Source organism: Neolamprologus brichardi, chromosome 15, assembly GCF_056152115.1.
Source record: "Neolamprologus brichardi isolate AB-2024 chromosome 15, ASM5615211v1, whole genome shotgun sequence".
Classification (NCBI taxonomy): Eukaryota; Metazoa; Chordata; class Actinopteri; order Cichliformes; family Cichlidae; genus Neolamprologus; species Neolamprologus brichardi.
Window position 1 is genome coordinate 18,806,898 of NC_142118.1, and position 288,358 is coordinate 19,095,255.

Genomic DNA, 288,358 nt, shown 5'->3' on the forward strand with positions numbered 1-288,358 from the left:
TGGAGGACTGCATATATTATTTGCCTATATTATAGTATATAATATTTAATATTTTGATATAGACTAGAAATTGATGTGAAAAAAATCATGCACCATTCATTTCTTATAAATCTTATTTTGTATCAGGCTCTAAACGTGATTTCAGGCATATTAACATGGAAATCGATGGAGATTGACTAACTCCATGAATGGCATTTTCTTTCACTTCTACTTTGTTTCATTTGTGCAAAAAAAACAACAACCAAAAACCACATTTAAAGAAGCACAAAGCCCTCCTAAAACAATAATCTAACATAATGAGGTTTCAAACTGATCAGCTTAGATATTAAATGTGCCACCTTTTTCATTTATGGATGGAGGAATCCGCTTTAGCCTCAGTTTATACCTTTCAGTGCAGAATTAGTTTTACTTCTCCATATTGTACCTGGCAGGTAAAATGACTTCAGGCTTACTACTGTTACAGTAATCTGATTAGTACGACTCAGATTAAACCACTGCACACCACAGTAAGAGACCAGCACTTTCCACCATCACACAGTCAGTGGTTTGTTCACAAAGATTTTGTCCAAAAGTCAGTGACAAAGGTGTGTTTGTGTTTATTTAGGATTTTGTCTTCTTATTGAACTTAAATCTAAAGACAGAACAGGTGGATGTGGCATTTTAACAACATGAACAGTGTTGTGTGTTTTGTGACTTTAAGGATTAGAATTTGAGATAAAAACTTGGTCATGAGGTAAAAGCAGAAGCAGGCCGAGCTTCTGTTTTTATGCAAATAATGTATAGACTACAGTATGTTTAAGTTCATCTGGCTGACAGGTGACACAGTGTGAATGTCTTACATGGCAGACGTAGTGCATAGGGTGCAGCATTCATAAAGCACAGATCCACCCTTGGTGAGGATACTTAACACATTCCACATCAGTGTGCTGTCTTTCCAACTATTCAGAGGCTTGTAACAACAAGCACCCGCGTGCAGAAGCAACACGTATACGAACAGTGAAAATATCTCATTAAGCTCTGGGTGAAATACAGCATATTTTGTCTTTTTATACCCCAATATGACAAACACTCTAGAGAACATGTAGTACAAAAACAAAGTATCTGCATGATGTTTCCTATGCACAGTTTGGCAAACTCGCTCTGCAAGTTTATTCAACATGATTTATTACAGAAGCATTTGGCAGAAGCAACAATTCTGACGGCTAAAGAACCCATTTGGTTCTTTAGCCGTCAGAATTGTTGTCTGAAGACCAACAACGATACCCAATGGATTTATTTTGCCAAATGGATCATCATGGCATTGCCGTATTGGTCCATTTGATCGACCTTTGTTTTTATTATTTATTTTATTTTCAGTTGTTACAGACGGGACAGACATGAGTGAGGGATAGGGGAAAGAAAGAGGAAGGAAAAGAATAACAGAAGGGGAGAGGGACAGTGAGAAAGGGGGAAAAAATCTCCTGGATCACCTGTTGAGAGAGAAAAAATAGAAAACAAGCAAAAAAAAACCCAAAGCAACATACTAAACACAACACCATCGCATTAATCTAGCTAAGTGTAAACAGCAGTAAATACTAAATATTGAATGTTGTTGTGCAGCACGCAGGACAGACAAGCGCACAATGTGCTTTGAAGTAGCAGCCAAGAAAGGTGTGATTTAAGTCTACGAACAGTGAACACCTGTGTGCACACCTGTGTGGATCAGCGCGCTTGTATTCAAATGGTTTCCCCATGTAATGGTCTGCAAGAGGATGTAGAGAGCCATAGCCCTGTCCCCCAGGGCATGAAGCAGGCATGAAGGAGATCCAGACCCCAGACATCCAGAGGCCCCAGAGTGCAAGAGCCCAAGGAGGACCACCGGAGGGGCATCTGTGCATGGGAAGGGCTGAGGATCTCCAGACGAGGGGTCACCCAGTAGCCACCGAGCAGAAGCTAGAGGGGGCTGCACCGGCGTGCCCGCCGCCTCTGCAGGCAGCCAGAGGGTTAGAGGCCCCCTGCGCCAGGGCTGAGCCCCCGTGCACCCACCCGCCCACAACCTCGGCGACACAGCGACGAGGACCGAAGCCCCCAAGGCCCAGCCAGAGCCCCAGCACGGAGGCGAAGCACCCCCGAACCCCAAGCCCCCATGCCTGCCCCAGATCCACTCAGGGGCAGCCAGGCCACCAGGCCAGTAACCTACGTCCGCCAGCACAGACCATCCTCCAGCCCCGCTGCACGCAGCCACGAGGAGAACAACCTCTAAGAGCGACCAGAGCCACTAACCAGGTTATGAACACAATCCCCGGGTTAAGCCCTCCAGGGATAATGTCTCTAGGGGTCCTCCAGGTGCCCTAAGCTCAACCTCCACATCAACCACAATAGCTAAGGCGGAACCAAACCACGACCCCCAACCCCCGCTAGGTGATGGAGCCGATCAAAGGAGCCCAGAGGGATTGATCTAATGTGGTGGCAGAGGCTATATCGAGACTAATGTGATCTATTAGATAGTTTCTATATTGGCTAGAATTAAGATTATTTTTATTTTTCCAGTTCATGAGGACCGTTTTCTTGGCGATGCATAGGGCAGTAAAAACCATGTGGACTGTATTAGTTTCTGTAGTGACATAATCTAAGCTGCCCAACAAACACAAATTCCAAAAATTCCAACAAGGGGAGGTTGGAATTTTACATTTCAGACACTTTGATAATGTTAAAGGGTTTAATGTTGCGGTTGAGCTGGAGATTGTCGCATTTGGCGAAAGGTTGGATAAGCCATGGAAGGGTCGCCACTCTGTCACAGGGGTAACAAAGAGAGACAGACCACCATTCAAACCTAATTTAGAGTCATCAGCTAACCTAACCCCACTAACTGCATGTCTGTGGACTGTGAGGGAAAGCCAGGGTACCCACGCAGACAGTGAAAGAACATCAAACCGCCCACAGAACGACTCCACCTGGCCAGCGCATTTAAACCCAGAATAATTACGTATTTTAAATCTCTGCATTCATCATGTGAATTTTGCGCAAGAACTAAATAACTGTTTGAGAGGCAAAGAGAGAAAATACGTCCTCAGTACTTTGAAATAGCTGGAAATGAACAATTATTAATTTATAGGTGCTGAACTGAATTTTAAGACAAAAAGAAGAAACAATTCCCCTTGTGAGGTCAGCACAGGGGTTTGTGCCTTAATACTGACAAACAATAAAAGTTCAAGTTACAAAAAGCTGCTGAATTTTTTTTAAGTGGAAGAATAAGTTTTATGGCTTGCTGTGGCATACATCCCATCCACTGTGAATGAAACTCAAATTTTTTTACTAGTACCCAAAATGTTAAAGCTTTAAAATGCACAGTCCAAAAAACCCTGTGGCTATATCCATCTTCTATCTACAGTCTATGATACAGCTAAGAGTTCAGACTCTATTGTGTCTCCTCTTCTGCTTTCAGTGAAGTGACACAAACAGCACTAAAACAAAAAGGAGAGAAAAGCTATTTTGCAGCTACTAAACTGATTATATTTGTTTGTGGTAATTGTATCTTTAGACCTTACATCTTTGAATATCTGTCGCATTATCTGTGACTTCAATAAGGCGGCATCATTCATCTCACACTCACAGATGTATCTCTAAAGAATGCCTGATTGCAGAGGGCTTTTCCCAGGTTCAGATCCATGTTTACGCACTGTAGGCAAGTGTGGTGAATAAAGTCCACTCAGTTCACAGGTGCTCCGTCTCATTTCAGAGTTTGTTTTATTGATTTAACAACAGAACACACAATGTGTCTGGAATGTGTCTGTGTTTATTTCCAGACACATTCCAGCGACAGTAGGCGGAGGTTTAGTGGAGCGTTCCAACTGCAGCTGGTCAACATGTTTTTACCATCATTTCACATCACACATGTGATAGCAGCGATCTCCTGCAGCTTGATCTCTGAGGATTTCACATTCTGTGCGTTGAAGCCACATGATTCAAACATCGTGCATTTAAATTTAATGACACATATTTTAAAATGCAATTTCACCGGCTCTGTCCTCACAAAAGTGTAAGATTCGCTTCTAGTATTGTTTCTAAATGATTACTTGGGGACATTGGAGTGTTGATCAGATCACTCACATCATAGTAGGCTCTGAACACATGAAAGACATTTTCAATATTGTTATTTAAAAAACACCGTTAAAAATATTTGCTATACTAGTCAATTATGACAAAAATCCCAATAACATCATCAAAACAAAATACTGGATCTTGGTTGGAACTACATGAGCAGTTCTCTCATCAGCAACGCTGCAATAAATACCTGCAAAGTCACCCTGTTCCTGTACGCTCCCATAAGTGTGTTTAGGTTAATTTTGGCAAACAGTTTACCAATTAGCTCAAGAATGTGAGGACTGCTGCGTGCCCAAACTGAGAAGTAGCTGTTGTCAAATTACAACCTCGGGGTCTGTGTTTGTGTCATTCCTCAAGAGTGGCTCAGGAACTGGAGCATGTTTAACAGGAGCTTGGATCAGGAGATGTCTGAGTGACATTCGTCTCCCTCTGTGACTTTTTTTGCACAATGTACCCCAGGTTATCCATATTAAAACCAAATGAGAACATTTCTCCTGTATGAAAATGTCTCTTTGCCTCTACGGAGAGCACAAATTCTCAGTCTGTCATGTTGTATCACATAAACTCAACATGGATCTGGCCTTTTTTTGACATGCAGTGTCAGTCAGGTTTCTAGCACACAGGAGGAGATGTGTTTCATACCTTTAAATAAACACAAAACACATGGCTGGCATTACTAGCCAGCAAAAGCAAAACAGTTGAAAGGAACTTGAAGAATTCAGCTTTGAACATTTCCCCTCTTGAATCCCATGTGTAGAAAGTCCATGATGTTGGTCACTCATTCCTCCCTGAGACAGGTGACACTTCCATCTCATTAAAATGTCAACGTGTCCTGGATGCTCCACGAAAGCCTCTTACAAGCCTGAGCCACGCAGGTCTCCGACAGCAGGCCTACACAAACGGCCATCAGCGACAGACGTCTCCTGCTGTTCAGGATCACTGGAGAGGAGATCAAATTATTACTGCACACCCTTTTTACATGTTTGCTGTGTTATTGGAGTAATCTGGAGTAACACAGAGAATGTGCAAACCAAAATTATGTGAACTTAAATGGTGAGAAGCTGAGAAGGCACCTGTTACGTAAAGAAAGGAAAAACGGCCACACAAGCTGGACGTGATGCAAAATTAAGCAGTAAGAAAGGTGAATTCAATACTTTGTTCACTGCTCAGAGGCTCGCCGCCAAACACGCAAATTTTTGTTTCCACAGATGCTGAAGAAATAATGACATGAAAACCAGAAACATGGACCTAAACCTTTGTGTTATATAATACGTTTATCTTCAAGTGCTGGGTCCTCTGAGGTCAGGATCACAGCAGCAGGGAGTAAGCTGCCAACTGCTGATGCTTTGAAACAAACCTCTTCCATCATTTCTCATAGTTGAATCGAATGTTAACCCTAATTTCTTATGAAATTATGTTTGATCATCAAGTATTCAGCCTAGCCAAAGCATAAATAGTATTTCAGATATATAGCTATATGATATATGGCTGTGCTCTTGTCACAAGAGACGTCGCAGCGAGAAGCTCCACATGTTTGATTTGGCAGTTTTACGCCAGCTGTCCCTCCTGACGCAACCTCAAAGGGGATTGCGACTAATTCTACATTCATTTTATGATTTCAACTTTGGCACGGGGAGTGCGGATTATGATATCACCTTTAGTGGATATTCGCAAAATTCTGCATAAACTCAGTTACAGTCATCTCCACCACACTGCCGAGAGGGCAGATGCAAAGCTATTTGATCAGCAGTGGATCTCTTACCTCTGATCGCCTGTGAATTTGAGGTGAGCACAAATAGTTTGATGAGGCCCAGGCAGAGCGGGGAGTAATCGTGCTCCCAGATGACAGCGGGGATGAGGAGGACTTTGCCGTAGCACGACAACAGCAGGGCTCTGAGGAGCAGGCAGAGCTCCATGGTCTCACCCTGCAGACAGCAGACCACCACCCAAAGGAAACACAGCACTCCGCCACAGAACGCTGACAGCTCTGAAGGTCCAACAGAGACACATATATAAGCCAGATCATGTAGCTTATATACTGAAGATACATGAAACAGGAGTCAGCATGAGAAGATGGAACCTGGGTACTCAGGTCAGCCACAATCAATTGGGACAAGTAGGTTACCCATGTGACACAAAAATATTTTCCAGTAAATAATATAATTTTATATGAAATCATTTTGATCACACTAAGTTGGTCTCAGTGATGAATTTCACACAGCTTTTGGTTGTAATCATAATAATAATAATGGATTGCATTTATATAGCGCTTATCAAGGCACCCAAAGCGCTTTACAACACCACTATTCATTCACTCTCACATTCACACACTGGTGGAGGCAGTTACGGTTGTAGCCACAGCTGCCCTGGGGCAGACTGACAGAAGCGGGGCTGCCATATCGTGCCATCGGCCCCTCTGGCCAACACCAGTAAGGTAAAGTGTCTTGCCCAAGGACACAACAACCAGGACAGAGAGGCCGGGGATCGAACCGGCGACCTTCCGGTTACAGATACGCTTCCCTGAGCCACGGTCACCCCAAGATGTGTAGAAGATAATTCTCTTTGCAGTTTTGGAAAATAAAAGGCAATCTAAAGATGTCATATCGGGCTCTGTGACATTATGAAGACTATTATTCATTATTTCCTGCCTAAATAAATGATTTAAAGAGCATTTTAACTGATATTAGAATAATCTTAGTTGCAAGCTGACCCAGAATAGATTCACAAGTACTCGTATATATGCAGTTGCTCAAAAATATCCTTTCTAAGACAATACAAATCCAATTTAAGTAATAATTTAATACTTTACTCAACTTCCAGACACCGTTAACCCTCGCGTGCTCCCATTTCATTGATGTTTCCTTTGCTCTGTGATAACACACTGATAGAAACTGTGTCTTATCATCTTACCAAGAGCAGCCAATCCAAACATGCCGTAGAATTCCCATTCCTTTGTGTATCTGATTATATCAGCAGGGTCACTGCTCTGCTCGGAGCCATGGAGCATGGACCACCTGAGGTAGGCTTCACACAGCAGGGAAAACACACACAGCTTCCAGTGGATCTGCAGAGGTAAAGATTAACATGTAGAAACACGTGCATGCTGGTCAGAAGTCATGATAGCACCTGCACAAACGAATACGTGCAAGCCAGGACACACCAAGCACAAATCTTTAAAGTTATCACTCGTGCAATAAAGATAAAGGTGTCATTTCATCTGAAACTATCACATTTTAAGAATTTTTTTTTTTTGCTCAACCATCTCTGATTTGCCTAGAATTTTTTTTTTAAATGTGTGTATATATATATGTGTGTTTGTGCAGTTCCTTTTTTAAAGGCCCGTTCACCTACTTTTAAGCCCTTTTCCCCACCTTGTAATCTGAGGCAATGCTTGAACATGAATATCCATTAGAGTATTAAAGATACAGGTCACTGGTCTGTCTTACCATCAAAATGAATGAGGATCTGTAATTTAGGACAAATACCTAAAAAGCCAAACTATTTACTAGTTAAAATGTGAAAACAAACAAAAAATAAATAAAAACGGAAGTCTTCCTTTAAAGTTCCACATTTGAACAAACACTAATAAAAAACTTCAAACTACAAAAGACAGCAAGTGATAATTTATTAGACTCTTCTAAGTCTTGAAATGGTAGATACAGCAGGTCTTGACAATGAAAAATCTGAGGTATTGTGAAATTAAATTATATACCATAAAGAAATTGTCACTACTTGTCTTTTGCAATGTGAAGGGTTTTTTTTAAACCTGTATAATGAAAATGCTTGATTTTTCTTTTTAATTATTAACCAACATTGAGACATTTTAATGTGTCTGTAATCTGTTTGTTTATGGTAAGAGTGGTGAGAGAGGCCACTGAATAATATTTTATATATGAAGCTAAAATGTCCCAAACTGTAGATCATAAAGTTGATATGCAGATCAAAGATGGTCAAGCAGAATGTCCATTTTGTTTTGCGATGGAATGACCCATAATTTGCTTACATTTAGTCTTGTGTTGAACAAAATGTGCCTGAAAGCCTGTGTCTTGCACAAAATGGCATCGATGAGGATGATGACTGGGTCATATTCAATGTACTTGTCCACTGGCTTCTGGCAGGACTCCTGGAGAAACACACAAGCAGAGTTTATGTCAAAGTCCTGCTATAATGTCTCTCTTTATATCACCTCTCAGATCTACTTTAAGAAGCACGCAGTCCATGTTTAGAAGATGGCTCCAACTAAGGCGTGATGGTGATCACTGTAATTAACATCTAAGACATGAAGTCCAAAGTTTGCTTGTTTACTTGCTATTCAGTAAAAAGGCCAGAGATCAGTGCACCTGAGAGCAAGACCTCAAAAAGAAAAAAGCAGTCACCGTTTCACTCATAAACCATTTAGCAGACAAGTTATTTCACTACAAATGTGTCTAGTTGCAACAGGAAAAGGTAGGAAGCTGTATGATATCTGATAAGTAGCATCCTCATCGCACAAACGGTGTGAATTTTCAACGCACACATATTGTTATCTTCAGGATCCCGTTGCTGTAATCCCTGTGGAGTTCCGCTGCTTTTTCGTTACATTCAATACATCTAAAATCATCTTTTCCCATCTTTCATCTGTACACAGCTACGAGTAGCATGCTAGTACCCGGAAGTAAACCGGTAATAATAATGTTTCTCAACATTTCAGTGGAACTCCTTCAAAATAAAAGTATGTCTTTGCCAGGTTCTGAAGGAGTGTCAAACGCCACTGAAATACTGCTAAATGACCTTGCGGCAAAAACAGGGAAGAAAAATAGGAATTGTGAACAAGCAAACCTGAAAATAAACAAGCATCAGTGGACACAAACCTATTAATATTATTTGGTAGATTGGTAAAATATATTTGATTAAGATGTCTCGAGATAAATAAGTGTGGTTTTAACAATGTATGTTTTTTCACATTTACTCCGTATGCTGTCTTTACATGAGCATTGCCGTTTGAAATCACAGTGGAAAGGCTCAAAACCTTCAAAGATTGTCAAACTTAAAAGAAGACCATTGTTTATAATTCGAACAACTTTTCTAGATTTAAAAATAATTACATTTTCCCCCTGTTTAGTAATGCTGGATAAACATGAAAACTTAGTATTGCATCAACTGAACTCCAGCTGTCTTCAACACTTTGCATCCAACTCATTCGGTGCCCCAGCCCATATATACGACACTGCTTTTCCAAGTTAAAGTGCAGCTGACAGTGTGTGTTGGAGTGAACCTGTTTTCACGCATGCAATATTTGTTTGTTTTTGTGTTTTCTTTTGTTTTTATGTAATGATAGTTTTACAGAATATGATTTTACTCTGTCCAGAGGTTGAATGTATATGGGTATATTCACTGCAGATACTTTAAAAGAATATACAAAGAATTTAAGCTCTTTTCTCAATATTTTATGTGGATCAAGCAGAATGGACAGGACTAGAAATTAATACATCAGCTGGAGAAAGATTTAGAGAGGCAAGGCACAGCTTGGGCTAGACAGGAGAAGAAAAAGCTGTTTTCTCAATATAACTGACCAAATGTAAAATTAGCTCTACCAACCCTTTACCCCTATTTAAGTACTTAAATGCACTACGACTGTGCAGCTGCTCTATGAATAGCTTTTATTCTGATTTGTTTTAGTACACTTTGAGACAGAAGAGAACATTATACTATTGCCTACGATGTCAGAATTGGTTTATGAAGACAGACTGTATACTCATACTGTTGCGACTAACCTCAAAACCACAGATTCAGCCCATAACAATGTCATACAATTACCAGTTATTGCATAAAGCTGTGGATCATGTGAAACGACTGACGTCTTCATTTCATACGACATTGCTGTCTGAAATAGTAGAAGTTGAGCGCTATATACGTGACACTAGACCACAAGGGAGTCTGATGGGGTGTAAATTCCTCATACCAGCTCTAAACTGGACTGGGAAGACTGGATTCCAGTAAGATGAATAGTATCTTACTGGAATGGTTGAAGCTCACACCCTTTACAAAGGCATGGCATGCAGGTCAACTGGTCAAGAAGTGGAGTACATACATAATTTAAACATTTCAAAACCAAATTTAGAAAAATGTAAAAAAAAAAAAAAAAATAATAATTCGAGTTGTCTAAACTTAAATATTTATAAGTTCTAACAAAACATCTCCTTTTGATAAACAAATTATCCTAGAAAATTGCCTATACTTTTATATTGAATCTCATAACGGAAAACCGTGATTTCTGGCTTGACGCTCGCGGAACCGGTTTGACAGCCGCAGAGGGTGTTGGGAAATGTGGTTTAATAGCTCCCTCCGTTTTGCGGGCTTCTTGTTCGCGTCCCGCAGATTCGCGCGTGAGGGGGGCGTGCCCGTTTGGGTCGAACTGCAGCAGCTTCCGCCCTGTGGCGTCACACATGTAGCACAACATGGCCCCTGCCAGCCGGGCTGTTGTTGTGGTAGCGCTCTCACTCTTGTACCTGTGCCGGGCGATTTTCTCCACCGAGTTCTTCTCCACTCTCACTTTATTCAACAACGACCTCCACAAACAGGGATGCAGCTCGCTGTCTGAATGGGAGGACTACGCTGCTGACTGCGGTAAAGTCTGCCTTTTCGCTGTTACTTTGCCACGTCCTCTCTGATACAACTGTCACTTGGACCCGGCTAGCCCAACCGTTTAAAGGCTAAGGTTAATACGCCAATAACAGCAAGCGGTGACAGCTCGAAGGGATCATTAAGAGTAGCCTTTCCTGCCTCAAAAATAGTATTTTTTTCCGCCAAATATGAAAGAAAACAGAGTTCAAACACAGGAAGTGGAGTTCAAGTGTAAATAACTGTAAAGAAACTTAAAAGTGCTTATCGAAAAGCTCACTTCAGTCAGCAAACTGTATGTTTTACCTTAAACAAAGGGAAGTAAACCATACTCCAGCCAAAGAACGCGCAATTTAATATCGCCTTCTGCAGCAGTAAAATAAATATTTAAAGAGGAAAACTGAAAAGTTTCTTATAATTACAATGTCCTTTCGCTGCATTCGGCATGTCAGTAACTCACCACTTCTATAATTAGACTGACCAAAGCTTGTTGCAATAACTATAACTGAGCTAAAAACCTATACAACGTGTGAAAAAGACATTTTAGTTCATTGAAATATTAATTAAAACTAGAATTCTGAACAAAAAGACAATCAACTGTAAATGTGTTACTTTCACTTGCTTAAAAACAAAAATAAAAAGGAACTGACGTAAATTTAGTTACATTTGTCATTAAAGTGTTTTGTGTTCAATCGACTCTTAGTTGTTTTTTCCCTACAGTCTTTAGTTTACCAATACAAGCCTTTCATCTCATAGCCTGTTTAGATAGTTAAATGTAAGGAAAAGCAATGCGTCACCTGACTGGTTTGTTTTGCATGATGGCACGTCTGACTTTAGAAGAAGCTAAGATAAAATCGGTCTGTATGTAGATGAAATGCTTGTTTACTTTAACGCAGCCTTTAAATTTGGCAGGTTTTTTGTAAATGTTGCTGCAGGCTCGCAGTAGCCACCTCATCTCTCCCTAGCAGCAACACCTGCAATATGCAGGGGCGAGTCCTAAACATGAGCCCAGCATGTACTCCACTAAGCTTCATTATTTAAGCTACATACATTATAAGCTACATTATTTTTATATATAGTATAATTAAAAAAAAAGATATCTACTAATAACATGTGAAAATTGATAATAGAAAAATGTAGCACGTTACATTACATGTGAACTCAATGTGCTTAACATGCAATATAAGGCCCATTAAAAATATACAGGGGACCACTAAGAGCCTGATCTGCTGGCTGCTGGGGGAAAATGTTATGTTTGATACCAGTTAAGAGTCGCAACAGCTGAATACAGGCGTGTAGAGATGGGGATTTTCTTACCTACAAACCAAACCAAAGAAGCTTTGCTATACTGCTGAAGGAAATTTAGCGGAATTGTAGCAAAAATATTGTTTAGTGCTTTTAAAAAATGTTTCTTGTTTTCTCAAGCATAAAAATATTGTTTTTCTTCATCTAGTGTCCATATTTAACTGAAAATTAAGGTAATGGAGACTGATATGCTGAACAATGCTTACATATGTTCTCATACATCCAAGAAAAAGCCTATACGCAGACCATTAAAAAAACAACTTTAAATGCTACTTTAAATCTTTACCTGCATAGTTTGTGTGTGTGTTTCTTAAGTTAGATTCACTAAAATGTCAGAATGCCTTTTTGTATTTGGAACGTGTACCAAACAAACATTCTCTTTGCCCACGTTTAGTTTGTTGGAATTATTACGGACACCTCTTGTTTTCCCTGTGTCACTGCATTTAGGACAGAAATAATGAGAGATAATATAGTTGTACAAGTTGAAATAAACAGATTCTTAATGATTTGTGAAATATGAACCACGACATTGTTTCTTAACTTTTCACAGTGTTTTGCTTGCTTCTGATTCAATCAGCAGATTAAGTCAGATTCAGTTCTTCTCACCGAAGGGCTCAATATAGTGGTTGCTGTTACTGTGAAAATTACACCTAAAATGTACAAAACAAAGTAAAATAACACAGTGGCTTTGCACCCCTAAGTTTACAATGAACCATGCTGCAGGCTCTTTTTATATGATGGACAAAAATGGTTGTGGTTAGTATTCATTTTGTACATTTGCAGCACTTAAAGACTGTCACATGCACATCATCGATCATCGTCTTATGATTTAAAGCTTTTGCCTTTTGGTCTGAGGGGCTCCGAAAATGTCCTTGAGAGCACTTTGTAACAGGCTTCATGAGTTTGGATTTCAGTGTGTGTCAGGTCAGGTCTGCTTAACTTCTCAGATATTTTTCTTTCTTTGAAACTTTACAATGTTTAATACGATTTAAAAGACGTAGTAGCTTAATGGTCTGAAATACCCTGCCATTATGAACCGTTTTGTTTCCAGTGATAAATACTTTGAATCTTTGTCTTTTCAGAGTCTTCAATTTTACAGTTGGAAGACCCAGACTGTGAGGAGGGAAGCAACCCGCCCTGCGAGTCTGTGTTCTCACTTAATGCAGAGAAGATCTTGGTGAGATTTCAAACACTAGTCTAGATCTAGAGCAGCCATGGCCTGTAACGGTTTCCTTTAGCGTTAAAAAAAAAAAAGAAGTATAGTATAGTATATATAGTCAAGGTTAAACCACAAAACACAGGTGTGTGTAAGCAGTTTATAAACCTTTTGAAATCTGTGTTCTAATGTTTTTTATGTTTTTTCCAAAGCAAGACATTCTGGTTATGTTTGAGTTTTACACACATTTTCTGTTCAGAGAGAAATAAAAAAATCTTAAGTTTCAGTGTTGATCACATACTTAAGCTCACAGTGATGGGTGTGGTTGCTTTTGGTGCTTACACATGTAACCACACCCTAAGGTGCTGTTGGAGTGTGATACTGACACCCTATAATTCACCTCTATGTCACTGCTCCAGTGTGTGAAAACACGTACACTGCAGGGCTTCAACTTACCATTTAAAAAGGCCCAAATTTAATGACTTGGTGAATTGTAATAGAATGACATTCACTGATTGTAGTGATCATATTGGATCTATGTACTTAACGACCCCCCCCCCCCCCCCCCCCCAAAAAAAAAAAAAAAAAATGCAGTTCCTATGCATGAAAAAAAACCAGAAGAGTACGGCACAGCTCATGGTTGGTGCTCTCCACCACAAGCTGCAAGATAGCCTTTTGGGGTTGGTGAAAGTGGTTAGTGAGTTGATAGACACGATGTCTGTGCTAAAGACGTTGTGACACACACACACACAAAATTGCAGGTGGCATGCTAGGTGCAGAAGCAACTGAAGACAAACCTGATCTAAGGAATTTGTGATGAAGGCTGCAAGATGTTTAGAATCAAGATTTCTTTTTTAGGGTGTGGGGTGGGAGTAGTGCAGTCCCACAGTTTTATGTTAGGTGAGATTTGATAAGGATCCCCAATAAAAGGAATGGGGCAAGTGCATGCCTTGTCAGTTGCCTTGTAAAATGCTGCCGCAGCAACATTTCCATGCTGTCCAATTTAGATACAGTAATTCCACTGCAGTGCTGCTGTTTGGGTTAACATAGCAAATACAAGATGGAAAAAAAGAAGCATTGTTGTTAATGCAGTAGTTTATTTTGCACATTGAGTCTTGAAATTCCTGTTAAATTTCCAGTTACAGGTCTACCTTGAAATCTTTATGCCTGCATTTGGAATTTGAAATAAAAAGTTGCTGAGTTGTTCTCTGTTCAGCAGTAGATAATTCCTCAGAGTAACCCTGAGCTATTCAGCAGGGCACTTAAAATTGCTCGTAAAAATATCCTTGAAAAAGCTGTTAACAGTTATATTGAAAATGTCATTTTACGCAAGTTGTCAACACGTTCTAAAGCTCTCCAATGAACTGAAAACACAGGTGTCGACAGCATTTAAGTGTTGTCTTTTATGTTTTTTCTCCACTCAATCGAGTTGCCTTCACACAGGAAGGAAATGATTATTTTGTGCCTCTCTTGACATTTCTAATTTCTCCTTCTTGTCTTTTTTTTTTCTTCTTGTCGCCATCTCTTACAGAATCAGGCCAAATTGTTTATAGAACAGAAAAAAATACCTTTTCCTGTTGATAACCAAAACACAAATGAAGAGCTTGGTAAGGCTTGTAAGGCATGTTGTTCAAATGCTGTTCAAACACCTGATTGATGCAGCTAAAATTTAGCTTTTCATTATCACTTTTTCTGTCATTGCAGCTATAGGTTATGTTCTCATAGGCAATGGACTTTATGATGAAGCCATTAAACACTTTTCACTCTTACTGCAGGTATGTGTGTGCATACATGTTACCCAATACGGCTCTGCAATAATTACCTTTCAGTTAACCTTTGAGAGATGTAGAAATTCTTTTGATGCCAAACAAAACACCTTTCTTTGCGTATTCTGAACATTTGTTCTGTTTGATACAGGGTGACCCAGAGCTGGTCAGTGCCATCTACGGGAGAGGGATAGCTTATGGGAAGAAAAGTCTGCAGGTAAGTGGCAGCTGTAGAATTCAGCACCAGTGTAAGACTTTCTCACCCACAAATATGAGTCAAACATGTTGCTGGTTTTAAGCGAGCCTGTTGTCTATAAATTAAGCAATTGAATGGATCTTCTACATATTGAACCTTTTTATATGATGTTTTTTTTGTCTGGATTTCTACCTGCCCAAGAACAAATGATGCAAATTAGCATGTGGCTAACTGGTTGAAGTGTGTCTTTCCTGCAACAACCCAAAAAACTACAAAGCAAATGTTTCTTTCCCAGGATTTTATTTTCCTTTTATACCATTTCACATTTTTATATATTATTTTGTTGCACTTTGAAAGGTGCTGTAATAATAAAATTTACTTATTTATTTACTAGCCATTAAAAAGCATTTAAAGTGGGCCACTGGTTATAAGCAACCTTACTGGTGACCTGATATCCAAGTGGTGAAAGCAGAGAGCACGTTAAACTCACAGGTCAATATCTCTTTGTGTGCATGTGCATCTTCACTGTCGCTTTCCACTAAAAGAAACAATGCTACAAAATGAGCTTCAAAAGCAACTTTTCTTGTATTGTGGAATACAAGTCTCAGTAGCAGAGGTTTCAGATGTAACCGCTCTTGTTATTTCCACAAAGAGATGAGGAGTCTGTGAACGCATCTGAGGAATACTGCTTTCAGAAAGAGGGAGGACTGTTTTACACTCGATGTGAGATCTTCCTTCTATCCTCGAAAAATTCGAGGATAGAAGTCCCTTAGGCAATAGTCACACAGGCCCAGAGACCTATTGGCAACCATCTGGACAGGAGAACTTACATCAGGAAGGCATAATTTCCCTAGAGGTTGCCAGGAAATATGTAAATGATTATGCATGAAAGATATTGAATTAAAATGTAAGTAAATAATGTTTTACATCTAGTTTACTAGGATGCCCATCATAACTCCCAGCCTCTGAAATGTTTAAAGAGCCTGTAACCAGAGCATATTCTTTTTAAATTCTTTCACTATGATCTTTGGGAAACAACTGTCTGCAATGACTAAATAGGTGAATCGAAACAAAACAAACACTACTAATATTCTGCTTTCAGTGTTATGCAAAATGGTTTTTAATGCAAGCTAATCTGTGATTGAAGCATAATTTAATGTTGCAAGAAGGGAAATAAACCAATAATATAGTGTTTTCATTACTGAAGCAGTTATCCATCTGCATATCATCTTAGTCATAATATATTTATGAACTGTCGTAAAAGATCATCAAAGGCTGTGGCTTAGGAGGTAGAATGAGTCCTCCATTAATAGGAAGGTCAGTAGCTCTCTGCATATGTAGAATAAGTCCTGTGTGAATGTAGACTTTATAAATACAATCCACTTATGATATTTACTTGGGAGAGAATGTTGCTGGTATTTTATCAATGTGTCAGAAACACTATTCACTACTGTGCTGTGAGGGACTTGAGTTAAACGTCAAGCCCGATGACTCATACTTCAGACTGTGCACACACACTTTGTTTAATGGACAGCCTTTATTTGCATTTGTCAGATGTTGAAATATATTTATTCCTATTCTCGTTTTATGTTCTGCCAAATTGTTCTCAAAATCAGATTTAAAACAATTCTGACCTCCGCTGAGTTTGGGCTGCACAGAGAGTTGCTGTGTGGATGGGTTTTGTTGGACGCCTTTGGGGAGGTTTGTGGGTTTCGTTTTGGCTTATTTGTCCTTAAATAAAAAGAATCCTGTATTTTGTTGACAACAGCAGTTTCAGGTAAATGCAGAGTGATTCAGTGTGACATTCAATGAATGCCAATTCAGTCTGCCAGGATGCTGCGGTTATGGTAGTCTGCCCTCCAGAATAGGGGGGAGAAGAAAACTGCTTAGAGTAGTTTTTGTGTTTGGTGTTGTTTGTGGCTTTGTTCCAAGTTTTGTGCGCAATATGTTAACGTTTATGTCAACAAAATGTAAGTGCCTCTCTCCTCTTGTGTGTCCATGCCAGGATATAAAGAATGCTGATTTGGCATTGTACGAGCTCAACAGAGTCATCACCCTCGAGCCCAGCTGGCCTGAGGTCTACGAGCAGAGAGCAGAGGTGAGAGGTGACTCTGTGCCAAATGTGATCTATTATTAGTATTCCTCAGCACTGATTTATTTTATGGCTTTCAAGTACTGCAACAAGCTAAGACAACAACTGTTGGTAGCTGTATAATTGAACTGATTACATGTAGTTGCCTTCCTCCTGTTTTGTAGCTAATTTCTCTGCTTCTAATTGTCAAGTTTCGGATTAATTTTGAGCTTTAATGTCTAATCAAGCAGTCAGAAGTTGTACCAAAGAGAATTCGTGTTCCATGAACTTTTTAGGTTCAGTTTTGAAGTGGAGTTGGTGACTTTTAAAATGCATCAAGCTGTGTTGTTTTGGTTTTTTAGACTAGAAAATACATCACAGCCAAATGAAAAAGATCTGCAGTCAGTGAGTCATCAGCCAGACATAAAATGTGAATGAGCTACAAATGTGCTCCAAGCAATCAGTCACCTCTCTCCAAGTCTGATGAGCTCCTCCTGCTTTGATTTTCTCCCAAATGATTTATCTTGACTATTGAAGTTGGATCAGTTTGGAAAGCACAGAGTTTTTTTAATCATAAAACATCATTTGCATTATTCACAAATAACTCCCCCAAACAGGTTTTGTAGATTTCATCTGCTTTCACACACACTGCATCCTGGAACTTTTCTAGGCATTACCCAGCAAGATATACTTGATAATGCAAATTAGCCTGGCAGCTTCCTACTGCAAAGTCTCTGTGATATCCGATTATTTTGATGTAAGACTAAAGGATATTGAATTCGCAGCTAGCGAGTTGCTTTGCCTCCTGGACATTTTACTCAGCCTGAACCTAAACCACACTGAGTTTTTTTCAGAAGTGAGAACGTGCCAGGCACAGACTACATCCTGTTGTGCACAACATATGAGAAATGGTGTCTTTATACGAGTCTGATTCTCTTAACATGTTCAGAAATAGCTTGAAACACATCCTCAATAAATGTTAGCAACTTTTCATATAATCATGGTTACTGATGAAGGTGATCTCTTTATATTTGGACAACACATATAGAAGTAGTGAATGTCATCGGTCACATTTGGAGCAGCTGCCTTTTACTACAAATAATTGACAATGCATTGTCATTTTGAAAGAGGCATAATATAAATTTTAAAGTGAATTCAAATAGGTTTTAAGCTACAGTATAGCAAATAATATTAGGCAATAGCAATATTCAATAACAGTTGGGCACATAAATAGTCACCAGACATGGTTAGCGTTGTGGCAACTCTCACAAGATTAAAGAAAAGAATTCCCCCACTGCAGGTTTCACTCTGCTGTTTTATTTACCATTTCCTCTTTGGGACTTTTATACCATTTGAATTTAAACACAACACAGTGAAAAATGTAAATAAAACAGAATGAAATGCTTTGCAAATCTCAAAAACCATAAACCATATTTTTATTAACAGTAGAGCATAGAAAACCTATCAAATGTTTAAACTGAGAATAATATTAGTTTACTTTGTGTTTGATGGCAGCAACATCCCATGTCACTAAAAAAGCTGGGAAAATGTCATGTTTATTGTTGTGTAGCATTCCTCCTTCTTTTAACAAGAGGCTGTAATCCTCTGGGAACTGAAGCAGTCCCGAGTCCAGATGTGTCAAATGTTTTCAGTTGGTGAAAGGTGTGGGCTGCATGCCAGTTCAGGACCTGGACTCTTTTTTACTATGAAGCCATGCTGTTGTATTAGCTGTACTGTGCAGTTTAACCTTACCTTGCAGAAATATGCAAAGCCTGTCCTGAAAATGATGCCATCTTTTGAGCACTGCAGTGACTGAATCATGCCTGTTTTTCATGAAATAAAAACAACAAACTTATCTTTATTCCCCAAAAATGTTCTTTTGATGCAGTGTAAAAGCAAAGAAAATAATTCAGTTCATCAGTATTTTGCAACAATAAAATTAAAAAGATGAAACGTGCAATTTGGTGCTTGTGTGTTTAGATCCTGTCTCCTCTGGGTCGCATCAGCGAGGCTCTGAGTGACCTGACAAAAGCCATCCAGCTACAGCCCTCAGCTCGTCTCTACAGGCACAGGGGAACGCTGCTCTTCATTTCAGAGGTTCGACAGTCAGATGCAGCATGAACGTACATATATGCCTGTATGTTTCCATGTGATGACTCTGTGCTTTGCTCTCTGTTCAGGACTATGTGGCCGCTATGGAGGACTTCCAGCAGTCTTTAGAGCTTAAGAAGAATCAGCCTATTGCCATGCTGTATAAAGGCCTCACCTTTTTCCACAGAGGCATGCTCAAGGTGAGCTGTTCACCGTCTCATATTCCCAGTATGGCCTTGTCCATATCAAAGATAAATAAACAGTGTGATATCACTCACTGGTTAATAAATTACTGTTTGGAAGACTCGTGGCCTCCACCATCACATTTTATTGTAACCAGATAACCACAGATAATGACATAGTGCACTGATTAGCTGGTTTTGTTAGCAAAGTGTATCTCTAATTCTTGTTATAAGGAGTATGGATTCCACTGTATGTTATAGCATTATCAAACTTGACAGTCTGGAGTTTTGCTCTTGTTTTTTTCTACAATCAGATATATCAGAATTTGTCATATCAGAGTTTTTGTTGCACAAACATCCTATTAGTGCATGATTACACTTCATTTGTGTATCCTGTCTATATTTATCTTTTCACTTTTAATTACCAAAATATTATTTGAGTCAACAACATCAAAGAGGATTTAATTTAATGCAAACTAACAGGGTCGTTCTCAGCTCGCTGCTGGAAACACATTCACAGAAATGCATTCAAATGTCAGCTGACTGTTTGGGGTTTTTTGTTTGGTTTTTTTGGGGGGAGTTGTTTAAATATTATATTTGCGACTTACAGTGTCAGGAGATGAAGGGAAGGAGATGAATAGCTTAATACAAGCTCAAGCTTATTGGGTTTCATGCATATTGTGTTCTAAGCTTGTCTAAATTTCTGCAGATTTAACTTATTTACATATATGCAGCTGTGAAGCAGATGGAACCACATGCTTTGGTAAAGTTATTCAATTTGCTTTAACAAAAGTCAACTTTGTTAAAGCTGACTTTTTTTTCATTTTCTTCCTGGCGTCACTGACAGATGAGATTGTTGCTGTGTCATACCAGAGTTTTCTGCTAGCTGTTTGTTGTGCTTGGTGATGTTTAGCACGTTCATGCTGAAAGTGTCTCTTAATGCTGGGGTAGCTGCTTTCGTCTTTGATAAAACCCGCTGTGCACCACAAGGGAAGTAAAAATGGTAGATGAATGATAAGACGTTGCTTAACATCTAATTAGTCTGCCCAAGCCAAGTGCATTTTTATTTCCCACACACTGACTAATGTGTGCAGAGCAGCACTTGAATCTGCAGGTATTCATCTACAAGACATGTAGATGCTAAACATAAAGGATTTCCTGGGGGAATCCCAGCTGCAACTCCTGCAGGCAGGTGACAGTTAACTGCAAACAACAACATTAGTGCTTTTAATGATAGTTGCAAATGTGATTGTAGAAATATTTGCTTACTCTAGATGAGAGCGTTGTGCCCATTGGTGGAATCTGCTTTTTATTTGCATGCTATGCACTAAAGTTGGGCGATATGTACATTTTTTCTAACTGACATTCATCAGTCCCATATATGACGATAGGCGATACATCTGCACAGGCGACTTTTTGATGGGCGGAGCAATGTAGTCATGCACGGACTGTTTTGCACGTTTAGAACACAGAAGAAATCCAAACTTGGAGGCACTAGTTGTCCAAAAAAATTGAAAGTCGCCAATTTTGGATTTCTTTGGCTTTAAACTGGATTAAAGAGCCAAACCTGAGGATGTAACCACAACCACCGCTTGTGCAGATGTATATTTAAATAAAATGTTTTGTTTCCTATTTCTGAACATAGGCTGCTGCCTTTCTTTCTTTCTGTTATGAGTTTGAGTAAATAAATCGCTCCATTTGGGGGCAGTCTGAGGAGGGTGCATTTGCTCCCAGCTGGAAGAGGGTGACATTAAAACAGCCCTATTTTTTTTAAATTTATTTATTTTTTCCATTGACTGCTTCTTTTAGCTTCAACGGACATTATTAGCAAACCTACTCATGGGCAAATAAATAAATAAAACGACCAGTGAAAGGCTCAACCTATCGTCGATGGTTGATAAATTCGTCCAACTGTCCAACCTTACTTGGCTGGACCAGGCTGAAATTAGTTGGCTTTCTATGGCACTTGGTGTGAATAGTCACACATGGTGTCTGATGATCCCCTGTCTCAGTCTCTCTGTTGCATCACTATAATACTGATTTCATGCTTTCTTTCTTAAATATCTCAGTTGGATGGTTTGCCACAATATTTTGTAATAACGTTGTGCTAAACACCTAAAACTATCAGCATTACTGTCAACCTTTGCTTGTAAAGCTAGGACTGTAATTATAGTAAACAGTTTAACTGTTAAACTAAGTGTTAAACAGTTACTGCTAAACTCCAGCATTTAGCCATGTCCACACTGGGGTTACATAAGACAAAATCTGAATGTGTTAAAGTTCTGAACCACCTGCTGACTCAGAATTTCTGGTCTGCCGTGTTCCTTAATGCATTTCCTCTCAACTGTGTTGTCAATGTATGTGAAAGGTTGCTTTTTTCTTTATCAGGAAGCCATTGAGACCTTTAAAGAAGCACTGAAACTGAAGTCTGACTTTATAGATGCCTATAAGAGCCTCGGACAGGCCTACAGGTACAGGCACTCTGCAGCATGCTTTCTTACTCCATGCATAAATGCAGGATGTCACTTTGACATAGGGTATTTAGCCAAATATCAACAGTTGCTTTTCCTCTTCCTTCTCCCAGAGAGCTGGGTGACTTTGAATCAGCCATGGAGAGCTTCCAGAAAGCCCTCATGCTGAATCAGAACCACATCCAGTCTCTCCAGCTCCGTGGCATGATGCTGTATCACCATGGCTCTCTGCAGGAGGCCATAGGCAACTTCAAGGTAGAATTATCCACAACAAAGTAAAACAGGCTGTCCTTACACCCCTCTCTGCAATTACACAGGGTTTGCTAGCAGCACAAGGAAAGAAGTGGTAATGGTTTCATATGCAATGTAATTCTCTTGTTTTCCTCAGAGGTGTCTTCAGTTGGAGCCTTACAACGAGGTGTGTCAGTACATGAAGGGGCTGAGTCACGTGGCCATGGGGCAGTTTTACGAAGGCATCAAAGCTCAGACTAAAGTCATGTTGAACGACCCTCTGCTGGGGCAAAAAGCCAGCTCTGAATACCTCAAAGTTAAATACCTCAGAGGTGGGTTTATACACACACACACATGCATACACATTATGACTGATCGCAGATAAAGAGAAGAATGCTGATTCAAGATCAGTCTTATTTTACAGGGTAAATAAAAAGTCTGCTCTCCAAGTCAGAGCTCTGCCTACAGGATAAACTGGCAGATGAACAAACCTCAGAAACCAATGACTGGGGTGATTTATGGCACCTACAACTGTCAGCTTATAAGACTGCCGCTATTATGCTTAGGATACCACGTGACACCTGGAGACTTCCTATAGAGTCCATTCAAGACATGTTTTCAAAGAACCTAGAGCACAAGAGTTGTTCAGGCATAGGTGTGCAGTCTATTACAGAATCTATACTGAATGCATTATTACTAATTGTTTTAACAAAAAAGGAAACGGACAGTTATATTTTAGATTCTCCAAAACGTCACAGTGCTTGTTTTTTCATGTATTTTTTATATTTTCAAATGTTCAGAGTTTCTTTGAGCATTGGAGGCTTTCATTAGAACAATTGTTAAAGTACAAAGTTGAGGAAACAAGGGGGAGTGACATGCAGCACAGCTGAGGTCAAGGCCACCAGATGTGACATACAGAGGAGTATTTCCAGTGTATTACTTTTGCATTAAAGAATAGCATTTTCTTCTGATTTAATTTTCAGGAGAACTATTGCATTGTTAAAAAACCCAGGAATGTTAGAATTTGATGGGCTTTTTTAAAAAACAAACGCAAAAACAGAAAATTAAGGCTTCTCAAAGTCCCCTTGGTTCATCAGAAGAAAGCATTCATTCATTCAGTCTCATTTGTGCTTGTGCCCTTTTTTTTTGTATTATTTGGCCATGATAGACTCTTCTGTATATCTTAACCATGCTTTTTCTTTATTTTTACCTTCAGTATCCTTTGACCTAAACCACCACCTCATAATGCACCACCTCTGGTCTTTTTACTTGTCACATAAAGGTCCTGTTTACTTGATTTCTTCCAGAGTACTCACGTTACCTGCACTCCCACCTGGATATCCCAGTAGCAGAGTACAACGTGGACCAGGACTTACCGGGAAACTTTAAGAACCACTGGGCCAAAAACCTTCCTTTTTTAATAGAGGACTATGAAGAACAGCCTGGCCTGCAGCCACATATCAAGTGGGTTTGTGGGACTGTTAACTCTGACCATAACGATCAACTGTAATGATGCTGCGATGATGAAGTGATTAATCTAGCTATTCTTTATATAAATGTCAAGCTTTTTCTGAGGCCAAAGGAGAAATTATTGTGACAGATTACATTTATTTTCACATTTCAATCCGAATTTAATTTAGGATGCCCTACACTTCACCTTAAGTCTGTCATCATAAGAAAATCTAGGAAAATCAGGAACATCATAACTGTGGTTTCCTGAGCTTCAGTTTGTAGCAGTTTTCATGAGCTAAAGCACGAGGCAGCGTTTTGTGGTTGAAAACCAACACCTGCCATGTTTTCCATATGACACGAAAGCTCCTGTGTTCATCAAGTAGATGTTTTTATGCATGCATGTCAGCAGGCTCAAACTACTTCATCTGTTTTGTTATATTGTAGAAGGTTGACAGCCAGTGTCTAGGAAAAAAATGTGCGTTTCATGAAAGCCTTAATCTCCACGTCTTTCTGGTTGGCAGAGACGTGCTGCCACAGAACTTCGACAGCTACAGCAATGAAGTTCAGAAGCTGATCTGCACGGCCGACCATCTGGGGGCACTCATGCAGTACGACACTCCTGGTTTCCTACCCAACAGGAGAATACACAGAGGTACCGCCGAGACAATGCCACAGTTTGAAAAGATCATCAAGTGTTAACAAGAGCCTAAAATTAAAGAGCTGTCTGTGCTTCTTCAGCCATGGGATTAGCAACCTTAGAGGTAATGCAGGCCATGCATCGGACATGGAGCAACTCCAAAGTGCGAGTCAACGGCAAAACCAGGCAAATGCAGTGGAGAGACATGTTTGACATAGCAGTCAAATGGAGGAGGTGAGAAACATGGTGCAAGTTTCACAAAATAAAAAGGACTTTGTACCAAATTTATATGAGATCACTCAGGTCAAATTTATGGAGGCACCATTATATGTTTGACATCTGTATTTCCATTGGAAAAGAGTGGCATAATGCAGAGACTGTAGGGAATTAATTTTGCCGTCACTCTTTTAAGTGCATGTTTGGCTTGGACAGACGTTAATGAGTAAAACACCTAGAAAAATGTTTTTTTCTCATTCCACAAGAAATTGGGTGTTGTGAAGAGGAACTATGGGATCCTAATTATCTCCAGGAAATGACTCTAAAACTGAAAACTGAAGGAATAGGAAGGAGACAGATGCTGACATATGATGTTTCAACTGTCCTGCATTGCAAAATGAAGTCTAGACTGAAGCTGACACATGGCTTAAGTTTCTGAGGTTTTTACCGTGTGAGCACTAGAAAGAACTCAGCAGTCAGGTCGTTTTTCACATTTCACTGTGGTTTACTTATCCTGGTAACTAGCCTGTTCTCACCAATTCTGTCCAAATTCAACAAGTCACTTTCCCACTAGAGTGTTTGATGTGTGGTTAATTAGATTGCAGTGTTGAAACACTAAACGGGCCTTTCCTGTACTCGTAGGATCGCTGATCCAGACCAGCCAGTTTTGTGGTTAGACCAGATGCCTGCCAGGAGTCTCAGTCGAGGCTTCAACAATCACATCAACCTCATCAGGTAACAACTTGGCCTCGAAGACAGCGTCAAACACTCTCATGGGTTATAGGACTGAATTTCCATATGGCCTCACCTTGTAGTGCGGAAACATTTATTTCAATTTCTTGGAATATGATGTATCTCCATCATTCTGTTCCCTGTGAGAGCCTCATTCTGAGAAGCTCCTTGAAAAGTAGTATATTGAGGTCTGTTTTTCCCTCTTTATTTGTCCAGGGGGCAAATTATCAACATCAGATACCTTGCCTACTTTGACAACATACTTGACTTCATCAAAGACAGAATACTGGTCTACCACGGGTAAAACCTGAATCACAACTCCAATGACTTTGCAGAATTCCTTGAAGCATCATCTATGGCTTAATTGTTCTTGCAGTGTTCTTGCTGTTTCTGTAACCTACATGTTCTTATTGTCTGTCTCAGGGCGTACAACCCCAGAGGCCTCCTGGAAGTCCGCCAAGCTCTAGAAAATGTGAATAAAGTAGAAGATTTGCTTCCTATAATGAAGGTAAGAAGGATATGAGAGAATCTAGTTCAGGTTGCACTCAAGGATTCAAGTGGATATTAGTTTTAGTCTACTAGTAACACTAGTGATATTCATTACTTCCCAGTTTTGTGTGTGAACTTATATCTATAGCCTAGATATGGAGCCTAGATCTACATGCTGTTGATCCAAAAAATCACATCAAACATGACTGACAGAAACTGAATTAGAAAAAAACATAAAAGTTTAAACACATGTATTACATTTTTCCATATTAAATTTAATCAATATTTGGTTGTCATGTAGTTTAAAATATATTTTAATATTGATGAATGTTTGCCCATAAGAGACCTTTTAAAGCAGCACAACATCCTGTTTTTTTTTTTTTTTGGATGGGTGTTTTCTTTTTGTTTTTTTGTTTGGTGTGTTTCTTTCTGAAGCAGTTCAACAGTAAAACCAGAGATGGCTTCACAGTCAACTCGAAGGTGCCCAGCCTAAAGGACCCTGGGAAAGAGTACGATGGCTTCACCATTACCATCACTGGAGACAGGTGCAATCTGCCGTTCTCTGTGTTCAATATTCTAAAACAACACTTTCATCAACACTTAACAGTTCATATAAATATAAATATTTGAACAGGGGAATAATAATCACAAGGATCTCCTAGAAGGTATATTTCATGAACAGTAAAGTATTTACATACGTAGGTATGTATACAAGACAAAGGTCAATCAAAAGGTGCTAAGAATATTCTTCTTGTGCACAGATAAGGAGCAGTAACTGTCAGAATTTCACGTTTTACAATCAGCATTGGGAGCGCTGGATTTTTGTGCAGCATGCTTGTAGTTTTCTTTCACATTAATCATGCTGTGCAGCATCAGTTTGTCCCAAATCTTGAGGAGTCCAAGCCAGACCATTTGCCAGAAATGAACTGAATTAGAATTATTCAGGTCATTATAATAATAATAATAATTATTATTAGCCATACCTGCACAGTTGTCTCTTTCCACTGGTACTATTCATCATTTGTAGCTCCCCGTGACTTTGTCCTTTCACTTTGACTGAAATCAAATTTTAAAAATGGCAGAAACAATGGGAATTTTGTATCTCTGAAAAAAGTGACTACTTAAAAAAGGAGGGCAGTTGAAATTTAATGTTTTCATTTAATATGTGCAGACTCATTACTGCAAAAACCAGTAACACCTATTTTTTAACATGTGCTCCACAGTTTTTAGGTAGATGCTTTACACTTCTACACACATAACCAGATATTTCCAAGTTTTACCCTCTGAAGTGTTTTTTTTTCTTTTCTTTTTTGTAAATTTTGTTTTATTTCAGGGTGGGAAACATGTTATTCTCTGTAGAAACGCAGACAACTGAAGAGCGGACGCAGCAGTACCAGTCAGAGATAGAGTCCATCTACAAAGACCTCACTGCCAAAGGAAAGGCATTGATGTTATCAACCGAACTCGGGGTAAGATTCCTGCTGGTAATAGAAAGCAGATGGTGGTGCAATGTGAAATATCCATTTCTGGACAGCTTTAAGTAGATGACATCTTAAGTTAACAAAGGATGTTCCTTCCTCTAAAGCAATACCTGCAAATAAAATGTTGTTTTTGTGTTTCAGCTTTGGTTCTAGTTTTTTTCTTGTGGTTTCATACCTCTGATATTGTCTCTAGTGTCTGGGGTTTGGACATTTGGCAAAAAGATTTTTTTTTAAATATATTTTCTGAAGAATAAATAGAAAATATTTACAAGTTGAATTCTGTTTTAAGCAGTATCTAGCAAAAAGGTTTTGTATCGAGCTAGAAACAGAGTCACAGCTGCAGGAGAACAGATGGAGCTGTCAATATAAACATAAAAACACATTAAGTCGTATTTATTATTTATTAGAGTAGCAAGGCTGTTTACAATCTCTTTGCATAAGAGATAAAAGTCACTTTAGAAAAGACAAGGCAGTGTTCGAAAGCAAAACAAAACATAAGCATCATGTCTGTTATTTCCTCAGCGTCTTCCTCTCCCCTCTTATTCCCCCTCTTGTCCTCTCTACTGAAATCACGTATTTTACTTGTCTAGACAAGCAAACTATGAGTAAAACTGATTAATTCTCTGTCACTGTTGGATTTAGCTGAGTTTATTTGCTGTCATTCATTTCTGTTGATGGTTTTCTGTCAAACTGCCGGAATAAACAGAACAAACCATTCAAGCAGTTTGTCTTGATTAAAAAATCTGTGCCGGCAGCCTACCGTGACTTGTCTGCTAATTTATACAGACAGCACAACAGTGGTCCTGACTAAACAACTAACAAACAAGAACTAAACAGGATGTTCTCACTCCTCTGTAACAGAGACCTGGAACAATGTGAACATCCCTCCTGACTTTCGCTCTTTGTTCTGTTTTATTATGTCTGCAGCCTTCTCTGCTTTCACCCCGTTTAAGATAAACCGTAACTGAAGACAGCACACAGTGCAGCAGAGGTCACGACTACATTAAGCCTTTGTTCACAACTGTACAGCTGATTCTATGATGATCTTTGTTCTTTCAGGATGCAGATGCAGTGTGTAACCTGATCCTCTCCTTGGTTTATTACTTCTGCAACCTCATGCCTCTTTCCAGAGGATCTAGGTAATTTCAAAGTCAAAACAGCCCACAGGTGCAATGTGAAGCATTTCTACATTTGAATGATAAATGGGAGAGAGAGTTTCTTTGTAGCTGTCATCTTAGTTTGGAAAAAATCCCAGAAACAATGGCCTAGTAAGACTGAAAGATAAATGCAGGATAATAATAATGTTATTTTAGTCTGCGGTCTTGAAACTTGAAACTCTTGAAACATGTCAGAGGAAGTATTCAGCTAATGAAGCATCACTTTCTCCTCAGTGTGGTGGCTTACTCAGTGGTGATGGGGGCACTGATGGCCAGTGGGAAAGAGGTCATTGGTAGGATCCCGAAAGGAAAGGTAAATTAATGTGAATCTTACTTCAGTAGAAGAATATATAGCAAGTTTTTATTGACTTAACACTAATTCTGTATGACATTTGTTATATATGGAAGTAATGCATAGGACCAAATGCAATTTTTTAGCAGATAATTAAACATTTTAAAAGTAATATTTTAAAAAATGGGTAACAAAAATTTGAAAGCTGTCTATTGTTATTTACACTGGTGCTTGCTCTACCATATGTTATGTAAGATTACATTACTTATACGGTCTAGAATATGTTTCTAGGTCTCAAGTCGTGTTTAAATGAGCACTATGTACATGTAGGTGCTGATTTACCTGGTACAGAAGGACTGCATACTTCATGATTTCCTCTTGCAGGAGTGGTGCAACATTCAGAGATTCATTTTTTTGGTGATTTGTGGTCACTTCATCTTCTGTACAATTTTTGGACCATCATCACTTCAGCCAAAGTCCAGATGGTTTCAGTGGTCCAGAGTGGCAGCAGAGCAAAAGTTCAGTCTTCAAAATAACATATAATCAGACTGGAAAACTTTTTCCTCATAAGAAGGAAAAATCGTTAGCTCTGCACCAACCTCCCTTGATGACATATTTGATAACAGTCCAGGAATAATCAGTTTAAATCCGTTTAGTTCTTTTTGCCTGATTAGTGATGACATCAGTGTCTGCTGCCTTCACCTGTTTCTCATATGTTAACTAATAAACATGTTTAATTAAACTTCAGGTCATAGTTTTCTTCAACTTTGCAGTGCTTACTTTAATAATTAGAGATTACAAGTGCTGGGATGTATCCACTGAATTGAAAGTGGGCCAGGGGTCAGTCCTTGTCTAAAATCAGATGTGGTCTTTCGTCTATGATACATCCTGGTATCGCTGATCTGTCTCCTGCCATTTACTGCATGTAAGAGAGGATTGTTCGCGTTCCTTGTTCGTGTTCAAGCAGGTGAAAGCAGGTGTCTCACAGATGGTATGAACAGTTGGCAGCCCTGCTGTGTTTTTTCTTCATATTGTTGCTTTTTAAGGAATTTTCCAAAACCCTTCATGATTTAGTCTGACCACATTGGAAAGAAAGCGGGCTTCTCATTTTTGCTACACAGCGTTTAACTTCTATAAAGTTATCTGTCAATTTTTAGAAAAGCTTTCTTTTTTTGTAAATCTGCACTGCAAAGAAAGAGCAGGAACTGTGGCTTGTTTAACTTCAAGTGTGTCTTGGAAAGCATGGTGCTCAGGTTTATTTACACGTGTCTTTATTTATGGAAATGTGGCCTTCGCTTCAACTACTGTACCTATCCTTTAAGCTGGTTGTGGTTGTGCGGGAGTTTGGGGGGGGTTGTTTGTTTGTTTTTGCTTGATTTAAATATATATATATCTTTTCAGCTGGTAGATTTTGAAGCCATGACCACACCCAGTCCAGATAGCTTCAGTAAAACAGCAAAGAGCTGGATGAATCTCAAGAGGTACAAAGAGTAATTATTTCTCTGGTGTGTTATTTGTCTGCTTCAGAGGCACATTATCTGACATTTTCTCTTCTTCTCTAGTTTACCAAGTTGGTACCAGAGTCTTCCATCTGTAGCAGAGTCCTTCCCGACAACCAGAACAATGATCGAGGTCCTCAACACAGACTCATCTTCACATTGTCCAAAAAAGTCTTAACACGACTTGTGCACTGCAGAGAGGTCTGTTTAGGAAAGTCTTAATAATAAAGCTCCTGCACTGGGTAGAACCTAAGGGACCGTCATCTTCTACATCCCAATCAACACTGGACTGAGATCGGCAAAAAACATCTCGGCACAATTAATTAGGAAGTAATTATTTAAAATGTAATAAGGGTTTTGGCAAAGTAGTAGTGTGAGCTCTTTTTGAACCTTGAAGGAAATGAAAGGCTTTTAATGCAAATTCATGGGATTGCTTTACTCTTTAAAGAGGTGACCTCTGTTTTAATTTACCAAAAGTTGATCTTACTGTTTTATCCAAATCTTTGTTGCCTGTTGTTTCTCCTTAAATCCATGTAAAAACTCAGCTTCTACTTAAGAAACATGGTTTGAAGGGTTTTCAGAAATCTTGGGTTGACATGCTAAGTCACCTCTGTGCCACCTGTTTTAAGTTCTTCAACCTCTGTTGTCAGGCAATTCAACATTTTTCTTTTCTACTTCTTGTAGCATAATTTTAACTCGCAGAACTCTAAGGATAAATTTAGGTGCTTTTGTTATTACTGGCCGATGTTAATTTCTTAGATCCACACTCTGTGTTTGTGGAAACGATACTGGATGGTGAAAGCAGGATGTTTCAGTTTGTTTGGGATGCAGAAGAGATTCTGTCCACCTTTGCTCTTTCTCTGCTTTATAGGCCTTGTGCCTCAGACACCCAAAGCACAACCAACGCCATCTGTCCATCGGTCGGTATGAACAAGCTTTCTTTGCAGAGTCATGCCGAAATCTCTACAAATCTCTTACTTTAGGTTACCAAGAATGTGAAATGGCACTTTCTGGTTTTATTTAACATTAAAGATTGTAATTGGCACTTTAAACATTTTTTGTTAAACCACTGCTGTGCACGCACACAGAATCCAACCTTTTAGCAGAAAATGAGTCTGGGGGGTTTTAAAAATATGGAACAAATTTTTCAGGGCTATTGTTTGTCAGCACTTGAGCAAATATGATTTCTTTTATTATTTTCTTTTTTTTATGATGAATAACAACAGTCAGAGATTTTAGAGAGCTTTCAGAGCCCTTTGGCGCTTTTTGAGTAAAATATCAAACATTCACCAAATCTGCAGGTGTCTTGTCGTTATCAGTTTTGAATCTACCAAAATTACAAAAAGTCAAAAAGTTTCTTGACTTTTTCTCTGATCTTTTATAAGTTCAATCATTTTGGGGTGTTTTTTCATTACAAATGTATTAGACCATCTGTCATTAAAAACAAAAAGAAACTCTTAGAAATCTCCCCAGAACTTGTTTAAAACAAAAAATTAAATACACAAAGTTTAACCTGGCCCAATCAAGCATAACATTCAACCACTAAAACATTTTTCTTCCATGGAGCAACAATAAATGATTGCAATTTGGTGTTATAATCAAAAAATAATTGCTTTACTATTTTATTGCTTGTTTTTGTAAACCTACATTTACAAATTGATGGATAATGATAATTATTTATATTATTTTGCATTAAAAATATTGATTAAGCTCTTGATTAGAGAGCTTTTGCATTCTGGTAATCTAATAAATATGTTAAGCACATGTAGCTGATGGCTAACATAAAACACCCTAAATAAAACCACAAAGAAATCAAACCAGCGAATTGGGAAGAAGCTTCTTTATAGTTTAAATCATTAGCTCTTAAACACTACATTTAAATTTTTAAAGTTTATGAATGTAATCTGACTTACCTGACCAGAAGCTCCAGATGATCGTCCTCTAACATCTGTGACTGTTGTGCCTTTAAAGATTCATTATGGATGGAGAAAAGCACACCGCATTTATTTCCTTCCTGTCTTCCCTCAAACTTGCATCAGCTGCCTCTCTTACATTGGATGTTAGCTTATAGATTCAATTTGCTTCCTCATCACACCTGAGAGCAATATCTTTGGGAGATAAGAGCTCATGTACCTCCACATGTCTTAAAGATTAAAATATTGTCTTTGATTATTTTAACCCCCCTTGATTATTACATATGTAACAAGTTCTTGTTTGAGTTTTTGATATCTGGAGAAAATCTGGTCTGAATTGGAATGTACTTCAGTTTAAATAATAAGACTGATGGTGTGGTCTTTTTTTGTTTCTTGGTTTGTTTGTTTCAGAAAATCTGGGTGAATCCTGCACTTAGGTAAAATGTAAACATGCAGTAACCTATGGAAATAAAATTATTTTAGAAAAGAAATTTTAAGCACAATGATGAACAAAATGAGAAGGTGTGACTCACCTGGACTAATCTATCATATTCTGTGGCCTTTAATGCTTAAAGACACACCGTTAATAGTCATATCAATACTGCAGTAGTTCGTTTTTTTGAATGTCCAGAACAAAGCAGTCTCTCCAGTGTTTAATAAACGTCAGGTCCTTCGGGTTTTTTTTTTTATTGATGGTTATGCTAACTGGTTGTTCTTTTCTTTTCTGTGCTGGGTGTCCCAGTCATTTATTTCTGCAATGGGCTTTAGAGTGAGGAGTGCACAACTTCTCTAATGTCTTCAGACTTGAAGGAGGGACTTTTTTATGAAATGAATGTTCAGCAGTTAATAAAAGTGTTTGACAGTTTTAACAGTTTGTGGTGATTTTTTTTATTTCCTCACAAGAAGTTCACAAACAATAATTTAGTCAAAAAGAAAGAAAAATGCATTCATGTTTTGGTGTGGCAGACCGTCAGTTCTGTCCTTACAACGTATATATATTTAAATTACATGTACCAAATGAAAGTGAAGTCAATAAAGAAGTGTGCGTCCTCCTTTGGCTGATCGCTCTAGTGGTCACCACAGCAGATCTGGTTTTCCTCTTTACCTCCTGCCTGGCAGCTCCATCTTCAAAATCCTTTGTCCAGTATATTCACCATCCCTCCTCTGCACGTGTCCAAACTATTGAACATTCACATCTCACAACTTTGTCTTCAAACTGCTCAACCTGAGCCGTCCCTCTGATGTACTCCTGTCTAATCCTTTGCATTGTGGTCACTCCCAGTGAAAATCTTAACATCTGCATCTCGGCTTCCTCTGGCTCCACTTTGTGACTTTTTGTCAGTGTCACTGTCTCCGAATACATCATACCTACCGTGATTGTTTTAATTCTTGGTACTGTCCATCTGTCACAAATCAGGTCTGACATCCACCCACTCTACCTTGAAAATACTCTTCTTCACCTTCTCTTATGTTCGCATGCTCATTTTCTACATTTATCAGCTCTTCACGGGACTCTCTGACTTGTTAGCACATTTCTATCTCTCTCTTTGATCACCCTAACCTTCCGTTCTTTCTCTCGCTGATTTTGAATTATGACTGTAAAATACCTGATCTGCTAGGTTTAAGTTTACTATTATTACAATTACTTAAACAAATACAGTTAAAATGTAGAAATCACTCCACTTTCCCTTGAGAAAAGTATGTCATTATTGTATTATCTGGACTAAGAAGTATTTTCTTTACTGCAGTTCAATTTCATTCACTTAAATTTGTTTTTGGTAGCGTATGTGGGCTTCCATATAGGGTGGACAGGTCATGCTTTGTAGGCTCAGTTTCCTAGACACGGATTAAGCCTAGACCCATGATAAAAGAAACATTCAGGGAAGCTCTTCAATGGAAAAAAGGCTAAATCCATGTCTGGAGATTTGCATTCAGATTTAATGAATGCAAAACTCTGTTTTTGCACTGAGGCTCCTGCAGTGTCGTGCATTAAGAGTCATTTCAGACCCTCATCATTGTCAAAATCTATTGTTAGGTCCATCATGTCTGTTTACCTTCAATCACATTTGAACCATCTAAACTAGTAAGATTACTGTTTACCCTTTGCCATGTTGCCCCCTAAAAAGCTGCTTATTAACTAAGCCGGTGTCATCTAAGGATTTCATCACTATCACTGACTGTCAGCTGCAAATGTCAGAACCTCAAAGGTCTGACAGTAAACACTCTTTACTGTATGCCCAGCACAGACAGCATTCATAATTGATGCTGAAAGTGCCCAACTGAATACACCTCCACTGACTGTTGGAGCTTAATGTGGCTGATTGACTGGCTGATAAGAAGGAAGATGTTTGTAAGAACAACAAATGAGCCGGTGATTAAGTATGTTTGTGTATAGAACTGAAGAGCAGATCAAATTCATCTGCAGTTAATGTTTAGTTTTGTTGCACAGCTGAGTAGAAAGAGAAATTCAGGTAATTCAGAAATTACTTTCTCTTGCAAGTCTCCCTGCTCACCACTAGGTGCTGCATAAAGGTTTTCAGAGTCAGACCCACGTGATTTTGTCACATGGATGATGTAGTTTGCATAGCATCGCTGCACTATAGTGCAGGTGACTACAGATTAGTTGTCAGAGTGGCTGTGGGCTGATGTGGTGATCATGGCAGAGGATGTGGCCGTGTCAGAGATCTTAACAGATGGTCTCACTCTGCTGGTAAACATGGGCAAAGTTCTCCTGCAGAACGCCAAGGAGGAGGCAGCAGGTAGGGCTGATCCTAGTCGCAAACCCTGTTGAAAACTTTTCACACTTTAATGTGTGTTGCTACCAGAATATCTAAAAACTTCCTAGAAATGTATTTTTATGCTTTGTTAAAATTTTGTTCTGCCTCTTTTGTAATTCGGCATATAAAATATGCAAATTATCATTTAACTTTTTTTTTTATGGAAACTTTATTACTGGGTAATAACCCTGTGTGTGTGTTATGGCTGTTTTACAAAGAAGTAAAACCACACACAAAAAAACAAAAACAAAAACAGGACAATAATTATGTCTATGTTTGTCTGCCGAATTGAAGAACAGATTTTTTTATGATAAGATGATGCTTTATCTTTGTTGACTAACTGCTTTTTAACAGTCCCTAACCTTAAGAGTATAAAAATGCAAGGAATTTGAATGAAGTCTGGGTTTCCTATTGAATATTTTATAACTTGGCTTCTGGAGCTTTGTTAAAGCCTTGTTACTGGATTAAAGGGGCCTGCTGGCATGAAGGTGGTGTAATGTAATCCCCGTCATGCCTATTGCCTAACACAATGACATTGCACAAACAGCTTGACCCTGTAACTGTGGCCCTTTGTTCTCATGCAGACTCTTTGGAGAATTTTGTCCCACATAAAATCACCACTTTATTCGGCCTGATCACAGCTGGAGCTAGATTCTACAGCAGGTAGGATTTGGCTGTAGACGCTTAAAGAAGCACATTTCTCTGTGTCCTTATGAGAAAAATAATAACCGTTCAATCTGTTGAGCAGCATTGAAGTTAAAAAGAAATGTGAAGCGGAGGCTGTTTGGCAGAAGTCTTATCAGTAAGTATGTTTAAATAGCAAGCTGAAATAAAATGCCATTTATATTTTGTGTGGGTGATGTAAGATTTTCCTATTCTTATTTCTTCTAGCATTTGAATTCAATGACACCATTATGCCATATTAAATAAATTTAATGAAATGATGTTTATTGAGGAAAACGTATGAGGGAGACCGTGATAATCCCAATACATTGTGGAACAACTGAGAGAAAACACAGATGATGAAACTCTTCTTCTCTCTTTTTTATTATTAAGTCAGCTTCTACTTCACAAACCGCAAATGACGAAAGGCTCTTCACAGCTATGGTTGCCAAATAAATCTTTAACAGCATTTAGCCACATACCAAGCTGAAGTTACTGCTTTACTAGTTTACAACATTTACATCATGTAACATAAATCACCTACAAGTGATCTCGAATAAAAACAGCTGGAGAAAAGAATAGCTCTTATTTACTTTAAGATAAATCCATCTGCAGACCCAAGACGTGTCAGTAAGTGTATGTTGCTTCATTTTTATTAATGTTGAAAAGTCTGGCCCTTTGGGAAACTGCTGTATTCTGCAACCTACAGTCTTGAGCAACCCCTCATGTTTATATTCTGCTGTAACCTCCTAGGACAGGGGTCCCCAGTCCCAGTCCACGAGGGCCGGTGTCCCTGCAGGTTTTAGATGTGTCCTTGATCCATCACAGCTGATTTAAATGGAAATTACCTTCTCAACATGTCTTGAAGTTCTCCAGAGGCCTGGTAATGAACTATTCATGTGATTCAGGTGTGTTGATCCAGGGTGAGATCTAAAACCTGCAGGGACACTGGCCCTCGCGGACTGGGATTGGGGACCCTTGTCCCAGGACCTGGCGTCCACACATGTGGACATCATATTTTGGGTTATTTAGACCAAAATTTTGCTTATCCACTTATAAGGACATTATACTGCTACTGTTCTATCGAAATTTTAAACGAATATCCTCATATGTGGCTCTCATTTTTCTCAGAAACAAAAAATCAGGTAAAAAAAAAAAATCTGGTAATTCTTTGTTTTTACATCCATCGGGCCCCAATATGCCCAAATATCAAAGAGAAATTAAAAATGCATGTCGTGGAAGAGTTCAGGTCTTAGGAGGTTAAAGCAGCCAGACTCTCCTGTAATGTTTTTTCTTTAGACATTTTCTTCTTCATTTTCTCTCATTTTTAGTCCAGTTGTTGCACCTGACCAGTTTCAGAAGTATGTTTAAGCAATTTAACTCTGATCTATAAATCATTCAATCATAAAAAGGTACATAACAGATGAACCATTGTTGTGTCTACACACAGTAGAGAACTTAGTAAAATAAATAAATAAATAGTATCTTTAGGCACTTTGTTACATCTTTATAGGAATCTGAAAAATGCCCAAAATAACACAGCTTAAAGAAATTCTAAGAGAATTCAGGCTGTGTGAAGAAAAAAGATGATCATATCACAGATCGATTTTCAAGCTAATTAAAATTGTAAAAACTCTGTTTTTGCTCATACATTTGCTTATATTTCAATAGACTGATGCACCCATTTAGACATTTTCCTAGCAAAATATAAAAAAAATTAGGAGCAATTTAAGTCTTTTGCACTGAATTGTAACTCCTTAGAGCATCATGTATAAAACACGCAGTATTAGCTCAGCTGCACTCAGTGCTGTTATGATGCTGACTGATAGATCTTGGATGAACGACGGTGGTGTTGACTGAAGCTCCATCACCAAACTTGTGTGTTTTTCCAGCCATGCAGCAGTGAGAGAGCAGGTGCAAGAGCTTCAGCAGCTGGAGGTCTGTACAAGTGCAACTGTTATTTCTTCTTATTGTTATATTATCCTTATTTATTTATTTTTGAGCTACACAAACTTAAAATTAAGCTTATCTGGTTGAAATGAGTTTAAACTAAACCCATGGCCAGTTCCTTTTGAACACTTTAAACTGTCTATTTCTTTGTGTGTGTTTGTGCTTGCAGAAAGAGTGGGACTCTTTCCTGGAGAGTGTGGACAAAGATCTGCAGACAACAGATGTGCAGCTGTCTGGAGGAAAGACGGCCGACAGTCTGAGCCCAGAAACTCTATTCACCGATGGAAGAAGTGGAAGGTAAGTTTGCAAACCAGGCCTGGTTTGTGGTGCACCAGCAAAAACCAGTTCAGAGCATCAGCTGGTTTGAGGTGATGTGTGTTGTTTCTTAACTGACCAACCTGGGAAGACCATGTAGGTTTTTTTGTTCCATGAAAACCAGAGATGTGTTTGTTCATTGTCTTGTGTTGTATTTGAAGGAGTGTGACTCTCAGTCAGTACCTGGGTCAGGGTCAGAACCTGCTGCTGGTTCTCCTCAGACATTTTGGATGACTGCTGTGACGAGACCACGTGACCGAGCTGAAGGCCAATCAGGTCAGCGTACCTTTATTCTTATTCCACTAGAAAAAACCATCGCCATACTGATTGAACTCCAACACTGAAAAACTACAGGCACTCAAAAAACAAAAACTTTTTTATGAAGACAGAATTGGAAATTGAATTACTAATTTAGTCATTTAGTAATCCACAAATTAATTGTTCGGATCAGAACAGAGAAAGCCAAGATTAAGATTTAAATTCATGAAGGCCAGTTTGTGATATCGGGGGTTAAAAACATCACAGAAAAACAACAGTCAGCTCAAGGTCTTTTTTATTGTAAGGTAGAGACTCTAAAATAATAATACAGAGAAAACCCCAGTAATCAGAGGATTACTCTGATTACCCCCGCCCTGTGAGCAAGCACATGGCGACAGTGGGAAGGAAAAACACCCACGACCCAAGTTCGCTCATAATATTTCACATCTTTTTATTACTGCATTTTTTTATAAGCACTTAGTTTACAGGGAAGAAATCTTTGCTGCAAGCACTGAGATCCCAATGAAGCCACAAACGTCTATCTTTTCTTAGCAAGACAGCTCATAGCATTGTGCTGAAATACCCCTTTTACCGCTTCATTCTGTCTACAAAAGATTCTAAGATGTTTTTCCATAGTGACTGTCTTCACTTTATCTTGCAGCCAAAACTGGTTTGAAACTGTTTAAATGTGTAAACAGTGTTTATCAGTAATTAACATTGTGCCATCCCGCAGGCTCTGCTGGAGGCTCGGTCAGTGCGGGTCTTGGTAGTTTCTTTTGGCAGCGTCGAGGGCGCTCAGCTGTGGTTGGAGCAGACTGGATGTACCTTTGACATTCTGCTGGATCCACAGAGAAAGGTTAAGAATCCCCCCCCCCCCCCCCCCCCCCCCGCTCTGATCATCTGATTCAAAAACTGTAACTTTAATTATTTGACGATGGAATCTTCTGCTTTAAAACAAATTCAAATAAAAACAGTCAGTCCGTCTGCATATTTTACTACATTTTATATTTATATTCAGCGCTGGTCGGGAGGTGCATAAAATCTAAATAGGCCACTGTAATTTATAGAAAGTAGATTTGGCTGTGACTCAGTACAAACAAACCGAGGGACCCGGAGGATTTAGCAGCTGTTTGATGATGTGTCATAAAAGCCCAGCGACCTCAGCCTCCAAACCATTTATTCTGAAAAGTCAACCACCAGATGTTAGCTGTAGTCAAGTGGAAACAACCAAATATGAAAACAGAACATTTTCCACATGCCACACAAGCAATCCTCAGTCGCAAAAAATGCGACGCTGATGCATGCTACTGACTGTATAAACCGCATGTGTTCTTAAATGTCTCTTTTCTGGCACAGGTGTACAGAAGTTTTGGCCTTGGCTCATCCTACGCCAAGGTGATGAAGTTTGGCTGCCTGCTACAATACTCAGAATACGTAGTTGCAAACATAGACTTCCCAGATTTCCCCCATCGTCTGCTGGAAGACATCTACCAGGTAAGAATGCGCAAGTCTGTGAAAGCCTTTGACCAGACTCTTGTGATGACACATTGAAGAAATCCTAGAAATCTATCCAAGGATGGATTTACATGCATGAGTATCTCGCATCCTTCTTCTATCCCTTGGATATTAGCAAAATTAAAATCCAAGGTGAGTCCTTGAAGTCCTGCGAGATTAATATTTTTTTATCTTGTATGCATAAGATCAACGTTGAACATTATAATTAACAGTGTGCATAGAAATAAAATGAAAAAAAAAAGCCCTAACACCCTCAGATGCACTCAGCCACCTTATATGGAGACAGCTTATGATTAAACTGAACAAAAGCACTGTAGATGTCTCTTTGGTTGAAGTCTATCTAACTGCTTTGGTAGATAAATCTGCTCTTTCCAGCTTCTTCTATTCAAACCTGACCATGATGTAACTGAGGACACTTTACTTTAAAAGTGAAAATTAAAACGATGACAGAGGTGAGGTGGTGAGAGTGTCGGTTTGTAGAAGTCAGGATATGGATCAGATTCTTTTCTAACAATAACTTTAGAGATAAACATCCAGTGCCATCATTAAGTCCTTCTCTGCTTCAGGTCATTTTCATGTTCTTGGTTTTGTATGTGGCCCTAATTACAGGCTCGTGTCTATATCTGTCTGTGTAGCTGCATCAGCCTTTTAGAGAACACGAAACCTCCGTGATCAGGGTTGGGAAGGCAGCGAAAAATCCTGTCTTGCAGAACACCAGAAGAATATTTTCTGTTTCTTAAAGCACTTTTCACAAACTATATAAGAGCAACTACTACTGCTTAGTCGTCGGTTAAAACCAGAAGCACCTGGGAGGTCTTTTGGTCAGTTAAATGTATCAGGTGAGACATGCAGACAGAATAAATGCAGGTCATAATTTGCACAGAAAACAATAACATATTTATTGTGTTTTGTCCTTTGGAAGAAGAGGGCATGTATAGTACAAACTATAATGTTTAAGCTGAAACAGTCGGGGTTCCTTTAAAGGAAAAAGTAATTAGGGGCTATTTATGGGACTCCACAGGGTTCAGTTTAAAACTGCAATATGTTTTTATACCACTTGGGGGCAGTGACACATTCATATTGTCCTTTTAATGCAACTTTACTGATTAAACAGTTATTTATTTATATAGGCGGTATTTTATGGAGCAGCATGTTCATTATTTTTACATTATTGCTACTTTAAATCCCCAGGTGACTCTTTTGTTTTAGAAAATTAATTTTAAATACTCCATAACACACAGGACTACCACAACCACCGTAAAAAGTCAGACTGACCTTCAAATTTTACAGATTTAACTTCAGGAGTGGTGATAATTGAATAATGTGTGTTTGTCTTTTCAGCTAGGAGGTGACTTTTTGCTGGACAGTGCAGGGAAGGTACTTCTCTCTCATCCATCTAAAAACCCTCTGGACAGGCCGACCGTGGAAGACGTCTTGCAGACCGTGGACTCCGCAGGACAGTCCACTAACTCTGCTCACAAGCAGAAGCTGTGAAATTCATTCAAACACAGCCTCAGGGGTACAAGTCGCTAAACGCATCGCTGACTCCTCACAGCAAGCGCAGCTCTTTGGCTCGCGTTCATGACGTCACACCTTACACTCATGACATCATGAAGGGGTGCGACTGATGTTCCAGCGCGAGGCAGAGACATCTGCTCTTCTGTGTTGTGTTAGCGTGACGATGCAGCATTTTAAATCAAGTAGTGGATTTAATTAAAACAGAATTTAACAATATATTTGTATTATTTAAAATTAACAAAGACTGATGATTTGTTTCAGAAATTTTACCTTTTAAAGGTGCATTTAACAGGTTTGGATTTTAGTGACCTCAAGTGACAGTGAAAGGTAACACAGTTTGAATTACATCATTACCCACAAATCAGACAGTGATATGACACTACTGCAAAAACATTTTTATAACATATTATCTATGATCCATGAGTAGTTTGATGATAAAATCACTACCAAGATAAGGCTCAACTCATTTTAGTCCACTGATTTAGTAGTACTATTTTAAAAAAAATGAAAAGCACCACGCCTTACGAGTGAAGCAAATCTCCCTTTTACCTGTTGAACATGTTGAACAAACTATAATCAACCTTTAGTAAAGATTTTTTTAAAAAAACATCCAGGCTTTTATCTACACTACTTTTCTATTTTCTCTTTATGCATGGACTCTGGTTCAGGATACATTTGCACACAGTGATGTGTCATTTTAAGGAAGTAAAAGAGGGTTCGGGGTGGGACTGCAATAACAGAAGTCACACCCAGCACTAGACTTTGTTAAAACATCTTCAGCATGAAACATAGAAATGCTGCTTAATTCCACTTTAGCCAGAGTACACACTGATTCATCCCTTCAAGTTCAGTATGTGCTGATCCTGAAAGAAAAACTCCAGCGTTCCATTTTTCTCTTTTTTGGAAACTTGACAAATATTTAGAATTCCATGGAATTCCAGTCTGGACAGCAGAGTCCAGACTGGCTTTAACTCATATTACTGCTGCTGCATGAATAATGTAATATTCATAAGTCTGATAAAGCCTTATTAAATCAGTACACATCTTGTATAGAAATAGAAAAAAACGTTTAAATACTATAAAGTATTTCCATTCAGCAAGAATCTACTTAAACAAAGCTACAAAGTTTTAAATGAAAATAAATTATTAGAAAATTGAAATGGGCTTTGTTTTCTAATGAGCTGCTGGTGTTTAATGTCATAAAGAGAGGCTGCTTGGAAAAGGATCCTTTTAAAGAGCCACCCTGTCATCAAATTCGCACATATAGTTCATGGTTCGATCGCAGTAGTGGTCCCACCAGTCGCCATCATCTGACGACATCGCCACGCAATTCTCTCGCCTCCCTCCATCTGGCTGGCTGGACAGGAAGTGCTTACGCCACTGGAAGTACGTGACCCGAGTTCCATCGTCAAAGAGGTACAAGCCCTCAGAGCGGAGGTCGTTGACTCCCAGCCAGACCGGCCAGTTTCCAGGGTGGAAGAAGTTCTTTACGTAGTCAGCCAGGGCCTCTTGCTCCTTTCGATCACGGGGCATTGCCATGCGTCCACCACGTTCTATGCACTTCCTGGATGCTCCGGCATAATCTTCCAGGCTGTTGTACACCAGGTAACACTTGTATCCAATCCGCTGTCCCTTCTCGCAACCTTTGAAGCAGAGAAAAAACAAGACTGGTGCGTTTTCAGACATTTAGCACAAGTTTCTGAATTGGCCACTTGAAGCGGACTCCAATAGAAATAAACATGTAACATGCATGGTTTTGGTCTCTATGGCTAATCTTCCCCTTCATTGTAACTGCATGGAAGACTAAGTTTATTCATTTATTAATTTTTTAAAATTGTGGTATATCTTGAAGTTATGGACTATTAGGTGCATGGCTGCTTTGAGTGGTTGTGAGTAAATAAACTAAACCTCTTGGCTATTTGTGGTACTTTTTAGATCATTTTTAAAACAGCTATCCACAATCTAAAGATGCAGCTTGCTAACATTAGCTGCTAATGTAGCATGCTATCGTGTTGTCAAAATATGATCACTTCTGGTTGAGGAAACAAAACAGAAAAAAAACACATACAAAAACATGCTTTCTTTTGAAAGCAGTCGAACAATTTGTTACCATTTCGTAACCTTACAAAGTCATTGTTGAAAACATGTTAGCCGGGAGAAATTAGCATGGCTCTGTTATCTCCATTTTTAGCTGAATTTTGGTCTCTACCGTCTCTTAAGGGAATCTGTGTTTGCTGAATTTTTCAGCTTTATGCAAATGTTTTTGTCTGCTGGTTGGTCTGAACAGGGAGCATATGTGGGTTTATTTTCCAAAGAAAATGGTTACCATGCAACCAGAAGAGTGAATCAAAATAGATTCATAGCCTGAATAAAAACATGCTAAAACAAGCCAGAGGAGTGCGGGAAATAGTGGTGACAGTTCTCTCTTTGAAACGCTGGTTTGATTTCAGGTTTGAGAACTGATTGATCTTCCTCTTTTGTTTTTTTTTGTTTTTTTAAGAGGATCAAGTCCCAAAACCAAACCAAACCAATGTCACGCCTCTTGTTATTACAGCTACTTGGTTGATGCCTGAAGTGCTGAGCCATCAGCACGATTTTTACTTTAAAGGCATGAGTGCACCTCACGTACCCTTTAATTTTGCTCAGAGTTGACAGAAATGCTGTAAAATTTCAACACACCTTGTTGATACAAACAGGTTTATTTGCATATTACTGAACAGTTGATATGTTAGTTCCTGCATGTTGCATCATGTGTCCATGTTGCCATTCAACCTTCCCTTTTTTTTGCACGTATCCACTGTCCTTCTCTGGTCTTCAGATTTTATTACCCCTGTTAATTAGTATTTATCCTCCAATGAAATTTTTAGGTGTATTTTATATATGTTTTTCTCACTATTTTCTCATTACTGATAGTTTAACAAATAATTTAACGCTACAAAACATAAAATAGAAATCTATATTTATACTATATTTAGTCTATTTTAAAATGCCACAGTGCAGGATGGGATGCTTGAAGTAGATCTAAGGAAAAATGATACACATGTTGTCAGGGGTTGCTGAGGCGAGGAAGAAGGAACCCAAACGCAGGACTCGCAGGTAGGTGAAGCTGGGTGATTTATTGTCGATGGAGTGAACACACAGAACAGAGGGAGGACATGGCTGGCTGGCTGGACGACTGACTGAATGAATGAAGGACGGACTGACTGACTGGCTGACCGAACACAGGCGGAAACAACAACATAACCTCAATGACACGACAAAGAACGAGTAGAAACAGAAGACTTAAATACACAGACTGATGAGGATGATAATGAGAGACCGGTGAGTACACAGCTGAACATAATCTGGCTAGTGGCACGAGACGAGCTGACACAGGAACGAACAGGAAGTGAAACAGGCAGTGACAAAATAAACTGAACATGAACAAAACTGAAAGCACTGGGTCGATGACCCAGGAACCCTGACACATGTACCTTCGAGTCTTCCGATCTCCTTGCGGTTGTTCTTGCTGTGTTGATAGACCTCCTGGATGCTGTCCTCCAGCTCACCGACTTTAGCTGCCATTTGAGTGATGAGGAGCAAGAGAAAGAGGGGAACATAAAAGTAGGTACAGCGAAAGGCTTTGTTCCCATTAGATCTAAATCGAAAATAAAAGCTCACATGGTACAGCATTAATACCCCTACTCTTCAGTTTCATCAACACCATCACCAGTCTTACCATCCATCCTGGAGAGACGATCCATCAACTGGCTGACTTTAACATCCAGAGTGTAGTGACCGACATTCAGCTTGTGGATGGCTTGGTCCATACCGGCCAGTCTGGATACTGTGGGCCAGAGTAGATTGGAAGTGAGAGCACAGTATGATATTTTATTTTGTTTAAGAAAGAGAACACACAAAGGAAGGCTACCGGCATACAGATATGTGACTTTCCAAAATCTGGACACTTCTTACTCCAGAAACAAAACAGAAAAGCCCTTAATCAGCCTGTCAAGAAAGTCCAATGATACGGCCATCAGTCTGTGGATGCACCCTACCAACCAACGTGGTCAGCATAACTTATCTCTGTACTCTTTTTATTTTCTATTTTCTATTTGGGTTCCCCACCCACCCCTAGAGTTTCTTTTCTTTTTATCTCTTTTTTCTCTCTATCAACTCTTGAGGGAGATACCTCGCTGAGATGAGGCTTAAAGTTATCATGATGGTGAGTGACATCACAGATTTCTGACTCGTATGACCAAAACCAACACAAATTTCAACATTTCTAAAATAACATACAGACATAGTTGTATGAGTTCTCAAAGTCCGATACTGGGCTGGTTGGCTCTGCTTCAGGTTCCGGTAGAATATCGGGAACATCGCCTCTTGTCCTCTTCACCTCTGGTTCATACGCCTGATGGAACACACACACACACATAAAACTCCCAATCCATCACATGTAAGTGTGTTTAGTGTCTTGGCTTTAGTGGTTAAAGTAAAACCAAACCCAACTTCCTTTTCTTCCCAAAACAAACTTATTAGGGTTGTATCCAAATTCCAGTTTAGACACATCTGGAGCTGTTTTACATTCATATTTTCCTTATAGCAGAAAGCAGAAGCAATCAATATCAAGTCAGGCCAAGAATTTTACTCCTATTACAATTATAGAACACAGAGGAGCTCAACCAAGTTTATCGCTTTATTTTTCGATTTAAGAGCTCAGTGGATAAAAATGTTAAAAGTTGAATATCTTAACTGGAAGGCACATGGTGTAGACTTTGATCGACAACAGCAATATATTTACAAGTATCAGCACGTTCCTTCAGTGGCTTATGGCATAGTGGAGGGAGAGGGGTGCTATATTTTGAAGTCAAACACACATACAGACAAGTCCAATGAAAGAAAAACCTGTCTGGTTGATCTGCTTCTCTGGGTGTGTCATCATCAGTTCTTCACATGTCCTTTCCATTACATCATAACTTACAGTAGATAAATCAACACAGATTGCATCACGTTTTCCACTTTATTCTTACATAAAGATAAAGAAAGAAAACAAAAAAATATGCTTTAGTGTGTCTTAATTGCCTAATTCACTGAAACACTCACAGTCACTCATATACATTTACTACATATGAAAGGGATCAGAGTCTCAACCTAACAAACAGGCATGGCAGATCACAGTTAAGAAAATGCACGACAGTGAGAGCAGCCTCTAATAGAAAGAGCACATACAGCATATGAAGTCCTGACCTGTGCTGGTGCAGCGGTGCCTGTCCCCATAGGAACACACACTCCCAGAGAACATAAACACAGCAGAGCGAGCGAGGTCGCAGCCGGTCCCATTTTCTGCTTCATAGTAACTCTGCTTTTCCTTCAGCAGCAAAAACTCCTTCTGTACCTCCTAGTCTCTCTGTCTCTCTTCTTCCACTGTCTGGGTTCTCTCTCTCTCTCTCTCCTTCACTCCTCTCCTACAGTAGGAAGCCAGTAGGAATCTCCCTTCAGATGTGTGAATGGGAGCTGGTGTACAGCCCTCTTTAAAAGGGGGGGGGGGGGGGGGGGGGAAATCACAGGTATCAAACAGGAAAGTCAAAATAAAGCCCCTGTTGCCTGCCTGCTGCCCGCTCTTCTGTCCTCCTTCAGAACAAGAACTCCTTTCAAACAAAGGAAAGCTCTTTGTTTTTCCTACTACCTCCCATTTCCACTCTTTGTGTGCACACTGTGGATTTACAGGTCTCTGTCCGGTGGAAAACATGTACAGTATGTCTAAAACGTAAACAGTTCACGAACCGAGAACAGCTTTGTTACCAGCTTTGCATTAATGTATTTGAGGATTTACCAGGGCTTTTATAACATACTCAAACTAACAACAAATATATGGGATCATCCAAAGTTTATGATTGAATTAGGTTAAAATAAAAGCTTCATTCTTCCTGTCTTTTCAGTAACTCCTTCTTTCCGACTTTCCTGTCCCTGAGTTAGTGTGCAAGAAATGTTTGATTGGCCAGCAAAAAAATGGGCATTTTATTTCAGTCCTTGAAAATGTAAATAAAAACAGAATGCAATCATTTGAAAACCAATTTTTTTAAATCTACAAACACAAATAACACATTTGTGAAATGAAAGTTAGGATGGGGATGAAAGAACACTGTAAAACCAAACATCTGGTGGATTATCTCACATATAAAAAGAGAGATGGGTGTAGGGCAGAAACCGAAACTGAATGTTCATGATGTTCAGGCTCTCGTGCAAAGCTGCATCAAAACCAGAAATGATTCTGGAGTAGAAATCCTTGGCATGGGAACATTTCTGAAAACCACTTGTCTTTGGACTGAAGATGAGGCGCACAGTTTGAAATCGAGCATTTGTGAGGCTGTCGGCATGCTCGTGTCACGGGAGCTCTGCATCTGTTCAGAAGTTCCATTAATGCAGAAAATGAAATATCAGGAAAGATCATGAAAACTGTTATGTCCGCTGTCCAAACTTGTCACGCACTGAAAGCATTTGGAGCATAAAGAAACACAAATAGAGCCCCAAAACTGTTGAGTGACTGAAATTCCATATTAACGGAAGAAACTGGTTGCAGACTATACTAATAATTGAGCTACCAACTACCCAAATGCTGCATTTCCTTCCTTGAGATGCTCTGCTAGGACTTTACTGCAGCCTCCTTCAGCTGCTGCTCATTTGTGGGTCTTTCTGTATTTTGCAACTGAACTGTGCTTTATGGGGCTGAGATCAGGTGACTTGACTAATAATAAAAAAGTAATTGATGAATACCCCTTTTCTTTGACTTAAACTCTTGGGTTGCTTTTGCAAGATGCTTTTGGTCAGTTTTGCAGCATTTTTTGAATCAGAGCAGCGTATCGGCCCAAACACTTATAGTCCCAGCTGCTTCTATCAGCGGCTCTGTGATAGGCTGGCAACTTGCCCCGTGTGTACCCCAGGTTTTCCCATATGACAGCTGGGATAACCTCCAAGGCCCCCCTGCAACCCTGAGCTGGATGGATGAATGGATGGACGGACGGATGGACAGACGAACTTCAAGCAGTCACCTACAAACACTAGTGATCCGGTTCCACTGGCAGTCATGTTTGAACATGACATAACCACCATATTTGACAGATAATGCGGTATGCTTCAGATCCTGACCTGTTGCTTTTCTGTTATCATTCTGGTACAACTTTTTCTTCGTTTCATTGATCCAAAGACATTTTCCACACCTGTGCAGCCTCTGTTAGATGTTTTCTGACAAAGTTTAACCTGGCCTTCTTGTTCTTGAGTTGTATCGACAGATTACACCTTGTTGTAAATTTGTATTTTTATTCTCGAAGGCATCCCTTCATTGTAGACTTGGACAATAATATTCTGAGCTCATCCAAAAGTGTTCCTGACTTGGTTAGATAATGTGAAGGGAATTTCTTGACTAAGCAAAGAATTCTTTAATTGTCTTCTGTGGTCTTTCAGGCCTTTTGTTGTTGCTGAGCTGGCCACTGCATTCCTTCTTTTAAGGACGTATCAGACTTTTGATTAGGCCACTCCTAAAGTTCCTGCTATGCCCTCATTGGGTTTATTTGGATTTGTGAGCCTAATGATGGCCTCCTTCACTTACTTCGACATCTCTTTGGACCTCAAATACAGTGGTCCACTGGAAAGCCACCACATGCTAGATCAGCACTTGGAATAAACTTCAGATCTTTTATCTCCTTAATTTTTTTAATTAGAAATAATGAGAGAACAGACATCACCTGCCAATTAATTTTGAGCTTCTGAAAATAGGGGACTATGCATAAAAATGGTTGCAACTATTAAACAGCTAATGGAAGATTTTTGCCAAACATCTTGAATTAAAGCTTAAAATCTTACATAACGTCTTGAGTGCTTGATTTGAGACCTGTTTTCATGATTTAGTGATATCATGGTATCACATTTAAAATTCTTATGGACTTAACTATTTTTAGCTAAGGGTTTTACAGTTTGTAAGTCATACTATATATCATATCTACACAAACAGCCCTTTTATGAATTTGGCTAAATGTGTATAATATAAAAGTTGGTCAGTTTTCTAGTATAATTAAATACATTGGCGGTAATAGAAATATAATTTTGTGAATTTGTTTAGGAAATTGTGACATAATGACGAACCTGCCACTGAAGAGAAAGCTTATGTAAGTGGCCATGTGTGTGTCCATGTGTGTTTGGGCCTGCAGCACGAGGTATGCCAGTTAAAATGCCACAAGAATCCAGCAGAATTTCCAGGGAAGCGAATGAGGAAAGGCTCTGCGATGTGGAGACTGGGTGGAGCTCAGACGGGGACTGTGAGGGACAGTTGGGTCTGAGTAGGCAGGACAGCTGCACATGCACAGCTGTTTCAGTAAAACAACTGATTCCAGACATGTTTCCAGACCTCAGTTTTGAGTGGAGCAATGGTCTGGAAAAATAAATGTGAGCAAGAAAATCCTTGCTTTGACCTCATGGTTCCTTATCGCTGGTTTATAGAAACAGTGAATAAAACACAACTGTATTCAAATGCATCATTAGAAAAATGTCTTCCTTTTGCCTCGTGGAGGATTTTGAAGCACACACTTGGTCTTGAGGAAATTGTCACTAAAAAGTTTTTACTATATTCTCAAAAACCAAACAAAAACACCAAAATAATCCTCTGTAGTAACAGTTCTGCAGAATAGGACTGAAATGCAAACATTGCTCACTTATCATGGAGTATATCAGCAGTAAAATATCTGGATGACTCAGTCAAATTTCCACCTAACCCTGTCATGTCTGACTGGGGAGGGAAAAAACATCAGTCAGGAACAACACTAACAGTAACTATCCGTCACTATCAGATTTCTTTTGGCTCTGCAGAGATGACCTTTGGTTGTATAGTTACTGAATAACTTCCGTAGAGCTGGCTGCTTTATTAGTCTGCGAGACATAAGGTAACAAACTGTTACACAACAAGAGTCCTGTTTCTGTTTTCGTTGCAACTTTAATACCATTCAATGATTTTCATTCACCCAGATTTTTGATGAAAAAATACATCTTCACACAAACATTTCCTGGACACAAAGCAGCCATTCAGGGTCTGGAAGCACTGGGTGGTGCTTCAGTGAGGCAGCCGGACTGGACAGAGGTGCCTCAGTCCAGAGTGTCCACAAGCACTCATAATACATAATGTGATAAATGGGCAATATAAGATAGTTATGAGTCGACTCTGACCATTTAATAATAATTAGTTCTTCAGTCATTCATTGTAGTCTAATTATGGATAACATAAAAGTGCAGATTGAAATCTGCTAACAAGTCTGTGGGAGTAGCCGACTACTGCTTATACAGCTTTTTTTATGACTGCACAGGGAGCTGAGCAAAGACTGAACTGCCTCAAGTGAGCAAAGACTGAACTGCCTCAAGTGATTTCACCTGACTCAGTGGGACTGAATGTTCCCCAGTTTTGCTCAACTCTGCTAGATGCCGAGCTGCATTCTGGGTAATTCTGGTGCCAAATTTTGACTAGGAGGACGAAGCAAAAGCAAAATATCTCTGGCTCTGCACGTGTGGTAGAGAGTGTTACCTACCATTTGGAAGATTGGTGGTTTGATCCCTGACTTCTCCTGTTTAGAGTCACCAATCAATCAAACATGCCTGGCTTTGGATCATGGGAGAAATTTCTGAGTTCTCAGACAGAACCCACACAGGCACATCGACAACATGCAGACTCCACAAAAAGGTCCCAGCCGACTGGTGGATTCAAACCACCAGTTTGTCGTGGTTTGGTCTGACAGTTCAAAGTTTCAGATACTATTTTTGGATAGTAGTATATTTCAGATACTATTCAACAACTGAGGTCGTTCAGGCATCTCACTGGGATGCCTCCTGGAAGCCTCCAAGGCAAGATGTTTTGGACATGTCCTACCAGTAAGCAGACCCATGACTGGAGAGATCATATCTCTCAGCTGAGAGGAGAGGTGGCTGGAGTAAGGGAAATCTGGGCCTCTGTGTTCATATGGCTTCTCCCATGACTCAAAGCTGGATAATGAGTAGAAGGTGGATGGATGGATTTTATCAGCTTTCTTGCAAAATTGTTATAGTTCTGTATTTTCTAACTAGTTTTTTTTAAATTATTGTTTAATTGAGTTAAGTTTAGTTTCAATTCATATCCAGAGTGGTTTTGCTTGTTTCTGTTTAGTTTTTATTTTATTTTATTTATTTACTTTTTGGTCTGTCCTGTCTGGCACTGTTAGCAATCAGAATTATTGCCCGAAAGCCAAAAAAAAAATGCCCAACAGATTTATTTTCCCAAGTAGATTGTACGGCTTTTGCTATACTGGTCCACTTGTTTGTCATATTTCATTCTACCTTTATCATTAACATTATTATTATTATTATTTATTTATTTCAAGAGTTATTGCAGTCAGAATGGACAGGACCGGAGGACAGGAAAGAGAACGAAAGGTTGGGAAGATTGTGAAGGATCGTGGGGGGAAATAGAGGAGAAGAGAAATATAGATCACCTGCTGAGAGAGAGAAAAAAACAACACAACAACAAGTTCACAAAAATGGACAACAGTTGCAGACAGTAGATGCCCTTTGTGCAGCCGTCTTCACCAGTTGGTGAAATGTTTCCACTCACTTTATGGAAATGCTCGCATCAGCAATAACAGTGGAACTACTTGTTACTGAGTTCATGTTCAGAACTTTTGATCAGCTGTAAAACAGCCTGTTTCAGTTTAAGCGTTGTTTTCAATAAATTGCATGCTCAACAAAAATCTTTTGTCTCACTCCCATTTCTTTTTGTTGCATGTCGAAGCTCTACTTGGAACCTTGTTAAGATCCAATCATGCAAAACATAATTTCTGGCCATTTTTCAAGGGCTCTTAAACTTTTGATTAGGATTGTATGTTTAGAGGCAGCAGCCAACCAAGATAATGTGTGTCTGTAAGTACCTGTTTGTACACCTGTGTGTGAGCGCAGTTATGTTCCTAAAGTTTCTCCATGTAAGTATTTAATTGTGGGTATGGGGAGCCATAGCCCTGCCTTCCAGGTCATGAAGTAGGCATGGAGGAGACATGGGCCCAAGATATCCAGAGGCCCCCCAGAGCACAAGAGCCCAATGAGGACCATCTCAGGAGCAATCGTGCCACCTACCTAGAAAAGGGCTGAAGAGTGTTCCGGATGGGGGTCACCTAGCAGCCACTGTGCAGAAGCCACAAGGGGCTGCAACAACGAGCCTGCAGGCTCCACCAGCAGCTGGCTACGCCAGGGCAGACAGAGCCCCAGGTCCAAAGACCCGAGGGCCCTCCATGCACCGGAGGAGGCCCAACAGAGCCAGGGGGACCAGGGGCTTTTTCTCATCTAATATTAGTTTATTTTAAGTAAACTATAATAACCATGCTTTTTTGCCTGGACACAATAAAATTGCTAACAGCCTGTTCACTTAATATAAAGATTTTTTAAATCTATACAAATATGCCTTAATGAAGCTTTAGATGACCAATGGACTAAAATAGGAAAGCAGCTTTACATTTGCTGTACAGACTTTACTTAAGTTAAAAAAAAAACAACAATTTAGGTCCATCAAACCCTAGCAACACTGACAAATCTTACTTTACCTCAGTGCGAGAGAGCTGAGTAGCTATGCCTACACCAGCCCTTCACTACATACATAATGCATGAAACAGAATACCGCTCTTCCTTTCCTAAAATACACACTGCATTGTGGTTGCTTTGCACCCCGGAGGGAGATGGTAGATTTAGGTCTAATGATTCTGAACGGGGCTGATGAGACGTTTTATCAGAGCAGCACAAAACTTCCTTCAACTGCAGCACCCTTCTCTCTCCTCCCTAATGACATGATGGATTAGGAATCATAGATGGAGAATCATCGAGTTCTTTTTCACCACTTTTTCTGTTGTAGGTTTTTACTACCATAAGCTACTGCAGTGACTCCTTCCTTTTCCTCCACAAGGAAACTTTTATCATCATGGTCTTTACTATTTGAGGAAAATATTATTTTTGGGTCTCATGGAGCCATTAGAAAGGAATGTGGTAGATAGAATGAAAAAGATAAGAGCCAGGTTTAAGTACAATTTGTTTATTTCCTTCCAAACTGTGACCCCAAAATGCATGAATGTGATGCACGTGTGTAACAGAAGATACAATGAGCAGATAAATATAGAAAACCATGTACTAAGCATTACATGTAGATCTGACACAAGTGCCACCAAACACTATAAGCCTGCCCATTTACCTACGACACAATAGTTGAGTGTGAATCATTTCACACTATGCACACTAGTTTTGTTCAGCGTTATTTTGAGGTCAAAGGTGAAAGTTTGGAGGGGTGAAAGTGTTGCCAAGTAGCTGAATCCATGCAGGACATCTGTAACTGGTTCCCATAGCAGCCCAGACATACAGCCCATGACTTTTCCATAACTAAGTCTGAGCACTTCCCAGTTCTTCCCTCCTGTGTGTTTTTTTCCAAATACCAAACAGAACAATGCTGTGGTTTCTATTTAGCTACATTTAAACCAACCATCTATTTCTATGTATGTATAAAAGCTTTAAATACATTCTGCAGTAATAAGAGATGTAACGGTAAAATCCCAAGATTTTTACTGTAGTAATTGCACTGTGTGGGTCAGGACTGCAACATCACGCACTACTCTAAATTTCTTAGGTTTACAGGAATATATAAGCATAAATAAAAAGAACATGAGCAATAAAGAATAACAAAAATATTAACTTAAACCTGGATATGGGTTTAGTGTTTTGTTCCATGTTGACAAATAAAACTGTTCATTTGATAGACTCGTGTCTAGGAGCTACGTGTGAAATCAACTGTGCATGTTCACAACAGAATCATCAGGTTACTGTATGCAGCAGGATTATGTGACCGGCGTGTACATCAGATCGATAAACTTATTGATTTCAATTTTTCTCTGAGTGGATTTCCAACAGACTTCATATCAAGTGGAAAATGTGGAAATGTTTGGCAATTCTAGGGACTCTATCCTATTCTGAGAAAGGAGCGGGGAGAAAAAATCCACCAGGAAAGGAGCAGTGAGATAATGTCTAAACTACCCACTGAAGATGATTACAAGAACATAATGTGGTTATTTTTTAAAAAAATGGTGTCTCCTAAATCTAGACGTGGATGTCTGTGGTCATGGTAGTGTGGTCCTTCTTTAAAGTTATGATGAGGATGACTCATCCAGAGCAGTGACTGGGTCCTGCTGTGGTTTACCAGTTGTCTAGGAAGTCGAATCCGGTCTTCAGGATGCTGTTGCTTGTATTAAACTGAAAGGAGAGAAACAGAGAGATCCTGATAAATAGCAGTGAGGCAGAAGACACTGTACAGACTGCGTTTGAGCTATTATTGGGCTACCACCGAAGACGTCATAAAAGACAAAGACCTTGCTTGGTAATGCCCCTCCCACTGTCCTACTCTTGCTAAAGACTGGCTGACACGGGAGGCTTGTCAGGTGACATGGACCTCACATGGGCTATTAAAGCTTGGGACTCTTTCTTTGATTGCACATAGCGTCAGCCCTCTTTAGGGTTTGGGTTTGCCTCATGTAATTAAGCCAGTTTGTGACAGTTTGTCTATCACATTTTTTAATCATCTCCGTCCTGTTCAAGCCATTCAGTATTCTACCTGCACGCTTCATTACTGTCACTGGGCTTTGCAATTTTGGCTTTTTTGCAAACTGCATTGTCATGCAGCTAAAGTCCTATGTGATTAGGTTCCAACACAAGACCATAAATAACATATTAGTCTTCTGTTACAAAGGAAACAAAGGTGGTTGTGTTGGAGAAAGGCCAGGTTTGAAAGACCAGTGATGTCTCTTGGCAGAATAAGTCATACACTGTCATTATGTGGCATCTGCGTTGATCCTGTAACACATCAGTCTGAAGCCTTAATACAAAAACATGGATCAGTAATAGACTTTAGCCACTATGTCCAACACCAACAAAATGAAAATGTAGCAACTACATGTTAACTCTCAGCTCCAACGTTATGACACAAAATGTCAAGGTTTGCTGTTAATATCCAATATCAGGTTTCATCCTTATCAATAACACTGAGTCCTCCCTTTAATGTAAAACTTATGTTAGTCTCTCTGTGTCAGTACAAACAACAATGAAGCAAAACTAAAAACATAACAACCATTTTTTGAAATTACGTTTTTTTTAACAAAAGTTTTCTAAACTATACATGTAAACCCGACCTTTAGAAAGCCTGGACCAGGTCAAGAACCAATATTATCATGGGCCTGTAAATACTGGGATAAACAGATACGGTATGACCTTTTTAAAGCATATCTCATGCCCGGTCACCTTAAAATCAAGCAGCAGGTACTTCAAAGAGCTGGGCCTTTTAGTTTTAACTTTAGCTAGTGTTTAATAAAATCCAAAGCAAATGCTTAATTCAAATGTACTTAGTACTTGCAGTCTCTGAAAACGGAACTTACCTGGGTAAAGGTGGGGCTGACGTCAATATTGGCTGAGCCCTCTTCCTCCTTCTCTTTCTCCTTCGAGACATTTGAAGGCTTGGACACCAGGTTGGAGGCGAACATTTCATCGACCGTGTTGCTGACGGATGGCAGGGTGCTCTGAGATCTCTCCCAGCCTGCATTTGTAGATGGGACGCTAATAGGTGGGGGCGGGTTTGGAGAAATGGAGATGGATGCTGGAGTTGCGCTGACAGCGGTGGGGATAGGAGGTGGTGGCGCAGGAGGCTTGGGTGCTCTATGCTTGGTGGACCTAGTGGGAGCTGGAGCATGGTGCTCTGCAGTTTCAGGCTCCTTGGGGCTGACAGAGCTATCCTGTGGGAAAATGTAAAGAAAGCAGCATAGAAGGATAACGTTCAGAGACAAACCTGGCATCAATTTTACATTTTCTTTTCTTTCCTTTTTAAACTGTAGCTTGTTTACATTTGCCATCTGCTTCTACTCGTGGAGGCGTCACTGATGCCAGATATTGCAGTTTCAGGCTAGGTTCTATTTTAAGACAGTCTGATAACACATGTTAAGGCTGGAACTTTCCATCTGTTATTTATCAGAAGCGTTACAGATCATAACAAATGTTTTTGCCTGAGAATTCGGCATCATCCATAACTTTTTTTCCAACCTTCAGATTGTAATCAGTAAATGGGATGTGATGGTATTTTTACGTGCGTACCTGTCGGAGGTAGGATGGGAGAAGTTTCTCTCCTTTCTCTATGGACTTGATTTGGCTGGGGGTCAGGGACTGGAAGTCAGCTTGCTCACCCTCCAGCCTGGACCTCTCAGCACTGATCTTCCAGAAAGATGACTCCTCTTCTGGTCTCCGGCCCTCGCTGACCGACACCTTCCCAACCACACAGAAACAGTTATGCACACAGTCCTGTATTCTTAATATACTGTGAAGCGAGGCTTGTCGGGTAAAATTCCTAAAACCTATTTTAGGAGTTCTACAAAGAGCAAAGGTGAAGGTTTTTCAGAAAGAAATGTAACTGAAAACTTTTTTTGTGGCTACAACAAGCAATTGTTCTCTGAAAGAAAAAATAAATAAATAAATAAAATCACACAATAGTTAGGCATTAACCGTAAGAAGTACCAAAAAATATACAGTTAACATTTATGCCATTTTTACACAAAATTAAACAAACATCACCACATCCACTTTATGCTCGACTACTGCAAAATTTTCACTCATTTTACAGTCCTATTACAACAGCAAACACTTCCCTTCCAAATGTGCATGCTGAATCTCTGCTTCAAACATGAGGCCCCATCATACCTTTGTTCCTGCTGCACTCTTGCTAATCTGACCGGAATGAGTAACCTTCGCTGCTTTTGAGTCAGACTGGGAGGATGATGAGATCCCCTGGTCTACAGGGCCTGATGTCAAGCTGAAATCCATCTGACTCTGAAAGATGCGAATGACATGTAAGGGAGGATATACTTTATGTATCCAGAAAACATAGACATTCCTGTTAATTTATTTTTACCTTTGTTTCCCATGAAAAAGGGGCAGAATGCTCATCCTGCCAGGTGATATCCTAAACACAGAAACACATGCTGTGATTAGTTTCAGCTTACACAGTCATTGTGCTCACTGCCCGCATTTAAGGGTATTTATACTAGGTTAGGTGGCTAAAGTAACATATGATGTGTGTATTTTCTATAATCTAGCACCAACAAATACCTTGTCTATTGTAAGACTTCCTTTTGATACACTGGTTTATCGGTTAAAAGGCAACAACTGATACTTCCTACCTGCCAGTTTTTCTTTATAGGAGTTAAACACTTGTCAAAATCTGCTCATAGCAGCCTTGATATCATTTAAAAAAAAGTGTTGCTGTGAACTGATGTGTATGTTTTGATGCTTACTATTATAAAACAGTAAATATGTTATTAGTTACAAGTATTTAAAGCCCATAAAAGGTGAACTGTCTTTGCAAACTCTACTTTTTTTCTGCATTTATCTTTTACAAATCAACGATTACATTAATAATGAAACTCGCATAAATACAGTGGCTCTTACCATATATAAAAATAAAGCCAATGTCATTTTAAACCCTTTAAAATATACAATGTTTCACTGTTAAATATTTCTATTCATTATACAATGACACAACACCATATTTGTCGCCAGCCGTCTCGCCACAGTGACGTTTACCAACATATTTTCGAGGCTACGTGGCTCTCGTTAGCAGGCTTTTCTTGTTAGCGTGCTATACTCGCCCTAAAACACACCTTAAACACACAAAATCCAAACTCTAATGTCTTTTAAGTACCTCTTCTCCGAAGTGAACTATCTTCTGACCCGTTTGAATGAGCATTTTAGGGTAACAGACCACTTCTTCACGCTCAACTCTGTGCATAGCGTATCGGGCTCGGATATGAGGATCCATCATCCAGTTGTCGATGGCGTTGTCCTGCTCTTGCGGCGTCATTTTCTCCCAGGACGAACCGTGCTTGGCTTTGATTTTCTCCCTCTCCTGCATTATTTTCTTTGCCATGGAGTTGATGGAGGAGAAGTACTCCAACTTCTTTTCCTCCATCCTGTGGGCATCGAGCCCCGCCACGGTTGCGGCGGCCATCTTTAACTGGGGCCAGCTGTTGTTATTGTGAGAAAGAGGAAGCCGGTACTCGTCGCTGAGTGGGCGTCACCATAAAATTCATACGGCACCACTGCTCAGATTTAAGGGCTAATGGCGCCATCTAGTGTTCTAGTGTACGTGTATTTGTGTATTTGTGACCGGCTGATCCATATATATATATATATATATATATATATATATATATATATATATATATATATATATATATATATATATATATATATATATATATATATACATATATATATATATATATTGGGTTGCCAGCCATACATACAGGGCCAATACATACATAAGAGCTTTGTAAATTACTAGCTATATTAAAATGATCAACAGGGATTAGCATAACATAGCATAAAGGCACAGGTTGCACTGGATAACATAAAGAGGAAGATATAAAGAATATTCGTGGACAGGGTAGTCAACTTACCTCATTGTGAAAAATGTTTATTTCTTATAAAACAAGCTGTATGGTGATTTTGATTGAGGATTGCCTAGGTAACACAGTGATATTTTTCACCCGTGGTTCTCTTTTATGTGGCTCACATAAAATAACACAGTAAGAACACACAGCAAGACTTATCTAAGTAGTCCTTTTTCTAGTCCACCTCATTTCAACACAGTAGGCCCACAGCAACCACTCTCATTATTAAGAAGGCCTATGTAAGTATAATTGGATTCTTTGAGCACTTTTCTTTTCCTGCATCCTTATGAATTCTGCTTCATGTCTTTCCTCAACCTCATGATGTTTTCCAGTGAGTTCAAGTTGCTTTGGGGGCTATTCAAATGCTTCAAGTGTCCATTAAACCTGTTGTGTGTTGTTGACCACTTGGGGGCAGTGGGAACAAGCTTTAAAAGCTGGGCTTTATAAATTGTAACTTTATAACTTTTTAATTTCCTTTATCTATTTACCCATCTTATTTTCCACATACTGCTTATTGTTACTCTTATTTGCCCTGTATGTCTACTGTACAAACTGAACTGGAATGACTGACTGTTAACTTTATAATTTCAAATAAAGTAAATAATAATAATTTTTTTAAAAGTTGTGGCAAAAATGTCAGGAAAAAGCTGTTTCTTTACTCCTTTAGCTGCTATGCATTGATTTTAAGAACTGCAAAGTTAAATCATGTGCACGCTTTATTCATCTAATCCATATGGACAAATAAAGAACCCCAGAGCTGCAACAGTCATTTGCATCCTCTTTGTAAAGTAAGAGAACTGCATAATCACATACTACTTTTAATTTGATCTAATAGTCTACATCTGAGTATTGGTATTTATTTCACCTCACAGATCTGAAATTTGTCTTTGATGTTTTACTTCTTCTCAGTGAGTCATTTATAATAAATCAAAGGAAAAAGTTTCCAAGACAAAGATAAATTAAACATAAACAGAATTTTAAAACAAAATTCAAAACATAAAAAAATATTTTTTCTCAATAATATTTATTAAGATTACATGAGGTACAAAGACAAGCTACATGAAGTCACATATATTAATATATAAACATCAAAGCAAACCATTTTAAATGACATAAATGTACATTTCCAAAACATCCATGTCTGTAAAATCATCAGTACATCAGAGAAACAAAGAAAAAAGACATTTATAAAGCAAAGTAGTGCTAACAGTCATACCTTCTTAGCGTTACAAAATGGCTTTTAGTGAATGCAAACTGCAGCAGTTAAAAGATATCAGCAATGGGTTCAGAAATCTAGTCTCCAGATATTTAGCCCACGTAGTCACAGGCCACACACCAGACTTTTCAACTAATACCAAAACATGCACCTGTAATATTATGTACAAAACCAAAAGTAAGTTAAAAAGAGACAAAAACAATTTACTCCAGTGACAATATACCAAACATCAGATTGTTTTAGATGTTTCAGATGTGTGAGTTTATTGCATGAATTTTAAGCATTTAAAATAAATAGCTGTGAAAGATGTTTGTTTTCCTTTTTACAAATGTGTAAGCCTCTTTGTTATTTGCCCTAGTTAACTGTTCAAATACTGCACATTGGATCAAAGCCGCACTTCTCAGGCTGTGCTGTGACTGACATCATTGAGGCTAAGTTTCTGATTTTTCAACATGGTGTCACTGGTGAAACGGGGGTGAAGGGGAATGGCGGTCATCGGCACTGTTTTGGCCTTTCGTCTGGATGAGCGACAACACAGCAGGTAGAAGATCTCAACCACGTTGAGCACAAGCGACAGGCAGGATGCTACCATCATGAACATGATGAAGATGGTCTTCTCAGTGGGTCGAGACATGTAGCACTCAACAGTGTAGGGACATGGGGCTCGGGAGCATTCAATTAGTGGGTCCATGACGAACCCGTACAGATAATACTGCCCCACAATAAATGCTATCTCCAGGAGGATCCTGAACACTATGGAGACCATGTAGTTTCCCAGCAGATTACCTTTAATCTGCACCTTTCCTTTCTCGTTTGTATACTTTGGAGCTTTTGTTATTTCACTGCTAGAGTGGGTCTGTATATATTCTCTCAGCTTTTTCTCTTTGTGGATGACATGCATGACATGACCGAGGTAGATCAGTGTCGGTGTTGAGACGAAGATGATCTGCAGGACCCAGAATCGTATATGTGAGATTGGGAAGGCGTGGTCATAGCACACGTTCTTGCAACCAGGCTGTTTGGTGTTACAAACCATCTTGGACTGTTCATCACCCCAAACCTGCAATGTTCAGATGACAGTGTTTATTATTATTTAAAAAAAAATTTAAATTAAGGTATTACATTTAGTCACACAGCAGCACAAATCCTATACACTGAAGTGCAAAATCAATGTCCTAACATATAGTAAGCAAGCTGATTGAACTTAACTTTCATACTAGTTTTATAAATGAACTCGTTTTACAGAGTTATCTGTGCTTTTTTAATTGAATAACTGGTACACTTGATTTGCCTGAGTATGAACAGTGCAGACTGGTAGATGCAAAGAGTCACAGACCTGGTACAACTTAGGTTAAAATAATTGATTTGGAAATTTAACCAAATTTTCTAAGTGCATTTAACTTGTTCAGTATGCATATGTACATATACATTATATTATATTTAACAATTATGAAGTTAATTTGAATTATTCTCATCTTAACTATTGAAATAATCAAATTATTGCAGACCTCTGCCTCGCGTTTACACTTTTAAGACAACAAACCAAAAATATATTGTATATTTTACATATTTTGTAAAGTATTACTCTGTACAATGACCAGGCTATAAAATAGAGTTAGGTTATATATCTATAGTAAGATCAACTTTAATAATAAAACTTCAATGTACCAAACCAGTGTTTTTTCACTGTCATCCACTGGTTGTGAAGAAAATTTACTGCTATCAAAGCATTATTTGAATTTTAGTTTCAACGCTGTTTTTATGTGGACTTTTGTTATACCCACCAGAGGGTGTTTGTTTGTTTGTTTGTTTTTAATCTGAAAGGCCAAAACTCACAAAAGTACCTAAGGCATGTGAGTTGTGTATAATTCTTTCCCCCAAAAGATGAAAAAGTAAAAGCGGACCTTCTCTGCTCCAGCTCCAAGGATCATGATCCTGAAGATGAAAAGCACGCTGAGCCAGACCTTCCCGATGACCGTGGAGTGGGACTGGACCTTATTCAGCAGCGAAGACAGAAATCCCCACTCACCCATGGTTTCTGAAAACAAATAAAGATCCTTAATGAATGATAAGATGTGAATAAACTCAAAGTTTCATCAAATCTAGCCTTCGGCAGACCATTTAGAGAATAAATGTTTGCTGAGGAGATCATAGTTTGTTTATTTAGCTGTTGTATATACAGTACACTATATTCAAATTATATCTAACTGAGACAAAACCCTAAATTAAACTTAAATTTTAGAGTCAAATGACTAAACTGGCCTCAAATTTTGAGTCTTTCAAACTTATAAATTGAAGTATTTTATTATTTAAATTATTAACTTGTAGTTTGTTATAATCAATCAATGGAAATGGTTAAACATCACCAGTAGCAGCAGAAAGTCTGCCCTGCTTCTAAGACAATCACATGTACTATAATCCCCAGTGACTGTTTAGAGGTTAAAGTAGGAGCTGTGGAATAAATATATTTGATTGGATTTTAAACAAGAATGTACAAGCAACGGATGTTTGTATATGGCTTTCACTATGTTTTTATCGTATGAAAGAAAAGCCCTTTAGTGCACTAACAGCATAATAACTGCATATCATTGATTTATCCAATCTGAGAAAATACAGATGTTTACTGTCACAGATTATGTATAGTGTGTCATTTTGTCTCTCTAACATACACTCCCTAATAATAATCAGTGCTCATCAGTCAACACATGACAAGATGCATCTTAAGATACCTTAATAATGAGATCATGACATTATTTGAATCTTATTCCAATATATTTATTAAAAGTTTAGCCTGTTTACAGTTTATAATTAGAAATAAATGCCTTGTAAATGAGGAGGATTTTTAAATAAGTCATTCTGTAGCTTACCTTTGAGTTTAACAGCTCTTCTTGCAGACAAGCGAATCAGTCACCAGTTGTAGAGCTGAATGGCAGCGAGCGTACCAAACCAGACTTGTCTATGATACCTTGAACTTTAGATTAGATGGAGTTGTGCAAGCGTGTGAGCTGTCACGTTGTCATGACATCTGGAAATGAGAAATCTCATGTAGACAAAATTGGGCTGAACATGGAAAATGTTAATGATTGCCAAACTTTTAACCGATTGTACTTGATTTTTTTCCCCTCTGCATTGGTTTCATAGGATGATACAGTGGTAGTTATCACTGTATGATAAGCTTCTTTAACATTTTGAATTCAACAACATTTGTCAGTTATGCATTTTTAGTCAAACAGTGACAGAGTCAATGACTAAACAGCGCAAACAGATTACAATGAACATGAACGTTCAGTCAAGCAGTGACGCTGCTGCATGTTCGTTTTGTCATTAAAAAATGCTGAAAGTCCGAACAAACTGAGTAAGTTTAGTATTATAAGCTTCACAAAGACTGAGATATTGAACTGAAATATGCTGAGCTGATATATTTGATCTATAATGTCCCACTTTCTTTCATTTTTTTCTTTATATTTTTATTTTATGTAGATGTTCTCATTGTCTTTAGATAAACTTTGAAAGAATAGCCGGATCGATTACCAGTCAACCTAACAGCCGCACCCCATTCTGAAGAAATACCAGATTATAGATGAAAAGATTTGTCAGTCGCCACATGATTCATATGTAACAACCTTGTATTAAACAATTATTTACATAAGTTTAGCTAAATGTAAAATTATTGCATTTCAAAATATGTTAAACAAAACTATCAGCTATTATCACTATTATCAGCTCTGTGAGGCTTTGACTGTTGTTATTTGCCAGTTTCTACACACTGTCACTTCAACTAATGCCACTTAAATGCTCATTGCACTAGTTTTGCACAAACTGTAAATACTATTTGTCTTAAATTCTCTAGATTTTGAATACTTTTTTCTCTTTTTTTCTCTTTATCATTATTATTACCGCTATTTTCTGTTATTTTCTTCTTAATTTAACTGCACACTTCTATACGCTCATGTAAAGCTGAGGAGCACAAGCCAAAAATTCATTATGGGTAAATGTGGCTACACTGTTTATCTGTACATGACAATAAAACTTGAAACTAGAAAAACTAAAACTAAAGAACTAATGAATGATGAAAGTAATTATTAGTTGTAGATATAAAGTCACACAAAATGTGTGTAAATCATGGTTTTTCAAAATAAGGGCTTATGAACTGAAAAGTGTGAACATCTAAAGACAAGAGACTGATAGAAGCAACGTTTCTTCAAGTTCAAGTCATTTATTTCAAACAAATAAGCATACAAAAAAGCTGCTTACACATAACAAACAACATCATTTTTATCTTCCAGTAGGTAAATCAACTCATAGAAAATGAACAAGACAATAACTTAGAGAACATGACCGGGCATACAGACAGTTTTTCTCATTAAACCATTGCAATTTTTTTTATGTTGTCAGCAGAATACTGATGGCAGGATTACTAGTAGTTTACTGTTCAGTTGACAGTTTTCCTGCTATAATCTACTTTACACTAAATTGCTGTATTTGATGATTTGCAGTATAGAACTGGCAGCTAAAGTTTGCTCGTATAATATAAATATGTTGGTATTGCACCTTTTAGTAATAGATTTTCAGGCATATACAAAGAAATGGAAGCAAATGCCAAAAGAATATATAAGTAAAAATACAACAATGTATTCTGTGAAGACTTTGACAAAGCTTTTCTATTGTCTTTCAGTCCCTTGGATGTATCTGAATGCAGACACCGAGCAAGATAATACATTTTAATTGTCACAGACGTGGTTTTTAATGACCGCTCAGGAGTCGTTTCTCATCCTTGGCCCCATCCAAGCTCCCTGCAACACTGTGGCTGGCTTCAAGATCTGCATTCATCCTGTTCTGCTTGAGGGCGTCCTCTGCAGTTGGCCACCTTGGACCTGAGAGGCTAACAGGATATTCTGGAGAGGTAAACTTATGAGGGCGACGTCTACACCTGACCCTTTTGCAAATCAGGTAGAACATCTCAATGACGTTCAGAACCAGAGAAACACAGGCCACCACCAGCATGAAAATAATGAAGATGGTTTTCTCTGTGGGTCGAGACATGTAGCACTCAACAGTGAAGGGACAGGGCTTTCTAGAACAGGGGAACATGGGGACCATGACGAAGCCGTACAAATAGTATTGTCCCACAATGAAGCCGGCCTCAATAACTATCTTGACTGCAAGCTGGGTCAGATAGCTCCCCAGTAGATTCCCCTTGATTTGCACCTTCCCCCTTTCATCTGTGTATTTGGGCCTTTTGCACTGGGTGCCACCAGGGCTGGAGAGCAGCTCCCTCAGCTTGTTCTCCTTGTGGATGATGTGCATGGCGTGGCCCAGATAGATGAGTGTTGGCGTGGAGACAAAGATGATTTGGAGCACCCAGAAACGAATGTGCGAGATGGGGAAAGTATGGTCGTAGCACACATTCTCACAACCAGGTTGCTGAGTGTTGCAGACGAAATCTGACTGCTCATCTCCCCAGACGCTTTCAGCACCTGCACCCAAAACCATGATTCTGAACAGGAAGAGGACGCTCATCCAGATCTTGCCAATCACAGTGGAGTGTGACTGGACTTTTTCCAGCAAGGTTGACAGAAACCCCCAGTCTCCCATCTTTAATGACAGTGTTTAGCCTCTATTTCTGAAAAAAGAAGGCAAACGTTGTAAAGACATAACACCACACCTTATTTCCGAAACATTAACTACAACTTATTCTTTAATCAATAAACTGCTGGTGAATGAAAAGAGCTTACAGCTCTTTAGATAGATCATTTTATCTCCTAAAACCTGAGAAGGAAGAAGAAATTACAGTATTCTGACCCTTGAGCTTTTGGATCAATATTTTCCACACATAATCATTAATCATTAGAAAACGGAAGAACAAGAGACTCAGTGTCATCAGACAAATGAGTAAAAGTGAAAAAAAAAAACCTTAAAAAATGTTTTTTTAAAATAAGTACATGAAAATTTTTATGCATGCAGAAAATTAAGCTATAATATGATTAAAACTATACCATAAATAAAATTAACAAAGAAATCTGATGCTGTTAATGTAGTCAAAAAATAGTAATTATAACTGGAAACTAAATTAACAACCAGCGATGTACTTACGATAAAGTAAGAAATGAATCTTTAGTGTCCTGTTTAATGTCTTTCTCGAAAAATTCCAATATAATAACAATTTTCTCTAATTGATAAAATGATCGGTTATCTGAAGCAGAGAAGAGAAACTGTTACATCTTACCTGTTGATCTGCTCAGAGAGGACTGAGTCTCGTTGAGAAAGATCACCAGCTATAGTTGGACCTTGGATTTCTGTGCTCTGATCAGCGGCTGAGTTACGCAACACACATCTGTGAGCTAACAAGAGCAGGAAAAGTTTAAGAAACACCAGACCAAGAGGGCAGCGGGTGTAATAATTGACAAGTGTTCAGTTCAGTTGTGTCAGCGAACCGCCACTAAAGTTTGAAAATAAATAAAATAGGAATGTGTGTGTGTGTCTGTGTGTGTGTTTTCATGTATTTACATTTTTTGTGTGTGTTATATACAAATGAGGAGAGGAGGAGTAGCATGATGAGTAACTGTATTAGTCTGAATTGGGAGGCTAGTTTGAAATTTGCACTCTATGTGAAACCATTAATCATAAATGTGTCAGAAGAGAAGAAGGTCTTCTTTCAGCTGCACAGTCGGCGAGCAAGAGATGTCACTTTAAAATAGCACTGGAAGCTGAAAATAAGGTGCATGTGTTCAAAATATATGTATTTATCAATTTCATTTATTTGTGTATTTCACACACAAATGAGAACTATGCACATGGATGATGAAATACTGTGTAATTCCCAGTTGGGAGGCTAGATTGGAATTCGCGCACCTTGCTAAAACATTTGTTGATTTAGTCAGAATTGTGTCTGTTGAGACTGTAGATAAGGTTCAAGTAGATGAACTGGTAAGTTTTGTGACTCACAGTAACATTCATAACCAGCTGTTTCCTACCAGAATCATCAAAACATCACGCCCTGCAACCAGGAAATTAGTCATAATTTGTGGGATTAGAAAAACTGTTTACTGTCAGGTCAAAAGCTAAGCTAAAGCTAAGTGGTAGTAAATGAAGTTTTGTTAAGTTTAGGCAGAGATAGCTTAGCTCTAATCTTTTTTCTGTTTCATATAATTGTACATTTTTCTGTTCTGTTTCTATTAACAACAAATGTGGCTGCTGTGGCTCAGGCAGTAAAGGAAACTGCCTATTAATCGCAGAGCCGATAGTTCAGATGTGCAAATAAAGACACTGAACTAACTACCAAATACAAAAGAAATTGTCCATTACATTTTAAAGAATAAATTGCATATATTTTTTTCATTAGATTCAATAAACACTAAGTTTTCAAAAAAAATTGAATTTTCCGGCTTTACAGGGTTAATATATTTTAGGTCATTATCCAGATCCAGATTTCATCAGTTTTGTAAGCATTACACAACTGCTACTCCATATACACAATTATACATTAACGGTCCAGTTTTAATTAAAAAAAATTAACTAAAAAAAAAAACAACAACAAAAAAGCAAATGTTAATATTGTGTTTATGTATCTTTGTAAGAACTGGCAACCTCTCCAGAGTGCAACGCCACCTCTTATCTCATGACAGTGTGAAAAAACGCCAGCTACCCATGATGCTAAGCTAGATAAATGATTGAGAAAATTGATGAATGGAGGTTTTGTTCATTTTAAATTGAGGAAATTATTGTACGGGACACTGCACATAAAAATGATTTGAACATTTATTATGTTTGTTCCATTACTTTTACATACAGGGTGGTTCATAGCATAAGAACAGGACAGTTACATTTCAGTCACATCTGGGTCTTTATTGAAGGTTTATTGAATCAGTATTAAACATTATTAAAGGTATCAAAAGTGGAAAGCAGTTCACTGTAATCATGTAATGTATTAACAGTAAACTCCAGTTGACTATTGTGAAAAAAATGTCATTTTCTGCAGCCCTTTGCATGTGACTGAGTCTTGTTTGCAGAAGCTGGCCATTTCCCTCCCACCTGCTCTATTTAGTGCACACACAAACACACATCTCCAAAGCCTCCAGAGCATACAAATACTGCCAGGAACCGCATATGCAACCTATTGCTGGGCTTATACGTCAGATGTGGATCTCCCCCATGTTGTTGTTCTCAGGTGATCCATTTCTAGGAGCCTCACTGACTCCACTTGTGATGCCGTTCACCCCTAACTTTCGTCCTTGCAGCTCCAGCTCCAGGTTGACATAATTCTGAATCATCTCGTCCCGGTTTTTAAAAGCCTTCCTTTCTGAGGGTGGAGGAGTCACTGGGGTCACAGTGTAGTCCTGTCTCCTCGCCATGCATTCCTTCACAGCTTTCACACACAGATAGAACAGCTCCACCAGGCTGAGGACGAGGGAGACACAAGCCGCCACCAGCATGAACCAGATGATGACCGACTTCTCTGTGGGCCTGGACAGGAAACAGTCCACCTTGTGCGGGCAGGGAAAGCGGGTGCAGACATAGCGTGTCTGTAGGGAGAAACCATAGAGAAGGTACTGACCCACGATAAACAGAACCTCGAGGGCAATCTTGGCCAGGAGATGGAGGACGTAACTGCGCAGGAGGCGGCCACGGATGCTGATCTTGCCGCTGTTTTTGGTGTACTTGGGAACTTTATAGGCCCTCCTAAGGAGCAGATTGGTTTGGTCATCCAGCTCTTCCTGCTTCTTCATCCTTTCCTTCATCTTGGATTAGGAAAGCAAGAACACAGAGTTAGACATTTTCCAGGAAACAGATAAACCTTAATTCTGGCAGTGTGAACAAACTCTCACAGTTCCAAAATGTTCTGCCAAAATATGGCTGAACAGTTACTCCAAACTGCCACACTGTTCCAAGCTGTGTTTTCATTAACATTTTGGCTAAATGTATGAGCACAATATAAAATATCAGAGCAATGTTAGCATATGGTGGAACAGCTAATAATGTGCGTTGGAGAAGCACTTTGAAGCTTATTTGTTTCTTTAAACTAGCACTAGAGATTTGTCCTGCTAAGAAAACTACTTGTTAAGCCATCAAGAAATGGTTTGACTATCAATCCATTGTCTTCCGCTTCCAATTCAGGGTTGTGGGGGTGGGGGCCTGGAGCTTGCCCCAGGTGTCCACCCGGGACAGGTCGCCAGGCTAACATATAGAGATAGAAAGCTATTCACACCTATAGGCAATTTGGAATCATCAATTAACCTAACCCCACTAAGTACATGTCTTTGGACTGTGGGAGGAAGCCAGACCTCATGCGAAAACAGGGAGAACATGCAAACTCACACACATCACAGGCCTGGCCTGATGCTGGAACTGAACTCAGGACCTTTGTGCTTTCAGGCAACACTGCGCCATCATGCTGCCCCATCCAGAGTGCACCCCACCTCTCATCCTAAGGTAGCTGGTATAGACTCCAGCACTGCCACCCAGTCCCATGAATGTTTGGCCACCAAGGTGAAGAAAACATGAAATCAAATGTTGTGTTTACACTGGATCATTCCAGCAGGGCTTGTAATATAAGCCCCTTGCAGGTTCCTTCTTTCAGCCAAAACAAAAGCTTTGGAGACTTGAGTCTACTAGCTGCACATTACCAGCAAATGTTACATTGTAAGTTTGGTTTATGTTTGACTTGGTTAGCCTGCAAAAGTGTCCAGGTCTTTATTAGCAAGTTATTTACTCTAATGGAAACAGGAAATATGGACAAAAGCACTGGACCACACCTCTTAATGTTTGAATTTTCACTCCAATTGCCACAGGTGTATAAATTCAACCACCCAGCCATGTAGTCTGCCTTTACAAACCTTTGTCATTCTAAAGAGATCACTGAATTCAAGTGTAACTGTAACAGTATACTACTGTTGCAACAAGCCAGTTGATGAAACGTCTTCCCTTTCCGTATTCTTGCAAAATAGAAACACAGACTCAGCAATAAGTCACCAACACTCTCACTTACTCGATAACTACAGAGCTTCAAACCTGGAGCTGTTCAAACCTCTGGCATTAATATTGCAAAAACTGTGTGCCAGGAGCTTCATGGCATAGAGCAGCTCCTGTAGTCAAAATGTGTTGGTGTCCCAGGGCTTTATTCCAAATAATGTTGCCATGTTAAAGCACACATAAATAGACATACTCATAAGGTGGAAAGAATAAAAGCTGTTATGTCTGGGGTGAAAAATAATGACGCAGTCTTAAGCTTCCTCTTTAAGTGATAAACATTAATGCTAACGATGGCGCAAATTAACTTCCCATAAAGGGTGCTAAAATGATCTTCTCTTCCATGCATTTGCCACTCCCTTATAGGTGTGGCATGCATGACAAAACCCAGTGATACAACTGTACTGGACGTACTGCAGCGACACACCTTCTTTTCAATGTGGATAACATGAAGGACGTGACCGAGATATAACAGCTTTGGAGTCGCTATTGCAATAATCTGAAGAATCCAAAAGCGCACGTGAGAGATGGGGAAGGCCAGGTCATAGCAAACGTTCTCACAGCCGGGTTGCTGAGTGTTGCACACAAAGTCAGACTGTTCGTCTCCCCAAACCTGAATGAGATCAGAGGAAAATTAAAAATGTTACTTTAAAAAAAAACACTATAAAGCTATAATCCTGCTTTTCACTCAGATATGTCCTATAAAAACAGCACCAAACCTTCTCAGCACCAGTTTGCAGGACCATGATGCGGAAGATAAAGAGCACCGTGAGCCACACTTTGCCGATCACGGTGGAGTGGCTCTGCACTTTATCCAGCAAGTGGCCCAGTAGATCCCATTCACCCATTTCAATCACCAGCTGTCCTGCTTCTGTTAAAGAAGGTACAGATGAAATAAACACGGAGGCAGATAGACACAGCAGTCGAAGGCAGTCATTTCTGAAGGGATACGTGGGTGATCTCAGATGTGTATATATTATTACAGAGAGTAGTTTGTAACCTGACTTGCAGTTGTTAAGGTCAAAACAGACAGCCTCACTCACAAGGCCAACTTTTTATCACTTCTTGCAGCCTTGTGACTGTGCAGATAGAGGCCACGGCTGCTGATTTCAAGTCTCCAAAACATACTTATCTGCTGGACACTGAAACCTTAGCCTTGGTTACCGCCAACCGCCGCCAAGCATAATTCAAAGAATTCCAGAAACTGAGCTTAAACTGTTCATAAAGAAAGTTTTTGCAGAGTTCATTTTAGATGATGATTTTAAAGCTGATACTGTTTCACGCAACATTCGGTGACGCTTCTGTGGCTTTTCTAGCCCATCTTTGGATTTTAAATTACTCTAAATACATGATTTTTTGCAGCTGGCTTGAAGTTTTGCCTTTGCCAGCTCTGATCCACATTTGCATGCTTACTTACACTCAGTGTCTCATAACAACAACCATTAAATAAAATTCAATGATGAAACGCAGTTATCCTTGCATAATGGTACAAATAAAACCCAAGTCATAACAGAGACATACTCCAACATCAGTCCATAAACTATTATTTTTCTACAACATGTGCATCATTATCACTGATTTTCTTTCTTTCTTCAATGGTGAAATCAGAGATAGACTGCATCTGTATATAAAAATCAACTTACCAGCTGACCAAACTGAAAAATTGAGAAGAAAAGGTGGCTGAAGAGAGCCGTACCTCAAGAAGATGAGGAGAAGAGAAAGTGAAGAAGAAGCTGTCCTTGTTTTATTGTTCATTCAGCGACTTATCTGGAAGGACACCATCCTAACCACAACAGCAACTCCTTGTCCTAACAACAATTCAGACGTTCTGCTGAAGTGTAACCAGTCATTGGTTTATAATATAATTTCATTTTTGTTGCATTTCAGCTTTGTTGGACAGTGAAAAGAGAACGTGATTGTCTGCTGTACGTTTTCTAATTCTTTTTAATATTGGGAAATAAAGGAAGATTCAGGAGATGAACTAATGCAGAAGCTCGTAAGCATGACTGACACTTCAGGAAAACGGTGTGAATAATGCAGTTAGCTGAAAACCAAAATTAAGAATTGAATCATATGTAAAAGTCCCTTAAATGAATCTTTCAGAGCTTCCTACGCTTTTTCTTACACAAGTGAAACATTTTCTCAAAATCAACAGTGTTTAAATGTATCCATTTTTGTTAGCTTTCCTGTCAGTATTTCACTAATGTCCATAATCCATGTGGTCTTTTTCAAATTATTGCCCCAACTGTGAAAAATTGCACACGAGAAACTGGAAAAAAAACTTGATAACCTCTCTGAAGGAATGACCTTTTACCTAGACTTAGCTGTATGAGGTTTTTTTTTGCTGTTGCTTATAGTATTTTTGCTCAAGCAAATGTTCGTTTTTTCACCAGCACAGTATTCAAACTCTGGCGTCATATTTAAATCCTACCAAAGAAGGGTTTGCACAGCACCGTGTCTGTTTACTACAAACTAACACACTGCGCGTTCATGAGGTTTACAAGTTTCCTCTAAGGTTTACTCTGACCCAGGTCATCTGTGGGGTTTACAGACTGAACTCTGGAAGCCTGCATCGTCTCTGCTCTGTAAATAATTTACTCCGTACTTACACTTTAAAGAGAAAAACAAAGCCTAGCCTTCACCTTATTGATCAGTCATTGTATCAGAGAAGACAAACATGCACAAGTAAGGCAGAGGGCTCAGGTTTTATAAAAATATGGTTCAACATAAAAGACAAAAGTTACAGTACACATATGAAAACAACGTCACAAGTAATGTTGGAATGGAGGAGTTTTATTGGTCTGATTATGTGCTACAATAACACACGTATTTCACATTCCAGCAATCAATTAACATAATTAATCTCAATGTGTTCAAATATCACACAAATGATTAACTAAAGCAGACATATTATACTTTTTCACATTCGTTTTCTCATATATGTGCTGTAATAGTTTAGGTTATTCATTCTAACCCACCTGCTGTTCAAATCTTGTGTTTGTGAGGGACAGCCAATTAGTTGGCTTGAAAGGAGGAGTTAAAAGTGGTTGAATCATTAACGAGATGGAAATTAGCATAAAAGGTCCACTTTAAGCAAAATGCTCTCATATCAAATGTCTTAATTATAGTTTCTTAATAAAATAAAATACCATAAACTTCAATACACCTTTAAATTGGAGATGCTTGAATATCACACTTCATTCACTCGTCCCACACTTATCTGTATGTAAACACTTATATATATATTTTGCAGCAGATAAACACCACACTGTATTGTAGAAAGCTTGACATTTAGACTCTTTGTTTGATTAGACCAGCAAATCAAAGAAGCCGAGGATACAATCTCAGTGCGAGAATGAGTTGAAATATAAACTATTTTTTTTACTTTCAACAAACATGTTTGTAGCATCTGGATGAGGTTTCCCGTACAGCTTTTTTACACAAACACATTGATGAAAAGGCTATCACATATTATTAGCCTGTTATTTTTGTTTTTGGCTCTGCGTATGTGTCAGATGGGCGTGGTCAGAGCAAAAAGTTTTTGGTTAGAATGAAGTCACATGGGATGTAGATTAATAGCAGATAAAAGCAAAACTTATCACAGTGCAAGTCAAAATATTTTCTTAAATGTATTCTTAAATCTAAATCAAGCCTAACGTCTTAAATTTAGACTTGTGTATTTAGTGAATTTGTTTATACTCGTTTCACTTCAGCTGTGTTTGTTTTATATTGCTCTTATTTGTCTCACATTTATGGTGAGGCTTTTGATATTGTCTGCACTTATACACAATGTTCTCTTCCACTGAAGTGTTTTTGAAGATACACAGGAGGTAAAATGAGTTTCACTGCAAACTGAATGGAGACTCGTATAAAATGGTTTCTGTACACAAGACCAAATAAAGTCTTATTGTTAGGTTCCAATAATAATTGACAAGCTTGTAAATCCAACCCAAACACCGGTCTGGAAATAATTAAGGTTGTCTGGCTTCAAAGTAAACGCTGGATGTCACAGATTCATCAGACCATAATCTAGTAATGCAGGAGCAATGTTGAAAAAATGTTTGTACGTTTACTCATCAATTTAGATGAATTCCACTGCAGGTTCTTTATTAACTAATACCCAATCAATAGAAGGAAAACGGTAGTGTCAGCCTCATCAGAGCATCAAAGTTCAACAGATTTAATAGCAGAAGAAGCTGGAATGCAACAAGATTCGTGTAACAACAAGACCCAGTGCGTTAGATTAAGCTCTTAGTTTGAGCTAATGAGCACTCGTGATCCAAGAACCCAGATCCACTCTGGAATGCATCTCATCAATCCGTACTGCGAAGACAAAAAGAGAAGAGAACAGGATATGGAAAAAGTATTTAATGTTTTCAATTCTGGTTTCACAAAAGCTTTAACAGTATCAGAGATCATCTCACTCAGAGTTTTTTCTTTTTACATTTTCTGTGATGCTGTCAAAATAAAAACTGATGACATGACTTCATTTCAACTGACCTGCAGGGTATGAGGCCAATATCCCGTGGTCCTGTTTGAGACTCCCAGAGTGGAGATGGCATGGCGAGCATAAACTTCTGGCTTTGGTACAAACCAGCCTTCTCTTCGTGATGGTGATGAAGATGATGGCTGCTGCTCACTTGAGGCTATCTAAATGGACATGGACAAAGATGAAGTTAAGCAGCTTGATTTCATCGATCTCCCTAGTTTGATAGCCAATTTCATACATGACGTGCAAACACGACAAGCCATACATTAGCATCTATCAGAGTAATAGCAGTGGGGATTGTGGATCCAGCCAGACTTTTGCTGCCAGATTTCAGGTCTTACAGAACAGCTACTGTTAAGATATTTACCTGGAAGGGGATCAGACTCTGAATGAATATGCCTTTGCTGCTGTACTCAAGGTGAAGAGCTCTTGACAAATGATCCAGGTATCCCTGAAATGTCAGAGGAGAGGTTGCTGTTGTCAGGAAAAAATAATGTTGTTGTGACTGGGACTATAGCCAGCACACAGAAGAAATGGAGATGACAGTTCAAAAACCTACATAATTTACTTTAAAGAGTGGCTCACTCTGCTGATTCTCAAACCATTTTCTGGCCGACACTACTTTACATACTAAAAAAAGTTACATTTTTAATCAACCATTAACAAACAATCAAGGTTCAAAACTGAAAACAGAAGACTAAAACTTATTTTGCATAAATCCTGTTTGTTCAGCTTAGTTTTACAACATATTTTTCTGCAGGTCATCCACACCCACCAGCAGTGGATCTACTTGCCACAAATCAATACTTTAAGGGGACAGTAGTAACAACAGATCTTCAAATTGATCAGAGACATCAATGTGCTCTTCATCATATTACAAAGGATCTATACAGGCTATAGATATGTTTTACTGGCACGTCTCCATGCCTGCAGACTGTAACAGTGATTTGTCTCACAGTGGAGGCGGTGAGCGTCACTCTTCCAAGAAGAGGTCTGCAGCAGGCACCCGATGATATATTGACCACGGCACCTCTGCTGCGATCCACCATCCCCGGCAGAACCAATCGGGTCATCAGAGTAGTGACTGCAATGTTCCTATTCACCAAATCCAAGAGGTGCTGTTCGGGCACTTCAATCAGGCTCTGGGGTGAAGCCAAAGATTCATCGACACAGTTTACCAGGAAGCCAATATCTTTACCCCTCAATGCTTCTTTGATGGGCTTGCAGGCCACTTGGTCCAGGGAGAAGTCAGCTGAGACCACAAGAGTTTCCACTCCATAATTCTGGGAGAGGTATGCACTCATGTCTCTAACAGAGGAGGGGTCCCGAGTGACAAAGATGATGCTAATGGCATGCCTGGCCAGCTCCTCTGCGTATGCTTTGGCTACAGGCTCTGATGCACCTGACAGGAGAGATGACAAAGTCATGCCAGAAAGAACAAAAAGGTTTGCAGCAACATTATAGACATTGAACCAGTTACAGTGCTGTGAAAAAGGTTTTGTCCCCTTCCTGATTACTAAGCTTTTTGCATATGTTGTCACATTTAAATGTTTCATCATCATCATCAAACAAATTTTAATATTAGAGAAAGATAACCAAAGTAAATTTAAAATGCAGCCTTTAAAAGATGATTTAGGACATTACTGTATTATGTAAAGTATCTGGTCATCAGTTCGTACCCTGAAGCTCAAGCACACTTGGGTTATACAGCAGAACAATGATCCAAAACACCAGCAAGTCCATCCCATAAAGGTTTTGAAAGGGCCTAGTCAAAGACCTTAAACAGGCCGCTCATGCTGGAAAACTCTCCACTGTGGCTGAATTAATACAATTCTGCAACAAAGAGTGACCCAAAATTCCTCCAAAGTGATGTGAAAGACTCATTGCCAGTTATCACTGGTAGATGGTACTTCTTGGTGTTAAGGGGGGCACAACCAGTTATTGGGTTTAAGGGCCAATTTTCTTTTTCACAAACGCAAGGTAGGTTTGGATAGCTTGTCTCCCATTCATACATGCAACCCTGATTTAAAAACTGCATTCTGTATATACTCCCGTTGACTTTGGCTATTGTTAATGAAATAGATTCATGAAATATGAATGTGAAAATATGAATTTAATGAAATAAATTAATGAAATAGAGTTTACTTCAATTAAGATATAACTGAAATTAACTCTGCTGCGGCCCATCCTTACCATAAACGACAGCCCAGTCACCATATCTCTGGGTCAGCTTCTTACTTGGGATCAATCTGGGCAGAAAATGCACCCTAACCAACGTGCAGCAGTCGCTCAGCAGGATCACTGCCCTGCTGGCCGTGTACAGAGCACCGACCAGCGCCAGGGTTTCAAAGTAAGAGTTGCACGAACGAGAAATTTCTCTGTACAAAAACTGAAAGCTGTCAACCGCCGCCATAGCCCACGCTGGTGTTGCTGAGATAATTTGCTAACTAAAGCTTATTCGGTGATATAACGCTGGGACCTGTACGTGATTAGGTTAACGAATACTTCAGACGTGTAAATGGAAGCTACAACTAACCCTACATAGTAAAATTACTAATAAAAGCTGTAAGAATTGTCGTTTAAGAAGCAGGTATGTCTCCTCTGCTACACCCGGTGAAAGCAGCAAAACATTGGGTCACGTGACAGTGTAGTACAGCAGTGCTGCATTCAAAACCGTAACAGAAAATCCGTCTAAATACTTTCACCTCATGTTGAATGATTTTTAAACATATTCAATAAGGTTGAAATATTCTTTAATTATCACATGACAAACAATAAAAGCAAGTATAAACTCTAAAATTAACCCAAAGGCATCCTAAATATCCAGATTTTTATTATGAAAGCCAAATTCCGATTACCGTGGAGATACCATACGGGGGTCTCCCACAATGCACCACAGTTAACACTGGACGTTTCCATAGAGATACAGTTGTGGATGGCAAAGCGCTAGCTCGATGAAGCTCTTTTATATGCACAAAGACAAGGTGACTGATTTAAAAAGCTCTGTGCGTGAAGGTTTTCGTTTGCCTTCGTTGCTTTTTAGTCCAGCTTCCGTTTTAGTTTAATTTTGGCACTTTTGTTTTTCAGCTAGCAGTGTTTCAATAATGGCAGCGTCAAGCTAACAAGAGAAGGGACATATTCATTGTTGTTAGCAGCAGAATTAAACCTTTGGATTGCAGGACAAAATCAAATTGATTGTACCGTTATTTTACATTTAATCACACATTTACGTGGTGTACACTGTCATCATTGCTGGGATCGCCTGTTTTTCCAGATAGGTAGCCAATTTTCAAACCTGTTGGTGATGAAATTATTTCCTCTTCACTAAATGAAACCGAGAAGGGGATAATGATAAAGGATGTACGTTTTAGTAACGTGCTGGAGGTAGACATATACACATGACCACGTTTTGGTTCGTCTGTTGTTAAGTAACGTAATCTGCTACCTTACAGAGTATTAGTTTATATAGTTTCCTGTTATTTTTCGCCATCAGATGAGCAAATGTGTATTTTATGCTTTAGCGAATGGAAAGAAAAATGCCTCCTTTAGTCTCTTAGAAATCCCTCTGAATTAAAACCTTTTGTTTTTGACACAGCAGTAGCAGAGATGTCTGAGTTGTTTGCTGAGGATGAGGTGGAGTTGCAGTCCTTGGTTAAGCAGTTTCTGAGAAGCATCAGTGACAAGATCTCTAGTGCTCCTTCACCTGAATGTGCTGAAGAGATCCTTCTTCACCTAGAGGAGACTGACAAGAACTTTCACAAGTGAGTCCATCATCAAACACCATAGCATTAAATTTAATGATTGGATCTAATAAAATAGGCTTTGTTATGTTTCTATGGGTATGTGTTGTTTTTAGTATATATTTACAGTATAGGTGTGACTTGGTTACTTCTCTTCTTTCAGTTATGAGTTTGTGAAGTACCTCCGTCAATATGTGGAGAACGCTTTAGGATCTGTGGTTGAAGAGGAAACTAACAACTTGACCAGAGAAGATGGACAACATGCAATTGGCTCGGGACACGACACTCTGATTCACGCAGTGACACAAAGGACTAGATACTCAGCTGAGTGAGTGTCTCTGAATATCTTTAGCATCTTTTTCTATTGGCCCGTATTCATCATGTTTATTGTGTTTCAAACCTACTTCATTGACCCTCCATACTTACTTTTGGATATGCTGGAAAACTCCAGAACTCAACCTTCTTACTAAAAAGAATTTCAAATGCAAAACTTTGTTTTTTTCTTTTGGCTGCACCTTTTAGGGTCGCCACAGAAAATCTGCCTCCATCTCACCGTATCACTTCCCTGATACCAGCCATCTATATATCCTCCCTTACTGCCATGAAATTCCTCTTAAAATAGAATTGCATTGACTGCCTTCTCCATCTTCAACATCATTTTCCCAATAAATTCACTATCCCACTGGGTAAATGGTCTGGTACTTCTATACTGCTTTTCTGCTTTGTATTTATTTTTTAAATTCATTTTTGCCCCTGCATCCTGTCCAGTAGTGAGGCAATCAGAATTGTTGTCTGAAGGTCAATGAATGCCCAACAAATTTACTTTCCCAACTGGACCATTACAGCATTTGCTATAATGGTCCACTTTACTTGATAGTCATATTTTATTAGGATTTTATTAGGATATTTTATTTTGATTTATTACAATCATAACGAAGAAGACCGGTGGACGGAAAAGGAAAAGACGAAAGAAGTTGAGGAGAAAGTTATGGAGAAGGATAGGGAGAGAAAAAATGAGGAGAAGAAGAGGGATAGAGAGAGAAAAAACACTGAGAATCTGCTTCAAGACCTGGTGAGGGAAAAAAATAACACAGCAGAGAAACCACAGCAACAGCTAACATATGCATAAATAACAGTAAATAATGAATAATACATTTTACTGAACAGCACACAGTACTAATAATACAAGATATTTTTAGAGGCAGCAGCCAACTACAATAGTGTGTCTGTGAGTATCTGTTTGTACACCTGTGTGCGTGAGCACGCTTGTGTTCAAAAGGTGTCTTCATGGAAATGTCTAGTGTTTGTGTGGGACACCACAGCCCTGCCCCCCAAGAATCACCAATGCATCAGTGGGTGGGGGCACCAGCCACTGGCAGGGCATGTGGCAGGGCAAAATAGGCCCCCACACCTGACCTGATACACAAACAAACAGGCACACACAGACACAAGCATGCATTCCCACCCTCATGCACACATGTAAAAATACTCACACGCTCACTAACATGGAGACACGCAGAAATGAATGCAGTACACACACTCCCCATACACACTTTATACGCTCAGGTCCAGGCACCAATGCCTAAAGAGGGGCAATCAGCCCCTAAACCCAGGAGATGGTCCCTTTTACTCTTTTCTGCTTTAACCGAGCACTTTTTAATCGTAATCACACACACACTCAGAAATCTTTCTAACATTTGCACACACACTCTGATGGAAGCGTATAGGCAGGCGATCAAGCTAGCAGCCTCCAGATTTGCATGTGACTCACTTTACCTCCTGAGCCACACCTACCACACACACATGCGCTCAGCTCCATCTCAGCTGTCCAGCCTCAGCTGTCCTGTCGATGACCTTCACTCTGTCACCTCTAGCTCCACCTCCTGACTTTTCTCTTAGCTACCTTTTCTAATCTGAGCAACATAAGTGGTCTTACTGCCATCTCATACTCTAAACCTACCTTTTTATTAAGGCTGCTACCTTAATTCTCTTCTCCACCTACTCCACCTTACCTGCACACTCTCTCCTTACCTTCTTTTGTGCACTCCCCATTGATTTGGATCATAACCCCGCCTCTAGTACCTCTATTCCTTGCATCGCCATTCACCTTTCCATTTGCCTCACTCGCTCACACATTTTTTTTTCTGTCTTGATACCGCTGACTTTCATTCCTCTTCTTTCTACTGCACATCTCCGTCTCTGTAGGCTCTCCTCTACCTGCTCCCCACTCTCAATACAGATCACAATGTTGTCTGCGAGCAACATAGTCCACAGAGACTCCTGCCCAACCTCATCTGTAAACCTGTCCATCACCACAAACAAGAAGAGGCTCTAGTACAAATCTGTGTCCTACATTTTCATATAAAGCTGCCACCGGTGTTTTTGTACACAGGGGACATTTTGGCACTTCAAAAGAGGTTTTAGTGAGATTCAAAAGATAAATGTTAAGAACTGAAAGTGGAAAATGGGACTTAAGAACCTCTGCACATGTCCTTAATAGTAATTTGTCAAATTTGTACAAGCAAATACTTGACTTTCTGCTCTTAGCTCATTTCTCATCCACAGTCTCTATATTTTACATTGAATAAGCCAACTAAACTCCACTGTTTTGAACCTGTCAGTGCCATCTTGGGTTTACTGTTTAGAGCCTGGGTGTACCGAACTCTCATGGTGACTTTAAGTAGCAGTTGGATTTAGTTAGTTGTATTTAATTTCAGTTTTAAGAGGACTTATTATTCTTACTGTCACGTGTAGCCATCTCCCATAATCCCATTCTTAGTCAAAACCCTGGATTAATGTTCTTTAATAAGAAGCTATCCAAGGCCATCAAATGTATTTGTGGTATTAAAGTTAAGTTGTCAGTTGTTTGGCAGTTATTTTAAAAAGTGGATAAATCTCATTTGTATTTACAGTATATTTCTTGCTTTTTTTTCCCATATTGGATAACTGCACCATCCAATCTCAGCGCTGAATTTCCCTGCTTTCAGCTATAAATTGATGCAGTACTTACCTTTCACTTGAGTTTCATATAAAGCAATGTTTAGGCTTGCTGTGACTCATGCAATCATATGGGTTGACCTGGTTTAGCTCATTCACGTTCTCTCTTTATGACAGGTACCAGCAGATGATACACACCTTAAAAAACACCATGATAACAGTTGTGGAGTCTTTAAAAAACAAGTCTGAGGAGGACCAGCTGAGAAAGGAGGAGATGCACCAAGAGAAGCAGCATAGGCAGTCCAACATCCAGTTCACTGACAACTGCTCTGACAGTGGCTCGTCCTTCAGTCGGGTTAGAGAAAACTGCTTACAAATGATGCCAATAAACTCTTGTTTTATTAATTTATTGCCTTTATGTTTTATTCTGGCCCCAATTTCTGGATGACATTAATTGCACAAGTTTCTTTCTTTCCATCATACATGGAGCGGAGGTGAAAATCAATCTTTAGACAGAGTGAAGCTGTTTTTAGAGATATTTTCTTTTTGCTTTTTGGTCGGTAATGACGCTTCTTTTTTCATTCCCAGAGTTATGGATTCTTTAGACAAGAGCAGCTGCAAATTTTGGCTGAAAAGCTTGACTCCAGCAAGCCCAAAGAGGTAAACAACTTAGACATATCTTTTGGTTTCTTTTAGGTCACTGGAGGATTCTGTAGCACAAATCCATCTTTCCCAGTTAGATGATCAGGTCTCTTCAATGAGTTGCAGGCAAGAGCCAGAAAAATGTCCCTTTTATCTTTCCGTAGATTTCTAATCAGGGTTTTTTTCTTTGTCTTAATCTTTTACCTTGACATTATCTTCACATTTATCCATGTTGGAAAAACTGGAGATGGTCTTGTTTAATTTTGCACTCAAACTGATTTTGAATCAGTTTGAGTGAAAACGGTCACTCTTTGTTGGCACAGTTAGCACTTGCAAGTAGACATTGGTTTGTGTAAAGTAACCAGCTAAAAGGTTACGAACCACTCCTCGGCATAATTGGCAGTGTAGTCTAGGTGCTTGATGTGAGTCTGTGTGTAGGTGCGTTGGGAGGCTCTGAAGGTCCTCTGCCGTGCTCCTACATCTGATGTGCTTAGCTGTGAGAGCTGGAGCAGCCTGCGTCTGAACCTCTGCATAGCTCTGAGCGAGCCGGATCCCGACCTCAGCGTGAGTCCTGAGCAGCCTCATCTGCACACTGCAGTAAAATAAGTAGCATTAATTGTTTATTCATTAATAAATAAATCAATAATAACCATGTTGTTGTTATTAATGATTTTATGCTTTATAATTGAACATAGCAAAAAACCTGTTCCTCATTCCATGGATCCTTAATCTTCTTTCTGTTCTTCTCACTGAATTTTCTTATCATTTAAAACTTAGGTATCATTGATTGATTATATAAATGGCTGTGAATGTACGTTCACGCGTGTCATCTCACCTCTGTCAGGATAATGCGCTGCGATTCTTTGCTAAAAGCCTCTCATCCTCTCCTCTGAATGTGACACGAGAAATTTACACAAGCCTGGGTAGGTAACTCTCAATGGACCCTTCTGGGTTTTAATGTACTGTGCTGGACTGTTGTGTTTGAATTAAACAAAGATGTTTTTTAAAAAGTAAAATAAAAAAAAAGTATATCTTAAAGGGTCACTTGTTTATTTACAGAGCAAATGAAAAGCAGCCTGTTATTCAGTGACACATGGGAAGTAGTTTTGGTTTTATGTTTAGATGGAAGGAGATGTTTGGTTTGTGGATTTTATGGGACAAGGTTACTTTCAGGAAATTTCCAAGCAGAAAATGCAACTGTACTAATGTGATCCATGTTACTTACTGTATCTTTGAGTGGTTGTAGCTCACTGCTGTATATCCAAAATCCATATTATCTTGTGTGGCTTGTAATAAGAATTTGCCTTTTAATGTGCAGCTAAATCTGTGGAGTCAAGTTTTCTGTCCCATAAGCTGAGCTTTCCAAGTGGCTCAGCTACCATTGACATTAACAGGCCTGAGATCAGTCGTCTCCTCAAGCAGGTACAGCAACTTTTCTACAAGAGCTTCTTAACTATATCATGGTAAAAATAAAGTGCACACACTGTTTTCCTCTGTGTGTGTCTTGTTTCAGATTCGACTGATGAATGATTTTCAAAAGGAGGTGACTAACTTCTGGATACGTCATCCAGAGAAGTGAGTTGTTTTTATCTTGTTTCTTGATTGTGTGCCCAGCCATCACCGACTATCCAGATGCTACTTTTCAAATCTGATGTATAAAAAAAGAAAACTTAGTACGTTTTTAAATGATTCATTTTAAGAGGGTGTGAAATTTGACCCACAAATACATATCACATAATATACGTAATTATTTATAGAATGATGGAACAGACTGTGAACTTATTTTGTGTTTTTGTTTCTCTACCTTGCTTATAGATACATGGAAGAAGTTATAGAAAACACCTTTTCCCTGCTGTCCTTCCATCACGAACATGGCTCACCAGGAACTGAGAGAGTTTTGGAACCAGTTCACTTACTGGCTTTACTGGATGTAAAAGCCACTTGGTTTAAAAAATGGATGGTGTGTATGCCCACAGTTTCAGATTTACACAGGCTGAATTTTTGTATGAACCGCTGTGTTCGTGTGTTGCATTTTAATGTTTTGATCTCCATCCTCTCTTGTTTATATTGCACTCTGTAACGTATATTTGTTCTGGTTTTCTCCTGGCCTCTGCCTCCCTCTCAGCATGGCTACTACAGCAGGGCTGTGATTCTCAGACTCCTGGAGAGAAAATACAAGTCTGTGGTGAGTGGTTTACTCAATAATAAGGATCTTTCACTGCTTTGTACTTCTGAAAGGTCTGAGACAAGAGGGGAGCAAATGAACATCAAAAGGATTACACCGAGTCAATACTGGATATTTGAGGACAGTGCAGATAGATATTATTAGGGATTTTTTGGTTGTTGGTGGTTGAATAAAATACTTTTTTTTTTCTGTTGGTGCATATTTGACAACAAAAATCCTGAAATTATTATATCTGTGAGATAGTGGCTGATAGTATCAGGCAAACATTACATTGGCCTGGTTCTTGGGTCATCCAAAAGGCATTAAAACTTGCATCTAAAACAGACATTGTGCTCATGAGAAAGCAAAGCTGTGATTGGACCAGAGGAAACTGGTGAACTGATGACAATCTTGGTTTTTTCCAAACAAATCCATTTACCTGCAGAGCCCAAGGGTGAGCTGTTTCCATATTGAAATGCTGTAGTCAGCCTCCAAAAGTTGATTCTGTTCATCTGGACGTAGCGTTTTCAGTGGGAGAAACGTTTCGCCACTCATCCAAGTGACTTTCTCATTCTCAGCTGACTGCAGGTTTTCCCAATCTTATAAACAGTACATTTGCATAATGACAGAAAATGCTACAGTCAGCATTTTCTGGTTTGGTTTTTGGGCCTTATTGAGAACCTTCTCCATAATTCTACCTTTACTAAGATGTAAACTTGTTGAAAAGCTAAAGAGATTGTCCAAAAGACTGGCTGTATCTAACTGCTCCTGACACCTCCTGTGAAAATGGTCCTGTTTGTGTCATTTTGTGGGGTGCAGGTGTAAATCACAGCCAAACAGTTCAGTGTACTGGTCTTTTAGACAAAAGGGCACAGAACAGGAGTGGCACTTTGACATTCAAGAATTGATTTTTTTTTTTTTTAGCTCAAACCTCCCTTTTAACTGGTACAGTGACTTTAGAAGAGTTACTGTGGAATCGCCGCTGAAACTTTCTCTAAAGAAACTGCCAATATCTCTCTGAAACACTGTAAGCCTAAACTGCTCTTGCATCGCAGGGCATTAAAATTCCCCACAGTGCTTGGATTTAGATTAAAAGCATGGCTTCTAGTCTTAAATCTCTTGATTGGATAAGAGGAGGTTGCACTGAGATTCTGACTGAATCTTTAAGTAATTGTTCAGTTTTTGGCCTGTTTATAACAGCAGTCTACAAATTTGGCTATGACACATTAGCCGTCGTCATTTTATTCAGCTAATTTAACATGCTTAGCAGCCGAAGCAACATGCATTATATCTTTTCTTTCACAGGCTGTAGCAGCTCTTCAGCAGTGCATCAAGTACAATGAGTCCTGTGAACGTTTCACAAATGAGACAACTGAGTCAGGGGAGCAGCGGAGCATTGGCAAGTTAAAAAAAACAAAAAACACTCCCTAATCTCATTATTTCTTCATCAGGTTTGCGTACTCTCTCAGGCATATTCAAATACCAGACTTCACTCTGGGCCTCTCCCTGTGTGCTAAGCATCAGCACATTCGCAGTAATGCTGATTTAATGTGTCTTGTGAAACAAACCAAAAAATAAAACGCTCAGAGTGAACTACTGTGAAAGTCTAATGAGAAAGTAATGCTTCATTTGAAGCCTTTGAGTGTTCGTACCTAGACTTTGCCATCATTTATTCAGCTTCTTTTATGCACAGACATTAAAACATAGGTGGACAGAGGAAAAACGGTGGAAAGGACAAGTTATAACAATACAGGAAAAACCGAGACAGAAAAGAGAGGAAAAAAAGAGCAAATGAGTGAATGATAGGAGAATGAAAATGATGAAAAAAAAATAGATGAATAGAACTGAAGGTAGAGCAGAAAGGGCAGACACTGACAAATTGGCATAGCAACACTTCAGGAATACATTACATATTACATGACGCAGTCCAGTTTTGAATGACGTTCTCAACAATGTGTACAAACAAGAGGCAATACTGGAGATTATCGACAGCCCTTTGCATCACCATTAAGTGTTTTTTTCCCTCAAATTTTAGGAAACATTTTTTAATGAATTCCTTCTAAAAAAATTTTATGAAATTATCTGTTTGTGTCAAGTATTTCATCCAATTAAAAATAACATGGTAATTATAGAGTAACATGGACATGATGCATATCCATTTGCAAAGCTATGTGCTAAAATGGAATAAACCAGAATGCATACAGGTGCAGATGGGGCATAAGGGAATGCAAGTGGAGCCTGTTATCTCCTGTAAGCCAGCTGGCTCCTTGAGACTCAACATTGTGACCTTGTCTTGGATAAGTTTCGATATGCCAGTTCCCTCGCCACTGATATAGTCCTCATAAAAGACATAGTTTTTTTCTGAGCTGTGCCTCTTTTGGCTTTCTGCTCTCTAGAGACACTGCAAGCCTGACACATTTTTTCACCTGTCAGTCTCATTGTAATTCTGAGGCCTTTGATATGAACAGTGTGAAAACTGTGTCCATCTCAATGCTGCCACATTTTTTTTTCACATTGTTTTCCTTAAATCATCTGTTACAATATCAGTAATATATTGTAACAATGTATCACTTTGATTTTTCTCTTAATGTTTCAGGTTTGGTACAGAGGAGTGTTTATTCTGGAAAAGAGCTCGAGTATTGCTGCTTTGTTCACTCTCTGTGTGTCCTAGGGAAGCTCATCATCTACACCAATGGAAAAAAGCTCTTTCCCATCAAAATAAGGAAATACAAAGGTTTGATGGTTCACAATTATGTTACATAACTCAACATGTCGTCTGTCGTATCATCTTGACACTGATCTTGAGAGTTTATTGCTTTATTAGATTACTTTAGTAGATGTAATCTTTATAGTGCAGAACTGTGTCTGATCAGCATGTACTAATCCTCCCTCGATTCCTAGGAACAGAGATTTCAGCCCTCCACCCCACTGTAATTACGAATAAAGTTACATAATAGTTACATTTCACTTAGTCGGTTGATTAAAGCAGACTCATCATCTGACTTTCCTGCACTGTAATTGATTTACTAATTAATAACTCCTCTCAGGACATTCGTGTACAGTCAAATCACCCTTGTTTTGTAATTTTATCCAACATAGGTTACACAACTAGGGTGTTGACCAGCAACTCACGGATAATGACCACATCTTCAAGTGTTGACATGGATACCCTATCTGTTTGTGTGTCATAGTTTATCACCTCCTAAAGCTTTCACTGCAGTTTTTTAAAAACATGTAATATGACATTTTAAAATCTAAGTGCGGTATTCTACCAGGATTTTTTATTTTGTTATTTTTGTGAGAGCACCACTGACGCCAGGTGTTCACATATGTAGCTGTCTGGAGTTCAATCAGTTCAGTATAACTTCAATTCACTATCCTGCCACACAGTCGCAGTCTGTTCTGCCTTCAGATTTTTAGCAGTATATTCAGTGTTTAGTGTTTTCAGTTTAACATTTTCTTGTTATAGTTATAGTTTTATTTAATATAATGTGTATATATAGTTATACCAGCTATACAACACTATAATAATAATGAGAAACCAAGCAATAAATTGATTCCTTATGTGGAAGAATTCGGTGACTGTGGGGAAACAAGAGAATCCCTTTTTTAAGAGTTCTTCAGGTTGTCTCACAGGTTACAGGGGGAGACAAAGATGTAGAGAGAAGAGATGAACATAGAAAGAAAGGACACAGTGTTTGAACTGTAGACCATCTGCGCCTATAGGATGATACTGGGAGATGAATCATTCAAGGTTAATGGCAAGAAACAGATGCACAGTGAGAAAAGGAGAGATCTGAATATCTTTTTCTTAGTTTTCTTAAATGTTTTTAATTTTCTTTTTATTATTCAGAACAAAGTCCTACTCCCAAATATTTTCTTTTATTTAAAGTTTTATTGTAGTACCTGCAACCAGGAACTGTTGGTGATATTTAGGCTTGTAATGAAATGTCATATTAAGACACTTTTAAAAGACTGTGGATACTAAAACCCACTGTGCACATAATATGTTAAGTGAACTACACACAGGGGGCTGATCCTTGTCTCTAAGGTTACCTTAACTTTTGATATGGACTATTTCCTTACCTCTAGACACGGTGACTATCAACTGATTGATTGATTTATTATGTCTATTTCAGATCCTGTTACCCTGACAGACCTCGTTGTCATCCTGCTTAACATAATGTATAAACACCCTAGACCTCTGGACAGGGATTGCTCACACACAGGTAGGGCACGTATACGCACACGCAGGTATATAGTAGAATTTCTTTGTTCAGATAGGAGAATTTCAAATCAACTGCTGAGGTAGGTTAGTGACCCAACGTATGAGATGGAAAAAGAACTCCTCAGGCCATATCTTTTATCTCTCAACCTTGTACTGAGTCGTGTAGTACTTAATTTGTCTCCTTGAAGACTTTATTGCCCCATTCATTCTCATGAATTACGTTAGAGAAATGTTGCTCCAGTGATCAATATTGTTCCCCACCTTGACTTTGTCAGAGGGTAATCTCCTTTGGCTGAGACAGAGAGTCATGCTGACTAAGTCAGATATTTATATTAATATTTTACCTGCTGTCTGATGAAGATCACATGAAGCATTCTTGAGATTGTATTTTGAGCAGCAATATGATACAGCAGAGTGCACTCTGCGAGAGATTTAGTCTCGAATGGAGGGTAAGATGTTTGAATTTAAAGCCCCATTAGGCTAAGTTTCCAGCTATAACACAAACATGACTTGTAAATCTTCACTTTTGTAATTTTCTCTTGTTACACAACATTGAACTCCAGTTACACGTGGCTTTTAATAGTCTTAGAGTTATGTGCATGTAGTATTAAAAGCAACAACATTCTTATAAAGATTGTCCCAGATATTCATTTATGATCCTCATAGACATCCGTGGAGATCTGTGTTCTCTGTATCATTGGGCATGTATTGTCATATATTAGAAATAAAGTGCTTCTCGAAAGTATTTACAGCGCTTTACTTGTTCCACAGTTTGTCATGTTAGAGCCTTAGTCCAAAATGGATTCAATTCATTTTTCACCTCAAAATCCTACACACAGTACTCCTTAATGACAAAGTGAAAAAGTTTGCTTAGAGTTCTTTTGTTTATTAAAAATATAATAACAAGAATATACCACGTATTTAAGTATCCACAGTCTTTGCTCGTCACTTTGTTAAAGTGCCTATGGCAGCAGTTACAGCCTGAAGTCTCTTTGGGTATGATGCTACAAGCTTGGCACATCTATTTTTTCGCAGTTGCTCCCATTCTTCTTACCACAACCTCTCAAGCTCCATCTGGCTGGTTGCATTAGTACACAGCCATTTCACAATAGTTCACTCAAGGACATTCACACAGTGGTCCAGAAACCACTCCTTTGTTATCTTGTCGTCCTGCTGGAAGATGAACCTTAGACCCAGTCTTTGTTTAGAGCCTTTTGGAGCACGTTATCATTAACTATGTCTGAACTTTTCTTCGTTCATCTTTCCCAGTTCCTGCTAACAAAAAACATCCACACCACCATGCTTCAGTGTAGGGATGTTATTGGCCAGGTGATGAGTGGAACCTGGTTTCCTCTAGAGGAAACTAAAAAAATTTGTTTCATCAGACCAGATAATTTAGTTTCTCTGGGTCTGAGAGACCTCCAGGTGCGTTTTGGGAAAAAACTCCAGGTTGGGCTACTATATTGGCCTGATTGGTGGACTGCTGTAGAAATAGTTGTTCTCTTGTAAGGTTCTTCTCTCTCCATAGAGGAATGCTGAAACTGTGTCTGTTTGAGGTGAAAAATGAATTTAAGCCATTGTGGAATAAGGCTGTGATATGAGAAAAAGTCGGTGGATATATGCATTTCTCAAAATAGTGGAAATACAAGTTCATTCGCCACTTTGTTAGGTACAACTTGCTAGTATTGGCTTGAATCATCTTACTGACATGAAAGCACCACAGAATGGTCATTGATTGTATATTTAGGTGATCTAAAAGTGTAAACCTAGTGGGCAGATATATTCCTAGTGGGTATTAATGTAATTAGATGATTTCATATCCATTTAATTCAGATAATTAATGTCGTTAAATGCATATTAATTTATTTACTTTCGGTAGGTTCAGACGTCCTGTCGCCCAGCACCCTTGTGATGGAGGTGCTTTGGATGCTATGTGAACAGACAGAATGCGCTACAGAGTGTCTCTATCAGACTCCAGTTATAGAGAAGCTACTAACTCCTGTTATAGCGCTACTCAATGGACAGAAGGTCACAAGCATACCTACACACACACACACACACACACACACACACACACACACACACACACACACACACACACACACACACACACACACACACATGCACACGCACACACACACACACACACCATTTGCAGATTACAAAAAAGGTTTTTGATTCATACAGTTTCAATTGTAAAGTGTCCAACCATGACTTTCTACTCATAGTAAATAAGCATGTAAACTACTTTCCTTTTACATTTTTAGTGCAATAATTTTCAAATGTAGACTCCTAATCTTAAGAGTAACATAGCTGTCCTCTGCGTAAGGACTTGTCATCATTCAGCCCTCCAGAAAATGGAATTACAGAGGCTTTGGTTATGAAATTTAGTAGTTTTTTCTTCAGTTCCATTATTGTGAAAAATAAAAGTGTTATTTCAATGTTGAGTATCTGTTCAGGTGCCAATTTTCCTGAAGCAGTTGGTAATTTTGTGTGTTTATTTTCTGTGCTTTGCAGGCTGAGTTAAAGTCTCCTGCAGCAACCCTGAGTCTCATTGCAGATATTCTGGCTCGTATTGCAAACACAGACAGAGGATTAGCGCTCTTCTTATTTGAGAAGAATCTCGTCGCGGCCCACAGTGAGAGGTGAGATGTTGTGATTAAATTCGCAGCGTCGTTTTGTCGTTCTTGATAGTAATGAATAAATTACATTTTCCTAACTTGGCTGGAAGATTTTAATACAGAGTTAAATTTGCATAGCAAATCCTGCTTATTCTACACCGAGAGCAGATTGGAACATGAGGGTGCTGCTGGTTTGTGAGCAGCTGGGGTTATATCATACTGCGTTATATTCTGTTGCCTGACAGTGACTAGTCTGCACTGTAGTTTCCTTCAGTCTGTCCAGAAACACATTCTATTGTTGTAAATGACCAAGAATGTATTTACCAACCACCTATGGCTTCACTTCTGTATGTATGTTGGCTCATGAAAAATGTGAGTGTATGAAAGTGCTTTGGAGACCCCAAAGAATTTTTGTTGCTCAAGGAATTGATGTAGATGTAGCCTTGGTTCTGAAAAGTAAACCCAGTGCTGAGGTGCCAGTTTCAAGAGTAAGTCAGATGCGTACACTGCTGAGTTGTTCCATTGCCTCAGCAAACACTTTGCTTGTGACTTTATTCGTTTTATCAGTCGCTAGTTTCAGGTCAGATTAAAAACCTCCAGTGTAGGCATGTAAAGCCACAAATTGAGATTGCTATACTTACAATCTAAAAATCTCATGCTGTGGCTCTATAATAAACATTGTCTTTTTTCACCCTTGTCTGCAGAACCTTTGCTGCTCATATCATCGTACAGTTCACCCAGAGGCTGCTCGACAAGGAATTGCCATCGTTGTGTGAATCTGATATGCCCCATTCATTATGTGGAGCGTTTATTTTAATTTGTCGGCAGATGTACAACACCTGCGAGGGTCTGCAGGTTCTACAACCCTACGGCTTGCACAAAGCTTTAGCTGCTGCGTGGAAAAAGGTACATGTACCTCATTTGTGTTATTTGCAGAGACTTTATTATTTGACATGGAGCTATTATAGATTCAAAGATTCAGGATTCAAGATTCTAAGTGTTTATTGTCATTGCACAAAGAAAAAAAGCATTTCTTTGTGCAATGAAATTCATTCTTTGCGGTCCACCCACAGATGCCGATTAATATATACAATAGAAATAGAACAGATAAAATACAAATAGTACAAATAAATAAATGAAGACAGAAAGGGAGACAAAATATTGAAGTGTGAAACAGAGATGTGTGCAAAAGAGCTATAGCTTAATAATTAATACAGGTTAATTATTATTACTGTTCAAAAATAGGTCAGCTGTTCAAGAGTCTGACAGCAGTGGGGAAGAAGGAGTTGTTGAGTCTGTATGTTCTGGATTTCACACGTCTGAATCTCCGTGTCAAGGGCAGAAGTGTGAACAGTCCGTGTTGGGGGTGTGTGGGGTCTTTGAGGATGGAGGAAGCTCTCCTCTGGACTCTGCGATGGTAAATGCTCTGCAGAAAGGGCAGCAGAGTCCTGTTGATCTTCTCCTAAGTTGTTATCACTCTGTGCAGGCGTTTGCGGTCCATAGCAGTAGTGCTGCCGTACCATGCAGTGATGACGCTAGTCAGTGTGCTCTCCACAATGCTGCTGTAGAACTTGCTGAGGATCTTGGCTGACATACCAAATTTCCTCAGCCTCCTCAAGAAATACAGCCGCTGCTGAGCCTTCTTGACCAACTGTGTGGTGTTCAGTGTCCAGGTGAGGTCCTTGGAGATGTAGGTGCCCAGGTATCTAAAGCTGCTCACCCTCTCCACTTCAAGGCCCCGGATAAACAGCGGCTGGTGAAGTCTCCTATTCTTCCTCGTGTCCACTATCATCTCCTTTGTCTTGTCAGTGTTGAGGGTGAGGTTGTTGTCCTCACACCATGACACCAGACCGGCCACCTCTCTCCTGTAAGCCGCTTCGTCCCCTCCAGTGATGCGACCGATCACTGCAGTGTCGTCCACGAACTTCAAAATGATGTTATCTTTGTTGGAGGTGACACAGTCGTGGGCGTACAGGGTCTAGAGGATGGAACTGAGGACGCAACCTTGTGGAACTCCTGCGTTTGTAATAATGCTGGCTGAAGTCCTGTTGCCGATCCTGACGGATTGGGCCCTGCCAGTCAAAAAGTCCAGTAGCTAGTCACATAGGGTGGGGTGTAGGCCAAGTGTTGCCAGCTTGTGAGTGAGTTTGTGTGGGATGACTGTATTGAAGGAGGAGCTGTAATCAACAAAAAGTACCCTGATGTATGAGTCTTTGTTTTCCAGATGGGAGAGGGAATAGTGAAGGGCAGCAGCGATGGCGTCTGACGTGGACCTATTGGGCCGGCAGGCATACTGCAGACGATCCAGAGTGTCTGTGATGTTGCTCTGGATGTAGGCCAGCACCACTCTCTAAGCACTTTGTGATGATTGGAGTGAGTGCAACTGGTCTATAGTCATTCAGGCAGGTGGCATGGCTTGTCATGGGGAGAGGGATGATGGTTGTGGTCTTGAAGCATGTGAGGACAGTGTTCTGGTTGAGGGAGAGGTTGAAGATGGAAGTAAGAACCTCCACCAGCTCATTGGCACATGCTTTAAGGGCCCTTCCCGGGATGTTGTCTGGTCCTGCTGCCTTACGGGGGTCGATCCTCCTCGGGGTTTTGTGCACCTGGTCTATTGAGACCACTGACGGGGGTGGGGGTTGAGGTTGGGTGGTCTGGGGGTTCTGGCAGGTCCTGGTGATCTGGGGGGTCTAGAGGGTCTGGGAGGTCTTGAAGCGGTTGTAGAATGCATTGAGATCATCCAGCAGACCGCCTACAGAGCTGATGGTGCTGGTGCTGGTGGTGGCCCTATACTCTGTGATGTGCTGCAGGCCTTGCTACATCAGGCCTTGCCAACCACCTTCTCTCTGTACTGCCTCTTAGCCACTGTGATGGCTTTCCACAGTCCATACTTCGCAGCTTTGTACTCCGTCTCATTTCCTGATCTAAATGCGAGAGACCGAGTACGCAGCATGTATCGTACCTGACTGTTGATCCAGATCTATATATTATTATAGAATAATATATGTAAGATTACAGTAGTGGATGCTCATATTACGGGCAACCAGTCAGAAGAATGTAGGATTAAAGGGAGGATGAATAGCTCTGTAGAGCTGTAGGGATGCACCAAGGCCCAGTATAAGACAAATGAGGATTAATTTGCACTTTGAATCATGTGAAACTGTTCTGCCCAAACACAAAACCATGTGTGTTTGGAAATAAACCAAACTATACACCAGCTTTTCTTTAATAAATCTTGCTTTGGTAAAGGGAACAGTTTATAAACACAGTGCAGCGGGGTTTTTTTTGGATCACAAATAATACAGCAGTGCTTTACTGTATGAAAAGTGCACTCAAGAATTTCACATCCTGACTGTTTTGCTGACTTGAAACAGTTTAAAGAAATCCCTTTTATTTCATCAAACATTTTTTTTATTATTATTTTGTACCTTTTTATTTGACTGGGTGTTCCATAAAGACCAAATCTCTTTTATAAGAGAGACTTGACCCAGGTAGCAGATAAGCTACCTGTCATAAATGCAACACATAAAACATAAAGTGTAAAGGGTACAACATGTTGTACATTATACAAATACCCACAACAAAAAACAGTAGTGTTGTATAAGGAAACCAATCACGTCTTCACCACAATGATACTGCCTTCAAAGTTAACAATAGATGTCGATTTTTTTCATTTCCAAGATGTGATTTAAGAAAATGCTGTTTTCCCAGATATGTTTTTTAGAGTATAACTGTAAATATAACAAATCCAGGAGACATTTGCTTGACTAACTGAGCCATGACTGGATAAGAGATGATGGCCCAACTCAGTTTCTGAATCTTTTATCTAAATATGTAAAGGAGGGGTGTCTGTATGTAATGATCAGATCCCTGGCTAGAATATTTATGCTGTATTTCATTTACTTGATGAATGCCACATTCTCGCTTTATTCAGTCAACACAGCTTGAAAAGCACCATCATTTCATGCAAATGGTGGGAATTAACTAACCTTTGTAATGTGCTTCATTTAGTTCTTGGAATAGTGTTTCTGACTCGACACAGCATCAGTTATCTTTAATCTGCAGTTTGTGTTTCAAAGCTAAACCAGAAAATATGCAAACAAAAATGAAGCTCTGGTGCAGTTCATTTACAGGGGCGTCATAGAGAAGGTTTCAGTGGCGCTGTTAGCATCCCTGGGTTTTTGTCCCAGTATGTTGAGTTTTTGGTTGCTTTGTGTATTTTCTGGGTTTTTCTTTATGTATTGATAGTCTAGAGTTTTGTTACCTAATTCTGCTCTGTGCTTTGCTTGTATTCTACTTCAGTTTTGCCCCTTGTCTCCTGTCCTAGACTCACCTCCGTAAAGCCCCTGTAAATCAGTATAATCTCCATGTTTGGTTACTTTTCTGACTCTGTGTCAGTTTGTGTTTCTGTGTTCCTTTGTTTGTCTAGTTTCTGTGTCCAGTTTCCCCAGTCTGTCACATCTCATATGTAACCAGTAAATGATCGAATCCAGTTAAGTCTGAGTTTTCTGTTTTTTCCATTTCGGTTCCCGAGCTCCAGCAGTAAAGCTGTCTGAGTTGAATTCGTGTCTCCATGTCTGCATTTTTGATCCGGAAGCTATCAGCCACACCTTGACGCATAACAGGCAATCCTTCTGCCAAGCTGGGGACGTCAGTACTGCCCAGTGACTGGTAGTGCCTCAGTAGCTGAGAAAGCAGTTCCGCCCCACAACCTACCTGTTTATTTTCAAAACATCTGGTATAAAAATTAACGTGTATGAGACATTGTTTTATTACTTTATTACCGTCACATAGTGGATCGTGTTCCTTTGAAAGTCTCAAACGCATGCCCATATTTGTTCACTGGAGAAACAAAACGCAGGTTTAATCCTGACTGACAGTGGGATCAGCTGATGCTCGATGTTTACTCACCTTCTTGTTTCATGTTAAGCAAATGCGATCCTGGTGTTTAGAGCACTTATTCAGTCTGTCAAGAACCAAGTAAACAAATTAACACATTCTTTGGCATTCTGGATTGCTTAATTATTTATTTAGTCATTGTAATTTAAGGATGTCTCAAGTGAGTGAGAATCATCAAGAGATGATGATCATAACAAGAAAAAAGAGTGCAGAAAACAATGTTATTATTAAAATATAGTGGCGAATACAGTGTTCCATCATTCCACTGTGTTAAGATTATCAGATTAATATATATGTGAATAAATGTGGTCTAATGTTTCAGGTGTTCCTCATGTTCACAAACTCAATTTAATAAAGAGCAATTAAAGTATGATTAAAGTATATTGTGTAATAATACTGTTTTAAAAACTTTATTTCTAGACCAGCTCGCTGTCAGAAAGAGTTCAGACTCCAGTACCTGGAGCTGGCGCTGGATCATCTACCCAAGAGCTGCAGAACATGTGAGGCCGTACATCCGTAAAATTCAACTTTAAATAATTTTATAAAATGTCTATATTTATCACAGCAATGAATGAGGACACCATCCAGTAAAATACAAGAGTATTGGAGTCCAGCAGTATTTAATCATGTCTTTTTTTCAGTGTATCTTCAACAAGAAGCAATCTAAATAAAATACTAGAACACCATGTAAAATCTAATTGTAATACAATAAAGTGACTCCATATGCCCCATAAGATTAATAAAGCAATATGAAACAAACTAAAATGGATAACTAAAAGTAGAATAAAAACAACATACACAGAAAATGTCAGATGATATTAAATGGCTCACAGTAAAGTACAGTGGTATCTAAAAAAATGTCTTTATGTGTAAGGAATTGACTCCTAGTGATTTTAATATTGTACAAAGCACCATCATTTTTCTGTCTTTCTTGTTTGTGAACAGGCTCATTTGGGAGGAGACATTATTGGACAGTCTGTTGAATTTTGGTGCCACTCCAAAAGGCCTTCTGCTGCTCCAGCAGACAGGAGCCATTAATGAATGTGTCTCCTACATGTTCTCTCGCTTTACCAAAAAACTTCAGGTAATAATGTACTTAACTGTTGGTTGTTAATTTGTGGTAATTGTCCTGCTTGTGTTTCCATCATACTAATTATGTACAGTAATGTATCTCCAGTTTGCCAGCGAGGTCTGCGCACATTTTGATTGTGTTAAGCTTGAGGTTTCCTGAGCCAAATGCTCTGTAACAGCAGCACTCTGCTGCACATTAACACAACTACAGTACATGAGAGTAGCCACGTGGATGCTGCCAAATTCAAATGTAGTCACTGAGATGCCAAAGTGTAGCAGTGACGAGATCAAGTGGGCTGTTGGGGAGTGGCATTATGAATTCACTTGCTCCATGAGATTCAAATTCCTCCAATCAAAACAGTGCCAGCAATGCAACGTCAGATTTTAAATAGCATTCTTTAAAAATTGCACGTGGTCACAAAATGAGTCATTGGGTTATAAAGGCACTGGTAGTAGTTTGAGGTTGTCGTCCTGCTTTCATCAGAGTGGGTTTTCAGGTCCTGATAAGTACTGCTGATGACATAGTTACATTAATGTTTTATTGCATTTTATGGAAATCCTTTGGCAGCCCTTATTGATCCTATCAAAGTGCCAAAGTAATTTCGTGCCTCTCAGAATCTTCCGGGTCATGCTGACTTGAGTTAGTGAGATACAAAATGAATAATCACTGATGAGACAAAAAAAGAGGAAAGAGTGATTATTGGAGTGCGTACAAATATTTGTGCAGAAACTATGGATGCACATTGTATTAAGGATTTATGTTGTATTATTCCCTATGCAGCAGATATAATCTTTGTCAGCTTTATTCATTCTGCTGGCTCATGTCATCAATATCATAATTCATTCTTCACAAGATGTGGTAATTTGTTGATCCTGCTCCTCCTCAAGGCCACAATCATAATTCCCGAGGACTCCTTAGTATTCACAGCACCCTGCTCGACACTGAAACACACTTTCTAAGATTCAAATTGTAAACACGCATACACTCAGGCTTGCTGCAAACCTTAGCTGATCCCCTGTGGGCTTAATTTACTGCCATTGTTTACGCACTATTGTAATTGCTTCTCTAGTTTAGCATTTCACTTTAATTATGGAATGTAATTATATTTAGTCTATTTTTAGTTGTGGCATTGTGTTGTAATTAATGAAGGGCCTGCACACTCCAAAATCAATTTACAATTTGATTTCTCCACAGCATGTTTAGCTACATTATGTTATGCCTTTCCAGAATCCCAGATTTACTTACACATCTTATGATACATTAGTACTACATTTGACCTAAACCTTTTCCATCCTTTTTCCAAACACTCATTCATTTTTTACCTGATGAGCAAAAACTACAATAGTGAAAGGCTGAAAGATTTCTAGGGGTATGAAATTTCTGTGTGTTTTCTGTAGGTGAGCAGCTGCGAGAAGTTTGGCTACGGGGTGATGGTGACACAGGTGGCAGCAACTGCTCCGGGAGTTGTGGCTCTGCACAGTTCAGGTACTGATGCAGTTACTTGGACACAACAAACACTTGTCAGCTGTGATGCTTAAGGCTTATATTATAAGTTGTTGTTGTTTTTGTGTTGTCGGTATAAAGGAGACTTAAGGCAGCTTAGGGAGAAATGTATTTGTCAAACTGTTTTCGTCTGGGTAAGAAAGAGTAAGAAGAGGTCTTCTCTTTTTTTTTCTTTTTTCTTTTTTTGGAAGGATTAAGATGGTGTGTGATGTGAGCCAGGGTTTTAATAGTTTTGCAATTTTCATTAGTTTTTATTTTTATTTAGTTTTGACTTCAGATTTTCAATTTTATATCAGTTTTAATTAGTTTTTACCAATTGTTTGCTAGTTTAGTTTATTTTTTGAAAATCCTTAGTTTCAGTTTAGTTTTGATTAGTTTCAGTTATAGTTTTAGTTGTGTTTGCAATAATTAAGTGTAACAAAAATCCCAGTTTCATCATATCAGTCATTCTCTTCTGCTTATCCTTGGGTATGTTGCTATTCCAGCTACCATACTGCACCCTGGACAGGTCGCCTGTCTGTCGCAGGGCTAACATGCAGAGACAGACAACTCACATTCCCACCTATGGGTTCTTTAAATAAATAAATGAATAAATAAAGGCAGATGAACAACCATTGATACCAGGCAACTATAAAATGTATATCTTGGCCCCAATGAGACTATTAACTCTCGCAGCACCGGGTGTTCGTAATTTTGGTTCAAGTGAATTGATAAACTTTTTGAAGGTAATTGACTCACACAGTTATGTAGATATCCCCGTCCTTTTGTCTCGGGATGCATCACGCTGCCTTGCCTGGGGTTAGCTTCTGTTTTCTGGGGATGAGGGTTGAGTGTGCTCCCTTACCTTCTCAAGGTAAGCTAGGTTAGCCTTCTTGTACGAGCTTTTCAAGTGCACTTTAAGGTTTGTGGGATTTTTTTCCCTTTAGAAATGTCCCTCATAATTTGTCTGTTTCCACTACAAGACACTTGCTTTATCCAAAACACAGTCATATTCAAAGTAATCCCAAATTGGACTCTGGCGCTTTCTTCCGACTTTTCCTGACATGATTCTGCACGTGGATGGAGCAGCAACACAGACGACTCGACTAACGTACTGCCACCTGCTGGCATAATGAGACACAGCAAGAAAAAAATCTGGAAACTAAACTTCATTTTCACCCTTGACTATTGTATGACACGCACACATCAATGAAAACTAAACACATTTTTGCTATAAATTCAGTTAATTTTAGTTAGTTTTGTGAACACTCATTCCAGTTTTAGTTAGTTTTCCTTTTTTTGTTTTTATTTTTATTTCCGTTAACGAAAATGTTTTTTCACTTCTAGTTTTCGTTATTTTGTTAGTTTTCGTTAACGATAATAACCTTGATGTGAGCATCATTCAGGCACGAGAAAATGTGATTTTATTTCCAGCAACACATTTACAAGTAGCATGGTGAATCATAGATAAATGGATTCACATATCAGTTGTATACTGATACTAGGTGTATCCATATGCAAAAGGCTCCAGGAAATACAGTACCCTTGTCAAAAGAGGTCAAAAAATGAAGCTAGTGAACAAATATTTTAATCCTGCTTTCTTTCTACGGACCAGAAGGGGCGACTCAACTGGTTATGGAAAAAAAAAAGTCTGATTTCTTATCAGCCCTTCGCATACAACAGCACCGCTGCGCTCTGAAACCTATTCTCTTCTATGACTTTAGCCACGCAAGAACAGTTCCCTGCTGTGTTGAGCAGCGCTGGCTGTGGAGCACTCGTGTGTTCCATGATGTGACATACGTTTGTGCCATCGATAAAAAGGCTGACTGATAGAAAGAAGGATGACCTCAAAAAGTGATATAGTCCAGGCAGAGCTTACAAATTATGAGCCGTTTGCTAAGCTTTCTCTGTGAGAGAACCATTCTGTAAGAAAAAGACTCTACTGCTGACTTGATCTATGACCTCTGAAAAACAGTTTATGATTTCCATCACTATTCAATCATTAAATTTTTGTAACATTACCTTTTTGTAAATAATGTTAACCTTACAGTCAAAAACAATACTTTAAGGAAGGCCTGCAGTGTCATTTAGAAGTCTACATTCACCCCCAGCTTGTCACCAAGACCCAAAGCATCTGCTTGAGGTTTCAGAACTGGACTTCGCTAATCAGTGGGTGCTGTTAGGTGGCTATGTCCTTGTTTTATATACAATACAGTACATTCCCCGGGTTATACAGCACTGATATGCAAAGATTAATTGTATATCTGTAACTCTAGAACTGCAGTATTTGCAGTTTTCATAGTTTAAATTTGTCAGTATACTCTGTTTTCATATTCTTCTTCTAAGTATAAAATCCCTTTTGTTATATTTGTCTTGTTAATTTAACTGAAATACACTGAAAATTGCTCGCAAATGAATGCTTGTGTGTCAATACAAATGCAGGTTTTATTGCTGGAAGCTTCCAGTGATGCACTGACTATTTCTTCTTCCATGATACTAATGTTATGTCTTTACTTCTTCATTTATGTACCGTAGTGTATCCCCAGTTTTCCAGCGAGGGCTGCATACATTTTGGTTGCATTAATGTTTTTATCCAGCCGTTAGGTGCAAGCTTGAAGTTGCTGAGTCCAATGTTCTTTAACAGCAGAACTCTGCAGCACATTTAAACAACTACAGTGTAAAAATATAGCCAACCAGAAGCTGCAAGAGAAGAGATCAAATGGGATCAAAGTGAGTGGCATTATAAATTCACTTCCTCCCTGAGATTCAAATCCTCCAATCAATACGGTGCCAGCAATGCAACGACAGATTTAAAATGCCATTCTTTAAAAGATTGCACACAATAACAAAGTCAGGTGTTTATTTATTAAAGCACTGTTAATAATTTTAGTTGCCGCTATTTAAAATAAATGTTGGTATATAAAATTTCTCCATGTTCTGTCTCAGGCTTTATACGGGCCCTGGTACTAGAGCTGTGGTCTGTTCTTGAGTGCAGCAGTGATGACGTCAGAGTGGTCCGTCCCAAACCAACTCCCATTGACCCCATAGATAGGAGCTGCCTTAAGGTATTGTGTGTGTGTGTGTGTGTGTGTGTGTGTGTGTGTGTGTGTGTGAGAGAGAGAGAGAGAGAGAAAGGGAGAAGGAGAAACTTCCTGGAGCCCAAAATGCCCCAATTTTTAGAAATCTACATGATAGTACAGGACAGATTTCTGTACTAAGTTTTGCTTTTCCATCATGTTTTTAGCTCACTGTTTACAAAGGTGTTTAAATTGATTAAAATAAAATTGATTCCAATTATTATTAACCCAGGACTCAGAATAGTGGTCCATGTGTTGCTGTGATACCAGCAGCCATGTAGAAAACTGACTTGTAAATATTCATATTTAAGAAACTGGCAATAGTGATTTTGTTAACAAGAAAGGCTTTTTTGCTCAGAACTGATTGGTTTATGGGTGTCTGGGCAAATAAGCCTTACTTTCATAAGACTGCATTTTTAGTTATGTTTTTGGCAGAATTTCTCTCAGGAAAGCTTCAACATTTCATTTGAAGCTCCAGTGTGCGCTTGTCTGTGTGTGTCTGATGCTTGGCCTCTGACAGCAGCCAAGTCATCTCTCTCAGAGAGACTAGCCAAGTGAATACGGACAGCCAGTGATGTGTAAACTGTGTCCTGCCACAGGCGACTTTAAAGCCTGCCTTATCAGTGGGTTATACATATATGCTGAGCTCAAAGGAAAACTAAATATACACACACCAGCATTTTGGTGAATTAACTCGAGTCTTTGCTTTAATCTGTGCTAAGTACAGTAGGAGGTTTGGTAGTACATATGAAGATAAGGAAGTACACACATGCACAGAAACATCAGAAGACACATGAAAGTATAGACATTTTTATTTTAGAAAAAAAAAATCCATCGTATGGTGTTTTTTTCTTTACGTTTCTTTGAAGCTGTTTAATATGATCTAAGTTGTAGCTCGTTTGTGCAAATGTCTGTCTTTTTTTTTTCCTTTGATGCTTTTGATGATATGTTTTCCCTGGTCCACCAGACCCAGTGAAAAGCGCAGGGAGCTTTCCTGTAGTTTAATATTCTTCAGGCTGCAATAGGTTTCTGCTCAACCACTCTGCTCAGAATTGTGTATATATGTCTTATTCAGTTTTGAGAGTGTGGTAAACCATGTTTTATCTTTGCAATCATAAATTCTTTTTACATTTTGTTTTGCTTTGAATACTACAGATAGTATTTGTCATATTATCTGTAGTGTTTGTAGTTGAATAGTGTTATATTATTATTATGTGTTAGGATTTGATCAATCCATGACGTGCACAAATGCATTCACAGTGGTCTCTAAAAGCAAATCCATTTTTTCTCTCTAACAGCTTCTGTATCTGTTTTACTTTCTCTCTTCAGTCCTTCCTGTACTTGGTCAACCTCCTCTCTTCTTCCCAGTCGGTGTGGGAGCTGCTGGGCCGGCAGCCTTTGGCCAACAAAAGCGAATACACCCTGAGGGAGATGCCAACCTCCATACCTGTAAGCGTTTTTTTTTCTTCTTTTTTTTCACACTGCAGTTCTTTTTTCATCCATCTGAGGGCATGTTTGCACTTTTTATTTGGCCTCCAAACACCACCCACACATTTGTTTTACTTCAAACGCATTCAAATAAACCCCCCTCACACTGAGACTGATATATGTTCTCCACCTTACACATTGTAAATTTCCACACTGTTTTCGTTTTGCACCCTAACCGCTGCATTCTTGTTCAAAGCCTCTCATTTTACTCCACAGGATTTGATTGACAGACTGATTGCCGTGAATTCGGATGTGAAGATTCATTCTCTCTTCCGCTACGAAGAGAGTCACACATTCGGCCTGAGGTGGGATTCATATTTTTTTTTTCATATTACTTAACATCAGTGGGGAAGCACGCGATATCGGATTATCACCTGGTGACTGCACACACACTTCAGCCTCTGGCAATAAGAGACTGGCATGGTTCTTTATACTTTGATTACCCAGCATTGAAAGGCTGATGAAAGGATTTCTCTGGATAAGAGAGAAATAAGCTGGGCTGTGTGTGTGTGTGTGTGTGTGTGTCTGTGTGTGTGTGTGAGCGTGTGTGCTTGTGTATTTCTATGAGAGCAGTGTGAGAAGGGTGGTAAAGGAGTTGAAGAAATTCCTATAAAACGAAAAGGTGTTTCAGATTTGATTTTAGTTTTAAGGTTCAAAATAGAGATCGGCTTGCAGTAAAGGCTGAAGTTAATACTGAAATACTGAGCTGAGAGAATTTAATAATGCCAGAGAAAATCTGCATTTTGTATCTTATGGGCTAGGTATGCATTACAACAAAGATGTGTTGTAAATGTGTGTGAGGAGAAATAAAGCAGTGTGTCTGAGCTAAAGAATGGTCGTTAAATACCCTGGTACATGCGTGTCTTTGCACAGTCCTCCGATGGCAGCTGTGCATCCCTTTTCCTTTTTAAAAGCTTTGTGAATCACAATAGCTTCAGCTTGTTTGGAGTTTTGCTGACTCACTCTGTCTGTGCCTGTCACTCAGCCCACTCCTGTTAACATCCTGAAGCAAACTGAAAGGAACAAGATGCTCTGTTCATTTACCACCTAGACTGATGGAGTAACTGACAAACTCTGTGCTCTTCAGTGGCTTGCTAAATTTGGTAAATATAGCACTTTGCCTATAATCTGCCATGCTATTATTTAGTTACTAGAGTACTTGCTTTAAATCAGTGACTCTCAAACGTTTTCTGGTCTGCCCTACTGCAGAAGCTAAAAAAAGTCAAGGCTTTTAATCAGTGAGCCAAAAAAATACATCTAAATGGTAAATAGTCTGGTTCTTATATAGTCCTTTTCTAATCTACTCTACAACTCATTCACCCATTCATGCAAACAGTTCTATACTTTCTATGCATTGCAACTTGGAGTTAGTATCTCGCCCAAGAATATTTTTGCCTGGAAAGTGGAGCAGCCAGGGTTTGAACCATTAACCTTCCAATTAGTAGATTAACTGCTCTCCCTCCTGCAATAAAGTCAGCCCTGTAGTAATATGTGCAGTATTGAAGTTTAATTTAAGTAAAATAATATCCAGGATTATAGTCATTCAAGCTGCTTTCACTTCAAATTTCTGCTCTGCTCCACTTTTGGGGCCTGCCCCACAGTTTGAGAACCACTGCCTTAACCAAGCAACATCTGGAAAAATGTCCTATGTTATTTTGTGCGCCTAAAGAGAGCAAGCTCAGTGTTCTTTGAAGTTATGCTCATTAATTGTTAATTAATTGTAAATGTTTGCTTGAGAAATTTGGACAGTAAAAAAAATAGATTCAATCATCAAAATATCTCTAATATAGGAAGTAAAGGCATCTTAGGTAGTAAAGGTTTAAAATATACACACACACACACACACACACACACACACACACACACACACATAAACAATTGAACCCAGAAGGCTCATTACTAACACATCATCACCCACAATGTGACTGTTTCTGTTTTCATTCGATCTTCTGATTATCCTTTGCCTGAAGGGATATGACAGCGTGGTACATGAATTGTGCTTTATTGATCCCAGAGGGGAAAATTGCATCACTAAAGCAGCATTTACACAGAAGGACACTCCTCTGATTAATAGATAAAAGTGTATAAAAGAAAGAAAAAAGTAAGAATAAGAAGCATAAAAAGAGGCAGATGAGTGTAAAAATGGGCCAAATGTTTAAAAGTTTTATTATATTGTTAGGGCAAAATATATTTAATACAGATATAGTAGGGGTGCAACGATACAACAAAATTCACGGTTCGGTTCGGTTCGATACTTTGGTGTCACGGTTCGATATTTTTTCGATACAAAAAAAATGTTCATGCCTTTTTATTAATTTGTCATTTATTAAATTTTCACGCACATTCTGCACCACATCTCTGTGCGTTCATCATTTGTTTGAAGCCAGCTCACCTCCTGCAACCACTTTTCCGAGAATACGTGCTTCTTTTGTGGTTCGGACTCCTTCTGACATTTCTTTGGAGGTGGAGGAACATCACAGTAATTGCTTAAAGGAGCTTCTTCGACATCTTTAAGAGTTCTAAACAAATGTCTGTCCTCCTCCTGAAAATCTTATGTACGCAAACACGCGTTGCAACTTCTTATCTTGTGCGGGTTTTTATTTTGACAGCGAATGCGCACCTGCGGACCACTTATGTGCAGCCCTGGTTATTTAGCTCGTCATATTGCAGCCACAGAAATTCTTTTGTCCATGAAACCATAAAGCTGCACTTTCTTTTTGCCTTATAGTCTGATTTGTCATAACCTTTCCGTTTTGTCACTTCTTCACCCTGACCTGTCTTATTTGGCTCAGCAGAACTAAAATATATATCCTGCTGCTTTTACACACGCACTAACATAACGCTCAGCGATTCTCTGCGCGATCAACCTCTCACATGTTTAAGCTGCAGGAGATTTCACTTGTCATGTTTGCATAGTAAGCTAACGATTGATAAGACGATGTCAGAGGAATTGGTGCGCAAATTATCATCACTCACCAATCAGTACTGTCGCTTTCTATACACAGTTCACGCGATTGCAAAGTGAAAGCAAAAAACAAGCGCAAATTCAAACGCGATTTCAGTATGTCACATATTGACAGTGGCCGATGCCAATGACATAATTACCCAGCTACATTTCCGAAAGAATGCAAAAGCATTGACGTATATTTTTCCTTCCTACGATAGGCCGACGGGCAGGGCAGAGATAGATTTTGGTAGCCCGACTGGAAAAAAGCCCCAGGACGTGGGGCTAGCGATTTTGCGAGCCCTGTATCTGATTGAGGAATCACTCATCTTTGGAAAAGAGAGTTTATTATGGAGAAATGTCTCTTTCCAAAATAAAAGCTATACTATACGCTTCTTCTGGGCTATATTCTCAGCAGCATATTAAACATATCAGGTCCCCATAAGGAGAATCATGTGCTAACGGCTGTCTAAATGACTCGGGTAAAGTTTGTAGCATGCGTGCTTGTTTTTGTCTGCTTCCACTTGTCTTTGCACTAGGATGATGTCGGAGTAAATGTGCAGTCATATTGGTTGTGTTCCCACTAGTGCTGTCAGCGTTAATCTGAAATGACATTAAGGTCACAACACGGCAAATCTCCGTTAACGAGCTACCGCGGATCGCCTCATGAGTGGGGCTGGAAGACGTCAACACATTAACGAGCTAACTGCGCTAACACACTAGTTCCCACCAATTGAGCATTGCTGGCACATCCAACATACTGTTTTACTTTTGTCCATGACACGCTTACCTTCAGGGTCATACCTCACATGAAAACCAAAATAGTTCCAAACGCCAGATCTGAATGAGGGTGGGGGAGGTTCAATTTGCCATGTTGCAACGAGCTTAACTTCTGTCTAGCTAGCTTGCCCTGCGCTCAGTGAATCTGTGTTCGACTACTCCGCCTAGGCTGCACTGTCGAGCGCAGATCCACTGAGCGCTCAACACAGACAGCATCGTCAGAAGGAAAGTTGATAAAATAAATTAAAAATGTTGTATTGTTCGATACATATGCGTACCGAACCAAAAGCACTGTATCGAACGGTTCGATATCGATACGAGTATCGTTGCACCCCTAAGATATAGTGCAGTATACACATTATTTATGTATGTTAAATGTCAGCAAAAGCATGTGAGAGGTATTTGAGATAAACAGAATGAAACCATGTGTGAATAAGGGAGAGAGTGAGCTTTTGATAGTCATTATGTAAATGCAGTCTTTTTAGAATTTCCATTTAACAGAAGAATACATATATTATATAAAGTGTTTTCGAATGTCTTCTGGTTATGTCATTGCAATTGCTGATTTTCTTACATCATTAAGTTCTGATCAGTAAAGAAGCAGAAATGAGAGCTCAAGTTTTATGTGATATCATGTAGTGTGGTTTGGTCAGATTTAACTGATAGTGGCTTAGCAGCAGTTAATCTACAGCTACGACTGCATGAGATCACAAACTGACACCTGTTTGCTTCAAAGCTGCTGGAAAAAACCATTTGTCTCATTAAAATGGGTTCATATAGGAATTTTGTTAGTTACAGTAGGAATTTGATGTATCTGTGTTTGCTCACCTAGTTTCATATTAATGGAGAGAAAGATGATATCAACAAAAAAAATTAAGTAAAAATTTTATTATCATTGAGATAAATCAATATTTGATCCCCAAGCAAAACATGATTTAGTACTTGGTGAAGATACCCTTGTTGGCAAGCACAGCAGTAAGATGTTTTCTTATATTTGGTCAACAGGTTTGCACCCATTTCAGTAGGGATTTTGGAAACTCTGTAAATCCTTTAGGTTTTTTTGCCACTCCATGACCTTAATGACTTTGTTTTTGAACTCCTTTCTTGCTTTGGCAGTATATTTTGGGTCATTGTCATGCTTCTAGACCGATTAATGACCCATCTTCAGTGTTCAGGCTGGGAGAATGAGGTTCTCATCCATGATTTTTCAGTACATGGCCCAGCCAACTGGCTTCTCAATGCAGTGAAGTAGTTCTGTGCTCTTAACACAAAGCAGTCCTAAAGCATAATGTTTCCACCTCCGTGCTTGACTTTGGGGATGGTGTTCTTCACAATCAGCATTTCTCTTTCTACAAACTCCACAGATCGAGTTGATGCCAATTATGTTTAAGCCTTCTCTGAATCATTTAGATGTTCACTGACAAACTTAAGGCAGACCTGTACACATGCTTCCTTGATCAGGAGCACATAGTCAGTGTTGCAAGATTTCAATAGTGTATTACAAATGGAGCTACAGACCAAGAGTGATTGATAGTTGATTTACGTTTTTTTCCATTTTCAAATAATCACACCAACAGTTGTCACCTTCTCACATGCTGTAGGTCTTGTAGCCCATTCCAGCCTTCTACAGGCCTTGTCCCTGATGTTTTTTTGAGCCGCTCTTTGGTCTTGGTGGAGAGGTTGGCATGGAAGAAATTGATTCTGTCGAGTTAAGAGGCGAGTTAAGATCAGGAGTATCTGTGATTGATTGGTTGTAATTCATGTGCTACATGGTCACACAGCCAGTCTGGAGCCAGAATTCTGTCTGGGTTGTAGGGGATCAAACATATATCTAATTCAGTGACATGCTCAATTAATTTGTAACTTTCATGTAATGTGTTTTTTCTAGCTTTTTGTTGATATTCTGTTTCGATCTATTAAAATGAAACTACCATACAAATTAGATCATTCCTTTGTAGGTGAGCAAACGTACAAATTCATCAGAGGATTACATAAATACTCACTGTCACTGTACGTAAAGGTAAATAAACATGGGCTATAAGCACCAGCTGAGTCAGGCTGATGCCACTACAACAGGATTGTGGGTGTGTAGAGTTGATGGCAGCTGGAAGGGAAGGGCTCCTGTTATAGTCACTGCTACAACGCAGAAAGAGCAACCTTTTGTTGCTGTAGAGAGGAGATATAGACCATACTACAGCTGTTTAGAACACACATCTGTCACAGAAACTAGGGGCAGGCACCAGCGCATCATGCGCATGATGCGCATGATGCGCATGATGCGCATCATGCAGATATCTGAAAGTTGTCCTTATATATATATATATATATATATATATATATATATATATATATATATATATATATATATATATATATATATATTGGCTTACATTGTTACTGACACACTAAGTCTGGGGTGACAAACCCATATTATTTTATAGGCACCATGCAGCTCAAGTGAGCTGGATGAATAAAATCACTGCAAACCATAATAAAAGGTTTAATTTATTTTGCTATTAACAGATAATAAAAACACATTCTGAAAATATTCCAATTTAATGAACCATGCATTTACAAATCATGTTCAAGCCCAGACAGAAATATATCTTATTAAAGGGGTTCATAAAATAAACAAAAGCAAAATAGAACATATTTATGATTAAAAAAAACCATATTTTTTTTAAAAAAATATGTTTTTATAGGTTCATATTAGATGTTCTCAAACCTATAGTGTTTAGCGTGGAGTTGATTACTTGCCCAATTACTGTGTGGTGGACAACAACGCCCCCTGCAGTGTAAAGATAATTAAGCTCTGCAGGCTATTCTGAAAAATAAAAAAAACTAGTGACAAGAATGTCTGACATGTACATTAATTCACAACACGATTAATTAGCATATTATGCATGTTATGTATTGTTTATGCACTTGTGAATCTCCCTAAGTGTGTATTTCCCATTAGCTGCAGGCAGTTCATCATAGCATTAAGTTATATAATTACTGGTTTTGCCACCTTTATCTTTTTTCTGTGACTCTTTACAAGGAAGCCATTAGATTCCCTCCAGATATCCAAGGCAAATTTCTTGTTAAAAATTTAATCCTTAAAAGCCTTTGTTGTCATGGCTGGATTATTAAAAAACAAGACTAACCCTCGGTCTAACAATTATACACAATGTGCACTGGTTGTGTTTTTAGTAATGTAGCTGCAATAATAGAGTTTTTTTCTTTTCTTCAAACCACACAGCAGACTTTATGGGTTCTTCATTGTGGATAGTATTACCTTTTCTATGCATCAGGTGCACCTGATGGTGTTTTATCTGCTCCAGGTAGCTTTTCTTGCATAAATAGAGTTACAAAATACAGCAATAAAAAGTTATGGACGACTGTCTAAAGCTCAAACTAGACATTTAGATGTTTTGTTTTTTCAATTTTGAGACACACAGTTTTAAAAAAAAATTCTCTCAATTAAAGAAAAACAGACAACCGGGCAAACAACTGGCTGTCTGATTTAAAAAAAATATGTCAAATAGATATCCCGTAAGAACATTTACTTAATTTTGTTCTGAGCTCGTTATCAATAGCAGAGAGTGATTATCCTCAGCAGCACCTTTCGCCTTCTGCCTTGTATTCATGAGGTTTATTCATGAGTTTCTTGTCATGCAAACCTTATGTAAACCTTCAGATGAGAAATAGAAACTCTGCTTCACCTGAGGTCAAACGCAGACATATTACCACCTTGTGTGATTATGTGGCCACAGTAGATGAGAGAGTGAGGGGAGCCAGCCTCATTAATGTGCTCAGGTGTTGCTATATCACGTATGCCACATAATGAATAATAGATAACACCTTCAGGTGGTTCTTCTATTTTTCTTCTGGATATCCTTCTGGATATCCATTCACTTGAAAGGAACATACAAAAAGTTGTTTGAGTTTTGTTTAACATTATTATGAGATGTTGAGAAATGTGCTCATTGTGGTATATTTTATGGAGGTTCTCTATTTTTAGAAGCAGCATATTTGTTTCCTCTGTTTACTGTGGGTTCTTGTAAAGTGGTGTTCTTCTACATTTTTTATATTGTCAACAAATCTCTCAATACTTTTGAGCTTTAATACCCTGACTCAGTCCAAGCAAAGCAATATTTATACTGAACCCATAATTTTTTCTAAAAAGATATGATAATGTTACTGTGGAAATGTTAGAGAAATGTTATGTTTCACTGCTATTGTGAGCTTCAGGTGTACACGCTGAATAATTATAAAAACATTATAATATTTGGAATTGAGCAAAAATAAGAAAAGCTTTTATGGCCACTGTGATGATAGAGTATTACAAACACGACAGAGTTTTTAGAATATTTTGTTATATAATTTATAATAAATGTACACCCTTCTATTCTATATTAAAGTATAGAATAATAGAGATATACTGACCTTCTTAAAGAAACTCTCAGAATCAAATCTTAGGAGCTTATTGGAACTATTACAGCTTATATTCTCATGCGCTAACAGTTTTAAATCAGTCTCCAGGAGTACAACACAACTTTCGGTTCTTACTAGACTTTAAATCTTTTTTTCTATCACATTCAGTGCAGGTCTGATCACTGGCACTGCTGTCAAGCAAGCCAAAAAAAAGAAAGAAAGAAAGAAAGAAAGAAAGAAAGAAAGAAAGAAAAAAAGAAACCACAATTTCCACCCCTCTTGATCTTCACAAGCTAATGAGAGCTAAAATCCCCCAGCCCTTTCCCTTGTTGCTAAAAGCCTCTTTGTTGTCATGGCAACTGGCTCTCATCCCTCTGTTTTTTTTTCTCTCTCTGTCTGAATTGTTTGGATGCCTTTATTCCAGTCTCTCCTATTCAAGGCTCTAAACATGCTGCTGTGGAGCTTCACACATTTCAACTGATGTGATTATATTTTAGTATTAGTGTGAATGTGATCTTAAAACTTAAAAAAAATGCCAGCAGTGAAAGAAACGGTTATTGGTGTCTTGTAAACTTGCATCACTGACTGTATATATACTTTGGGGACACCACAAAGCTGTTGCTGTCTTTACTGTATCTTGAAAGACTACTAAATAAAGACTGATACATGGGAATCAGAGGTGCAGATTCTCCTAATCCCCATCATTTTTAGAATTAACGTTATATTTTATTCAGTTTTACTTTTTAAATTTATTATTAGTAGTTTATTGATTTAGTTAAAAAATCTCATTGAGATTAAAAAATCTCATTTCCAAGAGAGCCCTGGCATCATGGCAGCAAAAGTCTAAAATACATGTACCACATAAGTACATAACAATTAAACAAATACAATATCCCGTACAAACATGTTAAAAATATACAAAAAACAATCAATTAAGAGCAACATTAAAAACAGTCACACTGACTAAAAGAATTATTTTCTCATCAGTTGACCCTATAAACTAATAAGGAACCTGCTTGCTGAGTTCACAGACTCAGTGAGCATGGGGCAATTTCCTGTGGACTGCAATATAAACGCAGTTGTTTTTGCTACTTCCAGTTAGTGCCAAAACCTGCTTTCTTTCTATTGGCCTGCAGAAGGCGACTCCTACTGACTAAAAACTTTCGCAGTGTCAATCACTAGTTTGTTTTTGTAGTTTCCTATTAAATCCAAGCTGATCTTGATTTTGTAAATTATAATTCCATCCAACATCAGGTGTCTCTTAGGGTGGGCTACCTTGACATCTGGGTTGCTATCAGACAGGAATCCACGAAAATAATCACTAACTGAGATAAATGACCCAAAATTATCTGTTTAGAAGCCGCAATAAGAACTGGTTCATTCCTAAGGAAGGCTGGTTGAGTGCTTCCTGTTATCATCACCTTTAGCAGAAAGGAATGAAAGGAAACCTGTCTCACAATTAATAGCAACACACAATCAGATCGTTCATGAAATAATATCATCAACATGGCCCACAAGTGACACAGATTATATAAATATCACGTTTTCCATTTCATGCCATAACCTGCTGATGTGTTTTGAATATTCAGGTAATGTTAAACTCAAAATGCTCTCTAAACCAACATTATGAGCTCTATTACTATACATACTATCATATATTACTATGTACTTCCCCATTAAAATGATCAAAGTGAGTTGGTGAATCACTATAGCTCAGTTTGCATTAGTTAAACATTGCTGCTTTTTAGCCTTTAAGATTTTCTTTAATTAGCCTTCACAGAGTCAGGAGTTATACTGGATGGTCTCTTCAGCATGAATGAAAAATAAGAGTGGACAGGATGAGAAACTAATCTCAATTTATCAAACCTTTCATTTCACTTTTAAGGTTATGTACTCCCTTAAACTTAAAGATTTTAGCCTTGTTAATGAAGTGATATTTTTCACTTGTGGTTCTTTTTAAAAAGACCACCACGTTAGCAACTCATGTGACTTCTCCATTGACCTCAAGGATACAAGGATGGAGTTCTATAGCCATATTATTTCATGTAGAGTCTATGGATAAATCCAAAGGAAAACCTTTTAGAGTGTTCTTACCAGAGTTTAAGAACAAAAAGGAATCAGACATGTAATCGTTTTTGTACAGTTGGCATAAAAAGAGTCCTAAGGTGGAAAATGCAGTAGAGATTGCTTTGTTTTGTTTTAGTGATGGATTCGCAGCTTATGTCATGTTGTTACTGTGACTCGTTTGCGGTGCTAAGGGCCAAATGAAGCTGCTAACTGATATTTGCAGGTGTTCAGCCTGTGGGGCTTTCAGAGTGCGGCTCTAATATATGCAGCTCATTAACACGTGTTTTGACTTGTGGAGAATGGATTAGATACTAATTTTCTCTCAACTTTTCACTGTATGTGCGCAGAAGTGGAAAACTTTGTTTCTGGGACGAGCTAGTTGTTGGTCTACACCAGTCTCTAAGTCTTGTTGGCCACATCTCAGGAGATTTTCTTTGTTTGCTGATTCTTTTGATTGAAAATGTATGAATTCGTTTAACATTTCATTTGGCAGCAGCATATAAATATTGATGTGTTAGATTGTTTGATTTCTCCCTCTGACTTCAAATGATAGAAGGCTCCCAAATAGCACACCCATAAAGTTGACCATTTGCATCTTACCTAATGCATGACTAATCGATCCGTAGGACGCTCATCAGTCATGCTGTCAGCCAGATTACTCCTGGCTTGCTGTAATTGGTTTATACATAAGTCTTGTGATGCATGTAGGTGTGTGGGCACATCATCGAGTAAGCAATCATCTGTCACAAGTGGGTGTTTTTACCACTCGCATGTCTTTCAACATTAAATGAAGTGTGCCGCAGACGTGGTCACCATGAATGACAATAAGACTGAGGCGTGAGGTGAGATGAATTACAGCGTTTGAAGGGAACAGATGTCTCGCTTTAAAAAGGGGCATAACAAGTCTGAAATAATGTGGAATAATCACATTTTGAGTGTGGCCGTTAGCTTACTCTCCTGATCTTTTTTTAAAATTGCAAATTGCAATTAACACCAAATTACTAGTGCTGTCCCACTGCTTCACTTTGTGCCACTAAATAGCCATTTATACATTTCTGTCCTAATTACATGGTTTGGGTTCCTGTGAAGTTAACTATGCTACTTTAATTGTGGCACGTGCCATTTAAACTGTTCAGTAATGTCATAGGAGGCAGCAATCCCTTTGGGGTTGTGTCAGGAAAAATCATCCAAATCAAACAGGGAATAGGGAATAAGTGAGCAGCTGACCACATGTTACAATTAACTAACACAACATAAATTCACTGTCATTATAAATGGCTGGCAAGGGCTTTGTTATGCCTTGTGTTTCCTTAGCTTTAAAGTTTAGAATTTATGTAGTTAACTTTTTCTTTTGTGCATCCTTAAGTTGACTCGCTTTACTCACTTTCCTTTAGAACTGCCTTAATTGTTCATGGCATAGATTCAGCAAGGTGATGGAAACATTCCTAAGGGTTTGGTCCATATTGACATGGTAGCATCACGCAGTTTCTGCTCATCCATAATGCAAATGTAAACGGTTTAAACTTCTTCTGTCTACATGCCTAAATGCAATGAGTTGTTGTCATGTCATTGGCTAATTTTGTGTGTACAGGCTCTACTTTAAGGTTATAGTTCCTGTGAATTATCTACACTGCAGTTAGTAGGGCTGAAGTAACTAGATATATTTATTTTGCGGAAACACAAAATCTTCATGAGGCGGTCTCCCTTAATGAATTTAAGATTCATTTGAATGACTGAATGTTTTTGGCTGTGTGGATATTGTTTGTATAACTGTTGTGTAACCACTCCGGATTGGCCTGCTGCCTATCTTGGCCAGGACAAAAGAGACTGAAATGTCAAGAGTCATGTTTTCCTGATTAAATAAAGGTGAAATAACTAAGAAATACATTTTGTAGCATTACATTTAGCTGCCGTCGAAGACAGTTTAGAAATGACTTATTAGAAAATATTTAGCAACCGTTGAAAAAAACTACTATATAATTAGTGCCTCGGATTGCTTTCTGTGATAGTAAACTGATGTTATTCATCCAGAAGCATGCAGTTAAAAAGACCAATGCGACACCTGGTCTTCAACACACTTCAAAGTGGAATATCTAGTAGACAAACTGAAAGTTTTTGTCCTCCATTTATTTGTTTCAAACTGAGACGAGGTCACAAGGCCCAGTAGACTCTCAGCCTCTTGCTGTGCTGCTGTCTGAAAGAGTGAGCAGAGCCGTCAGTCACAAAGTTGTCCAAGAAACTGTCCAGCCCATCAGGAAATGAGGCAGCTGCTAAAAAGGTGGTGTTTCTCACAAGTTCTACAACACTCAAGAGAGACTCAATATGCCGAGCAATGTCCACAGATACCTGTCGTCTCTGAGCACATAAACACACAAATGCATTTACAAAATTGAAATGACATTTTGTGAAAAGTGAGAGCCAGACAATTTTAAAAGTCCTTTTTAAATGTTTGAAAATAATTTTGACATTTCTGTAATTTAGTGTTTTTGATGGCTTATTTTATAAACCTGGTTCACTAAAAGCTCTAGCACAAAAGAAGAAATTCTGCAGTGCAGAATGGGATTATTAGCTAATTAAAACAGTTTCATAAAAACACACTGACATCACTTTTCTTTTCTTGCATATCCTAAATTGCTGCAGAAAACATCAAAATGAAGGTCGGCGATCTTGTTATTTTATATATGATTAAGATCTTAAAGGACATCCACTGTTGGCAGTGAAAACGGCATCCTCTCTGGCACTTCACCTCATTATACCGTGTTATGGTTTTTGGCATCCTCTGGCTTTCTGCCTGTTATACCTTGCTATCTTGTGAAGTCTCTTTGTAGTGTAGTCCTCTCAGTTGTGCCAGTATGCTTAAGCATTTCAGTTTGCTACTCAGGTATAAAGCATGGAAAATCTCATTTTGGAAAAAAACGATTAGCGGGAAATTTAATATGAGGGACCAATTTGGGCAGAATTAATTGCAGCGGTATAGTCTAGAGAGCAGGTAGACAGTAAACATTAACTAGATTGTTATGATTATTGGTGCGTATCCTTGACGTACATATGGGAAAACTCTAATACGCTCTCAAATCCAGTATAATGGAAAATCTGCTTTGGTACTGAAGGGATAAAGTGGTGAGGGAGTGAAATTTGGTATTGGTATTGTTTTTTTCTTATTTTCTCTACTGGTCATGAACCTTGGCCTCAAACACAGAGTTTTCATTGGCTTCTGCTTCTTTACTTTCTCAAAAAGCTCCTGGATTTGAGCAGCCTGTATGAGTCTGGCTTCATTACCAGCAACTGAAAATCAACCATGAAACCTTTCCTAAGGGTTGCTACTTAACAAAGCATACAATTGGCTACAGCAAGCTGATGGGGGAAAAATTATGTTGGGCAACCTAGTACTTGCAGACATAAAAGGCCGGGGGAATTAGACAACAAAAAGAATAAATGGGGTCTTTGCCTGCACGATTTTACCCTGCTGTATAGTGTGGTAGAAATTACAGTTCGTTTTTCTCTGTGCTGCTGTTCTGCTACAATATCTCAGACTGCCAGGCCTCTCTGTATTTTGATGTCTCTGTTTTTGTTTGTGTGTGTTGCTGCAGACTACTTAACGTGCTCTGCTGTAATCTGGACTCCTTTCTGCTGTTGGAGAGCCAATATAACATCTGCTCCATGTTGCTGCAGAGTCAAATGCGGAACGTCACTGACCCAGACTCCAGTGAGGGGTATGAACTCATAAACACATGCTTAAAAATTTATGGCAAGTTATTTAAGAGTTTAGTCCATTAATATTTGGATGATAACACAATTTTTGTAATTTTGCTTTTGTACATCAACATCAACAATCAAGAAAGCCAATCATTTTCGGAGGCTCAGTTTACTCCACATTTAACTGAGAAGCAGCTTCAACCATGAGAGGTCTGTCCATTGTTTTTCCAAGACAAATTAAGCAAAATAAAGGCTCTTTAGTCAGGTAGCTGTTGACTTGAATCAATCAATCAAGTCAGTATGAGGTCCCGTGATGTGTTGATTCACATCACTGATTCACCATTGGGCTAGAAATCCAAAATGAATCTAACAGAGACAGAGCGAGTAAGAACTTTAGGATTGGAAAAATATACATATTGTTAAAATTAAGGAATTTCACAATACTTTTGAGCATCTGAAAATTTGGGACAGTGTTAAAAAAATGCCTAAAATTTCTAAACCGTCAACTCCAAACTGTTGTTAATGTTGCTGAATTAAAGCTGGAAGTCTGTACTTAAATCACATCTTGATTGTTTGACTTACAAGACACTGTGGTGGCGTAGAACATTATAAGGATTGTGTCATTGTCTCAATATTTATGGACCTAACTGTTTCATTTTTTTATTGTTCATAATTGTTGATAATTCTCTTCAGTCTTTTTATCAGGTGTTTGTTTAGCTTTTGTTAAACTGAAGTACTAGTTTGTATTTAAGTTAGTAATGATAGAATATATTATTAGTTAATTACTAATATTATTACTTATTGCAGTTCATATACTATGTTTATTTTTTTCTGTGCTTGAAATCTAAGTCAAAAGTATAAGCAATTCAGTATTTAAAAAACTAAAACCAACTGTTGAGTTAACTTCTAGTGAGTTAATGAGGCTAGCTCGCCCTTTAAAGTTCATTCATTCAGAGGTGTAATATAATGTGATTTTTTTTTTTTTTCAGTTACCACCCACATCTCCTTGTTACATAGAATAGAATACAATAGACTAGAATAGCCTTTTATTGTCATTGTATATGTACAATGAAATTCTGGGCGCTCTACCCCAACTGTGCAGGGAAAAAAATATACATAGTAGGATGGCAAGAATAATAACAGACAAGATGAGTATATACAAACAAGAAGAATATATACAAATCAGGAAGAAGGCACACAAAAGGGAGGGACATCTTTCAGTGTTGGTGACACACATTTACTAAGTCCTGAGAAATAATGGTCCTGTTTTAGAGATCTAAAATGTCTACGTTGTGATGCTGGAAAGGTGGCTTTACATCTCATTTGAATCTTTGTGTTTACTTTTGTATGCATTCACTGGTTACATTCATGCGTTAAACACAACTTGGTAAGGTTTAGACATTATAAACTGTTTGGTTTGGTTAAGAAAGAAGTTGTGATTTAGGATTAGAGCATGCACCTAATCACTAATGGGCAGGGTACAGGTGAAAAAGGACACTGTGTTCATAAATGACTTATCCCAGTGGACAAAGCAATGCTTATTGGCACCCGAGGACTTGGGAGACGTCACCTCTGGAATAAAAAAATTGCCCTAACCTAAACTCTTTCTTATGGCAAGCAGAGGGTGACTGCTGTGCCGTTCAAAACCAAATAAATCTACAAGAAAATTGCATCGTTGCTTTAATATGACCTTAGCAGACATTTTCCTAATGAGCTTACATTCTCAGTTGCTACTTGAAAGCCATGTTTAATGAGCCCAGAATTGAGTAAAATAGATGATAAAACAGTCAGTCAGGGCTCCAAAACAGGACTTTACAAATCACTGAGTGGTGTCACAGTGGTTATAGTGGCCATCATTTATCTACAGTCTATGAGCTTACTGTAAAATTCAAACATACGATGTACAATAATTTCAGGAAAAGCATGTTTACTTGAAATCTGAAGAACTCCAACAACAAAAAGCGCTAATTTCAGCGGAAGTTGTTTCATAATCTCTCTATGCCCACTCGGCTGTCACAGTCACTCTCATATTTGAAGGTTTTTTGTTTCTCTGTGAATCACTTTGATATGACAGAACACTTTTGAAATTAATCAGTGCTCAGGGTGAGAAATTGTTTTTTTGCCTTGTGACAAATAAAACAAAATAAACCAGAAAGAAAGGGAAAAGGCCATTTCTGAGAGGTTATGTTCAAGAGCCCTTTTCTGTTGTTAATTTCTGGCAGAGTCATTGCTGTTGGTTTGAATGGGAACGGCCCTGAAATGCCAGCTCACGTGGCATGTCTGAGTGCTAGCTCAATTTTTGAGAGTGATGAGTCGTTAATTCATCCTTCCATCTCTTGATCTCTTTTCCTCTCTTTTTCTCATCGTTATTATGAGCGTACTATTTCTTTTCTATCTTATTCTCATCCCTTTCCTTTTTCTCCATTCGGTGTCATCTAAACATAACATTTTTGGCATTTCATGACTGACTTTTTCTGTTGTAGTTCTTTTGCCCGTCTCTTTATTCATATGTTGCTTCTGACCTTTTCAATATGAATAACACCAGGATTTATCAATCATTTTCTTTTACTACACTTCTTTTAGCCATGAGGGTGTATATTTTTTTTTTCATGCTTAAAAATGTATGCAAATTCTCTTTTGTGCCAAGCAGGCACCAACAAAGAGCACCATATAAGAGAACAGTCCTTTTTATTACTCATTCCAAGTCCAAATTGCTGCAGCTGTTAGAACTATCCAGCATTAAGTGCCTTTATAATTGGAATATTCTCTGATCTAATCTGAATTTCTAACTTGAAAACCCTGCTATCTTTTCTAACTTGCCTCACAGCAGTGTACAGTTTAAGTTATTGAGAGGCTTCAAACTCTGTGAAAAGTACTTCACAGGACTTGAATATCAAAAACGCATATAGTGACTTCCAGTGTGGTTCCATTTTCATTTGAAGGGTAATCTTGCCTTGGAATGTTATTTCAATAATTGCACATGCCATGTGAGCATAATTGGCCAAAAGTTCCTTTTATATTTACCGTAATTGTCGGGCTATAAGCCGCTACTTTTTGCACAAGCTTTGAACCCTGCGGCTTTTAGTCAGGTGCGGCTTTTCTATGGATTGTCCATGATTTTTGTGGTATCGTAAGACGATTTGTTTTGTTCTGTTGTACGGCACTACGTTGCCTGGCGGAAGGGCATGTGATCAGACACACAGTATCGGGGTTCAAGAGTGGTATGTTGGTCACATGTCCATCCGCCAGGCAACATAGTGCCGTACAAGTAGCTCGAAAAACAAACTTCAAAGTAGCGCTACGGTTCAGCGGGAGGCGTGAGCGGCGATAAACTTGCGAAAAGCAAGTTATGCTCAACTCCACCGGTGGAATCTGACAGCGTGGAAAAGAGTGAAAACATCCATGATCACCAATGGATTTCGAAGGGCTGGACTGCTACATGATGGAGGAGAGGAGGACACCGCCATGGTCCTTCTGAGGGTGTTCGACTCTGACACTGATAACGAGGATTTGTTTGGTTTTGAAAGTGACAACGAAGGAAAGACGCTGAGAGTGGATGACGTAGCCATCCTGAGCCTGTTCGTATCCGACACTGGAGAAGAGGACTTTGGTGGTTTTAGTGCGCAGGAAGATGGTGGTGAATGACTGACTGTTCTTCTTGTTAAAGCCGTGTCACGGCACCTGAGCCTAAAAGGTAGTCCGAATCTATTTTTCTGGTGTGCTGTAGGTTATTGTTATGTACTACATTTGTTACTCATTTATGAAGCACAGTAGATGTTTCGTACTTGTAATTACCACTGCTTGTACATATACCTAAAAAGTTATGCAAATATGTACCCATAACTTGTTTTTCAAAATATTAATAAAAGGGGTGTGTCTCCAAACAGCCATCTCTTTCCTGACAATTCCCTTTGTGCATATTCTCTTACATATGATAAGTCAACATTGAAACACCTGCGGCTTTTAGTCAGGTGCGGCTAATGTATGTACAAAACAGGATTTTCCCCTGATTTTAGCTTGTGCGGCTAATATTCAGGTGCGCTTTGTAGTCCGGGAAATATGGTATATATGTTTTCTCTTTAAGTCATAACTAGAAATACCTATACTATACATACTACTGAAGATGCATGACATCAAGGCTGATTTCCATGCTCATTGCTGAGCTCTTCTTTAACCTCCCTTCAAAGAGGGTTTGCTAAACGTCCGAAAACTTAACTTGATTTAATAAATGTCAGTAAAATAACCTCCAGTCTTCTCTGTTCTTCTCAGGACTATCATCATAGACAGTCTGTCAGTGGAGAGGAACCATGTGCTGGTTCGTGTTAGTGTCATTGGAGGGCCATCTGAGAGGAGGCTCCCTCCTCGAGACTTGCAAGAGGTGAGCTTTCCTTTGAATTGTATGGAATTAGTCATACCTTTCTACATGCTGATTTGACTATTGCTGCCACTTAAAATTGTTTTTTTGGTTTGTTTTTTGTTTTGTACATAACTGGCCCTGGCTAACCCTTCTCACCAGTTTTTGTAGTCAGCTCTTGATTGCAGAGTGAAGTCAACAGCAAAAAAAGTTACAGTGGATTCAGGGAAACAGAGGGCCTACTGCGCCTGTAAAACTGCTGTTGTTTTTTTATTGTTTCATAGGATCATCTTGTCCTTTTTTTTGTTTCACAGCCAGTAAACATGGACACCGCAGGACTCAAATACACAACCTGCAGCTAGGAGGCTACAGTTCAAAAAAGGCACACTTTAGTGGGCAACAAAGGTTTAGGTACACAGCAGATCAGACAGGGGAAAAAACAGAGACAGGACCCAGGGAGAGCAGGCACAGTAACACTAAATGGCCCGGCAGCTTTGAGTATAAAAAAAACCATAAGAATAATAACAAAGGGACAACATAAGCTGAGACTTGACTTGTTTTTATTTTTCCCTTCACCATTCCTCAAACTCAGCAGTATTCCCTTTGGTCACAATCCGTGCAAAAACCCATCCCTCCACTTCTGTTCTGCACTTCTGCTACTCACAGTTTATTACAGATGAAGTGTCCTACTGATTACCATCAGAGCTTCAGTTGTTTGAAGCCTGCAGGTTTATTCGCTTATTTACTCAGCTTATTTTGGGATAGAAATAAATTATTTAGGTGTTGTTTATGCAGAACTGAAAACAGGAACTAATTTATGCTGAGGTCAAGGAGAGGATATGAAAGATAATTTGGAAGAGGGGGAAGGTGTAAATTGTTTCCGTCATGTTTCACAGGTCTCTCTTATGCCCTTCCCCTGTTACTTGTAGAGAATATAAGAAATAGAAAGCTGTTAAATAAGTTCTTAATTTGTGTGAAGTCTTCAAAACGAATAAAACAAGTTTTTTAGAGGCATGAAATGAAGTGATTCACTTTAAATGGTACAAGTCTATTACTCCAAATGTTTAGAGCTGAGCCGTATATATTTTGTGTTCCGCTTCTTTAATGTAACAGCAGAGTTAGACGTGTTATGTTGGGATGAGGCCTAAAAACAGACACATACTGGCAGCAAAGTTACTTTATTAAATGAGCAGAGAGGTTTACAGTCAGACATCAGTATAAAAGCAAAACACTGAGCACAAAAGCCTCTGTGCAACTTTACTCAGCTGTGCACACATGGAGAGATCTGCAACATCAAACATCAACTATTTTTTTCTTTTGTATCTAGTATCGTATTACATAGCCTAATGTTACATTCATTACAATGCAATGTAATTTAGGATTTTAAAGAAACTGTTTAATGATGTGAGTCAAATTCCCAAAAAATCCCAAAAAAGCAACATCTGAAATTTTGCTTAAAAAAACGAACAAACGAAAAATACAGTTGTATTGTGACAGCCCTCTGCCCTGCCTGCTGTGTGTGTCCATCTGTATTGTTTTGCTTGTTCCTTTAGTTTGAGTTAATTAACACAACTGGGAGCACCCGGTCAGTCTCCTTGGGGCATTTAAGAGCTGGCTTTTGCTCTCTGTCCATCCACCCAGCACCGTGCTATTTTTTTGGTTGGCTTTAGTCTGATTATTTTAGGTTATACACTCACAACACCACACACCTACCATCCAAACACTCATCCATCTGTTGACACACTAATAAAACTGACTAGACACCTTATAAAGTTAACTGTGATTGTTTATTTTTGGTTGATAAATTATGCAGTTTTTAATGTGCCTCTCCCATTACTTATCATGGCTCATGAGCCGAACCATGACAGACACTCTGAGGAACCCTGTCTTATACTTTTTAAGAAAGTGACTAAAGGTGCACTCAAATTGAATGTCCATGAATTTAATGAAACCCAGCTTGGTAATTTTTGTGTAACCTTGCTGGCCAACAAACAGGATTGAAAACTTACCTCTCCATCAGCTTGCTAATAATGTAAGGACACAGAAATTTAAAGGCTCGCTTTGTTACCTACGGTAACAGCAAGGTCTTGTGGGGTTTGTCTCTGTGCCTTCAAGTGCTCCTGTTTCCTGTCATATCCCCCCCCCCCCCCCCCCCCCAAAAAAAACCCCAAACAAACAAACAAACAAACAAACAAACAAAAAAAATGTCATTTAGCACTTCAGGTTTGGCTGTAGCGGCAACTGTGATCCTGAATAGTTGTCTGTCTCTGTAATTGACTAGCCTGCCAATAGTGTAACCAGTTCCAATATCATGCTGCTCACATATTCATTACAAGTTCTCAAGCTGCATACAGATTGTGTGCCATTCCAATTTTTTCCAACATCTTCAGACAAGCACATCATTGAGTGGTAGACTCAAATACCAACAGGGATTATCACGAGTGTAGGGCACAGACAATTGGATAAAGAGGCCTGCTTTCTAAACTTCATTAACATTTAGAGCATATTATTTTGGCAAGTCACATGCTGAGTTATGACCCAAAAGTTATGGTTCTTCAGAAATAAGTAATGAGAAAAATAATGAATGCGGCACTAAATGGCAGTGGGTTATACAAATAAAGAAATAAATGAAGGAGGAAAAGAGGGAGGAAAAAACAAAGAGAGGGGGAAATAAGTGATGGCACATAAATATAAACAACCATTTTATGAACTGCTACCAGCTCAGAGCAAAACAATTGCTCAGTAATGAATTCATCAACACTGTTTAACTGCACTACGCTATTCATAATTTTCTGTGTTTCAGAAATATTGCCACCATACATTATCATCAGAAAGATAAAGTATATTCCATTGAATCACAAACAAATGCTAGCAGCCCTGCATAGTAATGTGTCAAAAATTCAGAAAAACAGCCATAAAAGCTGTTTAGTCAGAGTAAGACAAAGAGAATAAATGGAAATAACGTGACTCATGCAAGTCTGAAAAGGACTTGCAGTGCTAATCACCACAGCTTAATATGTTTTTGTTATCATGACATTGTAACCGTGTGGATTTAAGCGTAACGTATTAAACATTGTAATAAGTGAGCATCAGGTTTTGTTTTTTTTTATCTGCTTGCTCTAGGGAGAAGGAGAACATCCTTACCCCTGGCCCTGGTTTTCATGCTATCCTGTACCTCGCTGCTACACTTTGGATCCAGCAGACATCCTACATACCTCACCGGGTAGGAGGAACATTGATGAACTCACTAATAATATCTTAGTGTTATTGTGATTTTTTTTTCACCTCTGGTCCTTTGTCTGTCTTCAGACTCCGAGATCAGTGCGTTTCTGTCTTCATGGAAAGATCCAAAGAATGACGGAAGCTGGATGGAAGCCTGCCGAACGTTGTACTGTAAAGTCATGGCGTCAAAACCCAACGTGTTAACTGGAAAGGGTAAGCTGCTGGCTCTCTGGGTTTCTGTTTCTCTCACATCTAGTTAAACGCATCACATTTCTGATACACTACATTGCCCCCTGTGTTGATTGTAGAAGAGATGCTCTCGCAGCAGTTGAAAAAAGTGCAAATTATCTTTTTACACTAAAAATGTTTCTCTTAAAGTGTGAGAGAATTTTTTATTTTTAAAAAGTATAGAAAAGCTAACTGAAGGGTCATGAAGAGTACTTCACAAACTGTGCTGGGTATGACTGAGCGTTACTTCTTGAGGATTGGTGATAATGTATTTCACGCTATTTCATTTCAAACAACAGTACCAGAAAGGAGACTAACTTGTGGATTTTAGAAAGAAATGGCTAGTGGTAACAGTCACACCAATTAGAACATGTAACAGCTACCGATTTCAGAAATACCTGTGAAGAAGCTCGTCGAATTAATGTCATTTTTGAACAATTTTGGACCTACAGCTTAATTCACCTTCAGTGTACCTGCTCTATTTGCTTTTTTATTTTTCTATTAGCTATTTTTCTTTGCCTCCAGGAATGTGGAGAATGATGACAGATCTCAGTATAATTTCTGTGTAAATTTGGCTGCCACATCAGATTTGCAATTTTAAAAAAATGAGTGTTGTTGTTTCTTAGTTTCTCCTTAAGGAAAATATTATTTGACCAAAAAGATGAAAAATGCAGGGTTTAAATTAAAGGAGTCAAACAGTAAGACAAAGGCATATATTAACACTGTGCTCCCCATGGAAGATTTCTCTTTTTGTTTGAGAGCTCCAGAGTAGTTTATATCTAGGAACACAAGGAAGAAAATAGTGTGAAAAGCTGGTGGAGTGGATGGTTTGATTGTGAGTGTTTTGTGGATCAGGGATGAGGGGACACATTTAAATTGTAGATGGGAATACCAATGAGCTTACTGGCTGAAAAAGTTAACTTTAAGTTTGTTCTCAGTGGTTCAACTGTAAGGATGTAAAAAATAGACAAAAGCAGAAAAAAACTGCTCAGCAATGCTTCGGTACAGAAGAAGAAGGTTGGAGAAGCAGGTAACTGTGTGTCTCCGTTAACAGACAACGCTTCGAAGTGTCACTGGTATGTCTACAATGTCAGTATTTGAGATGTTAAGATGGAGAAAGTAAGACACAGAATACTAGGACTTTCTCCCCTTTCTCTGCTGTTACTGACGAGTGCAAGAATGCGCGCGTTTTCCCCGTGCTTTAAGCCAAGAGTAGTTGTAATTTATCGTTTGTAGTGAGAAATGGAGTACATAGCCCTGTGGGAGTGAGAATAATGGTGGGTGACAGTGAATTGTCAACTTTAACTGCTTGTGCTCTGCTGGAGAGGAAGTTATGGACCCAACGGTGCTGCAGTTAGTTGATTACTTAATGGCATGGATTGATGGTAGGAGTAAAGGTATGTATGCATCTTGAAAGGTGAGCACTTACACCTTCTAATCACATTCAAATAAGCTCTATTGGCTTTCACATAAGCCATGTTGTCACAAATATTTATGTTTCGTTAATGCCAAGGATAGTTTGGACAAGAACATTTTAAACCTCCTGAAAGGCTTCATAGATAAATCGAATTCAACTAAGACTAAAGAAGTGACTAGATTTGGTGTTTGCTGTTTTATAGTAACAGATTTGCTTGACTGACAGAGTGATTAAGTGACTGTAAATAACACAAGTAATTAGTAACACCACCAAGAGACCACCACCCTGATCTAAGGAATTATTTAAATAAAATAAAAGTTATTCTCTTTCCACTGTTCTGCATCTGTGTGATGCAGTTATTCTGAATTCAGTACCTATATAAATGGGAGAGCTAAAACTAATTTCACTGGTCACTGGGACACGACTAAAGCTCCATGTATAGAATCAAGAGTCAAATCTAATAAAAAAAATACTTCAAAGGTTTGGTGACTTTGCCCAAAATAAGGTTTAAAGGGACTTTTTCCCTGTAGATTGTGCTTGTACATGTTTATAGCTTCATTATCAGAGTATTTTCGGAGCAGGGGCAGGACAGCATCTTTAGCATTTTTTTAAGGATTCTTTGACTCTCTATAATAAAAAATCACCTTTATTTAACTATCTCTCTCGGATTGACATTAGAGGTCTTGTCACATGATGTCTTTAGAAGGAAAAGAGTTAAATGTACATCCACTAGCAAGGAGCTCAATCTCCAATGCAAATGAAAAATGTTGATTGATAATGACGCACTGAGCTAAGCCAGAGGTGGCAGTTTGGAGAAACTGTTGTAAGGATTGGCAGTGAGCTTCGCATATCCCTTGATATCTTAGCGAGAGGATGAAAAATAGAAACAAAGGAAAGGGATGATGGTAAATCGAAGCAAAAGCAAACAAGTATGAACAAACAGTTTAACTGTGTTAATTTGCCAGACTAGCACAGTTAAATTACTTTAAAATCATTTTTATCCTTTGTTTTTTCTTACTTGTTTGTTTCATTTCATCAACTTTTTTACAGGACTCTGTGCAGTCCTACGAAAGACTAAGTACATCCTTCCTGCTTTCATAGGAATTAAGAGGACAAGCAGCAATCTGACGCTTTTAATCAGATTTCACTTGATTAGCTGATCATCAACAAGTCTAAACACCTCACTAAAAGCAGAAATTTGGGCAGTTTACTAGTCTGAAGCATTTAGTTAGCATGTACATGTTCCAGCAAATTCACCCCAAGGTCAGACCCACTCTAGAAATGTGGTCTGAACAATGCTCAGAAAATCTCCAAAAGTTGATTCTGTTCATCTGGACGTAGCGTTTTCAGTGGGAGAAACGTTTCGTCACTCATCCAAGTGACTTCTTCAGTCTCAGCTGACTGCAGGTTTCCCCAATATTATAAACAGTACGTTTGCATAATGACTGAAACCAGCCCACTGAAGGAACAAAGGCCTGGGAGGTCAGTTCCTTCATTATAATTATGCAAATTCTCATGACCATTGATCAACAACCACTGACCAAAACCCACTGGTCAATGGCCATGAGTACCATTCACAGAGAGTTGGGGAATGGCTGCAATCACAGCATTGTAAGATGGTGAAAGATGTACCCTTAGGCCCCCTCCTCGATTCAGAGATGGTCTTTCCCTTTTCATGTAAATGGCCTCCTTGACTCCGCATTCAAACCAGCGTTCCTCCCTGTCTAGGATGTGTACATCCTCATCATTGAAAGAGTGTCCACTGGCCTGTAGGTGTAAATAGACTGCAGAGTCCTGGCCTGACGAGTTAGCTCTTCTGTGTTGTGCCATCCGCTTGGCCAGAGGTTGTTTGGTTTCCCCAATGTATAAATCCTGGCAATCCTCCTGGCACTTAACAGCATGCACTATGTTACTCTGTTTGTGTCAGGGGACCCGATCCTTGGCGTGGACCAATTTTTGGCGCAGCGTGTTTTGGGGTTTAAAAGCCACAGAGACCCAGTGTTTAGAAAAAATGCGTCTCACTGTTCCGATACTCCTGACACGTACGGGATCACTACAGGGATCACTACAAAATGCTCAGAAAAAAGAAAAAAGAGTGAGAGGAACATCTAAGAACCTACAGGCCTCATTTACTGTAGCAGGATCATGAATGTTAAAGTTTGTGACAGTACAACTGGAAAAAGAACAAGTATGGCTTATTTAGAACGGTTGCCTCTTCCCTCTAAAAAGACCTTGACAGTACGACTTAGTGTTGCGAGTTATATTTGAGCAAACCACAAGGCTTCTGTAACAATGTCCTTTGGACAGTTAACACCAGAGTAGAGATGTTTTGTTGCATATCAGCACAAACTTATCATACCACCTGGTGGTGGAGGGGCAATGATTTAGGCTTATTTTGCTGCCACACGACTTGGGAAACTTGCAGTCATTAAATCGACCATAAACTCAGTGTATCAGAGTATTCTGGAGTCAAATCTTAGGTGCTTTCTTCAACAGCTGAAACTGAGTCATGCAATTGGATAATCATCCCAAGAACAGCAGAAAAAAAATCTACAACAGAGTGGCCAAAAAAGAAAAGTAGCAAGGTGTTGCAAGGGCCAAGTCAAAGTCCAGATCTTAACCTTATGGAAATGCTGTGGATCGATCTCAAGGGAGCTGCACATTAAAGAATGCTTGTAAACCTCAATGAAGTGGAGCAAAGCTGTAAGAAACACTGGCTCAAAGTTCCTCCACAATAATGTCCATGTGACTGATAAAGTCACACAGAAAACAATTATTTCATGTTATTGCTGCTAAAGGTGTTTTTACAAGCTGGTGAATCATGGGGTGGACTTAGTTTTTCACAGGACTGCAGTCCTATGAAAATATGACTAAACATTGATGATCCAGATTCAGGAGGGAGACCACCTCTGTGTGTTGCATGCACAAGGTCAAATAAATTATCTTTCTTATTGACTTGGTGGGTGTAATGTATGCTAAATATATTAATAGTGAAAAGAACAAAAAATCTAGATGACACAATCTGAAGGTTTTCAGGTTTTTTTTTTATTTAGCCTCTTTTTCTCCTGATTGCTTTTATTGAAATTCAGGTGCACTTCACACTTTTCCTCACCAAGATTACATAAACCTGATGTCCATGAACCTTTTTTAGACTCATCATCAATGTCGTTGACAGCCACTGTGAAATTGCACCTACGCCTACTTTTCCTATGTAGGAGCAAATAGCTGTGATTCAACGAAGACAAAAATATATTCAAATGAAGGAGGGCTGACAATCTTGTCATTAATGCATGTACTGCACAGTGATTGCCTCCTTTCATCAGTACACTGTTGAAGCCTGTAAAAGCAACTACTCCACAGCTCATTTGAAGCTTTTCACTGGAAGACCACGATCAAGATTTATTATCATTTAGGCTTCTCTTTGCTGTCGAAGTGCTATTTCATGTGTCACATCATTAACCACGTACAACCTGGTATTTCACTTCTCGAGAAACATTCAGTGAAGGAAATGTTTTATCTTTTATGAACTGACTACTAAATGAAACTGATTTCCTGGGAAGTTTATTCAACAGTTACTTGCGTCTATTTCTGAATATGAAGACACTGTGATTATCACTTGTCTTTGACAAGCTTCTATTCAGCTGGATGATGATATTGATTATGCTATCTCTTGGTTGAAGCACTTACAATTAGAACTGTTTCATGTTCAATACCTTACTATCTTGTCAGCTTATCGATTCCCTAATTGGTTTTCCTCAGCAGCATATTAATGAAATGCATTCACTCGTGCTCAGAGTTACTGAGCTGCGGAGTGAATAGGTTTGATCAGCCCTTTTAGTCTTCTCTGAATTGGCAGCTTGTGAAATGATTGAAAGTCTGTGCCACTGTGTTTACAAAACACCTTACACTTAGTTCACATATTTAGTAGTATAACAAAAACATACTTTTATTTACCTTTTTTGAAACATTTTATACCAGGACACAAACAGGAAAAGAATGGACGGTAGGTGGAAAAATGTTAATCAAAGGTAGCTAGTGTGAAATATGAGCCATCCAATCAAACAAACTTCACACAGTAGCAGAAAACAGCCCAAGGGACTAGAATCCATCCAGGAATTTCAAGAAAGCTATAATACCTACTTTTCCCAAATCCAATGAATCCAGAAACAAAAATAGTGGCAGCTGCCAGTGCTACCCCTCAGCCTGCTATTAGATACATGTATACATGTCAACTTGTTTTCAAGTTATCTTATTCACAGAATTTTTTTAGAACACTTGACCTCTGACCTTGAGGTTTTGAGATTTCAACTCCTCCAATATTTTAAGTAATTGCACCTATGGTATCAATATGGAAAATCCTACATCGCCTCATTGTCGAGTTATCACATTCATTAGATTTTCAGAAAACTTGAACTCTGACCTTGTGGTCAAAGAGACTGGAGTTTGAACTCGTCCAAGACTTTAAGTAGATGTACCTATGGTATGAATGTAAAAATTCTAGGTGACTGTGTTCTCAAGTTATCATATTCACAAGATTTTCAGAAAACTTGACCTCTGACCTTGACCTTGAGGTTGAGATCACTGAGGTTTGAACTTTATCATTATTGTTAACATTAAAAGTTTGTGAGCGTTCTCATATTCATAAACATGCTTGTCCACACCGCCCACCTGCCCAACTGCTTTTTATGGCTGAGGTGTAAAAACTCTTATTTGATTTGAATTCGGTCAACATCCTCTACAAGGTTATGGTCCTGTGCACCTCTGGATGACTTCCAGTGCTTTAGCCCAATCTCACTTTGACTGCTTGCATTTCTGCACATGCACGTTCACCTCGGATGGAAAACCTACGCAGAGCATCAGCTTTCAAACTGACTTGACTTCATGGCAAGGGTCATGACTGGTGGTGAGTTTTGGGTCGAACAGGAGTTTACAATGTCAAAGTTGGCACATCAGATCAGCAATGTGGTGCATACTAATCTTTGACTTTCACAAGGTCGTGCACCATGCATTTGTCCCTCTGGGTCAGCCTGTAAATGCAGACTTCTACTGTAACATCCTGAGGCATCTGAGGCTGAGCATTTGGCAGAAAACGCCTGAACTGTGATGTGTGCTGTGGTGTGCCAGCACAAAGCGCATTGAAAAGACAGGAGTTCCTTGGCCACAAAACAGACTAAAACAAACCAGTCTATTCATTTGGCCTACTACAAGTTAAAACAATAGGTTAAACTCTTTGGCCTGTAGAAGGTTGGTTTTGTATCGTCTTTATTTACTGTTTCTTCCTACCTCACCACCCTCTTCCTCTCTTATTTCCACAATTAGATCTTCAGTGACTGTGGGTGGTTCTTTGCGCAGACGTGTGAAGTGACACTAAAAGCCATGCTGACACAGTTTACTGAGTGACAGTCGGGGCTAGTGAATCCACAGTTGATACAAGATGTACATTTTTTGTATTGTATTACAGTGCATGTAATTTTTTCATTGAGCTATAATTTACTTTGTCAGAGACATCCTTATCCTAGAAGTGAAGCAGGTTTGTTTTTAAACTTCTATTATATATTATATTTTATTAGTATTTATAATGCTAATGACTTTATGCCAGCTGAGCACACTGTACGTCTTACATGGAAAGTATCTGTCCAATCCACTTACAGCTGCTTAATAGCGTAGAAAACAGGATGGAACCAATCTAAAAATAGTTGAAAGCTGACATTTGACTGTTTAAATTGGATTTCCTTTGAACGCAATATTTAATGTAGACCTGCTATCTTATGGTTTTTTTATGTGGCTGCTTTTTCTCCTCAGTGCTGGCTGACCTTCTGGAGAAAGTTGTGGCCCATCTATCCAAATCTGCTTCAGAGTGCTTCTTCTCTCCAGCTCGGTACAAAGGTCAGTAAGAAGAGCAACCCCCCCCCCCAAAACCTCCATTCTTACAATTTAGTCAAGGAAAATAACTAAAGGGCACTTTGTGGATCAGTGAAGACAGACATACGGTACAGGGACGCAAAACGAACCTCTGTGCTCCGCTCTGTTTACTTTATTTCTGGGTTACCGAAGATTATGTAAAGGTAAATGTTGGTTACACTCCAAAGCATATACAGAACTTGACACTTTGTTTTCTGTTGTGGGTTGTTATAGCCTTCTACTCCAGTCGCTTGTGAAAGGGCCTGTTGGCTCAGTCAGCTGAACTGAAGCCTGCTCGCTTCAATGTGGAGATCTGGTCTGTTAATAGTTTTGGTGAACTGAACCCTGGCGATTAAACTAGCCCTGAGGATAGGAATCAAAGCTGGTGATAACAACTGTGTATAGATGGTATAAAAGCACCATCTTGGTCTTTTGTAACCAGACATGGCAAAAAAGACGTCCCTTTTTTGTCATGTCTGGTTACAAAAGACCAAGATCTGATTGTTCAACTAAAGAAAACACACATGCATTGGCTATTAAGTTTTAAATGATGATGAGATTGTATGTCTACTTTGGGAGTCATAAACATCATTAGACCAGTGCACATATTGTCTCTAAAACACTTGGGTGGAGAGATGAGGAAACCTATCAGTGCTCTGTCTTGGTTGTTGAGTTGACTAATGTGGAAATAAAATTTATCCAGCAGTAAACCTGAGTTTGCGGTGAGGGAAGCATATTGTACAGTACAGCACTTTCCAGCAGGAACTTCGATAGAATGTAAAATAAAACATTTTGTGTATTTTAAAATGACCTTCAGTGTGTTTTTGTTGTTGCCGCACTAATCAACCACTTACTACTAACTGCAATGGTAGTTTATTGGATTGGAAAGTGTGGCGATGCTCGCCGCCTGGTCTCCCTTCTTGCTTGTTGGTGTGGGCAGGTCTCATTTGTAGGTGTTGGAGAGCTGCTGTGGCTCATTTCCATCAGTGGCACTGGCAATACCTGGGCTCATTCTGTCAGTGCACTATAAAGGCCCTCAGAACCCAACTGTGTAGTGGCTCTCCTCCCTGAGACACATTCTGGATTTTAGTTTGGTCTTTTTGCACTAAACAGCATTGTGTACACAGTCTCTTCAAGCATGCACTCACTTAAGCCACTAATTATACTGACTATACACATGGTTAGTTTAGGTTTTTCTCTTGTTTCTTTAATTTTAAATAAATAGTCTTTTTAATTGGCATTTGTCTGTGCATCTCCTGTTTTGTCATGGTTGTATGTCCCGGTTTGTGACAGGCTGCATGAGCTCATCTGGTGGGAGTGTAGTACTGTAGTATGTCAGGCATAAAAACGTGGTTTTCATGATGGGAGTGTAGAGTAAGTGTAAATAAAACAGTTTAGAGATGGAATATTTCCAGACAACAGACTAAATATTATATTTTAAGAAACTCCAAATTTTGCACTTGTCACAGGGTCTGAGTTGGAAGATTTTGGTAAAGCTTTGTCCCCGAGGTAGTTGAAAAACCCCAGTTGGGTAAAGCGTTGGGTTTTTTTTGTTAACAGACATGCTTATCTATTTAGTTGGTGTTATTTTTTTCATCTAAATTTTTTAGTGCAATTAGCACTTTCAGTACTAATCCATAGCAATGTGTTGTATTTTTCACATTGTCTGTGTGTAAAATACACATGTAAGCATGGATTACACAAAGGATCCTGCACCCCAAGCAGGATAAAAATAGAAATCCCTGGAAACAATTCTCTCTGCCCTTAAGAGCAGCATTTTCCACCACATGCTAAAATGTGTTATGTTTCTCAAATCGAATGAGTGAATGATTTTAGCAGGTTGGAGTATTTAGTAGCCAGTAGGCTAAACAAGCTGACTGATAGCAGTCAAAAAGGCATAATGCTAATAACTAAATGCCGCAACATCTTTCTACCTAGAAAGTCCCTAAAGGTAATGTGCAATAAGTATCCAATTAGCATATTTATTTGTTCCAGTTTACATGGGTTTTATAAAATCAAGTTAAGTCAAATCATAGTTCAATCATGACCTTCACCTCAAAGACACATTGCAAAGTTGTACTAAGTTTAACATCATATTTACCATACTAATTGGTGGAAGGATATCAGTTTGAATTTCATCAGTAACTGTATGGCTCTGCTGAAATAATGCAGTCATCTGGCACTTAGTAAACATTGGTATAATTATAATAGTGTGTCATTTGTTCAAGCACTCGAAACAGGTGCAGAGAAAGACTCAGAAAGACTCCAAAACTCAGCCATTTAAAATTAAACAGAGGTCCAGTTCTATAGAAATTAGGGTGTGGGGAAAAAGCATGAATGGCTCACTCACTCAATATAAATTAAAAACAAGCAGCTGTTCATTACTGAAGCAGATTTACCACATTTCTGATTTGCATTGTTCAGCATTGTTGTTTATGTGTTTTGTTTTTTTTAAACTCACTCGGCCATTGTTTTGCACGGGTTAGAGGTTTTAATTAAGATGCAATTAGTTCAGACAGGCCACTAAGTCAGTGATTCCCAGCAGATCAGCTGATGGTTTTGCTGATACCCTTTGTTGAATATTTGGCCAAGTGTGCCATAGGGTGCACTATTGTGCATCTACAAGCCAGCCTGCAGTGCACCTCCATGTCTGCTCCTCCTTTTTATTCTCTGCATGACCCTGTCATTGCTATTGTCTGTGCTGGCTCTCGCTGCTGCTCCCCTGCCGTATTCCTTGCCTGTACATGAATGGAAGGGTGGGGAGGTACTATATCAATTGTTGTGGAGACATTTTGGCCCATTCTACTTTACGACATTGCTTTAGGTTGATTGAGGTTAACAGCTACATGTTTTTATGCAGCTCTCTCCTAACAAAACATTTCAGTGGGTTTGGGGTCTGGATGTTGACCGGTCTATTGCATAACCTTAATTCTTTTCTTTTTCAGTCATTGTAGATTTACTGTTGCTGTGCTTGGATCATTGTTGCTGTTGCACAACCAATTTTCAGACATCTGATGGATAAATGGGCTTTTCCACCACCGTGCTTGAGAGCATGTCTTTTGACCTTTTTTTAACATTTAACATGCTAACCGAGGCCTGTAGAGTCTCTTGGATTTTGTTTTTGGCATCCACTCCCAAGAAAATCATAGCACCGTGTTAACACAGCTGAACGCTCTAGACCAACAAACTGCCAAAACGTTTGCTTTACAGAGGTGTTCACACTTAATCAAGTGCATTTGATTAGCAGCAACTGGCTGCTGCTTGCACTCCTAATTCCAATGAAAGCAGTAACAATGAACAGGAGTTCATCGAGTTCTCTGAAAACTTTCTTTTTCTGTAGGTTGAACTTAGTGGTTGCAGTCTCTTGTCCTGGAAATCATCTTGGACATTTCATGGACAATATAGTCTGGCAAATGCTTTGTGGTATCAAAATGCTATTTGTTGTGAATGCAGGTGTGTGTGCTCCTTGTTGTTCCTTTCTGATGCCACATGAACTACAGAACAGGGGAGTGCAGGTGGGGAGAGCTGTGTCTGTAAAGATCAAATGGTAAAACTGTTTTCTTCAATAATCTGCTCAGTCAAACGAGGCTTGTATTTCTCCGTGGGAGGTGTCTGTCCATAGGTCTCGCAATAATAACACAAACACACAGGCCTGCCACCCATTATTGTGTTACTCAAACCTTTTGACTTTCTTCCGCAGCCAAATTGATTTTTATGCATATGCTTTGTTTATGGCAATAGCCAGTTTCCCATATGATGACAGCATGCACTATAACCTCTGTTATACATTTATTATATTATGTGCAGGCAACTGTTAATACGCATTGTAATTTTTTTTATTGCTAAAGCTGATAAATATTATCAGAGGCAGGTCAGAATATTATGAATGCTTTATTTTTGGCAGGTTTAACAAAAGCGTACAGTTTGGCTTTCTATACTGAATGCATACTCCATTAATCATAGTTGTATTTTAACCACAGTCATTGTTTAACAGTAAATTTAATTTCCCTCTACTTAGCTAAATGTGGCTCAATTATATTCAGCAAGGGCACTTAAGCTATTAAAAGAAGTGGGTGTGAAATACTGAAATAACATTAACAGTGCATAAGCTATTAATCTGCACTCCAGAAAATTTCTGACAAGTGCTGATTATTTTTACAGTAAAGAGATTTTCTGAATCGTTGTTTGAAATTTTCTGTGGCTCAGAACACCTGTAAAAACACAAGATTTCATTGTAGAACAGCATTTTGAACTTTGTAATATTCTGATGTCTGACACTGACATGTTTATTATGATTTCATTTTTTATTTGTTTTTCTAAGGACATAATATCAATAATCTTTCTTTCATACACATTTTATGGAAGTAACTTTCCCACCTCTTTGTCAATACACAAACAATGCACAATTTGTCTGTTCATAATTACCAGAAGATATGATGACATAAGAGCTTTTTGGAGCATTTGGATACACCCACAACCCAGGTGTTGCCAAAGGTATCCTTGAATGGCTAAATCTAAATTACTGGGAGGTGATCAGCAGCACACTGCTGCTAAAATGTGAATGAAAACCATTTCACTGTGGTCTTCTCTAATGATTACTCAACATATAAAACCAAGATTTGTTTCACTTGTTGGAGTTGGTAGATAGGGCTAAGTTTATGTTGCTTATTTCAAGGGCTTTTCAAGGGGCATAAAAAAGATATAAGGACACACAGGTGGTATAAATCAATACAGGATTTAAAATAGAAGATAAACAGAAGATGTATAAAATAAAATTAATTAAATGGAAGAATATAAAGGTACAAGACTTGTCTTGAAGACACTGCACTATTTGAATAAATAGCTTCATATTTTACCTGGTGACAGTAAGGTTTTAAGCTGCAGTTTAGAAGATATGACTTGGTAGAAGCTTGAGGTTTTCCAGGAGTGAGAATCATGTGAAAAAGAAAGTTTTCATAGGACTCTATGCTCTATACCAGTAGTTCTCAAACTTCTCACAATGAGTACCACCCATTGACTATAGAAAACATGGACGACGCGACAGCTCCCCAAAAATGAAGCCAAAACGTCTCTATCGCCCCCTGGTGTCTGGCTGCAGTATAGATCATAAACCCCGCCTCCTCCATGTTAGCGGATGGGACTGGGGTCAGACTAAAATAAATTTATTCTCCTTAGATAATTTTTCTTCCAAAGATTCTTTCTTTTGTTTTCAATAGTTCTCATCACGCTGATTGATGTTCAAGGGGTCTCCTTTCCCATAAGTTTGATTCTAATTCCTACCGCGGTGATGTTAAATTGGGGTGAAACGTCATCATAAGAGCTTTGACTCACAGCTGCAGTCACGGAGAAACTTGCGTATCTCTGTTCGGGAATAGCAGATAGTAGTGATGTGCGATACCACTGATTTCCTTTCCGATCTGATACCAAGTAATATTCAGGGTGGCATCGACGATACTGATCCGATACCGATACTTTGTACAAAAACGTATTTTATTTATTGTATCTCAAATTATAGCATCATAATGATTACAGGACATCAGATTTCTTGTTCTTATCACTTAATAATGCAGAGTTATCATATAGAAATAAAAAACTGAAGTTGTGCGCTATTTGAAGACGTTGCCTGCCTGCAGCACTAAAGGACTCCGTGAGAGACGTCTGTCTCGCCCTAGCAGCACCTGTCCGTACTTTTATTTAAGTTTGCTAGAATTCTATTTCAAAGAAAAACAAGATTCTCTGCTAAGTTGATGACATCACATTTTGCATTCTAAGTGGATGACATCACACTCCATTTGCACTCCCTGACATCACACTCCAGATCAAAGGATCAAAGGGAAATTGAGCAATAACATTCTCTCAAAAGTCCTTAAATAGGACACCAGCGTGCTCTCAGTATGTCTCAGAACTGTGCAACTGTATAGGAACACACCACGAGCCAACCTTTAGACAAAGATTTGACACGTTAAGTGTATGTAACAAAACACAAACCCAAACCCCGATCGAATAGAAAACATATCATTCGACATTGTAAGACAAAAGACAAGAAAAATGCATCATATGCAGCAAAACCTTGATCCCCAGGAAGGGACCTCATCGGCCGCTGTTAGCCCTAAGCAGCAAAACCCAAACCCAAGAGGGAAAAACAAGGCACCAAATGAGGGGACTCCATCTGATGCTGCCAAACCAAAGGGTGCAAACAAGAAGAAGATGCAGAAAAATGCAAACCCAAACCCCAGAGCCAGAAACCCTGGACCCAATCGAGGGCCTGTGCAACATCAGCCCAATGCCCACTTTAAACCCAATAATGGGCCAGGGCAACACTGGCAAAATCCACAGTTTTTGCCAAAACAAGGGCCTGTGCAACATCAGCCTAATGCCCACTTTAAACCCAATAATGGGCCAGGGCAACACTGGCAAAATCCACAGTTTTTGCCAAAACAAGGGCCTGTGCAACATCAGCCCAATGCCCACTTTAAACCCAATAATGGGCCAGGGCAACACTGGCAAAATCCACAGTTTTTGCCAAAACAGGGGCCTGTGCAACATCAGCCTAATGCCCACTTTAAACCCAATAATGGGCCTGGGCAACACTGGCAAAATCCATGGTTTTTGCCAAAACGAGGGCCTGTGCCACATCAGCCCCATCCTGACCATAACACCAACGATGGGCCACCTCAGCCACAGCCTCACTTAACACCAAATGATGGCAGTCGTCCATACAATGAGACTGATGAACTGGGTGCGCTGAGATTCCACCTGCAGGAGGCTCAGCACATGTGCAAAACCAATCTTTATAAAATGACAGCTGCAAACCACAAAGCTGCTGCAGCTAAAACTCAGAATGATTGGGTTCGTCTGCAGCTACAGTGCTGCAGACAAAACGCTCAAAAAACCATCCTTGAGCTCCAAAAACAGCTGGAAGAGGCTCGTAGAAAGACACCCGAGGAGAACTTCACCCCTGAGGTAAGTGAGGCTCCTGTTGAAGACAGCAACACAGCTGTCACAGCTGCAGAGCTGAGTGTGGACGCTTCAACACAAACTGCAGAAGCTCCACACACAGACTCTATAGACGTAAAAACTGTCCGAGAAGCTGAGTTGGAGGTCCAGTGCAAAAAACAGCAAGAAGAGATCGAACAACTCCGTGAGCAGCTCCTCAAAACTCAAAAGAATCTTGAAGAGGAAGTTGCAAAGCGCAAAGATCAGGAACAAAGAGCCAACTGTGAGCTTGCTGAGCTGAAAGACAAACTCAGCACCAGTGAGGCTCTTTGTGAAAAAAATTATTTGAAGGTGCAAAATTTAAAAGAAGAGCTGGAGAAAAACAAAGCTTCCCACCAGGAAATCGTGGAGCAAAACCTGGAGAACACAACAATCCGCAACCAACTCGGGCAAACAGAGGAAGAAAAGATCACACTTCAGGAGTTTTTGCTGTCTCTGCAAGAGACAATAAAAAAGCAAGAAGACCAGTCCAACGTTGCCAATCCTGAAAATTCTCCAGCCCAAAACGAGACACTCCAGGAGAATCAGCCAGAAAAAGAGGAGGCCAGCGCTACCAAACCAGAAAGTCCAGAGGCCCGAGATGACCAAGTGCTAAAAGAAAAACCAAAAAAGAAAAAGGAGCGCAACTGGTTTTGGAGACTTTTCACTTAAGTGACTTTCACCCCGTCCCCTATAAAATCACAGTAATATACAACTAAATATTATCAGTCACTTCCAGTGCCAAAACACCCATTTTAAAGCATATTTGCTTTAATATTTAGTTGTGTATAACTTTGTCATCGGCTCCACCCTCCCCCCCAACCGGTCGCAGCAGATGGCCGCCCCTCCCTGAGCCTGGTTCTGCCGGAGGTTTCTACCTTTTGAAAGGTAGTTTTTCCTCCCCACTGTCGCCAATTGCTTGCTCATAGGGGATTGTTGGGTTTTTTCTTTAGTTCAGTTCAATTCAATTCATTTGTATGTAAATACTGTTGGACTGAATTGAACTGAATTAAAGAAGATTTTTAGGAGACGGAGTAGTCACTGAGTGAACCAGGGTATTATAACATCTTACCCATGAAAAACTACGATCAACCAATCAAATAAACAATTGAATTTAACAAAACATTTGAAGTGTGAACATTTTGTCTCATTTAAAACATGTGAAAATGTCCAATTATAACAACCTAACAGCAGAAATAAAAATGTTTACATCCTGGTTGAAAACAGGGGTGATTTTAGCCCATTTTTGGGGGTGCTTAAGCACCCCCAAAATGAATCAAAGCAGCCCCAAAGATTTCTTACTTTTTTTTGACAATATTTGCTGTTTGGGTGACACACTACTAAAAATATAAAAAGCATATAGTGCTGTACTTGTTTGAGACGTAACATTTTAACAACAAAAGTATAGATAACCCCCCCTCCCAAAATGGTTTGTTCCAGCTCGCCTCTCCCCTACTCTGGCTCTAGCGCTCTTGCTGGCAGCAAGTTGCTGCCAGATAGTGATGTGCGATACCACTGATTTCCTTTCCGATCTGATACCAAGTAATATTCAGGGTGGCATCGACGATACTGATCCGGTACCGATACTTTGTACAAAAACGTATTTTATTTATTGTATCTCAAATTATAGCATCATAATGATTACAGGACATCAGATTTCTTGTTCTTATCACTTAATAATGCAGAGTTATCATATAGAAATAAAAAACTGAAGTTGTGCGCTATTTGAACACGTTGCCTGCCTGCAGCACTAAAGGACTCCGTGAGAGACGTCTGTCTCGCCCTAGCAGCACCTGTCCCTCTCCTCCTCTTCAGTTTGCCTCAACATACGCTCGTCATATTCTGTGATATGATTTACTCTGAGGTGTTTGACAAGGTTAGTGATGTTGCCACAACCATGCCAACCCTCGGTTTGGAGTAAATCGGTTTGGCTGAGAATAAAGTTATTAGATTAGATTAAATTAAAATTAACTTTATTAATCCCTCGGGAGGGTTCCGTCAGAGTTTACGTGAGCGCCCGGTTATATTTTAGATAGCAAGGAGCAGACGGCAGAGTTTCACTCCGCCGAGGGAGCTCGTGACGTACTACCCGGCTTCCTTTAGACCGCAAAGGCCGGGTCCTCGGGTGGAAGCAGCCTCTGAATTTGGACACCCCCGCTGTTTCAATAATAACGATGACATTTAACGTATTTTATCCGATAAATAAACACTGTAAAATGTATTTATCACCGCCCCTCCCAACAGCCCTTTTGAATGTCTCCCTAATTCTGAGGTCTCAAGGTTGGCATGTATGGCCACAACACCTCACTTTTTTGCCACACGTATTACAAACCACGTCTCAGCTGTTTGTTGAGGTAAAATACGTCCGCACAATTACGCTCAGTCATTGTTGTGAGTGCGCACGCCAAGGGGCTGCGAGTTATAATGCAGCCGTATTTCGCACATGACTATGAAAGGCGGAAGAGGAAGTAGTTCCTTTGAATGTAGACAATCCGAATATTATAGTTTCTTTCTACTGTGTTCCTGTTAATGATAAACTACCAATTTACCCTAAATTACTAAAATATCGATATTTTAATGTGAGAATCGATTCTAGAACATAAATGACTGGTATCGGAGGAATCGATATTTCAGGATCGATCCGCACATCACTAGCAGATAGAGCGTAGGCTCTGAGAGGAGGACCAGCGTTTACACTACGAAAACACGACCGATTGTTTTAACCTGACAGCCCGAGGTGTTCTTCAGTAAACTGGACTACCCGACAGAAGGACCCGAGGCCCCGCTGCACTTTTTCGGTAAGTTAAACGTGTTTGTAAGCTAATCCGTAACTACCGTCCTTAGCTAGCTCCTGAGACCTAGCTAGCTAAGATGAGCACTCGGCTGTCAGGGTTCGTTTAGCTAATCTGTGCAGGTGAATGAATTTACTAAAGAAATCAAGAGAAACGCTCCGGGCTGCTGCAGTCACTAATTACTGTTACTGTACTTTTATTACAAGTATTATACTGTAAAAGCAACAGGCTTCACCCTGCTTCAGCTCCTGTGCAGAGCTGAATATTAAATATGTGCAAACAACAGCATGTTTTCAGTCTCTTGCCACATCTGTAAAGACAGTAACCATTTTTTTTAAAAGCTTGTACTTCAGTAACTCATCATTAATCAGGAACTATGGATTAAAGTACTGTAGTGTACTGTAATACTGAAAAAAATGTAAGAGAACTTCAGATCCTGAGTGTGTGAGGACAGAAGAATCAGCTTTATTTCAATATTGAGGGATAAAATTTATATCTGAGTTTGATGGTTCTGTTGTCTTTGTGATTACAGGAGCTGCCCTCAGATTCAGACCTCAGCCCCACCCAGTGACAGCAGACAGATCATCCAACATGTTCACATGTTAACTGCAAAATGAACTGATGAAAACAGTACAAAGGTTAAAGTGCCACACGTGCTGTAGTGAAAGCTGCAGCTGTTTTATTGATAAAGTTAAAGACAAAAAAACAAAAGGATTAATCACTCATGTAACTGTGTCACTATATATCAGCATTAACAGGACCTCAGTTTGGTGTTTCACAAAGCTGCTGATCTCAGACCTGCACAGCTTCCGTTTTAAACACTTGATGTACTCAGCTGCATGAAGAGCATATGAGATTTTCTCTAACACAAATAAAACCCGATGAAGGTCAAAGGTCGTCACTTGTATGTTGAACTACAAACTTGTCATCTGGAATTTTTTCAGTTTTTTTTCAGTTTTTTTTTGTTTTTTTTAAACACATAGTGTGTTATTTACCGTGAAGTGATTCAGAGTTATTCATACCAGAGTAACCAGAGAGGATCACATATTTTTAAATATATAACTTTCTACAGGACTGAATATAATATCTTTATGTAAAAGTCTGGAGCCTCTGGGGAGTATCCGAGTATTTATTACATTACACAAACCAAAGGTCTCATCACAGTGTTCATGAAATGCTGGGTTTATCCATCTCCTGGGGCGGGCCTACAGAGGAGTGCTGAAGATTTCCCTGTGAGGGAGCTGCTGGTGAAGATCATGAGTCCTGCTTGATCACTGCCATGAGCTTCAGTCTTCCTGGTATTTCTTAAATGATGCCTCTTACAGCGGGTCAACAGGACTTATGGCACAGGACAGCTGTGATGAAAGAAAGGGAAGAAGTTTCTCCAAACCTCTGGACCCAGGAAACCCAGCTTGGTCCTGATGGTCTCCCTCACTAGTTTCTCTCCAGGGTGAATGTAGCTGTTATTATAATATGGACTCTATTATTAAATGAAAAGAACAAATTAGACTACACTACTGAAACGTTCTGTTGATGTTTTTAAAGTCTCCATGTTACCAGGCTGTAGAGATTTAAACAGTTTTAGATCCATTACACTCAGTCTTATGTTAAAATCTCAAAGGACAGCATTATATTTTTGATATTAACAGTAACTCTGGGCCTCTGTAGAGTGTGCAGCTGATCTCGTCGCTGTCTAAAAATGGATTAAAAAAACACAAGAAGTGCTGAATCCTTCAATAACACAGACTATTAGAGTAGCAGGTGTGTAGCATCGCTAACTAGCTAGCAACAAGCCTCTAACACAGTGCGTATGCTAGCGGCTAATCTAGCAAACGAATTAACAACAGAGTGATTTTAGAACTATAAGATGATAAGCTGTGTGTCTTTTTTATAACAGTGACATGGTTGTATTTACCTTAATTAAACGAGTCGTCAGTCGCGGTAAACCAGCAAAAAACTCGAGCAGCTGGGCTACGTAAAAAGTGTAGGGGGGCGTGTTTGCGGTCACGTCCAGCGGGTGTGTGGGCGGGAGCGTTACACAGTCGCTCCACCTCAAGTCACTACTGCGCAAACTCTGGCTCCAAATTTGCAAGATGGCAGCCTCCACAAGCGGGGTATTTTGGCTTCATTTTTGCACAATGGTAGGAGGCGGGGTCGCGTCGTCCATGTTTTCTACAGTCAATGGTACCACCTCATAAAATATATGGCTCTTGAAGTACCACCCTTATGACCGACATTAAGTTACAGTAGTCTAGGCCTATTTAACACCATATACAGTTTACACTAGACAATTTTATTTCTTATATGAATGTTATTTATTGTAACTGTCATAAACAGGATGTGACAAGTGACAATAATAACAACTGTACTGCATTAAAACATTCACAGCAGGTGAGATATCCAGTCTTTAAGTAATGATGTATGAACCCTGTTTCCGGGTCCAAACTAATTGTCTATTAAGGTTGTTGTGTTTTTAACATGTTTTAATGCTTTGTATCTTGTTCTGTTTAATCTGTACAAGCTCCTAAAAAAGGCAGTGATCACTGTCGGCCTCTCTCGGTTTTTATTACCACTGTTAAAGCTCAGTTTTTAAAACCTTACGATGTAGCTACAGCCCAGCCCATGCAGCAGTAAATTAATGACTAACCTCGTATTGTGGATGGATTATCTCAGTTGTTCTTCTGACTGAAGTTTGGTCCGTCTCCAGGATCCTGCCATGCAACTGCATTTGTCTCTAACCATTGAGTGGAAAAAAGTTGGCGTTCATCTTCCAGCTTCAGTGTGTTTATATTATGCTAACTATAGCTGTGTAGCTAGTCAATGCGTAGCACATCATTATATACGAGCTAGCCCAACTTCAGTAACCCTGTAAACGTCACTACTGTTTAGTTTTCTGTCTTCAAGTGATAGCAGAGCTGAACGTTTACATTTTTCCCACGTACCACTAGAGGGAGCCCACGTACCACCAGTGGTACACGTACCACAGTTTGAGAATGACTGCTCTATACTCTATGAAGTAAAACCCATGATTCCCTATGATTTAGTATGATCTTTGAAATACTTATTTTCTGTATGACTTCATCAGTCTCTCACATGGTTATGGAGAATTTTTAACTCATTCTTCTTTACAATGTTGCTTCTGTTCATTGAGGTTTGCAAGCATTCATTCATGCACAGCTCTCTTAAGGTCATACATGCACTTGCTTTTTGCACAGGGTATGAATGTTTCCAAGCACGTTAACAAACACGTGCCATTTTTTTTCCAGCAGTCTTATGGATTTTTTAGATGCAACTTTGCAAATGTAAACTGTCCTGCCATGTTCTTTTTAGAGAACAAGTCGGAGATAAAGCTCTTGAGCTTTTTTTCTCAGAGCATAGTTTGACCTTGGGTGAAAATTCTGGGACATCCACTTCTGGCATTGCATCACCTGAACGCTTCAGACCAGCAACCTGTTAAAACTTTGCTTTTACAGAGGTGCTCACACTTGCTGATGATCAGTGAATCAATTACATTTAATCAGCAGCACCTGGCTGCCGCTTACCCTCTAAATTCCTGTTGAAGCAGTAAGGGTGTATGTACTAAATTAAAAATAATTTAGAGTGTGGTTAAGCCTACAGTATAGATTTGGACGGTTTGACTTGTACAGTTTGGAATTTAACTGTAATTGCCATAAGAATGAACATTCTTCACGCGTGGTGTGTCATGCAATAAAAAGTTTTGAAACCGTGTTCAAATTTGACAGACTTTATAAGTAACATCATCCCGAATATGTCTGAGCTTCTAAAGAAAAGCTGTCAAGATAATTCATGAGAGTAAAAGCATTCACTTGGATCTATGAATTAGTAGACAGTCATTTGTGGCAGGGAGACAGCTAATAAAAGGCAGCATCTGTCTGTAGGGCTGTGTCTGTCAGCAAAAACGCCTCACTTCTCTGGGGACTGATGAAGAACCTTAATTCTGGGTGTTTGTTTTGATGATTTATTTATCTAAATTCACAAACACACGTCAGAGTTGTTTGCACTTCCGTTTTCTTTCTTTCATATTGCCTCACATTTTTGTAATACTTCGTTTTTAGGATCAGTCGCAATCTTATTTGCATAATTTCTTTAACACAGAGCTGTTGTGGGAAATAGTCCACCCACATTTTACATGTCAGATTGTTGATGCTAATATTTTTAAGTCCTTTTCTTTTGGAGAGATTGCAGGCTTGAACTTTGTGATGTTTTTGACACACTTTGACCGTATATGATGTACTGGAATTCACATCTGTCAAAGTTATTATACAGAGTTATAATTTTTATATATACATACATACTATGGGTGAATTCAGTAGCAGCAACAGCTTTCAGGGTAAAAATAATTTTAAATCCGTATTTTTGGGCAAATATTTTCTCACTGGTGATACTGTAGATACAGTTTTTGTGTACCTATGACAAATTAAATTTCAGTTAATTTATGTAATGCTTCAAATTAATTGGACAGATAAGAGCCTGAAGATATTTTAAGATGGGCTCTGCATTGTAAGGCTTGGTTCTGTATAAACATTGACTAAATACACACTAATTTTGTTGCTAAAAGCTAAATTTATGTCCACACAGTGTAAGTGACACAAGTACACAGAAACAGAGCTTTTGCCATTTTGACCTGTGTTCAGTTACAACAGCCCATAAAGGAGACCAGATAGCAGTCAGGACTCTTGTTGAATTCTGCAATCTGCCAGTTACATTTGTGTGTAATTGTCTGCTTGTGACATGGAAAAATGCCCAGTGGTGTTTAGCATTGACTAGTCAAAGCCACTCTGCCCAGCTTGACGCTCCAATTGTATGGAGAGAGCAGGCTCATTTGCCAAGTGTTAACTGCTTTCAGTTCACCGTTCAGAGTTGTATCTCATCACCTGCCATGGCCCTGACTCCTGAAGGCAGCTGTCCAACAATCTCATTTATCTCAGCTTCCTGTTGAAATTGGGTTACTCCATCCCATGAGGAGCATCTTTTTATGTTCCAGAGATCTATGCTTGCTCAGATAAAATAATAATTTAAAAGGATTTTTTAATCCACATCCTCAAACTTTTTTAAGTCTCTGCTTTTAAGTATTGCATGAAAAACATCAAAATTGCATTCCCTTTCCCCCATTCTGAGATGCTGCAAGTTGCTGTAAATGGAGGTTAGTTAGAAGAAATTGTTTTTATTATTGTTATTAATCACATGATGCATTTCCCTCTTCTGGCAGTGTTTTAGGTAGATGTCACGGCAGAAACCTCCCAGCAAGTGCAGCAGGGTTTGAATGACCTGCTGCAACACTTGTTGGGTTTAAGGTTCATATTAGTCTTACAAGGTGCTTAAAGGTGCTCCTTGTAGGTGGTCTAACATTTGCTGGCTGTCACAACCAATGTGCTGCTACCATCCCCAAATGATGAGTGTTTGAGTGGTTGTCAGACAGTTAGTCATAGGAGATGTAGGCTCCCTGTACTTACTTTCTAGCACTAGAATATAGGAGGTGCTTTTGAAACATGAGGTTCTTCAAGTCTTTTTCACGTGTGAACTTAGAGTTTCAGAAAAATCAGGTTGGGAAATTTTCCATTTTTCTGTCCTCACATCTATCATGGCAAATAGCCTGCTTCAGGCAGGTTCACACAAGTGCAAATACTGGTTTAGGTGAGCCCACTGCCTGGATGGAGTGGGCAGGAAGCAGCGCGCTTGCTATTGCTGAATGTACACCATTAGCTGTGTTGTTCTCACACTGGTGCAATCCGAAATCTCGCGGACAGGGCAAAATAAAAATGGTAAATGGCCTTCATTTGTATAGCGCTTTACTCAGTCCCTAAGGACCCCAAAGCGCTTCACACTACATTCAGTCATTCACCCATTCACACACACATTCACACACTGGTGATGGCAAGCTACGTTGTAGCCACAGCTGCCCTGGGGCGCACTGACAGAGGCGAGGCTGCCGGACACTGGTGCCACCGGGCCCTCTGACCACCACCAGTAGGCAAACATGGGGTTAGTATCTTGCCCAAGGATATTTGGCATGCAGCCAGGAGGCAGCGTGGGATCGAACCACCGATTTTCTGATTAGTGGCTGACCTGCTCTGCCACCTGAGCTACAGCCACCCACTGTAGGTGTCAAACGCAGGTTAAATGTTTGATACCGTTGTGTCGGACTTTTGCATTCTCACATGAATCTCTGTCTAATGATGTCTAGAAAAGTTAGAAAAGCAGAAAACTTAGATATTTGGAAATTTCTGAGCATGTTAGCGTGAGTTCAGTGATTCATTTTTTATTTTCTATTTTTTTTTTATTTTTTAGTTCACAGTTAATCAAAATTTCTTTGCTTTTTTTAAATTGAGCTTTTTAATTTGGTCATGCCTTTATTTTTACAGCTGAAGACATTCTTGGATATATTGTCGTAAATGATGTATGCTCATATCTCTAAATGGGTTTCATAACTACCTCTCACTCCGTTAAGTCCTAACACTTTCAGGCTTCTTTATTTTTAATATTACTTTTGTTTTAATTTCTCTGAAGCACAGGGGATTGCACAGAGTCTGGGAACTAAATCAACTCAGAGCTCCAGATTCATGATATTACTCTTCATAAGCTTCACAACTACACCTAAACGAAGTACAAATTGTCACAACTAATCTCAGAGATAAATCAGATGTGCCACCTTTCATAGTGTATCTTGTTAAATGATTGTGATTATAGTTATTAAAAACTGCAAAATACACTCTGGTGGCTTAATGCTGAGGAGAGAGAGAAATGGGCAGGGAGGGAATAAATACAACAAGAAGAGGATTCATCTCCATTAGACAGTAATTGCCATCAGCTAGAGGTTTTCACAGATTTTAATATATAGGGAGAGAAGAGTGAGAGAAATGACAAAACCAGCTATCCTGGCATAGATTCATGCCCTCATCAAAAGCCATTTTTTCTCAATTAATCCAAGATTTGATGGCCTGTGATTAATCCACATTGGTCAGCTTTGATATTTGGATGGCAACAATGTTGAATTATAACTCTGATATGTAGATTACAGCTACTGTTATCATCATTTCCCTTGCATTTTTCTGCACCATTAGCCTGTAAATTGAATTGGAAGTTTTTCCTGCCACTGATGGTGTCTGGATAATACTCATCATATTAATTGTTCAAATGTTCTCATCATCCTCCCATAAACTGTCTGAAGCTGGGGATCCATTTGCACAGATGTAATAATATCGGTATTCCCCAAAGCCAGCAAGCAGTGGAAACATCTTCCAAAACAAAATGTTAGTCCTCCCACTGTTATTACTTCATTTGTCGTTCTATCCGCACAGTGACAACTGCAACTCCAAAGACGAATATATTTTTAATGGTTTTGGAACAAATACTGGCACTAAGTAAGAGCCCATGAGAGCTGATTGCATGCGAGCTGTTTTTGTTTTCACGACTCTAAAACTGGCCTGTATTTGTAGTTGCTGTAGCCTCACCATGTGACTCACAGAGAAAGAAAAGGTCTTGAGATAAAGAGCATTCTCACTTCAGTTTTCACTTCTTTTTTTTCAAAAACCCTGCCACAGCCCTAAACTCCTGAGTTATTGCTCTGCTGCTCTACACTGTCAAAATGCTGCTGTTAAATTACCCATGGCTGACTTTTACTGATATTACCCAAGTCACCTTGATGTCACAATAGCTCGCAAACATCACAATTAAAGCCAAACGACTGTTGTAAAACTGCCAGCTACAAAGTTACCTAGACACAACATTACATCTCTGGTGTCTTAAAAAGTAGCAATTCATGATATGCTGTCATGTTTTTCCATTTCCCATTGCAATAATATAAGCTGTTAGGAATGTATAGGTAGTTTTCCACCCAAACTTTCTTTTATATACCCTCTCAGTGAAATGCATTGCTTGGTAACAACCACATCTTTTTTTCATCCTGTTTTATAGCAGAGGAGAAGACTGTGAAGAATGCCGTATTATCATCTGTGGAACAGCTGGGAATCAACACCTGTCTGAAGTATGTAAAGGGATTTTCTTTAGCTCATAAACCCTTATTTAATTAGGCTTCTTACAGCAGAAGGAGAGCCTGCTGCGTATAAACTATTTCGGTAAAGTCTTAGAATTACTCAACTGTGAGCTCCATGGAAGTAACTACCCTAAAGTATCTCTTAAAAAGAGTCTAAATCACTGCGATGGGACTAACGTGCATGTACCTTAATTTTTATTTTGTAGTGTATGCATTCACAATGAATGTGAGGAGAAAGTTACATTTCATATTGGATGGGAAAAGCATAGTTGCAGGCTAGAAGCTGTGTCTCACTCAGTTTGAATCTTTTTGCAGTTACTTTTGCTTCAATTAGGCGCTGATTAATGTTGACATGGTCCTAATCAATTGTTTCAATAACCGCGTCTTCACCACTGGGCTCCACATGAAAACAAGCATCACCCCTTTTAACGCAGTGGTGTGTTTTTCTGCTCAACACTGACATCTTTGACTTACAATGATAATAGCATGCTGATGTTCAGCAGGCATAAAGTTTACTGTGTTCAGCATCTCAGTTAAGCATGTAAGCATACTGACGTTGGAGAAATAGCACTAAAGAGAAAGTAGAGCTGATGTTGAAGATGTAAGTTGGTTTGGTTTTAACAGAATAGCAAGGCTCCGTCATTAAAGTGGCCGTCGGAAAGTTAATTGCATAATCTTACCACCCTGAACCTCCTATGACCTGGCATCAACAAATGTGGGCATCACATTTTGGGTTGTGCACAATACTAAACTCTATAAAGGCCTGATATCTGTTACGAGGACATTATACTGCCACTGTTCTATCGAAATGTAAAACAAATGTCCTCAGATGTGGATTTCCAGCCATTGTAGAGCAAAATCAGGTAAAAAGATAATTCTTTGTTTTTACATTCATCAGGTCCCAATCAGCCCAAATAGCAAAGAGAAATTAAAAATTCATGCCATGAAAGAGTTCGGTTCATAGGAGGTTAAAAAAAGAGCGATCCCACTCCCTCAAGTCTAAACATTTCCTGCTGACAGTGCTTAAATTGAGTCTCCAATTGATTTGTGATATTTTTTTTAAGAAAACGATGTCTCACTTTTTTGTTCTTTTTTCAGTTTAATATGGGTATAGAGATACGATGCAAAATATCCATGTTTTTCCTTTCTTGCTCTACAAACGCCTTCTAAAGATTTTCAGATCCACATCAGAATTGACTCCAAAAGTTAATCACTCCTAACATGAGCCAAACTGGTAAAAATTGTCATGCCAAACCTTCAATTACTTTTTGAGTAATCTTGCTGACAAACAAACAGGCAAACAGAACCAATCTACATATAAACCGCTTGGCAGTGAAAGTAATGGCTTTATCTGCCTTTAGTTTTCTTCGCTATGGGACTCCATCACTATGCGGTTCTGTTTGCCACTGCAAAGTAAAAGGAAAATAAAGTCTTATTTTTACAGCACAGAAGAGTGAGAGTATATTTTCTGTTACTTTCACATTAAGTATGAACTGTTTCCATTTTTCATTTTTCAAAACATCAAACCAATCCTTTTCTCTACACTTCCTAAAGAATTTGTCTGCTTTTATATCTCCATTATAGACCAAATGAATACACTCATACATGTTTTCTTTTGCTCACCCCAACTCAAACCTCTGTAGCTACTCGTTTGTGAATAAGCAATATGCAAGTTTATAGTTCATCTGGTCGAAGGACTGATGAGCTTATGTCGATAATTCACAATAGTTGTTACTCCCACTAGAGTAATGGTCAGATCTTCACCCAAACTGTGCTCAAGGTCAAGGTAACATTGATCGCTTTGTTAATGCCCTGTGAATTGTGATGGATTAGGAGCTGGATGAGCTAGTACATCACTGAAGGTCTGGTTTCTCTGTTTAAAACACAACAACTGTTTCACTCTACCTTTTCATTGTATGTGCCGCTTTCTTATCTCTCTGTACACAAAGGTGTTGCTTATTCTTAGCACCTGCTCTAGAAAAAATGAAAAGTAATCTGGTCTTGCTGTCCCAAAGGTAATATCACTTGGAAAAACCAAGAAAAAGATAAAAAGGTGGCTTTTGCCGCTTTAACCTATAGCATATTTAAGCCATCTAAAAAATGTAAAAGCTCACTTTCATTTTTCAACAAGCTTGTGAACTCAAAGCCGTAACATTAGAATTCACCTCAGCGTCCACTCTCAACATGACTTAAAGCTGCAAATGTGCACAAAAGTCAAAAAGGGAGAAGACTGAAAAAAATTTTTGTTTCTCAGTTCAGCAGCTGGAGACACTTTTGTTAGCCGACATTAGGAAAATTGTCAGAGCTGACTGATGTGAGATATATAAGTTGAGTCAGTTTTTATTTTTTACAGCACATTAATACACCCTTAGCTGACCGAAGTGCAGTACATGCTATACTATAATTAAAACTCACTCACAAATCAACAATAAATTTGCACTAAAATACAGAACAAAAACATAAAACATCCTCAAATTAAACAAGAATAAATGAAAACACAACCGTGCTCGCACAATAAAAACTAGGAAATCATGCTCAACTGAAAGCTGGAGAAAATAAATAGGTTTATAATTGTGTTTTATAATGACTGAGTGACTGGGCAGGTTGCCCCTAAATATGCCCCACAAACAGCTGAGATGTGGTTTGCGATACATATGGCAAAAAGTGAGGTGTTGTGGCCATACTTGCCAACCTTGAGACCTCAGAATTAGGGAGACATTCAAAAAGGCTGTTGGGGGGTTGATAAATAAATTTTACAGTGTTTATTTATCGGATAAAATACGTTAAATGTCACCGTTATTATTGGCCAGCCCGGAAACAGCGGGGGTGTCCAAATTCATTGGCTGCTTCCACCTGAGGACCCGGCCTTCGCGGTCTAAAGAAAGCCGGGTAGTACGTCACAGGCTCCCTCGGTGGAGTGAAACTCTGCCGTCTGCTCCTTGCTATCTAAAATATAACCGGGCGCTGGCGTAAACTCTCGACCGTCTCACACTTTATTTAATTAGTTTTCTGTTTAACGTTTATTCAGCTGTGTGAAAACCCTGGAGGAACCCTCCCGAGGGATTAATAAAGTTAAATTTAATTTAATCTAATCTAATAACTTTAATCTCAGCCAAACCGATTTACTCACGAACAAATAAAACACTGAAAAAGCCAAACAATAAAATTTTTAAGTTATCAAAGTGACTTATATATCATGTTTAACCCGAGTAGTGAAAGACCGCGGGGGTTTGAAAACGATGTGTCGGTGCTCAGATATTTGAAGTTTACACAGCTACATTCTCACCTGAAAATATGTTAAAAGTTTTTTTGCGACCCAGAAAGAGAAAAAAGAGTAATATTAAAACTAAGTCGCTGCGGCCATTGTTGGAAACTGGAATTGGCTGGGCCACGCTATGAATTCTGCAATATGGTTTTTCAATTTTGTTGCCCGGGTGGAAAATCGGGAGAAATTCGGGAGAATGGTGGCTCCGGGAGATTTTCGGGAGGGGCACTGAAATTCGGGATTCTCCTGGAAAAATCAGGAGGGTTGGTATGTATGGTTGTGGCAACATCACTAACCTTGTCAAACACCTCAGAGTAAATCATATCACAGAATATGACGAGCCTATGTTGAGATGAACTGAAGAGGAGGAGAGGGACAGGTGACGTCTCTCACGGAGTCCTTTAGTGCTGCAGGCTGGCAAGGTGTTCAAATAGCGCACAACTTCAGTTTTTTTTATTTCTATATGATGAACTCTACATTATTAAGTGATAAGAACAAGTAATCTGATGTCCTGTAATCATTATGACGCTATAATTTGAGATACAATAAATAAAATAAGTTTTTGTACAAAGTATCGGTATCGGATCAGTATCGTCGATACCACCCTGAATATTACTTGGTATCGGATCGGAAAGGAAATCAGTGGTATCGCACATCACTACTGATTAGGGCCAACCTCCAAAGAATTACAAAGTCTAATTAAGAGATAACAAAGTTTCAAATTACTCTCTCAAAGTCATGTGGATGGATGTGGGCCCTAATTTTACTGAGGAGCTTTAAGTAAAAATAACCTTATCTTAACAACAGAGATAGGTGAGTTTAAAAATGCACTTTGTTGAAACAAACATGTTGCAGAATAGAAAGGAATTTCATGATATTGCTGCCCTGTACTTGTGCAACTACTTGTTCTGTTCTTTATTTTTCCCACAATAGACCCTCTGACTTGTGTTACTGTTCTCACACTGCTTGTTTCTGCCTTTAACGACACCCCGCTGCTACATTACACAGTGAATATAACTCTTTCTGAGCACCTACTCCGAAGGGAGCTCTGCAGCTGAAAAGTTTCTGTGCCTGTCCAGGAGAACAGAGTGCCACATTTTTTATTCTGGTATCAACACAGAGTGGAAACATTACCCGCAGAGTGGTGGGTGTTATAGGATTAAAAGTTGTTGAACATGAAATTATAATTAATCTTTTACTTGCGACACTGGACTTCTTGAATAAAGTTTTGAGGACTCCTCTGGGGTATTTGCTTTAGACTTCAATGTTGCTTTATCTCTGAGTTTGATATAAAGTATCCCATTGGGCAATGTGACTTTCATGAGTGATTCTGGGAACTGAAAGAAAAATGGTCATGTTGAGAAATGATCTTTTTTTTTTTAAATTAATATTTTCACAGTACATTTTATAGGTTTTCATTTCAGTAATTTAAAATGATGGGGAAATAAAAGAAGAGATATGAAATAGATGAAAAGTAATAAAGATGTAAAGTAGGAAAAGCAGAGCTATTATTCCAACAGGATTTTATTCTTGAAATCTAGCAGCATAGCTTTGCATGTTTCACAGTTCCAGATAATTCTTGTTAACTCTGCATTCATTAAACCAGTTTTCTTCCAATTGGTTGCTTCTTACAAACAGAAGGTTTGAACAGCACAGATGTGGCGGCTGTACCTGAGTACACTATATTAATGATATCCCTTCTCACTGACATAATATAGAGCCAAGAATAGAAAAAAAAACTGAAACAAGGTGCGGTTGAAGCTTTAGCTCACAAGCATCATGTTACAGACCTCATTATTTGATGCTTTGGCCATGTTCACTATAAGAATTAACAATGCAGGAACCCCAGCAACACTTAAAAGTATTAAGAATTATACAGGAGCTGATCAGAAATGGAAACCCGTGCCATGAAGCTCTCGGTGTGCAGTGTTTGAGCTGGTGTTAAGGTCAGAGGATGTGTGGAGCATTTAGTGCGACTTTGACAGCACCTGGAAATTTGACCAACTTACTCGACATGCTTTTAAAAAACAAAGGAAGACTGATCTATAAAAGGTTTGCACTTGAAGATGTGTGTTTCATACATTTCATTTAAATTCACAGGTATGGGATTTACCTTAGGCTGCTGAAAGAAGAAGCTGCAAATGACCTAGCTCTGCTAATGAAGCATGTGAAGATCTTCTTGTCAACGCAGAGAGTTAAAACTTCATCAGAACTCAGTATCCTTTACAGAGTCCATACAATAAAAATTCACAGTAAATGGACACACTGTGGCTGTAAATGTTAGTCACCCATCTGACAAATGTTCTTCTGTCATAACATTTTATTTTTGCATTTGGTCAGTTCAAAACCCGAATTTGGAAAATAAGAATGTTTTTTTTAGTTATTTGTGTCTGTTTTGTGTCAGTGTATCACCGAACCTCTGCTTACCTTTGGTTGGTGAAATGATGGCCTTGCCCCTCCATGATGTTCCTGACATCATGCGGTGACTGCTGAAATTAGGTTTCAATGTTTCTTCTTCAGACATAGCGTTCTACACTGTATATTAATATTTTTGTAGAGAGCAGCAGTTTCCCCTTCTTATTCAGGGTTTTTCTTATAATGAACATATGAACAAAGATTGTAGCAAGTTTTATAGGTTTCACAGCGATGGTCTACTGTTCAGGAGAGCAGTCGTCCTGAATTTCCTCCATCTGTAAACAGTTTGTCGTTGGGCATAATTCATACCCATCAGTATTTCTTGAGCATAACATTTTTGTAAGCTGACTTTGTATGCCTTTATTTATATGGATGAGCACCATCGCAACCCACGCATTCAACACATGCTCATCTTCTTAAACGATGTAATTACTGCAGAGTAATTACTGCAGAGGTTCACTGTATGTATATAATGCACTATTATTTTAAATAAGCAAAACAGAAGTTTTGCCAACTCTAAAGATTTCACAAACCTTTTCTTGGTGCCACTCTGGCTACTGAGGCAACAGCATATGTGTGTGACTGTAGTAGCAGCTATCTAGTGTCTAGTGTGAGAACGCCACAAGTCGCCCTTTTTAAAAGAAAGAAAAAGAAACCGAGAGTGTCATGTCTCACGCTCTGATCAACACAATATAGATTATCTTGCTCCATCTGCTCCTCAGTGAGTAGTTCAACCTTCTTTTGTCCCAAATACCAACTGACAGGCGTCCTTTTCCCTTCAGATAGCTTCCTTTGTAAGCAGACAATTGAAACATGAAAACACAGAGAGAAGATAAAGAGCCCTCACAAATATAAAATGCTGACATTTTGTTTGTAAAGAAGCTACAGTACTAGACCAGACTGACATTTGAGTTGACAGCAAGAAGCTCGTTTTTGGTTATCTTTGTGTTCAGATGGCAGCTGTAAACAGATTTATGCTAATGTTTCTGACGCAAAACACAGTGTACCTATTTAAGCTAAAAGAATTAAAAAGTTAATATACTTAAAAATTTGCAAAAACTTTGGTCTAAAGTTTACCCAAAGAACTGAAGTACTTTTTCAGGTAAACGGAAATAATTTGAAATCTAAGGTATAGATGTTGATTGAGTTAGTATTTTATTTCGAGGATTTTCGGTTTCGTTGATGGTGATTAGGTAATCGCAGATGAAAATGTTATTCCTGTCTTTGGGGTAACTGATTTATTTATAGCTCTCCGTTTAAAAATGATATCTTTACAGAATCCATTACAAATGCATGAGGTCTGTCTGTCAATCACTATCAAAGAGCATGCATTTGTCATTGAGGGTTGAGCCAGTGGTTAAGCTAACCAGCTCACACTGTTGCATTATAATTGTATTTAAGTATTCACACTGTAGTTTAAGCTTCCAACCGCTGTCATACATTTATGAATATAAAACAGAGGCAATATATAGTTCTTTTGCTTAAGCAATTTAGTGCCAAGCAGAGATGATCAGGAGGATCTGCATAAGTTCAAAGTGAGCATCAGAATGGGAGGGAAAGGGGGCTTTACTGTAAGTGACTTTGAATGTGGTTGCTGATGCCAGATGGGCTGGACTGAGTATTTTCAGACACTGCTGATCTACTGGGATTTTGCAACACAACCATCTCCTGAGTCTACAGAGAATGGTCCAAAAAAGCAAAAAAAAAAAAAAAAAATTGTCTTAATAATGCCACAGGTCAGAGGAGAATGGCCAGACTGCTTTAGGCATAAACAACATGAAAGCCTTGTATCAGTGGTTCAGCCTGCTGGTGTGGCGTATTGATGTATTTCTGCTGTCCGTCCCTATATGAGCACAGTGTGCTCATCTTCTGATGAGTGTTTTCAGATTGATAATGGCACTAATGTCAGCAAGCGTAGATCATTGGAAACTGGTTTCTTCTATGCGACTATTCTATGAGTTGGCTGTTGTCAAATAGCCTCCACAGTCACCAGATCTCAATCCCATAGAACACCTTTGGGATGAGGTGGAATGGGAAATTATCATCACGGAAGCGCAGCTGACAGATCTGCAGCAACTGTGCCATGCTCTTATGTCAGTATGGCCCAAAAATCGGAGAAATGTTTGTTAATTCTGTGCTACAAAGAATTAAGGCGGCTCAAGGTGTAATAATACAGTGGTGATTGTGTGACCTCCAAATATTCTTTAAATAATGAAGTTCTAACCAAGGTTGTCCAGACATTTCCATTAACAGGATAAAGCAAAATTGGGACAGACTGTACCCGTTTGACCACATTTCAAAGTGAAATCCTCACACTTTCACTGTCACCAATAACATGCCTTGCTGACTTTAAAACAGGCTACAAATAAATGCCAAACCACTCCACACATCTAAGCCGAAAAAAGATGTTTCTTCCCATCATGCACTCGCTGACATCTTTAACTGATAATCAAAGCCGATGGAACTATCAGCATGCACAGTTAGTGTCAAGTTTCTGTGTTTCTGTGGATTTGGTCCTCATTATTGAGCTTTAATGCAGACAGCCATCCTCCAGTTCTTTTAACTGGGTATCCACAAAGGAGTGCCGTCTTTGCCTTTTCTTAACAATGATATAAAGATCTCAAATGCTTGTCATTCAGATGCAAATCTAAGGCAATTTCCTCAGTCTGTTACAGGATCCAGTCAAGACATGGCAAAACACGAATATGTTTCTGTATTAACAATTTTGAAATTGGTCTAAAAAGTAAGAACTTTGGGTTCTTACAAAACAGACACATTGGGTTTCGTTTGTTTGACCCTGTCTGCTCACTGAACAGAGTTTGCTCAGGATAATGCATTACTGTTTTTTTTGTTTTTGTTTTTTTAACAGCTTTATGACTTCTTATCTGTGTTGGTTCAAAGGTTAAGCATTAAATATAAATTTAGTTATTTAAAGAGGTGCTTTATGGTTATTTTGAGCTTCACGTTTTTATTCTTGGCCTCTGTTAGAGTAGATTTGCATGATACATTAAAAAAAGCAATTAGAAAGCTGTTGGAGTCATTCAGGTTATGAGCTGTCACAAAAAAACAATTTAGCTCCTCAGCAGTGAAGCCACCTGTCTTCTGATTGGCTCCCCTTTGCAAACAGCATTGAACAGCAGGAGGGAGGGGCTTCTACGGTCATAGACCAAGCCGAGTGCCTGAGATGACCAGGCATTATGGCAAAATCCCCAGTTTTGCTACGATACAGAGCCAAGAACAGAAAAAAAACACAGTCTGAAATGGAGCATTTAGAGCCATCCGAAGCCTGAGCTTTTGGCTCAGTGGGGATATTTGTACACTGACCTCATTATTTGAAGCTTTGGCTGTGTTCAAAGTGACCGTCCACCACAGTAACAGTGTATATCTGACAAAAAATAAGGAAAACGATCATAGGTACCCTTTAAAAAAATTACTAAGAAATGAGAATGTAGATTCTTAAAGCAGATCAAGGCTGCTGTTGTCTTTTTTCTGGCATTGGTGTGAAGAATTAACATCATTTTACAAGATTAATTAGTTTAAAATTAACATGCTGGGAAGGTACATGCTTTTTTCCGTAGAGTTCACAGGAAATGAACTAAAAGTAATAAATTTCAATGTAATAAATGAAGAAATTTGCTCATTTAGTCTTTTTTCTCATTAAAACTTTCTCCTGTGATATCTTTGTGGCAGAAATGTGGAGAATCTTTCAGTGGGAAGATGTAAATAAATCTCTCGGTGTACATTTTAACCTAAAGAAAAATTAAACGGTGACAGTGTTCAAAGGGAGCAACTCAGCAGAAAGACATAAAAAGCAGCAAGTGTTGATAGGCCTGGGGTTGTTTTCTGGAGACGAGCCAGTTTGTGTTCTCACTCCCGATTAATCGGCCCACAGTTCTCCTGGAACAGGACAGAGACTCGCATATCAGCGCAGTTATTTGCTGCCAGCAGGGTTTGAATGAAATTATCAAACGTCTAAATGAACTGAATTTAATGAGTAATGCTGCAGAGCCTGAGTAAACCACTCGAGACATACTTGATGAAAGGAAGCTTTAACCTTGGAGCCTGATTGCAAATCATGTTTGCTATTTTTCTTTTTTAAAGTATGCTGCTCAGTGTCTGTGCAACGTTGTGTTCACAATGTAAAGCAGCCTCTCCTGCTTATTAAGACAAAAATCACAAGAATTATATGTTTGTATCAGTTTGCCGGTGGCTGTGGGTTAAGATTTTTTCATGTAATACCTTCAGAATCTGACACTAGACAGAACTGGGTCTTTACAGTCTGTTTTTTCAGCTGTGACAAAGCTGATGGTGTATCGTGGTTAATTGACTGTTACTCACTCTGTAGATAACACTCACTGGCATCAGTGTCAGCTGACATCAAACTGGTATTAGCTTTGCGCTTTATTCAACCCATTATGAGCGCTCGTGTCTTCTGACACAGAGACAATATTTATGGATCCTTTAAAACACAAACAAAATCTCTTAATTTAAGTTTTACAAGTGGTTAAAAAAATGCAAATCTAGTTATTTATTTGTATTTTTGTTTATTTCTGATTAAAAATTAATTTGTGTTTGTCAAAAATACTCATGTTACCACAAGGTTTGCTGAACATATCTAAGACTTTGAAATCTGTGTATATTTTTTTACTAGCCATTTTTGGATCTTTAACTTTGAAACCAGTAACTCACCAGGAAGGTTATCCAGGTCATGACTGGCTAGCCTCTACAGTGTTCCTCATCATGGCCGGAAACATGGAAAAGTCTTTATGTTTGTTAGTCAGTCTCTCCTCTCTGCTCACCTCTGCCGTCATCTGGCCAGCCAGGATACATGCATCGGTGAGTACAACTACGGTAAAGTGAGTACAATTACATATTTAATAGTATTTAAATGTAAATAATTAGGTTACCCTGCAGTGGTGCCTATAGACCGTGCATAAATATGGAAACATTTCCCAGATCTGACAAACATCAAACATCTACCTTATAACTAACAAACTGTTACAATATGAGCATGTAGTGCCCTTCACTTTTTTGCTCTTAGCCACACCTCACTTGTCAAAACGGGATTTAGTCTTTCATAATACCACTAATTGTATCTAAAATGTACTAAAAAGCAGTGACAAAACATTTTTGGTCCTGATTTTAAGAAAAAAAGATAAGTATAAATAAGTTAAAAAGCATAAATCTGTACAATTTAGGAAACTAAATGTAGACACTAACAGGCAAGACAACTGAGCTTTTAATACAAATGTAAAAAAATATGTATAAAAAAAATAAAATATGCAACAAAAAACAACAACACCCTCCCCCCCCCCCCCCCCCCCCCCCCCCCCCACACACACACACACACACACACACACACACACAACATTACAAGGTAACGGAGAATTATTTCAAAATTCAACAGATGTGCCACGGCAAATTATAGAAGCATGGCAGTAGTGGCTTTCTTAGCAGGTCAACTACATGGAACAGTTAAGGACGCAGTTAATCAGGAAGTCAGACACAAAGAGCAACTAGTGAATTTCCAAACTAAAACACCTCTTTCCCACTTAATACTTCAGTTCTGAAACACTAACATTGCGATTTGTAGCCAGAATTGAGCAAAATCGCACTGCAGATGGATTATCACAGACCAGCACCTGGTGTATTCCCAGGACAAGATGAACGGACTGTCACCTAAAAGCAGCTGGTGATGTAAGTGGTAATTTTTTGGAATTTAGGTAGAGAAAGGTATTCAGAAAGGTTGCAGCAGGTTATCAGTGTGTGGAAGTGACTCATACAATATGGTGTTGCAGTAATAGTAAGGATGTGATGATGGATGGATCCATTTAAGATTGGATTGGTTTGCTGGAGTGGGTCAGAAAAGTGTGTGTGGACAAAGCATAGCCTCGTACCAGTCAACAACACAGGTCTGAGTTGTGTTTGCTAAATTTGGGACAGATAAGTAAGGGTAGGGAAGGGTGAGGCCACGGCTGTATGCCTTCAGAACTACAATTTACATTATGACTGTCTGTAAGCACTGCAGTCAAGTTGAACAGCCAGTTAGCTTCAGAGAGCTTGTTTAAACAACCCGACACAAGAAAATTTGCCTGATCACTGTCTGGCTTCCTGCATTCTTCTAATACATGCCCTCCACTTTGACATAAATGTGTACATGTAGGGAGGTTTATTCCTCTTATCGTCTCTGAGCCTATCTATGCTTGAGTCTCTGTGTAGATTCTGTAGCGCGCTTTACATTTAGGTCATTTAGCTACAGACACTGGAACACCTATTAGCTGAAACATGTTTGTGGCTAACAATTCCTAACACAGCCTTGTTAGCCTCGATCCTTTTAATTGATAGAACATGTTTTAGATCTGTGTTGTGTAAACTGCTGCAAACTTTACATTTTGACTTTCTTGGTATACATTTTTCAAGAATTCACACACCTGTGACTTCTTTGATATGGTTTCAAGAAGTTTTGGGGCCGCTTTTGGAGTAAATGTAAAACAGGCATTCCTCCCACTTCCAAAGAAGAGGAAAATCACATTTTGGCAAGAACTGAGAGGAAAATGACTTCTTTTAAGTAAGATAAGACAAACTCTTTTTTTGTTATTCTTTTATTCCCTCAGCAACCCCTGCATCTGGGCATTCATTTGTCTGTGGCTTAATTGGGTGACCTGCATGGGCTACTTTAGGTTGCCTTTGAGCCTGGGTTCAGTTCTGTCCAAGGCCATTTCCTGCTTTCGGTCCCTTCGCTCCTGCCTGTGCTGTTATACTATCATAAAAATAATACAGGACCAAAATAAATCTTTGGGAAAAAAAAACTCCTACAGAAGTGAAGTTCAAACATTAGAGAATTATATTTTTGTCTACAGTGATCCCTGTGGTGAATTTCCATATAAAACATTGTCATGTGTGGCTTTACTGGACATAGTACTCCATGCTGTCCCTGCCCCTCAGTGCGACATACTCTGGATGAGCTGTGTACAAGACACTACTCCTTCAAATTTCAAACAGCTTGAAAGGCTGTCTCTGTGTTGTCCTCATTTAATCCCAACAACAAAAGAAAAAACAAACTTGGAAATTAAAACACGAATAAAAGGAGATAAATCATCTTTTTCATGACTTTCAGGTTTAGGCTGCGAGACAGCAGGAAAGAAAAACAGGAAAACAGGATATGAAATAAAAAGGTTGTGTAAGTATAAATGAGGGAAAGAGTTCAGCTGAGGGGAAGAAGTTTACAATGAAGTCTAGTTTCAATCATTTGAAATTGCGGAGGAGAGCTGAGGTGCTGAGATTAACTTCGCTATCATTATACCAGCCTCTATCATCTCGTCTTCTGTCGTCAAAGTCAATTACGGCACAATGGGATTAGACCGAACATGTGGTTTTTTTGCTTTCGGTGCATTTGATGTAGATACAACTGCTGAATATCTCACGCAGTGGTTGGCCTTCACAAAGTGGTCGATTTCATCGATATCATGGAAATTTAAAAGGGCACAAATAATAAAGAGGCAGAGACAAATGGAGAAAATGTGGGCATGAATGCACACTGTTAACACGCACGCCGGCACATGGCTGTGCACACTGCATGCTGTTTCTGATTGTTAAGAAGACTTTTTCCGCATAGCAGCATTGAATACAAAAATTTGAACTTGCAAATACTGTTTTTGCTTTTTTTAAAAAATATTTCTCAGTTGTGTAAGTATGATCTAACATTATTTCGAAATCATTACCAAGAAAAGTCATGACATCAAGATCTTTTTGTTGTGACAGATCCATTTTCCTAAGGAAGTGGCTGAATCAGGAATCCCTCCTGTCTACTGGTGCACAGCTCACTACGTGGAGATGCTGCTGAAAGCTGAAGTTCCTCTAGTCCACTCTGCCTTCAAGATGTCTGGTTTCACCCCATCACAGGTATTATCTGTAACACTGGCTACATTAACAGATTTCAAAATTCCCAGTTTGATCCAGCACATTTGTAAATCAGCATGTTTTCAGTTTCTTGATTTTTAAGTGTTTTATGACATTTAGCAAATTCACACGTAATACCTGATTAAAATTTGTCCAATTTCCCCATAAAGATAATCTCCTTGTGCACCTTATTATTTTTAGAGCGATATAAAAGCAGAGTGCCATAGGATCACAAGCAGCAATGCTCCTCATAGAGGTAGAAAGGGACGTTTATCTACTATTTATCTGCCATCTACAGATTTCACTATTGGCTTACTCTGCAGGCTTATGTCTGCCAATTCTGCTTTAGGGCCTTCAGAGCCTCTGAAACACACAAACCAGACTGGTCATTAACCAGAATGACTTTGCAAACTTTGCAGCTTAAAGGTTTAACTGATATATTTGAGGGGAAAACTAAAATCATTGCTAGTATAATTTCAGTCTTTTGTTTTAAAACACAATGCATATGTAATGTTTCAGTGGCAAAAAAAGATCAGTTTCCACCGGATTCTTAATAAGACAGCTCAATCACTGTTGGTGAAGCATGAATTTTAAATTATGCTCGCTACTCATTTTCTGCTGTATTATGGGTAAATGTTAAAGATTAAATATTCTTAAACTAGGAACAAAATCTTGCACACTCTCCCTGTGACTTGCTCTCACTTTATTAACAGTATTATGCATTCTGCTAAGACCTGAAGTCCATATAATTTAAATGTACTGTAGCAGTGGCATGTTTAGCAATCCAAAACTAGTTTAGGTGTTTATTGTGTTCACCTCTGTTGGTTTTTATTCTGTCCCCTAACAGCTATTTAACTGTATTAGTTTTTACAGTCTGAGCTGTGCACTGCACACTTGCGTGGTTTCCTATCAAGCAAATCTGTTGGGAAGGAAAAAAATATGTAACTATCAAAAATCCAAGATGATATCAGATACACACTGAGAATTGTTAAGGTCATTCAAACCCAACGAACACAACTGATTTCTGTCATAAAAATCAAGCAGCAAAGTAGAGAAGGTTTGCTTAAAAACTGCTGCTGAAACCAAATACACTATGTAATCAACTGAAGTGATCATGTGAACACAGACTCACATCATTAGGAGTCACAGAAAGTTAAAGTCAGGCTAATGAAGTCTGTGAAGATAATATTTACTTGGCTGCAGTTTTTTAGTTTTCAAATAAGGAATAGTTTGGTATCTTGGAGTAATAACCTCGGTTTTCTTAGATCAACAAAGGATAATCATGAATACTAATGGAAGGAATAAAAGAAACTGAATTTGAAACAGAAATGTTCAGTTTTAGCTAGACTGCAACTATTTACAGCAAGACAGACAACAGTCTGTTAAGTTTTTTGGATGCTGTATATATTTAATAAATCAGGTTGCAAAACCTTTCATAATCATACTTGTTCTTGCCCTGTAATTGACCTCCCTTTTCATTTTGCTTTGACTTAAGTCGAATTTAAAATACCACGATACAGCTTTGACATTGAAACCTTTTCCTTTTGTTTTTAAATACCAGAGCAGTTGAAAAGTTAGAACTCTTCTCCTCCATGCTTCTTTTCTCTAACGCAAACAACGAGGTACGAAAAGCATTTTCACCTTGAACGCTCTCATGTTTGATCTCGTCTTCCGCGTGTCTCCAGTTGACAGTGAAGGCTCACACAATGAACGCGTGCTTATAAGAGTCGCCACATTTGCATCAAAGATCTGAACCTGTCGTCTCCGGGGTGGAGTAATGCGTTAACATTCAGCTGGTCTCTTTGCTGTTCAAGGCGATAATGGGCTCCTGTTGTGGAAAATGGAAAATTCTATTTCAAAAGTTTGAACTTTAAAATCCTGACAAAGCAGCAGTGGCAAATGCAGTAAAGGGTGTATTCAAATGTCTGTGTGTGAACGTGGACACAGAAGTCATTCAAAATCCATCTGCAGAAGGTTTTAACGTTTGAATTGGGAGTGTTTGTGACAGGTATCATGAAACAAAGCATTAGTAAGTGTCTTAAATTTTAAAAAAAACATCTTCTAAGGTCATTCTGCAGAGTGAAAATCATGTGCAGCAAAACTACAGAAAGTTGTGACATGAATCTGAAGCTCTCCTCAGTTTCACAGAACTTTATAACTATAAGGCAGAAAACAGGCACAGTTATCCACACCCTGGTGAACAGAATGGAGCTTGCTCCTCCAGGTATCACCTCTGGAGTTAGTTGACACCCAAAAATTGAGCTAAAGGTAGAATTATTCCCCAAACACTTACAGAAACATGACCCCAAATACTTAAAAATTTTGCCCCATAAAGGCTAGAGTTAGCTGAAGCACTCCACTGTAGATGGAGTGCAGAAAAACGAAGCCATAAACACAACATTGACATAAAATGTTAGGTGAATGTAAGACACAGAGCCAGATTGATTGGATCACATTCCTGTTTCCCTCAAGAATTTGAAGTAGTTGTTCTCACCTCTCTGTTTCTCGGTTTTGGTATCTACCAGTTTGCGAGTCGGATACAATGTTGACATTTTATCTGCTACTTTAAAAATTCTCGTTGTAACAATAAAATTAAACAACAAATTCATGAAAACGCATTCAGAGCAGTGATGTTAACGGCATTCAAACCAAAACATTGAGCTGAAAGACGGTAAAACAGAATAGCAACACTATTCAAGGTCTTCTGTGCATCACTGAATGGAGATCCTTGTTAGTGGATATTTGCAATGCTTACTTTTGGTTGGGGTGTTTCTGACCCCGCTGTGGCCTCACTTGTAGTTGTCAGTTCAGATATTTGGGAGAAGAAATGTTAAAATAAACGAATAAATAAATAGATTTTCATTCACCTTATGCTCTCGAGTTTGGGCTAAAAGGAAATAAGATGCACTTGGAAAACCTTGGATAGATTTACAGTTGCAGTAAGAACACTGTATTTGTCTGTTTACTTGTTTTCCACAAGAGCGTGTAAGGGCAGCATGGAGCCAATCATTCCCTGTTGTTATTACAACACACAAATTAGAGTGTCAGTGTTTTGATTAGAGTTTAGTGGAGGAGGGAACAATGGTAATCTGGTTTATGGGGCATAGGTTATGCATTTCTATACGCTTGAGCAGAGTTATGTTGTTTGTGAACATAGTGACTAATTATTGCACAGTTGAAACTGGATACACAGTGAGGATGTCTAGTTCAGTAAGGCTAAAGGCTGCTAACAATATCCCAGTTGTATTCAAGCACAGCAGAGCTGAGATTAAGGTTTATGAGTTGAGGATATGTAAAGTCATGTAGACTCTTTGTAGTCATGTGAAAAACTAACTACACCCCATGATTCAGTAGCTTGAAGAACCACCTTTACTAGCAAAGACCTGAAGGAATCCTGACTTTACATCATTGCAGAGGTATATTGTCATGTTCAGGATTTGCAGGCATAAAGTTTAATATTCTTCAAGTTAACTAAGGCCTGCAAAGTCAGTTTCTTTTTTTGCATTGCATGAGCAATGAGCAATTTCCTTAGCAGTGTTCATCCAGACTCTCCTATTATTTGGCCCGCTGCCCCAGCAGCGAGCGGTATCTATGATCGTTACTGATCGAACCCCCAGTTTCTACGCCCCCTAAAACGGGTCAGTGTCGATAATGGTTTGACTTATTCCTCGTTGAGCATGGCGCTTCTCAATGCCCGATCTATGACAAAGAAAACGTTCTTATTGAACGATCTTATTCTTTCCAAAAAACTGGACTTATTATTTTTAACTGAAACCTGGCAGCGTGATGGTGACTATTCTTCTCTTATTGAACTTTGCCCGAGCAGGTACTCCTTCGTCAGTCGGCCGCGGACTTCTGGTCGTGGCGGAGGACTGGCTGTGGTGTATCGAAATTGGTTTCACTGTCGCTCATTGATGGTTGAAAAAATGTCAACGTTTGAACTACAGGTGGTTAAAATTGGAATTAAAGATCCGTGTTACTGTGGTGTAGTTTATCGTCCACCTGGACCTAACGGTCAATTTTTAAAGGAATTCAGTGACTTTTTATCTTCCATCTTGAAGTTGTCCAGATTGCTAATAATTGGCGATTTTAATATGCACATTGATGATGACTCTGACCTCTTTGCCAGAGGTTTTCTTAGCATCATGGACTCTTTTCATTTCACACAGCATGTATCTGGCCCCACCCACACCAAAGGGCACACTCTGGACCTTGTATTTACTATTGGCTTAACCATTGACTGTATTAGTTCTGAGGATATTTTTATTTCGGACCATCATTGTATTATATTTAATTTGTCTTTTTATTTGCCTCCTCCTCCTGAGCGTCGTACTTTTAGCTCACGCGTCTTAGATTCTTCTACTGCTGCTAAATTTTCTGACGTTTTTAATTTGGATCTGCCTGTTTCTAATGATGTTGATTCATTAACAAATCTTTTTAATAATTACTGTCTTTCTATTATTGATAATATTTGCCCTATTAAAACTAGACTAGCCCCTGTTACAAAACCCTCGCCCTGGATAAACGACAGCATTCGCTGTTTAAAGCGTGTCTGTCGTAAAGCTGAGCGTTTGTGGAGAAAGACTCGTTTACAGGTTCATCTCTTTTATTTAAAAGACCTTTTAGTTTCTTTTAACGCTTCAATTCGTGATGCAAGGGCTGCTTATTTTTCAAACCTAGTCTCTAGGAGCAGAGGTAACCCTAAGGTTCTATTTGACACAATTAGGGATATTGTTGCTCCGGCTTCTGCTGCTGTCCCTATTTCTTCGAATGAAGACTGTGAAAATTTTCTTTCCTTCTTTGTTGAAAAGGTTAGCAATGTAAGGAGCAAAATCTCTCCCTTCATGTACCATTTGCCTGTTCCGATTTTACCTAAGCCTGTCATATTTGAAAGATTTTCACCAGTGTCTTTACCTGAGTTGTTGAAGCTGGTCACTTCAATGAGATCATCCTCTTGCCCCCTTGATATTTTATCTGGGTCTTTACTTAAAAATGTTTTTGAGTCTATTGGTCCTAGTGTTCTTAAAATTATTAATGCATCTCTACTCTCTGGTCAGGTCCCTGTTTACTGTAAAAGTGCTGTCATTCACCCGCTTTTAAAAAAGCCTAAACTTAATCCTTCTTTGCTTTCCAGTTACAGACCCATCTCAAAATTGCCTTTTATTGCCAAGATTTTAGAAAAGGTTGTGGCCAAGCAACTCACGGATTTTCTAGATGAACACAACGATTTTGCTGGATCTGACCTCTGCTTTTGACACTGTTGATCATCTTATTTTGTTAGATAGATTAAACCACTGGGTGGGTGTATCGGGTACCGCATTGGAATGGTTTAAATCTTATTTGTCAAATCGATCTTTCTTTGTGGCTACCTCTAAGTTCAGATCCTCCGTCAGCTCTCTTGACTATGGGGTGCCTCAGGGCTCTGTCTTGGGACCATTATTGTTTTTGTTGTATTTACTCCCTCTTCTGCAACTTCTTAGCTCTTTCTCTGATATTTCATATCATTGTTATGCAGATTATATTCAGCTATATATCTCTTTTAGGCCACCTGATGTTTCTAAGCTCCAAATCTTGCAGTCCTGCTTAGATTCCGTTAGAGATTGGCTGGCTGATAATTATCTTCAACTAAATGCTGATAAAATGGAAGTCATTGTCTTTGCTCCTGAGAAATTTGTTCCCCTCGTGGTTAAAAATCTAGGCCCTCTTGCTTCCTATATTAAATCATCCATTAGGAACCTTGGTGTTACATTTGATCCAGCTCTGACGCTGGACACACACGTTAAATCTTTGGTTCGATCTTGTTTTTACCATTTAAGAAATATCGCTAAGCTAAGTCCCATTGTGTCACGTTCCGAATTGGAAATGATTATTCATGCTTTTGTTTCATCTCGCTTAGATTATTGTAATTCCTTGTTTACTTGCTTAAGTAATGCCTCCCTGGAACGACTGCGGGGTTTTCAGAATGCTGCTGCTAGGCTTCTGACAAAGCATCACAAATACTCCCATGCCACTCCCCTGGTGATTCAACTGCATTGGCTCCCTGTCAATTTCAGGGTCCAATTTAAGATCATAATCATGACCTATAGGGCCCTGCACAGTGTAGCTCCAACTTACTTAAGTGATCTTCTTCTTTCCTATCACCCCAGCAGGTCCCTGAGGTCTTGTGACCAGGGGTTGCTGGCTGTCCCGCATACAAGGTTAAAAACAAAAGGTGACAGAGCGTTTGTATCAGTGGCTCCCAGACTCTGGAACTCACTCCTTTGAGTTTGAGATCTGTGGACTCAGTCATGTCTTTTAAAAAGCAGTTAAAAACCTATCTGTTTAAACTCGCTTTTGGTTGATTTTGTTTTGTTTTAGATCTTAATGTCTGTTTACTGCCTCTGTAAAGCACTTTTTATCTTGAAAGGTGCTATATAAATAAATTTTATTTATTTATTTATTATTTACTTAAATTTCCCAATTCCTTTTTTTCCTCCTTTTAAATAGATGCATGATTTGTTTTCCCTCAAAACTGACAAAAATAGTGATTAGCATAATTGAGTAACCGCTATTCCATAATGCCTCAGTGTTTCAATTTTAGTAGTTATAATGTTGAATGTTACAATATTTATATTCAGGTTTCACAGAGACTTTGGTGATTGATTTGATAAAACAGGTCTGGGTCTTGGGGCTGGAGCCTATACCAGAGCGGCGAGAGGTGGGGTACACCCTGGATAGGTTGCCAGTCTGTCACAGGGCTAACACAGACAACAATTTGCACTCATATTCAATCAGCACAGATAGGCCCTGGACAAATGCTGGATTTGTACCCAGAACCTTCTTGCTGTGAAGCAACAATGCTAACCATAGCACCACTGTGTTGCTGTTGTTCAGTATATATTTACTGAATTTAGGGACTGGAAAAATACACTGCTGTAAATATATCTAGCTTTTGAAAATTAACATTCGGCCTATGTTATCAGTTGGTAAACACGCTCATTTCTAAAGATGATGTAGAACTCTGTGTTCTTTTCACTGAGATCAGGTGGGAATCCCATCATGAACCACTGCATTAAGGTCACTAATTTTAACTCGGTCATCAACTGGAGAAGTAAACATTAGCATGCATCTCCATGTCTCTTTGTCCCATAATGCAACCTCAATATTAATGTCTGCTGAGAGTTTGTGAATATTTTTTCACTCTCAACGTAAACATGTTTCCTGGAAGTCTCAGAAAGCTGAGCAAATGAAATACATTTAGACACTTGCACAAGAAATGTAAACTCAGTGTCCATAAACCCAACCATGCAAATGTGTATTTTAAGGGATTATCAACCATTTTTTTTTCACTTTGTGTGTAAATAGAAATTTAAACAGGTTTTCAGCTTTATAGTAAATGTAGTAGAAGCTGTTGTTTATTAGACATGGATGTGCTGAATTGCTTAGCACAAGTGCCTTTTTGTAGTTATTGAGCTACATCTTGTATCCATGTATTTATATTAGCATACCTTTTGTTTCATTGCAAGGCAAAAAGAGAGAAATAACCTACAATACGAACAAAGACTAGTTAGTTCCCAATGATGATATTCAGATCTCACAAACGCACATATATAGTATGAAACAGATATCTTTAGATAACTGTAGTTTTGGGTGCCTTTCAGATAAACATGACTTAATATTTATCATTTGTGCTTCCATGGTTTTGTAACTACATGTAAATATTTTCTGTGTTTGCTTATCATTTATGTTCTCCTTATTTACATTTAATTGTCTGGTGGATTTATACCAGTTTAATTAAATGCTTGAACAAGCTCGGTTCAGAAACGAGATACTGTGCAAAGTTATGTGTTAAGTTGGTTTGTTTTTAAATATTTGATCGACAAAACTAATTAAAGAAAAGCTGAAAAGATATTAAGGATGAGATGTTTGAGTAACATATTTCTTTTTTTATGTAGTTACGATAGCTGCCAAACTTATCATAGTTTGCTGTTGTTGTAGAGCAGAACACTTTTAATTACATGTGGGGTTTGCGATTTGTCAGCTTGAAATCCTAATAACGTTTTGTTTTTTTTTTTTCCCCACTACAGATGTGCCTCCATTGGCTGACTCAGTGTTTCTGGAACTACCTGGACTGGACAGAGATCTGCCACTATATTTGCACCTGTGTGGTGATGGGTCCTGACTACCAGGTTTACATGTGTGTGGCCATATTTAAGCACTTGCAACCAGACATCCTGCAGCACACACAGTCCCAGGAGCTACAGGTCTTCCTCAAAGTAAGATGGAGTCAGAACTACAATATACATGCAATATTTTACTAACAGAACATACTCAGATCCACTTTAAATCTCTATGGTAGCCTTGTTAATTACTATATGTAGGTATGTCAAAGAGGAACAAGTATCAGGTTTTCTGTAGTTTTCCCTCAAAAATCTGTGTTCTGTGAAACTTCGAACACTTCTGCAGGTAAATACACTTACCTGCCACTTTGTTCCATCTAATCAGAAAAATCAAGTACATTTGAATTTATGTAGGAAGTTCTTTTTGCTTTGATAAAGACTTTCTTTTCACTTTTGGTATTCTCTCACTCTGCTCCATATGTATATTAATATTTATAAAAAATTATTTATTCTTTGGTCCGATCTTTCTTGGTCTTGTGTTTCTTAGCTTAAACACTTTGATTCTTGTTGGTCTCTTTCACTAGTATTGGTTTATTTGTAGCAGTTTGAGGGCCAAATTCTTCTTCCAAAACTTAATGATGAGATGTGTTTGCTATTTGAACTCTGGGAATCATTGATGTGGGCTTTAATCTGATGTGCTGTTAATTGGCGATTTCTGAGGTTGGGTAACTCTAATGAACTGATGCTCTGCAGTAGAGTGAACTCTTGGCCTTACTTTCCTAGGAACGTTCCTCGCGAGAGATAGATTCATCACAGTGTTTGAGGATTCTTGAGACTGCAGAGACTTTAAGTTCTTGACACTTTCCAGACTGACCTTTGTGTCTCGTACTAATGCGGAACGGTTTCTCTTAGATGAGCAGTACCTGTCACAAACCTGTCATGCTATACTTTATTATGGAAGGTTAAAAGTGCTAGGATTACTTCAGTGCAAAACAGGCACTGGTTTTAAACACATTATTGAAAACTATTTGAGGTAAAGAAGGTTTTTAAGAATGCAAAGTTATCTTTTCACTTTTTTCAGCAAACATAATAAAGAGCTTTGACAGGTCCCTGGTTTGTTTTTGTAATCATACCATCAGATCTGTGACCATATCTCTCAGGTGAAGAGAAGAACAGAGCTGCTAATCACCTGGTGGTAGGGAAGGTTGCTGGACAGGCTTCGTGTATCCAAATATATAGTGAGATTGCACTTGGAATGACCTCCACAGGCCCCAGTCTGTAAAGATCTTTAATGTCCACCCCCAACAGAGCTGGGCTCATCAAGTCCAACATTAAGTCACAGACTTCAGCACTTGGTTTCCATGGCAAAGTCTATGTCCGGGTTATGGAGAGATGATTCCACCCTTCAGTCAAACTTCAGATCCAGGAGGAAGAACGCTGTGGGCAATTTGGGATCTATAGCTCACTGTGGTCCCTCCAGCGCCGTAGTGAGCGCTTTGTTTGTATTTCCACCAGTAAATCAGACCCATTCCAGACCTTTGGGAATTAGGCAACTCTGCCGGGGCTGACCGCGAATGGATCCACTGATGGATGGATCAATCCATTAATCGTGATTGATAGTGACGGTATATCCCGATATGCACTTTGCCATAAATGTAACTATACATCACAGCTAACCATGCCACACCACCTATGACTGGAATATATTGATTTTTGTAAAGGTAATGCTTCTTTGAAGGAAACTGCAATATATAATGAGGCGCAAATGTATCTGGCTTGCTCCTAATTCATACCGAATAGGCAGTACTGCCAGCATAGCAACATGCTGTTTTCTCATTTTCGTAACTCTACCCAATTCGGTCTTTACTTGATTGGTTCTGACATATTCTCTTTTTTTCAGTGTTGCAACAATTTCACTAAAAGTAACTGTTGTTAAACATTTATAAACTCAAACTCCAACCCGGGCAACTCAGTTTCATTCTCTATTGTTTGAAGTAGACATCAAACTCAACACCGTGGCATAGAAACTCCCCTACCAGCCACTGTAGACAAACATAAACTATAAATGCTTACAATGACGTCAGCCACCTGCGTAGGCGACCGCATATATTTCAACACAGGAATACAAGTGTAAGTTTATACATTTGTCATTGTGAATCTGGTACAGTGTTATATAGGTTGTCCATCAAATGTGATCATTCATTCCCGATTCACATATAATAAATAATTCATTTAAAAAAACTTCGCTTTTAGAACATGTTCACACATCCTTCCACTATGCTGTATTTCACTGAAACAAAGTCTGTTCATTAAAATGCATTCTGTATGGTGGATTGGATGAACTTTATATTGCGGAGCTTTCACAAAAGGTCTAACGTCACGGTCTCAGAGATACTTCTAATATCCAAAGCAACATGGGCACTGACATGAAGTACTCATCGTCAGTACTCATTAAGCATTTTGATCCGTCTTGTCTCTGCCTTATAGCTCTGATGTTAACACCGGCATGAGCTGCCGCTGACAGTTTTTCTGAATAAAAGATCAGTTATGGAAGCTTTATCTGAGGAAGTTCCTCTAATGAGCTGTAGCATCAGATACTGCTGCAAAAGGCGAGCTTTGAGACAGTCTGTGTGTTTGTGTCTCTGCATGTTTGTGTGTGTGTGTGTGTGTGTGTGTGTGTGTGTGTGTGTGTGTGTAAGAGAGAAATTTACTATTCCTGTCCTGAGCTGAACTGTTAAAAGTTTTAGACATGCTGGTTTGCATCCAACGGCTTTATCTTTCTTCTTCTCCTCTGACTCTCTCTGTGGGAACAATGTAAAGGGAGTATTTCACCCAGACAGATGCGGTATTAGAGGATTTTTATAACATTCACACACACTTGCTCTCCTCTACACTCATCCTGTCTCACTAGGGGGTGTATCTTTATTTCATCTAAATTAAAATTTGAAGAGGCAAATGACTTGTTACAAATGCTCTGTCTGGCTAGAGTTAAACTGCAGTGATGCTGAAGTGGTGAGTGGAAAAGCAGACAGAAAAAGAAAGACTGTTTGCCAGAGACCACATGACTCAGAGACCACATGAAACCGCCCATTCACATGTGTGGTACTTGGGGAAATATGTTTCTGCCAGCTGACATCTATTGGTGATATCAGTCTTACTTTGGTGCAGACCACAGTAGTATTTTCATGTTGCCTACTCATGAACCTGCTTCTCCTACATTTTAGGTTGTCCTCCTGTTTTATTATGCATTTCCATTTATTTTATACTGCATACAATTTCAAGACACCTGTCAATGCAAAGAGTGACAAATTGCGTCCAGGTCAGGGACAAATTGCGTCCCAAGTAAATTTTTAAGTATCCCGGCTGAGATCCCAGTTAAAATGAGCTTCTCTAAAGGCTGGCTGGCTTCTCCTTCAGAGATGAGGTGAGGGGTTTGGTCATTTAGGTGGTTGGGCATCAGACTGGCATGCCTTCTAGGTGCCTCCTGGGTAAGTTGTCCTACCAGTAGGAGGCCCTGGGATAACCTGGACATGTTGGAAAGATATGTCTTTCAGCTGCCCTGCGAACCCCTCAGTGTTCCCTCATATGAGCTGGAAGAGGGGGTTGGGTAGAAGATGAGCTGTGCTTCTCTTCTTAGACTGGTGCACAGACAAGAGAAAAGAAGAGAGGAAATATAGATGGATGTGTTTATATACAACCTGACAAACCCAAAGCCTAAATTCCGGGGTGTGTGTGCAGCTGCTCTCTAGAGAGGCAGTCTGTTCAGAATAGTCAAAGTAGTCCACAAATACATGCAACAGGTAATTTCAGCCCAAATCTAGCAGCATGTGTAGGTTTTTGTGTTCTTTGCTACCAGATAGCTTATGTAGTACTACAGCACTCTGAAAGTACTGCAAACATCTGCCTATTAGAAGCTGTAATGTCTGTCACAAATCTGTGCAGCTGCAAGAAAATAATCAAAAACATGTCCAAACACTTTGCAGTATAGGTTTGATTTCCACCTGGATAAATTGAAGCAATGTATCCCACCCAATTCTAAACAACTGCAGTTTATCTCAGAGGAAGCCCTATCTTCAAAGGAATAGGGAGCAAAAACAAAACTGTCAAGTTAAAAATTGACTTTCAAGTTTTTTTTGCACCAGAGTTAAGTCAATCAATCAATCAATCAATTAATCAATCAATCTTTATTTATAAAGCACTTTTCATACAGAAATGTAGCACAAAGTGCTGTACATGGTTAAAAGCAGCCCACCCCACCCCACCCCGTCCTCCGATTCACTCCCCACACTCTCATTAACATAAACGGTCATGGATACATACCCCCCCCCCCCCCCCCCCCCCCCACACACACACACACACACACACACACTTAAAAAGTAAAATTGGGCAAAATTGGGCTGGGCACACATGAGCCAGGTGAGGGAACACTATCACACAGAGCCGTCTGCACCATCAGCTGGTCACAGACCACAGCCTCCAGGCCGGGCACACAGCTGGAGGGTGGCAAAGAAGCCTCACAGCCAGGCTGAGAAGATCCACAGAGCCACAGCAGCCACAGTCGATCATAACCCCGGTGCAGAGAGCCCCCTCCGAGTAAAGACTGGAGATATGACCTAATAAGAGTATATACAGAATAAAAAGATAAACTACAATGAATATTATGTAGGGCCTAATTTAATAATATAAATAGAATAACAGGATAACATAGAATAAATAAACGTTAAGTAAAAGCTAAATTAAAAAGGTGGGTCTTGTTCTGTTCTTTAAAACATGTACGTTCTCTGTGGCCCTGAGCTCCTCCGGCAAGCTGTTCCACAGACGAGGACCATACCACTGAAAAGCTGCCTCTCCGTGAGCATGTGTCCTGACTTTAGGAACAATCAAAAGGCCAGTACCAGAGGACCTCAGGGTCTGCAAGGGTTCATATGGTAGAAGCAGATCTGAAAGATAAGAAGGCCCAAGACCATTAAGACATTTAAAAATCGATCCTAAAAACACACGGGGAGCCAGTGCAGCGATTCTAAAACCGTCAAGTTTATAGTTATAAGTTAAGTTATAATGTTGGAGCTTTTGAATATTTCCTCTACATCAGTATGTGTTGGGTCAATATTAACCACTACCTTAAGCACATTAACATGGATCCGCTCAACCACCTCTTCAATCTGTTGATTGTACATCCCATGGTACATCTGTCTCTAGCAACTCATCTTATGGGGCAATCATCCTGAAATATTCATGGTTTCCCCTCGTTTGTGCTCTGACACTCACTAATTCTCAGCTCTTGCTTTCCAACCCTCAGGGTGCTAGACTTTGGGTGGAAACCTTTGTGCACTGAGAGTTGTTTTCATGTCTTGACCTCAGTGTCTGTCTCCCCCTGTGGCCAGGTTATTATTCCAACCAGTAGGGCTTATGTTTTATACATACAATTAACTGGATTCTCAGCACCCGTCTTACCTACTGAATATGTTTGGCTGTGAGGGGACCTTCTTGCATCTTCACCATGATTCCCTTTGGACTGTGGGACACTTAGACACTTGTAGTTGTTTTGTATTTTTGATAACTCCACCTATTTAGTCTTGATCAGCTTGACAGCTTTACTACCATTCAACCACAAATATTCAGTCCTCTTCCTAAAAAAGTTATTGGGGCACTTCATATATTTCCAAGCACTTCAGTTTGTCTTGTGGGGATTCTTCCTGATCAGGATTATTATGCTCATGTTAGCTAGTCTTGTTGTTAAACAAGTAGGTAGCAGCCTGCTAAATTAAGTAGCTGTATGTAGCTTCTTCAGCCAGCGGGTGTTTGACGTTGTTTGGATCCATTTCTTTTTAAAAATGATTTTTTTCTCAGCAGGACTATTTTTCTTTCAGTTCTCACAATTCCTTATGAAATCCCATCACTTAGTAGGGTATTTTATATTAAAGTTTGGGGGTAAAAGCAACACTAAAATCCAGAGAAAATACCCAGAAGAACTTGTCAAAAGCATCTATTCGCGATGGCCAATCAGAAATAAAATGAGCTACAATGAATCTCACAGAGATGTGACTGTGTCACAGAATAAAAGACCCTTAAAGAGTAAACGTCATTTGATACCGCCCTGTGTATGCACTGCAATGCATTCCTGTTAATTTCACCTTCTGTGCATATCCAAACTCACATTGAATATTAACATCAATTCATCAAGTCAGTGCAAGATTAAGAAAATATAGAAATCTTTGGTAATTATTATATTAATTATCCTACCTAATGATCTCATAAGTGCAAACGGTTAATAAACCATTAAGATTATGTGGAACATTAAGCAGCTCATATTGCCTGTTAATCATGAAAGTATCCACTTAACAGCTCTGAACACTGGCATAGCAACTATATTCTGTGCAACCCTTTTTAGTCAAAATAGAAAGTGAGCATCAACAAAGTATTTACCTTTCTTGTTCTTTATTCACTGTTCTTAAAATATCAAAACACAAATACTGCTGTGTCAGTGGTTGTTTGTCATTACAATAAATGAACAAGCCAAATAGCTTCAGTTTAGATGATTCTTTAGGATTCATTTCACTGTTTACTGTTCAAAACCATATACCTCCTGTCTGTGTGCATCCACAGTAACAAAACATGGATATAATAGATTTAAAATAATATAGCTGGTACTGCAGACTTATCATTTATGTCTTGTTTTGTGACCTGTAAATCTAAAGAAGATGTAATCACAGCAAGCCTTTATTGTTCTTTTAAAGCTTTCTCATACGGAAATGCAATGCTTCCTGGAATAATCGCAGAAGCAGGGTCCTTCATCAGACTGAAAACTCATTTCTTCCTGGCGGTACTTACTCCCCTCTGAACAGTCACTCCTCTGAAGTCACGTTATTTTCTCCTTTTAAAGCATAGAAATGTATCGCTCCATTTGTTCTTAATCTCTTTTTCTTCTTTGTACTTCAGTACTCGGTGGCATTTCTACAATCATAATAATATTACTTCATAAAAGACATCGGAGCCTAAATGTTATACAGGCTGTTTTAGTGGATGGTTATTAAGGGTCACAAAATGAATCTGAAGAAGCCTGAGGTGAGCCCAAGGTGATTTGCAGAGTAGTAGATGATGGATACAAAAGAAAATAACTTTGGTTACGTAAAAATTATGCTGCTCTTTTCCTCCTATTGTTAACCGCTACACAATAAAGCAATAAACACTTTAAAGTCTTTAAAGTCATCATCTTAAATTCCATATGAGCACTTATTAGCACACTTATTCTAAAGTATTATCTAAATGAACTTTGAATGCCACATCCAGCTCTTGGCCAGAAATTTGTATTGGAACATCACAAGCAATGGCACATTATAACATTATTAAATTTACTCTCTTAAATTGCAGTACTGCTTAGCTCACTATAGAGACAGTGGTGAGTATTTACAGTTCTCTGTAAACACAGAGAAGATTGGAGAAAGTTTGTTTACATCCCCATCAGTATGATAAATAAATGATTGAGAATTAGTCTGCAGTCTTAACCCATGTTTGCAGTCATTGAATGTGTTTTTTACCTACAAAAATAAGAGAGAATTAAGCGAGTGCTGAGCAGTTGCAGAAGTCATGCAAAGTTGCAAAGTGCTTTTTTTTCTTGGTTGGGAACTTAGACTTTTGCTCTTTGTGTGTGTGTTATTCTGAATGAAGATTGTCTTCTGGGTGCAGGTTTCCTCAGGCTGCTAATTGATGATGCCACTCACAGCCACAGTTGCAGTGTTTGCATTGCCCATGGGGTCGGGTGTTGCCATCACAGATGCATACTTAAGCTCAGGCAGCAATTATAGCAGCTGAAATTAAAATCCTGACTGAACAAATGAGCCAAATAAATGTTCTGTTGTCTGGTCTAATACACGTCTCTCTAGTTAAGATATTGCAGCTTGTTAATTTACATTCTGTTGTGTGTGTGTGTGTGTGTGGGTGGTGGGGATGGTCGTAGTTATTAAGATATCTATGCAACCCTGTTTGTTTCGCTTTTCCAACACGTAAAACCTCATTACGTGAACACCGAGCAAGCATGTTGTTTACTGGCGCGGTGCAGCATTCAATTGCCAGAGATTTGATTTCCGCTGACTTTGAAACAGATTGAATGTAAAACATTTTAATGAAAAGGTTATATCAAATTATCCACACCTCATGTCCTAACAAAGTGAATGACGATAAAGCAAACAACCTTCTGCCTCCATCCCTGTCTAACTGCACATCTTAGGACACAGACTTTTGTGTCTTTAAAACAATATTAACTGCAGTTTTTTTTAAACAAGTCAACTGATGACAATTGTAAGACAACAGTCTGCTCTTTAGAAAGTACTTTAAAACTTTTGATTGCCTCGTTTGTACTTTAAAGTGGTACTCTGGCGATATATTCCACTAGCAAGAGACAAAGGCCGTCTGAGGATTGCTTTCTCATTCGTTTGTTAACTACTGCCTATATAACAGTCAGTTAACTCTAATGAGCAATTAAGTGTGATTTTTGGACACTTTTAAAGCTGTCCATAACCTGCAATAGAGCGCACATTTCATGTTGAGGGTGTCAGACGACACACAGTAAATGTACAGTACAATGAGCAGTCAAAAAGATCTTAAATTAATTGTCCTGCTGTCCCTCCCAAGGTCTTGTCCTTGTTTTTCTCAGATTCCTCCTTCATTGGGATCACTGTCTGACCACTCGCTTGTATACATTTGCAAGCACGGGCATAAAACTCTATGTCAGATTGATTGAAAAAAACATTTTATCAGAGGAAGATTCTGCAGTTTCCAAGCTATAAGAAGCCGTAACCGATCAGGAATGTAACCTGACCTGCTGCATGCTGGTCACTACCTGGGTGCCTTGATCGAGGACCCATCTACCAGGATAAATACTCAAAGATTGACTCTAACTCTAAATTTCTTCTTTTCTACCTGCAGGAAGAGCCAATCCAGGGCTTCAGTTTTACCAACCACCTGGAGTTTATGGGTGTCCTGGAGCACAAATACAGGGACATTGTTCTGGCTGATATGAAAATGATTTGAAGTTGATTTGAAGGCAAGGGAAAATTATTCAATTGTTATCAAAACCCAGCATAGATCAACTGTTAAAAGTATATTACTGTCAAAACATCACAAAAACCCCACTAAAAGTCAGTCGTGTTCAGTAATATTAGATTATAAGGCAGGTCTTACTGTCACTAAATCTCATGAAAGACAAAAACCACCAATAAATGTTTCATGGCAGTGTCATTTACATTGACTCAGTGCCTCATACGGCATCCTGGTAACAAAGAGATTCACTAGCACACCAAATGTGTGACAGTCTGCTGCTGAAAATAGTCCAGTAGATGATTGATTGCTTGATTGATTGACACAGAAAGCTACAGCAACCACAACAAAACAGGTTTTTCTGCAGGTTGCAATTGTATAATATATTTTTATTTATGAAGTAAATAATGTAAACAGCTGTTGGAAGATTCAGTAATTGCATTTAGGAAATGTTTGATGCTTTTTGGTTATTTATTGTTTTTCCAACACTATAAATATATCTGAGTATTTAAGATCGTTTGTATTTGTTTAGCAAGAATCTCTTCTTCTGGGTTATTAAAGGTATCTCATGTCACAATGGCAGCTTTGTTTGTGTTTTTATTTATATAGTCTAGTATAAATTGTGTTCTCTCAGATACACTTGAAAAAAAACTGGGGGATAAGGAAAGAGGAATTGTCTGTGGCCACCAGCTGGAAAAATCTTTCCCTTTTTGGGGGGTTGTCTTGTTGTTGACCCTCCAGGGCACCTGTTGTCACTTTTATTTGCTCTAAAGCAGTTTATTTAGAGTTACAATGGTTTTAGTATTATTATTAGTAGTATTATAAATTTTTGGCTCTTGTCCACAGCTTGTGTTTTTTGTTTTGTTTTGGGGTTTTTCCTGCCTTCCTCCCCTCATAATCAACCAGTCATGACAGATGGCTGCCTCTCCCCAAGCCTCGTTCTACTAAAGTTCCTTCCCGTTAAAACGAGTTTTTCCTTTCCGCTATCACCAAGCGCTTGCTCATAGAGCCCCTTTTGCATTAGTACCTACTCGGATCGACTAGCCACAGTTTTCTAGGTTTTCCATTAGATCATTGTACCTGCTTGGCCAGGGTTCCAGGTGATCTTAGCAGGTATTAAAATGCAACGTTGTTAGACTGAATGCCACCGATTGGCTGGTCAGTGTAGTCACTCAGTGAGCCAGCTTATCATTCATGAAAATCAAAACTGCGCTTTTTGAAACCCGGCAATGAGTGAAATGGCTTTTTAAAAAAACAACGCTGTGGTCCCCAAGTATGACAAAAAGCTACAGAACGAGCAGCAGGTACATCGTCGTCTCAATGTCCACCTTTGTTTATTTCACGTACTAATTGCGTCATAGAATGCTCGGCCATGTTACTATGACGACCACGCACATTAGGTGGTTTTTGATTGTAATGGAAAACCAGTCAGTCCGAGTCGAGTTTATCCGATTGAGTACTAATGGAAAAGGGGCTATAAAGCACTTTGAATGTTGTTGTCATTTGGGGCTCCATAAATAAAGCTGAATTGAACTGAACTGACTTGATTTGAATAATGCTTCCTAACTGGAAAGATCACTTAAGTTTAATTGAATGTTTTACTGTGATGATCAAGTGTTAATGTTAATTTTTTGCGCAGTTGTGGTATCAACATGGAGTTTATGACTGTTACTTACTGACAAACTGACAATGTACTTTTAATATGCACTAAACACAGTCCATCTGTCCATCATCTTTTCCACTTATCAGTACACACGAAGTGCTCGAGCGTATCCCAGCTATAACAGAGTACAGTAACAGGTGGAGTATAACAAAGGCTTAACAGAGAGAGACGCAGCCACATTCATGCTTAGTTTGACATCTGCAGCCAAATTAGAATCACCAGTTATACTAACACAGACTGTGGGAGGAATCTGGAGTACCCAGAGAGAACCCACACAGACACGGAGAGAACATGCAGTCCCACACAGGAAACCCCCAAGCAGCCTGTGGATTGGAACCCAAAGGAGACACTTGAAACCTGACTAGAGCACATGGCTATCATGCATGGCATTAGTATGTTGGGTATCAGGTCAGGCTCTCTATTCACATTCTGTTTAGCAGGTATTTTAAATCAAAGCGTATGGAACTCCTCCACCTGCTCACTCGGTTGAGCAGGTGACCCTTATGCTGTAAGGTTATTACCAGGACTGCACACAAGTGGTCCGCAGGTGCGCTTGCGCTGTCAAAATAAAAAGACGTGCACCAGATAAGAAGTTGCAATGTGCGTTTGCGTACATAAGATTTTCTGGAGGAGGACAGACGTTTGTTTAGAACTCTTAAAGATGTCGAAGAAGCAAGCTCCAGAATATGCCGCATATTCTGCACCACATCTCTGTGCGTTCATCATTTGTTTGAAGCCAGCTCGCCTCCTGCAACCGCTTTTTTGCGGTTCGGACTCCTTCTGACATTTCTTCGGAGATGGAGGAACACCAAAGAAATTGCTTAAAGGAGCTTGCTTCTTCAACATCTTTAAGAGTTCTAAACAAACGTCTGTCCTCCTCCAGAAAATCTTATGTACGCAAACGCGCATTGCAACTTCTTATCTGGTGCGCGTCTTTTGCTTTGACAGCACAAGCGCACCTGCTAACCACTTATGTGCAGCCCTGGTTATTAGAGAGGCCTGGGTTTGAATCTGGCCAAATTGAGTTAACTGATGCTCATTCCCTACTCTTTCTTCTCTGTACTGTCCTTTCAATAAAAGGTAAAAAGCCCAAACCAAAGTCTTTTAAAATTGAAATGTATAAGGAACACTGACTTCCCTAAAAGAAAGCTATTACAACTTTCCTTTGTTTGTACAATTAATAACAGTAAATTGAAAATTGTACCTGCTACTTGTGTTTAATGGTGAATGACCTTCCCGACCTTCATCTGAGCAATGTAAATTAGGTCGGGCAGGTACACCCTGCTAATGTACCTCTTTTGCTTCCAAGCCTAATATCTACCAAATTACGACTTATATTCAAAATGACCAACAACGCTTTGATCAGTGAGAGTGAGCAACAGCAACTACTTTAAGTGATGTGGCTGTGGATACAGACAGCACTGGTTTAAACCTGTCTGACCTGGAACCACAGAGAGCAACAGGAACGTGGAGTCTAGCACTCCTGTGGATATGACACACATCATTTATGCACAGACATCGATGAATGCATCGCGCAGCCTCTCGTGATGTGTACTTCTGCAGGCCTTTGTATGAAAGATGCATGAGGAAGGTTGAATCATTGTGATAAACCCTCATTAGTAACCACAGCCTTATCTGTCTCTCCCTGCACTGCGGTCCTGTTGTCCCTCTTCAGACACACTGAGGCCTGAATAATAAATGAGCTCATCACATCCATCCATCTCTCCCACAACAATTGTGTTTACCAGGGGAATGTGCTGGGCACAGCAGAGGTGGTGTCTGACTCACGGTGAGGAGGAACTGATCAAATGTTTACCTTGCAAAAGACGGCACTTCACACCGAGAATTTCACCACTGAGCCTGGTCACAATGCATTGAACCCCAAATTGAACTTTAAAGCTGCAGCAATCAATTTTTGGCCACTTTGGGGCCAAACTCCACAACAAGATAAAACACCACAAACATGTTTTCAATATTTAAGCCTGTTAGAGTGATTATTAATTTGTCAGTAAAACAATTGGCTAATTTACCTACAGCAAACTATAGATGAGTCCAAACAGTGAAAAATGTAGCCATTATGGATGGGTCCAATTTTTTAAATGGCCACTTAAGGCTGACTATAGGAGAGTCAAGCTATATATCTTGCCAAAAGTATTCATTTGTCTGCCTTCACACGCATATGACTTTGAGTCGCATACCATGCTTAATCCATAGGGTTTAATATGATGTTGCTTTGCAGCTAAAATTCAACTCTTCTGGGAAGGCTTTCCAAAAGATTCAGGAGTTTGTTCATGCAAGTTTTTGACCATTCTTCCAGAAGCAAATTTGTAAGGTCAAGCAGTGATGTTGGATGGTCAAACAGTCTCTGCTTCACTCGGCCCTAAAGGTGATCTGTTAGGTTGAGGAAAGGACTCTATGCAGGCCAGTCAAGTTCTTCCATACATACCTTGCTCATCCATGTCTTTATAGACCTTACTTTGTACAAAATCATGTTGGAACAGAAAGGGGCCATCCCCAAACTGTTTCCACAAAGTTGTGAGTATGAAATTGTCTAAAATATCTTAATTTACTGAAACATTGAGAGCTCTTTTCACAGGAACTAATGAGCCAAGCCCAGCTGCTGAAAAACAACCCCCCACCATAATCTCCCAAACTTTACACTTGGCATAAAGCAACCACCAAACCCAGACTCGTTCATCAGATTGCCAGATGGAGAAGTATTATTTGTCACTCCAAAGAACACGTCTCCACTGCTCTACAGTACAGTGGTGGTGTGCTTTACACTCCTTCTTCCAATGCTTTGCATCATGCTTGGCGCAGCTGTCTTTTTAAGCTTTGGATGCAGTTGCAGAGCCATAAAAGTCCATTCTTGATTTTACCTGTGTCCGTGGAAGTGAATGAACACCTGAAACAATTGATTTGGAGGGGTAAGTGAATATGTTTGGCAATATAGTGTAAATTCCTACAGTAAAATTTCAAGGTTGTGCATCAGATGGTGAAAGTGCGTTGCAGCTAGTTTATGAGCACGCATAGTCTGGTCATTTAGGGTTTTACAAATGCCAATGACTGTATCCTCCAACACCTTTTCTTGCCAGGTCTAAAAGCTGATTTTGCTAAATTATGTACAAACAGGTGGAACCACCCATTCCTCCTTCCCACAGTTCATAACAACCACAGTCACGAGTTGCACTAGAGAGGTAGCATTAAAAAAAAGAATGACATCATGTTCAAATACACAAAGCAGCAATCTCTTGGCTTTAGGTTTGCTAAACTGGTGTTTAGACATAGTGTGGGAGGGTCACTTCACCACCTCAAACGAACAGCTTTGATTTCAGCAGTTCTGGGAAAATTTATACTGTGCTTGTTGCTTAGCCAAAAAGACCTATTTCTCTTCCCAGGGGCACATAAAAAAGGTATATGATAGAAATATTGTTCAGTATTTTTCAAACCTGATGACAAGGAGTTAGTTTCGACCCACTCAGCACAGTTTGGAGGCCCATATGTAGTTAAAAGCTGGGTGAATGAACCTGACACCATTATCAACACTCCTGAGCAGAGGTCCCAGACATGTCTGTTTCATGTTAATATGCTAAATCTGTTTCACTCCAGGGAAGAGGACCTTGAAGACTCACATCAAAAGAAGAAAGTCCCTGAGCCCGCTCCTACTGCCTCAGTTTATCTGGGATCTGTCTCAGCAGACCATGGTGGTGGTTTGAAACTATGTAACACCCAACAATGTGGTATTCTGCCCAGTTAATCAATGCTCAACAGTCTGTAGAACTACCTCTCACATGGCCAGAAAGAGGATTTGAAAAAGCTGATACAGTTCAGTAAGAGTGGGAGATTTTGTTTGTTGCTTTGGCCTTGGAGACTTGCTCCCTTACTTGATTTCTCCCTACTTAAATGTTGTAAAATATCTGTACATAAGTGCTTAGTTGCTTGTTCAGCAATCTTTTTTGAAGTTGGCAACTCCATTGCAACCTTCTGTTCATAATAAAAAAAAAAGTGCATTCCCTGAGCAATTGCTGGAAGTTTCTGCCTGTCACTTGATGAAATCGGTTGCGAAGGAGGTGCTGCACTATATATCGCCATGCGATTGCTTTGGCTGCAAACACTAACTATCGAGTGGTAGTGAAACCTGAAAGTGCAACACAAACCAGAAGCAGAGAACATTACACTTCAAAGTAAAACTGGCACTGAAACCAACACTTTTCAAAAGGTGGCGTCTTTTACCTTGAAAGAAAACTGTCTCCAGTTTTCATTTCCAGAAAAGTTTTCCATGCAAATTGCGGAAAACTATGGATACCAACCATTGCTAGCAACCGAACTGACTGGAAGAACATTTTTGGCTCTTAGCAGGAGCTCACTGACTTGTCTCTAAGCCTATGACTGGGGCTTTAACAACTGATTTCACAGAAACTGCTAGCAACCATGGTTTAATGGTGCTTTTCAACTTTATCTGATCACTCAAAGTGCTTTGCAAAACTTGCCTCATTCACTCATTCAAGCACTTTTTCTTCTATGCTCTTTTTGAGCTTTCTATCGAACGTTCACATGCATTCATACTCCGATGAATGCATCGGAGAGCAATTTGGGGTTAGTATCTTGTCCAAGGATATTTGGCATGCAGACTGGAGCAGATCAAACCACCAACCCTCCGACTAGTATTAGACCTGCTCTACCTCCTGAGCTACAAAACCCCCAATGTACAGCTCTTTATTACACCAACTTTAGTAGTCAGTGCAAAATTAATGAAACAATAGAAAAATGTTGTCCAATGTCATGGGTTAATGTCAGGTTATTTGCCAATAGTCTGCTGGCAGCAGACAACACCAATATCAACTGATACCAGTGTTTGACCAATCAGCCTTTCTCTAGAAGCATTAGTCGACAGTAGTTTTTTTTTTTGTAAAGACAAATCAATGAGCAGAAAGCTGCCAACAATGCAACTTATATTTTCTCTGTGTATTAATTAGTATAAGCTTATGCTAAAACTGAGTCATTTGACTTATTAGTTCCTACAGCTTTCATCCATTTTAACCATACAGTGGGGCAAAAAAGTATTTAGTCAGCCACCGATTGTGCAAGTTCCCCCACTTAAAATGATGACAGAGGTCAGTAATTTGCACCAGAGGTACACTTCAACTGTGAGAGACAGAATGTGAAAAAAAAATCCATGAATTCACATGGTAGGATTTGTAAAGAATTTATTCGTAAATCAGGGTGGAAAATAAGTATTTGGTCACCTCAAACAAGGAAAATCCCTGGCTCTCACAGACCTGTAACGTCTTCTGTAAGAAGCTTTTCTGTCCCCCACTCGTTACCTGTATGAATGGCACCTGTTTGACCTCATCATCTGTATAAAAGACACCTGTCCACAGCCTCAACCAGTCAGACTCCAAACTCCGCCATGGCCAAGACCAAAGAGCTTTCGAAGGACACCAGGAAAAGAATTGTAGACCTGCACCAGACTGGGAAGAGTGAATCTACAATAGGCAAGCAGCTTGGTGTGAAAAAATCAACTGTGGGAGCAATCATCAGAAAATGGAAGCCATACAAGACCACTGATAATCTCCCTCGATCTGGGGCTCCACGCAAGATCTCATCCCGTGGGGTCAAAATGATCATGAGAACGGTGAGCAAAGATCCCAGAACCACACGGGGGCACCTGGTGAATGACCTGCAGAGAGCTGGGACCAAAGTAACAAAGGTCACCATCAGTAACACACTACAACGGCAGGGAATCAAATCCCGCAGTGCCAGACGTGTTCCGCTGCTGAAGCCAGTGCATGTCCAGGCCCGTCTGAAGTTTGCCAGAGAGCACATGGATGATACAGCAGAGGATTGGGAGAATGTCATGTGGTCAGATGAAACCAAAGTAGAACTTTTTGGTATAAACTCAACTCGTCGTGTTTGGAGGAAGAAGAATACTGAGTTGCATCCCAAGAACACCATACCTACTGTGAAGCATGGAGGTGGAAACATCATGCTATGGGGCTGTTTTTCTGCCAAGGGGACAGGACGACTGATCCGTGTTAAGGACAGAATGAATGGGGCCAAGTATCGTGAGATTTTGAGCCAAAACCTCCTTCCATCAGTGAGAACTTTGAAGATGAAACGAGGCTGGGTCTTCCAACATGACAATGATCCAAAACACACCGCCCGGGCAACAAAGGAGTGGCTCCGTAAGAAGCATTTGAAAGTCCTGGAGTGGCCTAGCCAGTCTCCAGACCTCAACCCCATAGAAAATCTGTGGCGGGAGTTGAAAGTCCGTGTTGCTCGGCGACAGCCCCAAAACATCACTGCTCTTGAGAAGATCTGCATGGAGGAATGGGCCAAAATACCAGCTACTGTGTGTGCAAACCTGGTAAAGACCTATAGTAAACGTTTGACCTCTGTTATTGCCAACAAAGGTTATGTTACAAAGTATTGAGTTGTATTTTTGTTATTGACCAAATACTTATTTTCCACCCTGATTTACGAATAAATTCTTTACAAATCCTACCATGTGAATTCATGGATTTTTTTTTCACATTCTGTCTCTCACAGTTGAAGTGTACCTCTGGTGCAAATTACTGACCTCTGTCATCATTTTAAGTGGGGGAACTTGCACAATCGGTGGCTGACTAAATACTTTTTTGCCCCACTGTATATCAAACAGCTTCTCTCCACAGTCTTTGTAGTCTCTTGATATTTTTCAGTTGTCATGATAGCCATCTATCAATACATTTTCTTCCACTTATGCAACTGGAGGACTGAAGCCTATCCCCCCATAGGAGGACAGGCAGGGTACACCTTGACAGATTGCCAGTCTGTTGCTAACACATAGAGACAGTCATTGACTGCTGTGTTGACACCTATGGCCAGTTTAGAATGAGCGATTAACTTAACCCCATATTCATCTTTGGATCAGAGCATTATCATTCCCAATGCATAACATAACACCAATTTGTGATACCCCTCAGCGTCTCATAGTAAACAAAAGGTACCCTTCTGCGTCCTTATGAAACGCTCTGGGTTCTCAAGGGAATCCAATAGAACGCCACTCGCGTTCTATTGCTTAGAACAGAGGCTACAGCCATCTATTCCAGCCCTAACTATAACCTTAACCCTAACCATTTTGAGTCTTTTAAGTGGGCTTTCCAAGTATCTGAAAGTAGTCTCAGAGACAGACAGTGCTTGAGCTGCTGTGCTCAGGAAGAGATCTATAGATAATCTATTGCATATTTTCACACATTAATTAAGGTGGATAAGTTTAAATAACTGGGGTTAACCACCAAAACAACGGAAAGTACACAAAAGAGGCAAAGAAGAGAGTGCAGGCAGGAAGAAGTGGGTGGAGATGAGTGTCAGGGGTTGGTTTATGACAGAATGATAGCAGCATAAGTGAAAGGGATTTACAAGATGGTAGTGAGGCCTGCTATGATGAATGGTTCAGAGATGGTGACACTGACAAAAAGACAGGAGACAGGGCCAGAGGTGGCAGAGTTGAAGATTTCTGTTGGGATTGACCTAGATGGACTGCATTAGAAATGAGTATATAAAAGGGACGGCTCAGACTGAGATGTTTGGACATGTGCAGAGGAGGGATAGTGGATATACTGGGCAAAGGATGTTGAATATGGAGCTGCCAGGTAGGAGGAAAAGATGCTAAGAACAGGGTGAGATGGAAGCAGATGATTCATTTTGTGAACCCCTAAGCAGTGCAGGTGAAAGAAAAAGAAGAATATATATTCAGACTTTTTGTAATTTAGCACAGAAATTGACATGGGCATCACCAGGGAGGTAAACACTTGTAAAACAGCAATTTGGGGGCAGTGTTGTTACACAGAATCAGATTTTTAAAGCCAGGAAAATGTGCTAGGAATTCTAGATTTGTTTATAACTGTGTATGGAACTGAGATAGAGTAGAGTTAAGGTGAGTTTATCTTTAGCTATGAAGTGACAGGATGATGTTTAAATTTTCTTCTTTTTCATAGAGGCATAAAACTACTCTGCAAAGTTCAAAAGTTGAAACTGAAGCCTGCAGCGTATACAAAGTGACAGCAGAGAAAGTTTTCTTGAAATTTAATAGAAATGATTACATTTTAGAGTTAGCCATTATTAGTGATTCTGGAGGAACACGGTCTTGCTGATGTCGAGGATTTATGGTTTCCGCTTTAAGTTTCTCACAACAACAATAAAATTTAATTACAACATAAAGTCTGTTGCATTTTTTTTATGTGAAGCTAGCGTAAGTGCTGATGCTGTTTGCTGTTGCATGACAATTAAGGGCCATAAAACGGGTGGTTTTCACATCACTCTTGTTTTCAGTGTGAAGTGTCAACATCCTCCTTCAAAACAATCCTTCTTTTCTTGTATCGCCACACTCATTTTTATTTATTTTTTCAAAAACTGAAACAAAGAGTGGTATACTAAGGTCTGTCCTAAAGGCTGAATGTTTCTCTTACAGTTTTGGCCGTAGATATAAAACGTCTCATAAGAAATGGGGATATCGGATAAACATGCAGATGCCAGGCAGCTAACACAAGTAAAACGAGGCTTAAATTTGATTCACAGGCCGACCGAGAGGCAGAACACATAACTGTAGTTCATTTGTGCTCTCGCTTTAACAGGCAAAGAAATGAAACCCCTGGAGGTAAACAAATAACACCGGCCTGTCAGCTTAAAGGAAATAAAGTGCATTTGTGTATCATGTATCATCATTGGCTTTTCTGTGTTTTGATGAAGTTGCAGACATGAAGTGAAACCATTACTGAATTACACGCGAGCACCTCAGCCTCTCTGGAATAAACTGTCGACAGTGCATTTTTACTTCATCACTTGTTTTAATAATTGGACGGTGAAATCTCAGATGCTTTATGTCCTTTAGTTTGATCGATTTTTATTCCAGTTGTGCCGCAGCACTCGTCAGTCTGCTTTATGGAATATTTCATGTCAAGCTGTAACCAGATGTCACTGTTTGCTTGTGAGTTTGAGTGGAGAAGATGCCAGAAGTGGGAGCACGAATCTCACTGTCATTGCTGGTGGGAGTATGATAGGGCCCATATTAGAAATGTCTGTCAGCGGAGCACAGTGTTTTCATCAGCTGAATCCATGTGGATGCTGCTTCTATTGGACAGGGGTTGTAAGAGAGCAAGAGTGGTGGGCTGTACTCTGTCAAAGCCGCGGGATCTAGAAGGTTTAATTTAATTTAATTTTTTTCTTTAGGACAACGTGAGAGCTCGACTTTGCTGAGAGGAACTGATGTTCCTAGCTGTTGGATGGATAGCAGTCTTGGCTCACTTTGCAGTTTATGAAACTAACTGAACAAACTTCTGTGGAGTTGGGGGGGGACATCTGACCCCATTTTTATAAACTTGGACAGGCCTGGCAGTGTACCAGCCAACACAGGCTCAGGGGACAGCTAACCTTTTAAAGAAAAGGGAGATAAAGAAGTAGAAGTGTCGTCTAGAAAGCGCTACTGGAGCATTTTTTGTACATAGCAAGATCAACAGAGAAAAGCGGGATGACAATAGTGTTACGTCCCTCTGCAGCCTCTAATCTGCTCAGTGTGTTCAGCTGGTGCTAATTGGCCACACCTAGTCAGGTGTGGATAAAAGCATACCTGAGGCAAGCTTCCCGGGAGCTCACTTGTCTTTGCCTTGGTAGCACCAGCCATTTTAGCCGACCTGATGGTCCATTTTAGGACAAAACCTCTGTTCACCTACACTCTGGTATTCGTCTCCTTTTTTATGTTGCGGCTTTGAGCCGGGTCGTAACATAAGTGGCGGCTCGTCCGGGATCTTTGGACGTAACAATAGAGAAAAGACGGTTCAGTATAAAAAATAAATAAATTTGAGAAGACATAAATAAGAAAAAAAATATTATTGCAATTTAAGAATGTAATAAAGTTTATACTGGTTTACTTTGGGGTAAACTCTGGAGACACTTGCTGCTTGTTTGTGGGTCTTTCTGCATTCAATTTTGTCTTCAGAAACCGAAAAGCATTGAAGAAGATCACATTTCTTTACCTTGAGAAACTCTTGGTTGCTTTTCCAGTATGCTTTGGGTCATATATCTGTACTGTGGAGATGTGTATGCTGAATGTGAGACATTAATAAAGCCCAGTCAACTCCACACTTCACCCTGCTGCTTCTATCATCATATTAGCATGCTGCATTAGCATTCTCAGTACAGTTTCAATAGCTCATTTCTTAAGCAATTCTTTACAAATTTCTACTGTTTGTAATTCCTTACAAACAATAAAATTTTCAAAGATATGGGAGGATGGTCACCTCCAGCTCTTAGCATAATTAACGCTTCAACAGACTGTCACCTTCAAATCATTGGGCATCAATTTTCTATGTGCTGGGTTAATTTTGTGATGTTGTAAACAAGCAAGGCGGAAACCAAATCTTTCATGGTGCTGCATTTTTGCATAGCTTGTTTTTCACTAAGCACACAGAAGGATTATGGGAATTCATCCAACCCAGAGGCAAGCGAGACACACTTGCATGCAATCCTCCAAAGATTTAAGTAGTCTGATTGTTTTTATCACTTGGTTTCTCTCGACTAAAATGAAGCTATTTGTGTATTATGACACCTGATTTCTCTGCCTAAACAACATATAGATGTTAGTCTGCAAAACGCTGTACCTGCCACAAAGGATGTTTCTACTATAGAATTTGAACCATGTCCCCGGCTAGTGTTAACTTTAGCTTTTCCTCATGAATTCCATTTCATAATCAGTTTGAATTTGGAAACATAGAGAAAGACAGTGGAGCAATAGCTTAATGTGATTGATTAAAATGTGTGATGTTGCCAGTAAAAATGCATTTAATCCCACTACTGCTGACAGTCTAGTCTATACCTTTTTAGTGTAGTCTATAGTCTTATACTGGACTGGATTTTGGATTGTGTGATGATGTAGGATGGCAGCTGGATTTGGCTCCAATAGTCAGTTTCACTTTAGATTCGACTGATTGTTAATTGGTAACGGTATAAATGGATTAGCTAAGATCCCAAGCTAAATCATGATACTTTTATTTTTAGAAATATGCAAAACATTAAGATAGCTGTCTCCTCTTTTTAAGATAATTAACTGTAACAAATTAATGTTAATGCCTGAGGTTAGTTGTCACAAGGCCAGAATGAAACTCGGCTGGTTAATAACCTCTTCGCAAATTGGTATCTGGACACAGCCAAAGATCCCCTCTGCTGTCTCACTCTATGGCCTGTTTTCAGACATGCACTGCAGCCCTGGGCTTTGCAAGACATTACCTGATGGAGCTGTATTTGAGAATGCAAATACTAAATGCAGAGAGATCAGAAATCAGAATCTTTTGTTTTAAAGCAATATTAAATTAGACACAACTATACCCATGCACCTTTCATGGTGATGGTCAGAAAACACATTTACTTTTGGCTGATGTAAAACACTATGTATATTACAAGCTGTCCTGTTATTCTATTGTGGAAGTGATAAGCAAGTGGTTACTGGAGGTTGCTGGGTGAAATCAAAGAGGTTGGTGTACCACAAACCCCCTGTGATTACTTTGGTCACTAGCAGATCACCACTGTCACCTGTATTTTCCATGGAAGATGGAGACTGGTCTGCAACCACTTGCGAGCTACTCCCAGAGGAATAAGTTAAGTTTTTGAAAACGTTTTAAAAGTTTTTCAGTGTTGAAACATATATCTTTTCCACCAAATTTCACCTAGGGAATGCCAGGAACGGACCTCCAGTAATCACTCAACAACTGGTTGGAAAATATACAATTTTCTCTAGCAACATGTGGTTACCAGGGAGTCACTGACCAATAGAACTGTGATACTGAGGACTTAGGTCTTAGAAGGGTCTTTAAAAGTGTAATCGGCTTACCGATGTTCTACACATTAACTTCTGGAAAGCTCATTCTACCAAAACAGCTCTTCTCAGTCTCCAGTAACATCTTGATGCATAGTAACACAGGAGAATGTTATGTTTTGCTGATGATGGATATGACCTCTGATAGCTCTGATACTGTTGACCATCTCATTAAGGCTGAAAAAGCAGGTGGGTGCACTGGGGTCTGCTTTAGAGTTAACTATGCTTTTCTGTGGCTCCTTTAGGTTGTCTTCCACTTCTTTTGCCTAAGGTGTGCCACAGGGTTCTATTTAAAGGCCCTTATTGTTTGTTATATTTGCTGCTTTTTCAGCACACTTTAAGCACTTTTTAAGGATATTTTATATCACTGCTACGCAGATGACATTCAGTTATAAATCTCTTTCAAGCCCTACAATGTTTCTACGCTACAGATTCTGCAGAGGTGCTTAGTTTCTATTAACAGTTGGATGGCTAAAAATGTGTGGGCTAATTCACTTGCAGTGGTTCTTCATTAACTTTAGAGTCCATTTATATTTTTTGTTTTTTGGACTTTTTAGAGCACCGGTATACATCAGTCAACTTTTACATCCTTATGTGCCCAGCAGGTCCCTAAGGTCATGTGATCAGGGCCCGCTGTACATCATAAAGGCTGAGAAATAAAAAAGACTTAGCTTGTACAACAAGTATTCCCCAGAACTCTGGAACTCCCTCTGCACAGGAGATCTTTTATAAAGCAGCTGAAAACTCATCTTTTAAAATCTGCTTTTTGGTAACTTTTTGTTTTAATGTTTTAGCATTTTTGTTGTTAAGCACTTTATGATACTTAAATTCAAAGTGCTACATAAAAAATGTTTTTGCAGAGGTATTGCCTAATCTGCCAGTTCTCAAAATAACATTCAATGTTCAATTGCACCCATGTGGATTCAATTTACAGTGAGCTAATTATTTCCTCTTGCGTGCAACATCTAAAAAAAGGGCGACTACGAACACTGACTTAATGTTCCCAGCATTTTTCAGATTCCATGTGTGAATGGCTCATAATCATCAGGCAAGTGTGTTTTTAGAGTTGAACAAAGTGCCAAGTGCTAGTGCAAACCATCTGGTGGCATTAAGACTCCCAGTCAAACATATGTTAATGAAGTTAAATTATATGACATTAACAAAATAGCCTTGAATTGTTTGGCTTACTTGCATCCAAAGGTAACCACCTGTTATCCTGGTCTGCATGATGCATAACCAACATTTCACACAGTCTGTTTGTAGCTACGAACTGAAAAAAAAACTTTAAAAAAACAAACAAAAACAAAACAATGGATGAAATTAATTTGTGATTTTCTTTTTTGTTTTTAATCTTAGCAGACATGATATCCAGAGCATTTAGTTCTGATAATTAAGTTTGACTGACACAAAGGATTGATTTATATTCTGTACATATGATAACAAACCTGAATCCAAATTTCAAGCTTATAAAAACGAAAAAATAATTTACCTCCTGCGCCATGTACAGAAGCATCCTGCTTTAACTGTAATCATACAGTAAAAATCTGTAATTCTGCAGAGTAATCTTCTGTTTTGGCCAGATCAAGGAAAACAAATGTGAACATGGCCTCACTCAGCAGTAAGCAGCATGTATTGATGTTTCGTGACGTATCTTCAGAGCTCAGCTAAATTAGACTCTCTGATATGCTGTTTCCAAAGTGGTTTCCTGCTGTGCCTCTGAGAGTTAGCACAGTAAAATGTAAAATCGTGTCCTGTGGGACATCACTGCTGCCTACTGAGTGATGAGGAGCTTAATGCAATGTATTACACTATTTCATGATATAATATGAGTACCTTACATCTAGAAAAAAAGCTGGATAATGAGATCAAGGACAAGCTCAAAGGAAATTATCACTACCAGCTACTGAAGGCATTTCATATGCCTAAACTCAGTCACAACATCATCTATATTTACACATACAGTACATCAATGAACATTCAGGAACATTACATGCAGGAAACTACCCACTGTAGGTCAAAAACATGCAACAAAACCAACAAAACTCGGACTGTCCTGGTTTGCATAGTAGCTGCTCTCCATCTCCCAATGAGGGGTACAAATTAGGATTTTCCATCAAGTAGTAAGTACATCACTGCAATTACATGTATATTGGAGGTGGACATCAGAAAAAAAGCACAAGAAAACACTGACAATTTCCATAAAACCTGGTTTACTTGGAAAAACAGACAGGATTGAATTCAAGAGATCAAGATGACATTATTATGAGTGGGCACACTGAAGTAGCTTGCTCCTGCATGACATTTGAAATGATGCAGATGCTGCTACAGGAGAAAAGAGGAGGCCGAACTGTGTGAACAAAAGTATTTTTAGCTTATCTTGCTGGTTGATATCGAGGCTTGAAATCACAACGCATTGCTAAAGTGTGATTCATCTGATGCAGATGATGTAACTGGTGTTTGCATGTTTTACTCCATTTGCTACACATTAGTACCACTTGCGTATTATTGCGTAATCCTCTCTAGGACCACCAAAACAGCTGTGACCCACTGAGGCATAAACACAGGTCCTCTTGGGTGTCCTGTGGCGTCTGGCACTGGAATGTTGGCAGTGGAGTCTTTGGGCTACAGCCGGGGCAGGCGCCAGCACCCTCTTGCTCTCCATGATGGAGATCAATAGCACTTAAATACATGCAATTTTCCTACTCCCAACATTGACCCATCACGGTCAATGTTGGGTGTAAATCCATCTTATTAAGAGAGAGGCCAGATGCATTCTTCCAGATCAAAAAAAAAGATCTCAGACTCAGATGAAAATGGCTTACCTTTGAACAAGTTAAAAAGGTTAAAAAGAAAGTAACAATTTGAATTTTAAACCTAAAAACTCGCAGACACGGTTACACGTTTCTACCTCTCTGTCCCACTTCACGTAGCTGTTTCGCTTGTCTGATCATTGGCTCTTTAGTTTGACCTGCACTTTTATCGTATGGAGCCAATCAACTCCTTAAATTTGACATAATTGGCTGTTTATTTCAATTAGCTTGGAAAACCTCATTAGCGGGAGCTGACTCGACCTCAGAAGGAGAAGCGGTTTAGAGATGATGACTGTAATGGCAGTATAATACAGTATAATGATCTGTTGTGCTGTTGATCTTGATTATGGACTTTTCAAACTGACAGCAAGCAATTTGAAGGAGATAATTGGTGATAATGAGGCTGATTAGGCATCAGCGAGGACACACCTTGCTCAGCTCGGAGCCTGAAGGTGTCTGCAAACCTTTTCCTGTTATCAGCTGCGCCTTGTTATCTTTGTTGCTCATTCTCATTTGTAAGTGTCACTGATTCCTTGATTATACAGAACTATTTTCATCCCCCTTCTGTGATTTTAATCTTTAACTTTCACATTTACTATAAAGGCTTTATTTTCCTCTTATCAGCTTCTTATCTTCTTTTTTTTTTAATCTTATGGACCCATATTCAGTTTTGGCTACCGTCGCTGCTCCTTATTGTTTGCAGCTCCTGTAATGCTTTTGTTTGCAGATTTTCTACAGCAGCCCAATTTCAGCGGCCAGAGATGTCATATTTTGATCACTGTGTATGCACATGCTGCTGTGTAGGAACAGCTCTGTGCTTAAGGGAGTGTTGCATTAGCATTTCCATTTGCTATAGTCAATATTTTCCACAATGGAGTGAATTGTTCATTGTGTGCATGCAAATCAGATGACTTTGGGGATTTGGAGCACAGTGATACAGACTGTAATTCAAAGTGTATTGATAAATACTCAATGTAGAAAAGGTCATCGGCATGTTTAATAAGGATGCCATCAGACCTTTGCATTTCCTTTTACTGCCTGTTTTTAATGAGCACACAAACTCCAAATTATTTATTGATCCCAAAACTGCAATGAGTGATGATGGAAGCGCTGCACCTCCTCTTTGTTTTCCTCCGTCTCTCACAGTGCTCTGCTGGGTCTTACTTTAATTTAAAGTGTGGCCTGGTCTTGTTTGGAATGCATGCTACAAGCCTTCCCTGAGTCCCTCTGCCCAAACCCTGCTGCTATCAACTCTGCTGCATGTCAGACAGTCTGAGACGGTGGAGAGACGCAGAGAATTATAATTCCCATTCACACTCCTCATTGCTTAGGCACAAAGCACTGCAGAGACTCAACTTTAACTTCTCCCTTCTATGCATCCATTCCTCGGATTTGTGGAGCAAAATCAAGAGTTGGTTTCCTAATCCTCATAAGTCCAATCATATCCGGAGTCTACTGGTACATGAAGTTGCCTTCTGTCCACAAACAAGGGATCGGTTCAATGTGGAAATTACTGTGGCTCGGATAAGTCTTAAGTCTCTGCCTTATGAAGAAAATTGGCTTCAAGGATCGACTTTGCCAAAGCCTTGAAAGTAATCAGTACAGTCTGCAAATTACCTCCAAAACTATGGGCAGCCAGTTTAATTTCATACCAACAGGGACACATTCATTAAGTTTCCATCCAAGACCTCAACATAACCAGGAGCCATGCCTCATTAGGTCGGACAGTATGCCAATATTATATACCAAGGTCCTGGCAATAGCTGTAAAATTCAGTGATTTAATTAACATTCTCTTTTCCAATATTTTAAACTGTGTCTGCTGCTGCTGCTCCTCACAGCCTGTCTGTCTAACTGTGAAGCAACACCGAGGGCGAAAGGTGATAGAAATGTTTGATTCCAGTCAGACGAAACCAGAAAAATTATGTGGACCAAGTTATAAACAAATATAGCACAGGAATATTTGGACACGGAGCAGAGGTGGAAATATCACACACAGTTCTTTCCACTGATGCAGAGACTCATAAACAAATACAGGTGAAAATAAGTCTGCAGCAGTGCATCAGAATGACAACTGAGGGAACAAACAAAACCCAGACTGAACCTGATTTAGTCTGTAACAGTGCTGAAGCTTCTAAACATTTTGTTTTTCGTTCTCTGGTCTCCTTAAAAATCTGCAGACTGAAAATGGCAGACTGCATAGAAAGCCTGTAAACAAAGCGTCTGTCATGGTCGACCCCGTGAGTTGACCCAGTGTTTTGCGTTGGGCTTGTTCCATTTACCATTTGTTATGTTAAGTTTGATTCTTAGTTTGCTAACTGTTTAGATATTTAGTACCTTTGTGTATTTCCTTTTTACTTATCCCCAATACAGGTATTGATTGTTTTGTACTTTTAAATTGCTCATTCTTATTTTTGCTTATTTTATTTATTGCTTATTAAGTTTTATAGTTCTAGTTCTCTGCTGCCCCCGTGTTCCTTTGTACCTTGTCTGGCCGTAGTCTCTGTTAGGTGCTTTCGCTTTATTAGTCTTTTTGCCCTGGTGTTTTGTATTTAGTTTACATCCCCTGTCTCATTCTTTCTGTTTAGTTTCAGCTATATTTTTTTCCCCAGTGAGATGCTACATCAGAACTTCCTATTTCCCAGATTATGATATTTCCTTGGCTTTTTTGGAACTGATTCCTTTGACATTCACCAAGAAAAAAAAGCGTGCCCTTGTGGGGATAATTTTCAGCTTGCTGTGATAAAGGCATATTTTTTTGAAGTCCCAGTATAAAGAACTTGGAATAAAGCTTTAAATAAAGTTTTAAAAAAATGCAGGCTGACTTCAGTCCAATCCAATCAGCAGTTTAAAATCTTAAGGAAAAAACAACGCAGGGCCACTTTACAGCTTCACTGTATCTTCACCTCTTAGTGGCCTATCAACCTACTGTCAAAGGTATTATACCTAATCTCTGTTAATCCGCTTTGCAGCTAAGCTGCCATTTAGAGGGCCGACGACCAGAGACATTTAGTCAGGGAGCTCTGGAGAGTTCAGTGTTTTCACTGCTTGATTACACACTTAACAAGATTAATGTACCAACAATATTCATTATTACCGCAGACACATTCGATTAGGTCTTGAGAACTTGTTTGTACAATTGATTTAATTGCATTGATCACTTATGCCTTATTGTTTGCATTATAATTCAATCCAGCAACAACTCTATTAAGTTCAAAATTCTTTGTGTTATCACCTCTACTTCTGCTTACCAAGGAGGTTATGGGTTCAGTTCAGGTTTCTCTGTCAGACAGGAAAACTCAAAAACTTGTACATAAAGACTTTACCAGAGGTGAGGCCTAGCCCAGCTAATGTGATGTGGCATGATTAACTTGTGGAGATGATTTACATCTGGATCTTTCTCATATGAAGTAAAAAAAAAAAAACTAATAAATTGAACTATAAAAATGGTAGACACTAACTAATCTGGATCCAGGGACTTTTATTAAGGGAGGAACTGTCAGAATTGGTGGAGCTGTGGCAGTTATAATGCCTGTGGCATTATAATTACAGCTGCATTTGTTTCAATCAATTCACCCAATTTGTCATATTTTTGGAATACAAGATCATATATTTTCCTTCACAGTACTAACTGATGGATACATTATTCCACACTGAAACTTCAGCATGAAATAAATAGTAAGCTACTGCAAGCTAATGGCAGACTTCAGCACATACAAACAGGGGATTCAGCTGTCTTATCTAAGCCTCTCAGTTTCATATGTCTAAAACAGAAAACTCACACTCAACCATTTATACTGTCTGTCATAATACACATAATGACAGGCTCTTTTAGACAATTTACTTTCTTTTAAATGGTATCAAGAACAAATCAAATGTCATCCATTAGTGACACAAGAACCGACCTCCAGCACACTAAAGAATAAATCTAATGCTAAAATCCCATTAAGATATGTTAAATGGACCCAGGATGAAAGTCAGTTAAATGTTATTTATATAGGGCAAAATCAGAACAACTGTCATCTCAAGGCCCTTCATATTGTAAGATAAAGACTTTTCTATTCTTTTGAAAATGGAGCAAATGGGTGGGGTTAAATGTTGTACATACAAATATTGTGTGTGCATTTAAAATACATTTGAAAATACTTTCAACCCAACCAGTTGGCATGAAGGTTATCCCAACAGTAGCATAGTTGTTTTTTGCTTTTAGACAACAGATGCACTTGTGTGTCTGTAGTTTGTATGTTGTATGTGCGTCTCTTCAGATGGCCGCCCCTCCATGAACCTGGTTCTGCCTGAGGTTTCAGCCAGTTAAAAGGGAGTTTTACCTTCCCATGGTCACCATGTGCTTGCTCACAGGAAGTCGTCTGATTGTTTGGGTTTTCTCTCTATTGTTGTATGGCAGGGGTCCCCAATCCCAGTCCACGAGGGCCGGTGTCCTGCAGGTTTTAGATCTCACCCTGGGTCAACACACCTGAATCACATGATTAGTTCATTACCAGGAATCTAGAGAACTTCAAGACATGTTGAGAAGATAATTTATCCATTTAAATCAGCTGTGCTGGATCAAGGACACATCTAAAACCTGCAGGACACCGGCCCTCATGGACTGGGATTGGGGACCCCTGTTGTAGGATCTTTACCTTATAGTACAAAACACCTTGAGACAACTGCTGTTGTGATTTGATGCTATATACGGTGAACTAAACACAATTGAACTGAATTGAACTGAATTTCAGTCCACACAAACCAAACACTATCATCCCTTATGTCATGCAATGTCTGCCAGGTATTTTTTCTAAAGGTGGACATACAATGTTTAATTTAAAGGAAACAAAACTGAATAAAAGATTAATGAAAATAATGCATATTATTGGTTGTAGCACCATAACTTTTGAAGTTAGCTGCTGTAATGATCTTGTGCCCAAACTCAGCCAGTGACAAAACTCAGAAATTTCACAAATTTAGGTTAATCATTTAGAAATTTGAAGCTTTGATCAAAATTCTTCAAAAACTAAACCAAAACAAAAAAGGGCAAAATAAAAGCACATAAATGGAATACCTGGCAGTAAAACATGCAAATTAAAATATTTTGGGATTCCAACAAGCTTGTTTGTGTGATAGGTACTGATGACCCTGCCAAGGAGAGCATAACACTGAAAGAAACACCGGATCCAATTCAATTAGTATTATCACTGTGAACATTGAAAAATGTGGATATTGTGGATGCCTGAAGAGGCTGCTAATGTTGTATTTTAAGCCAAACCATGATCCTTTAAGTTGCATAAACTGAACCAAACTATGGCTGAAACCTAAAATTAATATAGTAGAAACATTTTTTGTCATAGAACCCGACTAGAAATGTGCACCACGTAACCTAAAATAAAGCAAGTGAAAGTATTTTCTGGCAAAATGAAAACTGGCAGAGAATCTGTAGCTGAAAGGTGGTTGAACATATTTTCCAGCAGCAGCGGCATTGTTTTGAGACAGTGTCATGTCTGGGGACAGAGCTGCGATCATCCCTGACATTCCCCTGGTGGCCTTCCTAGCCTCTATGTCTCAGCCCAGTGGAGGAGGGAAATGAAAAGGTGCAGAGGTAAAAATGGCATAGAGCAGCAGCTGCTGCAGTAGTTAACCCACAATAAAGATTTCTCTAAAATCTTCTGTTTAGAGCTTTTTTTTCTAGTTGTGGACAATATTACGGATGGATGTGATTTGCTTTGTGAGTAAAAATAATTTCAAAACAAAAGGTGGGCAGATAAGTGGAACAAGCATTGTTTTTTTGTTTTTGTTTTTACTGTTTTCACTCTCCTCTCTCTTTCTGCTGCTATGAGCCAGAAGAGTTATTTTCTTAATAAAGTGCAACAACTGTTTACAGCCAAATGTCTGAGCAGATCCAAATGCAATTACTGTTTGGCTCCATTAATTAAACCTTGCTGAGTAACAGTATGCATTACAAGTAGATTTTCTATTTGGATTCCCTGGAAATGAATTTCTGTGATGTGTTACAGGGTCTCAAAGTAATGCTGGATACATCGTGCCACACGAAATCCTCACTTATAAAATGTGCAGTCTGTCGCACATTTTAGGAATGAGCATGAGGATTTTATTATTTGCTTTCCTTTGTAATTATAAACTTAGCCAAGTACAACACATTTTTAATAAGAAATTCAAACATGCTCAAATGGTGTTATGTTTAATGCCTCAGTGCCACATGTTCCCTCTAAATATTTGGGTTTCTTGCCACATTGTAAACAAGTGAAAAAGAAGGGAACAAAAAGAAGAAGACTATTGATCGCGTTGTCATAATGCAATATTCTTAAGTTGAGGCATTCACGTATTACATAAACACTGTTGCAGACCAATAACCAGAGTGAGAATGCACTGATATACTCTTGCGTATCCATGAAAGCAAACTAAGCTTTCAAAATTGATGCAAATTATTCCAACATGTGTTCTAACATTTTGTTAAATACATGCAAACTGTCTGCATTTACAAAGGAGGCGCTGCAATAACCTTTGTTACTATAACCTCTAATGGATTTTTAAGATAACAGTATGGAAAACAGTACTGTATACTGCAATCAGAATGATGAGAAAAGGGTGAGTCGTAGTAGCAGAGTGTGGTGATTTTTAATCTTTTTCTTTTAGTGTTAGTTGCCCAGTTTTGGAGATATGACATATTAAAATGTCTGTCATCACTTGAATATAATGAAAGTAAATTGCACTACATGTTAAAAGTTTCAATAGTATTTGTTAAGGTACATGCACCAGTGATATCAATCACATATCATGTGCCTTTACCTGAGATGAGAAGTTTGAGGTTGTGACATTTTGATAGGATGTAAACACTGCTGGCATCCCCAGCGGCTGAGGTGTATTGTTAAATAGCTACATGTTTCTTTTAGTTTGGTAAAAGGCCAGAATGCTTGGACCTCATAAGAAGGCAACAGTTACTCAAATTGTTTCAACCAATGTGCGCAGAAGAGCATCTTTGATCACATGACTAACCTTGTTGCAGATATGTTGCAGGTTAAAAAGACCACACCGGGTGCCAGATTAGATATTAGCTGAGAGAGAAACACGGCATCTTTGTAAAGTGGTGGAACAGGAGAGTCACATCATGAGTTAGCAACCTGACAAATCTGCAGCAGCTCTGTGATGTTGTCATAAAAAGATGAAATGGCCACTTTCACTTTACAGGTGTGTCAGGTCAGGGTTCATTTGTGGAATTTCTTGCCTTCTTAATGAGGTTGGGACCATCAGTCGTGTTGTGCAGAAGTCAGGTTGGTACACAGCTGACAGCTCTATTTGAAAACTGTTAGAATTCATTTTATGGCAAGAACCAATCAGCTAAGTAAAGAGACACGGCAGTCCATCATTACTTTAAGAACTGAAGGTCAGTCAGTCCGGAAAACTGCTCAAACTTTGAAAGTGTCCCCAAGTGCAGTCGCAGAAACCATCAAGCACTACGAGGAAACTGGCTCACATGAGGACCGCCCCAAGACAGGAAGATCAACAGTCACCTCTGCTGCTGAGGATAAATTAATCCGAGTCACCAGCCTCAGATATCGCAAGTTAACAGCACCTGAGATTAGAGGCTGGATAAATGCCACACAGAGTTCCAGTAGCAGACGCATCTCTACATCAATTGGAAACTTTGCAAATCAGGTCTTTATGTTCAAATAGCTGCTAAGAAACCACTTCTAAGGAAAAGCAACAAGCAGAAGAGATTTGTTTGGGCCAAGAAACGCAATAAATGGAAATTAGAGCAGTGGAAATCTGTGCTTTGGTCCAAATTTAAGAACTTTGCTTCCACTCGCCTTGTGTATGTGCGACTCAGAAAAGGTGAAAGGATGGTCTATACATGCATGGTTCCCATCGTGAAGCATGGAGGAGGAGGAGTGATTTGCTGCTGACACTGTTGGGAATTTATTCAAAATTAAAAGCGCACTGAACCAGCATGGCTACCACTTCATCCTGCAGTGACATGCATCCTATCTGGTTTGCGTTTAGTCGGACCATCATTTACTTTTCAACAGGACAATGACCCCAAACACACCTCCAGGCTGTGTAAGGGCTATTTGACCAAGAAGAAGAGTGATGGAATGCTGCGCCAGATGGCCTGGCCTTCAGAGTCATCTGACCTAAACCCAGTCGAGATGAGATGGAGCTAGACTGAAGGCAAAAGGGCCAACAAGTGCAAGACTGTTGGACAAACCACTTCAGGTGACTTTCTCATATATTTGTGGATTTCTATCTTTAGAAGCACATGTCTGACACATATTTGTTCCTTTTAAGACATATTTACTCTTTTAAGGAATAAATATGTCATGAAAAGTTAGTGGACTGTTGCTGATAAATATGTGAATGAGTTGCATTAGGTAACTGGTCGCATGGCTCTAGAAAACCATTGCAGAGACTGATATGGCAGCACAGCACTGTTCACACATCATCTGGTCCTTAATTCTGCAATGAGAAAGGTCAGCGAGAGGAGAAGCATCATTAGCTGAGCCCTGACTTCACCTCCCTACTGACGTGAATAAACTCAGAGACAATGACAGAGACATGGTGAGAAGATGATGGATGGAGGAAGATGAGAATATAATAACCACAGTGTGACATTGGAGCCCTTTACTCAGGTTTTTCATTGTGTGTTTGAACAGTCTCCTCTCTCTACATTGATTTTCTTTTTGAGAGTGTCCATTTTGTCGGCGAGAGCTTATCAAACACCAAAATGATTCATTTCCCTCTAATGAATAGTTGCCTGCTTGACATAACTTTAGGTACCAATGTGGTATAAAATGTCAGACTTTGCTTTTGTGCACTAGTGGCTTACTATGCTGTCCTTGTTGCAAAAACGAACATTTGTTTGAACTGTTTCGGTGATTTTAATAATTTGTTTCATACTGGAAAAAAAATAAGTTGACAGATTTTTTGAAAGACTCCCCCCAAAATGTGTCTAACTTTCTATAGATCTTGTTCAGATTGCAATTCTTCAAGCTCAAAGATTGGGAAAAATTAGTTTGATTTTTGATCCTATCATTTTAAAACTGCACATAAACCCACCATCACGGCTGGAAATGAACCTAATAAAGTGAAGAAGAAATTTTCAGATAAAATTTTTTAAAAGACCTTTTCAGCCCTAACAATTAAAATACTGTAGTTGTTGAGGCATCTATGAAGAGGGGCCTTTACTAATTAGCATTTGTCCTCTCAAACAAAGACTGCTGCTGCTTCCATCAGGATCACTTAACATACATTACTAATCCAACTATAATTGAAAAGCTACGATAACTTAATGTACATCAACTAAAACGAGCACATTTCTTCGTTAAATACTAATGCAGACTCATGCTATACTATTTAATTTGCATGTATTACTCTGGGCTTAACTAAAAGACTTTACTAAAAGCAGTGCATGTACTTCTGAGCTATACAATTAAACGACCATCAACATTTCAGCGCTGATTAAAGTGACATTTACCTACACTGCTATTTAAGTACTCTACTAATGGAAGGATTTCCACTTAATTAATACGATAATTAGTTGGAACAAGCCATTGGCTAACCTTGAGGGCAAATCGTAAGAAACACATGCACAGATAATGTGTGACATGAATAATCCTCGTTGTTGAATTGTTTCAGTTTTTCATAAATTACATGATACTAATTTCTATCCAGTCTGAGAGCGTAAAATCTGGTCTTATCCGTGTCTCCCCCACATGCTATCAAAACCTTTACATAATTATGCAGAAATCAACTTTGTAAGGTGCCAGAGGGTTGAAGCTACATAGTCAGGAATGTAAGTGTGTGTGAGTGGTTTATAAATAAATGTTCTGGAAGTGGTCAAGTTTGTAGTAACAGTCCCTTCATTCAACATTTGTATCCAGCAAAACAGATAAAGATCCTAAATAACATAGTATATGTTGGTCTGCTTTTTATTTACACCAGATCCGCTGCTAACAGAACTGATCACAGCAGGTGAAAGTATTAAAGCTCCTTGACATTTTGAAAGGCTGGTACTGACTCTCCTGCTATGGTTGAACATTTCTACTTCAATTTAAAAAAATTACCTGTGCAATAACCCTTGTAGAGCTGCCCCGACTGCAGCACCACAAATGTACAAATGCACAATTTACATAGAAGACATAAATAATTTCATTCCATGAATATTTACAAAAACTCTGAACGTCAACTAATGTTGCTAAACTAGTAATACCCAGCTAAACTGATCTCTGGGTTAAAAGTACACTATATTTAGTCCTCACGCTCCCTTTAAAGCTACCTGTTGTGTAGCCCTAATATAATTAACGATTAAACGCAAAGTGGTGTATAAACACAAATTGAATAAAAAAGGCGAGTGAAGAAGAAACACTGATGGTGAAAACTATAACGACGGGAAGACCCCAGCAACCTAGATTTTGCAATGTAACTAAGGGAGGATTCAGGATTACCTGATCCATTGCTAACGATATGCTTTGTCAAAAAGAAAAGTTTTAAGCCTAATCTTAAAAGTAGAGAGGGTATTTGTCTCCTGAATTTAAATTATGAGCTGGTTCCAGAGAAGAAGGCCTTGAAAGCTGAAGGCTCTGCCTCCCATTCTACATTTAAATAGTCTAGGAACCACAAGTAAAGAAGTGCAAGTCCTCTATAAGGTGGTATCGCACTATAAGGTCTTTAAGATAAGATGAGGCCTGACTATTCAAGATCTTGTATGTGAGGAGATAGATTTTGAATTCCATTCTGGTAGCCAATGAAGAGCAGTCATTATATGGGAAATATGCTCTTTCTTTCTAGTTCCTGTCAGTATTCTTGCTACAGCAGTTTGGATCAACTGGAGGCTTTTCATGTAGTTTTTAGGACAGCCCAATAACAATAAGTTAAAATAGTCCAGCCTCAAGTATAAGATGCATTAACTAGTTTTTCAGCATCACTCTGAGGCATGAGGTTTGTGATTTTAGTGGCATTGTGCACATGCAGCAAAACAGTCCTATATATTTGCTTAATATGCACATTGAAGGTCATCCAGGTCTTTATGTTTTTAAGACATTCCTGCATTTTAACTGAATTGTGTGTGTTATCTGGCATCATGGATAGATGGCTCTACGGATCATTTGCATAGCAATGAAAATGCATGCTATGCCTAAAAACTGCCTAATCGAAGCATGCATAATGAAAACAAAATTGGTCCTAACATGGAACCCTGTGGAACTCCATAATTAAAGAAGAAATCCCCATTGGAGTTGAGATAATGTTTAGAAACCAATATTTACATTAACACAATTCATTTGAATAAAATAACTGAAAGAAACATATACCAAGAGAGAACTATGGCACTTTAAGTTCAGTTTGTTTATCTAAAAGTTCCACTCAGATACATGAGGTATGAATGGTTATTTATTTAGCAGAAATGGGGAATTTCCCTTTACAACCAGCCAACACTCTACCAGTGTACCAGCTTAGTTTTCTACTTTCAGAAAGTTCAAGAAAACACCTTGTAGAACTGTCTGTGAAGGTTCTCAGTCATCCAGGTCATCGTAGTCAAAGGAGCTTGCAAAGAAAAGCGTCTGGACTTCTTTAAGTTACTTGAAGACGTTTCACCTCTCATCCGAGAGGCTTCTTCAGTTCTAAGGTCAAATGGTGGAGAGTCCCAGATATAAGCCTGGTGGGAGTGTCCCCCCACAGACTGCCATTTCTCCACAACAGTTGCCCATAGTGGACCTCATCACAGCCACAGAATCTGCCATACGGATTAATAAATTATCACAGACAGAAGCAGAACAAATCAGGATGAAAGTCTCAGCCACCCTCTCCAGTGCCAAAGTCCCTCCGTCCAACCTCACAATACAGGAAAAGAAGGCCGTCGCTTCCCTGAGCAAAGACCACAACATCACTGTTTTACCAGCGGATAAGGGAAGATGCACGGTGGTCCTAAACACTACAGATTACCATACAAAGATCACTACTCTCCTCAGTGACAACAATACCTACGAAGCCTTAAAGCGAGACCCCACAAGCAGCTACAAAAAGAAAGTTATAGCTTGCCTTCAAGACTTGGAAAAGGACAAAATCATTGACCGCCTTACTTATCACCGCCTTTACCCAGGGGATGCCATACCCTGCATTTACGGACTTCCAAAAATCCACAAGGAAGCTGTCCCACTCAGACCCATAGTCAGTAGCATAAACTCAGCCACTTATAACATTGCAAAACACCTTGCTACCATCCTTGCTCCTCTCGTGGGGAACACCCCACACCACATCAAGAACTCCACCGACTTCACTGACAAGGTCCAGAAACTTACCCTGGATTCAGATGAAACCATGGTGTCCTTTGATGTAGTCTCTCTCTTCACGTGCATACCCACCACGGAGGCAGTGGAGACTGTCAGAAAACGACTACAAGAAGACAACTCCTTGGAAGACAGGACCAACTTCACACCCGATCAGATTTGCACACTGTTAGACCTCTGCCTCACCACTACATATTTCAAATACAACGAAGGCTATTACAGACAAAAACATGGCTGTGCCATGGGCTCCCCCGTGTCACCTATTGTAGCCAACCTTTACATGGAGGAAGTGGAAAGGAAGGCTCTTGGCTCTTTCAAAGGAAGAGTACCCAGCCACTGGTACAGATATGTAGACGACACCTGGGTCAAAATCAAGACACAAGAAGTGGAATCCTTCACTGCGCACATCAATGCTGTGGATAAAAACATCAAGTTCACCAGGGAAGACACAAAGGATGACTGTTTGCCTTTCCTGGACTGCGCTGTGCACATTGAAGAGAATGGAAACCTCAACATCGAAGTTTACCGGAAGCCCACACACACGGACCAGTACCTCCTGTTTGACTCCCATCACCCTCTGGAACACAAACTTGGAGTAATTAGGACCCTACACCACCGGGCAGAACATGTTCCCTCTAAGCCTGAAGGGAAAAAGAAGGAACACACACATGTAAAGGAAGCACTCAAAACGTGCGGCTATCCTAAATGGGCATTCTTAAAGTCAGCAAAGAGGCACAGAAAAGAAGATCAGACACCAGCGAGGGAGGATAAGAAGGACAGACGCAACAACATTGTCATCCCCTATGTAGCCGGTGTATCAGAGAAACTCAGGAGGGTTTTCTCCAAGCATGACATCCCGGTGTACTTCAGACCCAGCAACACACTCAGACAAAAACTGGTTCACCCGAAAGACAAAACGCCAAAACACAGACTTAACAATGTGGTGTATGCTGTACAGTGCAGCGAGGAATGCCCAGACCTCTACATTGGAGAGACCAAACAGCCACTTCACAAGCGCATGGCACAACACAGAAGAGCCACCTCCACAGGACAAGATTCAGCTGTCCATCTGCATCTTAAGGATAAAGGACACTCTTTCGAGGATGCCAATGTTCACATTTTGGACAGAGAGGACAGATGGTTTGAAAGAGGAGTGAAAGAAGCCATCTATGTCCACTGTGAGGGACCATCTTTGAACAGAGGCGGTGGTTTACGACACCAACTCTCTGCCATCTATAATCCAGTTTTGAGATCCCTTCCCAGACGCCTTAAGGCCCACTCACACCCTGGGCCATCTGACCTCAGGAATTCGCATGATAAGGTGGGGCCAGGTTTCACAATGAACTCACCCGAAACTCTGGCTGATTGGGACCCACACCCAGTTCCACACCTTGGCTCAGGCGATTAGAGGATCATCAGGGGGTCCTTTGTCCCTCTGTGGGGGGACACTCCCACCAGGCTTATATCTGGGACTCTCCACCATTTGACCTTAGAACTGAAGAAGCTTCTCGGATGAGAGGTGAAACGTCTTCAAGTAACTTAAAGAAGTCCAGACGCTTTTCTTTGCAAGCTCCTTTGACCTTGTAGAACTGTGCTGTCTATCAGTGTTACAAGTTTATAACTTTTGGTGTCTTTACCATTTTTATCATTTATGAACACCTGTGCATTCCTCTTTGTATTTGTACCTATATGTCTTTGTATGTATGTACTGTAACAGAAGAAATGTATCTTCATTCCTCTATGTTCTCAATAGTAATGCTAACAGGACATTGAATTATACCCTGACCTTGACAATGCTGGCTTCCTCTTTAAAAAGTAAATAAATAAATACATGATTTTTTAGCTTTGCAAAGTTTTCTTCCAGACATCATGTAACAGCTTTTTAACAGCTTCCGGTCAGAGACAGAGGCTAATTTCAAGTCTGGCTGTAATCTCTGGCCTCAAATCCCAATCTCCCACTGTTAACTACTTCCTGAAATTCCTTCCAATCCACAGCACTCAAACCTGTTCAGAGATTGACTTTCTAACCTTGGCTGCCTGCTCAGTGTATCTAAGCTTCTTCCTCCATCTACCACATCATCTCTTCATGGCACATAGAGTTATGCAAAGTTTAATGGTCTACAAAGTACTGGACCACCAAGTCAGCTCCTGAGTTGAGAGGGGGTTCCGTATCTCTGTCGGCCATGACTGCTCACACTCTTCTGAGCCTGAAGTCAATCCCCGAGACAAGGAACTCTGCTCTGGGAGAAGGAAAGGCTAACTTTGCCTCCCGGCTGAAGATTTAGAAGAGGTGGAGTGTGTCAGACTTGATGTTGGACTAAGTTTTAATTATTTAAATCTGTTACATGAGATAAATATGTTCTTATAAATGTATAGTATATAATGTTTAGTCCTCAAAAATTAACTTCTCTTAGACTTAAATAAATTTGTTAATAATTTGTAAATTGACAGGTGTTTATTTCTGCTCTATTCTAGTGCTCAAAGCATTGCAAACCCACCTATACAAACAAACACATAGTTATAGTGTAGTTGTAGAGTAGTTATAGTGTAACATTATAGTGTACAACAGGAACTGTATTAACAATACTATAAAACATAGTATTGTTATTAGCATTAGCTGTTGATCCATAGGCAACAGCTAATGCTAATTTCAGTTTGTACACACAGTTGAAAGATCTGTCTGCACTCCCTCCACAATAAGAGAACTTATTCCAAATATTTCTTCCAAGAGTAATACTTCCACCCACAAAGAGGCAACTGAATACTCCTGGACATTTTGTTTGGTATTTATGTTTTGTACGGTCCCCTGTGCTTGCATACATGCCTGACAACGTAGGGCATGCTCCTAATGAGACAATGAATGGTGTCCTGGGAGATCTCCTCCCAGTTTGGACCAGGGTATCACTGAACTCCTCAAAAGTTTGAGGTGCAACAAGGTGCTGTCAAGTGGACCGAAACATAATTTCCCTGAGGTGTTCTGTTGGATTTAGGTCAGTTGAGCGTAGGGGCCAGTCAATGTTATCAATTATTTCATCCTCCAGAAAATGCCTGCATACTCTCACCACATGAGGCCGGGTATTGTCCTGCATTAGAATGAACCCAGCACCAACTGCACCAATCAATGTAGGATCTGACAGTGGAGCAAAGGATTTAATCGAGAACTTATGGTAGTCAAACTCTATTGCCTAGCCTGGAGAGATCTGTGCGTTATTCCTCCCCAGTCTATCTCTGACCCAACACCAAACCGGTTGTGCTGAACGATGTTACAGGCAGCATAATATTTCCACGGCTTCTCCAGACCCTTTCACGTCTGTCACATGTGCTCAGGGTGAACCTGCTCTCATCTGTGAGAAGCACAGGGCACCAGTGGTGGGTCTGTCAATTCTGGTATTCTATGGCAAATGCCAATCTGGCTTCATGGTGTCCTCTAAGAACCAGATGACCTGATTTTTTCTTACATGTTTATTTCTTAACCAAGCACGCTTTCACCCTAAAACTATGACTTTGACTGTCTCTTATAAATATTTGATGCTACAAGAAATATGTATATTGAAACCAGTTTCCTATAAGCTCAGCTCAATGTGAAAAATTATACTCATTACTCATTATTTATAAGGTAATAACAAGAAAACAGAATATACACACATAGCATAGCTTAAAAGCTGTTTGTTATGTTACGTGACTCTGCAAGCAGCCGTCTGAATTACTGCTGAATTTATTATGTTTTAATGTCTATTCTGCAGTTAGATAGACTGAGCCAATTATAGCTTTGTACAATGAACTGCTGAGCACCATGTCTGTGCAAAGATAGCTCGCTACTTGGCAACATTCATGAACAACAGTGTGAAAAATTGCATTGCAATGGCGATGGAAGAAATGCAGTGGTTACACATGCATATTACATCTTTAGATATTTTCAGAAAACCACTAAATATTCAGCTTGATGAATTGATTCCGTTCACCAGCCTGCAACAGGAAACAAACATGACCGAAAATGTCGACCAAAGCAAACATTAAAGGAGCGCATGTACAATTTCGGCAGCTTGTCACCCAGAGGCAAAGATGTTAAAGTATAAATGCAAAAGTTAAGAAAAGGGTTGACTGAGTTCTTGTGTAGAGGAGAAGCTTGGGTAAAAAAAAAAAATCTACTCAGGAAGGCATAATCTCTCAACTGTATTGATGTCTAAAAATATCTAAAAGTGTAACTTTATATATTTTGTTATGTTTAAAAAAATGTTCTTAACTTTAAACTAAGCCCAGGTTGTTTCTTATATCTAATATCTTGTTGTTATAACCAAATTGATATGCTAATCAAAAAAAGGAATGCAATAAAATCTATTGAAAACACAGACTTTCATTTCTTTAACTTCTAGTGGGAAAAAAAAATGAAAAGTAAGGTTTATTTGGCTTTAAAAATAAAGAGTTAAAATTATTAGTTTAATGTGACTGCATATATTTTTAAAGTCATTATGGCTATTCTGTGCACTGCCAGATCCTTTTGTTAAAAAGATGTAAAACATTATTTATTTGCATATCATCACTTGCTCAGATGCTGCTGTATAGATACTGTATATGAGTCCGACAGCAATGAATGGCTTTATGCACTTCTTTACTAGATCCAAAGCTACTAGTGCATTGCAGAATCTTTTTTCTCTGAATCTGGGTGGCTGACAGTAACTCTGAAATCTCACAAACACACACACACAGTCACATACACAGAAGCTAAGCAGGGAAGCAGTAGGAGCCAGCAGGAGGGAAATGTCAGCGCAATGTCAGGGTGTTAGCTTGGCAAGGCACGGCAGGGCTTGCCTCTGAATGTTTCTGAATGTCACCACTCTGGAGGCCAGTGGAGCAAACACACACACACACTTAGATCTCAAACAGAGAGAAGAGCAAAGAGAAGAGGGAAATCTGCATTGCCCCGAGGCAGCGGTCACGCCAGGGGAAAATGACCGACAATAAAACGTATCTCACTCCTTTTATAAGGTCATATCTGAATGCCACTCAGTGATTATTGAAAACAATGCAGCAACTTGGGTCATTTCAGTGTGCATGAGCAGATGTGACGTCTGCTACTGAGGTTGTGGAGACACGTGACGTTAACTTGTCAGTAGTTTGGATGTCTGATAATCAATATGGGATCAAATGAATGGGTTCCCTGTGCATAGGTCTGGAGACAGCTGGCTAAAACTTCCCTGTGACTGCCTTGGTTGTAGCATGCTGCTGCAGTCATACTTCAAATGGAAGTGAAGGACTTGTCTACAAACACTGTCCAGCTACTCTCTGAGGTAAAGTGAAATGGAGAATGTTTGCGTTCAGCATAAAGGTTGCTTTAAAACATATTTACTGCTAGGGATCCCCTAGGCTCAGGGACAGCTTTTACTTTGAAAACAAAACTTCTCAATTCCTAGTTTGTGTCACACTAGTTGTACTACCAGTAGGCTAGTAGTTCATCAGTATTTGGAGACAAATATAAAAAGCTGCAGGAAATCTGCTAACAACTAAAAGCAATTAGTAGGTTTTGGTTCAGGAACCAGTCGTGAAATACACATTTTCAATCAAAAAGTGGTTGTACCAGGTCCATCATGGTAAAACAACTCTCACGTAATATGCACACTACTCTGCTAACACTGTAAAAATAAAAAGACTAAAATAAAACAAAAGAGAGAAGTCAGTCGTCTCCGACTCAGAGATCTGTTTAGTAATTCAAATAGCTGCAGTGTTGTGTCCTTTAATATCTCCAAAAAGTGGATTATGTTCATCTAGATTTAACGTTTTCAGTGGAAGAAATGTTTCGTCACTGTGACTTCTTCAGTCTCAGCTGACTGCAAGTTTCCCCAACCTTATAAACAGCACATTTGCATAATGACTGAAACTAGCACCACTAACGAGCACTGGGCTGTGAGGTCTGAAGAAGTCACTTGGATGAGTAACTAAATGTTTCTCCCACTGAAAACGTTACATCCAGATGAACACAATCAATTTTTTGGGATTTCTTTACTCGGATGATTGAGCATGCACCAAGACTCCTTCAAAGTCTGTTTCCTGCTGTGGTCAAACATTTCATTCAAACAGATAGAGGAGCAGATAGATTTCAAATAGAAACTTTGTTTTCATCCATAATGGTTTGGTAAAAATGGTAATTAAACTAGTCACATTACAGCTGTACTCGATATTCAAGTAAGAAAAATGCACAAATCAGTAACAATATTAAAACCACAAGTGCCCAAATTATGTAGGTCCCAGTGTGCTTTTAAATCACATTTAGTGGCTTATTGGTGTGTGCCACTGGCTACTGCTCAGATATAGACCAAAACAAACTAAAACTGCCAGTCTCAAGATCGACTTCATTAAATGAAGTGAAAGAATATGACACTTCAGTGTCTTATCAGTGTGTTAATTGGCCATTTTGTCAGATGCCACCTGCGTCTTCATTATATTACACCAGTTATGTCTCAAGCCTTTGAGTGATGGTGAACTGTTTTAGATACTTGGAGTATCTTTAGGTTTGCTGGTGAGGTACTGATATTCCAAAGATAAGACTTTCTGGTATATGCATACCGAGCCATCAAACCCACAGTCAATACAAAAGTAGTCCCTTAAATAATTAGTTGCATGTTAAAAATTAATTCAACAAAAAATAAATCTTTTTCCCTCAACCTATCAATCTTTCAGGTGTTTATCTTGAATCAAAGTCAGAAACAAGGGGTGTTCAGTATTAAAAAGAGATACTTGTGTGACGCAGTAGCTGCTGGTTTTCTTTGTTCCCTGAGACAGTGGTAGTTTATTAAGTTGTCAGCCAGCTAAATCATTCATGAAAACAAAGAAAAAGTTGCAGTGACTTATGACTTATCTATCTCGGAGCTGAGCAAAAAAATAAATAAACACCGTCCTTTGCTCCCTCTCACACACCTACGTCTACAGGCCGGCATTGTGGGAACCACAAGAAGATGTTGTGAGAGATAAATGAGGAAGATAGGCTGTTGTTTGGCTCTGCTGTAGTTGGAAGCTATTCAAAAGGGCAAAACTAAGAGGGCAGATCTTCATTGATCACAATGACCCCCCAGAGACTAAAGAGACAATAACTCTTCAACGCACGCACGCACGCACGCACGCACACACACACACACACACACACACACACACACACACACACACACACACACACACACTTCTAAAGGTGGTTAAGACAGTAGCACTACAAAAGAACTGCATTCAGTGCAGTTTCTAAGTTGCACATAAAAAAAAACCCAGATGGTGTAATCTCCATTCCTCAAGTCTATTTACTACACTTGTGAGAACCCTCATCAACAAAAGGTATCATCAAATGTAGTTGATACCTTTTTCAGCCATTTAACACCCAGCTCTTTGAAGAATTACAGACCAGAAAACAATTTTTCTAGCTGGTTACCAAGATTACATGAAGTACCCTCAGAAGGTCTGCTAGATGATGTTAATGCAGCACTACGGACGATACCTACAGCCACTATTACCGACACTAACAGCTGATCTACAATATGGCAGCAGTGATCAGTGAGGTGCTTGGCTACAAGTTGAACAGCCAGAAGGGGCAGTACCCTCCATGGAGAAGGAGGCTAGAGGCTAAGATCAATGTAGCACGGAGGGAGGTTAGCCAACTATCGGAGTTGCAGGAAGGCGCGATGAGGAAGGTGCCTAAGAAGTACAGGAAGCTGTCCATACCTGAGGCCTTGGAAACTGCCAAGCAACGACTCACAGCCTTGGCCAGCCGCTTGAGGAGGTACACCAGAGAGATAGAAGGCAAGAGAATAAACCAGCTGTTCTCCACGGAACCAATATGAGAACAGCACCACCAAGGCTGGAGGCAGAACAATACTGGAAGAGCATATGGGAGAAGGATGCAACCCATAACGGCAATGCTCAGTGGCTAGTGGATCTGAGGGCAGACCATCACAGTGGCAGATATCCAAGAAAGTATGAAGTATGAAGAGTTGGACAGCACCAGGCCCTGACATGGTTCACGCCTACTGGCTGAAGAAGCTGACTGCACTCCACAAGCACCTGGCAGCACAAATGAACCAGCTGCTAGTTGACGAGAGACACCCGGAATGGCTAACCGAAGGCCGGACAGTCCTGATGCTCAAGGACCCCCAGAAGGGACTGGTCCCCTCCAACTACCGACCAATAACCTGCCTCAGCACCACATGGAAGCTCCTGTCAGGCATCACAGCGGCTAAGATGAACAGGCACATGGGTCAACACATGAGCGGGGCACAGAAAGGGGTGGGCAAGAATACCAGAGGCGCAAAACACCAGCTACTGGCAGACCAAGCAGTCAGCCGATACTGCAGGACCAGACTGACCAACCTGTGAACTGCCTGGATTGATTACAAGAAGGCCTATGACTCAATGCCCCACATCTGGATCCTGGAATGCCTAGAACTATATAAGATCAACAGGACCCTGAGACCCTTCATCAGGAACTCAATGGGGATGTGGGATGTGTACATGGATGACATAAAGCTGTATGCCAAGAGTGAACGAGACATCAATTCACTGATCCACACCACCAGGATATACAGCAATGACATCGGAATGTCGTTTGGGCTGAAGAAGTGTAGTCGGATGGTAACAAAGAGAGGGAAGGTAGTCAGAACGGAGGGGATCAAACTACCAGAAGGCAACATTGCAGACATAGAGGACAGTTACAAGCACCTGGGGATCCCGCAGGCGAATGGGAACCATGAAGAGGCTGCTAGGAAAGCTGCAATCACCAAATACCTGCAGAGGGTCAGGCAAGTCCTGAGGAGTCAGCTGAACGGTAAGAACAAGATCCGGGCTATCAACACCTACGCCCTGCTTGTGATCAGGTACCCTGCTGGGGTAATAGGCTGGTCAAAGGAGGAGAAAGAAGCCACTGACATCAAGACAAGAAACCTCCTTACCATGCATAGTGGGTTTCACCCTGAGTCCAGCACCCTGAGGCTGTATGCTAAGTGGAAGGAAGGGGGCCGGGGACTGGTGAGTGTCAGCACCACAGTCCAGGATGAGACAACAAACATCCAAGAATACATTGGGAAGATGGCCCCAACTGACAGCGTGCTCAGTGAATACGTCAGGCAGCAGAAACCCAAGAAAGTGGAGGAAGGCGAGGAACCATCATGGAAGGACAGGCCCCTGCACGGTATGTACCACTGGCAGATAGAAAAGGTGGCTGATATCCAGAAATCCTACCAGTGGCTGGACAAAGCTGGACTGAAAGACAGCACGGAAGCACTAATCATGGCAGCACAGGAACAAGGACTAAGCACAAGATCCATTGAGGCTGGGGTCTATCACACCAGGCAAGACCCCAGGTGTAGGCTGTGTAAAGATGCTCCAGAGACAATCCAGCACATAACAGCAGGGTGTAAGATGCTAGCAGGCAAGGCATACATGGAACGCCATAACCAAGTGGCCGGCATAGTGTACAGGAACATCTGTGCCGAGTATAACCTGGAAGTCCCGGGGTCAAAATGGGAGACGCCCCCAAGGGTGGTGGAGAATGACCGAGCTAAGATCCTGTGGGACTTCCAGATACAGACGGACAAAATGGTGGTGGCTAACCAACCAGACATAGTGGTGGTAGACAAACATGAGAAGACGGCCGTAGTGATCGATGTAGCGGTTCCGAATGACAGCAATATCAGGAAGAAGGAACACGAGAAGCTGGAGAAATACCAAGGGCTCAGATAAGAGCTCGAGAGGATGTGGAGGGTGAAAGTGACGGTGGTCCCAGTGGTAATCGGAGCACTATATGCAGTGACTATCTATCTATATGTATATATATATATATCTATATGTATATATATATATATGTATATATATATATATATATATATATATAGGACACCCTGCAGGACCCGGTTGTCAACATGCAGACATGTTGGACCATACATCCTCAAGTATTGAAAAAGTAGCTTAGCAACTGCAGGACCTGAAATCTTGCTTTGCATATTTATTTAGACCCAAACCCAAGCTAGTTAGTTGCTCAGTTAATTTCTGGTTCAATAATATTCTGCAAGATAGCATGTGGCGTGAGCTGTGAGGTGGAAAAAAATGATTTAGGAGAATTAATTTCCCATTAAATGGCTCTCTAAATTCCAGGAAAAGTCTATTGTACAAATTATTTTAAAAAAATGTATAATTGTCTCAAAAGCCTGAAGAAGAAAAGACATACTATTAGCATTTCCTTTTCTAATATACATAGTCACTGTGATTTATGAATGTTGGAGCAGACACTGTAGTTTAAATCTATGGTTTTTCTTCTCTAGTCTCAGACTTTCTTCTTTTGTTTGAAAACTAAATATCCATCAACCTGCTTATGCTTCCATGATTTATTCAGTCTTATTCAGTCTTTTCGGGTGTAGTTGTAGTTGGCTGACCTAATTATAAAACATTTTTGTTCATTAATCATGAGACTACTTCAACCTAAATCCTCAAAAAGGTAGACTCGCATGGCTTTTTACCTGAGAAAAGCATCTTTGACCTCTAAGACTAGAGCAAAATCATAATGAGCACACTGAGCACACTCATTCAGACATAAAAATTTCCATCCAAGAAGAGATGCAAACTCACACAATCTGTTGTATTACACAAATGTGCACAGACAAACACACATGCACACAAAGAGAGCACTGAAACAAGTGGCCAGTGATGCAGGCCTTCCACGGAGATCAGTCTGATAATGGAGCACGGCTGTTAAGTCTGGAGATGAGATGATGATTGCCAGACGGCCCAAAAACAAATTAAAGCATTAAAGCCCCAAGCTCATTTCTTTATTAATGCAGCTAAGATGAGATTCTACATTAATAGATGAATGATTAGCCACTCCAGGGTTTCTTAAAATTCACCCAAACCTGACTGGAGCAGAGATTTCAAGGGCTGTTAGAGCTGAAAACAGATGCTTAAAATTGTGTTTCAACACATTGTGCTCAGCTCAATTTAACTTTAGAGACACTTAACTGTTCGGAAGACTGCATAAAGATGGTAGGTTATATACCCAGAGTCTGGTTAAATTGAATGCTATTTTATCAGATTATACTGGGAGGATTTTAAGTAGCATTTATTTCTTTTCTTTCTATATATGTGATTTTAAAAATAGTGCACTCTTTGAGTTGCATTTATTCATTTAGTGGTTATTATTAGTACAACAGAAGTGCATGGATGCAGGCTGATTTAAAAACCACGTAGTTTAGCCAAGTAAGCAAAACTTTGGTTCAGTGGCATTCTATCGCAACAAACAAGGCAAGCAGTGCTTGCTTTGTCACATTAAAACATGCCAAAGTAAAGCGATCTCCCTCCTTTCATCTCAAGCAGCCCTTTGCTTGTTTGCATCCATCTTTTCCATTATTGCCATCTTGTGGCGGCAGTTGGCTATTGTTGCTGGAAGTGCCGCTTGTTTTATAGTTATAGAAAACTGTAGCTCTTTCCATTTTCAAGTTGTGGCTATCTCTTGTTAACATTGACTGAAGATGGGAAAGAAAATATTTACAAACAAGCTGTGTTATTGATTTTAATTAGAAATTAGTCAGCAGACAGCCTGCTGGAGGCATTTCTCAACCAGGTAAAACCTAGTGGTGCATTTTATTACATTTCTTTTAAGAGTGTTTTCTTGCATGTAAAAGCAATTCTACTATTGAATTAAATTCTACTATATTGGACAACTATTAGAATCTTTCACACGGACAATGATTTTTTTTTTGTTACCTTTCTTTGCTGTAAATAACACTGACATTGCAATCTGATTTCTGTGGGGTTTTGTTGTTGTTGTTGTTTTATCTTTTATCACTCTCTTTTTAAAATTTTGGTTGCAAAACGAAATGGTAATTTAAAAAAAAGAAAAAGCTACTCTTTAAGTTAGGGGTGCCACTATTAGTCGACTATTCACGATTACGTCGACTATCAAAATCGTCGACGACTGATTTAATAGTCGACGCGTCGTTTGAAGCTTTGTAAGATCCCAAAAGACGCAGGAATAAGTAGTAGGATTTAAGAGTGTAATAACGGACTGAAACAGAAGATGGCAGCACTGCATGTACAAGGATGCCAGCTGCCGTTAAACGCCGAAGAAGAAGAAGCTGTGTCCCAGAATTTATAGGGCAGCCCAGCTCAGTTTCCAACAATGCCGGCAGCTAGTTAGTTTTAATATTACTCTTATTATTCTTTCTGGGTCACAAAATAAACGTTTAACATATTTTCAGGCGAGAATGTAACCGTGTAAACCTCAAATATCTGCTCAGTTAACAAGACACCACATATTTTCAAAAGCGCTCCGACGTTTTCGGAGACGTTTGTTACCCACTAGCTCGATAGCTAGCCGGGGGAAAGGCTCACTAGAGCCCATGAGAACACCGGACTCCCGGCAAATCGTTTTCAAACCCACCGCCGTCTTTCGCTACTCAGGTTAAACATGATATATAAGTCACTTAGATAACTTAAAAATGTTATTGTTTGGCTTTTTTTTTTGTATTTTATTTGTTCCTGAGTAAATCGGTTTGGCTGAGATCAAAGTTATAGTTTTTACACAGCTGAATAAACGTCAAGCAGACAACTGATTATCAGAAGTGTGAAATGCTCGAGAATATACTCCGGTGTCCCGTTATATTTTAGATAGCAAGGAGTTTATTAAACTTCACCGAAACAATCTGCAAATTTTATTAAAATTTAATAAACTATCATCTTGTCTTTATTTTTAGTTAGCACATACCTTAAACACTTAAAGCTGTAAGCTAATGATAGTTATATAAGAGCATATGCATGCTGGTGCAATAAGCTGTACGTCCAATGGATGCATGATCTGATTAGTCGACTAATTGCAAAAATAATCGGTGATTAGTCGACTATCAAAATAATTGTTTGTGGCAGCCCTACTTTAAGTCAGGGGTGTCCAACTCCAGGCCTCGAGGTGCCGGTGTCCTGCAGGTTTTAGATGTGTCCTCGATCCAACACAGCTGATTTAAATGGCTAAATTACCTCCTCAACATGTTTTGAAATTCTCCAGGCCTGGAAATGAACTAATCATTTGATTCAGGTGTGTTGATCATTTGATTCAGGTGTGTTGACCCAGGGTGAGATCTAAAACTTGCAGGACACTGGCACATGTGTCACCCGTGCTTTAAGTCATGCTGTAAATGAATGAATGTCACAGAAAAAGGTAAACTTATGTCCATTTACTCACACATAACAAAAGAAAATATTTCATGATTATTTCTTGTTTTGCCATGAGACTAGGTTATTTTGTAATTATAAAATAAATGCTCACACGAAAGCTGCATATATATCATTTGGCAGTAATCCCAAGATTATTATGAGACTGATCAGCTTCCAGACAGCAGATGTGACGCTATGGCCGTATCAAGCAGAAAAAAACACATCTGAATGCAAGCTGCAAATGAGGTCTTAGTCAGTGTATGTATAATCGAGTGTTCAGCCTCTGCTTACAAATTGATGATGAGCACATTGTGATCACATATTTTTGTCAGTAAACAAGGGAGTCAACTGCCTAAACCCGGAGCTACAACAGTATCCCTGCATTTAACACCATCATCATTATTCCCACGTCTTTCCAGCCTGAATACAGAGTGTACTAGAATATCTCTCTGCAACCCATCAGCTTAGACGTGTATGGTTTTCAGCACTGTTACTTTAGATATAAACTAATAAACTATTTATATGAGTGGCATGAAACTAAAGATCCACTCTGTATATTTCTCCCAGTGGTTAATTCACTCTTTACATAATTTATTCACCCACTGACTGCATTTTGGTCCCACAATCTATTTGTCCATTAATATTAAAAACATTTGTCCATAGCAGAGTAGTATGGTCTGTGAGAATGTCAGTAGCATATAATATCTATACTTTTGTACTTTTAAGCATGCACACATTAATGTGATAAATCTATGTGTCCGAGCTTCTGTGCGGTGTACCAATGTATTCATTGAATCACATGGGTGAAAATGCAATAAAATAAATGTATGGGTGCATACCGTATTGTCTGCTATACATTATTTAGATGAGATGGCTACACGCACTCAGCCCTCCCATCGTCAGTGATTTCCCTTTGAAACAGTCTACCCTGCAATTAACTACCCCTGGAAAGTTCACCCTCCTCCCACTACTATTGATCTAGTGGTCAGTTAACTAGGCAGAGGAAAAGGATGGTGTGCATTCAAGTTTATTTGTGTGTGCTCCAGCAGAGCACTGTGCAAGCTAAGACTAAACTTTTGACTGTAATTGTATTTCATTTAATTTCATCAGTTAGTTAATTTGTTTAATTAGTGCAGTTTTTCTTCTAGTCTAAAGATACATTAGGATATATAACTAAAAGACTAAGTAACCTGAATCTGAACTTAAACATTGACTAAAAGGAACTAACACTAAAAATATGAACTGAACTTTGTTTTTGCATCACGCTATATAAAGAACTGAAAAAAAAAAAAATACAAATAGTATATATTTTGTATACTATGAAAGTCTTGAGCCCCTCCTCATTTGTTTATATTTTGCTTCCAAGAAGCCGGGTTTTTTGTCATTATTAAAGTAGTCTCGAGTAATATTTCTCCAGGCTTTCTCAAGGTCTTTCAGAGTTGTTTCTTAAGAATGAGTTGCTTTTTTAACTAATTTTCACTCAAGTCATTGTACCTGACCATTTTCAGAGAGAAAAAGAAGTCAAAGTGTCTTTAGGGACTTTGTTATTATTAGCCTGTCACAAAAACACATCACTTGTTCCCATTTTTAGCTGAAACTATGAAAAACGCTAAAGATAACACAGTTTGAGAGGCATAAAGGAGCACAGTGTGTCTTTAAGTTGGAGAAACTGGAGGACGAAACAAGGTGCGACAGGCTTAAAAAACGATCTATAGCAGATGAACAGTATATGAAAGTCATGTACTTAAGAAATAGGAACAAAAATCCAGCAAAGATCTGATACCAAGCCTGAGAGATGCATTTGCCCTCATCAGAAATGGTCTCAGTGAAAGTGTAGCTGTTAAGAAGCCATTATTAAGAAAGGAAAACAGAGAAAAGGCTGAAGTACGAGAAAATACACACTAAAAATCAGTGAAAACGAGTCTTAAGGAGTGATGATTACAAATTTGAAATTTGTGGTTCAAATCATCGTCAGAACTTACAAAAGGGGTCTGGAAAGTGGTACAATAGTGTCTACAGGACAATCACACACAGCACAGACTGCAACATTATTGAAGCAGTGTGGGATCATCTTGACAGAGGACGGAACAAAAGGCATCCAACATCCAAAGAGAGGCGTTGAATGATACTGTTCGAGAAGCCTGGGAAATTAATCCTGAAGGCTACTTCACAGAAAAGTCCCATACTGAAGGGAGTTAAGGAGACGCTGAAGAATAAAGGTGATCATACCAAATATTTTTTGGTATTGTCTTTGAAGCTCAAATTTTGAGCTCAATCGAATTGTACAAATTGTGTTTATTTCTCATATATTTTCATGTATATTTGCACATGTTTCAAGAAATCACTCTAAAAGAAGTAAAGGGTGTCTAAAGACATCTTAGTGACTCGGTTGCTAAATTCATTTTTGAGGTGATGTTTGAGCTCAGGGTACTCCGTGTAGGATTTTGGGAAAAGGACACCAGGATAATAACAAAAGTTAGTATACCCCCCAAAATTGGCAATACATCTGATATTTATACCATTCTTCTCATTATTCTTTGTACACCAACAACAAAATGTTCTGTTCCACCAGTGACCACAACATCTCCCATGAGGTTACAGCAAATTACAAATTACAAATTGCACAGTCCTCAATGTGACTGAGTTGTATTCTCCTCCAAAAATATGTGTTGGCATATAGAGCGAAACTACAACAGCTATTTGTTGGGAAAAAGGGGAATTATACTTTCTGGAGACATGCTTTTCATTATAGGGTGAGAGATCAATAGTGAAGACATTTATTAAGTGTCAGTACTTTACACTAAGCCAGTGTGCTGAACCACTCTTTTCTGGCAATAAATTCGCAGCAGTACTGTGATATTGTTTTCAGGATGCTGCTGCTTCATCATTCTCTCTGCAGTATGTGCAAACTCAAAGACTCTCAGCTCCAAGATGTCTGCTAAGAGTTTAGGTCTCAACAACAAGCACAAGTTTGTATTTTTTCAGAGAATAATGACTTTGCACCTACACATCATTGCATGTTGGATCTGAAGCGGTTTAACATTACCGAGATGCAATAACTGAAGATTTGTGGAGATACGCTTATAATAAATAAATGTGATTTGACCTGGCAGGTTGCTTTGCTCGCAGGGTTTCTTTCTCATGCAGCAGAAGAGCAAAGTAGTATGTAGAGAGCAAAAGGAAATTAACCTGGAAATAAAGGCCCTGGAGAATGCATTCAGCAGAGCTGAACCTAATGCAGGTGGAGGTTGGGGTGGAGAGGATTCTTGGAAATGTCTGAAGCAGTGACAGCAGCAAGCACATGAAGAGACTATAAGAACACAGACCTTTAAACTGGGTAGTGGATTACTGCTGTGCAGACACTGATGGTGACTATATGTACAGTGTGTGTCGCTGGTGTAAGAGACCCAGCCTCATTTAGGTAGAGAATCCCCAGATGGTGTCAGATGAAGCATAAACACAAGTTATTAACTTCAAACATCCCTACAAAATCCTTATAAACAGAAATTGCTCCATACCTGACACCTCTATGTGCTAACACCTCTGTTATACTGGTTTCTTTACATATCTGTGCTATGTGCATTAGTTATTTATTGTTGCTATCTGTGAGCAGCTGAGAAGCTGTAACTCTTCTGTTGACTTTATTTCTAATTGTTTGTAATATTTTTAAAACATCCTATCCGGTCGTTAAGTGATGACGTGACGAATCCTACTTCCGGGCCTAAAGTACTCTGCGTTGTGTTAACAGGTTTAATGTTTTGTATTTTCTTTTATTTAATCTCAAAAAGCTCGTAAAACAGTCAGTGATCACTGTTGACCTCCCTCGGCTTTTTTTTTTTTTTTTTACCGCTAATCATTTATTTAAGCTAAGTTTTTAAAACCTTAGGATGTAACTACAGCCCAGCCCATGCAGCAGTATATGAATGACTAACCTCGTATTGTGGATGGATTATCTCAGTTGTTCTCCTGGCTGAAGTTTGGTCCTTTTACAGCATCCTGCCATGCGATTACATTTGTTCCTGACCACCGAGAACACTCACGTTAACTTTTATCGAGTGGAAAAAAAGTTAGCTTGTTTATATTATGCTAACATAGCTGTGTCGCTAGCGGTCATGTAGCACATCATTATATACCAGCTAGCCAAACTTCAGTAACCCTACAAACGTCACTGCTGTTTAGTTTTCTGTCTTCATTTATGTTGGAAGTGATAACAGAGCTGTACGTTTTAATTTGTTTCCAAAACCCCGCAGTCAGGACATGCTATATTGTATTTAGATAGAAGCTAGCGAGCTAACTTCCTGCTAACTTCTAACTCTGTTAAATGTCATAAATTCTGTTTTTGTGGATGCCTGGATGTTAAACTCAATGGTTACACCTGGTAGAGCAGAACGCTGATCATTTTATTAAAGATGAAAGACTTTAGCCAGTTTTTTAACTCTCAGTAATGCCATAGTGATCATTTGATATATGGACCTGCAACTGAGTTTAGGCCCAGACACGGCTAGTGACGTCAGACTTAACAACCGGATAGGCTCTACTTCCTCTGTTGCATAGAGTTTATTATCTATTAGTGATTAAAGACAAATCACTAAGCTGCATTGTCAGTCTTGGGTAACACGTTTCTTAATTACTATTAAAGTAGTAGTAAACAATCATCTGAACAAACTATATTACATTATATTACAACACTAAGGGTGAAAAACCCCCATTATCATTCTGTTTAAGAAGAACTTATGTCTGATTATAATCGTTGCTATCTTGCATAATTATTTATTTGCAGTGGAGCAAAATGAAATTTGTTGTGTTACTTACCAAAAGAACCAATAATCGCTTATATATTTGAGAAGAAATAATTAGTATAATAAATAAGTGTGGTACAGCATATTTTCAGGTGAGAATCAATAACAGCATTGATTGACTTTAGTAATGATAACAGTATTGACAGAACTCTTGACATGTCCATGCCTGCTGTTATAGAAAATGGAGACATCAATACAGTCTGACTGGATGTTATGGTTAATCTCTCCTCTGTATGGACTTCATCTGTTGATTCTTTTCAGCAAGAAATACACAAAACATAAACTAATAAAATCAATTAACAAATACAATACAAAATGAAACAAAGAGAATCAGAGAGGACAAACTCTTGATATAAATAACGTTTTAAAATTTTCACAAAATACACAAGATCATGAAATTAGATCAAATAATAAAGTGGATAATTTAAAGATGCAGCATATGTAGGCATGTGCGAAGATGTCTGGTACCCCAAGCTTTTGGGTTTCTGTTCGATTGCTGTCAACTGATGGCATTTGAGCAGGCTTTGCTTGCATGCAGGTAAACAGTTGATGTAAAGAGTAAATGATGGGTTCAGATACTTTTAAACCTGCATTTGTAAACGATGAATGGTGGACGTCACAGAAAGACTCGGAGTGGATATCTACTGGCTACTCTGGTGTTTGGTGTGTGTATAAGGTTATATATAAAAAGCACTGTTTCTTTAGTAAGTCTGGGTATACTGAATACATCTGAAAATAACAAATCTAAAAATAAATTTCTAATAGGCTTTTATTGCATTTTACTGCAGTGTGCACTATAGATGAGCTATCTCCACAGCAGTAATGAAGGTGCAGTATTGGTGCAGTATTTATGCCTCTCGGTTTTTGAGAGACTGTTTGAATATTCAACAGCCACTGCGAAATAGAAAACCCCTCATTTTGCACTCGAAGATATGGACACAGCTAGTAATTTGGCAGAATTAATTAGATGCAAAGAGGAAGAGGGGTTGCGCGTGCATGTGTGAGAACATGCCCACGTTTGTTTGAGAGAAATAGTCCAGCAGTTGCAGTAAGTTCAGCATGACTCACATATTAGCTTGTCTTTAATTAACGATACTGGTCTGGAGCTGTCACACTGACACATCAAATAACCAATGATGGCGAGCTAAATACAGAAAAAAAGAAAATCATGAATGCCAGACTGTTTTTAATCTTTCCCTTCATCTCTTTTACCTCATGAAAAATCAATTTTCCATGAGTGAAAAACTATAAAACCTCTATTATTAAATAGAGACATACTTATATAACATATAATAGGTAAGCATAGACACGTATTCTCAAGCGTGGCTCTGAAACAGATTACAGAATATACACAAATAACTTTTGTGTTGTGCATCTTTTCAAATAGCTTTGAAAAATGTTTGGGAACCGATGCATCTAAATATGTTTTCCATCCTCCTTTCCTTCGTCTTATCGTCATCCTCTCCCTGAGTGTCTAAGCATAATTGAACTCAGGCTTGCAGAAGGTTATTTCCTCCACCCACACTGAACCAAATGCAACACTTTTTTTCTCCCCCTTCTTAAACCCCGTTTTGTAAGAATGGAAGGCAGGTTGCAAATGCATCACTTAATGTGTCAACCACTACATACAGATTACACATTCTTCAGACTCTCTGATTGGCAAGCAGCACAATATCAGTAATTAGTGGTGGGGTGGATGAAATAGAGGGATTTCAACAAACAGAGGAAGGCAGACTTCAAAGCAGCTATCCATCTTGACTAACGAGAACCAGCTACAGATGTTTCAGTCACATGTAAAAAACCTTTTGTCTTATCCTCATGTTATAATTCTAGTGCTAGTGTCAAAAAATATTTCTGCTTTTATTTTAACTTTCTATTATGTTTAAATTTACTGTCTTCTTGACAGCTTAAGATTTGGTTATGGTTATGAAAATAATGGGAACAGAGGATAGTCATTAAGTTTAGTTCTTTATATTTATATGTGCTCTGTTTGAGAATTTGCTGATCATTACCATATTGTTTTCATACTGAAATAGAAATAAATCAAGCTCATAGACTGTCTACAAAAGATGGCTGTAGCCCCTGTGACAACACCCACTGTTTTTTAGACTCAACATACCATTTCTGCCTTTGTCATTTTGCTTTTTGACCTCTCCATATTTTGACATAGGCTTGAGCGCTATGTTATAATCTAGCAATAGTAAGCTTGGTTAGCAAGTTGCATTCAGGAGGCAAGTTGCTGTATTGCTGTAAATATTTATATTTTAGCATGGGTGTCTATGGGGACTGGGTCAATATGGGGCTAACCTTCAGTGGTTAATAGAATAACACAAGTTTTTGCCACTTTTGACTGTTTTAGACAGAACCACAGCACTGAAACTGCTCTGACCAAAGTATTTAATGACATATGTCTGAATACAGACAGTGGAAAATGTCAGTCTTAGTTTTACTTGATCTCAGTGCAGCATTTGATACTGTTGACCACAACATATTACTCAAACGACTGGAGAACTGGGCAGGTCTTTCAGGAACTGTACTAAACTGGTTCAAACAAACTTAGAAAACAGGAAATACTTTGTATCAATAGGTAACTTCACATCTGAGCAGACAAGTATCATATGTGGAGTTCCCCAAGGTTCCATCTTGGGACCCCTTCTGTTTAACATTTGCATGCTCCCACTGGCACAGATTATAAAGAACAACAAAATAAACTATCATAGCTATGCAGATGACACACAAATATATATCACAATGTCACCAGGAGACCGAGGCCCTGTACAGGCTCTTGGTAAATGCATTGAGGGAATTAATGACTGGTTGTGCCACAATTTTCTCCAGCTAAACAAAAACAAAACTGAAGTAATAGTCTTTGGTGCCAAAGAAAAACAATTACAGGTCACCAGAGAGCTTCAATCTATACACCTAAAAACCACCAAACAGGCGAGAAATTTGGGTGTAGTGATGAACGCAGTTTACCTGTTTTTCCAAACTTAGAACAACACAGTCAGCTTACTATCACCTGAAGAATATTTAAAGGATAAAAGATCTGATGTCTCAACAGGACCTGGAAAAACTACTCCATGCATTCATCTTTTGTAGGCTTGATTACTGTAACAGCATCTTTACAGGTCTACCTAAAAAATAAGTCAGACAACTACAGCTCATTCAGATACTGCTGCTCGAGTCCTCACTAAGACCAAAAAAGTGGACCACATCAGTCCAGCTCTGAGGTCTTTACATTGGCTGCCTGTCCGTCAGAGGATAGACTTTAAAGCTCTGATTCTGGTCTATAAAGCTCTGAATTGTTTAGCACCAAAATACATCAGTGACCTCCTGACCCAGTATGAACCTTACAGATCCCTCAGGTCATCTAGATCCATTTTTTTTATCAGTTCCCAGAGTCAGAACCAGACATGGAGAAGCTGCATTCAGCTTTTATGCTCCATATATCTGGAACAAACTCCCAGAAAGCCTCAGATCAGCTGAAACACGCAGTTAATTTAAATCCAGGTTGAAGACTCACCTGTTCTCAGCTGCATTTGAATAAAGCACCAAATCTGCACTGTTTTACTTTTAAGCTTAAATTTCAAAACTTACATTTTAACTACTGATTTTATCTACTGTTCCTTTCTTTTGTTTCCATTTAAATCATGCTTTTTATTTGTTTTTGTTTTTTAATGTCTCTGTAAAGCACTTTGAATCACCTTGCTGTTGAATTGTGCTATGTAAATAAACTGGCCTTGCCTTGCTTTGCTTGATCAAGATAGTTCTTCTTACACCAATAGACTGCAGATACCGGTGGGTGAAATGAGCTTCCTCTGTAAGGTGTCTGAGCTAATCTTTAGGAAAATTCATGGTAGCATTGTTATGTCAGTTTCTGGGAATGCAGCCTTTGCAGAGTTGCATGCAAAAGTCCTCCAAAAACCCAAAAACCAAAACATCAAAAAACAATGTACCATAGCTTGGCTTGGGAATTCACTGGGGCTTCCAAACAACTTTGAGGTGGTTTTCCACAGACAAGGAGGTCTGCTTCCCCCCACAACCCAGACAAGCAGTGAATGTGGAGCATCAGAAAACTCTGTTTTCCACATAAATCATGCATATTCATCCCAGTTTGATTGCATAATTTTACCCGGGATCTCCACACTCCTTAACTCCCCTTAACTTTTAGTGGGCCTGTGGTTTGAAACTCGAAGGCTTAATCCCTTCAGTCCAGGAGAGCTGAATCCACTGAGGCAAAGTGAACAAACATTTAGACCACAGATGAAATGTGGTATTAATTTTCCCTGGAGAGTTATAACCTTTAAGCCCCACTAGAGAAGGCAATGTTGGCACAAACAAGCAGATTTCAACCATAAGTTTATTCAACAACCCTCAAAGGCTAAAGCATTTTGCATTGTTGTCGTACCAACCTTCATTTTTCTTTTTATTTCCTTTTCTTTCGTATTTCTCCTTGTCATGTGCACACTCTCATAGTCTTCCTGTTACACCATGAAAGTTTGGTAGGATGTTACTGTTACAAAGTTTCCACAGCCATTTGTTTTATGGACTGACACAGACACACTCCCACAGAGTTTTATTAGAGACTCAGCAGACTATCTCCATTACAGACATTTATCTGACTGACAGTAATGCACCAATAAAAAAAAGGACAGGAAGAGGGCACAGACCAGCAGATGACCACTACACACACTCCAACACACACTACACACATTTTTCTCTCAGACAAATGTAATCAGTGTATAACGTGTTCTGTGTTCCAGGAAATATTCAGTGATGAAGTGTTGCAATAAACAGTTTTGCTAGTGATTTCATATATTTCCCAGAATGCTTCTGTCATGCCACAGTAGGGTTGTGTACCTTGAGTTAAGGCAACAGCCTCGCCGAACAACAGTTTGCAATAACAAATACTGCTTAGTTACAAAAGAACAAATAAAGAAGGAATAGAAAACAATCTGACAGCTGATAAGTGAGAGTCTAATAAGCTCTTGGAAAAAGTGGTCTCAGTAGAGTCACTTCCGCTGTGTATTTATTAAGTTTAACTGACAGTGAGTTTGCAGTTACTGCAGAACTTGTGGATTTGGAACACAGCTCATGTTGCTCTTAATGTGCTAGCATTGTCTAATTAGCCCTAAACACAAATTACATTTGAGGCTGATATAAATGTCATTAGTTTTTCTGGTATTTAGGTCATTAACTAAAGTACGAAACATTAAAATTTTAAACTAATGATGGGGCTAGATTAAAAAGGGGGAACAAGCAAATGGATATTACTGTTATGAGGAACATGAATGTCTCTGTCAAGTCTCGATTTCTACTTAATGATAAAAAAACAAAACAGGCTCTTGCTGTGTGATTCTCAGCGAATGACACAAGACCTGAAACTTTATCGTCTCCGAGTCTCAGCAGGATTGTTCAGGCTTGAAGCATTTTTCGATGTTGTCTCATTAAGTTTGTCTGTTCTTAGAATATGCTTCAACACACACAGAAACTGACCTTGCACAGGCGATGCAACACAGCTGCTGGTATAAATGCTACTTTAGGGAATAACTTCTCATCTCACAACTCTCTGTTCTATCTATCAGGCATGAGTGAGAGATAGAACAGGTTCCTTTTTCAGGGAGCTTATTGATAGAAAGCCGGTGAACAAGAGGAAAAACAAACTTGAGCTCTTTTCAAACATATATTTGGGGTTTTAAAGGGACCTAAGTCTAAAGCACGAAATCCAAAAAAATTTTATCCAAGAGACAAAAACTGTCACAACATTTTTATCCTATTGACTGGAATAATAGTAATATAATCCAAAACAAGATGGCAGAATGAAACAATGCACACCATAGATCAGTAAAAAAAAAGAAGAAGAAGAAAATGGTGAGTTTAAAAAGGCAAGTTTATTGTTGCATTGACCAGTTGCACGTCTTACTGTGTACGACACAATGCTCATTTCGTAAATGTTGGTCCCCCTTAGACTCAAAAAGGAGGCCAGAGTAGAGTATACATAACATTACATTATATTATACATTACTACATTAGAGCAGGCCTATTGCATGACTCTGAAGCCACTAGCCAATAAGTGTTCTTCATAGTCAGATCTGCACCATACCAAGTAAATCAATTTCAATCAATTTTAATTATACAGTGGTCCCTTGCTATAATGCGGTTCACCTTTCGTGGCCTCGTAGTTTTGCAGATATTTTTTGTGCAAATATTATGGGTTTTTTTGTTTGCTTTTTTTTTTTTAGCAGCGCATGGTGTTCTGCGTCCTGATTGGCTGTAGACCATTGTCAATTAATCTCCTCCCTGCCGTGTGTCCTCTACAGTACAGAATTCGTACAGCTAGTCAAATTAACATAAATCTTCAATTGCTAGCAGTGTGACTCTGAAGTGCTGTATGCTTGTAAGTATTTTCCCCAACAAACGCAACAATGTTGACAAAATTTTTTGGCACCTGCATTAGCTCCCAGAAGGCAGAGGAAGATGCTAACCATCGCACAAAAAGTTGGACTTCTGGACATGCTAAAGGAATCTAGAAGTTACTGTATTTTTCAGATTATAAGGGGCATTAAGCAAAACAAAACAGTCAGTTAAGTCAAACTTTACTCAACTCATTCTTCTTGCTTCCTCTACTTCCGTACCATTGATTCATTAATGTTGAATTCTCTCGCAGCTTCCCACGTTCTGGACCTGAAAACAAGGTTTGATCTTTGGTTTCATTCTATAATACTGGACTTATTTTTCTACGAAGGTTTGAACTTTGAGAGTGTTTAAACAAGACAGAAAAGTGTGAAAATGAGAAAAGTGAATAAAGTGTGTAGTGAGGGGTTTTACAGCCTTAAAACATCTATAATAACTCTAAAAAAAATAAAGTTGGCTACTTCCCGGATTTCACCTATAGCGGTTTATACGGGGATAACCGAGATTTTATGCTGTATAGCATAAAATCACTATGATACTTGCCCCAATGTGCTATATATCGTAATTTAGCAAAAATATAATAATACACAGAAAACCCCAACAATCAAATGAACCGCTCTGAGCAAGGACGGCAACAGTGGGAAGGAAAAAACCTGTTCTGCCATTCTACCATTGTCTCTAAACCCTAGAGATGGTTGTGTGGGAAAATCCCAGTAGATCAGCAGTTTTTTAAAAACTCAGATAAGTTCTTCTAGTACCAACAACATGCTGATAAGATGTTCAAAGTCACTTAAATCACCTTTCTTCTTCTGATGTGCACTTTCAGCTTCACCAAGTCATCGTGTCATGCATGCATTTAGTTGCTGCTATGTGATTGACTGATTAAATATTTGCAAGAGCAGTTGAACAGATGTTCAACACTGGCCATTAATGATGAAGTGGCCAATAAGTACAGTGGCGTTGTAGGTGAACACCCGTGGTCGCTGGCAGTGAAGCTGACACCACAGCTTCAGTGCCAGTGACCACAACATAAAAGTGGTAGCCTCACTCAACCAGACAATGGTTTAGGTGGTCAGTTTCTTCTCCATTAGGCTGTTGTAGAAACAACTGAATCAGTTGTCAGCGTTAAGTGGTGAATGAACATAGCCATTTTTTGATAAATGTGCTGACAGCTGCTGCTGCCATTACAGCTTCATCTATCATGGTAGACTGGTGTGCTCTCGCAGGGTCCATTACTTGCTGTAAGGCACGCACACACACACGCACACACACACACACATATGGAAGAAATGGGTGAAAGCTTCAGAAATGCTCAACAGTCTGGAGAGGAAAGGACAAGCCGTCTTGTGATTTAATGGCATGAAACGCTTTATTCTGAAAGACTGAACAAGAAAGAGTGATACTTTTATGTTGTGTGTGTGCGTGTTCATGTTCAGCACTCTTTTCCCCTTCAGCAACACCCCACCCCCCTTCACTTCAGCATTTCCTTCCCTCTGCTCACCCAAGAAGTGGAAATCTTGACAACCCAGGCTGCATAGCTAAAACAAACGTCAAACATCACCAGCCAGCAGTAGCAGTCGGAGCATCACTGCTGTCTGCTCACTCTGTATGTGTGTGTAGGTGTGTGTATAAATGTTTGTATCATACAGTTTGTCTGTCGCTTGTATGCTTTTCCTTTGGTTGATATTTCTTTAACACACTCAAGATGTGACTGTAACGAGCAGAAGAGTGAAACTACACAGACATCTGCTGTCCTCTCACAAATGTGTCGGATTCTTTACAAGCAAATAAAAAATGTTCTCATTTATGAGCCTGATGGTTGTAAAGAGTCTTAGTAATCATTCTCATTTAGCTTCTGAAACTTTCATGAGAAGCTCCAAGATCCACATCACTGTGATATCCTCTCTCTTTCTCTCTCTATACATACATAGATCTCATTAACATTCTTTGAGTGGCATAAAGTCAAATGCCAGCAGTCACGGTCAGACTTATAATAATGAACACAGGCTCTTTGTCAAGTAATTCAACCTTCGCTAATACAAATTAGGTTTATATGCAAATATCATGAAATACAGATTTCTACTCTGTGTCAAAGATCAGTACTACTCTATTGTAAGAAGTTTGTATAATTAAGTAAATGGTCTGTGATACTATTACTGAGGATGAAATAATGCATGTGAAACTTGTGCAAATTGCCTTTGTTATAGGAATTTTGCTAGGCTGATATTGAAGAATGAGAACTGCAGGAAAAAAGACAACTGGGTACCCTTTATCTGCTGAAGATTTCATGTGATTTATAGCTTAAGAACAACAACTGCCAGTCCTTTGAGTGAGATTGTTCTGCCAACCATTACTTAGGTTGTGTTGCTCCTCATCCAAAACCATAGATGCAAAAAAGTGTGCAAGTTATCACGTAAGTCACTGTTTTAAATGATTAACCAACAAGGGCCATGGGGAGGTATATTCTATCCCAGCTGTGGCAGTCAGTCTATCACAGGGCTAACACCCAGAGACAGCCAATCATTCATGCTCACGTCCACACATATGACCAATTTAGAATTACAAATGACATAAACTAAGAAAACTGGTGCAGCAATCCCCTGCCGGAACAGATGAGAAGGTTCTAGGAAAATGCTGCCGATGAAGGATTTTCTGACAATTAGAATCCATACGATTACAGCACTGTTTGAGTTGGAACCTCTGCACAATCTAGTGCTTAAGGCAACTGTGTGGTTATAGTACAGGTCCTAGATTTGTGGATAAAATGAATGCAACTGCAGCAATGGAAAAGATAATGCACAGCTTTTAGAGTTAACTTTAACTTTCAATATGTATTAGTAATATAAAACATGTGAATGCAAAAAAAACCCTTTAATAGTTTCCAACAGTGTCATTCACTGTTAATACTTAAAATGTAAATATACAGTATATTCCTTTCTATAAACCCATGAGAATCACCACTGTTGTATTAAAAAAGGTTAAACTTAGATAATTAGAAATACACAAGTCTGCTAACCTTTACTGAACGGAGTGATTATGCTTTATGAATGGCCACGCTCCCAAAAGCATAGATTAAGACGGAAAAACAAACAAACTCCTGCACGCTACTGTTTGTCATCGCTCTCTTTGTTGTTTTCTGCTCGTTATTAAGGTTTTTAATATATTTATCCATATGTATCAAACAGAACAATAGTTCTGGCAGGTCACAAAGCAAAACTCATCTCAGTGCTTCTGCACATATATTGGCTCATATAAGGCATGTGATGTACTTAATCCTGCACATAAGTGCTGTCTTATTTGCGTGCCACTTTGCAACCCACCTCCACCCCAGCTCCTCCTTTCATGCTGTATCTGACTTAATCAATGCATGGAAGAATGAGGCCTGAACAAGACCATGCTGACAACTATAAATTAATACTAAAATATTAGATTGTACATGCAGAAGTCCAGGGACCCTGAAAGCCTAGAGTTGCAGGTTGCTCTGATGGGATTTATCCTAGTGTTAACCAGGCGACTAGAGACCGCTCGAGGCAATCTGTATCATCTATGGAGAGCATTTAGTTGTCGTTTAGAGTTATCTAGGTTTAGTAAACTGACTATACGTAAACATGAAGCAGTAAGCATAATTTAGACATGGTGACTTTGAAAGTTTTCTTTTGATGTTGGGATTTTCTGTACTGATGCTCTTTAAAAAAAAACCCAACAACAACAAAAAACAGCCCCCTGTCATCACGACATGTCAACACTCCAGCTGTGAAGACCAAATGTAAAAATGCCAAATGCAAATGACAGATGGCAAGTGTCCTACAACATTATGAAGGACATGAAGTGGAAATAACAGAGAGTGCTGTAATGATGTAAGAGTCTGTAATCTTATCTCCACCAAACACTACAACTCTAGGGTGCTTTTCAGTGTTATTTATTCAGTTGTCATCCATCCTCTTTTTCTTTAAGTATCATCTGTACAGCTCACCCCCTGTCCCTCTTTATTCAAATATTTTATTTACTGAAAATATTCAAGGATTAAAAAATTCTGAGGATAAAGACACAAGGATAAACATCCCCTATTAGCCTTTGGTTGAAGCTGTTTTTGAAGCCATTTCTTTCTTTTCCTGGAGGCTCTCATGATGTCCTCTACCTGTCATCCAGATATTGTTTCTTAATGAGCTCTGCAGTTCAGTCTGTGGCAGCATTTTCATTCATTGACCACGAGCATCTTTTCAGTGAGTCTTAAATTTCCTCCCGTCCTGACATCTGAGCTCCTGAAAACTTGGTGTCTTTAACTGCCAGTACTCCTGCCTGCTCTGATTTTTGATGTTTTTGGGTGTCATAACCCAGTTAATATCTTTTATGAGTCAACATAATATCTGAGAAATTCCAATCTGGTTTTAGGGCCCCTCAGAGCAGAGAGACTGTTCTCCTCAGAGAGATTGATGACCTTCTTTTTAATGGCTGATGCTGGAGAAAGCTCCATTTAAATTCTTTTAAATCTCACTGCTGCCTTGAATATTGGAGTGAAAATAATTTTATAGCAGCGCTTGAAGGCCCATGTTGAGAGGACTTTATAGGCAGCGCGTCTCTTGGAAAGACACCTTGAAAGTGCAAGACATTGAACTCAAGATTTGTGACTGCAATTCTACCATCTTTAACTGGACTTGAACCCTATTTGTTTAAATCAGACATTTTAATCAACTACGTATATGGTCTTCTTCCAAGTCTCAGGTCTTCATTATTGAGGGCTGATTTTATTACAAAATCAAGAAAGGTTGAAAGTTGCCACCATGACATCACACACTTTTTGGTTCTTGATTTCTCAACTTTAGCTCGATGGCTGTGGCCATCTCCATTCTGTAAAGCCAGAAGTGACGATATTTAGATGAAGGCCCATGTATTAAGTGAACCTTGCTTAGCAAGCTGGTTCCATAAACCATGTTTGTTACTCAGTACTAAGTAATGTACAAATAAAATGCTTTTCATTTATCGAAACTGATGATATATATAATCTTGGTACCCTAGATATAGGCAAAGGTTTTGTCAAGATTCAACTGTTGGGTTCAAGATTTTGTAGCAAACATATCAGTATAATACACATATCATGTTGATGAGGATGTGATTTTTTTGCCTAGTGTCCCAACAGACTCCAGAATCGCCACTGATCAATGTTTTTATATGTGTGTGTGTGTGTGTGTGTGTGTGTTACAATGACAAATAGACCCTCAAAGAACACACAAGTCTAAAATGATAGATGAACCTTTAATGGAAAAAAAAAGATAGAAACACGATAGTAACAACAACACCCCTAAATTTAAGCCTGCATACAGTTCTTTCAAAGGGGTAAATTACCTAGAGACAAAAACGATTTTTGCCAGGCTATAAAAATGATTGATTCTGCTCAATACTCATGCATTTTACCATTAAAGTCAATGGGTATTGATTCACTTAAGTGAACCGCTTGGTTTTTCAGTCTCAGAAGTTGCTTCTTAATGAAGATTCAGTAATTTTGGGTCCTTATTGGGAATTAGAAACAGCAGGAATTTGCCTCATATATTCCTCTTATATTCCTAGTATTCCCAATAAACTCCCACACAGCCTCTGTAAAACAGATTTTGCCATTTTAGGTTTTTCAAATGATATTAGATTTATTTTCCTTTTTTAAAAATCATTTTTAAAAAACTGTAAAGTCATCAAATGAATTAAAATTAGCTTAGCCTCACTGAGAACCTGTGGGATCGGCTGGGGAAGACTTTAGCAGTCCAACTCTCCCATAATCAGTACAAGATCTCAAACTCTGAATATAACCTGGTTTAACTTTGAGGTCCTGACTAATAGGTGGAAAACGACTGATGGTTTTACAGATTTTTTGACAAAGACCAAAATGGGAATAAAAGGTAGCATAGATTGATGTGAAATGTCCTGAAAGTTTGTTAAACCACATATTTTTTTTAGGTTTCTAATATGAGACTGCATACTAAATCTGGGTGGAACACACATGTTGTAGCATCTTTATAGTGTGGCTCCTAGGTGGCTTCAAATCAGATCAGTCCAGAAATTACAGGCCTACCTAGGACCATAAAAGCTGATCTCAGATCAGGGGAGACCGAGATCCTGTCTGAGTTGATGCGCTCTAATATTTTCCCCTTTAAAAGTCTTTCCCATGGGGTTTATAATGGCCTAATCTGTCCTCACTCTGGCCTTCTTCCCCCTCACTCCCCTTATCTAATAAAATGAAATATGAATACAGGAAGGGGCCAGGCCATATGAATACTGATTCTCCCAATGGCAGGTGAGTGAATGAGCATAGTCGCACATTCGAATGGAAATGCATGCAAAAAGCCATTTCACACCAAGTGCCATTTCAAGCTGTTGCTAGGAGTAACAAGTGCATCCATATTTCTCCTGGGTAGGTGTGATTATGTAGCATTTGTCATAGGCCCTCTGCCATGAAATGGGGGCAGTGCAAGGAAAAAAAAATAGCTCAGATGAAGTCTCTATTGAAATGGAAAAGCGTGCTGATAATGGTTTCCAATAGATTTCCTATCACGACTCACTAAAGGCCATGTGGATCTGCTGCCGACTGTCACAGGGGGCCGTGCAGCTGCATTCTCATGCTCCCACCCACTCAGACACTTTATACCTGATCAGAGTGGCTGTTTCTGCAGAGTGAAAACTCTCAGAGTATCCTGACTGAATAAGGAGCTGAGTCCAGAATTTTTTTTAGCATTTAAAAGGCTTCATTAAAGCTGCATTAAGCAATACTGGGTCTAAGGTAAAGCCTGCTGGCACAGGTATGGACTTGAGAAACACATTTCGTAACATCAGACTTGACTTGATAAAACTGAACATTTGGAACTCTGGCCACGTGACATTGGATTAAAATCATACCCCCCTATGTTAAAACTTTAAAAAGCATGTTATAAAAGTGTTCCGTGAATCAGCTGACAGTGGATAAAAGCAGCCGACAGACACGCAGCAGATAATCACATTGTATGCAGGCAAGGAGAATTCTGTTTCTGGGCATGAGCAACTAGCTGACTGCTAATGCTCGATATCTGTGACAACAGCCTGAACAAGAAGCCAGAAACACCTTTTAACTCAAAGCTCTTCTGTCTTTTTGCTTCTCCTCAACACAACATGCACGAACAAAAGCAAATCTTTAAACCTCTGCCTCAGAGGCTCAAAGAAGCTGCTTAAAATACACAGCTGTAGCCTACCAATGAAAACAGAACGGCGACATCTGGCTGACAGTCTTTAAACCTACTGATAAAGCCTAAAGATAACACCAAATGTCTTGATAAGGGAGGCACAGGTATAAAAAAAAAAAAGGCTCAGTAGCTCCCTAAAATGTAATTGCTGCCAGATGAAAAAGCTCAAAATGTTATAAACGATATTAACAAAGAAAAGAATCCCCCGATCTTCACCACATGGTTGAAAAATCTGTCACTGCTGTAATGCTCAGGTATGTTACTTTAGAACAAGACACAACCAAAACTTCAAACCAGTGAGATGAGATGAGGAGCTGCAGTCGGATACAGGGTGCAGAAAAAAAGCAATCTGGCTTCAACATGGCTGCTGATTACAACCACTCAAGACGAGGCTGACGAGGAGGGATTTTCAGAAGTGTGTCAGGAGCTGACCACTGCTCAGTGTCGCATGAAACAGTGTTAAAATAGTGGACAATTTTTTCTTTTCTTTCATGGAAGCCGCATGAAGTTGCACAGAACAGGTGAGGACTGCAGAAAGTCAAACACAAAAACAGCAGAGAAAATCTGGTTAAATTTCAAAATAAAAGACCGTGCATCAAATATGATGCTTCTGAAATAAACTTGGTGTGTTTGCACTGAGTTCAAGCTGCAATGTTAAGGGCACACACCAAGTATATTCCCAGGGTATGCTCATGACAAAATGAGACACACATTAGCAAAACACTTGTCACACCTACTGTGGCCAGGTAAAGAAGAGCTGAAAATAGGTTCATTCAAATTCAGAATTTTTCAAAATTTGATATCATTATTGATATTTTTCCCAACAAAGTGGTTTTCTAGCTAAATTTAGTTCCCTGCATCCTGTCAGTCCAACGGTTGGCATACTACACCATCTTGTTGAGCTTGAGAAAGTTCATTTGCTGACTAAGACATGCATACTGGTTGGCTTTTGCAGACTCATATTCATCCCATTCACTTCATTCACCATCAAATACTTCCCCCAAAGCCACAGGCAACACACAGATACACATGAGGTGTCCTATGGCATCGGTGCAGTGATGCATAACATTATAATGAGGTGGATCTTCCAAAATCATCACATATTGATAATTGCATCCTCTTAACACACAGGACCCCTGAGCATCACAATTCAATGGACTTGATGAGAGTTATTTTTAACTTGCACAGTCTTTCTCTACACCTTCCCTCTAGTATTTTTTGGTACTTCAATCTAACAACGTAATTTTTGGTAGACAAACTTAACTAGCAAGTGAAAGCAGAAATAAAAAGTGAGCATAAACAAAACTAATGAGAAAGTCAAAACATACTAAAAAATGTCCCTAATGGTACACAAGCCAGAATCCTAGCAGACAAACTTGTGAGTTACTCCACCACCATCCCTAAATGTGGAGTTTTTCACTTTAAAACAGAACTGATATCCCTTAGCAGCCAGTATTGCTGCGGCTGGTGCATCTAGGCACCAGTGCCAAAGGACATCTTGTGCACATCTCTGCATCCAGCTATATCAGAGAGAACAGCCCTGCCAAGTCAGATAAATATGATTTAGAGATACTAAAACTATACTAAAATGTTATAACTTACAGTTAGAATGCAGACATAAACTCAGGTTTCAATCTATGCGATTGCAGTTACTCAAGTATAACAAGAACACCAGTGTAGTTCCTGCTACTGAGGATGGAAAAAGAAAAAAATGGTGTAGTCACTATCTAACCATAACCAATATAAAACATAGCTGCACAACCATTAAAAAAACAGCCTGTCTTACACACCAAGTGAGATGTGTTTTTCAAATATTGCTGTGTTTTTGTTGAGCAGGTAAAATAATTTCGCCTTCCCCGAAGACCAAGGGCTCTGAGCCGTTTTTCAACACTCAATCAACAACTCAGGAAGAAGTGTCTTGATCTTTTAGTGAAGAAAGTTCTCTCTTTCTCAAAGCTTTGAGTCAGTATCCCTCCGGTCGTCTGTGTAGCCCCGGGTGATGGTAGGAGGACGGGGCTTGAAAAGCATCAAACGGCAACCCTGTGGAATTAATCAATGCAAGAGAGCAAGAGAGGGGCCGTGTCAGGGAAAAGAAGAAAGGGAGGGACAGAGAGATCAGAAGAAGTGAAGAGTGTCAGGGAACAGATAAGAGGGAAAGAAGAACTGAGTGTCTGCGTTGTGTATATATGTTTTAAGACTGTGCAGATATTGTCCAGTCACCCCGATGTGGATTTTTTTTAGTTTAATTTTATTTTTATAACTTGAACATTTACACTGTGAAATTAGGCAATATCAGCTTGTTGTCTGTGGACAGTGCTGAGCCCGTTGGAAGCTTTAATTTACGCAACAGGAACATTTAGCATTTCTTCACTGAATTGCTTCATATCATATTTAGGCAGTGGATCAATCCCTGACTCCTCTATGCCGTGTGCCCAAGTGTCCTCGGGCAACATACTGAACCCTGTATTTCTCCCAGTGTATCTGCTGGAATGTTTGAACGTTGTCATTGTGTGTGGAAGTGCTAAGGCTGAGAAAAGTGCTGTGTGTGATTGGTTTAATAAGATTTGTGGTAGAAGCACTTTGAGTGATCAAACGAGATGAAAGCAACTGTATACAGCGCTGAGAGAAAATATTTGCCCGTTTCTGGGTTTTTTGTTTTTTTTTATATTTTTGCATTTTTGTCACACTTCTATGTTTCAGATCATCAAATAACTGTAAATGTATCTCCATTAGTTTAAACAAAGATAACCTGAGTAAATCAAAAATGTGTTATTAGATGTAGATATTAGTTATTAGATATAGGGGCCAATGTGTACCCTATATCTAATAATTGCAGTCAAGTGTTTCAGATCACTGTGAGAATTTTGGCCCGCTCTCTTTCTTTTTTTCTTTTTTGCAGAATTGTTTTAATTTAGCCACATAAGGTCATCCCAAAGCATCTTAACTGGATTTAGGTCCAGACTTTGACCACGTCACTCTAAAACCATCACACTACCACGACCATGGTTGACTCCTGGTATGAGGTTCTTTTTATGAAATGCTGTTTGCTTTATGCCACATATAATCTGACCTTACAATCCCTTCTCAAAAGTTTGACCTTGGTCCCATCGGTCCACAGAATATTTATCCAAAAGTCTTCAAGATGTGTTTTGGAAAATGTGAGATGAGCACATTCACAATCATAAACACTGACCTTAAATGAGGCTTTACATTCTTTAGATGTTGTTCTGGGTTCTTTTGTCACCTCCTCAATGAGCTGCTGTTGTGCTCTTGGAGAAAGTTTGGCAGGCAGGCCTCTCCTGTGAAGGTTCACCACTGTTCCAAGTTTTTTCTATGTGTGGATAATGGCTCTCATTGTGGTTTGCTGGAGTCCCAAAACCTTAAATATGGCCTTTCAAGGGTGATAGATGTCAATGACTGTGTTTCTCAGATGTTTCTTTTGGATTGTTTGATGGTGTGATGCTTTTTTTTTGAGACCTTTCAGCCTAATTCACTTTGTCAGACGGGTTCTATTTAAGTGGTTTTTTGATTCAACAAGTCTGGCTTCAAGCTTGGGTTTGGCTACTACTAAATGATCATCATTTCAAAACTGCATTTTGTATTTATTTGGGTTATCTGTGTCTAATATTAAAATTTGTTTGATGATCTGAAGCGTGTAGGTTTGACATACATGCAAAAAAAGAATGAAATGTTAAATGTTGGTAAAATGAGTCCATTTGCTGGTGGTTTGACAGAGCAAGTTTCTTTAAACTTCATATCAAGAACAAAAAACTCGCATAATGCACATCACAATTGCAAAAAAACCCTGAACTTTTACACATATCTGTGTCATCCTAAATCACATCCAGCTAGTTACAAGTCCCATTAAAATGTGTAATTACTCAGGGAAAAGGAAAAATCAGATGAAAACTAGGAAGTAATAGAGAGCTATGTAGGAGTATAATTATGAATTCTTTTGATTCCATGCGAGGCTGATGGTTTAAATAGCTTTTCCTCATGCCAAGTTGTTTTATTCAAGTGTGGGAAATTTTCTCTGTTTAAGGACCATGGCCTTTCTTTCTATCTCAGCTCACTTATTTTGCAGTTCTGTAGCTTTTTCCCCTCCTTGATAGCAAAGGAACCTCCTGATGTCAGATTACGCTTGGCTCATTAACCACCAGGGAGAAAAGAAACATCTGGCATGACTTGAAAAGAGTGGATACAACAGTGTAAAATTTCTCAGTATTTTCACAGTATTTGTTGTCACAGTCACAGGAAGTGCTATATTCCTTTGTACGTGGTCTTTTAAAGCGACTGAACAGAGTTAAACTACAAGTACATGAGACAAAAACTTTTGTGGGTCTTTAATGAACAGTGAAGGGGATTCATGTACGACCATATTGCAAAAGAAGTCATAATTATTCAAAGCAGTGCCGTTGTGTTTACTGTGCTGCAATAACTTGAACTGTAAGTATTTTCCCCATTGTATTGTGAAGTTAACAAACAAATCCAAATATTTAAATTAAAGATCTGATAGCAGCTTTTTACTGTCATTTTTAAAAATACCCTTTGTGTTTCACAATTGTTTTACCTTTGCATTAAAGTGTTTATTTACTGCAGCACTTTTTGAGTCTGCAGACAAGTTTTTATGAGTTTCCCAGTAAGAACACTGCATCAGGACTAATGTATAAACATCTATTTCTCCAATATTTGCTAAGATAAAAACCTCCTGGTCTCCTGCAGACATTGATGTCAGTTTAGGTGATTCCTCTGAATTTGTTTACCGATTTGGGCAAGAAAAAAGAAGATAAACATCAGTAACATTTTCTATTTTCATTAATAACATAAATTAATTAATTATTTGGTGTCCCAGACAGTACAAAACTGAAGAAACTCTGATTTATCATATAAATCACAATTATGACTGAGCCATCATTGATTTTTAGTTATCAATAAATGACACTGAATGGACTGCAATGTTCATTAGTGTTCATTGCATTATCAGATAGCGAGTTCATTTTTACAGTGTAAAATTCAAACTTCTCCCCTTGTTATAGCACCATAGAGTTTCCTGTGTTGCACATCTCTGTGGTGTCTTTGTTTTTCCCGCTGATTGCTGGTTCAGATGCAAAAGGTCCACAACAATGTTCCAACAAAGCAAGGGTGTGTCCAGATTGGTGCCGTGGGTATATACATAGATGTCCTTGATGATTTTTATTTGGAGGTGGGGAGAACAAATGTGTACTTTAAAGTTGAGGAGGAGCTAGAAGAGCAAGGCCAGACCATGAACAACACACAAGGGGACAGCTTTCGGGGAGCTTTATGGGACACGGAAGCCACAAGAGCTGCTGATTTACACCTTCAGTGCACTTTGGGAAGTGCAGTGCAGATACAAAATGACAGAGACAAACACACAGATGAATGCAGCACATGCAGACATAAAGAAGGGGAAAAACATAAATTTACGCTTTTAAAGCTTGTATAAGAATGAAGAATCGGCAGCATGTTGAAGAACCTTAGTGAGGACAATAGTTTAGATGCAAACACACACACAGTGGCCCTGCGCACCCTCTCAGCCTTCTGGCTCAATGTGTACGCCCAACAATTGGTGTCAGCAGTAATAAAAGGCAAAGAAATGATTATCTACCATTGAACTCACAGTGGGAGAGCGGTGCTTGTTTAGATTCTCTCTTTTACCTTCCTGTTGGGATAGCTCTCCTAAAAGAGAGGAAGTGTGGCAAAAACCATTACTGCCTTCTCTCACTACCAGGGTTTTATTATATGATAGGTCATCTTATAGCATTGCAAAGCCTTTTCTTATTTCCACTGGTACTATACTGCCTGTGGCTTGTAAGTGCCATATATTCCATCTAGTTATTGGCCCACTGATTAGACACACAAACAAATCTCACACAGATTTACAGGAATAAAAATAGTCAGTTTTCCTGTGATGCGTAGAGAAAAGATGCTTTGCTGTGTCAAATCAAGAGAATTCACATACTTTTGGACCAAAATAACTCAAAGACTTATAACAGAATTGTAAAAGGCCTCGACTTTTGCAAGTTAAGAAACCAGGCTTGAGCCTTGACACATTCATTTTTATGTTTCTTTTCGGACAAGCTGGGTTCAAGTAAAAAAAAAAAACCTGCTAGTCAAGAATATAAAATGCAGAATGATTCAATTCTTTTGGGATTTGCATTCAGTAGTTTATTTTATAGGTCATTTGTCTGTGGTGTTATTTCTCTCGTGTTACCTTTTTTTTATCTTTATCTTTCGCTTACTGTGCTATGATTTCAAATGGGAAATTATATTTGGTGGCATAATGATGACAATTCTTTGCAGATGTAAAATGTATTTTCATATACCCAATGAGGGCTAACCAACACATGGTTGTATGGTGGTTAGTGCTGTTGCCTCACAGCATGAAGGTCCTGGGCTCAAATCCACCAGCTGGCTGGGGTTGTCTGTGTGGTGCTTGTATTTTCTCCCTGTGCCTGTATGGGTTCTCTTCAGGCACTCTGGCTTCCTCCCACATTCATGGATGTTAGGTTAATTGGTGTTTTTGAATTGGCTGTAGGTATGAGTGCAGCGTAAACCCCACCTCTTGCCTCATGACACCTGGGATAAGTGCCAGGTGCCTTACAACCCCGAACTGGATAAGCAGAAGAAAAAAAAACCATGGATGATACCGAATTAAATCGCATTAATTTATTTGACCATAATGCAAAAAAATAAAAAACAACCCACTGTTCTTTGTAAGGCAGTCACACTGAATGATACATTTTATTTTCAGAGATAAAAAAAAATGATAAGTACACTTATCATAAAGCATGAGGATTACTCAAAAAACGATAAAATCAGGAAGGGGGCAAAAATCTTTTCATGGTACTGTAAGCTTTTTAACTTTCCCTTCCTTTGTGAGTCTCTCTTAAATAAAGTACTAACCAGGCCAGACCCTGCTTAGCCTACAAGATCAGATGTGTTCAGGTGTACTCAGGGTGGTATCACCACTGCTCGCTGGCCGGCAGTCTGTAACAATCAATATATTGCTTTTATTTCGCAGTGTGTTGCAAATAAAGATTTGGCAGTATAACAAAGAAATGTTTCAGGCCTTTTTGATGAACATGTTTTGGTACCAAAAGTTTTTAGAGTTGAACTGGTCTGCAAATAAAAAAAAAAAGAAAGAAAAGGAAAAGGATTATGCCAATTTCATGTGCAGATTAAAATACCCCCACCCATACTGCAACTCAGCCCACATCCTTGCTTCATTACAGCTATTATCTGTTATAACAGTTGGTAATGTAGGGAAGGAGCCCACCAAAGAAATCCTACTGTGCGTAGAAAATTCTCCTGCGTTTAGTTTTGCACAGTGGAAAAAGCCGTTTGTGGTTTACAGATAACCAAGAATAGAAGAACACACAAAAGTAATAATTACTTTAAGGCGCCTAAAAGATTTAGAAAGAAATGTTTTTAAACAATGTTTCACTGATGTCGGTCCTCTATTAATGTGGACATAAAACATATTGTCAAAAAATATTATACTTTTTAGTCATGCTCAATATTCAGGAGTAAATGCACTGATAAATTTATAAAACTGAGCTGCTTCTATGGCTAAAATAAAAAAAATAAATAAAAATGAAACAACATCGTTTTTATGATGAAATATCTTCCCTGTATTGTAACAAAAACACTGGAATAACTCAGATCTCTATATGTCCATCTGTTCTTTGCCTAGGTGAAAAACTGTGCATCCCACTTGCTTCAAACTTTGTTTGGATGTTTGTGCCCACAGTAAGCCCAGCACTGAGACTGAGGTTATTTGGATGAAAAATTCTCATATTTTGGCTAAATATTGCTTTTTGTTACCAGTGTTTCCCTCAAGGTTTGAGGGTTGGGCAATACAGCCTAACAATTATATCAGTTTTATCAGTAAATGTAGCTTGCACGCAGCAGCATATATTAGTGCAAAGAAAACCAACATTTTCCATCTTTCATTTCCATGATGACACACTGCTTTTCCCTGGAAATTGAAAGTAAAAATGTAACATATACTCTTTAACACTTTAGTTAGTAAAATTCACATCATCTCAATCATTTCTGAATACACTTCACGGATAGTTAGAGCTATAGAGCTGCACAATTTCCAAGATAAACCATCATTCATTGAGCACACATTGCAAAAACTAAGTAACACTTTTATTTTGAAAACGATAAATACATAAAACAGTGAAAAAGACTAACTGCTGACTTGTTAATCTGTCAATCTGGTCTAAAACTAACCATTTCTGAGTTAACTTTGATTTATTTTTGTCTTTGATTTTCTGTAATAAATGACATAAATAATCTGTCACCCACGGTCTGCTTGTTCTGCACAGCCGTGCTTTGAACAGACAATCTCGGGCCTGCATTCAGTGAGTGCATCCTCCTAGCTGACCTCTTTTCAAAACAGTAACTTTCTGATTGATTACTTACAACACAACTCTGGATAAATGTAGCCTGGGTTCCACTCTCACGAACCCATAACAAAACATCTGGCATGCAAGATCATGCTCCCATTCACACAATGGCATTTATGTCTTTATATAATATAGAAAGCAGAAAAAGAGGGGTTTTCTTTTTTAAATAAAAGATGCATTCACTGGCATCCATATAATAATTAACTTTTTATTAAAAAAAACAATCATCTGACATCGCATATATTCTCAGTAGGTTGTCTGAGTAAAATCCCTGGGTCTAATGTGCTGCTGTGACCTTTTACATTATTTCAAACTGATAGCTCCTGGGATACTTGAGGCAAAGTTTTTTTTAAAATTTTTTTTATTGATGGAACAAAGATGATCATTCCACAGAGAGGAGCTGGGTAATTGGTAGAAAATACAGGTTGCTATGGTATGAGAGAGAATGAGGGGCAAGGGAGCTTGTTTTGTATGCAGGGCCGGTGGTGTCTAATACTGTATATGCTCTCCCCATTTTAATTCAGTGTTTTACATTCTAGTCGGGGAATGAGCCCAGCATCACATTAATTACAGAAAACACAGCCATCTACTCTATTTCTTTATGTGTGTGTGTGTGTGTGTGTGTGTGTGTGTGTGTGTGCACTTGTAACTGCATTTAGAGAATTTGACAAAATAATGTGCAACTCTGCAACATCTCTAAGCTAATTAGTGCGGGGATTTCTATTGAAAACGCTGACCGCAGCAGACAAGTACTTGTTTATTAAATCAACTTTTTACGATAAATGCTGAGGAATACTATCTGTGTTCCTGCTCTGCCTGTACAGCTTTGATCCTGATTATATAGTGCACCAGCATGAATGCTCTGCCATGGCTCTCTGATGAAACCCAGCAAGACAAAATCTTGTTCCTTTTTCTCAGTTAGAACAGGGGTCGACCTGGGCTGCAGGCAGTAAGACCTGAATAAATAACTACCATGCAGACCAATTCTTAGATACTAAAACTAATGTTCCTGCAACTAATGACTCATGATTTTGTTGAATCTTGGTTGAATCATTCAAGCTCCTCTAAGAATTTAACCAATCACTGGCTACTGGTCCATAATGGCGTAATAGAGTATCTATGTATTCATATGCCTTTTTCCCATCATTTTTCAAATGACCAAAATCTCATATCCCGATATAAGACATCTATTGTCCTGATAACAATATAAATCACAAAAATGTAACATTTTCTGTAAATTCTGTGAATCTCGGGCAGCTCGACTTGCGTGAAGTATTTCCAGCTGCGCGTCATGTACCTGGAGTCGAGTGTTTTAACCGATGCATGAAACTATACATTTTTAGACATAAGTTGTAACAGCCGCCGTTTTCTTTGTGAGTATTTATTACACAGAGTGCTGCGGGCAAAAAGCCTGTTCTAACGTTTGAGTCTAAGGTTTATTTTTTAGCACCTGACGGTTCTTTGTTGCTTTTCATCCACAAACACTCTGCATCCTCTTTCACATGATTCAGTTTATTTTGAAAAGTCTCAACAGGATCTTGAGCTTTATTGCGAAAGGTTTATGTGGAAAATAAACAAGCGGACACGCAATGGTTTTACCGTTGCTGTTGCTAACGACAATGCATAAAAACAGGCGCTTGTCCGTCCGTAGTGTGGTTATATTAAATATAAAAGACAGAGAGAACTTTAAGAAATTAATATAGCCACTACAGTGACCATCAAAACGATGAAAAAATATTGCCGTAAACAGTTTATTTTGCGACACCACGAAACAAACGACAGCGTAACATGAAACGATAGACCTTTTTATATCGTCATCCGATACATATCGTTATATCGAACAGCCGTACCCCTTAACCTAGTGTATAAAATTAACCTAAGTTATACTATAACGATACTTTTCTGTCACACTGAAACTTAGTATAGTAAAATTCTTAAAGATTAATATGAAGCATGTTGAGGCCGAGCACCTTAGAAGGGAGAAAAGCCGTTAAGGAAGGAAGGACCCCATTATTTTCTGTACTCCCATTAAGCTTGTGCATGTTACCATTTGTTACCCTTAGATTTAATTAAAACTACAGTAGTTGTATTCTGAAACTGTTACAGACACTGGTATAATAGTATGTATGATGTAATGGTAAATGAACAGTTTTTATAAGCCCCATTTACACATTTCATCGAGCCAATTTGGGGTCTTGCCCAGGGACACTCCAGTATGAAGAGCCAAAATATAACATGAGTGAAAGGAGACTTGTTCTAGTCAAGGAGATGAACTTTTTAATAGCCGAGCACTGTTTTATAATTCATAGCAAATCATTCTGGAGACTCGTTAGCAATGGGTCATGGGGTCTCCAGAAACACTCAAAATGACTAAATTGGGCTAAAGCTGGTGTAACTGAGCTCAGAATAGAGGCATTTAAACATGTTGCTGGGATTTTATTTGTAATCTTGCCTGAAGACATATACCAACACATCCATCCTCACAAAGAAAATAACACCAGGTTGTTCCTTCTGGCAAATTATTGTAACCTGTTTTCATAGTTTTTAATCACATAAGCATTAGAGGTTTTGTAAGACTAATTTAATTAAACATCTCACAAAAAATACATTTTTGTATTAATTAAACACTTTAGAAAAACAAAGTTGCAAGTGTTTATGTCTAATGTTCACATCTAATCTAAATGCAATAATCATTACAGGAGCAATGTGATATAGTTACCCACACAACACGACTATAGATATTTATCATGGTTATTCCTTTATGCTCTAGATATGTTTTTTTAATCACTTCTACTTTCGTATTGTTATGGACCCAAATAAATGACTTTTACTCAAACCCATCAACAACCAAACTCATTTTCAAACATGCACTGCACTTCTAAACCACGACCTAGCAGAGATGCTTGACAGAGCAAACACCTGGCCTTTAACATGTCATTTTCCTATTACAAAGTCTGCATGATGTCACATTGTGCCAGGGTGTGAATAGCACAAAACCTTCACTGTTAGCAAGTATGCATCAAATCTGTTGCTTCCTGCACACTCTGCGCAGATAGCTCCCTCACCTAAATCTCACAGCCTCAAGCCAGAAGTGTGAATCTGTCTGAGGTGTCTGGACTATCAACTCCTGCATGCAAAATGCAATGTCATGCAAAATAAGTTACTTAAATAATAACATTATAATAATTATAATAATAATGCACTATGTTACTCATTGTCTCCCCCTAGGAAGTAGACTGTGACAGTACTCATACTATTACTTTTGTGTTACACATTTAGAAAAGGATGATGTGAATGGTTACATAATTGACAATGCAGTTAACAATATAAACCACAGGCTATATGCCGACTCACTGACACAAATCCTCATATGCTTTCATTTTTATTTGTTATCTAATTTTTTTCATATCTTTTTCATATCTACCTTGGAGATATGATTTGGAGTCATTTGTTGACTCTTCTTTGACAGATAATGTGAAATGACTTCAAGTCCTGTTTCTCAGTGTTGCTGTGGTGGTTTGTATAAATAAGCGTACCAGCACAGCGAGTGAGTCTGTGAAGGTAAGCTGACTCTGAACTACTGAAAAGGCATGGCATTTATAGTATACCGCAGAGAAAGCTAACGGCAGGTGCCAGCTGCCTGAGGTCTCTTCTTGTTATAAGAGAGTTTTTCCTTTCCACTGTTGCCAGAAGTACTTGCGGATAAGGGATCATCTGATTATTGGGGCTTTCTCTGTTTTCTCTGTATTATTGTAGTGTCTTCTTACAATATAAAGTGCCTAGCGGAAGCTGTTGTTGTGATTTGGCACTATATAAATGAAAGTGAATTGAAATATATACTGGTTCGAAAGCAGATGGGAGAGGACGACAAACAGTGAAGATTTAATTATTTACATGTGGGTGTCAAACTGAGACAAAAGGTTACAGCATTAAGGGTCTGAAAGACAACTGTGGGGTGACAAGATCAAGACTAAGACATAAATAAGTAACCCAGGGATAATAAGCTTCTAAAGGCAAAGCAAAGCAAAAGATTTGGAGAGGTGGGTCTTTCTCAATATTCTCAATCACACCTCCTACGGGTTCTATCAGACGCACCAGGAAATATGAACACACTACGGAAGAACCATTGAACTCTTAAAAGACTAATAAATGCCCACCGATTTCTCTTGTTTCTCTTTGTTTGTGAGAAAAGTAAAACCTGAGCATTTCATTTGAAAGATTTCTGAAAAAGTGGCTTCCTTACTCGAGCCCACTGAGGATTTCATGTTAGTGAAGTCTATGAATTCAGCAGAGGAATGCATTTTGACTGAAAATGGGAGTGACACCGTGGCATGAGAGTTACTCCATGAGAGTATACCCATGTATTGCTAAATGGATTATCTATGACTACTGCAACATGTATTGTACTACAGCTTCCAGGGATGGAAAATTAAAGCATGTTTGTGTGTCTGTTCACACGTATCCTTAAATAAAAAGAGTTTTAATGCATTAGGGTCTTAATCTGAAAATTTAATTCACGGATGTTTCTATAAAAACAAAATGACAAAAGCATACAGAATGGAAAAAGAAAGTGTTCATCATCCCCTAAGATAAACCATTCAAACATCTTTCAGATTATTCATACTGGGGCCAAATTTCATGATTAACAAAGGTGATTAGTAACACAGAATGTGCAGAAAGAGCTGAAAACTAGAAATGACAAGTCTTTAAGGGGAAGTAAGGTAAAGCCCAACCAGTGTAATGTTAGTATCTCTTAAGAAATCTTGATTAATGCATGAATATAAGCCATATTTTCTGATGTTATTTATTCATATTTTACAATTTGAGTTCTAAATGTCTTTTTTTTAAATTGAACTTAGCTTAAGAGGCCACAGCCCACTTTCAGTGTCAAAATGGCACAGATACAAATACATATACTCGCAGAGGGAACAAATGTCCCTTGTAGAGCTCCTGTAATTTCAAATGTAGTGGGTTATCTTATTGATAGGTTGTGTTTTGAAGAAACACAGGTATAAATAATCTTAGATTTAATCTGAAGTGGTTCTTTGGGGAAAAAAGGCAAATTAATAGCTGTTAAAAAAGGTACTTTTGCTTTTCTTCCCACGTGTGTTATTCAGCAATAATGAGTCATCTACAGCCCAGTTTTCACAGAAATTGGAATGATGCGTAAACATTTTAAAGCTAAAACTTTTAATAAACAAGATCATTCTAAATTTGATCCCACTGTATCAAATAAGGGGCATGTTTACCACTGTGCTGCATTACTTCTTCATCTAACAACACTTATTGTTGTAGTTTTAAAAGTGAAATGTTTTCTTCCTGGATACGGGATTTCGTTTATTCAGCAGTTCAGGGTCCACATTGATTTATTTTTTCCATTTCAAAATATCTATATTTAGTACTCAGATGCTTTTTTTATTATGGAAACAGGCTGTTCTACTGTTGGAATATATGCAAAATGTGAGTTCCAGTTATCTTAGTCTGCACACGGTCATGTAGAATGGAAGCACTGTCCTGCTGCATGACCCAATTTTGGAGACGCTGTTGGACATTTCACTCTAGAGTATTTTGGTATACAGACGAGTTAATGGTTGAGTCAAAGTACCCCCATTCCTGTGGCTGGAAAACAAGACAAAATCATCATCCTTCCACCATCATACTGACCAGTTGGTATGTGTTTGTGCTGTTACGCTCACCACACATGGTATTGCGCATTATGGCCACACATTCCCAGATGTCATTCTGCCATTTTTTCCCCTGGCAACCATTCCAAACAACTTATACCTGTTCAGTCTTTTTTCCAATTGTACTGTCATAAACAGTAATATTTAGCATACTAACTGAGGCCTGTACAGTCTGCAATGGAGTGCTTTTATTATTACAATTTTACAATTTCTTTGAGCATCACACGGCCTGATTTTGGGATTAATTTGCTGTAACGTTTACTCCAGGGAAGACTGTGGCATTGTGTTAAACACTCAAACCAGCAGACTGCCAAACCTTCTGCTTTTATAGTGGCTTTTATAGCCATGCATACTTACAGGTAGCATTTATTACTGTAAAGAGGGATTGTTTCTGACACTAAGTTGATGACTTCAAAATATTTACAAAACATAGTCCCCTGTTTTTACAGAAACCTATAGCAACTCAGAGATTGGGAAGAGGATAAAACAAATTCTATTGAAATTCATGTCATGTGTTTGACTTTTTAGAAGATTCACTCTGTAGACTTTTGAGTCTCAAGAAAAATTGGCTCCACACTGAAGACCTTATCAGAAAGGACACGGAGACCTACACCTGCCAATCATCATGTCGGGAAATTTGCTTGTGTGTGGCTCTGCGGTCCTGCTGGCTGATGCATGGAGACAAAGCTCTGACAGAAATGCATCTTATCAAGTCAAGTCATGTTGCTTTAAGTAAATGTACATGGTGATTGTATTGTCTATTTTTTTTTTTACTGCTTATGCAAAAAAGGGGGAGAAACAAACTTGGACAGAAAACAGTGCATAGTGTTACAGCAGCATGGTGCTTAGATAATGTTTTTTAATATTAAACTGTTTCAATACAACTGACTATACAGTTTGTGTTATAAATTAACTATGTTACACTCTGATAATTATCACACACAAAAAGTGCTCATAATGATATCTGACTAATAAGCTGCCATCCTAATTGGCTTCATATATTTTTTTAAAAGTCTTATGCAGCACGTGATATTTTCATCAAGGTGCTGTTTTTCAATGCAGTTGTCTGATCGGTTTGATCTGCATTTGTGATTAAAATTAAATTATGAAGTAATTTACATAATATTTCATAGTATAGCAACACTGATCAATCTATTGAACTTAAACCTACTCCATCCTTCCTATTCTGGTATTTTAAAGAGCACTTAGCAGAAATATTAAGCAACCTAACTAATAGGGTTGCAAACTCCCAGCAAAAAAAAAAAAAGGAACCACCCTCCACCTCATGATGCTTAATCGACGTAATCAACTTTAATTTGATGCAGTGTGGAAAAAAAATGCACAGAAATAAATTATTTTTCAAGAATAATTAAATAGATTCAACATCTTCCTTCAACAGAACTGCAGACTGCACAGATGGTATCTTCCCAAAGGAAAAAGTACTATGGCTTACTAGGGTTTATTAGACTTAATAGTTACTATATACAGTAATGGACTTCTATATATTTTACATAAGATTAAAACTTTGGGTGTAAGAGTCAGATAATTATTTATTAAAAGCTAGACATTTTAAATGAGAATAAGAAAGAAAAGTATGTCTTTGTGCCCCCTTTTCCCTGTTCATGCCCTATCTGCCCCCCTGGCTAAACTTTGCTAGATCCGCCCCTGTACAGTTACCAGCCGTCAGCTACGTAGAAAAAGATCCTGGTGTAGAACGTAATATTAAATAAATTCTAACAACAGATTATCAAACTTAAACGTGCTGCTGCTGTTCAGCCGCTGGTTTCCTGTTTCTGGCGCGAAGTGGGTGATAAACAAACAAGAGAGAAAAGCCAATCAGCTTATCATTAAGCAGTTTCACGATTGAAGTAGCAGCAAGAAGAGGCAGTCGCTCCAGGTATTGGTTGTTAAGCTTAACGCGGGAATGCTTTACAAACATTCAGAGATGAACTTACACACTTGCTTTACTTCTCTCTGGGATAACTTCCTCAGAGATGGAGGCTACAAATACACGCAGCCGCTCTATCACGTGACCACACTGCTGCAACGTGCTACGGTTATGAGTTTATGCCGTGTCGCAAGTTTTGTGAGGTGCTTTTTTTTTTATATTTAATGGATCGGATTACATTTTTTTATTTCTCTCCGATATCCGATCCAGTAATTTACATCAGTATAGGACCGATACCGATAGGTAATATCGGATCAGTCCATCTCTAGTCCATATCATCAGCTTCTATAAAAGACTCCCCTATATAATTACATTTCAGTGTCCCCATGCTGAATTAGATATGTTTTAAAATACTGTAACGTTCACAAGAACCAGACGTTTGGATCTCAGTTTGTCCGTTTATTCGGTAACACAGGCAAACGGGCCGTTAACTCCGGGGAGAGTGCCCACGTACTGCACCTCACTTCAGCCCCGCACAGTCACGCAACAACAAGGACCCCCCTCCCCTTCCTGCACACATTAACTCCCTTTTTCCTGCAGCACAACCAAACATGTATCTTAAAGAAATAACAACAGTGTGCAGAGATAACCAACATGTCACTGTAAAATAACATTTAACCATCGTTACACTGCCCCCCCAGCAATAAGTTCCTCGTCCCCGAGGGAACAACACAGTCTCTGAGGCGGGGTGGTAACCTGCGTTCTCTCCTTGACCTCCTGAGCCCCTGGGGTGTACACGGAGCTTCGGGGCTTTGAGGTGAAGGGTCCAAGGGAGGGGAACGCAGCTCTGGCCGGGGGTCCCTCTGTGCAGGGTCATGGGAGCTCTGTACACGTCCCTCAGGGAAGGAGGGGAGGGACTGCCCTCTATAGGGGGCCATCCGGTCTCTGTGCAGCGCCACTTTCCTCCCTCTAGGAGGCAACTGCACCCTGTAAACAACTTCCCCCACTCGCTCCAGGACGCTGCAGGGCCCCACCCAGCTGCAATCCAGTTTAGGACACCGTCCTTTCTTTCTCTTTGGGCTGTAGACCCACACCAGCTCCCCAGCACGGAAGTGCCTCCCCTTAGTGGTGATGTCATAATTCCTCTTTTGGCGCAGGCCTGCCTTCGCCAGCTGCTCCCGGGCGTAGGAATGTGCAGAATCCAGCCGGTCCTGCAGCTTCCTTGCGTAGTCCCGGCCTGGTGGTGCCTCTGGCGCGTCCGGGGGCTTCCCAAAAGCCAACTCTGCAGGAGTTCTCAGCTCTCTCCCTAACATGAGCAGGGCAGGCGTACATTGGGTGGAGTCTTGCACTGCCGACCTGTAGGCCATGAGGATAAGGGGAAGATGGTAGTCCCAGTCCCGTTGGTGTTCTGAGGTAAGGATGGCTAGCTGCTGGGCCAGCGTCCTGTTAAACCTTTCCACCAGTCCATCGCTTTGGGGGTGAAGTGGGGTGGTGCGGGTCTTCTTAATCCCAAGGCGTTCACACATGGCAGCAAATACCTTGGACTCAAAGTTACGCCCCTGGTCACTGTGGAGGGTCTCTGCTGTTCCAAAGCGGCTGAACATCCCCTCCACTAATACATCAGCGACAGTCTCAGCCTCCTGATCTGGGATGGCATATGCTTCCGGCCACTTGGTAAAATAGTCCATGGCCACAAGGACAAAGCGGTTTCCTCTGTCTGTACGAGGAAATGGGCCCATGACGTCCACAGCTACTCGCTCCATTGGAGCTCCTGCTGGTTGCTGCTGAAGCTGAGCCCGGGACTGGTCCTGTGGCCCTTTGTGCGAGGAACATGCATCACAGCTGCGGCAAAAGTCCTCCACATCCCTCCGCTGCTGACCCCAGTAGTAGCCCTGGCGGAGGCGGCGGAGGGTCTTGGAGATCCCAAAGTGGCCGGAGCCAGTGCTCCCATGGCAGGCTTCCAGCACAGCTGACCTCAGCGACCTTGGCACCACAACCTGCCACCTCTCCTCCCCTGTGGCAGGATCCTTCCAGGCACGCTCCAACACCCCCTCCTTCAGCCTGAGAGCTGCAAACTTGGCCCACAGCCCCCTGGTACAGACGGAAAACCCAGTGACCTCATCCCAAAGGGGTTGCTCCTCCCTCTCCAGCCACTGCAGGACTGGCAGCAGGTCAGTGTCTTGTTCCTGCCGTGCCCTCCACTCCGCTGCATCCACCACCAGAAGAGCCCTGCAGGCGAGCTGTGTTGCTCCGTCTATTGTTGTGAGTTCCCGCTCTATCTCCTCTCGCTTCTCACAGTAACGGCAGCCAGCTGCAGCACATGGGCGGCGAGAGAGGGCATCTGCGTTAGAATGGTGCATCCCTGCTCTGTGCTCCACAGTGAAATTGAAGGCTTGGAGCTCCTCCAGCCAGCGAGCCACTTGTCCTTCTGGCTCCCTGAAAGACATCAGCCACTGGAGGGCGGCATGATCGGTTCTGATAACAAATGATGTGCCACACAGGTAGTACTTAAAGTGTCTCACCCCTGCCACCACGGCCAGCAGCTCTCGTCGTGTGACACAGTAGCGCCGCTCACTCCTGTTCAGGACCCGGCTGAAGTACGCCACCACCTTCTCACCTTCCGGCCCAACCTGCGACAACACAGCTCCCAGCCCCACATTACTTGCGTCAGTGTCCAGGACAAAAGGCAGGGTGGGGTCAGGGGGGGCGAGGACTGGGGACTCTGTCAGCGATCTGCGGAGGGTGTTGAATGCCTGCTGACAGTCCTGGGTCCAGATGAAGTCACGGTCCTTCTGCAGCAGGCGGAAGAGTGGTGCGGCTATAGAGGAAAAGCCCTTCACAAACCTCCTGTAATAAGACGCCAGTCCTAGGAAGCTTTTGAGCTGTTTCTGGTCTGCTGGTGTGGGCCACTCAGTAATGGTGTGAATTTTTTCCTCCAAAGTGCTGATGCCCTCATGACCCAGCTTGTGGCCCAGAAACTCTACCTCTCTCCTCATGAAGTGGCACTTGTCGGGGTGCAGCTTCAGGCCTGCAGCCGCCACCCTCCCCAACACTTGTCTCAGGGCATCCAGGGCAGCATCAAAGGAGCTCCCGTGTACTAGAAGATCATCCAGGTAGACCAGACACCGTTGCCGTGGGACGCCAGCCAGCACACTGTCCATAAGCCTCTCGAAGGTAGCAGGAGCGTTGCAAAGACCAAAGCTCAGGACTTTGAACTGCCATAGTCCCCTGTTAGTGCAGAAGGCTGTCTTCGGTCTGGATTCAGGGGACAGTGGCACCTGCCAGTAGCCACTCCGCAGGTCCAGGGTGGAGAACCAGGAGGATCCGGCTACTAAATCGAGAGACTCATCAATCCTGGGAAGGGGGTAAGAGTCCTTTTTTGTCACTTTGTTGAGTGGTCTGTAGTCCACACAGAAACGCATCCTTGGGCTTTTTTTCTTAGGCACCATCACCACAGCGGAGGCCCACGGGCTATCAGATGGCTCTATGATGCCCGCCTTCATCATTTCACACAACTCTCTGTCAGCAGCCTCCTGATGAGCCAGGGGCAGGCGGCGGGGGCGCACTTTAATAGGCTGGGCATCCCCGGTCTCAATGACGTGCTCTACCAAATGTGTCAAGCCAACATCACTTTCTTTCAGGGCAAAAATGTCACTAAACTCTCTTAGTACCTGCCATAGACTCTCTTGCTGCTGTGGAGTCAGCCCCTCACAGTTCTTTGACCAGATGCTCCTCACTGCTGAGAGCGTCTCCTCCTCTCCCGCTTGCTGTTCTGCTGGCGGGTCTGCAGGGGTCTCCGAGGTGGAGGTGGACGCCGCGGCAGATGCTGGGCAGACCGGGGGAGGAATAAGCTGCACCTTCTTCCCATCAGGGAGTACGAGGAAGCCTTTGCCTAAGTCCAGTACACCACCAATGGCTCGCAAAAAATCCAGTCCAAGGATGCAGGCGTCCTGCACGTCAGCCACCCAGGCAGCGTAAGGAACACCGAGGTCCCCCACCTTAAACTGGAACACTCCCCTCCCTCTAATTGGGGCCAGATCACCGGTCACAGTCTTAAGTCGCACATTAGTTGGTTGCACAGCAGCTCCGGCTGGGACAACATCGGGTCGGACCAGCGTTGCATTGGACCCCGTGTCCAGAAGGGCCGTACAGGACACCCCCGCAATCATCACTGGAACATGGCAAAAGTCGCCAACCTGGGTCCAGCCCACAGCGATGACCGCACCGGGCGGAAATGGCGGTGGTGTGGGGATGTTGTTCTCCCTGGCCCGTGTACTCCCACCTACACGGGCCCGTGTGCGTTTCCCTGAACCGCTGCAAGCTTGGGGCACTGCCTGATGAGGTGTCAGACTTGTCCACATCCCCAGCAGCTCTGTGGTCGGTGGCGTGGGCCAGCCCGAGGGGAAGGCGACTGCAGAGAAGCCGTCTGAACCAAACTGCACAGGCCCGCTGGCATCTCCATCTGCTCCACAGGTGCTGACATAGCCCTCACCACATGTGTGTCATCAGCGCCCCCAGAGGATCCTGCAAGCATCTCCCTCTCCAAGGCTAGCTCCAGGGCTGCACTGAGTGTGGCCGGTCGAGCAAGCTGAGTTTGCATACGGAGCTCTTTAGGGCTCAGGGCCTGCAGGAACTGGTCCCGAGCTAACTCCGCCTGCACTGATGGTGGCATGCTGTCATACGCCCTCCGGCAAAGACACTCGACTTCATGGGCCAAAATGCGAAGGGGCTCTCCTGGCAATCTGCGTCTGTTGTGGAACTCCGACCTCAGCAACACTGGTTGGTTATACTGCCCGAAGCGTCTCTGAAGTGCCCCAACCAGAGCATTATAATCTCCCCTTTGCTCCTCGGTCAGCAGCAGCAGGCATGCAGCTGCATCCTCACACAGGCACAAAGCCAATTGGAGAGCTTTATGTTCCTCAGACCAGCCAGCTGCAACAGCTAACAGCTCAAACTGTGCAATAAACACTTCCCATGGCGTCTTGCCGCTGAACTTAGGCGTTTTTATATTCGCCGCAGCTTGCTGGGCGCCGCCATGTTTGTTTACATCACGTGACGGCGCGCCAAGCGAGGTCGACTCCTTCCCGCCGGAATCGCGGCCGCTGTGCGAAAAGTTCCCGAGCCTAGTCAAACCTGGAGAAAATCCAGCCTCAGCAGACAGCCGCAGCGCCGTTTCCCTCACTCTATGGGCAGGCGAGCGCGGACGAACCTCCCTCTCCTCCGTCTCCTTCTTAATCTTGCCCGGCAACATCCTCGTGTCTCGTGACGGTCAGCGTCGCCAGCAACAGGGTGTCGGGCGTTTTCGGGTTTTTTTTTTTTTCTGTCTTCACTTCTGACACCAGTGTAACGTTCACAAGAACCAGACGTTTGGATCTCAGTTTGTCCGTTTATTCGGTAACACAGGCAAACGGGCCGTTAACTCCGGGGAGAGTGCCCACGTACTGCACCTCACTTCAGCCCCGCACAGTCACGCAACAACAAGGACCCCCCTCCCCTTCCTGCACACATTAACTCCCTTTTTCCTGCAGCACAACCAAACATGTATCTTAAAGAAATAACAACAGTGTGCAGAGATAACCAACATGTCACTGTAAAATAACATTTAACCATCGTTACAATACATTTTCTCAGATTTCTGTAGGTAGTTTGTTAGGAGAAAAAACAGCTGGAAAAAAACGCAAGGTAAAGTCTTAAAATGTAAAACTTGGACTGTAACGTAGGTGGTGTGTGTGAATGGCTGCCTTAAAAACAGTGCATTTCTTGTGTGTAAAAGCCTTTACTCTTTGGTTAGTCATTTCTTTAGCGCAAAACTTTATTGAATGCAGGAATCATTGTAGTCAGGGTGGCACAGGGAGCGCAGTCCACTGCAACAGAAAGAGATGAGTTATATAATAAAAAGATGCCGAAACCAATGGTGAGTATATTTTTCAGTGAGGAGTGGCTTGCTTACTTAGAGGAAGTGGCGAGTTGAGGTTCCAGAGGGGAGAGCTTTGCCAGGTGTGTCAGAGAGCATGACAGAGCAGAAAAAACAAGACGTCTGACTTTTCCTTTCTCTTCCAGGATCAGGAGGGCAGGAGCTGCAGGGCAGGCACGTGAGATATCTGACCTCGTTGTTTGTTTATTTTTACAAAGCTGAGGAAGGGTGGGCAGGGGAAACCAGTGAGTGTATTGAAAGGTAGAGAAGACCAGCGTCAGTGAAACCAAGAGTGCCTGGAGAGTGTGAATGGTGATCCAAGGTACAGATCACTGGAGACACAAGGTGCCCAAGGTTTACACAAGAAGTATTAAAATGCAGGAGTGCAAGTACGCGGGATGGACGCGGGGAACTGGAACTTCGCCCAAAGCTGAAAAACAGAACTTCAGGAGCAAGACAGGAAAAATACACCAAACTCTGGCACTCAGCCCAGATCATGACAATGTAAGGCATAAAGTCACATGAACACTTTAGTAGGATTCATGGATGTACTGAAGGAGGACATGCAGAGGGTTGGTGTGACAGAGGAAGATGCTGGGAATAGGGTGAGATTGACACAGATCATTCCCCGTGGCAACTCCTAACTGAAGCAGCAGAAAGAAAAAGAAAAATTTGAGATGGTTTGAGCTTTGTGACATGGTTCATTATCCTGCCGGAAGCAGTCATCAGAAGATGGGCACAGTGTGGCCATTAAATGATAGGCATGGTCAGCAACAATATTCAGGTAGGCTGTTGTGTTTAAACAATGTTCATTTGGTATTAAGGAGTCCAAAGTGTGCCAAGAAAATGTCTCCCACACCATTACGTCACCAGCAGCTTGATCTATTGACACAAGGCAGGATGGATACATGCTTTCATGTTGTTTATGCCAAATGTTTTCCCTACCATCTGAATGTTTCATGAGAAATCAGGACTCATCAGATCACACATTCTTCCAATCTGTCAAATATTGGTAAGCCTCTGTGATTTGTAGCCTGCGGTTTCTTGTTGATAAGTGTGGCACCCACTGTCATCATCTGATACTGCAGACCACCTGCTTCAAGGCTTCATCTGCTGTGAATTCAGAGATGCTCGTCTGCATAACGGACAGTTATTTGAACTACTGGTGCCTTTCTATCAGCTTGAAGCAGTGTGGCCAGTCTAGTCTCTCACCTCTAACATCAACAAGGCATTTTCACCCACAGAACTGCTGCTCAATGGATATTTTATTTTATTTAGAACATTCTCTGCAAACCTTAGAGGTGGTTGTGCTGGAAAGTCCCACAAGATCAACAGATTCTGACCAGTCGGTCTGGCAAAGTCAAGCAATGTCCCATTCACGGTCGCTTAAATCACCTGTCTACCCCATTCTGATGCCTGGTTTGAACTGTAGCAGGTTGTCTTGACCAGAGATGGGCAGTAATTACTGTAATCCAATTACTTTTTTCAAGTAATAGGTAAAGTTAGAGGCAAAGTAAGAGATACTATTGAAAAAAAGTAAATACTGTTACTTTCCAGTAAGCATGCGACATTACTGTGTTACTAAACCATGATTTTATTTGTGAGAGTGTCTCATGACAATGACGTACGAGCCTGTGACGTCCGTGGCAGCAGCAGACGTGTGTAGATCAACAATGGATAATAAGGAGTGCGAGAGAGAGAACGAGTGCGTGGAAGTACTGACATTACTTTGAGTTTGATTCTGTAAAAAGTGACAAAAACATTAGTGTCTGCTGTACACTGCGTGGGAAGAAAACTTTCTACAGTGAAAAATTAAACTTCAAATCTGAGCAAGCACCGAGCACGGTGCCACGGGAATGTGAAATTCACAGAGAAATCCCTGGATCCCCCCACTGACATGACCGCTGCAGCACCGGCAAACCTCCACCGACCCCACTCCTGCTAAACAGGTAAAAATAGATTTAAGAGCGACAGGACTTAGTGCTGCTGATTTATTATTTATTTATTTTCTGCTGTGTTTTACTCGCATCTATTTCAAAGAATGAAACACAAAACATTATTTTATTTTACATGCTGGATTTTGAGGAAAATAGGTTTAAATGTTAGAAAAATTTCTTCAAGTCAGAGACTGTCGCATATAATTTAATTTTTGCTTAATGCAATGTGTATAAAGTTAGAAGATTAAAACTAATAAAACAATTTTTAAAAAGAGACTTTTGCATTTGATTCAATTTTATATGATGGATTATGCATAAAAAAAGAATTGGGCTGAAAGGTCTGCTTTATTACTGTGTATCATGTTTTTAAAAAGTATTTAAGTAATAAAGTAACTAATTACTTTTGAAAATAAGTAATCAGTAAAGTAAAAGGATTACTTTCTTGGAGAAGTAGTCAATAATTAGTAACCATAGCTGGACTGGCCATCGATGGTGATTTTTCATTTTTATGGGCCGATGTCTTTTTGTTTGTTGTTTGTTTTTTTTGTAACGGTATAAACAATGAAAGGTGGTGGATTGGTCAGATGTTTGGTGGTGGTTATGGTGGAGCTTCCACAGATTCAGTAACATTAGCAAGTGGTGGAGGCCTGCAGGTGGATGAGGGAAAGGGGAGGCAAGAGGAGCAGAGACCCGAGGCGGCCGCCGGTCCGAGTATCATGTGAACTGAACTTCAGGTAAGAAGTTATGACCTGCAGTCTGTCTGGATCAGATATAAACCAAGTTTAGGTGGAGTTTATTTTCGTTATGCTGACTTTTTACAGTCAGTTACAATAATACTGCATTACGGGATGCTATGATGTTACTGATAGTGAACTTTAGTTTATTCAGAAGGTTAGTAAGTAGAGTTGCCAACGGAATCGGACCGTATTCAGAGAAATTGATTTCGTATTGTGGTGAAAATGAAAGCAGTTTGTCCCGGACTAAAGCTAGAATGGAAAAAGACAAAGCTGGAGTTATTCTGTGTCTTTATGCTGTCAGCTGTCTCTTCTTCTCTCATTCTCTCCCCCCTCCCTCTCCTGTTGCTACTTCAATCACAAAACTGATCGATGATCAGCTGATTGGCTTTTCTGACCAAGTCCCATCTCTCTTGTTTGTTTATCGCCCACTTTGAGCCAGAAAGAGGAAACCAGCGGGTGTCGAGCTAAACAACAGCAGCACGTTTAAGCTTGATCAGCTGTTGTTAGAATTCATTTAATGTTACTTTCTACTATCAGCTGATGTTTGCTGCAGGGAACCATGAAGATGAAACCAGGGGATGTCCTTACTGAATCATCAGAGCGGAACAGGTGATGGAGAAACAGGTTTACCTTTAGGTGACATGAGTGAGTTGAAGGGAAGTTATGAACTGTTTATGAGAGACAAATAACACCAGGATCCATAGGACCTGACAAGTGGTAACTGTGCAGGGGCGGGTCTAACAAAGTTTTGCCAGGGGGGCAGGTAGGTCATTAACAGGGAGAGGGGGGCACAAAGAAATACTTTTCTTTCTTATTCTCATTTAAAATGTATTGCTTTTATTAGATAATTATCTGAATCTTACAACCAAAGTTTTCTTCTGATGTAAAATGTATAGAAATCATTATTGTACATAGTACATTTTTTCAGGGTCCCATCATAATTTCTTCAGAAGTAAGTGCTGTATATGATGCCAGTATTTTCCCACATTTTCTAGATTCTGCACCAGTACTGTGTAAAATGCCATCAACAAGTCAATTAAGTTTTATTCTTTCTCACCTTTTTTTCTGGCTCCTTTCACTTTTTAAAGGTTGCCATGTTAGAAAAATATTTTGTGCTGTCATGCTGTTAATTGATGTGGTAAATAAATAGTTTATGAAAATATCACTAAATCTATCATTTATTTATTTTAATATTATCATATCTCACCTCTAGTTTTCTGTCTTAATTTCAGGTTTCCACCATATGTTGTAGATAGTTCAACCAAGCAGTCTTTGGTTGTATGTACTGTTTAGAATACCAGAATAGGGAGGATGCTGTAGGTTTAAGTTTATTAGATTGATACATATATACCAACAAGACAGTGTACATCACTGTCACAACAGTGTTTGTTTTCATTCAAAGGCTTTATGGTTTTTCCTATTATACCTGGTGGGCCGGTCTCTCAAAATGCCCAGGCCGATTTTGTGTCCCAGTCCAGCCCTGTTAGTAACTAATTACTATTTTCAAGTAACTTGACCAACACTGGTCTTGACCAGTGCCTAAATGCCTTTAGTGTTTACCAAGTGCTGAATAGATATATGCATTAATAAGCAGTTCAGCAGTTATACCTAATGAAATGACCAATAAGCGTATAATAGTATAACTGTGTATAACAGTGATCTTTTTCTGCGCACGCAATATTTTTACTTTTCTTGGTATCTCATAAGCACTACTCAGGAGCTCCTCTTATGCCTGGTGTTTTTAATACAATCTGGAAGAATTTAGTGGAAGCATAGTTTTGTATCTGCTCTGGTAATTGTCCACACAGCAGACACACAGTCAGAGGTAGGGATACTAGATATCAATTGAATCGTAATGGCTGAAAGCTTAAAAGCTTTGGATCTAAGGAGTGAAGTTGAAATCACAGAGAAAAGCAGATGACATGTAAGCACTGAAGTCAACTGAAACATCAAAGATGTAACTGAAGATTTAGAGATAAAAGAAAGCGAAACAAACACACCTCTGTGATACAACAGTGGTGCTGACACTTGTGTTCCACAACCAGCTTGTTATAAAAACAATGCAGAGAAAGCTTTCTGAAAGGTTTTGTCTGAACAGCATCCGCACTTCAGCTGTAAAATTGTATTTGCTATAATGGACAACAAAGAAAGAACTACCAAATGTTTGAAATACATGATATTATGCACTGCAGTTTTGTGGACTGCAGTTTTAACACCTCAAGTATTTTGACGGTCAAAATATTTTGTTGTTATTTTTTATTTTTTGAACCCTGTGGTTTCTTTCAATGAGATCCAGTTAACGAGTGATGACTCTCACTTGGACTCTGACAGCTGTACGTAGTCACACCCTAATCCATACAGCATGATGCTTTATTACTACCATTCTAAACAAAATCTCACTTATTAAATCAACAAATGCTATATAAAATAATTCTTGAAATTAGGGACTAAAACCAAAACCCAACTGGGAGAGGATTTACCGAGGTCTCAAAACAAGAAGTGAGAAATTAGAAGTACTTTCATTTTCTCAAAGCCTTTTATACATCTTTTTTACTACAGCTGAGTCACCCCCCTGCTGGCCCTCAGAAAGAAGTTTCCATGTTTTGCTTTACAAATACACCTGGAGCCAATGTTCATCTTTTAGCTACAGTTTATGCTTCCAAAAGACATGACTGTGTACTTACCCCTCCTGCCTAGTGACACACCTCCATATGTCAGAGGAGTCTCACTAATCACACTCATGACCCATTCATGTCAGGATCACCATGGCTACCGAGTGGGGATAGAGACAAACAGAAAGAAGTGGGAGCCTTGGGATAATGGAAAGCAGTTCTATTTTCTAATTGAATAGTGATTCAGTCCTCAAACTCAGTGAGCTGAACTGCAAAGCAATTAGCCGATTAATGGTGATTGGCCTGGATGGTGAGGAGATGGGGGAAGGGCTATTTAGTGTGTGTGTGCGCGCGCGCGCGTGTTCTTTTATCCCGGCCATATCAATCACCATCAATCATTTAATTGCTCTCACTGTACAGAGACACATACGCACAGTTTAAGTGCAGAGGGACCCCTGGTGTGACTGTGAAATTCCCTTGGCAGCAAATAATTCAAAGTATAGGCATGAAGTCACAGCGTGAAATCCCAGTAGTGCGTGGTGGATTACTGCTACTCAATTCTCGCTGCCTCTTTGAGAGACAAGCAGAGCCTGTCAGTCAGCCCACCTCGCTCGGCTCCACGTAATTGTGAAACAGATTCTCTCTTCTACTGTGACATACACATAAACCACGGGCATGTATGCACTACACAAACTACATATATCAAGGAAAAAATATATTAGAGAATTCTGGAAATCAAATCATGGAGGTGAGTCATGGAGAGCTGAAGGTATATTAGCACGACAACCACGTCCCAAAAAAAAAAGGAGGTAAAGCTGCTGGAAAGGGGCTACATATACAATAATACCTTTTCATTTTAAAACTAAAATGATCTCCATCCAGACAAACCTGACATAGGCTGTATTTATACAGTATTATTTATACAGTATTTATACAGTGTTTGGTAAACTACATTATGAAGCGTTGATTTTAACATTTTTTTTTTGTCAACAGCTTAATTATTTTAGCTATACATAACCACTTGTGGAGGAAAAGGTGGATTGCTAGTGGGAGGTGATTAGCAAGGTATATCCATAAGTGCAGTGTCAGTACAGACCGTTGTCCACAACAAGCTAATTTCAGAAAATGGCCTGTCACTGACACTTGTAATAAGAAAGCACTTTGTGTTTAAATAAAGTATAAAATCGCTTCATAAGAACCAATCGCTTTAGCATCTACTGATGTGGTCCGTGGCCACGCCCAAAGGTCAGTGGCCACGCCCAAAGGTCAGTGGCCACGCCCAAAGTGATGCAACTTCAAGCTTCATGATTTAAACCCCTCATCTCAATCCCCATTGTATTTGTTATAAAGCTTTAGCTTTATTTTACATGTGCAAAAAAAAAAAATCCTATTCGTCTTTTATTTAATTTCTATTATTTATCTATTTTCTGTAAATTTTTAAGTTGATGTCAGATTGCATCGTTTTTTTCACATATTCACTTGCAGCACCTTTGTAAATGATTAAACATCTGACAGAAGCTCCACTTGGTTTACAAGAAATCAATGATCAATCACAGTCCACACAGCTTTATTGCCATAGGCGAACTCAGACAAGTTGCAGTCCAGTTGTTCTTGATTTCATCACTACTTGGTTGTTTTTGTGAGTTTTTGGCTGGCTTTATCTGCACTGCGTCACACATTGTAAGATATCAGACAGCAAAGTACTCCTGTTTTATCCTCACTTCACTGGCTGCCTGTGCAATTTAGAGTCTATTTTAACATTTTCTTTTATTTGTTTTTAAGTGCTTAAATGGATTTGCCCCACCCTACCACTCTGCTACAGTTGCACTCCCCTTGCTGGTCTCTTAGATCAACTAAACAGATGCTCCTGGATGTTTCGAGGACAGAGCGCAGGCATCCATTCTTAAGACCCATTTCTTCTGCTTGACGTTCCACCCAAATGCATTTATTTGTTTCTGTTTTACTCATGTTTAACTCCACCTTGTATTGTATTGATGCTTTAATGTTGTGTTGTGTATTTATATTTATATTTTTATTAAAAATGTATTCTAACATATTTTTATTGCTATGTTTAACACTTTGTCAGTGGTTTTAAATAAAGTTGTCTTGGCTTGGCTTAACATTGACAGTTGGGGTTTATATGAGGTAATGCAGATTTTGGCATGTTTGCACACTGGCTTATTATTTCCGGCTCAAGAGGTTGCCGCTGGTTTAGGAATAGAAAAAAAACCCACCCCCAACAAAAAAACAAAATCCATGTCCCACGTGTCCTCGTTTCTAAAGGTCTCCTGCGCACATCAATCAATTCTGCAGAGTTTTCATCATTTACACCTCAGAAAACCTTTTCAGGTTTCAGTTACCTGCAATTGACCTGGTATTTAAACATATACAATTTCACTATAGATAATAAGTTAATGCACCTGTCAGTACAGATGTTTGCAAGCTTTAACACTGAATGGATGAATGGCCGAATCCTCAAACTCCAGCTTGGATATTATAATGAAATCTCCTGGGCAGAATCCCTGCAGTATGTTCTTGTTCTTTTTGCAATTTACTCAAGTGTGATTTGGGTAAAAGCCATTTGGCTTCTGGAAAAAATGTCAAACCACTCCAAATACAAGTGTAAGGAGCAACAGAGGCAAAGAAAACAACAAAAACAAGTTAATAAAAAAAGATGGACCTTGCCTGTCTCAAATGATATACCAGCTAAATACATCAATTATAAACGTATGAGCGTGTAGCGTGAAGCATAGCCGCACAATGACATTAAACAGGGAAATGCTCCAATGGGGGCCGCGAGCAGCAGGCAGTCATTTCTCACTCATCGTCACGATACTTAATTTTTTTTGAGGAAAGAAGCAGAAACAGCTTTAATATTTCCATCCATGTATTAGCTAGTTGTCCTCATTTATTTAGGTCAGGCTCCTTAATAATTGTGTGAAAGTGCTTTACTCAAATCCCATGTTTCTCCAGCTGCAAAATGAGCTGGAAAAGAGTTTTGCACGCATGTAATTATATGAGCGCTAAGGCGTCTTGATCCTTGAGTTATCTGAGTAGCTGCAATTGTGTGTGTGCATTTGTCCATAAATCAATGTGAATTAAGGCTGGACTGATACAGTGAGATGTGAGAGTCTGGATGTGGGTTTCTCTTAAAGGAAAATGCAGAGTCATGCAACTTACATCTAATTTTTTCATTACATTTTTTATTGGTACTGTGTTGACTGACTGCCTGCTATACCCCTGATTAATAGAAGCTGTTGATTCCAGGAAAATAATACAATAACTCTGTGACAGGTGAACACACCTATCAGGCATGAGATTCCACATACATATGTCTGTAGCACAATAATTTTCTCTTGAGGTTTAATCAGTAAAAGGCTCTTTCTGCTCGTCTATCTATTAGCTATTGTTGCATTACTTCCTAAGCACGATACATTTTATTTGCCAAGAGTATTATTACAGTGGACTGTAAGATTACAAAAATAATGTTTTCTCCTGTAAAGCCAAAAGCCACAATCAAGGATTAAGGTAATTTTTGCGACTCTGTTCTGCTCTTTATTGAATTTAGGAAACTGAATACTTCACTGAGCCCAGGAAGTGATACTCAACATTATGTATTTGCCAGTAACAGATCAGTGAAGCAGCTGTGTAGCTTGTCCAAGAAGGACTTTTAAAGTGGATATCGAAAAACATTTGTTGAAATGATCATCATAAAACGCACTAAATTCAGACAAGACTGAGATTATCATATTTGGGCCTAAGAGACCTCAGAAACATGGCACCTAACCAGACACTTGCACTAGATGGCATTACCTGGCCTCGAGCAGCGCTGTGAGGAATACTGCAGTCATTTTTGAACAGGATACGCTTTCAGCCATCTGTGTAATACCTCTAAAATTAGAAATGTCCAGACTCAGAGTAATTCTGAAAAGCTAGTTTATCCATTTCTTACTTCTAAGCTATTATAAAGACCTCACAATATTACATTATCCTAACAGAGCACTTTCCTCATTGTGGTACTTGAAACTTACCAAAGTAGAATGGGAGGCAGAGCCTTCAGCTATCAGGCAACTCTTTTGTGGAACCAGTTCCCACTTTGGTTTTAGGAGGCAGAAAACCTACTTAGTTTTACAACCGGACTTAAGATTAGTTGACTTCTTTTGTAAATACGTCAGTGATGATGTCTGAGCGCTTGTTGGCAAAGCTGGAACCACATCTAAGGAGGTAGAGACATAATTTCAGAGAGCCAACTGACCTGGAGCAGCAGGTAACTATATAATTGTATAATTTTATATTCTGTATTGATGCACATTTTGAGCTACAAGTGCACTTGTTGCCACATGCACTTATCTAAATGAGCAGATCTGTTTATTCACATGTGAAAAATAAAAAAAAAATTGAGCTTGATGAGTAACAGTAAGGGATGCAGGATGTAATTGTGAATGGCTCTTTAGCATCAATCCTTTAGCAGCATACAGGAAATGCAAGACACGAGAAACATTTTTTCTAATGAACAAACTCAAAAGGATTTTAGGTAATGAATGATTTTCTCAAAAGCTGGATGTCACACACTGTTAAGAAGGTTTTCACATAGGAATTGGAATCTTCTATAATTTTCTTTAAAGTAAAATTCTGATCATAGGTAAGTAACTTGTAATCTGAACAGGTAAATTTTCTGGAACTTTCTCAAGGCTGAAAGCTCACGAGAGCAAATTTTTACTTTGCTCTCCGTCCTCCTTACTCTACACAAGGTCAGCTCTGGGCCTCCAAGTCTGCAAAAACAGGTATGTTTTCCTGCTCCCCATGGAAAACATACCTGCTTTGGCAGAAACACAAGTTAGTATTCCAGCAGGCACCACAAACAGGACTCACTTTGAGGAGGAAGTATGAGCATGAGTACAAGATTAAAAGACAAGTAAGCAAATCGTAAATCATAAATCTGACCTATAAACAGCCCAAGCAACATTCCCACATGGAGCACATTAATAACCTGGCAATGGGCAGTGATGAGAGCTGTTTTTAAATACTGAAAGAGGTTGAAGATGGGAAACAGGTGTGCTTGCTTGGCTCTTTCCTGGACCACACCCACTAATGGAAGAAAATGGTTAGTTTCACTGATGTTCAGAGGTGGGTCGAGTATCCAAAAATTGTACTCAAGTAAGAGTAGCATTACTTTAACATCTTATTACTCAAGTAAAAGTGAAAAGTAGTCGTCAATTTTTTTTTAGTATTTTCAAAAGGAATATATGTAAAAACATCAACAAAATAAGGCACAACAATTCTAATTTCCAGATTTCAGTTTTTCACAACATAAAGCTTTTTTCACTAATACCTACAATAAATAATATAAATATATAAACAGTGCAAACAATTCCCAGTGACAAGATATGCTGTAAACTTTATATTCCTTTTTGCTCCAAATGACACAGCAGCCTCAGAGAAACATTAGAATGAGGCATCTTCAACATATGTACATACAAGGGAGTTCACTTTACCATAAGTTGTATGGGTGTGCATTTATTCCTGCATATTTAGCGAAAATGTGCCATTTCTTGACTCAGTGAGGTGATGGTTAAGCTTCAGCAGCAGTTTGCTCTCAAGGTTCTTTCTGTGAAGCTGTAACTGTTCAGCAGTGAACAGGAGTCCTGCATGACTAAGAATTCCTTCACAAGCTCCAGATGCAGGAAGAGCAGTATTGATTTTGATCGACAGTTTCTTGATGTGGGGAAAGCCATGCAATAAATCCACACCTCCAGTGAATGGACATGAAAGGTACCTCTCCAGCCATGCTTCTGGCTTTCCCGACCCCATGGATCCATTATCTTCGTCGGTTAGGCTGCTGTTTGTGCTGACCTCATCCAGCTCTGTGTCTAGGTGATGTCTGATGAAGTTGAGACCTGTGGAAAGATGTAAGGTTTTCAAAAGAATTAGGTCTGGTCATTATAGTGCTGTATACACTGCCAAGCTGCGGATGTTTGTTTGGAGCTAGCCTCCAAAAGCTGCCCATACACTGTGTGATTTTTGGCCCATTTTGAGCCGATTTTTCCGTCGCGCAACCGTTTTGGGGATCGGCCCGAGTTTTGCCTTAATCATGTGTTGTGCATCGTGTCGTATACAAGGGGTAATGAAAAGCAGTTAACACCTCACGACCAGCTCCCAATCATCAATCGTATGGTTGCATGATAATCAAACCAGTTTGAAATCCTGTCGCCTATCACACTGCGCGCGCACAAACACAGAAATGAAAGTGAAAAGGTGGAGCAGCACAGCAGTGCAGCGTGTGATCTGGACACAAGAGATGGAGGCACAACTTGTAGAACTTTGGCAAGCTCATCCGAGTATGTAAGCGTAGAGCTGCCACCCAGGCAAAAGAAAAATAGAGCTATATCACGTTATAACGTGAAAGGTTTATTGTTCTAACAATATACTTTTCATGTTCGTGCAATATACCTTTCACGTTTGAACAATATATTATTTATATTTACAAATTCACATTTACAGTTTCACAGTTACTGGTCATGTGACTGCATGGCCACATCTGATTGGTAAAAAAAAGTTACCGGAAACTCCACTGGCGGCATGTTATCTAATGTGTTAAAGTAATTATTTTTTAAAAAGTAACGAGTCGAATTTTGCAAATGTAGCGGAGTAAAAGTACCGTTTCTTCTTCACAAATGCACTCAAGTAAAAGTAAAAAGTATCGTCCAAAAAAGGTACTTTAAAAGTACATTTTTTTCAAAAACTTACTCAAGTAAATGTAACGGAGTAAATGTCACTCGTTACTACCCACCTCTGCTGATGTTCCAGGTCCAGGTCCACATGTAGGGGAGACAAAGATACAGTCACATAGATAGTAATGTAAAGTCAAAACTGACACAAGGTTTTATTTAAATTAAGAGATTTTCAAAGTTACAAAGTAAGACTGGGCGATATATCGAGTTTTTAAATATATCAATATATTTTTATACGAGATATGAGATGTGACAATATCGTTTATATTGATATAGTCTATGTTGCGTTATAATTATACTTGTGGAGCCACTAGTTTGCCTCTCTTTCATCCACTTGTCTCTACGCAACGTTACTCTGCCTCGCCTCTTCTTCACCGGACACAACTCCCCCTCCCCCATCGCTTAATCTGCAGACAACGAAAAGATGGACACGGCACCTATCAAAGAGAAGCTGGTCAGTAAAAAGAGCAGCAACTATTTTAGTGCTGTTAGCGTTAATCTCGTTAAAATGACGTTAACGCCATAACGCAGCAAATCTCTGTTAACGAGTTACCGCGGATCGGGCCCCACGCACGGGGGCTGCACGGCCTAAAATCATTTCATTTTCTCATAAGTTGACAGCGCGCCTTATGTATGAATTCTGGTTGTGCTTACTGACCGCGAACCGATTTTTTGTGGTACACAGCGCTCAGCAATCTGTCGAAAAATGTTTTGGTACGACTTTGATAAGCTACGAAGCTGCACCGCTTGATGGATTGTCGGAGCATTACGGCTACCGAGGAGCCCTCACGTAATATTACCGTATTGTGTGTATAAGGACCACAAATGGCACCTGTTAAGAGACATGGTTACAAAGAGGATTTCAAACTCAAGGCTGTCAGTCACGCAGTAGAAGTTGGGAACAGAGCAGCTGTCAAATCTCAGCGTCTTTTAGTTTACATTTTGACTGCACAATTGTGAGCTTTTTGTTATGCACATAAACAACATTGTTTTATTTTATTTCTGGATCATTATTTTAATAAATGCTGATAATTTATTTCTGAGTAATTCTTTTATTTCCATCTACGCTGTATGTTAATAAAAGTGCCTGTGTGACATCTGGGACACAGCTTTGACTAAGAACTCTCTTTTTGTTCTTACTTCATGGCTTTAAAAAAATAGATATATATCGTATGTCACCATCCAACTAGAGAATATCAAGATATGAATTTTGGGCCATATTGCCCAGCCCTAATACAAAGTAAAGGAAAAGTGTAAGAAACACTGGGAGAACGCAATGCCCTACCCAAGCCACTGTGGGTGTGCCTAAATACACAAAATAATGAGCTTGCTTTAAAGTACGTTTTGAATTTCAGCGACTAATCAGTAACTCTCCATTGGTACAGCACTACATTACAACACTAGACAGGGTGTGTGTGTTCACATACTGATACAAAGAAGGGGTCCAAAAATATTTATATAGCATTGAAATGTCAGCCTTCAGAAACCACTGGCAGGCTGACCCTAATGTGAAAGCAGCAAATGTTTATAGTCCGTCCTTCACTGTTAAGCATGCAGCGCTGGGATAAACAGACATGCTTTAGTGGGTGTTTGCTGCCAACCTTGGGGTTATTTATGAGCTTGCTATACAGCCTTTGCTTCTCAGCCAAACACCCTGACTGGTTTATGCTTTGTTGCTTCTAGCTCAACAGTCACTGTAAACAGCAGACTCAGCACTGAATATCTTGCTCAAATTTTGTGGAAGGGAAGAGGATTTGGAGGGAAGTGGGGGAGTATGAGGGCAGGAGGGGGGTGCTGGTAAACGAGGATGGGAATAAATACAAATTTCCATTTGCTCTTTCTTTAATGGTCAGATTGCATGTGTCTGAAAACTCCCTAAATATAATTAAAAATATTAAAACAATTGACTTAAAAACTATTCATAAATTAGCAGCAGGCTTTATTGGTTTTGATTAGTAAACTGTCCAGTCAAAGATTCACTGAAAATAATCCTGATCACTTTTTTCCCCCTTCTACAGAGAGTCAATTATTAAGTTCACTGCAAGGCTTTCGAAACAACCTGGACTGCTGATTGTAGCTTTGATTTGTACCTTTTCTTGTCCTTGGTGCACCTTCAGTGCACAGGACAAATATCCATGCAGGCACAATAAAATTTATCTTAATCTCAAACTGCGCAGACCTGAGTTTGTGTATAGTGTCTCCTCCATCAGAGTGAGTGAATGAGGTGTTATCATAGTGTGCTCACACACTGCAAGAACAAATTGCTCTGGAGAAGTGCAGGTATACAGATAGCACTGAAATATGTGACAGATATGGTTGATAAATCATGAAGCTATCTCAGGTTTCTGTATCTATGCACTTAAGAGAAAGCATCAGTGGCTGCTGTAGCCGCTGTAGGGATTTCAGGTGACACAAAAACATGCTTGGATATCAGTGATGTTATATACATCCACTTTCTTGCATTATATATCGCACAATAGAGTAAGAGGTCTGCACTGGTAGGTGCAAATAACACTTAAAAATGAAATACCACCTTTCTTCCATAAAACTGGAACATGTGACCTGAAGATAAAAACACCTCTTGCAGGTGAAAGATAACCACTATAATCTTATCATCACTAAGCTTGTAGATAGAGTTGTTCTGGTCCTGTATTGCTTGTAACAGAAGCATAGGTAGTTGGTTAACATCACTGACGCTATGTGCCATTGTGTTATGCTCATAGAAAGGCTCCAGTACCAATGAATGTAAAAAGAAAATCAATATTTCTTTAATATATGAATCTACATTGATAACTAATTTACTGTCCCTTCGAGGATAGCATTCACAAGATTTTCAGAAAACTTCTGACTGAAATTTAAGCCCATGTAAGATTTTTAGTTGATAAACGTTTGGTATCAATTTCAAAATCCTATGTTGGCATTCACAAGTTACCTGCATTCACAAACCCGCCCACCCAACAGGGTGAAAACAATACCCCATCAGCCTTTTACAGCTAACACTGTTTGTAGCTTTACTGGTTAATGACACACAAATTCAATAAAGTGACCTTTCCAAAGTGGACTTTGGAATCACTATGCAAATCCCTAAGTATTTCCATACAAAGTGAAGTTAAACTACTACTTCACTGCATCACAACTGTGGGTATTATCAAGCTGATAACTCTCCAGTTGGTCTGCGTAATAGAACCGAGAGTGGGTGGTAAACAGCAAAACTTTAGTAGCTGAATTAGCAGGCGCCACAAGCTCTGCTTTCTACTAAAGGGAACTGACTGTTGTAGAAAATTGCAGGGACTGAACTGCCATTTCCATTGATTTGGCTTTGTGTTACCCATTTCTCCTTTCTCTTCCGAGACTTCAAGACCTGGTGCCAAAACTTGATTTAATGACAAGTGAGGCTATCCAGGAACACTCCAAACTTTTCTATTGCATTTTAAACCCAAGATTTCTAAGATTTCTGCTGCCGTCACTTTTTGTGTGGGGAATTCTAAAGTGGTTGTGTTGCAGTTTAATCAATTTTAATACACTTTCAGATAATATTTCAGATGTAGTGACACTTTTGAGCACCATTTGATTAGTCTTCTTACTTGAACCCAAGATCAGAATCACAACACAAATGTACACGTCTCATATCAAGGTTCATCCTCCCATAATGTGATCCAACCTCACCAGATACCATGCCACTATTATTGATCTCTCAATGCATTAATTACTGAGTTGGATTAGTTATTGACCCCCATGGCAGAGAAATTAAGAGATTGGTTCATGGCTGTAGCTAGTTTCATGATAACTACAGGTAGAGTCACGTGAAAAAGAAAGTATACACTTACTGCTTCCATAGGAATTAAGAAGCTACGAAATGCGAGAGAATCTATAAAGGCAGAAGGCTTTGCAGTATGCAGGTCTGAAGGATTCAGGTGTGTGCTGATACAACGCCACATTCTTCCCTGGAGCGAATGTCCCAGCAAATTCATCCAAAGATCAGACCGTTTATTGTACAATTTTTATTGTAAAAGAGCTCCATCTCAGACTCTGAAGGCCTCAGTTGGTATGTTAAAAATTAACGTTTATGACAGTACAATTAGAAAAAGACTGAACAAGTTTGGCTTGTTTGGAAGGAGGCCTCTTTTCCCTAAAAGGAACATGGCAACACGGCTTAGGTTTGCAAAGTTGTATTTGAACATAATACAAGACTTTGTGAACAATGTCCTTTGGACAGATACGTTAGAGGGACAGAAGTTTGGCCATAATTTGTCAGAAACCAAACAAAGCATGTCTGCACAAACATCACGTACCAGATCTCTGCATGGTGTTGGACAGATGATGACCTTGGCACCTTGAGTCAACCTTAAACTCATCTGTATAGCAATGTAGTCCCACTAAAGATGGTAACACAAGCTATTGAGTCATGGGATGCATTTAGTTTTTTTAGATGACTGCAGTCCCGTGAAAACTCTCCTTTTCACATGACTGTATATCAGCCGAGCTTTGCATGAAACATGTAATTTAGATGAGAATCAGTCTAACCATTTTTATTAAAAGTACATTTTCTGTTAGTGTAATGAACTGTGAATGGACTTGACTAAAATTTATTTAGTGACCACACAAAGAGCTTTTGACTATACGCCCCATTTAACCATGCAGTCATATAGTACTGTATATCCTATACTGTTTAAGCACTTTTTTGGCTTCTGGTTCATGTCCAATTTTAGAATCACCATTTAAGTAATGATGCACTGAGAAATACCTTTGGTAATATAGATAATGTAATATTGTCATGTGCACATTAACTTAACTTGCTGCCTAAAATTGGTCTTAAATTTGATTTCAATGGACCTGCTACGGTCCACTTTAGGAACCAGCCGATGTGGTTGTTTTGCTTTTTTGGACGTCCTTTTGGGAATTAACCTGTAGAGGTGTATCAGACAGGCTTGAAGTAGAACCTGAAGCAGACCCAGTATAAGTTTGTGATGTAAATCCTCATACTTGGCCTAAGCTCCTTAGGGGAGCTGTCAGGGAAAAAATAACTTTTTGTATGCTCTGCTCACCCTGAGACTGACTGGAAAGCAGACAGATGAAAATATTTTGAATTTCACTCCTTGAAACATGAAAATCTGTAACAACAGTGACCTCGAAAGTCACCTCTCCCCAGGATTTTCTTTTCTCCATTACACCACTTCCTTCTCATTTCCCTGATAGTGCTGCTCACTGAATCCAACTCCTCACTGACACATCTGTGTCACTTTCATCAATACAGCAAAGTTGTTTGTTTGCGGCAGATGGCCTGAATGTTTCCAGCTCCCTGTGAAGTTGGAAATGAATTTGCCTTGTTTTCCTTTTTGGTTATTTTTTCCCTCCTCACTCCTCGTTCTGTCACAACTTATCTTCTTCAGGTTGCTGATGAGCCTAAGCAGCTGTGCTCAGAGCAATGAGATAATTGTCACTGTTTGTGTGTGTGTGCGTTTTTTTTTTTTTTTCATGTACTAGGAATCTGTAGGCCTTGTGGCAATCTTCTTTTCATTGTTTTAGTCTGCCATAATTAGCAGACTTCTCTGAAAAATGGTCCAACATACACCCTGACATGCAGAACCTGAACCAGCTGTGCAGATGGGAGAACATAAAATGACCTCATGTTGCCGATGTAGTTTTCTCAGATCTCGAAGCAACACACCGGTCAATAAGGAGGTATCCCTTAGAATGAGAAAGCATGGAGGGGAGGCTTGCAGTTGGCATTTGTAAGTCAGCAAAACATTCATCTTCTAGCACAGTACTATTTATTTCTGTCCCTGTAGTTGCTCATCATTCAATATCTATAAATTCTCCTCTTTTTTGTGCTGAGGGGACACCTCACAGCTGCACCTCCCTGTGTAAAGTTTAAAGCATTGTGATAGGTTTGGTAACAACCATAGCAGTGTTTATATTCAACGTCATGACAAACAATATTTTGATTCAGATTTTATCGTGAACAAAGACATTTAATTTCACTGGGGGGAAAGAGAACAAAAAATAGATATAGGCTCTGTGATTTTCAATAAGAAATACAATAAAACTCACATTACTGCAGCTAAAGTGCAGAAACAGGTAGCAGGTTAAAAGAAAATAATAAAAGAGAAAAGAAATGTAGACACTGCAGTGTAGAAGATGCCTTCATAGAAACTACTCATTTGTCTCTTAAATAACAACTTTGTAATTTATGTTTATTTTAAGCATAAATTAAAAGGTTCAGTTTTAAGGACTGATTAATCTGGCCATTACATACCTGGGTGGTGCCACTGAACTATTGGTGATTGAGTGGGTCCATTACTAGTTAGTTAAATTAGGTAATATTGTTTGTTTGATTTTGTTAATTTACAGTATAAATATATCACTCAACTGCAGGTGTCACAATATACCTGTAACAACGATAACTGTGGCAATGACACCAGTGTAGCCACAGTTAGAGACTCACTTTATCTGAGCTCTCTTCCCTCTCAGTAACTACTCTAGTGGAGTCTCAGCTTATCTACTGCAGGTGGGGTAAATACAGCTAATGGTATACACTTTTCTGTGGCTGCTATGGCTGCTGTCACACACAAGACTGAATCACTAATATAGATCCTGTTAGACTGCTGACCTGCATAATGTTAACAACAACAAACACTTATCTTATCTTAACAATCCTAACCCATCCAATGAAGCTAATGAATTGAGCTAATGCTAATGAAGCTACTCCTACTCTGCCACATGCATAAATTCATACAGAAAGGCATGCAGAAGCCTTTGTTTGATGTGTAGTTTTCACCCATTTCTGTGTGTTTCTGTGTAACTTGACTCCCTATAATGTCAACCAGTCCCCTACTATAGTTATTGTAGTTTTAACACATAAGACAAAGAAAAGCAACAAAGCCTCATAATTAATGGTGATTTCACGGCTATATATTCATCCATTTCCAGATGAACATGTTTATTAACTTTCCTGTGGTTTGGTTTATGTTCAAATACAGAAATCCCCATGTGAATTCCAAGGGAACCAAAATGCACTAGAAACCACAGCAGAAGGTTCAGACTTCGTACTAACCTGAAACAAAAAGTAAATATTGGAAGAAGGTGGTCTGGATAATTCACTTGATTTTACAGCTACTTAATAGACTTAGTAGACTCAGGCACATCAGTGATAATGGGAAGACTGAAGGTGCTAAGCTAAAACTTCCAGAGGAGATCTGGTAGTTGGGTCTGGATTAAGATTGGATCCAGTTCTCGCAATAAACTGTTTTGTAGCTGATTTGGAACAAGAGCACTTCCACCAAAGGGTCCGTTATGGTCTGCACTTGAGTGTGATTACCGTGTCCACATGTGCAAAATGAACCATGAAGCCAAGCAACAAAAGGGAAAACAAAACAGGGCTCAATTTGAATGAATGAATACTGGTATGAATACAGCCCAAGAAGCCATATATATATATATATATATATATATATATGTGTGTGTGTGTGTGTGTGTGTGTGTGTGTGTGTGTTGTTGTTGTTGTTGTTGTTGTTTTTTTGTTAACGAAAATGAATAAATGCTGTGGCTTTTGTGTGTGTGTGTGTGTGTGTGTGTGTGTGTGTGTGTGTGTGTGTGTGTGTGTGTGTGTGTGTGTTTGTGTGAATTGACTTATCAGTTCAGCTCAAGCAGGAACCAAGGCTGAAGAGTGAGTATAATGGTAAAGTGCATTGTGTTGGAAAAGCACAATCTAATTACACCAAATCAAATGATCTCATGCTGTTATGACTACAAACTCAACAAACACCAGTGGCTAGCAAGTATCGGGAACAAGCGGATATAAACTGCTAATTACTGCCTCACACTTTTGTTGTTATTTGTTTTTGTTTAATGGGAAAGAACTATTAAGGGTTTGTGGGATGAAAGTGTAGAAAAGTAGTGCTGTACATCAGGGTACTGGAAAACAAACGCATTAATACATGCCATTAAACCTAATGTAATACTCTTAGTTGCACACTGCCTGTTGAGAAGTACTGTATATTGAGATGATTAATATAGACCCAGTTATCAGGCGTTGCTGCCGATTAATTGATGGTTACTGGAAATCACGTGAGTGGAAACGGAAAACAACTTATGTCCTTTATTCAGCACAAGAGTCCCCTTTAGGAGTGTAGTGTGATATATGTATAATTAGGTCTCATTCTCCACTGAGAAATATATAAAGTAAAAGACCTGAATGTACATCTATAAAGGTTTTTCACATTTTCCATGCACGCTGCTCTTTGTAATTAAATATTTAGTTGAGAAATAGTGGAAGCACATTGACCCTGCGGTGCCATACATTGGATTTATTCTGTATCGGTCCTGAAAGGAAATTTCATAAAGAAATATGTTCTATACACATGGACACACACACTAAATAAACTTTATTTCCCTTGATATGTTTTTCTTTATCTGGATTTTTTTTAATCTGATCTCCCCTCCCTGCCTGCTTTTTGTTACTCTGTCCAATAACTGTGAAAATAATCAAGTGGAAGCGAAGAAAGTGTTCACTCTTAGCATACTTATGTCATCTATGTGTGTTAGAGTTGTCTTGTTTTGTCTACATCTTTGTCTCTGTGTGGCTGGTTATTGAGGTTTCATGTGGAGCTCAGCAGAGTGCATCTGTGTTTGGAGATATTGATTGATCTGACGTTGGGGGCCAGCTGGCGAGGGGAAGTGGTGGCTTGTGACAGAAAAATCTCTGCTGCCTACAAAGGCGAAGAACCAGAGCTGCTCCAAGGCTTAAAGTGACACTAACCAAGATTTTATGTACAAATAAAAATGTATTACCAGCTTAAATCACAAAGTGGGGCCCACAGTGCTCAGTGTGGCATTTATTTGGCACAAGAATGCTGAACTCATCCTCAAAATAAAGTTTTGTTTATGTGTTCTCCGCCTATACATTAAGTAATTAATCATTAAATAAGACTGAATCCCCAACTTTCCTTTTTCATCTCTCAAGCAATCTTTATTTAGAAATTGCTTGCAAGATGAACAACAGACATTACCATGAACATTTGAGAGAGTGTCACATGCTGTCGTTTTCAACCAGGTTCATCTTTCTTTAATGCTCAACTTGCTTCAGGTTTACACAGAATGTCTTAGAACTGCCCTTGCTAGAATTTTCTTTTGTTTCAGCATCCAAGAATTTAATTTTCATTCTTTGTTCTATGTCCTATGTCTTCCCCTCCACTACAGCGGCGACATACAGTAGACGCGGCAGCGTTCAGTAATTAGAAAGAGATAAGATGCAGGCCTACTTAGCTTGGAACGAGAAGCAGAGACAAAAGCTTCTGCAGCGGTCAGCAAAAAAGAAAGAAAATATAGTAGATGGTGCTTTGGATCAAAGAAAGGTTGGAGGAAAGGAAATGAGAATAGAGACAGAAGGAAGAGGAGAAAGACACATCCAGATAAATGATTTCTGGTTTCAAAGAACGGATGATAGCAGACAGGAAGGAACCACGCGAGTTAAAATCAAGCAATTAGTAGAGCCTGAAGAAGATGAAGGGCAAAAGATCAGAAGTTAAAAAGTGCAAGGACCTGAGATTTTTCATTGTGTTTTACTCTTTTTTTTAAAAAAGAAGACATGAAGACCGGTTTATTCTGTGGATCAGTCATGGATGTGTATTACTGAGTCCTCCATTTACCATTTAGATCTATTGGTTTTTACCAGAATCATCTGCAAGCCCAGCACGCAAATGCACTCTCCGTAAGGTCTGGTGCTCTCTCTGACATTATCCATTAGTTCCAATAGATCGTTTAAAAGGCTCCAACCCTCCCTTTCTGCCTGCCTGAGTCATTCCTTTCTCATCCTCTCTCTTTTCTTATACTCTGCTCCTGTCATTACCTCCCTCCCCTCTTTCCCCCCCTCTTCAATTCACTCTCATCAGCTCAAGTGACAAAAAAGTAACACTTGGTGTCTAATATTTCATAGAGCTGCAATCGGAGTCATCTCAAAGGACTTGACTGTGGCTAATGATTCTCAGAAATACAGCTCAGACCCCCAGGCCAACTCATACATGAAAGGAAACTTGGAGAGAGGAAAGGTAAGGAACTAACTTGCTTCACAGGGCCTGCTGTGCTAATTATTCACAGTACACTTAATTATTTGGCACATCGATCCATGGTCTGCATAAGACCTGACAGCTGGCCGCTGAGAATATGCTTTCAGGCTACGGCTACAACAAGGACATCATGTGTAATCTGAAGACACTAGAACATTGAAATTGTACTACATTTTTTCATATCACTCTAGTGGTAGCAATAAATAATTACAACGTAGTGTTGATTTTTTGAAGAGCGGAAAAAAGCTCTCAGAGCTGGCTTACATCATAAATTGAATTTACCAAGTTTATTTGGAGTGGCTACAAAAAGTGACAAAGCATTATTCTTACTGGGTTATAAATAAGTTGCTACAGAAACATTGCCTGCAGTAGAGTACACTGTGATTACTTGTTCATCTTGTTGTTCTTTCTGCAACTGTCTGTCACACACAGACACAGACACACACACACACACACACAGAGCTGGTGTGGTAGGGCCTCTTATGTTCTGGCTGTCAATCATCTGGATCACCAAACTACAAAGTAACCTACATCTATCCCGCATCTCTCTGCTATTAGTGAAAGATACAATCAGCTATTGCAATCACTGCCCAGCCGGCATTGCACTGGTGCTGTCCGTGGTGCTGAAGCAGCAGGCTTAAGACCATTTAGTGGCTTTTAGTTCAGATGTTTGATGGAACTTGTGGTGAAGTAGATAATGTGACTGAGGAATATAACCATCACTGACCATGCAATAATCAGCTGCCACAGTTACATATAATTCACATCATGCAGACTATTGCACTCACTATAGTACATTATTTGAAACAAAAATCTCAGCCTGGGTAACTTCAGTTTGCAACATAAAAAATCAAACTTATTATTTTAATAAATATGTGCACATTAATATAAAAATCATAAATCCCTAAGTCAATAATATACATTTAAGCTGTATAATATTCTGGATATTTGTAAATTAGCTATCTGTATATATTAGATTTCTTATATTTTGTATCTTTGTAATATATTGTGTCATTTATTGTTGTTCAGTCTGTTGCTGTTCTTATTATCTTAGCTGTAACAACATAATTTCCTTACGGATTAATAAATTATTCTGATTCTGATTCTAAATAAAAAAGACGGCTGCTGTAGAGAAAGAAAGAGGATAGGATAAGGTGAAATTGAAAAATGTGAAATTTGAAAGTTTCTTATAAAGGAAGTCTCATTTAGGGTCACGTTCAGGCAGCGGACAGAAGATATGCATACCTTTGCAGCTTGAATCTCATGTCGAGGTTGGTGTGTTCTTGTATTAATTTGTTATGTCTTAATTATCCATGTTGCACAATGCCTGGCATGCATACTTTTGCAGCTTGACCCTCATATCGATTTGGATGGGTGTTTTTATTGAAAAACATCTGACCTTTGTTTCACTACATCATTTTGTGTAGATGGTTGTGGAACAAGTATGAATGTGTCATGGTTAGGGTCATGTTTGGGGTTCCTTCTCTGACAGGTGGTTATGGGTGGTTCTTGTCTTTCTGAGCACCTGTTCATCACCTGGTAACCAGCTTTTTAATGACCTGCACAAACCGCAACTCAAAAAGGTTGTCTTCAGTCAGTTTGGCCATCAGGTTAAAGTCTATTCTTAGGTGATGTCACTAAAAACACTTCAAATATTCATTGTTGGGATTTTCTGACACTGATACCCAACAATAGTTTCATGTCAAGGTTCCATCTTTTTGTATATCCTGAACTGAACTTGTAAGCAGCCTCCATGGGGCAACAAAACAAATTCTGGTGAGGGAGAGTGGGGAAGGACAAATTTGTTTATTGTTTGTTTATTATATCCTCAGAGATCCCCAACCTCCCCCCAAAATAGGCCAGAAATTTAGTTTCTTCAAAAAATAACATTCTTGCCGTAGAAGGTTATATTATAAAAACTATATCCCTGTAAGTCAAGGACAGTGAGTTACAAAACTATGCTAACATAAGAATCAAAGGGGATACATCTGCCTTTTAAACATTCCTTCTCTCCACTATGCATGGGGGTACCGGCATCGTGCACTGAAACATTCATGTTTTCATGATCCAACACCATCTGGTTAGACGGTGATGTTGGGAGTTTGCACAGTGTTTGATTTCAGAAGTCTCCTGTGGCAGCAGGCGGAAATTACCTTCCAATTAGATCTAATAGATAAAATTAGAGTCCAAAGCATAAAGTAAAGCCACAGTTATATCCTCAGGCATGGATTGCCCTGGGTTTACAAAATTAATTAGAGACTGCAGAGAGTATGTTGATAACAAACAAAATGGCTTTATTATTTGCAACAGATTTCCTCTGGTTTTTACCCCTCACAACTAATAAAAACTATAATGAAATAAAGTGAGGGAGAAATCTCTTGTTACTAAAAGGAACAAAATGACAAAACAAAAGAATGTTTCTGAAGTTTGGATGAACTGAATTTTATTTGTGCTTCAGCACGACACAAATACAAGAAGGTTATTAAACGCGAGTAATAATGCAGCAATGCCAACAGAATAAGAATAATGTAATTAATATAAGTCGTCTTTTACAGCCTGTAAATATTCAGGTAGTTGTTGAACTACCTGAATAGTTACTTTCATGTTATGTTCATTTTTTTATGTGACATCCAAGCTTATAGCACAATTAACTTTTTTTTATTTGACACTGGTCTTGACAGAGGCTGATTTCCCTTTAGGATGAAGAAAGTGGCTTTTTCCATTCTGTATGATTTTGAACTGTTTGTTAAATCCATAAGCCACTGAAATGTGGCAAACACTGAAAACAGACCTCTGAGGATCTTTAAAAAAGGCCTTTTCTCAATGCCCCTTTTTTGCTGCAGACTACAAACTTCTCTCCTAATTGCAACTGATTTTCCAGACTGATAAATCAAACAAAGGTTTGAGTGTCTAGCTCCTGAAACTGGGAATTATATAATAATCTCATGTTGCCTATAAGCAAGAAAACCTTTATTACACTAAAACAAGAGATCAGAGTGGACAGGAGCAGAAAGGGCAATCAATTTACTTGAAGGGCTGATAGACTTTCCCAATAAATCCCAACAGGTTGTAATCCACAGTGTACACCATCACCTGAATGAAAGGAGAAAACCGACACGTGCATTTTACTTTGTTTGAAGAGAAAGACAGATTTTTTAAACCCCAACATCCACTCTTGAATTCTTGTTTTTATTCTGTAGCATTGCATATCATTATTAGCATTATAAGGTGTGTTTACATTCATATATTGATGTCATTTAGATGCTGATAAAGTCTTTCCTTTAAGCAAAACGTCCCGAATGGGTTGATTCTGTTCAGCATTTTCAATGGAAGAAATGTTTCATCGCTCATCCAAGTGACTTAATAAGCATGCATCAGAACATTTTAAGCAAAACGGTTTATTCACAAAAGGCTTAACATCTTACTGTAGGGATGTAACAGACACTTTGGATATTTATTTGTCAGACAACTCTTGAGTTTGTTGAGTTTTTATTGACTGGGTTTTGGGTCTAACTTTGGATCTCCAGGCAGAACTGGCCTGGGAACGCCTGGGGATCCCGCAGGGAAGTGTTGCTGGGAAGCAGGATGTCTAGAATACATGGACATCTGCTTAGCCTGCTGTTACTGCAACATCTCTGTATTTTTATTATTATGTAGAAAACACTAAAATATCAACTATACTGTCTATTGTTTTGTTCTTTTTCCCTTTTTCTTTTTCTTAAACCAGTCATGAGATTCAATTGAGAAATCAACAACACTGAACAATCAAGGTAAGCCCATCTTCAATCCTCTGTCTTTTACTCTTTACCCTTAATGGGGCGATGATTTAGGAAATGAACATGAAACCATCAATTGAGGCTACAAACTCATTAGGAAGATGGTAACTGAAGTCATAAATTCAGTGAGGCAGTTCGAGGTCATTTCTCTTAGAGCACAATAAATAAAACTGGACTTCTGTTACAAGGAAACTCTTGATCTGATGTTTCATCCATCCTGAGTCAGTGGCATGACACTGAGACAAGATTAAAACATTTTAAATTAAAAAACAAACTATTTTGGACTACATGTAGTAATTAGAGACAGTTTGGCTT

General features: G+C 39.3%; 11 protein-coding genes across 16 annotated transcripts; 4 read left to right on the plus strand and 7 right to left on the minus strand.

Annotated features, from left to right (window-relative positions):
- Positions 1-3,712: 3,712 nt before the first annotated feature.
- Positions 3,713-8,738, minus strand: arv1 (ARV1 fatty acid homeostasis modulator). The gene is made up of 5 exons (XM_006805662.3): positions 8,598-8,738; positions 8,087-8,206; positions 6,994-7,147; positions 5,846-6,070; positions 3,713-5,022 (listed from the first exon to the last, which is right to left on the minus strand). Exons 1-5 carry the CDS (start codon positions 8,691-8,693, stop codon positions 4,898-4,900), a joined length of 720 nt encoding a protein of 239 aa, XP_006805725.1. The 5' UTR covers positions 8,694-8,738; the 3' UTR covers positions 3,713-4,897.
- A 1,765-nt stretch (positions 8,739-10,503) lies between these two features.
- Positions 10,504-32,889, plus strand: ttc13 (tetratricopeptide repeat domain 13). Of its 2 annotated transcripts, none has more exons than XM_006805660.3 (23): positions 10,504-10,689; positions 13,071-13,165; positions 14,676-14,751; positions 14,849-14,919; positions 15,062-15,127; positions 17,112-17,204; positions 19,158-19,274; positions 19,358-19,468; positions 21,839-21,921; positions 22,035-22,176; positions 22,310-22,484; positions 23,460-23,616; positions 24,126-24,256; positions 24,343-24,475; positions 25,100-25,192; positions 25,406-25,489; positions 25,613-25,697; positions 26,114-26,223; positions 27,012-27,147; positions 28,219-28,298; positions 28,551-28,629; positions 30,010-30,089; positions 30,171-32,889. In XM_006805660.3, the coding sequence occupies exons 1-23, from the start codon at positions 10,521-10,523 to the stop codon at positions 30,283-30,285; spliced, it is 2,481 nt and encodes an 826-aa protein (XP_006805723.1). In that variant the 5' UTR covers positions 10,504-10,520; the 3' UTR covers positions 30,286-32,889. The 2 variants fall into 2 exon arrangements, with proteins under 2 accessions (XP_006805723.1, XP_006805724.1); XM_006805661.3 differs by having other exon boundaries at positions 26,117-26,223.
- Positions 32,890-34,641: 1,752 nt separating this feature from the next.
- selenol (selenoprotein L) lies at positions 34,642-42,849 on the plus strand. The gene is made up of 9 exons (XM_087852036.1): positions 34,642-34,779; positions 35,382-35,460; positions 35,546-35,599; positions 37,353-37,398; positions 37,580-37,707; positions 37,887-38,001; positions 38,717-38,839; positions 39,340-39,477; positions 40,840-42,849. The coding sequence occupies exons 1-9, from the start codon at positions 34,677-34,679 to the stop codon at positions 40,990-40,992; spliced, it is 939 nt and encodes a 312-aa protein (XP_087708162.1). The 5' UTR covers positions 34,642-34,676; the 3' UTR covers positions 40,993-42,849.
- Positions 41,404-46,409, minus strand: clec11a (C-type lectin domain containing 11A). Its single transcript, XM_006805659.3, has 5 exons — positions 46,246-46,409; positions 45,295-45,409; positions 44,735-44,842; positions 44,490-44,573; positions 41,404-42,659 (listed from the first exon to the last, which is right to left on the minus strand). The coding sequence occupies exons 1-5, from the start codon at positions 46,348-46,350 to the stop codon at positions 42,247-42,249; spliced, it is 825 nt and encodes a 274-aa protein (XP_006805722.3). The 5' UTR covers positions 46,351-46,409; the 3' UTR covers positions 41,404-42,246.
- Positions 46,410-53,067: 6,658 nt separating this feature from the next.
- Positions 53,068-58,102, minus strand: c15h1orf198 (chromosome 15 C1orf198 homolog). Its single transcript, XM_006805658.3, has 6 exons — positions 57,773-58,102; positions 56,984-57,034; positions 56,773-56,901; positions 56,173-56,340; positions 55,464-55,817; positions 53,068-54,288 (listed from the first exon to the last, which is right to left on the minus strand). The coding sequence occupies exons 1-6, from the start codon at positions 58,076-58,078 to the stop codon at positions 54,232-54,234; spliced, it is 1,065 nt and encodes a 354-aa protein (XP_006805721.2). The 5' UTR covers positions 58,079-58,102; the 3' UTR covers positions 53,068-54,231.
- A 1,478-nt stretch (positions 58,103-59,580) lies between these two features.
- LOC102784688 (gap junction Cx32.2 protein-like) lies at positions 59,581-62,664 on the minus strand. Its single transcript, XM_006805657.3, has 3 exons — positions 62,607-62,664; positions 61,644-61,777; positions 59,581-60,799 (listed from the first exon to the last, which is right to left on the minus strand). The coding sequence occupies exons 2-3, from the start codon at positions 61,770-61,772 to the stop codon at positions 60,140-60,142; spliced, it is 789 nt and encodes a 262-aa protein (XP_006805720.1). The 5' UTR covers positions 61,773-61,777; positions 62,607-62,664; the 3' UTR covers positions 59,581-60,139.
- A 1,292-nt stretch (positions 62,665-63,956) lies between these two features.
- gja13.1 (gap junction protein alpha 13.1) lies at positions 63,957-66,023 on the minus strand. Its single transcript, XM_006805656.3, has 2 exons — positions 65,966-66,023; positions 63,957-65,362 (listed from the first exon to the last, which is right to left on the minus strand). Exon 2 carries the CDS (start codon positions 65,332-65,334, stop codon positions 64,483-64,485), a length of 852 nt encoding a protein of 283 aa, XP_006805719.1. The 5' UTR covers positions 65,335-65,362; positions 65,966-66,023; the 3' UTR covers positions 63,957-64,482.
- Positions 66,024-67,513: 1,490 nt separating this feature from the next.
- gja11 (gap junction protein, alpha 11) lies at positions 67,514-71,460 on the minus strand. 2 transcript variants are annotated; one of them, XM_006805654.3, is made up of 4 exons: positions 71,349-71,460; positions 70,425-70,576; positions 70,133-70,318; positions 67,514-68,477 (listed from the first exon to the last, which is right to left on the minus strand). In XM_006805654.3, exons 1-4 carry the CDS (start codon positions 71,458-71,460, stop codon positions 67,872-67,874), a joined length of 1,056 nt encoding a protein of 351 aa, XP_006805717.3. In that variant the 3' UTR covers positions 67,514-67,871. The 2 variants fall into 2 exon arrangements, with proteins under 2 accessions (XP_006805717.3, XP_006805718.1); XM_006805655.2 differs by lacking the exon at positions 71,349-71,460 and adding an exon at positions 70,657-70,710 and having other exon boundaries at positions 70,425-70,570.
- A 1,611-nt stretch (positions 71,461-73,071) lies between these two features.
- hsdl1 (hydroxysteroid dehydrogenase like 1) lies at positions 73,072-76,819 on the minus strand. The gene is made up of 5 exons (XM_006805653.3): positions 76,388-76,819; positions 75,151-75,596; positions 74,562-74,645; positions 74,206-74,355; positions 73,072-74,028 (listed from the first exon to the last, which is right to left on the minus strand). Exons 1-5 carry the CDS (start codon positions 76,605-76,607, stop codon positions 73,957-73,959), a joined length of 972 nt encoding a protein of 323 aa, XP_006805716.2. The 5' UTR covers positions 76,608-76,819; the 3' UTR covers positions 73,072-73,956.
- Positions 76,820-77,083: 264 nt separating this feature from the next.
- tbc1d32 (TBC1 domain family, member 32) lies at positions 77,084-180,646 on the plus strand. Of its 4 annotated transcripts, none has more exons than XM_006805650.3 (34): positions 77,084-77,178; positions 77,790-77,955; positions 78,098-78,262; positions 81,049-81,226; positions 81,460-81,531; positions 81,952-82,077; positions 82,358-82,436; positions 82,832-82,935; positions 83,027-83,088; positions 83,329-83,473; positions 83,639-83,698; positions 84,983-85,076; positions 86,274-86,411; positions 87,817-87,906; positions 89,785-89,933; positions 90,423-90,550; positions 91,231-91,432; positions 95,846-95,925; positions 96,371-96,509; positions 97,895-97,982; positions 100,926-101,044; positions 102,386-102,505; positions 102,761-102,849; positions 116,342-116,464; positions 120,717-120,825; positions 123,925-124,024; positions 124,111-124,236; positions 131,471-131,554; positions 149,272-149,341; positions 154,716-154,831; positions 159,712-159,866; positions 162,792-162,932; positions 170,996-171,184; positions 179,954-180,646. In XM_006805650.3, exons 2-34 carry the CDS (start codon positions 77,801-77,803, stop codon positions 180,056-180,058), a joined length of 3,900 nt encoding a protein of 1,299 aa, XP_006805713.2. In that variant the 5' UTR covers positions 77,084-77,178; positions 77,790-77,800; the 3' UTR covers positions 180,059-180,646. The 4 variants fall into 4 exon arrangements, with proteins under 4 accessions (XP_006805713.2, XP_087708475.1, XP_006805715.2 ...); XM_006805652.3 differs by having other exon boundaries at positions 77,105-77,199; positions 77,793-77,955; XM_006805651.3 differs by having other exon boundaries at positions 77,105-77,178; positions 77,793-77,955.
- Positions 137,175-139,667, plus strand: LOC148098446 (uncharacterized). Its single transcript, XM_087852114.1, has one exon. The coding sequence runs from the start codon at positions 137,618-137,620 to the stop codon at positions 139,214-139,216; it is 1,599 nt and encodes a 532-aa protein (XP_087708240.1). The 5' UTR covers positions 137,175-137,617; the 3' UTR covers positions 139,217-139,667.
- Positions 180,647-288,358: the final 107,712 nt, after the last annotated feature.

Coding starts and splice junctions, on each gene's coding strand:
- gja11 (XM_006805654.3), bottom strand. CDS start 71,460: ATGAACAATAAAACAAGGACAGCTTCTTCTTCACTTTCTCTTCTCCTC. Junction 70,319..70,424: donor TGCAAACTGGTGCTGAGAAG/GTTTGGTGCTGT, acceptor GATCTCATTCAG/GTTTGGGGAGACGAACAGTC. Junction 68,478..70,132: donor TTATCCACATTGAAAAGAAG/GTGTGTCGCTGC, acceptor TCCTAATCCAAG/ATGAAGGAAAGGATGAAGAA.
- c15h1orf198 (XM_006805658.3), bottom strand. CDS start 58,078: ATGGCCGCCGCAACCGTGGCGGGGCTCGATGCCCACAGGATGGAGGAA. Junction 56,902..56,983: donor CTTTTTCATGGGAAACAAAG/GTAAAAATAAAT, acceptor CGCATCTTTCAG/AGTCAGATGGATTTCAGCTT. Junction 56,341..56,772: donor AGAGTGCAGCAGGAACAAAG/GTATGATGGGGC, acceptor GTGGTTGGGAAG/GTGTCGGTCAGCGAGGGCCG.
- arv1 (XM_006805662.3), bottom strand. CDS start 8,693: ATGGGAAAAGATGATTTTAGATGTATTGAATGTAACGAAAAAGCAGCG. Junction 6,071..6,993: donor GTTTGGATTGGCTGCTCTTG/GTAAGATGATAA, acceptor TTGGACCTTCAG/AGCTGTCAGCGTTCTGTGGC. Junction 5,023..5,845: donor AAATTCACAGGCGATCAGAG/GTAAGAGATCCA, acceptor TCTCCTCTCCAG/TGATCCTGAACAGCAGGAGA.
- LOC102784688 (XM_006805657.3), bottom strand. CDS start 61,772: ATGGGTGAGTGGGGATTTCTGTCTTCGCTGCTGAATAAGGTCCAGTCC. Junction 60,800..61,643: donor TTGGAGCTGGAGCAGAGAAG/GTCCGCTTTTAC, acceptor TGAACATTGCAG/GTTTGGGGTGATGAACAGTC.
- tbc1d32 (XM_006805650.3), top strand. CDS start 77,801: ATGTCTGAGTTGTTTGCTGAGGATGAGGTGGAGTTGCAGTCCTTGGTT. Junction 116,465..120,716: donor GACCCAGACTCCAGTGAGGG/GTATGAACTCAT, acceptor TGTTCTTCTCAG/GACTATCATCATAGACAGTC. Junction 162,933..170,995: donor CTGGTTTCACCCCATCACAG/GTATTATCTGTA, acceptor TCCCCACTACAG/ATGTGCCTCCATTGGCTGAC.
- gja13.1 (XM_006805656.3), bottom strand. CDS start 65,334: ATGGGAGACTGGGGGTTTCTGTCAACCTTGCTGGAAAAAGTCCAGTCA.
- hsdl1 (XM_006805653.3), bottom strand. CDS start 76,607: ATGGCGGCGGTTGACAGCTTTCAGTTTTTGTACAGAGAAATTTCTCGT. Junction 75,597..76,387: donor TGACTGGGCTGTCGTTTATG/GTAAGGATGGGC, acceptor CTCTCCTGTCAG/GTGCATCAGAGCCTGTAGCC. Junction 74,356..74,561: donor AGAGTCTGATCCCCTTCCAG/GTAAATATCTTA, acceptor ATGTCCATTTAG/ATAGCCTCAAGTGAGCAGCA.
- clec11a (XM_006805659.3), bottom strand. CDS start 46,350: ATGAAGCAGAAAATGGGACCGGCTGCGACCTCGCTCGCTCTGCTGTGT. Junction 44,843..45,294: donor GAACTCATACAACTATGTCT/GTATGTTATTTT, acceptor TCTGGCCCACAG/TATCCAGACTGGCCGGTATG. Junction 44,574..44,734: donor TCGTCTCTCCAGGATGGATG/GTAAGACTGGTG, acceptor CTCAAATGGCAG/CTAAAGTCGGTGAGCTGGAG.
- ttc13 (XM_006805660.3), top strand. CDS start 10,521: ATGGCCCCTGCCAGCCGGGCTGTTGTTGTGGTAGCGCTCTCACTCTTG. Junction 23,617..24,125: donor GGCCTGCAGCCACATATCAA/GTGGGTTTGTGG, acceptor TCTGGTTGGCAG/AGACGTGCTGCCACAGAACT. Junction 25,193..25,405: donor AATCACATCAACCTCATCAG/GTAACAACTTGG, acceptor TTATTTGTCCAG/GGGGCAAATTATCAACATCA.
- LOC148098446 (XM_087852114.1), top strand. CDS start 137,618: ATGCATCATATGCAGCAAAACCTTGATCCCCAGGAAGGGACCTCATCG.